The 202,500-nt window shown below is 40.2% G+C and overlaps 4 protein-coding genes and 1 long non-coding RNA gene across 5 annotated transcripts in view; 2 read left to right on the forward strand and 3 right to left on the reverse strand.

Moving 5' to 3' along the window:
- CAPSL (calcyphosine like) overlaps positions 1-11,180 on the forward strand; it is a 20,269-nt gene extending 9,089 nt beyond the window's left edge. The window contains exons 2-5 of the mRNA XM_083351622.1: positions 1,794-1,930; positions 4,782-4,959; positions 9,681-9,890; positions 11,065-11,180. Coding sequence (XP_083207748.1) covers positions 1,794-1,930; positions 4,782-4,959; positions 9,681-9,890; positions 11,065-11,166 — 627 coding nt within the window. The 3' untranslated portion in view covers positions 11,167-11,180. The remainder of the gene's footprint in view (positions 1-1,793; positions 1,931-4,781; positions 4,960-9,680; positions 9,891-11,064) is intronic.
- A 1,841-nt stretch (positions 11,181-13,021) lies between these two features.
- On the reverse strand, positions 13,022-31,395 carry IL7R (interleukin 7 receptor). Its single transcript, XM_083351513.1, has 8 exons — positions 31,251-31,395; positions 24,406-24,541; positions 22,673-22,830; positions 21,311-21,465; positions 17,853-18,045; positions 15,723-15,810; positions 15,543-15,618; positions 13,022-15,380 (listed from the first exon to the last, which is right to left on the reverse strand). Exons 1-8 carry the CDS (start codon positions 31,348-31,350, stop codon positions 14,883-14,885), a joined length of 1,404 nt encoding a protein of 467 aa, XP_083207639.1. The 5' UTR covers positions 31,351-31,395; the 3' UTR covers positions 13,022-14,882.
- Positions 31,396-39,216: 7,821 nt separating this feature from the next.
- Positions 39,217-73,596, reverse strand: LOC310634990 (sperm flagellar protein 2-like; the record flags this gene model as incomplete). The annotated part of the gene is made up of 9 exons (XM_083353527.1): positions 39,217-39,292; positions 40,257-40,302; positions 46,743-46,865; positions 48,122-48,376; positions 50,108-50,287; positions 54,119-54,211; positions 70,164-70,346; positions 72,245-72,351; positions 73,518-73,596. The coding sequence occupies 9 exons, from the start codon at positions 73,594-73,596 to the stop codon at positions 39,285-39,287; spliced, it is 1,074 nt and encodes a 357-aa protein (XP_083209653.1). The 3' UTR covers positions 39,217-39,284.
- Positions 73,597-79,342: 5,746 nt separating this feature from the next.
- On the reverse strand, positions 79,343-168,511 carry LOC310634991 (sperm flagellar protein 2-like; the record flags this gene model as incomplete). The annotated part of the gene is made up of 35 exons (XM_083353528.1): positions 168,288-168,511; positions 161,383-161,485; positions 159,615-159,867; positions 156,240-156,410; positions 153,734-153,874; positions 150,303-150,379; positions 147,707-147,908; positions 146,881-147,069; positions 141,489-141,676; positions 138,200-138,368; positions 126,689-126,908; positions 124,523-124,653; positions 121,974-122,064; positions 119,926-120,002; positions 115,708-115,811; positions 113,151-113,407; positions 111,575-111,677; positions 110,726-110,883; positions 104,625-104,783; positions 101,910-101,993; positions 99,929-100,056; positions 98,668-98,795; positions 98,431-98,569; positions 95,084-95,221; positions 92,337-92,497; positions 91,482-91,659; positions 90,975-91,209; positions 88,123-88,242; positions 86,786-86,924; positions 85,621-85,850; positions 80,714-81,861; positions 80,398-80,615; positions 80,099-80,307; positions 79,840-79,963; positions 79,343-79,751 (listed from the first exon to the last, which is right to left on the reverse strand). Exons 1-35 carry the CDS (start codon positions 168,343-168,345, stop codon positions 79,343-79,345), a joined length of 6,639 nt encoding a protein of 2,212 aa, XP_083209654.1. The 5' UTR covers positions 168,346-168,511.
- Positions 168,512-168,861: 350 nt separating this feature from the next.
- Positions 168,862-178,142, forward strand: LOC310633673. The gene is made up of 3 exons (XR_014491075.1): positions 168,862-169,005; positions 170,078-170,186; positions 177,920-178,142. It is a non-coding gene; the product is annotated as an uncharacterized lncRNA (long non-coding RNA).
- Positions 178,143-202,500: the final 24,358 nt, after the last annotated feature.

Raw genomic sequence — 202,500 nt, forward strand, 5'->3', positions numbered from 1 at the left:
GTGGAGTCTCGGAGTAGGCTGGATAATTTGGTATGGTAGTCAGATGAGTTCATTACCACCGTGGCGTTGCCTTTGTCTGCTGGCAGAATGATTATGCTGGTGTCATTTTTTAGGTTAAGTAGTGCTGTCTGTTCCTCTTTGGGTAAGTTGCTTTTGGGTGGTTTGCTGGTGCAGAGGATGTTGGTCACTTCGAGTCTGATTTTGTTGGCGTCATCAGGGTTAATTTTGGTCAGGCTGGATTCGACTCCGCATATAATGGTTTCCGTGGGAATGTGTTTGGGAGTGACTGCAAAATTAAATCCTTTAGACAGGACAAAATTAAATCCTTTAGACAGACTAGCTGACGAACAACACCAAAAAACCGAACTACACACTCTCACTAATGTACTAACAGCCAATGGATTCCAAAGAAACACGATTACCAACTTAATCCGAAGAGAGACACCCACAAAAACCCAAGACAGAGAACAAAAAAATGGCAAAGCCCTCCTCCCATACGTAAAAGGGACCACAGACAGAATCAGTAAGGTCCTCCAAAAACACAACATCAAAACAGCATTCTACACAGACAGAAAAATATCCACCATCCTAAGAAACCCCAAGGACATAATTGGCTTAGAAAACCAAGGAGTATACGAAATCCCATGCACCACCTGCCCCACCACATACATCGGACAGACCAACAGAAGAATAAGTGCACGCATTGAAGAGCACAAAAACTCACTCAGAAAAGGAGAACAAACTTCATCCCTGGTCCAACACTTTGAAGCCACGGGACATGAAATTGATTTTAAAAAAACCAAAACTATCGCCAAAATTGAACATTTTAACAACAGAATAATCAGAGAAGTCATTGAGATAGAAAAACGCCCCCACAGCATAAACAAACGAGATGATACCTCTCGCCTACCAACCATTTGGAAACCCGCCTTGATTGACAGACGAGTCCCAACCACCAAGAACGATAGACCCAAACTCATGATAACACCACATCACATCACCACCACACAACCATTCAAAAAGCAAATCCGAACCCACAATGATAACGAGGCACAACCACAAAACAGAAACCTAACTACAGCTGCAACATCAGCCACTTTAAACCCCTCCAAACCACACAATAAGCAAACTGACACCCACTATAAAAACATGGCACCACCACAAACACGAAGCCGAACAAAAGCAGCACAACTCACCAGCTCAGGTCTAAGGCTGGCAGCTGAGACCAGCCCATCCTCTCAGAACACCCCCCCACCCAATCAGAACACACCCACCATTCAAAACACACTCCCACCCAATCAGAACACACTTACTCCCCCACCCAATCAGAGCACACCACCCACAGAACACACCCCCTCTGGCAGTTTAAAAAAGAGGAACAAACAGCCACATGCTTCTCCCAGAAGAAGGAAGCTAAAGCCACCAGCCTGATGATGACGGAATATATATATATATATATATATATATATATATATATATATATATATATATATATATATATATATATATATATATATGTGTGTGTGTGTGTGTGTGTGTGTGTGTGTGTGTGTGTGTGTGTGTGTGTATGTGTATGTATATATGTGTATATATATAAGGGATATATATATATATATATATATATATATATATATATATATATATATATATATATATCCCTTCAGAAGGTTATCAAGAAGAGACTGGACAGCTATTTGTCATCGGCAAGAGGTTTTAGAGAAAATTTCCAGTGTCCCTTCCAAGCCTTTTATTCTTTGCTCCATGTTAAGATAACTGACCTCCTTTTTCTCTAGATGCCTGGCACTGCACGACATGACAGGGAAATGGCCTTCCAAGCCAAGAAAAACCTTAGCCACACCACTGATCCAATCGAGAGGCTACGTCTTCAGTGCCTGGCCAGGGGCTCAGCAGGCATCAAAGGCCTGGGCAGGTAAATGGATGGTGAAGCCAAGTGGTGACAACCAGAGGGCCAGACACACGGTGGTGGAGCCTGCATCCCTTTAAAGCTAAACTAAGTAGTTCAGCCTCTTTTCAGCTTTGTTTCAAATCTCCCAGAGGACTTAAGACGGTGAACCAGCCACTCTGTCTGGGGCTGAGTGAGGATCTGCTCTTTAGCTGGACTTTTTTTTCACACTCTTATGTCCAACCTACACATCCTTTCTTGCACATTTTTAACATATTCAAATATCATAATTAAGAAAAAGATAAAAAGACCGGGAAGGGAAGGGAAGGGAAGGGAAGGGAGGAAGGAAGGAAGGAAGGAAGGAAGGAAGGAAGGAAGGAAGGAAGGAAGGAAGGAAGGAAGGAAGGAAGGAAGGAAGGAATTTGACTTACCCAAAGGAGGTGAGGTGAGGTGAGGTGAGGTGAGGTGGGAAGGAAGGAAGGAAGGAAGGAAGGAAGGAAGGAAGGAAGGAAGGAAGGAAGGAAGGAAGGATGGAAGGAAGGAAGGAAGGAAGGAAGGAAGGAAGGAAGGAAGGAAGGAAGGAAGGATTCTAGTGCTACCACTCATTATATCTGAATAGAAAATTCCAGATGACCACAAGATGACAGCCTTGCTGCCATCTAGGGATTATCCAGATATATCATCCTACATTATGCAATTACGTCTCTAGACCAGTGGTCCCTCCCTTTCTGGCTTGGTGGCCCGTTGGGGGGAGAGGGATAGTTCCTTGTGAGTAGTAGGCACATGCAAGTGTAAGCAGCCACTACTCGTGTGAGAGGAGCTTTACAGGCGCGCACATGCTCGCCTGCCATCTGCACAGCCCTGTTCCGAACAGGCTGCAGCCTGATAGTGGGCCAAGGCCCGATAGTGGACTGTGGCACAGGGCTTGGGGACACTTGCTCTAGATCACTTGGAAAAAATTCTATGGTCAAAGAAGGTTAATTGCGTGATATGGTTTTTATCTGGAAACTCTGAAAAGTTTCAGAATGACAGAATTGTGAGTTCTGAGAATAATTTGTGCTGATTGTGTATTGAACTCTATTTAACCCAAAGGTGCTTTTTCAAGTGGTGACTAGATTTTGTTTTTTCTTGAAGTCATTTTGCTTCTCATCCAAGAAGCTTCTTCAAAGAAAAACAAAGTGCCTCTTATAAAAAGCACAACTTGTTCCATATAGCAATAGCAATAGCACTTATATACCACTTTACAGTGCTTTACAGCCCTCTCTAAGCATTTTATAGAGTCAGCACATTGTCCCCAACAATCTGGGACTTATTTTACCAACCTTGGAAGGATAAAAGATTAAGTCAACCTTGAGCCAGTTAGGATGGAAGACACCGAACTCCTGGCAATGTGAACAGAGTTAGCCTGCAATACTACAATCTAACCACTGTGCCACCATGGGACATATGACCCTTCTCAGTTAGTAATTGTTGCATTTTGCATCAGCTGCATTTTACTCTGAGATGAGGTGCTTAGCTGGCTTCAAATAAACGTTGGACCAATTCATGGAAGTCATGGGACTCCTTGCTGGCAAGGTGACTGCTTCTGAAGACCATTTTCTGGAACACTTGTGCACTTCCTTGAGCCATTGGTTGGCCATTGTGATGGAATGTGATGTACCTGGAGAAGCAGTGGCGGAGAGTCTTGGTACCACAGAGATTTCCTAGGGAGAAGGTAGTACATTCCAGAGAAAAGCCCAAATTAAGAGACTGTGCAGTCCAAGCTACATGTGGGGGTGGGGAGAGGAGAGGTTCAGGGCTGCCATTAGGGTGGAGGATTATAGCTTTAGTTTGGCAAGATTCTGTCCATTAGGTATAAGCAAATAAAGGATTGTACTCAATTGGAATTCAGTGTATCTTCCATAGGTTTGGATCTGAAAGTCACTGTGAGACTTCAGACTGCTAGACTAAATGGGCTAGAAGTCTAATCAAGAAGGGCAGTGCTTATGTTCTCATGGACCCATTTACTAGTGAGCTAAATCAGATGTTACCATTTCAAAGATTATTTGCTCAAGCAGTCTCTATCCAGAAAGAACGCAGTTAGCTCCTCAGCAATAGTGGTGAAAAGTAGTTCAAACAAAGGGCATGTGGAAATTAAAAATAAAGGTGGCATTAATATAAACACTCATAGCCAGGATTGCTGATCTAACCTTTCAAGGGAAAAGCCATTATATCCATATGTGGCTGAATTCTCCAAAAGTATCATTTGTCCATGCTATGTCAATCTTATTTTAACTGATTTTTCAATTTATTAATTCCTAGCTAGGTTTTTCATACATGTGCACGTAACTGTTCAAATGCTATTTTGGGCCCAATTCAAGGATGTGAAGATTGAGCTAGGTTTACTATATCTGCACATACGTCCTGTTTGATTAAGAGTATAAACGTCAATCTTATATCAGGTAAAGATGCGGTTTGGTTATGTACAGTGCTTTTTTTGTAAAATAAAAAGGTGCCGGAACTCACACACGTCATACAACCCTCCTTCCCTACCCTACAAGGTTCCATCCCAAAAAAGGTGCCGGAACTCCGTTCTGGGCATTCTATGACAAAAAAAGCCCTGGTTATGTAAGAGTTGCTCAAATTTGGTATAAAATAACAAACATTCAAACAGCACAATAGTTAGCCCCTGAAGCTGTGAACTTCCATTGTGAAATTTGCAAGGGAGGTCAGATAAGGAGCTGCTATGCAGCTGAATGTCTTGCTAGACTGTATCGCAGAAGCAAGGCTCTTGTTTTCTTTAAATGCAACTTTCCTAGATCTGTATATCATTGTCCCATTTCTCTTCCTCTTTGATCTTTGTCACTCTTTTCTTTACAGTCAACCTTCTTTTCTTCAGGGTTTTCCGCATCATGGATGACAACAATAGCAGGACCCTTGATTTCAAAGAGTTCCTGAAAGGGCTCCACGATTATGCTGTGTTGATCGAGAAAGAGGAAGCCGCAAATCTTTTCAAAATATTTGATAAAGATGGGAATGGAACAATTGACTTTGATGAATTTCTCCTAACATTAAGAGTAAGTTTTAAGCAAGAACAACAAAAATATTACATTAACATGCTATGTTATGTCCAAATCTATAACGGTATGGGGAAAAGACCTTAGCACAGAGGTCCCCCACCTTTTGGTCACCAGGGACCGGTTCTGTGGAGAAAGTTTTTTCTGCAGACTGGAGAGTGCATGGTTTTGTGTGCTGCCTGCATCCCATAGATGGGGCTCTGCTTGTTTGTGCGGACTGGTTGCTGGCATGCTGCGGCCCAGTACCAGTTCACAGACCGGGGTTGGTGACCCCTGCTTTAGGAGACCAGGTGAAGAGATGCTGCCTAGGAGATGGTCAGATAAGAGACAGCATAGCCTGCAGCTGGATAGTGGGCAGGGCAAAAAACTCAGAAGGGACCCTCCCTCATTCTCCCTGTACAGGAGATACTAGAAACACACACACACACACACACACACACACACACACACACATATATTCAGACTTGCAAGATGCTGTTATAACTTTACAATAAAGTAGAATGAGCTCCTGAGTAGAATGCATTTGTTAGACAAACATGTTTATTGGTATGGAGAAATAACTTGGGGAAATCCCTGATAGATGCTGCTGGCAATGCCCTAACAGGATCATTTCAATGTCAGTGTTGAATGCTGACACTCTTTCTGGGTACAGAAGTCTTAGTGCGTCACACAGGCTGAAGTATACCAAGAAATGCTAATTACAGTGGAAATGAGTTCTCCACATTTGAGTCAAGGTCATGCAGAGTGAAGTCAGGGCACATCCGATCCAGGTATTTACCTTGTGCAATGCTAATTGATTGGAGATCAGCACTGTTGTGAATCCGTTTCCACCCACATTTCCTATCAGCTAAAAAAAATTATTCTAAGAAAAAGAAGGACAAATATACACTGCGGAATTAACGCGTATACAACAGCTTAAAAGAAATCAACTTATTTGAAATTAAAAAGTATGGATAGGAAGCAGTGCTTAAATAAGATTTTAATTCACGGGTTGATATGCCTCTCATATGGGTTGCAATAGTGTAGAGAAACTTAGATACCAGGCTTCTATCAGGTACCTGATTATATGAAAGTTAGAGACAAGACATTTAAGAGCCCTTAACATCAAACAATACACTGTGTGGCTTTCAATTCCATGAGCTACAACAGACTGAGGCACTGGGTAAAATATTATATATTATAGCTTGTAAGCTGTACTTATCTTTTTTGAAATCCCAGTTTGCTGCCTGGAGTTGTGTCTGTGAGATGCACAGCCATGTAAATTAGTTTAAATTTAAAAAAACGAACGAAAGAAGTCCTCTTATAGCCCCTCTGCAATTCTGCACACACTCTTCCTATATCCCTCCATTGTTGTTGTTAGCTGCGAAGTCGTGTCCGACCCATCGCAACCATATGGACAACGTTCCTCCAGGCCTTCCTGTCCTCTACCATCTTCTGGAGCTTCAGTGACTCCATCCAGCCACCTCACTCTCTGTCGTCCCCTTCTTCTATTGCCCTCAATCTTTCCCAGCATTAGGCTCTTCTCCAGTGAGTCCTTCCTTCTCATCAGGTGGCCAAAGTATTTGAGTTTTAGCTTCAGGATCTGGCCTTCTAAAGAACACTCAGCTTGCTTTCTCTTGTAGCAAGGGAAGCTGAAACCGAGCGAGGGAGTTTGCAGGAGCGCGAGATCGGCCAATTCGCATTTCTGGCAATCTCCCTCACTCCGTTTCAGCTTGCTTTCTGCAAGAGAAAGCCGGGCTGCAGGGCTGCCTCCGCGAGTACTGCTCTAATGCAGAGAGGGAAGGAGAAAGAGGGAGGGAAGGAAGGAAGGAAGGAAGGAAGGAAGGAAGGAAGGAAGGAAGGAAGGAAGGAAGGAAGGAAGGGACAATGGGAGAGGGAGGGAGAGAAAGAGAGAGAGAGGGGGGGAGAGAGAGAGAAGGAGAAAGAATTTTTTTTCTTGTTTTCCTGCTCTAAAAACTGGGTGCGTCTTATGGTCCAAAAAATACGGTAGATGTTTTTCTGGAACTCTGTAGCTTTCTCCATGATCCAGCGTATGTTGGCAATTTGATCTCTAGTTCCTCTGCCTCTTCGAAATCCTGCCTGTACTTCTGGTAGTTCTCGATCCACATAGTGCTGGAGTCTAGCTTGTAGGATTTTAAGCATAACTTTACTAGCATGAGAAATGAGTGCAATGGTGAGATAGTTTGAACATTCTTTGGCACTGCCTTTCTTTGGCATTGGAATGTAAACTGATCTTTTCCAATCCTGTGGCCACTGTTGAGTTTTCCAAATTTGCTGGCAAATTGAGTGTAGCACTTTTACTGCATCATCTTTTAAGATTTTGAATAGCTCAGCTGGAATACTGTCACCTCCACTAGCTTTGTTGTTGCTCAGCTTTTCTAAGGCCCACTTCACTTCACATTCTAGGATGTCTGGCTCGAGGTCAATGGCCACCTTACTGTGATTTTCAGGGAGGTTAAGCTCATTCTTGTATTGTTCTTCTGTGTAATTTTGCCACCTCTTCTTAATCTCTTCTGCCTCTGTTAGGTCCCTGCCATTTTGGTCCTTTATCATGCCCATTTTTGCATGAAACGTTCCCTTCATCTCTCCAATTTTCTTGAAAAGATCTCTGGTCCTCCTTATTCTATTGTTTTCTTCTATTTCTTTGCACTGTTCATTTAAGAAAGCATTCTTATCTCTTCTAGCTATTCTCTGGAATTCTGCATTCAATCTATTGTCACCTCTACTGTATATTCAACAGGGATATGATTTAATTCATACCTGAGTGGCCTAGTGCTTTTCCCTACTTTCTTCAGTTTAAGCCTAAACTTTGCAATGAGAAGCTCATGGTCTGAGCCACAGTCAGCTCCTGGTCTTGTTTTTACTGACTGTATAAAGCTTCTCCATCTTTGGCTGCAGATAGTCAGATTGACATAGTCAATCTGATTTCTGTGTTGACCGTCTGGTGATGTCCATGTGTAGAGCCATCTTTCGGTTGTTGGAAAAGAGTGTTTGCTATGACCATCGTATTCTCTTGACAAAATTCTATCAGCTTGTGCCCTGCTTCATTTTGTATTCCAAGGCCAAACTTGCCTGTTATTCCAGTTATCTTTTGGCTTTCTACTTTAGCATTCCAATCCCCCATGATGATAAGGACATCATTTTTTGGTGTTAGTTTTATAAGGTGCTGTAGGGCTTCATAGAACCCGTCAATTTCATCCTCTTCATCACTGGTGGTTGGGGCATAGACTTGGACTACTGTGATATTGAATGGTTTCCCTTGGATTAGAACTGAGATCATTCTGTCATTTTGGGGATTGTATCCCAGTATTGCTTTTCCTACTCTTTTATTGTCTATGAAGGCTACTCCATTTCTTCTGAGGGATTCTTGCCCACAGTAGTATACCTGATGGTCATCTGAATTAAATTCACCCATTCCTGTTCATTTTAGTTCGCTGATACCTAAGATGTCGATGTTCAGTCTTGTCATCTCTTGTTTGACCACATCCAGCTTTCCTTGATTCAAGGATCTTACATTCCAGGTTCCTATGGAGAAAAAATCTTTACAGCATCGGACTTTCCTTTCACCACCAGACACATCCACAGCTGAGCGTCCTTTCAGCTTTGGCCCAGTCGCTTCATTCTTTCTGGTGCTACTAGTACTAGCCCTCTGCTCTTCCCCAGTAGCATATTGGACTCCTTCCGACCTGAGGGGCTCATCTTCCAGCGTCATATCATTTTACCTTTTGGTACTGTCCATAGGGTTTTCATGGCAAAGATACTGGAGTGGTTTGCCATTTCCTTCTCCAGTGCATCACGTTTTGTCAGAACTCTCTGCTATGACCTGTCCGTCTTGGGTGGCCCTGCACGGCATAGCTCATAGCTTCACTGAATTACACAAGCCCCTTCGCCACAACAAGGCAGTAATCCATGAAGGGGATATCTCCCCATATCTCTATCCATTCTGCTTTCCATCTTCTTTCAGCCCTCAGTCTTAAAGTGAATGGCACACAAATATTATTCAGATGCCAGCTGGGCTTCCAACTCAAAATCACTGTTCTCAGAAGAGAAGTGAGCATGAGTAGCCAAATCCCAAGGAGCAACCAGCGGATGGCTGTGGAATATAAGCTTGATGCTCTTTTCAAATACAAATGAAATGATAGCAAATGTCTGGAGAAAGTTTGATAGCCAAATGCATCGGATTATGCAATACAACACTAGTTCACAGGTGATCAGTGACCAGTGCATAGCTCCATCTGATGTATTTCCTCCACTTTGGCTTACAAATAATATGCTGCACACTATAGTAAACAACTGGAGTAATCCAGCTGCCCCAAAGCACCATTTTGGAAGGTATGAAGTTAGTCCAGATATGAATAATGATCTGCACATAGGTTCCTCTGCTTTAATTTAATTGTGTCATATTTTTCTAAATTGCATCTACTATTCTTCTGCACTGTTCTTCTTTCTCTCTCTCTCTCTCTCTCTCTCTCTTTCTTTTTTTCTTTCTTTCTTTCTTTCTTTCTTTCTTTCTTTCTTTCTTTCTTTCTTTCTTTCTTTCTTTCTTTCTTTCTTTCTTTCTAGAATCAATATTCACATCTTTTGTTTAATGTTCTGAAAATAGAACAGGAAACATAATCCTCCAAACCCACTTTTGATATTATGAAACAGAAAGTACTGTAATAGGGTAAGGCTGAGAAGAAAGTGGCCTTAAAACGATATTGCTTTGTGTTTTTTCTTAGCCTCCTATGTCCAATGCAAGGAAAGAAGTCATCATGCAAGCTTTTCGAAAGCTAGATAAGACGGGGGATGGAGTCATCACCATTGAAGATCTGCAAGGAGTCTACAATGTAAAACATCATCCCAAGTACCAAAATGGAGAATGGAGTGAAGAACAAGTTTTTAGGACTTTCCTGGACAACTTTGATTCACCCTATGATAAAGATGGGCAGGTAAGTGAGAAGGAGATTAAAAGCAAAGCTAAGCTAAGTCAGTCATGTCAGAGGCTCTGTTGTTTTTTAAAGGGACTTACTGAAATTATCAACAGAGATCTTCTCTCTTTGTCCCCCTCTTGTGCAGCCACTGGACATAGAAAGGCGGCGTTGTGCACTCTGTATTGATACTCATAGTTCTGCCTCTTTCCATTCCCCAAAGCCCTAGAATGCAACTTACTCCTACAGGGAAATGAAATATGTCTTAGATTTCACTGAGATGATGCAAATCGTGTTTCTATATCTCTAACAATGCTTAATTTTGTTCCAGAATTGCGAAATTAAATCCAAACTCTGTGGATTTAAAATGTGAGGGCGAGGGTTGGGAGGGCGAGGGTTGGGAGGGCTCGTATATTATGCGGTCAGATCTAATGTGGCAGATCTCTGTGGAACTTGCATTCCAGTAAAACACGTTTCACTTGTTTCTTTCAATGGGATTGTTCCTCATGTTTCTTGTGCAGTTTGTACATTGGCAAACCTCGGCAGGTTTTAAGATTTTTTATTTTTTTTTATTTTATTTTTTATTTTAATTCCATTTATATCCCGCCCTTCTCCGAAGACTCAGGGCGGCTTACAAGCTTAGCAGTAGATCAGGGTCCGATGAGATTTCCAGATCCAGAAGAGACAGGCAGGTACTAGACAATCAACCAGACATTGTAGTAGTAAAGGACCAGAAGAATATGGTGGTAACAGATGTAGCATGCCAAACAATAGCAACATCATGAAGGAGTTTGAGGAACTGGAGAAGTATCAGGGTCTGAAGGAGAAATTGGAGAGGATATGGAAAATAAAGGCCAAAGTACTCCCAATGACGGTGGGAGCATTTGGGGTTGTGACTCCTAAGCTGGGAAATTGGCTCCAACAGACCCTAGGAACAACTTTAGATCTCTCTGTCCAGAAAAGTGCAGTGCTAAGAGCAGCTAAGATACTGTACAGAACTCTCAAACTCCCAGGTCTCTGATAAAGGCCCTGACATTAAGGAAGACACGTAGCACTCACAGGGGTGAAAAGTAAATACATATGAATTAAAATCTCCCTGTAGAACAGAATGTATAATTTAATTCTTGCACATAATTGTTTACACATTTATTTAAATGAAAACTTTATTTTTCTTTTTCAACCTTTTCTATTGTAGGTCACCACAGAGGAATTCATGAACTATTACGCTGGTGTCAGTGCTTCAATAGATACCGATGTCTATTTCATTGTGATGATGAAAAATGCTTGGAAAATCTGATATCCTAAAATGACACCGTTATTCTAGTGCTTTTGTTCTAAATATCAACTTCATCCAATATCTAGGACAGCAGTTGTACTATATGGAATGAGATTGGCAGCTTTTACCAAAATAAATTAAAATATTTTATTGTTACTGTGATCATTGTATCCATTGTTTTAGTTCCATCAATGTCAGGGAAGAATTTATTTTTCAGCAAGCAAGATTTCTTAGTGCAAATACTGTAACATGGCAGATAGTTTAGTAACATTCCCAAGAACAAATGGTGGTGGGATCAGAGTCGTTTTAAACCTTTCTCCAGCTACAAGGCTAGGATTGAAAAAGCTGCTTAAACCATCTTGCTCCTCTGGGCTGAAGCTCGAAACATCTCCAGCAGAGGACCTCCCAACCTCAACTTGAAAGTATCTCATGAAATATTGAGATAATTGCCATGTTAGGAAGTTATTTATAACACTCAGTTAGAGTCTTTGTTTCTCTATCAGAAGACTACTAGCCTAACCATGCTCCAACCATGTTTATCTTATTTTCTGTTCCTCCCCAAAAGAATTTGGTAGAAGTTGAGGGAACAACATGCAAGAGGTGTTGTGGGAAGAAAGGAGGATTTGTTTATTTGTTGAAAGAAGTTCAGAAAACACAGAACCAGGAATTGTGAATTGTATCTACATGGCCTCATTACTGTGCCATATTTTTGAACATCGCTGAACAAATTTTTGCTAGTCCTTCCAACCTATTTAAATCACAAAAATTCTTTGCATGGATGGCATAGTGCACTGCATAGCCCTGAGGGGAATACTGTAGTTAAATCAGTTCAACGCTGCCCCTTTTGCAAAGACAATGACAATAAAGGTTATCTTATCTATTCATTTGCAAGTTGTTATAAGTAAGTGAATAACATAATGCAATGGAAATACATCTCTCTGTGAGAGCTTAAGTGAAAGTGGACTTCATGTACAATTTTGATAGATTCCATATACCCTTTCTGCAAAACCCCTGGCCTTGAGGAGCTCCCAATGCTAATGCATTGTATACAATCATCTAAAGCAGGGGGTGTCAAACTTGCAACGTCGTATGACGTGTCGTGACATATCGTGACTTTCCCCTCCCCATTGCTGGCAATGGGGCAGGCCGGCAGTTTGACATCCCTGATCTAAAGTGTAACGGTTCATGAGTTGATTCTCAGTAGAGGGTTTGGATCCCGTGGAGTAACATCTGGTTATAAAGCTGGTCCTTGACTTAGGATCACAATTGGGACCAGAATTTCCATTGCTAAGCAAGGCAGCTATCAAGTAAGTCATGCCCAATTTTAGGACCTCGTCACCATGGTTATTAAGTGAATTGCTGCAGTTGTTAACTGAACCATGCAGTTGCTAGTAAATTTGGCTTCCCCCATTGACTTTGCTTGTCAAAAGCCAGCTGGCAAGATCACAGATCGCTGCAACCATTGTAAATACATGCTAGTTGTCAAGTACCCAAATTTTGATCAGGTGACCATGGGGATGCTGCAATGGTCATAAGTGTGAGGACCGGTCATGGGTTATTTTTTTCAATATCATTGTAACTTCATATAGTCACTGAACAAATGGTTGCAAGCTGAGGACTACCTATGCACAAAAGATGGCTAAGGGAATCCTCACTCTACAATATTTTTTTCTTTATTCAAAGTTTTGTAACTACTTAGGACAAGATGAATAGATTTTTAATTATTTTTTACACCCTAGTCCACAATACTGTTGGCAATAAATATTTGGTTACAATGATTTACTGCCTTTCGTGTAGGCAAGGCAGATGGAGGAAAGCTGTAGATGATATTCATAAATAATGCTCATGGATTAAAATTAAATCTGTTCGCTAATAATGACTGTTTCTTAATGACTTTATTTAATTGCCACTTCAGCATCCAATTCGAAGACATTTATTTTATTTATACAGACATCATAACTATAATTCCATCAAAATAAAAATTAACCATATGAAACCTTATAAAAATGAAACATAGCAGCGAATAACGTAATAAATGCATGGCAAGATTACACATCTATTGACAGAATATAGAACACATAATGATAACAATAATTTTTAAATTGTTTTAGCATCCCTTGAATATGTCTTGGAGAAAGCTAAATCAAAAGCAGCAGTGATTTATAGTGGAATTCAAGTTTTAACTGATATTACAGCAATACCCAATGTACTGATCACTATAGCTAGAAATATACTGTAGACAATACTGGTGGAGTAATTTTTATGAAATTATTATTACAGGTAAAATAAAGTAGTACTTCACATAACATATAGTTTATATTACTCATATCCACAAGGCACTGTGTGGACCAAGACGTGAAGTTGCCCTAGAAGGAAAGTTCTCAAATTAAGACAGGAGAAATCTACCAATCTTAATAACAACACAGAACGTCTTGGAAAATATTGGGGAGCAGCAAAGAGGATGGGCTACACTACTGCCCTTTTTCTGAATGTTAAGAGCTTCTTGTTAGTTATCCTGGAAAACAAGATGCTAAATTGCTGGACTTTGCTTCAATTCAGCAGGATTTATTTTTCATTAAACCATCACATGTTAGAACCACAAGATCAAGTGCTCCAGCATTGCAGGCTACTACTGAATCATAATAAGGAAGACGTGTAAATTCTCCAATATCTGCACCATCATAATTCCTATCCAGTCATTCACACCTGGGCTCTTGGACCCAAATAAATATTGCAGCAGATAGAAAATTAATCCTTAGGGATTTTATTCTGAATCTTAACTGACTTCACAAAATACTGTCTGTGGAGATTTTCAGTCATCCAGGCCATGATTGTCCCAAAGGTGTTTTTTCAAAAGGCAACTGGACTTTCTTATTTTTGCTTGAAGATGTCTCACTTCTCATCCAAGAAGCTTCTTCAGTTCTGTTCTGAAGAAGCTTCTTAGATGAGAAATGACACATCTTCAAGCAAAAACAAAGTCTAGTTGCCTTTTGAAAAAGCACCTTAGGGTTCACAAAATAATGCTAAAAATAGGATACGTCATATTTAGCATTTCTCTGGAGTTCATGTGATAGAGATAAATGTATACAAATTTATACAAAATTTGCATAATAATATGCAGGTAGTCCTCATTTAGCAACCACATTTGGACTGGCAACTCAGTCATTAAGCGAAGAGGTAGCTAAATAAACCTGTGACTGTGATTTTGTTCTTACTTCCGCTTTTCTTTCTTTACAGACCTGTAAAAGTCATAAGTGGTTATAAAGTTACAGTTTCATCCCTGTCATAACTGCAAATAGTCATTAAATGAGGCAGTCGATAAACAATAACCACCTGTATGTTTCAATGAACATATTTTGGTTTTAAACCAGAGTTTTTACTTTCTCGATGTCATGGAAGCCTCTCTAAAAGAGCATTAAACTTAGAAAATTCCCAAAGGTGCAGGAGTAGAAGCTGTTGACTTCCAAACACTTCTGGTTGGTCCTTAAATACTCTGAAGCAATTTTGAGTGAGGGGATAAATACAGCTGCAGTGGAAAGCCAAGTAGGAAGAAAACTGCTTTTTTGACTGCAAGAGAATTTCATTTTCAAGGAAAACTTTATACAATTTTTTAAAAAATCGGCAAATCGATGCTGAAATTCAGCATTGGAAGAAGGAAAAGTAATGTAACAGATGTTACAGCCCTATGTAACACCTAGAAATGCCTCTTGGTAACGGTATGCTTGTATGTATTAATTTCATAATTTCCCCTTATTTTCAAAAAAACTTGCCATTGTGACATAGGTTTCTTCTTTATTTAATACCCTGATCTTCCCATTGGAATAAGTGTGGTCACAAGACCCTGTCTTTAATTCAGGGAAAATGTGATCCATTGAGACACTGGAATATTTACACAGATCATTGTTGTTCCAGCCATGTTGGTCAATGATTCTACCCTCATTGTATAGATTGATGCTGAGGACTGAACCATCAGCAGAGGTGTTCTCACTTCCACTGTACAGCTTGTTCTTCATCTCCGTTGACAACATTCCTTCATATGCCAGAGGCAGCTTCAACCATTCATGATGAATATGGTTCAAGTTGCCTTTTTGTTCCACCAAATTCTCAACTTCTGCCTCCAGGTTATATGACGGTGGGTGAAGGTGGGCAACTTCTGATTTAGCCTGAATGCTGTCCACCTTATGGATGTGAGCATATCCCAAGCTCTCAGGATTAAAGAAAGTGGTGTCTGAGTTCTACACGGATGAGAAGATATTTATCAGGGAATTAGTTCAATACATTTCCAAAGTTGTAAAGACATGAATTCGTTAAAAAAATGTACAGGTAGCCCCATACCTGTATTTCATTTTATGTTGAAGGCCTGCAAGTCTACTTTTTCCTGAAGTAAAAGTACTAACCTTTCTTAGTTTGTTGCAGAATTTATCCAGAGTTTTTTGATGGTCAGGGATGGTGGGCCAAACAATTGCTTTGATCCTGAAGACAATAAAAGTGGAGTTTTTTTAGGAACAATTTTTCAACAACCTTTGTGGATGAGTCTTATATGAAATAGAATTGTGATTTTTTTTAAAAAAAATTACCTGTTTTTCCAGAATGTTGGGACCAGAAGAATTACAACCAAAAGTACAAAGAAGCTTGCAATGGACACTGTTATGAAGACAACTTTGTCTGAGGAACAAATCTTAGTTTTAAAAATAGATACAGTAATAGATTCTTCATTGGGAATCAAAGCATGACATTACATTATATGAGACACCCATTAACTAACCTCCAGAAATTATTTCCTGCCTCAACTGAGTATCTTCTATTCTGTACCGTTAGCCTAGCTTCTGACCATCTAGCTCAGTGTTTCCCAACCTTAGGAACTTGAAGATGCGTGGACTTCAACTCCCAGAATTCCCCAGCCAGCATAGCTGGCTGGGGAATTCTGGAAGTTGAAGTCCACGCATCTTCAAGTTCCTAAGGTTGGGAAACGCTGATCTAGCTTATGATATATGGTCACACCAGATGTTTACCACACCAATTATGACTCTAGGTCTCATCTTAACAATGCAAAGCCGTATGTTTGTCCACCATCTGACCATTGCCCACTCATAATCAAACAAATCCTACAAAAAAAGGTTGGAACTATATTCTTTAGAAAGGAAAAAAAACTGCAGAGATAACTCTTTCAGTCTTCTAAATTCTTAAAAGATATTATACAAGAGAGGAACAAAGCTTTGTCCTTCAGTATTATAGAAGAGAAGACAAGGTTTAATGGGAGTAAGCAACCAGAAAGTAAATTTTAATTAAACTCTGTTTGAAAATTCTTGTCTGAGTAATTCAGCAATGGAATGAATTGAGTTGGTGACTTTGCCTCCACCAAAGTTCCGGCAGCAGAAGCTGATGATGTCCAAGCTCAAAATCATTCCGATTAAGAGGGATTCTTGGACCTCTTGGGCTCATGAAGTTCTTATGGTTCTGTGGGTGATACCTCTGCCCCCTGATTCTTGTTTGCTTTTCTTCCAATTCACCTAGAACTAAGTGTCCTGCTTCTGACCAACCTCACCGGCTTCTCTAGAGTACTGAAACAAAGATCCTAAGCTGTCGGCCTAGTACAGTTACTCTGTTACAGTACACATTCTTCCAGGCACTATTCTTTAAAAAAAACAGCTATAGGGCAGAGAAATCTGGAAATAAGGCATGGCAGTTTTCCTGCCAAAAATTCTTTCCCACAGCTGTTTGCATGTTTGAAAAGTACCTGATGAAAGGAATATTAATAATTTAACATCATATCTGATAGGGCCTGGAGTTTGGTCATGGTATAGCAGCTACTACTGTCAATTATTAACTGGTATTGGTAGTAGTTATAGCAATGGCATGTTATATTCAGAGAACTTTGTTGATGTATAAAGTTTTTGACCCTAATCCGAGTACAGGTAATCTTCAACTTACGACCAAAATTTATATTGCTAAGTCAGAAATTTGTGAGTTTTGCCCCATTTTATGACTTTTCTTGCCATGTTTGTTAAGTGAATCACTGCAGCTGTTAAGCTAGTAACACAATTGTTAAGTGAATTTGGTTTTCCCATTGACGTTGCTTGTCAGAAGGTTGCAAAAGGGGATCGTATGATCCTGAGACTCTACAACTATCATAAAGGTGAGTCAGTTTTTAAGCATGCAAATGTAAATCACATGACCATGGGGATGCTGCAACGGTCATAAGTGTGAACAATGGCGATAGGTCACTTTTTTCAGTGCCGTTGTAATTTTGAACAGTCACTAAGTGAACAGTTGTGAGTCGAGGACTACCTGCATTGTTTTTCTTCCATTCAATTGCATCTGATTCTCAGAGAATGCCTGGACAAATTCCTGGTGAGGACCACTTATGCCAGTGGTAGCGAGCGTATGTCACCCATGCTAGAGGGGGCACTCAGAGCCCTCTCTGTGGGCACGTACGCCTCGTTCTTTGGCTAAGTTTTCGCAGGAAAAATCCATTTCTCAAGCCCCTTCCTAGCCAAAACAAGCCTCCGGAGCAAGCACGCCTTGCTCTTCTTAAGAGCTATCCTGTGAAAACAAGGTCCAAAGTCACCCAGTGAGTTGAATGAACAAACAGGAACCTGAGGTGGAGCTTCTTTGTCAAGATTCAACAGGTTTACTACTACACCTGGTTTTAAACATTTCCAATATTCTTGATTTCCAATAAAAATAAAATAAAAATCTGGACTTACTTATTCCACTTGATGTTTTGTCTGAGGTACTGATATTTCGGGATCTTTTGAAATATTGAGATGAGCTCCATTCACTCCAGGGGCCTTTGTAATAATGTCCGTTGGGTTTTGACCGAACCTTCATCTCATACGTTACTTCTGGCTCAAATTCTTTCCCCAGAAGTTTTAATATAAGAAAATTAGATTCTTTGGTCTAAAACAGGAATAAATTTGAGAATTAAAGTTAAACAAAAATATCTGAAGATCCACGTAAGTATGTTCATTTATTTCTACATAGTGAAAACCTTTTTACCTCAAAGTGTTCTTCAGATTCTGACAAGAATATGACAACATCCTATATTGGCATCCGAAACACAGCAGATTATTCTATATCAAGAAAATATGCCAAATTGTTCACGGAAAATGATCTGATTGGTGCACAATCAGAATGTTTGGCTGTATTCATTTGCACAAATGAAGAAGCTTGGAAGTGACTTCTTTATTCCATTGTTCATAGTCTATCTTCCAGCAAAATGTTGCAGCCCTTACAGACCCATGTCCCCATTTAAAAGATGTTTCATACACACCTGTTTCAGCCTAGCCCAAGGCCATTCACAGGCAGTAGCCACAGCAATGGCAGTTCATATTTGTGTAAATTTTTTGGCTTGCTAACAAAGAATAAAGGGAGACCGATACGATCATTTCAAACTTATTTGTTCTCATCAGTCAGCCATACCCTTCTGAGATTCGAACCTGGGCCGACTGCATCTTAAGCAGTTGTTTTAACCCCTAGGCCACAGGCTCTCTCTCTCTCTCTCCCTGTTAGCTGAGAAGCAAGGAATGTATATGTATGTATGTATGTATGTATGTATGTATGTATGTATATGTATGTATATGTATACACACACACACACACACACACGGGTTTATATGGCCGTCCACTCATTTTTAGTGACTCAGAGAGCTAACAGTCTCTAAAGAGCCAATAAAAGTCTGTTTGTTTGTTTGTTTGTTTGTTTAAAATTATATGGCCGCCCACTTATTCTCAGTGACTCAGAGAGCTAATAGTCTATGGAGATTCTCAGTCACCCAGGTATGGTTGTCCCAAAGGTGCTTTTTTTCAGGAGGCAACTGGACTTTCTTGTGTTTATTTTGAAGATGTTTCGCTTCTCATCCAAGAAGCTTCTTCAGCTCTGACTAGACAGTTGGGAGAGCTAATACATGTAATCCTTGAGTTACAATTGAAATTGAGCCCAGAATTAGGGGCTCAATTATGGTCATTGAAGTCATTAAGCCCCCCCAATTTTGCAACATATTTTGCATTGGATGTTAAGTGAATGCAGCAGTCATTAAATGAATCCATTTTATACAATGGGCGGTTTTTTGTTAGAAAGCAGAAATAAATGCTTGAAACCAGCAAAAAATGATGAAAATCATAGTCACTTGACCACGGATTGCTGCAAATGACTGTAAAAGTGAGCTGGTTCCCCAGCACCCAAAATGCGATCACATGACAGCGGACGAGTTACAGATGTTGCAGATGTCACAAGTACCTTTGGGATGGTGTATCATAACTTTAAATGGATGCTAAGTGATTGGTCATAAGTCAAGGACTATTTGTACTGAGTTTGTGGATAAGTCTGATGTGACGAAAGTAGCTTCCTCTGTTGTAGCATTATAAACAGGAAATAGAAGTTTAATAAATTGTACAGACATATACAAAGGTATATCCCATGCCTCTGAATTGCATTATGTGAGAATTACAGATAGTCCTCTACTTACAACAGTTTGTTATAGTGACCGTTCAAAGTTTGTGTGGCACTGAAAATAGTGACATGACTGTTTTCACTCTTACAACTGTTGCAGCATCCCCATGGGCACATAATCAAAATTCAGTTCTGGTTCAGAATAGAATAGAATAGAATAGAATAGAATAGAATAGAATAGAATAGAATAGAATAGAATAGAATAGAATAGAATAGAATAGAATAGAATAGAATAGAATAGAATAGAGCTGGAAGGGACCTTGGAGGTCTTCTAGTCTGACCCCCTGTTCAGGCAGGAAACCCTATACCATTTCAGACAAATGGTTGTCCAATCTCTTCTTAAAAACCTCCAGTGTTGGAGCATTCACAGCTTCTGGAGACAAGTGGTTCCACTGATTAATTGTTTTCACTGTCAGAAAAGTTCTAGGTTGCTTCTCTCTTTGACTAGTTTCCATCCATTGCTTCTTGTCCTGCCTTCAGGCACTTTGGAGAATAGCTTGACTCCCTCTTCTTTGTGGCAGCCCCTCAAATACTGGAACACTGCTATCATGTCACCCCCTAGTCCTTCTCTTCATTAAACTATTAAACATACCCAATTCCAGCAACTGTTCCTTATATGTTTTAGCCTCCAGTCCCCTAATCATCTTTGTTGCTCTTCTCTGCACTCTTTCTAGAGTCTCAACATCTTTTTTACATCGTGGTGACCAAAACTGGATGCAGTATTCCAGGTGTGGCTTTACCTATATTTATGACAGTTGCAGTGTCCCAGGGTCATATGATCCCTTTTTTCAACCTTCTAACCAACAGAGTCAACGGGGAAGCCAAATTCACTTAACAACCTTATTACTAACTTAACAACTGCAGTGATTCATTTAACAATCATGGCAATAAAAGTCATAAAATGAGGCAAAACTCACTTAACAAATGTCTCACTTAACAACAGAAAATTTGGGCTCGATTGTGATCATAAGTAGAGGTCTACCTGTACAAATGTCTGTAATACACATCTGGGGCTGGATTATACAAGATATTCACATAGTCATAATTTGCAAACTTTTGGATTAAAAGCAGAAGGGAACCTATTAGAGGAAATAGTCTGGATCTGTATTGTATTACTCTAAGACCATATCCTGCTAGAGGCAGAATTTAAGGTAAGCAGATGCTAAATCAGAAAGTCTGGGTCAAATCAAATGCCTTAACAATGTTGGTAAGCTGAATTACAAATCTGCTTTGTTGTAATCAAGCTTGGTTTGCACTAGAGACTAACAGAAACATTTTTGAGGGGAAAACATTTGATCAGAAAACAGAATGTTTCTTGTTGAGCTCTGCATGTTCCCAGCCAATTAATTATTTTCATCACAATCTACTAGGGATGAAGTTGGATTTAGCTGCATGGGGAATTTCTAATGTTAACAAGGAATAGTATCTTTGAAGAGTTATATTAGCAAGTGGTAACATTCAAATATTGATTTCCACTGGCTTTTGAAAATAAAAGTCTAGCATACACTCCACATTAAAAGTTAAAAAGAGCGATTGGCTTTTTATTCACTCTAAAGTTTATTCACTCTAAACTTTATAAAATTAAGTACAGGGTAAAAAAGAAATTAACACAGTGTCCCATGACAAGCATGACATCATACACCAAACAGCCCTTGTTTGCAGGCATACAACTGAAAGCAAGTAGAAAATGCAAAGCTAGTCATTCTTACTCACAGTCCAGCTAGCATTTTTTTGACGGTAGGCTAACTGATGTATTAATTTGTCTTCAAGGAATGCGTATTCTATATGTGGTGTTGAGTACTGAACAAGATACTCATTTGCTTTTTCCTGGTAGGTGATATTTAGACCAAAAGGTGCTTCAGGTTTAACTGCAAAGGACAAGGTAAAGAGAAAGATAAACAAAACACAAATACAAACACATACAAAATCACACGCCACCTGCATAATTCTTAAATTTCTGCTGTTTAAACAAATTGTGAACCCAAATTCAAATGAGTCCATGCAGTACCGGTAGTCCTTGATTAAAAACAGTTCGTTTAGTGACTATTTGAATTCATAATAGTGAAAAAAGTGACTTCTGACTGGTCCACACACTAATGACTGTCACAGTGTCCTCACAGTCATGTGATCAAAATTCAGGCAACTGGTAGGTATTTGCAGTGGTTGCACTGTCCCAGGTTCCCGTGATTGTCATTTGTTACCTTTTCAGGGGGATTCTGACTAGCAAAGTCAATGCGGAAAGCCAGATTCGCTTAAAGACCACATGAGTCACCTAACGATTGCAGTGATTTGCTTAACAACCATGGCAAAAGAGGTTGCAAATTCAAGCATGACTCATTCAAGCATGACCCATAGAAATAATTTCTTTTAATAATTGTTCGTTTTAGTTGGATGCTGAGCCTAGAGGTGATGACATTTGAATAAAGGAGGAGAGGTCAAAATATTAACTACCCCTGCTCACATAAATCATCCACATTTATGTACAGGTAGTTTTAGATTTACAACCACAATTGGGACCAGAATTTCCATTGCTAAGCAATGTAGTTGTTAAATGAATAGAATAGAGCTTGAAGGGATCTTGGAGGTCATCTAGTCCAACCCCACCCACCCCCTGTTCAGGCAGGAAACCCTAATCTAGGTGAAATTTAACAACTGCATTGCTTAGCAATGGAAATTCTGGTCCCAATTGTGGTTGCTCTGAATTATGTACAATCTTCCATTTGTGCAAACAGATCCCTTTCCATGATTTGGATTAACACCATAACATTCCTGGCAGGAAAATTCCCATCTTTTTCTTCCAAATTTGGAAATGGAAGAACATAATTGGCCATGAGTTTTTGTACTCTATCTTGATATAACTAAATTTCATGTAACTCCAGGTCTATGACAATTCACCAAGGACAATTCACCAGGGCCTTGGCAAGCTGTCCCGTGGCTAGTTGGCTGTGATGAGTTGGCCATGGCAAGTTGGCCGCAGCAAGTTATCTGTGGCAAGTTGTCCCATTCCCTGACACACCTGTTTTGAACAGGTTCAAAAATGAAACCAAATGGACCCCACGCTATACATTTGCTTACCGATATGAGCAGGTTTCAGTTCCTGGCAATTTTTGCAAGGATTGATCACTGTTATTGTCAAGCAAACTGTCAAAGAAACGATAAGATCGCTGATGTATATAGAACAATTGCTGACAAGGGGATTTTTCATGAAGCAGGACCGGGGTTCATTCCTATTCCTGTGACAAAATATGGTGTAGCAATGAAATTTTGGAAAACTGGAGACATAAAAGAATTGCAGGATAACATAGATCTTCAGAGAGCTAGTGAATTCATTACTGTACTTTGAAAACTGCTATAGAGTGTCATGGTTAGGAAACTGTAGCCTCTGCAAGCTGCAGAGGAAGCATTGTGATTGTTTTGGTCATGTAACTGAGAGACCATGTGAGGACCTCATGCAGGAATTTACTTTTATAGTTCATCAGACAAGTACAAAATATGATGTGGAGTTAATTTATATTTACAGAACAATACACAGTCTTAAACTATCCAAATACAATAGCTATCCTACACTTTTCCTGATCCACTGTATTCCAAACTAGCTGGACATTAAGTTCTCTTGAGGGAAAAAGATTCTTCTAATGCCTTCTAATTGCCCTGATTGTCTTGTGACCAAATATTATATCTGATGAATCACTCCTCACTTTCTACATTTCAATATTGTCAGGTGTTTTACAAATGAGGTTATGTTATATATCTGTACTTAAAAGAGAAATGCTTTGAATTATGTTGTTCACATATGCCAACTCCCCAAATGAACAATAAGCATATAGTTGGGCTGGATTTATTGGCATTACTAGCCTTTTCTGATTTATTTTTAATGTTTCTCCATTTTTTATGGCAAAGTCCATCTTCCTTTACCAAAACTTTATAGTCCTGGAGAGCCAGGAAATATTGTGCACTTAATCAGATAATTAAGGTAAAAGTAAAGGCCAACTTAATAATCAGCACCATTTGGCTATGTAAAACTTTCCTGTATTTTCTCAGTAATGTTAACATCCTTTGCTAAAGTATCTCAAAGTCTACCCCTTTTGTTTCTCAAAATGACCAAGATCATGAGGCTAAGAAGGTTGTAGATATAGTATGATCTGAGGATTTTGGTCCAAGATAGGAATTCTTCATCTGCAAGCTAAGGCCACTTGGGAATCTGTAGATTGATTTCAGGAGGTCCATGAAGTTGGATGTAAAAAGGTTTACAAATTTATCTTCTCTAAATGAAATTTAGCTTTTCATTCAGTAATGAATGCAGGCAACAGATTAATTTATGAACTCTAGATTCCAAAAACATTCAAGAAATTTATTTATACATTGCAAAATCCAAACCAGAATACATTTGGTTCTGTGCACTGCTTCCCCCAAACACATATAATTGATCATAGTCGAGACAGCTTGCATTTCAAAAGTGCTTTTGCATTTAAAAATGCATTCAAGGCATTAAACCTATAATTCTAGAGCTCTAGAATTCATTGTTTGATCACCATGAAGTCTTTTTTTAATCTATGTATTTTCTTTTGTGCATTTAAATACATTTTTCTGAGAAGTAATCTATAAATTTCAATAGACTCAAAAGATAGGTTAAGTTAATATTAGTTAAGCACTAACCCACAGGCCAAATAAGTATCCTCCAACCAATTTCTGAAGCTCCAGGAACCCCCCAAGGTCACATCCCCCAAATTCTGTAGCCATTTTTTTTCATTGTATCAATCTTCTAGCACCCAAGTAATGATGTTTGAATGCATTAGAAAAGTTCTTACACAGTGAAACGGGCATTTGCCTCATTCAGGTTCACCTCTGTCACAGAAGCATCACAAATTAAGAAATTGCTTTCGAGTGCTAGCATTTGAGTGAAACACTTAAAGTTGTTGTCTTGCTCGTAATCAACACAAGTACCTAAGGAGAAAGAACCACAAAATAAATTCCTCAAATTTCAGACTGGCAGATTCAAAGATTTTGATAAGGAGTCTTATCAAACAAAGTAGACTACTTAGCTTGTTTCATTCCTTAAAATGAAAACGAATTCTTTCCTTCTATTTCTTCCTCAAAGCAGGGGTCTTCATACTTGGCCCTTTTATGACTTGTGGACTTCAACTCCCAGAATTCCTCAACCAGTGTACCTGGATGAGGAATTCTGGAAGTTGAAGTCCACAAGTCGTAAAAGGACCAAGTTTGAAGACCCCTGCTCTACAGTATAGTGCATGCGGCTCTTTGAGCTGTCTCTTGCGGCTCCCAGCCGCCCGGTGCGCGCGCACCTCTTCCAACGGGCAGTGGTGCGCGCGCACCTCTCCAAATGGAGAGTGGCACCGCCCGTTTGGAGAGGTGCACGCGCACCTCCCCGAATGGGCGGAGGTGCGCGCGCACCTCCCCAAACCTTTGGAGAGGTGCGCGCGTACCTCCGCGCGAATGGGCAGCGGTGCCGCTCTTTCAGGAAGCCCGCCTCGGCCCGTCTGTGAAGCTGCCGAAAGCGGCAGCTTAGCAGACGGGCCGCGGCAGCTTCCGCAAAGAGCGGCGCCCCTGCCCATTCCGAGAGGTGCGCGCGCACCTCTCCGAACGACCGGAGGTGCGCGCGCACCTCCCCAAACCTTTGGGGAGGTGCGCGCGTACCTCCGCGCGAACGGGCAGCGGTGCCGCTCTTTCAGGAAGCTGCCGCTTTCGGCAGCTTCCTGAAAGAGCGGCGCCGCTGCCCCTTCGCTTTCGGCAGCTTCCTGAAAGAGCGGCGCTGCTGCCCCTTCGCTTTCGGCAGCTTCCTGAAAGAGCGGCGCCGCTGCCCCTTCGCTTTCGGCAGCTTCCTGAAAGAGCGGCGCCGCTGCCCCTTCGCTTTCGGCAGCTTCCTGAAAGAGCGGCGCTGCTGCCCCTTCGCACGGAGGTACGCGCGCACCTCCCCAAAGGTTTGGGGAGGTGCGCGCGCAACTCCGGTCGTTCGGAGAGGTGCGCGCGCACCTCTCGGAATGGGCAGGGGCGCCGCTCTTTGCGGAAGCTGCCGCGGCCCGTTTGCTAAGCTGCCGCTTTCGGCAGCTTCACAGACGGGCCGCGGCGGGCTTCCTGAAAGAGCGGCACCGCTGCCCATTCGCGCGGAGGTACGCGCGCACCTCCGGTCGTTCGGAGAGGTGCGCGCGCACCTCTCGGAATGGGCAGGGGCGCCGCTCTTTGCGGAAGCTGCCACGGCCCGTCTGCAAAGCTGCCGAAAGCGGCAGCTTTGCAGACGGGCCGTCGCCATCGGGCAACCGGGAACCGGTTCCATCTCATTTTTTTAAAAATGGCAGCCGCGTGCGTCCGCGCATGCGCAAAAAACCTTTTTGCGCATGCGCGTGCATGGACACACGCACGCGGCTCCCTCTTTTTTTAATTTGTGATGGAACCGGTTCCCAGTGGCTCTTTTTCTTTTTTAGGTTGCCGACCCCTGGTATAGTGTTTCATTATTACACTGTGGTAAGAATGTCTGTGAGAAGGATCCAGAAACTGAAAGCAGTCTGTAGGTTTTGACTGCATCCAGTTTTAAAGGAAGTGTAATTCCCCATCACAACAGATGTTTCAGTTCACAACCCAATTCAAAATGCTCTTTATCTTCTTTAGGACATTATGTGACTTACCACCCAGACCCCAAGAATGCCTCCTCTGAGATTGACATGAGGAAGTAAAAAGAAAACCCCAAAAGATAATCCAAAGATAGGTCTCTCTTGAAGGGATACAGAAAATAGAGGGTTTTTTTTTTGCAGTTGCACATTGCATTTGAAATTCCCTTTCAAGAGACCAACTGTTCCTTCTTTTTGTTGTTTTTCTTGTTATATATTCAAGATTGACAGTATTTAATGTTTATTTGTTATGTATATGTAGGGATGTAGGTCTATACATGTGTGTATAGTATGGTTAGGTGTGTGTCATGTATGTGTCCCACTATGAGAGCGGGCAACTAAATTTCATTTTTGATGTCTGCCATTGTGCTCACAGTAAAAAAATGACAATAAAAGTTATCTTATCTTTTGACTGTTGAATTGACTTTATGTTGATTAATGAAAGAAGGGAGGGCCTTCTTAGGGTACCGCCGGTCAAGGAATGCCGGCGGGTTATTCCCAGGGGAAGGGTGTTCTCTGTGGGCGCGCCGGCCCTTTGGAACCAACTTCCCACGGAGCTTAGGACCGCCCCCGACCTTCGCTCATTTCGCAGGGACTTGAAAACTTGGTTTTTTGAGCTGTCTGGCCCAGACTGAGGGGTTTTAATTATTTATTAATGGGGTTTTAGTTTAAATTCAGGGACTTAATTTAATCTTGTTTTAATCGATTTTAACTTTGTATGTTATGTATTTTTAATTTTTCCCTGTAAACCGCCCTGAGTCCTACGGGAATAGGGCGGTATACAAGTTTAAATAATAAATAAATAAATAAATAAATAAATAAATAAATAAATAAATTCACTAGCAAGTAAGTTTTCTTTTCTCAGTGCACCAGATGTTTTTAATTTTTATCACTTTTTTATTGGCAAAAGGAACTGTAAGCTTCCCTATTGGCTTACTAAAAAAGACTACAAATGTTTTTTTGTAAAAAAGGAAAGCAATTTCTCCCTGGTTAATAAGGTATTTAAAGGAAAGCACCAATCAACACATTCTTATCTAGATCAAAACTTTTGAGAAACTCATCTTTTCTTATGACTCATGGTAATTGCTCTTCTTATTTTATCTGTATATTCCCTAGAATGCTTGCACAGCACTATTGTAAAACTTTTCAAGCTGTAGATTGCAGAGGCCACCATGCAATATGAAAATGTAAAGGATATTGTAGGAAATAGTTTGCACACTCTATGTGAAGCAGATTTTGTGGGAATTTCCCTTCTTAACGTGGAAAGGGCATTTTCATCAAACCTTGTTCAATTAATTTTTCACTCATGGGTTTTTTTATTGTTCTTAATATTTGTATTTATTGTTTTTTACTTCGGGCATTATGTTTAATTCCTTTTAACTTTTGTATTTTTTGTATTTTATACATCTGCCCTGTTCACTGCCCTGAGTCCTTCGGGAGAAGGGCGGTATATAAATAAAATTAATAATAATAATAATAATAATAATAATAATAATAATAATAATAATAATAATAATAACGCTGCATATAATAGAATAATTTTGGAAATCCACAAGGAATAAAGTACAATGGCAATTTTTTCTTACAGTAAATATATAAAGACCCAATCCATATCCATATCCAGGGTGACTTTAATCCTTCTCTGAAGAGCACTTCTGATGCCAACAGATTCTCATTTTAAAATTCTGTGAAATCGCAATATCACTTGGAAAAATGGGGGAAAAATCTATTTCTTCTGTGAATGGTAGCTTTTCAGTGCATTTGGTTCACTATGAGCTTACCTTAGCATAAAGATCAGCAATGCCTTCTCTTTGATACATGTCTGATGTATTGTTTATGCCACAGATGATTGGGATAAAAAGATACATCAGACATGTATCAAAGAGCAGGCATTGCTGATCTTTATGCTAAGGTAAGTTCATAGTGCAGGGGTCCCCAACTCTGGCAACTTTAAGACCTGCATGGCTGCCTGGGGAATTCTGGGAGTTGAAGTCCACAGGTCTTAAAGTTGCCCAGGTTGGGGACCCCTGTCATAGTGGGCCGAGTGGACTGAGAAGTTATATTTCATAGGAGAAATAGACTTTTTTCCATTTTCCAAGTGATATTGGAAATCTAAACAAGAGTGCCTCTTACTAGCAATAATGTTAGGTTTCTTTTTGGTTATTATGCGCTTATAAACCCACAGAGCAACCTATGGCACAAAACTTTCCATGAGAAATGCATCCACATTCTGCCCAAGACAATTGTACATATAAACCAGGTAGATGGTTTATACCACCACCACTATGACAAACCTATTTTAAAAGTGTTGGTTACATTTGAGGTTCAGTGCATTAAGAAAACCAGCTATTATAACAAGGGTTAAAACAAACCATTATAACAATGCTTATAATCACCAAAGGTTTTCTGGAACAACCAGGTCCTAATGGCCCCTCCTAAAGTTCCTAAACTGTAAGGGCTAGGGCTGAAGTAATTTTAAGAATATTTAAGATTTTCTTTCAGGATGGGGATGAGGGAAGAAGGCCTACTTTTAGGGCACCGGATGGTAACATTTTCTTAGAATAGGGATCATACTCTAGTGGTCCCACGCTACTGAGATCTTGGAGTTCTGAAGCAACACAAGGCTTTAAAGATGACAACTAGCACCTTAAATCACACCTGGAGACCCATCGGCAGGCAGTTCAATTTTAACAAGTTTTGTCCTAGCATCATATGGGCAAAACAGAGCATGCATAACTACTCAGGCTGCTGCATTATGGAGCAGCTGTAGCATCAGAGTAGATACATCGTAGTAACATGTATGAGATGTGACCCAGAAAATGAATCACTATGCACAAGGAAGTTATAAGTTCCTCTTGGTCATAGCTGCCAGATCCTATTTAAACAGGAGTCATGAGTTCAAAAGAAACCCCAAATTAACAGTTGCAAATGAGAGGACATAACACCATCCAGAACCAAAGGTGGAATATTCTAATCTAGGCTCAGATGGTCTATGAAACCAAAAGCACTTGTACTTGCTGTGATTGGGCCCAGGTTTATTCCTCCCTATCCAAAACCTAGCAGACTCATTCAGCCTGGATCAATGTACAAATGTATATCATTAGCATAATTGATGCAACCTGACCCATGGCAGTGGATGAGGGCCCCCCCATTAATGTGGATATTAAATAGGAGAGGAGAGAGAATTGAGTTGAGAGTTCACTCCACAACAGAGGCCTTAGAACTTGACCTCCCATATCTCCATTAGAAGGAGATATCTCCACATGAGGAGAGCCACTCTGAAATAGTGCTTCTAGTTTTGGTCACCACGATGTAAAAAAGATGTTGAGACTTTAGAAAGAGTACAGAGAAGAGCAACAAAGATGATTGGGGGACTGGAGGCTAAAACATATAGGGAACAGTTGCTGGAATTGGGTATGTATAGTTTAATGAAGAGAAGGGTGAGGGGTGACATGATAGCAGTGTTCCAATATCTCAGGGGCTGCCACAAAGAAGAGGGAGCCAAGCTATTCTCCAAAGCACCTGAAAGCAGGACAAGAAGCAACGGATGGAAACTAGTCAAGGAGAGAAGCAACGTAGAACTAAGGAGAAACTTCCTGACAGTTAGAACAACTAACCAGTGGAACAACCTGCCTCCAGAAGCGGTGAATGCTCCAACACTGGAAGTTTTTAAGAAGAGACTGGACAGCCATTTGCCTGAAATGGTATAGGGTTTCCTGCCTTAGCAGGGGGTTGGACTAGATGACCTCCAAGGTCCCTTCCAACTTCTTCTACTTCTTCTTCTTCTTCTTCTTCTTCTTCTTCTTCTTCTTCTTCTTCTTCTTCTTCTTCTTCTTCTTCTTCTTCTTCTTCTTCTTCTTATTATTATTATTATTATTATTATTATTATTATTATTATTATTTATTTCAAGAAACAGTTGAGGATCAATTTTACAACTAGCTTCAGCTTGATTTCTGTTCTTATTACTTTCTTAACTGCTGAGGAGGAGGAGGAAGCAAGAGAGGAATAGGAGAAAGAGGGTTTTTTAGTTTTTCATTGTCTGTTTTATGAATTAAGTTTATTGCTTTTAACTTCAGAACTGGGCATTCTGTTTAATTGCTGTCTTTTGTCTTTAAAAACTGGGCAGTCTAATTACTGTGTAACGTTTGCTGAATATATAGGATATATATCAATATGCTATGATATATCCTGTATAGGAGACCCTTTTAGAAAAGAGAGGATAAATCTCCAGATTGCAACTTGTCTTTTCATTAAATCCTTTACACAGTACCTTGCTTGAAATTTGTCAAGAATTCTTTGCACAGAAAGGTTTTTCATGTCTGCATATTTCATCTAGTTATGTATGAGTTTATACCTAAATGTTGTAAATGTTCAGCGAGTCTCCCCAGAAAGATACATGGTTTTCTATATTCTAAAATAAGTTTCTCATCTGAGCCCAGGAAAAAAACACACTTTAGAACACCCCTATTAAATGCACATCCATAATTAAAGACAAAGTGCTTGTTGCTTCCTCCACCAATTGTCCCTGACTATTTTAATAAGATTATATGGGTACAACTTAATACTGAAAAATTCTGGTTCTTGCTGCAGATCTTATTTAGCAGCATTCTTCAACCGGTGGCTTGAACCTTTTTAAGAATGCTCATTTAGGAAAGAACAATAATAAAATCTAAACTTGCTTTTTGTTGGCAAAATCCAGAAAAACAAGCACCAGCTTTATACTCTGAAAGAAAAACTAATTCTGTGCTTTATTTCTAATAAATGTTGGTTGAGAGTTAGAACACCGGTGCCCATATCTGATAACCGTGCAGCAGTTTGTTGTATCTATGCACATTCATTATGAACTAAACTAAAAAAATAAAAGTATGCAGTTAATTAGTACATCAAGAGGACAGGATATTTGTCTTTCAAAATACAGTATATAATGCTAACAAATATAAATATCAAGATTCTTTGCATTACAAGTTTGGAGAGTTTCACTTTCATTGTTCGGAATTTTTGCTAGAAGGAAAAAGTTGGCGTGACTTACCATACCCTACAGATGTTTCTGACCCAGAGCCACTCTCTGCACAAATGGAAGGAAGGAAGATAAAAAAGTAGGTATACACAATCAGATTTGGCTTTGCCATCTTCTCAAGTTCACATTCTTTCTACCTTGCAGGAGGAAAAGAGAAACTAAGTCTGAGAAAGAACAGCTTGCATATAGATCCTTCTAGAGTGCACTCATCAATAAAGTAACTACAGGCAAAGGGAAGTAAAAACATACAGACAAGTAAGTATGGAGTGAAACAGGAAACCTCCCCCCAAAGTACTTGTGGAGGAGTGAACTAAGATCATACGATATTACTATGTTCTATATATATAGTCTTAAATACTATGAAAAGTACTTGTTCTCCTAATTCAACTTCTCTTGGCTGAAGTTCCCATCTTGAACATATGTTGAGATGGAACTAAGATTTACAATTATGAGTTGGGCAAATCTATTAATTTCTCTCTCTCTCTCTCTCATTTAATTTTGAGATTTTTCTGTCTCATCCACGAAGAAACTGGCAAAGTTTAGTTATGGACCCCCTCCTACAGTTATTAAATATCAGTAATATTTGAGGGGGGGGAGACACTTATTTCAATGAAAGTCTAGTTAAGTAAGCATGTATTTGAACCCAGTAGTTCCACACAAAGCCCTCTCTTTAAATTTTGAATGTTTTGCTTTTTTTCTTTTGGTTTATTTGTTTTTAAGTCTCAGATTCTTTCCAGCCATCTTGAACAAACAGAACTGTGCTTGCCCGACGCTTGTGCAAAACTATCACCTCTGCCCCCCCCCGGCAGCCCACAAATCTGGAAAGGTTGGGGACGGCTACTTTAGTGCATTCAACTGAATACCTGGACAACACATTCACATGGAAAGTTCTAGGAAGTGTCTATGAAGATTCTAAATCAGACATGTCAAACACAAGGGCCGGGGGCCAGATCTGGCCCACGAAGTGGTTTCATGCGGCCCGCAAAGCCATCCTGGAAACAGTGAGGGAACGGCCCCCACTGCCTTGGCCCTGGCCCAGAAACCCTCCTCCTGCCAGAGACCCTCAGATATGTCCCATTCCTGCCCAGGCCCCCATAGGCACCCTAGATGCGAACGATGTAGAGCTGGCCATGCCCACCCAGTAGGCCATACGCACTTTAGCCACGCCCACCCAGTAGGCCACGCCCACCCTGGCCACACCCACCCGCCCCCCTGAGGGCAACCGCAATGCTGATGCGGCCCTCAATGAAATTGAGTTTGACACCCCTGTTCTAAATCATCCAGATCATGGTTGCACCAAAGATGGTTTTCCAAAAGGCAAGTGGACTTTCTTGGTTTTTTTTCCTTGAAATGTTTTCAAGGAAAAAAACCAAGAAATCCAATTGCCTTTTGGAAAAGTACTTTTGGAAGTTCTAGAAAGTTTATGGTGCCACAGACAAAGATGCTAAACATTGGTAGCAGCTTGGGTTATCATCTGTAGACCAGAACTTTGTGAGGAAGACTTAAAAGACAGAAATGATTGCCTTTTCTCCTTCACAGGCTGCTTTGTAGACTTTCCTGTCAGTCAAATAATGGCAGGTCTTCAGGGCAATCAAACAATGTGCAGGGTTTCGGAAAGAAAACAGTTTCTCACTGAAATTTTAAAAATCCTTTCTGTCTAGTTTTTTGTTAACTTTTAATGTTTTAAATTTTAATGCTTTTTATAGATATTTTATTAAGTTTTTATAGTTACAAATCTTTAGTGCTTAATAAACAATGTGTTGTCTGGGTCCACATATTTGACATTAATAGTAATACAACTTCCATTCCTATTCTCTACTGCATTTTTTTTAGCCATTTGTAAAAATTATCCCATGTTTGAAAATATTCTGTATCTTCTTTCCCTTTCATTTTCAATGTAAGTCTATCCATTGTTGTTTTACTATGCTATAAACTACCCAAAGTCACTTGCCAATGGAACGGGAGACATATAAATTTAATAAATAAATAAATGATAACTTCTTGCCAACATTTTACAGGTAGTCCTTGACTTATGACCATAACTGGGACAAGATTTTCCGTTGTTAGGTGGTTGTTAAGTGAATCACGTTGATTTTACAGACTTTTTCTGCCATGGTTATTAAGCAAATCTTTACAGTTGTTAAGTGACTCACAATGGCCATCAAAGCAAATCCAGCTTTCCCCATTGACTTGGCATGTTGGAAGTCGGCTAGAAGATTCCAAATAATAACGTGATTCAGAGACAACTGAAACCATCATACAGTACATACATGCCAGTTGACAAGTGCCCAAATTAGGATCACCTGATCATAGGAATGCTGCAATGGTCATAAGTGTAAGGGCCAGTCATAAGTCGCCTTTTTCAGTGGCTTTGTAACTTTGAACGGTTGCTAAATGAATGGTGGTAAGTTCAGGTCTATTTATATATGGATGTTTGGACAGAAATAAGTATGTGGTCCTCTGTTTTCCAGGAGGAAAGCAATCATAGTTAGTCTGGGTAGTAAGATGTCCTTCTCATAATCTTTCAGAGCTGTAGCTTAAAAGCTTAACAATAGTTTTAGGAGCTTTATAAGCTTCATAAAGCTTAACAATAACTTTTGGAGCTTCATAATAAAGAAAGAAAAACTACATGCAATATGTAGCTTTGTCCTCATATAAATAACAGTAACGTAACATTTTGAAAAGGACCAAAAAAATTGCAGGACTTATTTACCCAATCCCTAATTCTCTCGGTACAGATTTGAGACTGCTTATGCAGCATATGTGGTCTTGTGACACACATTTATCTGTGGTTTATAATATTGCTTACACTTTCTTAATCCGAAGAACCACAGGGCTGGAAATGTTAAGTAAAACAAATCAGTCTATGGGGCCCATATTTTTCATCTAAGCCAGATTTCTGTAGAGTTTTTTTTCGTGATCTGATCAAAAAGTTTTCTTTAAATCCTAATTAGCAGTTCAAATCCATCAGTGTAGCTGATTATTTTAAATTAGCAAGCTTGATTTCATTGTCTCTGAATATTGCTTATTTTTGTCTTTATATTACATTCCCAATCTTTGCTCTTTTGCCATCACTCATTCAGAGAAGTCAGGTCCCCAGGAGTGTCTTCAAGGAAGAGGGGTGATCAACAAATGGAATTAGCAGATGCAATCGAAGCTCTGAGTCCTTTTAATGTATTATGCCATACACATAAAAAGGATGCAGGAGTTTAATTGTGAGGTCCAAACAACTATTTTAAAAACAAACACACTCCTCCCTGCTTGTGCCATGGATGTTCCTTCATGAGGCTACTTGGAGCAAGCCAGGGTAGGTATACTTCATTTCACCATACCCTTATTTTAACTTCTCATACAGTGAGATTCATTCCATGGAGGCTCCTCAAAAGTCAGAGATCTAAGAAACAATGGCATTAGCATGCATTCATTATTTTTTTTAAAAAAAAAATTGGAACTGCTTGTTCTGCAAAGAGAAAGCAGCTGTAACTGGCGTTTTTATTACTCCATTGCTTTTGGGCCTGGCTACAAACACTATTTTGTTGTCCAGATTTTAATATACCGGTAATCCAACTTGATAGTCATTTCAGAGAGAAAGTTTGTAGCTTGATAACCAGCACACCTTCCAGATTTAATTTTCATGTGCTAACAGTTTATGGGGAAGCACAAAGTCCATGCTGCTGTTCCTAACTCATGATCAACCTTTAAAGTAGAACATGCAGACTGGTTCACGGGAAGGATGATTTCAAACTGTGCTTTAACTTACGAGTTACCCAAACGGTTCTTCATCAATCAGTCCAAGGTATGAAATAAACAGAGACTTCACATAAGGGACCATTTACTAGTTGCCCTTCTCACTCACAAAGATCCATTTAATACCTTCATTTTTCTTGCTGGTTTCAGGCTGTCTAAGCAAGGATATTCAACAATTATAACAACTTGTCTGGTAGATGGTTAGAAGTTATGTAGGCCTGAAAGAAACTTGCACTATGAGACCTTTTGAGATCAACCAAAGCTTTGCTTTCTGTTTTTTCTGCCTGGGTCAATGCAAAAGGGCAAAGAATGAAGCAGTGGTTAAAAATCTAAAACCAGGATTGGTGGGATGGAGGTTGGATTCAAAACTCACTAAGCCACAAAACTCATAGGTTATTCATCCATCTAAACAGCCTCAAAAAATTAGGATCATACAGGGGAAGAACAATTCCTACAGGTTCTTAAACCTTTGGTTAGAAAGGCAAAATAAGCCTTTAATAAAATGAATATTGTTCATAGATGCTAAGAAATGTGTTGGCATTACCTGGCTGAAAAATGGGGCAGTGACAGGTGATGGCAGCAGGAACACCTATAAAAATTGGAAGAAGATACAGAAAAATTGCACCACCCAATTCAGACAGAGGACAAAATTTTAAGTAACTGATCTGAGTGAAATAATCATTTGGCTGAGCACAATTGCAGCACAAATGTATTTGAACAGAGAATGATCATACTTCTTACTTTTGCAAAACTAAATCAGGTCATGAAATGTTGAGAATGGTTAGATGATCTGCAGAATTAATTAGGCTGACAGGATGTTATCTGTCCTGCTTATGAGCCAGTTAGGAATATGACATCAGAAGTAAGTGGAGGCACTTGAAAATTCCGATTAGCTTCTAGTCTTTGTGCTGAATACTTACGGTTTTTACCAAAGGTCTTGAAATAAAACAGGATTTTTCCTCTCTAGGAACTACATATTTATTTCTTAATTTTTGTCACCCCTTAAGGATTTTGTGGTATGCCCTAGGTCCCATTGACATTGTGAATGAGCAGGAATTTTGCTTCCCCCCCCCACAAAACGTAGGTGTGTTAAGCCTCTCAGGGGTTTAATGTACACATTATAAGCCCAATATTGTTTTTCTTATTACAAGAAAAAAAACACCACCCTCTCCAAAGACCATTTTCTGGGGATATAATCTTGGTGGAATTCAACAGTGGCAAAACTGATACATGTAGGTAGGTCTTTGGCTGCAAATTCTCTGGTTTTGTGCAATGGAATTGTTCACTTAGTGCAATCATTAGATAATTGCACTCTACCAATAGTTTTTTTTAAAAAAGGGCTAGAAAGGTGAGCAGTTACACAGGGAGGAGGTTAAGGCATGGCACACTTGGGTAATTTTAACTCTGTACAGAATAAGAATGCCATTTTACCTGGCATTGTGTGTTCCAAAATAAACTTATTTGGTTGGGAAATGCCTTTATTGGAGCTGCAACAAGAAGAACATATGGGTTGTGACATCGGGAAAGTGAAGAGGAAGGAGACAGAATATAATCCAGAAGAGGATAAAACTCTATGTCATTCTCCATTTTAGTATTTTTTATTTGTACTTTTTAAATATTTTGCCTCCTGTGCTTCCAAACTGTGAGAACTTCAGGATAAAAGTAATCTGATTTTAAAGACCTGGGTGGTCCCACACAAAATTTCTTACTGATTTTGCCTTTAATAAGAGGAGAAAAGAGTTGGAAGATGCAGCTGCTAGATCGGCTTGTACTTTTCACATCTTGATGGTGATGAGATAGATGAAGAAGGATATAGAGGTTTCAACACTGACGAAGGGGTGTAATAGTTGTGGCTGTCTAGAAGGCAGCTCTTAGTTTAAGATGAAGTGATTAGTCTGAAATATGTAAAATGAGCAGAGACGCCACACCATACATATGCTTACTGAAAATGATTGTATAAAATTCCACTGAATATACAACACTTAACCCAGTAGTATGCAAATACAAGCAAATGTCACTTTGCAATCTTCATCCACGTGACTTTCAGTATCAGTACCTAAGAGTGTTTCTTAGACTTAGCAGCTTTAAGACATGTGGTTTCCAACTCCCAAAATTCCCCAGCCAGCATGTTGGTTTTGGAATTCTGGGAGTTGAGTCAATCATCTTAAAAGTTGAAAAACACTGCCCTAAGACTTTTATGATCTGTAAGTTATATGACCCTATAGAGTTTATGGCTTTTGAGATGTTTATCTGCAATTGTGAGCCTCATACACTTACCGCTTATATTGGCTGGGACCTCTAGACATGCTCATTCAAAAACATTTGAAATCTGAAATCCCCTACATCAAATCCACAAACAAATCCACAATGAACTTTTCAGGATATTGTTGAGTACCCTTTTTTCATTCTCTTTTAATATATAGTTATTATATTACATATAAAGGGGACGTGGTGGCTCAGTGGGTTAGGACGCTGAGCTTGTCGATCAGGTCGGCAGTTTGGCGGGTCGAATCCTGAGTGCCGCGTAGCAGTGAGAACCTGTTACTCATCCCAGCTTCTGCCAACCTAGCAGTTTGAAAGCACGTAAAAAATGCAAGTAGAAAAATAGGGACCACTACGGTGGGAAGGTAACAGTGTTCCTTGTGCCTTTGGCGTCTAGTCATGCTGGCCACATGACCACAGAGACACCCTCAGACAAGCGCTGGCTCTTTGGCTTTGAAACAGAGATGAGCACCGGCCCCTAGAGTTCGAAATGACTAGCACGCATGTGCGGGGGAACCTTTACCTTACCTTATATTACATATAGTTCATATCTTACAATTTGCTTTTGCAGGAAGATCAATATATTATTTATTTTAGATTTTTAAATCATACCTTTATTGCTTTTATAAATTAATCAAGGTAGCAAACATATTAATCCATTTTCCTCCTCCTATTTTCCCTATCTACAGCAACAATCCTGTAGGTAAATTGGGTTGAGAGAGCAGCTGGTCCAAAGTCACCTAGCCAGCTTTCATGCCTAAGGCAGCAGAGGAACTCACAATCTCCTTGTTTGTGTCCTGGTGCATTTTACTGTAACTACTAGATCAAATTAGTTCTGCACAGGAAAATACCTTTTGGCATAGAAATATCAGTTTGCCCCATGGAATGGATTTGACAATGAAGACATGGAATAAAATAAAAGTTAGGAAATAATCTAAATTAGAAAGTTGTAAAAATAATTTAAAAAGCAGAATTATTTATACTGAAGCTCCATTTCACCCCACTTATAAAGCAGTATATAAACAAAGTCTTAGCCCCCACAAAAATGGCTTCATTAAGTCAATTCATATCAATCACATATGGGGTCTGTAAATAGGCTATATTTTTAGGCTGCAGGAGATTTATTTTCAATTTAGCAAGCTTGATATTAAAAAAATAATGGCATAGCTCATGTTAAATGTTTGCATCATTTGTCATTAAGTGTCCTCTCATAAAAGTGTACACTGTAAATGCGATTAGCATTTATTTGCAAAAATATTTAAATCCTAATGTAAACACAGGTGGTTCCCATTGAAAAATCCCAGTTTTTTTTTTACCCCCTCCTCCGAAAAAACTAGGTGTGTTTAATGCATGGAATGGGCCTCATCCTTTTAGACAATCCCAAGAATCAAAGGCAGGGAAAATCTATAACGGAGCAACCATCAAATTGTACTCTTTTGAGCTTATGCCAATAGGCTGGAGGAAGGACATTGTCAGGGAAAATATGCACGACAGGTCTAGCACTGGAACTCTTCGCCATTCTGGGGAGGTGCGCAGGAAAGGGCTGTTTTCCAAAGCTATCTTGGTCAGTCCTTGCACCCTGTTTTCCTGGTGTAGCCATTGGGGACACCAGTAGAACAGCAAAACAAAGGAACTTTTTTTTGCCAGCCAATCAAAAATAAGATAAGAGGTCACACATTCTGTCTGCTATCTTCTTCTCAGTTAACAGAGCATCCACAGCATAGTTGTACCATTTCAGATCATTCTGTAGTTACGGTTGTTTGAAGAAATTGTCTGAACCACCCTTTGGTTTCAATTAAATCCATGTTTATTTAAAAGAGAGTGCACACAAAACCATTTTTATTCTAATTAAAGGACACAGCTATACAAATGAGTAAGAATTAACCCAACATCTAGGACATTTGGGAAATACTTCTGTTGTGCTGAAAAACAGTTGTAGATTTCCTTCCCCCGCCCCTCCTCTAATGATAACTTCTTTATAATATGATGTTATCTCCATTAAATGGTTGAATTTGGACTGGTCTCTGCAGAATCATTTTAAAATCCTATAGAAATAAGAGAAAAATGAATCAGAAAGATGTAACTATATAGCTACTTGATTAGTTTGATCAACAAACCACTGATTTTGTTACCAAAGCAGGTTTTCCCAGTAGCATTAAAAAATAGCATCCCACATAAATGTATTACTTCTTTAGAAACAACTGGCTGAACCTCTAACTGATGCATATTACCACAAGTTTTTCTTGTGGTAAAAAAAAAATCCAAATAGTTAAAGAATGGCTATTGCATCATGACACATTTCATCTGTCTGATGAAATCATGGCTTCCTCTACATTAGTGTTTTTCAACCTTGGCAACTTTAAAATATGTGGACTTCAACTCCCAGAATTCTTCAGCCAGTATGGATAAGCATGTTATTTGAAAAATACTGATTAGATGCCTCTGAATACACTTAAGAGGAAATAAAACCATTTTCCCATCCATATTTTACTGAATATAAAGATACAGTTTTATTTTCTCTTATTTTATAACCACAAATTATTCTCTTATTATCAAACTAGCTATGCTCAATGGCTTTGCAATTTATTATAAAGTTGCTTTACAAAAAATAGGATCTAAAGTATTTCATGAAAGCAACTTGTATGGTTGCAAAAATCATGTGACAGTTTAAATTAACCAATTTATAAATCACATTAAAACCGGAAAATGTTTTAAAAATATGTCTGGATTCGGTTTTATTCTACACCAACAATGGCAAGGTTAGTTTGGGATAATGGCAGATGCAGGAAGAAACAGGATGCGGAAGATTGCTGCATTCAAGGTAACTTTCCTCTGAACAAACACAGCACGGAAAACACACAAATCCAGCTTAGGTCTGCAACAACCAACCAATAACTCTACCTTTGTTGGTTCATATTTTAAAAGTTGTTATTTGTGGGGGGAAATGCTATCTTTTGCACCCTCTGAGCATTAGCATCAATGTTTTCCATCTCCCATAACATGCCAGACCTTTGTCCCTGACCCAGGGTAATGTTCCATCTGTCCAGTAAATGGTCTGTAAAAAAAGCAAACAGGTAAACAAACAAACAAAACAAAACAAAACAAAAAGCCTTCCTCTCAGTTTGGGTTACCCCGTGTACAAAATCAAACTCTCCGTGGAAGAAAAAGGTAAGAGTGTCCGCAGAGAAAAGATTGAGAGAGAGGAATAGGAAAGGAGGATTTTGAAGGAATACGCAACGTTTGTGCATGCGACTGTGAATGTGTCCTGGCATACACAATATATAAGCAAAATATGCTGGAAACAATACAAAGGAATATCATCTACTTTCTCGTTAGGTTTTCAATACACTTGCGTCCTAGCAATCTTATCACCCAGATGATTTCACGCTGCAAACGAATAATCTTATTAGAATTCAGTCCCACTCTGCAAAACCTTCTGACAATTTTACCATGTTTTAAAAAGCGAAATAAAAAGGGCCTTTGTTCTGTACCAGCCTGCTACCGGCCCTGCAACAAAAGCAGGGACGACCCCTTTACAAACGGCAAGAGGCTGGAATAACGTCTGCCACATTTATTACTACAAAAACAGACAAGACACGAACCAAGATACAGGAGCTTTGAAACACTATCCGAGCGGTTGCTTTCAGCAAACCAGCCCTCCCCACACATTCCCTTTATAAAGAGTTCAGGGCGTGGCTTCTCTCTCCCTCCTTCCGAGAAGCCCCATTGCCTTCCTCTGTTTAGTCCTACTTGACTGCCTCCTGCGTCGGGCGTCCTTGAACAGGGCCAGCTGTGGGTCATCTTCATCCACACTGTCAGGCTCACACAGCTGGGTCTCCATGGTGACCAAGTGGGAGGGGCCTGCCTGAGGGCAATCATCAGCAAGATCTTCAACCCCCTCAGCAAGGTCTCCTCTGAGTCGTCCGACCCAACTGCCGAACCCACAGGCTGACCCTGAATCACAACAGCCTTATTCAGACCTAAGAGGGTTATGTTTCAATGAACCTTCTACTACCCCATTTGGGCTGAGGACAGAGTACAATACATGTGTCATGGCATCACCATGCAAGAAATATGACTTGTATCATTGGAGTAGACGCTGGTACCAATGCATAACTGAATTATTTGAACAATGACATCCTGATACCTATGATCACCACTGTAAGCATGCTACAGTGTATTGACCCCATAGAAGATTGGTGAGCACCCAGTGTTTATTCCCTTTTCTACATAGAATAAATACCTGTGCAGAAAGGATTAGTCAATTAAGGCCCTCTTGTGTATCGCAAATTCCTCCATGGCACCTAGAAGTTTTATTTAACAGAGCTTTGCGAATTGTGCCCTTGTATTTTAAATGCTTGCTTCTTCACCTCTGTATTCCTACTTGCCATTATTAAGTTAAAACAGAGGTACCAGCTATCTAATTTAACACCTGCCAAGGGAAGGGGAATAACAGATGCCTAAAAGCAATCTTCTCATAAACAGAGGGGCATTCCCAAGATATTGACAGGATGTTATGACCAGGTGATCTCTGCCCACCAATTTTGCATCATACTTTCAACTGTCTCTCCTCCCACAACCAAAAAGTTAAATATTGATTTATGGGTTGGCGTGAGAATTGTTTGTACCGGCTATAAGGAAGTTATTTTAGGAAAGTCCTTACCACGGTGGGATCCCGGCACGAATGTATTCCTATGAATAGATGGCATTTGTAATCACAAACAATTGTCCCCAATACCTACACAAACCTTTTTTTCAGTCAGGTGTGAAATAGTTATATATTGTAAATATATGCATGATGCCATAATCTATTTATATAAATTTTGATGGACAAGAAAGCTCAACTCAATCAAGATTCCAATGGCTCTGGGTTTTCGGACCTTGTAGCAACAGCAACAGCAATGGCACTTACAGTAAACTTATATACCGCTCGTAGTGCTTTACAGCACTCTAAGGAGTTTACAGAGTCAGGTTATTGCCCCCAACAATCTGGGTCCTCACTTTGCTGACCTCAGAAGGATGGAAGGCTGAGTCAGTCTAGAACTGGTCAGAACTGAACTCCTGGCAGTGGGCAGAGTTAGTCTGCAATACTGCATTTTAACCACTGCACCACCGTGCTCTTATAACGGTATGTGAGAAGGACCTTGGGAGATAGGGTGAAGAAATGCTGCCTAGGAAACAGTCAAATAAGAGGCACCACAGCCCACAGCTGGTAGTGGGCAGAGCAAGAGGCACAGAGGGGACCCTCCCTACTTTCCTGGGCTCTAAATGAAACAGCAGCAGAACCTTACTTTCAGATTTGCAAGACTCTGTTAATGTAGCTTTATCATAAAGTAGAATTAGCTTATCTGGTCGTGTTTCCTGTCTGCTTTATCTGGTAATGCTGACATCAATTTTGCAAGTCTGAAAGTACAATATCCTGCCATCTTCTTTACAACCTGACAAAGTAGGGAGGGTCCCTTCTGAGACTCTTGCCCTGTCCACTATCAAGTTGGGGTCCATGCTGTCACTTGGCAGCATTTCTTTATTTCTTCTCCCAAGGTCGTTCCTACATCCCATTACAGATTCCAAGGACCTTCCATTTTGGGTTATGGAATGGGCGCACTGCCCTACACAGACCTTGTGTGCAGTTTGGGGGATCCTCCTAGACATATGCCAGGTAACTGAGAAGCAGCTAGGAGCACCTTTGCTCAACTTTGGGTCCTTTCCCCAATAGACGCACCAATGAAAAGGAGAGAATACATACGCGCACACATCAATTTCACCCTGCTTGTTACAAGTTGGTAGCTTACTCAGAAGGCCTATAGTTCTGCAGATTTTAAGTTTAATTTAAGGTATCCCAATATTTCTCAAGTAGTAGAAAGGGAAAGACATTTTTGTTATTTCAGCTTTTCTGCTGTAACTAACTGGGAATGGGTGAGAAGGTTATGGCAGCAAGTGCCAGTTGAAGGCAAACATTGCAATCTTAATTGTCCTGGTTGGATGGGGAATGCTTGGTGATAAGAGAGAACCCATACAATAGAAGAACTAACTTCGTAGAGATTCAATCATATAGAAACTGAGCTGGAAATAATTAACTCAGATCTCCAACACCACTGATCTTGTATGAATACAGAGGCCTGGTTTCACAGTGGTACATAAACTGGAATATTCTCCAGTGGGAGCTAAGGTCTGCCTCCATTCTCCTGGTCTTCTGGAAGAGCCTGAAAACATGGCTTGCCACTTGATTTGGAGGCCTGATAGGGATCTGCTACACTGGGAGTGGCTAATGGGCAGAGATGATCCCTACTCCAGGCCACCTATAATCTTCATTTTTAAGTTTTTCTATTTAATTACTTTTTACTATATTGTAAGCCACCTAGAGTTGCTGTATCAGTGAAATGGGTGGCATAAAAATTAATTATTAATCCTCTTCCTCGGAATAGCTCCTTAGACTATGTGTTTGGATTACATGATTTTATATAAACAGAATCATCTGCTTCTTTACTTTGTTTAGCTAGGGATATGAAAGCCAAAAAGCTTTACTACTGATGGTCTAATTTGTATTGCGTTCTACTAGGAATGAGTCAGACTTCTTGATTTTAGTGCTCAAAGTGCTGATGGGTGCAGGTGAAAAGCATGAGGCATGCTACATTTGTACATAACAAACAAGCCACAATTTTTATTGCTAGTAGTATGTTTTGACCCACATCGAATTGCAAGATGCGTAGGATGTATTAGAAGCCACTATCCATCTTCATTGGAACAACATGCTCCTCTGATTTTGTCAACTTTGCAAGTGACATAGCTTTCACCTTTCAAACCACACCTTCAGTTTGCTCAGCGTAATCTCATAAGAGATCTCTGAACAACACTGCTCTATTGATATTTTTTTTTGCTTTATTCTTAAAAGATAAGGTTTTTATTTGCAATGTCATTTATTTTATGTGGTTTGGAGGAAACTTTTTATGGGAGGGAGTGTGGATAACAGGCCTTTTCAATTGAAATACAATTTTTATTGGTCCCCAGCTGAGTGAGAAATGCAGGAACAGAAAGCAAATTCTTAGCTTTGAATTCAAATAACAGGTGCACCAAATCTGGACACTAACATTTCCATTACTACCAACCCATACCCAAAAAGTATGTCTTATTTTATTTTCTTGAAGCCACAAAAAAGGAGGTAGGTTTCTCCCACTGAGATGTACATTCAGTTCCTCCAATGGATGTGTATGCTTTAGCATCAGGAATCCATGTCCTCATCCTCTCTCTACTGCAATTTGCTCTACATGGAGCAAATTGCCTTTGAAGACAACCTGAACACCACAGTAAAATGCAGCTGTCACAGATGGAGGCTGTTATAGCTGGATATTGCCAAAACTGGCCTCATTCACAAGTTTGCTTTCAGGTGACCATTATTCCCTATAAAGCCCTTTATAGCCCAGATTTTGGTTACAGTGAGACCCTATTATTATTTTATTATTAGCATTATTATTTTCTAGGATCTTCCCAAGGTATTGATGTTAAACTGATTTTCTTGCTTATTTTAATTTTTGTTTCTAGTTTGTCTTTTTGCAGTGGTTTTTTGGTATGTTGGGCTATAGTTTCTTTTTGTGTGAAGACTGATGTGCCTATTCATAATATAGTTAGTCCCAGGGAAATTCAGATTTTAAAGAACATGATTCTGGAGGCAGACAACATTGGCTCAACTTCACACAGGAATCTGAAGACCAAACTGAACCCAACTCTTACCACAGAGGAAAAGTATCACTAATATGATAGCTCTTTATTACACAAAGTACAGAAATAAAATATTAAAGTTGTTTAGTTGATTGGCAACTAAAACAGCTCTTTGGTGATTGAAATAAGAATGGATATCAATGACAGAACAAACATAATCCTGTTCCTAGCTTTTCTGCTATTTTTCATAGGAAATGGGCTGAGTAAATGGTCTCAGACAACACAATCACCTAGGCCAGGGGTAGGCAACCTTGGCTCTTTTATGACTCGTGGACTTCATCTCAATGCGGCGTCTCAGGGGGTTGGGAGTGGGAGGCACTGTTTTATAGTGGTTCTCCTCCTACCTCCTGGGCTGCTCGCAGTCGGTGTTGATGGGAGGGCAGAGGTCCGCCCCGAGGCCTCTCGTTTGTAGAGTTCCTCAGGGGTCGGTCCTCTCTCCCCTCTTGTTCAACATCTATATGAAGCCGCTGGGTGAGCTCATTCGTGGTTTCGGGGTGGGGTATCATCAGTATGCTGATGATACCCAGCTTTTTCTTTCCACCCCGAACCAACCCAGTGATGCCCTCGACGTGATGTCCCGTTGCCTGGAGGCGGTCCGGGTTTGGATGGGGAGAAACAGGCTTCGTCTCAATCCTGCCAAGACTGAGTGGCTGTGCATACCGGCATCTCAGACTAACCAATCTTTTCCATCGTTAACTATGGGGGGTGAGGTGTTACCCCCTGTTGATAGGGCCCGCAACTTGGGAGTCCTCCTGGATTCACGGCTCAGTTTGGAAGATCATATAAGAGCTGTGGCCAGGGGGGCTTTTGCCCAGGTTCGCCTGGTATGCCAGTTACAGCCCTATCTGGACCGAGATGCCCTACGCACAGTCACCCATGCACTCGTGACCTCCCGGCTAGACTACTGCAATGCTCTCTACATGGGGCTGCCCCTGAGGACCACTCGGAGGCTTCAGCTGGTGCAGAATGCAGCCGCGCGAGTTGTGATGGGAGTCTCCCGATACTCCCATGTAACACCTCTTCTCTGCGAGCTGCATTGGCTTCCGGTTGCCCTCCGGGTGAGATTCAAGGTCCTGGTGATGACCTATAAAGCCCTAAATGGCATGGGCCCGAATTATCTGAGGGAGCACCCGCTGCCAGCGTCAATTTCCCATCGTCCTGTGCGCTCCCACAGGGAGGGTCTCCTCAGGGTACTGCCAGTCAAGGATTGCGATCCCCAGGGGGAGGGTGTTCTCTGTGGGTGCGCCTGCCCTATGGAATCAACTGCCAACGGAACTCCGGACTGCCCCCGACCTTCGTTCATTTCGCCGGGACCTAAAAACCTGGCTCTTTGAGCTATCTGGTCTGGACTGAGGGGTTTAATGTTTTTAAATTGTGATTTTAATTTTTTGCGGCTAGACTTAATTTAATTTTATTTTAATTTTATATTGTATTGTTTTTTAAATTTTGCCTTGTAAACCGCCCTGAGTCCTTTGGGAGTAGGGCGGTATATAAACCGAATAAATAAATAAATAAACTCCCAGAATTCCTGAGCCTCAGGAATTCTGGGAGTTGAAGTCCACGAGTCATAAAAGAGCCAAGGTTGCCTACCCCTGACCTAGGCTAGTCATGCCCTCAGTGCCTCTCCTACCCATAGCGAGAGCCCTGGTATGTAGTGTAGGCCCCTACTTGCTACTGTTCTTAGCACTACTACTGCTACCATCGATAACTACTACTGCTACTAGGTGCTGCTACTACTAACCTTGATACTGTCTACTTCAAAAGAAGAAGCATACTTACAGGAAGTTTGTACCCCTCGTAGTTATTAATTAAGTCTTGAATGAAGGGGTGCTTCAAAAGGAGTTCAATTTTGATGGGCTGCAGATCTTCAGAGCCAAGATCCTTGTACACCTTAATGAAATGCTTTAAAAAGAACGAAGAAAGCTTACTTTATTAGTAAATGAACCAACTGAAAAAACCGAAAGCATTACAGAAATACTGCTATAGAAGGCAGACTTGTCCTGGGGTGAAATGTCCTAATAATGTCTCTTTTTCAGTTTTATATCTTGAAAATTAATACTGAAGTAGTAAAAGGAATGACTTTTCTGACCAGCACCGATGTTGCCACAAGTCCTAATTGTTGCTTAGAAAATCTGACAGGAGAGCACATTTGAAGACTTGCAAATCCTTACCTGTAGCACAAAACACTACAATCTTTCTATTAGTCCTGTAAATCAGATATCCATTTTCCTAGAAGCATTACACAACAAAGCATGCCAGGTATCATTCAATAAAAGCTATTATCAAGTAAAGGCTTTATAGTTGCAAATGTAATATATCATGATCAAGAGTTCCTAAGATATCCTTGGAGAAACAGAGCAGGAAAATGTGAAACATAATTTATTTCTTACAGCTCTGAATTTTTTTTCCTTTAGAAGTAAAACTCTCAACAAAGCTCTTACCATGCCTTGCTTAAGGTTTGGTTAGATCATTGTTGACTGAACAGAATGGCTTTGCTAATATTCCAATTGGGTCAAAATAAATAAAGAAACTGACAGTCTCATCCTCTACATCTACTTCACTCTGCCTAGCTCTAATACTGAATCATACAGTCTCTCCATGTGTGCATACACTTATTTTTCTTGCCTGCAGGTTTAAGAGCCCTAAAGGTAAAGGTAAAGGTTCCCCCGCACATGCGTGCTAGTCGTTTCCGACTCTAGGGGCCGGTGCTCATCTCCGTTTCAAAGCCGAAGAGCCAGCACTTGTCCGAGGACGTTCTCTGTGGTCATGTGGCCGGCATGACTAGACGCCAAAGGCGCATGGAACGCTGTTATCTTCCCACCATAGTGGTCCCTATTTTTCTACTTGCATTTTTACGTGCTTTCAAATTGCTAGGTTGGCAGAAGCTGGGACGAATAACAGGCGCTCACTCTGCTACGCGGCACTCAGGATTCGACCCGCCAAACTGCCGATCTTCTGATCGACAAGCTCAGTGTCCTAACCCGCTGAGCCACCGCGTCCCTTAAGAGCCCTAATCTAATCCTATTTCAGAAACAATACAACTGCCAGTCCAACATAGCCTATTTCTTTAAACGTCAGTGAGACATTGCTTGCCACAAACAATGAGATAATAGAACTATATGAATGTAATTAATGGAGCTATGAGCTAATTAACCAACCTCATAATTGTCCTCTTCTGTCAGATGAGTACTAAATCTGTGATTATCAAAAGCTTTGTTTGTTTCATACTGGAATACATGGAGAAGTGTAGCCAGAGAGATGTATCCGTCATTGCTGATAGACAGGGCTTCATCTTCTTTCTCCTTCTCTTCCTTCTCTTCCTCTTCTTCTTCCTCCCCTTCTTCACCAGCCTCCTCCTCTGCCTGTTCATCATGAGCAGCAGTGGTTATGAGCTGCTCAGCAGATGTTATAAACTGAGAAAAACAAGCCAAAGATACCATAAGGGAGTGGTGGCGAACCTATGGCACGGGTGCCAGAGGTGGCACTCAGAGCCCTCTCTGTGGGCACCCGTGCCATGCCTCGGAGGTGGCAACTGTCCCTCTTCAACCAGCCACCTGCTAACTTGCCGAGGTCCCACGTGACCAGATGCATCCCACCATGGCTGGTTTCCCTCCTCCCCCATCCCGTCCCTCCTGGCCTCGCATGCTCTCCTTTTCCCAGGCACGACCCACTGCCTCGTCTCCTCAGCTGTCGGCCGACCATCCATCTCGGAGGCAGCTTCTCTGTACTGCTGGAGATGGGCTGCGTAGTCGAGGGGCTGGCAGGCTGTGGCTACTGATGGACACTGTTGGCCCCCATGCGCTCGCTGGCTTCTGTGTGTGAGGGCCGATGGTTTCAGGCAGTAGCCGCCCCAGCTCTTGCCTTGCCCCCTGGCAATGGCACCCCCACCCTGCCTCGCCTCACCTCACAGGATGAGCCTCCTGCCTACCACCACGCCTAGCAGAGACTCCCTGGATCTCCCCCAACCCTGCCCACCCCCCACAGGTCTCCCTCACCACGAGCAACACTGAGGTGACCACACCTACCTTGGCCACACCCATCCAATCTTACATGACCACCACAGCCACACCCACCCAGTGGGCCACACCCACCTGGCACCCAGCGATAAATAAGTGGGTTTTGGATTGCAGTTTGGGCACTCGGTCTCTAAAAGGTTTGCCATCACTGCTATAAGGTGTTATTTTGGGAGGGGGGTAGATAGTTTCCTAGTGACCAGATGCAAGGTATGTGACTCTCAGAAAGAGCACCAGCTTTGAACACATACAGTAAAGCCAGCCAGAATGTTGCAGTTTTTTTCTGAATAAAGATCATTCCTTCTCAGGTTCTTGTGTCTGTTTCTATTATTCAATACATAAAAAGGGATTTCAAACGGTGAGCTTCCACTGTCATCTACAAGGAGATGAAACCCAAATTCAGAATTCTGAACAACCTCCAACCATTATTTTTAGCAGGGTGAAAGTCCTGGATGTTTCTCTGTGTACACGAAAGCTTTGCAAACTCTAGTAAGTTGCAGGAATCTTGCTACACTACTGTAAACATTCCACTGTTTTTCAGTCAGTTTAACTAGTGTTGTATTCTTGCCTGCAATTTTGTAATATTACCAAGATGCCTATTTAGTGTGCTTTGCTGAATTAAGCTTTGCAATGTTTTTTGACGATGGTCTAGATGCCAGGCTAGAAACCAGGAGACTGTGAATTCTAGCCCCCACCTTAGGCATGAAAGCTAGCTGCAACAGAGAATTGAACACAAACAGTCAACATAAGCAATGGACAGAAAGCCTGACTACCAAGCACTGCATTCTTATTATCAGTGCCTTTTTTGTTAAAAAAAAAAAAAAAAGGTCCCGGAACTCACACACGTCATACAACTCGCCTTGCCTACCCTACAAGGTTCCATCCAAAAAAGGGTGCCGGAACTCCGTTCTGAGCGTTCTATGTCAAAAAAAGCCCTGCTTACTATTATCTGTTCCAAAGGTATTTATTTTGATTCTATTTATTCTATATATTGCACACGCTTCTGGCCTTTTTTCCAGAAGCTCTGGGCAGCACATATAATGACAGATCAAAAGAGGTTGGCTTTATGGAACAAATATATTTTTGTCACCAACCAAATCAAGATACAATTTTACTATCATTTTTTTTTACCATTTGAGGAAGAGAAACGTGTTTCTCCCTCTTCCTTTGAATATGAGTCCCTGTTGCGACACTAAGGGCTCGATAGACACCATTTACAGCATCAGGGTGAGAGGCAAAGTATAGTAGCATCTTAGTGTAGTTCAGCTGAGGAGGGTCTTTTTCAGGATCAGCAAATAAAGTGAACAAAAACTGCAAAAAGAAACAGTTCTATTAATGGACGTATTGTATTGGATATTTTGTTTAATCACAACAATTCAGCACGTATATGGCTAAGGTGGGGAACCTAATCTAGACCTTTACTGTGATACTAAACATCATTACATGAAAGTTTTGATTGACCACAGAGGACATCATATATAGGCTCATCTAATGATGACCATAACACGTGGAAAGCTGCAAACTGGCAGGAAAAACAGAGTGGTAAAAAGATGAATTAATCAGGGAAGGCAAAGGAAGGGAACTAAAATAAAAAGGGGGGGAGGAAGGAAGGAAGGAAGGTTCTCTGTTTGTAAAAGCAGGAAAAGGAGATCTGCAATAAGATCTGAAAGAAGGTGGCGTGATTTTGGAATGGAAGGAAGTGAAGTATATATGCAAGGAAGTGATTTAATTATGAATGAAAGGTCTAAAATGCATGTTAAAACAACAAACCTATGACCTCTACATTGATGTGGACATGTATGAAAATAAGAATCCACAGATAAAGGGTAGTTACATCTTAACACTCTAGATCTCAAGATTATTCCAACAAAAATGAAAGGTTTTTTGAAGGACTATACCAGGGGTAGGCAACCTTGGCTCTTTGATGACTCGTGGACTTCAACTCCCAGAATTCCTGAGCAGGCATGGCTCAGCATGGAAACCTCTCCCTTTCCCCTCAGCATGGCTGGCTCAGGAATTCTGGGAGTTGAAGTCCACGAGTCATCAAAGAGCCAAGGTGGCCTACCCCTGGACTATACAAAGGTGAGCTTCAGTTATTCATTTAATCGGTTATTGTGTTATTCTGTTTTTATTTTACGGTGATGGTTGTGTTTTTGTTTTACTTCATTTTTAAACTTCTGTTCAATGGTAAGCCATTCAGAATTACTTTTGAGAGACAGGAGGTCATTGCATTCAAAGCGATAAATAATGAAAGAACCAAGAAAATCTATATAACGTCATGAATGAGTATACCGTATATACTTGGGTATAAGCCGAATTTTTCAGCCCACTTTTTGGGCTGAAAAATTCCACTTCGGCTTATACTCCAGTCAACAAAAAAACTTACTGAGGACTTGTGCGCGGCCGAGGCTTTGGTGCTTCCAGGATCGCGCGCACCTCTCCCAAGCCACCGCCGTCCGGAGACCTGACGAAGTTTGGGGAGGTGCACGCGCAAACCTCCCCAAACGTTGGCAGGTCTCCGGACCTCCGCGCCCTGCCTGCCTGCTTCTTTCCGCTGCGGAACGAAGCAGCCTGCCTGCTTCTTTCCGCTGCGGAAAGAAGCAGCCTGCCTGCTTCTTTCCGCTGCGGAACGAAGCAGCCTGAACGAAGCAGGCTGCTTCTTTCCGCTGCGGAAAGAAGGCTGCTTCTTTCCGCAGCGGAAAGAAGCAGCCTGCTTCGTTCAGGCTGTTTCGTTCCGCAGCGGAAAGAAGCAGGCAGGCTGCTTCTTTCCGCAGCGGAAAGAAGCAGCCTGCTTCGTTCAGGCTGCTTCGTTCCGCAGCGGAAAGAAGCAGGCAGGCTGCTTCGTTCCGCAGCGGAAAGAAGCAGGCAGGCAGGGCACGGAGGTCTCCTTCTTTCCGCAGCGGAAAGAAGCAGGCAGGCAGAGCGCGGAGGTCTCCTTCTTTCCGCAGCGGAAAGAAGCAGGCAGGCAGAGCGCGGAGGTCTGCTTCTTTCCGCAGCGGAAAGAAGCAGGCAGGCAGGGCACGGAGGTCCGGAGACCTGCCGACGTTTGGGGAGGTTTGGGGAGGTGCGTGCGCACCTCCCCAAACCTCCCCAAACTTCGGCAGGTCTCCGGACGGCGGCGGCTTGGGAGAGGTGCGCGCGATCCTGGAAGCACCGAAGCAAGTGCTCGGTAAGCTCCGGGCGGTCACTTGCTTCGCGTCTCCTGAGGGAAGGGGGGGCGACTGGAGCGGGCGTGTTTCCTCGCCTGCTGGGCGCCGCGATTTGCCCGGGGAACGTGCGGGCCCCGAATGGCAGCGTGGAGCGAGGAAGCGGACAGCCAGGGCTTCCCCGAGAGCCGTGGCCACACAGGGTATTCCTGTGTATTCAGGCTTGCAAAATGGCGGATCGAGCCTCTGCTGGCGGCAGAGGCTTGCAGAGCGCGGATCCAGCCTCCGCCGGCGGCGGAGGCTTGCAGAACGGCGGATCGGCTTATACTCGAGTCACCAACTTTTTCCAGTTTTTGGGGGTGAAATTGGGGGTCTCGGCTTATACTCGAGTCGGCTTATACTCAAGTATATACGGTAATTGGAAGAAAAGTGTTACTCTGTGGAATGAACAGAGGAATGGAAACAAGAGGAGACAATATAGAAACAGTTACTGGTCATTCAGAAACCGACGAATGAATCAGAATAGTGATTGATAGGTGAATATCTATCTAGAGAAATGTCTGTTTCTTTTGAATATACAGTTTAAGCACATCTGTTCACATGCGTTCATGGTAAAGGAAGGAATCTAAAAGTATGATTAATTTGACTTGATTGTTAGGAAAAATGTGAAGGACAAAAGCCTGATGAAGGGTCTTGAATGTTGAACAGACTATCTTTCGTAATGGTAAGAGTGAGCTTGAGAAAAAGTGGAAGAAAAGTAAGAAAAGAAATTTGAGTGAACATTGGCACTTTCTCTGCAAGAAGAAAAGTATGAGTCCTGTATAAAACCTTATCATACAATACATTAATCTCTTACCAGAATGAATAGGAAATACTGTAGAACTATGGAAAAAATATTGAATATGCTTGAAGCAGTGTGAAAAGAATTATACTGCAAGGTTCAGAATAAGTGTGGGAAGTATGAAAAATGATGCTTGAGTAGAATTATGAAGTGAAAGAGGTGGGATTGAAGAAAAAATGCATGTAGAAATTATTGCTGCAAAGAATGATGAAAATAGTATACTCTTGGCCAAGTTTGTGGATGAACTTTTACAAGGCAAAAGGGATTGAAAATAACATTGCCAACCTTTTAACAGACTCATACAGATCTATGAGTAGAGTGGTGGAATACTGTGCAACCTCTGGTCACCATATTTGAGGAAAATGATCCAATCACAGTGAGTGAAAAAAGGTTATGGCTCTATTCCTGCTTCCAGGCATTGGCTTAGTCACCATGAGGGACAAATGTTGACTTGAGATGGGCCTTGGCCTTACCAGTAGGACATTTTTAATGCTCATAGAATTCCCCTCTTTGAACTGTTTCAGACTAGGAAGAGTGGATAATCAGGGAGACTCGTAACACAGACAATACTTATAACAGGAAATAGTATCAGGTCTGAAATACAATGGAGAGGAATTACAAAGAAATAACCACACAGCCTGAGAATAAGGCAGATAAACAGAAATCTCTTACTCAGTTGACAATGTTTGAGAAATTATAAGACAGGCTGTGGTTCAGCATGAAAATGTATATGTATTATTGCATGGTCAATCTAGATGCATGGAAAAATCCCCATGAAATTGTTTATTCTAAAATCTGGTCTCCTTCCCCATTCATAAAAAATATTTAACCCCCTCTCTCATCCCAACCATCATTTTTTTAGCTTTCTCTTTTAAGACCTGGAAATAACTCCATGGATATAGGAACAGCGTTGAAAAGTAGAAATTTCTGAATAATCAGAAGTGGACAATGAATTGTGTTCTGATTTGAAAATCAAGCAAATAATCAATTGTGCCTTAGAATGGAAATACATTTTTTTTAAAAAAATAAACTACAACTAGGATCCACTGGTTACTTCAGAATTGTTGGAATGTAGCAGACAGTGTTTGAAATTCATTAAACATGGCAGCCTTACCCTTTTCCCTTGGATTATGGCCTCTGAATATTTATACTTACTTCTATGAGATGCTTCTGATGGTTAAAAGGTAAAGGCTCTGTAGGACTTTCTGGTATGGCTACATCTTCACTGTCTTTAAACCACAGACCAACCTAAAACAAAAAAAAAACCTTATACTTTGAACTGTGAATAGTCAACATTTACGTTTTTGAGCTTTTCCACACTTCAAAAATGTGTGGAAAATATGTACCTAGTTGCAAGGAGCTCTGGCAGGAAATATTGGAGAATCTGGGGACATCATCAAGTTAAAAAGCTCCATTGAGATATTACTTTTCAATAACATTATAAAGATTTCATTTTGAAAATTGATTCTTAAAAATTATGGGTGGATTTAGTATCTTGATTTGTTTCAAAAACACCTATTTTTTTTGGATTTTTCTCTCTCCCACCCCCATTTATCATTTCAAACATCAGAGGATGGTTATGAGATGCTGAACCCAAAAATTGTTCTACCTAACTTCCTGTGTTGTTTCTGGAGTTTTTGTTTGTTTTTATTCTCTTTACCTATATGAAGCGAAATACCGCAATTTTGCGTAGGTGTGTATAAAACAGATCTACATTTCTTTGTGGGTTTACCATCCTGAATAGGGAATAAATCTTTTCCTGCCCTAAGATTTGAAGGGGAGGCTGTTGCAGCTTGCACTTTTTCTTGAAGACAGATCTTGCTCCATTACAATTTTTTTTGAAAGTATATATAAAGAAGGATAATGAATAGAGACTACAAGCTTACCTGAATGATTAATGTGGGGAAGCTTTACCACTTGATAAGGCTTTACCACATATTAAAATCCATGGTAAGAAACAACACCCACTCCATCCTTTATCGAAACAACGTGACATTGCAAAAGTGTTGGAGAAAGTCTTACTGTTTATGCCAATATCTGCGGAAGGCAGCTATCTGAAATGCTACAGCCAACTTTATATATGAAAACACTTGGTGGATATAAAATATGAGCTAGTGATATGGTGTAGGTCTGGGATCCTCTACCTTTTTATACAGGGTGTCCTCAACTTACAATTACAGTTGTTATCGGCACTTCCACTGCTAAGTGAGACAGTTGTTAAGTGAGTCCCATCCAATTTTATATCTTTTTTGCCACGATTGTAAATAAATCATGCAGTCATTAAGTGAATCCAACTTCCACCATTGTCTTTGCTTGTCAGAAGCTAGTTTGGAAGGTTGCAAATGGTGATCATGTGATGCTGAGACACTGCAACCACTGTAAACACATGCTGGTCGCCAGGTGCCCTAATTCTGATCATGTTACCACGGGAAAGCCACAATTGTCATAAGCATGAAGACTTATTGTAGGTCAGTTTTTTCAGAACCATTATAACTTTGAACAATTACTAAATGAATGGTCCTAGATGAAGGACTACCTATATTTGGAATTTTGAGGGAGCAGGTTTATGGAGTTCTCACAAAACAGCTATAAAGGGGGCTTATTTCCTTTTCATAGATTTTCTGCACACTGTCTACAGCTATTCATTTGACAGAAGTATTAAATGGATTTCTCCCTATCACATCTCTAACCATCTCTTCCAAGATTGCTTTTTACACTCCTCCAATTTAATTTTATATTTGGAGGCAGCATTTCACATTATTTTTGTTTTGTACCAAATACTTCGGACCAACAAGAAATCTAGAGGGATTTTTGTAAATAAAGATGATGCTAGATTGGGGATTTGTTGGACATTTTCCATTTTTAAATTTTTAAAAAATCTAAAATAGATACATTTGAGTCAGGTATGGAATGGTTGAGATACCTCCAGATTTTATTTGGGATCCATAGCCTATAATCTTTAATTCTCCAAAGCACCTGAAAGCAGGACAAGAAGCAATGGATGGAAACTAGTCAAGGAGAGAAGCAACCTAGAACTAAGGAGAAACTTCCTGACAGTTAGAACAACTAACCAGTGGAACACCCTGCCTCCAGAAGTGGTGAATGCTCCAACACTGGAAGTTTTTAAGAAGAGACTGGACAGCCATTTGTCTGAAATGGTATAGGGTTTCCTGCCGTAGCAGGGGGTTGGACTAGATGACCTCCAAGGTCCCTTCCAACTTCTTCTTCTTCTTCTTCTTCTTCTTCTTCTTCTTCTTCTTCTTCTTCTTCTTCTTCTTCTTCTTCTTCTTCTTCTTATTATTATTATTATTATTATTATTATTATTATTATTATTATTATTATTATTTAATCTCATTGTTGGGATCTAGAAGCTTTTACACCAAAGTATCCTGATATATCAATTATATATAAAGGATGCAGTCCATGGACTAGGTCAAGATACAATCACTCCAGAAGGCTCTTCGGTATAAATATGTATAGATTATAAGGAAGTGGAGGACTTTTTGAATTCCTAATTCCCAGGAATTTCCTATCCACCAATATCTACTATTATTATTATTATTATTATTATTATTATTATTATTATTATTATTATTATTATTATTATTATTATTATTATTATTATTATTATTATTAACACCAGTTCTTTAGCTGATATTGGCCTTCTTACTCATTGAATTCTTCCCAAAAAAGTAAGATATCATAATGAGTGTTAAATTCTGTTGAAACTGCCTGAACTTGTCCGTGCAGTTTTCCAGGCAAAATTTTGGAAGTGGATTGCTATTTCTTTCTTCCTAGGTCTAAACTTTGAGTCTAAGGGTGCATTTTGTGCCTAAGGCTGGACTAGAACACAGGGCCTCCAGCCTCGTGGCTTAACCACGACTCCAAACTATCTCTCCAATTATATATTGAGAAATCCTTCTTCTTCCACCCCAACTTCATTGATTCCCTGTGCCCCTTTTCACCTTGTCCAATCCCAATATGATAGGATTTGGTTGAGCATCCCCATTAAACACAATGCAGAAGAATGAACTTTTTGAATCCAAGGCCTTTCTGCATAAATACGGCAGAGCTTTATTTTTTCCCTTTTTTAGTACAGATTCCTCAAAATTCTTATGCATTCTTATATTCAGAGCAGAAAATAGCATGCAGTCTTTTTATAGACTTGAGCTAAGCAGTTAAACCTGGATCATTGGGAGAAGAAAGCAAGTATTCTCTCTCCTTCTCTGCAATCCAAAATTCTCTCATGATATTTTAAGTGTCAAAAGAAGTATTTCCTATGTTAACTGAACAGATTTGGAAAAGGAATGCAAAGGTGATTCATTAATTGAGCATGGGCAAATTTACCCAAATATTTACTAAGTGGTAATTCTAGCACTATTTTTCTTCAATATACTATTTTTTCTACCTGCTTTTATGGAGCAGGAGAGCTATGATAATGTACATTACTGGAAAAATAAGTTTTGAACTCTGTAACTTTATGGCGGAACATGGGTCATAGGGCAGTGATGGCGAACCTTTTAGAGACCGAGTGCCCAGACTGCAACCCAAAACCCATTTATGTATCGTCAGGTGCCAGGTGGGGATGGCCCATTGGGTGGGCGTGGCCAATTGGGTGGGTGTGGCTGCGATGGTAACGGCAGACTGGGTGGGACTAAAAAGTCCAATCAATCAATTCCAACTTTGCAAGGTCCTTTTTTCCCCCCTGCGAGCAGTTGAAATTGATTGATTGATTAAACCTCTCTATTTTTGCACACAGCAGTGGAGGCCTAAAGCGAAAAGGTTTTATAAAACCTAGCTGAAGGCCTAGGACTGGGGCGACGGTGCGCGCGCCCACAGAGAGGGCTCTGTGTGCTACCTGTGGCACACGTGCCATAGGTTTGCCACCACGGTCATAGGGTATGCTTGCAACAAGACCTGGAGAAGTAAAGCTGCTTTGAGTCCCAAAGAGAAAACTGCTGAGAAGAAATTAAAAAAAACCAAAAACAAACAAACAAACAAACAAAAAACTGCAAACAAAACAATATTGAAGTCTCTCGAGGAGAAAGGTTAATGGGTAGGAAATGATTATTTTAAAAACCTTCAAATGAAGTTTCAATGTTTGGTATAATAAAAATGGCACCATGTATCTTTCAAACTTCATTGATGATTAATTGTCTTTTGAAGATCACTCTGCAAATGATGGCAGTTTAGAATCAATTTAAATTTTATTCAAAAGTCTATGAATTGTTCCGAATTAAGGTGTCATGGTTCCAATGCTAAGACCAACAAAATCAGAACGCCGAGGCTAGAGGTTTCCTCAAAGAACATGTTTATTGGTTAAAAAATATCGGCACGGTCAAAGTGAAACCAAGTCTGAAATTCCCTCCAAAGAGTTACACTATTACAGTACAAAGTCAAACTTCCCACCCCAGAGCTATGCAAACAGCTAAATTCCCCAACAGAAAGATTTGGCAAGACTTTCTAACAAAATGCCCATCCCTCCAAGCTAACTGATAGAATGACCTTGGTTCCCACGGGAGCCAGAATTATTTAGACTAGCAAAAATACTCTACCACCCCTCCCTTAATTGTGCCAACCTAAAACAAGCAACATGGCTTCAGCCAGACTTGTTGTAGAGTTGACATAAGGGAATTACAGGCTCGTAAAAAGGGAGTTTTTTACGAATTGTCCAGGAAATGTTGTAATTTGTATGTGCTTCCAAACGGAGCTGTTTTTGGTAAGATACATGCTGTAAATTTGAACAATTCTATTTTTTTCAGCTATTTTGATAATTTTATTATTAAAGCACCTAAGATTCTAATGATTATTAGGAAAAAAATTGCTGGTTTATTCCATGATTTCTGTTTCACTTTTTAAGTCATGATATTTTACATTCATTTCCAGCTATCTTTGAGCCACATTATTATTTGCAACTGCCACATCTATAAGTAAAACTTGGGTTTTTTCAACTATAGGTAGTTTTCAACTTACAGTTCATTTAGTGACCGTTCAAAGTTACAACAGCATTTATGACCATTTTTCACACTTACAACTGCATCCCCATGGTCACATGATCCAAATTCAGACGTTAGGCAACTGCCTCACATTTATGACTGTTGTAGTGTCCTTGGATCATGTGATCCCCTGACAAGCAAAGTGAGGAAGCCAGATTCACTTAACAACCCTGTTACTAACTGGAGTAATTTACTTAACAACTGTGTCAAGAAAGGTCATAAAGTAGGGCAAAATTCACTTAACAAATATCTCAATTAGCAACCAAAATGTTGGGCTCAATTGTGGTCATAAATTGAGAACTACCTGAACTGGCAAATTGGGTTCTTAATCTTAATCTGTGTGAATGTGAAAGTGCCGTACAATTTGTAAATGATCTTTCAGAGCATTTTTTCTAGCAATTGTATCATACTTTTTTTCTTAAATTCCAATATGCTGTTTTTGCCACACAGTCATGTTTTGTTTTGTAACCTGTCGAGACAATTTTGTATTACAGGCTACTTCTGATTCAGCCACATTCAAAATATGTTTATGGTAGATACTTTTAGGACTTTGCTTTCATTTGTATAATCATTTAAGCCTATGACTTTATCCTCCAGTGTCTGCTTCAATTGCAACAAACCATGACTGCCCATTTTTCTTGTTAAATAGAACAGTTTTGTGTAATGTATAATATTTTATGTAATGCATAATATTGTCTGTCTGTCTGTCTGTCTGTCTGTCTGTCTGTCTGTCTATCTATCTATCTATCTATCTATCTATCTATCTATCTATCTATCTATCTATCGCATTTAAATCAAATAGTATCCAGTCACAAGTAATATTTGCTTGTGGTATTATTCAGCCCAAATATTAAATGTGTTGATTGTATTATTACCAATCATTACAAATTCTACAACTTTTCTAAAACTTTTCTGACTCATGTTGAAAGATGGTTTGGGCATGCAAGCATCTGTTTGCTTTAAAACATCCAAATATTTGCACCTTTTTTCTATTGTCAACCTTTTGATTTTAATGCCATTACATAACTTAATTCTCCCTGTATATTCAATTTATCCTTTTTAATTGCCCATGCACTTTTATCCAACTGAAATTCTATTCAGATGTCATCACTAAAGATTTTAAATGTATATACAAGTTACTTTATTTCTCTATATGATTGTAGATATAGTTATATTATAATCTATATAAGCAATTGGGAAACTTTCTCATCCCTTTCTTAGATAATTTGGATTTTTAGTTAAAATTATCATGAATAGAATCAGAGTATTTTAAAGAGTGGAGATAAAGAGTTACCTCAAAACATTTTTATTTTGATTTGACTTCTCCAAATTTTATTGTATTTGAAATCAGAATTTGAAACATTTCTAAACATGCAGCTATAGGGTAGTTTATTATTATTATTATTATTATTATTATTATTATTATTATTATTATTATTATTATTATTATTATTTTAATAAATTAATTAAATTAATTAAATTATATTAATAATTTATTTAAAAATTAATAAATTAAATAAATGTACATATAATTAAAGCTATTAATACATGGGCAGTCCCAGTGATACGCTACCCAGCTGGAATTATCAACTGGACTTTGGCTGAATTGGAACACCTAGATTGGAAAACGCGTAAACTTTTGAATATGCACCACGCTCTACATCCACGAAGTGACATTGACAGGTTGTACCTGCCAAGAAGAATAGGGGGCAGAGGGATACTGCAAATCCAGCAAACTGAAGAAGAAAAATGAAGTTTGAATGGCTATGTAAATCAAAGTACAGAAAAATTGCTGCAGGCTGTAGAAACAAAGAGCATTATAAAAATAACAGAAACAAAGGCAGAATATAAGGAAAAACGGCTGGATGACAGATTAAATAGATGGAAAACCAAAGCTTTGCATGGAGAACATTTGAAAAATATTGAAGAAAAATGTGATAACAACTTGACGTGGGCATGGCTTAAGATGAGAACCATCAAGAAAAAATGGAAGGCTTAATACTGGCTGCTCAAGAACAAGCACTACAAACTAATGCCATGAAAGCGAAGATACAAAAATCCACTGACAATCCAAATTGTCGACTTTGCAACGACAAAGTTGAAACTGTTTCACATTTAATATGTGAGTGCAGCAAAATCGTGCAAACTGATTACAAAGCTGGACATGACCGAGTTGCTAAACTAATCGATTGGGCATTGTGTAAAAAATATGACTTGCCTGTGTCAGAAAAGTTGTGGGAACATAGGGTGGAAAAAGTTGTCGAGAATGAGAGGGTGAAGATCTTGTGGGACTTCCAAATACAGACAGATTGCCATTTGGAACACAATACGCCAGATATTGCAGTCATAGAGAACTGAAGCGTACAGTTGATTGATATCGCTGTACCAGGAGATGCCAGAGTTGAAGAAAAAGAACTGGAAAAAATTATGAAATACCACGACCTGGCCATCGAAACTGCACAATTATGGATGAAACATGTAACAGTGATACCCATTGTCATTGGGGCACCGGGAACTATGTCCAAAAACTTTGCAAAACTTCCTGCAATAACTCCAGCAAAGCTACAAAAAACTGCGCTACTCGGAACATCTTACATTTTAAAGAGATACCTGGTTGATACCTAGGATGCTGGCAGCAACCCGTGTCAACCATTAGTGCCAGTCAATTTGAATGTTCAGTTGACTGAGTTTCATGTTTTATGAATAAAAGTTTAATAATAATAATAATAATAATAATAATAATAATAATAATAATAATAATAATAATAATTTGGAAGGGACCTTGAAGGTCATCTAGTCCAACCCCCTGCTCAGGCAGGAAACCCTGTATCATTTCAGACAAATGGTTGTCCAGTCTCTTCTTAAAAACTTCCAGTGTTGGAGCATTCACAGCTTCAACCCAGTGATGCCCTCGCCATGATGTCCCGTTGCCTGGAGGCGGTCCAGGTCTGGATGGGGAGAAACAGGCTTCATCTCAATCCTGCCAAGACTGAGTGGCTGTGCGTACCGGCATCTAGGGTTAACCAGACTATTCCATCTTTAACGATGGGGGGTGAGGTGTTATCCCCCGTTGATAGGGCTCACAACTTGGGCGTCCTCCTGGATTCACGGCTCAATTTTGAAGATCACATAGGAGCCGTGACCAGAGGGGCTTTTGCCCAGGTTCACCTGGTGCGCCAGTTGCGACCCTATCTGGACCGAGATGCCCTATGCACAGTCACCCATGCGCTCGTGACCTCCCGGTTAGACTACTGCAACGCTCTCTACATTGGGCTGCCCTTGAGGACCACTCGGAGGCTTCAGCTGGTGCAGAATGCTGCTGTGCGAGTTGTGATGGGGGTTTCCCGATACTCCCATGTAACACCTCTGCTCCGCGAGCTGCATTGGCTTCTGGTTGCCCTCCGGGTGAGATTCAAGATGCTGATGATGACCTATAAAGCCCTAAATGGCTTGGGTCCAGGATATTTGAGGGAACAGCTGCTGCCAGCATCAAGTTCCCTTCATCCTGTGCGCTCCCACAGGGAGGGCCTTCTCAGGGTGCCGTGAGTAAAAGACTGCCGGTGGATAACACCCAGGGGGAGGGCCTTCTCTGTGGGTGCGCCTGCCCTTTGGAACTAGCTGCCCGTGGAGCTTAGGACTGCCCCCGACCTTCGTTCATTCTGCCGGGACCTGAAGACCTGGCTCTTTGAGCTTTCCGGCCCTGGCTGAGAGTTTTTAATTGGGGTTTTATATTTTTCAGGGATCAAATTTAATTATTTGTAATTGTTTTTAACTTTTGTATTGTATTGATGTTTTTAAATACCTTGTAAACTGCCCTGAGTCCTATGGGAAAAGGGCAGTATATAAATTCAATAAACTTAAACTTAAACTTCTGGAGGCAGGTTGTTCCACTGATTAGTTGGGTTAATTGATTGCTTTTTGTTTGTTTGTTTTACGCTTTTTAGATCTTTAAAAAAAATTCAATCAAAGATTTGTCTTTTGTACCTCTAGAATTTTTTAAATTCATTTTTTTCTCTATTGGGTACAATTAATTTGAAATTCGTTATTTGTAAATTTTATTGTATTAGCAATGTTTCCTGTTAACAGCTTGTATGTTATTAGGCAAAAATTAAATGGGTTTCTTCCATTATTTTTCCTTTCATGATTAAAAATGGTCAATCTCTATTGATCCTTACAGCAATATTTGCTTGAAATGAAACTATTTTCTTTGTCCATCTCCTCTATTTTCCCCCCAGTAACAGCATTTGTGTAACACTTACTGATGGAAAGATTGGGACTGACTACCAATTGCCAATTTAGCCATGGTTGATGGATTCTCTGGTCCTACTTTAGGATCTTAAATATCAGGCAGTGATTATTTCTGAAGGCACATAATTTGTAGAACATTATTTAATTTGAAACAAATCAGCAAACTGTGCCAAGGACTGTCCCAAAGATGCTTTTTCAAAAGGCAACTGGACTTTTTCCTTGAAGACATTTTGCTTCTCATCCAAGAAGCTTCTTCAGTTCTGCCTTCAGAACTGAAGAAGCTTCTTGGATGAAAAGCAAAAGTCTTCAAGGAAAAACAAACTCCAGTTGCCTTTTGAAAAAGCATCTTTGGGATAACCATTACCTGGATGAATGAGAATCTCCAAAGACATTGTGCCAAGGATTGCATTGTTCCAGATATTGTGAACCTTTTTAGCATTATAATAATATTTGTGTACTTGCCATCACTTTAGATTTTCCTATTTCCCTATTTCCCACAGTTTATTGGGGACTGCATTATTTTGATAGGGGGAATATGCCATTGCATTATCTTACACGCTTAAGAGGACAGAGCATAGATCCTCTGGTTGTATGCTACCACATCAACATGTACAAAGCATCCATTTGTTACATATTACTATGCCTTAGGAACAACAGACTCTTGAGAACCTGATCTCAACTCTTTTGTCTTTCTAAAGAAATGGTGGGGAGGTATTTACACATCAGAATGAAACCTAAAGTACTTCTGTTAAAGACAACATGAAATTATGTAATGTATTAATTATCTTGAAACTGTCTTATATTCAGTTGTTTTCATTTTTCACATGTATGAGCACGTACCCTCAGACACACAGACACAGTGGCCTATGCTGAGACACAAACCACATGAAAAGAACAATCCTATGCATATTTACTAAGAAATACGTCTCACTGCATGCAATGAGGTTTACTTCCTAAGTCTATGTGCATAGCAGGGAAGGGTTGAAAAGCCACAATGTTTAGAGAAAGGAGGTGAGGTTAGCAGTTCAGCTTAGAGAGGGATACATAGACTAGGGTTGGCCAAAATAAAATTTTGCTTGCACTGATGGGCACTGATTGCATTGATTGTGACATGATCTCACAATATAAGACTGGCTACCTGGGACTTCCGGTGGCGTCGCGGCGCCGAAGACAGCCTTCCCGGGCTGCCCGCGGCTCAGCTGTTTGTTTTTTCGCCCGTAACAGCGCCGAACAGCTGTTCGGGCGAAATTGAAGCCCCCTCCTCGGGAGAAGAGGAGGGGGTGAGGCCCCAGGTAGGGGTTGAGTTCTCCGAGGCCGCCTGAGCTCGGAGCTTGGGCGGCTGAAGGATTGAACTCCCCCGAAGCCTGGGTTGCTCCCAGCTGGCCGGCGTGTCTGCTCTGAACTTTTTGGAGCAGAGCCAGGCGTCTGCGAACCATCCCTGCCTGAAGAAAGGACTATGATTTAAAGGAGCAGGCAGAGCGATACAAGAGATAAAGGTGAAGAGGCTTATTTTATTATACTCTCTAACTACTTGAACTTTTTAAACTCTAAGTGAAAGTGCGTCATATTTGAGGATTAAAAGATGGCGGCGAAACCTCCCCCTAAAACTCTTCGGAGTGGTGGATCCTCGCCAGTGCAACAATCATCTTTACAGGCGTTGCACCCTTCTGAAGCGCTGACAGCGAAGGAGTTTCGAGATGCTGTGGATAAACTTTTGGACTCAATTAATCAATCAATGGCTGACAAATTTGCGCAGATGGAGGAGAAATTGGAGAAACTGGAGGAGAGAATGGAAGAGAGGATGGAACAGAAGCTCAGCGTGATGAAGGTAGACATTTTGTCTTCAGTGCATAAAGTGGCGGAATGTGTGGAAGAATTAGATGAAAAGATGGATGATTTGGCTCAAAGGAATGCTATATTAGAAGTTAAAGTAAGAGAGAATGAAAATGTAAGAGACAAACTGGAGAAGGACTTAAGCTTAGCCCAATTTTACCAGATGCAGTTTGCTGTCAGAATCAGAGGCTTAAAAGAGGATACTAAAGAAGATTTGAAGCAGCTGATCTCTGAGGCTTTTGAAGAAGTATTAAACCTGCCAGCATCTGAAATAAGAGCAGCTATGGATAAAGTGTTTCGGGTGAATTCATGGATTGCCAGACAGAGGAAGTTGCCTAGAGATGTGGTGGTTTATTTTGCAAAAAGAGAGATCAGAGATCAAATTATACAAGCTGCCTATGATGTTAAAGTGGTGATTGCTGAACAAGAAGTATTGGTTTTAAAAGAAATTCCTCCAAGGATTTTAAGGGGAAGGAAGGATTACACATTCCTCGTGCATGAGCTCAAGCAAAGAGATATAAGGTTCAGATGGGAGATTCCTCAGGGGCTGATGGTGATGCATGAAGGTAAAAGGTACCGGTTGATTACTGTGAAGCAAGCGCGTGATTTCTACAATAATGTCCTAAAAGCAACCCCATTAACGCTCCTGGAAGCTGGAAAAGGATCTGGAGAAGAAGAACAACAAGAGGAGGAAACAGAGGAAAGTGGCGTGGGAGGAGATCAAGTTACAACTTCTTTGGATGATCCTAGAGAGCAAAGAGTGACGCGTGCTGCTTTAAAACGAGCAAAGAAAATAATAGAACAAGATCAGCAAAAGTCTTCAGTTTCTTCGCAACGTACATACAGTCAAGCTGTGGGAGGGGCACGGCCTAAAGAAGTTAGTCCTATCAAGGCTGTGGTCCAAGGGCTTCTGGATGATATGCATGGCAACTAAATTTTTAACTTGGAATGTTAATGGACTAAATTCACCGCAGAAGAGGAAGAAAGTTTTTCAATATTTAAAGCAATTTAAGATAGATGTTATATGCTTGCAAGAAACGCATATTAGAGTTTTGGATCAAAAGTATTTACTGAACTCGAGACTGGGTACGCATTTTGTTGCCTCTGCAGAGAATAAGAAAAATGGAGTAGTTGTTTATGTTAAAAGTGCCTTAACAGCAGACTTAATTGAAGCAGATAAGCATGGAAGATATGTTATGATTGAGCTGCTCTTAGAAGGTAAAAAGATGCTTCTAGTTGGACTATATGCACCTAACCAACAACAAGCTGATTTTTTTAGCTTACTTCATACAAAGCTTACCCAGTTGGATTATAAATCTTTTATTATTATGGGAGATTGGAATGGTGTTCTGGATGTACACTTGGATAAAGCTGGAGCTTTTAAGCGTATTCCAAGCCACGCCAGACTGCCTAAAACTTTTTTTGAATTGAAGGATGATCTCGAATTGCGAGATATCTGGCGGGAGAGGCACCTGCAGGAGAAGGATTATACTTTTTACTCTGACAGACACCAATCTTTCTCAAGGATTGATTTTATTTTGTTGACTAATGATTTCTTTTTGAGAACTAAAAAAGTGAAGATATGTGCAAGAACTATTTCAGACCACAGTCCAGTTTGGTTGGAGATTGATAAGGAGAAAAGAGACAGGCGCTCGTGGCGCGTAAATGAGAACTTGTTTAGAGATCAGAGAAATGTGGAAGAATGTAAACAGCGGATGAAGGATTTTTTTGAGATTAATATGAATAAGGGTACCTCTATGGATATGGTTTGGGATGCTAGTAAGGCCTATATGAGAGGTGTGTTGATATATATGAATAATAGACGTAGACGTGTAGTGGAAACCAGAAGGAAAGAACTGGAGAATGAAATAAAGGAAAAAGAAAGGGCTTTGATTTTGAATCCAGGGGACGTGAAGATTAAAGAGGCTATTAGGCTGTTAAGAGGACAATTTGATAAATTAATGGCAGACCAAGTGGCAACCAATCTGCGGTTTGCTAGGCATAATACTTTTTGCAACGCTAATAAACCAGGCAGATGGTTAGCCTATAGACTGAGGAAGAAACAAAGGGCCTCTAATATAGACAAGATTGAATATAAAGGAAGGGTCGTGTTTCAACAGAATCTTATTAAGGATGCTTTTGTGGATTTTTATTCGAAATTATATACCAAAGAGGAAATTGAGGTAAAAGACATTGATAAATATTTGGAGAATGCTAATATTCCGGTCCTTACGCAAGCACAAAGAGAGGGGATTAACCAACTGATCACAGAAGAAGAAATCCTTACAGCAATTAAGGATTTGAAGGTTGATAAGGCGCCCGGTACAGATGGCTTGTCTGCGGCTTTTTATAAAAATTTACAATTTGAGATGATAAAACCGTTAAAGGAACTGTTCCAGACAATCCAGAGGGGGGGAAAGGTGCCACCGTCTTGGAGAACAGCTTTTATCTCATTGATTCCGAAGGAAGATCAGGATGCTACTCAAGTTAAAAATTACAGACCGATTTCGCTTTTAAATACAGATTATAAGATATTTGCTAAGGTTTTGGCTAATAGACTGATGAGGGTTCTGCAACAGGTGATTCATGGGGATCAAACGGGGTTTATTAGTGGTAGGCAAATGAAAAATAATGTTAGACATATAGTTGATGTGTTAGAGTATTTGGAAAGGCACAACCAGATCTCTGCAGCGCTAATCTTTTTAGATGCTGAAAAGGCTTTTGATCAATTGAATTGGCAATTTCTGTTGAGAATGTTAGATAAAATGGATTTTGGGGAAAATTTCTTACAGCCGATTAGGGCATTATATCAAAAGCAAACTGCCCGAATCATAGTTAACAATAGTCTGACGGCAGTATGTAATATTGAGAAGGGTACAAGGCAAGGATGTCCGTTATCGCCCTTGTTATTTGTATTAACTTTAGAGATATTATTGAACAAGATTCGGAATTCGGAAAAAATTAAGGGGATACAAGTTGGAGATCAGGACTATAGATTGAGAGCATTTGCAGATGATCTGGTTGTTACGGTGACCCAGCCAGAGAACTCTGTTGTGGACCTGATAGAGATAATAACACAATATGGGAAGGTTTCTGGATTTAAAGTAAACATACAGAAAACTAAAATTTTGGCTAGAAACATGACAGTTTCACAGAAGGCCTTCTTGGAAGGATTAACTGGATTTGAGATTGTTAAAAGGGTTAAATATCTGGGGGTAATTTTGTCGCCCTCGAATACAAAGCTATATAAAAATAATTATGAAAAATTGTGGGGGAAAATTCAAAAAGAATTGGAGAGTTGGCAAAAATTACAATTGACTTTGTTGGGACGGATTGCAGCAGTGAAAATGAATGTCCTGCCCAAATTTTTATTTTTATTTCAAATGATACCGATTCTTAAGAAAGACTCTAATTTGGAGGAATGGCAGCGTGGTATCAATAAATTTGTGTGGGCAGGGAAAAAGCCACGAGTTAAACTTAAGATTATGCAGGATATTCGTGAGAGAGGTGGCCTTAAATTGCCTAATTTTAAATTATATTATGAAGCTGCTGCATTAGTAGGAATAAGTGATTGGATCAATTTGACGCAATCGAGGTTATTAAATCTTGAGGGCCATGATTTGTTGTTTGGCTGGCATGCATATTTGTTGTATGATAAGAAGGTAGGTACTGTGTTTAGGACGCATATTTTAAGACAGGCATTGCTGAGAGTTTGGAAGAAGTATAGACATAAGCTAAGTTGTAAGATACCATTGTGGGCAATTCCAAAACACGCAATAGAAAATATACATGCTGGTTTCAAACACGATGAGACTACCTACAAGGAAATTTTAAGTTTGGAAAGGAATGTTTGGTGCTTGAAATCATATAGCCTCTTGCGAGAAGAGAAGGTTGTTCAAACATGGTTTCAATATACTCAGTTACGGGCCAGGTGGAAAGAAGACCAGAAAATTGGATTTGCAACGATTGATGAAAATCTGATAAAGCAAATTAGAAATCAGGGACCTGCACATATTAAACGGATATATCTTGCATTGATAGAGATTGATTCAGAAACAGAGCTTGTTAAGGACTGTATGATAAAATGGGCCCAAAATATCCAGGAAGTTATTACAATGGACATGTGGGAGAAGATCTGGGTGAGGAATGTGAAATTTACTCAAGCTCAAAATTTAAGAGAGAATTTTTATAAGATGTTTTATAGATGGCATTTAGATCCTAAAAAGCTTGCAAGTATGTATCCGAATTATCAGCCTAAGTGTTGGAGGTGCGGGGTTGAAGATGCAACATATTTTCACATATGGTGGACATGTAAAAAGGTTAAGGCCTTTTGGATTAAAATTTGGTGGAATATACAGAAGATCTTTAAAAGGAGGATAAAGTTTTGTCCGCAATTTTTTTTGTTGGGAATAATTGTTGATGCTACAGTGGTGGACTCCAAGTTGATGCTGAATTTAGTCACGGCAGCAAGACTTTTGATAGGACAATATTGGAAGAAAGAGGAGCTGCCGACTATAGAAGAATGGACTTTAAAGGTTTCCGACCTGGCAGAGATGGCGAAGATATCGGCTTATTTGAAAGATCACTCGCAAGAACGTTATATTATGGAATGGAGAAAGTGGATTGAGTTTATCCAGAATAAGTATAGGGTTAAGAAGTTTTATCTAGCATTCGAATAAGTCTTCTTTCGTGTTTTCTTTTCTTTTCCTATTTTTTTTTTTTATATATATTTAATAATGTTAAGTTTTGTTTGTTCTTATATAAGTTAGAGAGTGATGGTTTTTAGAATTTATGGTTGTTAGTATATGGTTGCTTATGATTGCTTTTATATATATATACCTTGTATTTAGCTCTGGGAAGTCCGGGGGGGGAGGGGGGTGGGGGGGAGGGAGGGGAGGGAAGAGGGAGGGGGGAAGGGGGGAGGTAAGGGGGGAGGGAAGAGGTAGGGGGGAGGTAGGGAGGGGAGGGTGGAGGGGGATGGGGGTCTTTAATGGAAAATTGTACTGTAAAACTTTTCAATAAAAAAAAAAAAAAAAAAAAAAGACTGGCTACCTGCTTGTCCCACTGCTCTCAGTAAGATTCAGTCACAAAGTCTTAAAAGGGTAAATAAAAAAAGTGGAACCTGATCATATTCTTCCTGGGTGACAAATCCAGATCCTTCAGTATCCACATCCTGAAATCTTTGTAGTGCTTCGAGCAATTCCGTTACAGAGGGAATAGGCCAAGGTTGGGCAGCTGCATGTAAGAATCTGCGCCAGTCCACTGTGTCCAAATTCACAAGTAGGAATAATGATAGGCTCTGCAACTGTAACATATAATTGCAAGCACAGTGATGAGTGCATGATCCCATACAGTGAAAAGATTAGCAATGGATGATGGAGGACAATATATTGTTGCCAGACCTCAACGTTTTGAATTTCCAGCAAGCCATGGAAGCTGGGAAGCATGGAAGTCAAAGCCCAATATACTGTATATACTGAAGCCATTAGATGGGAGGTATAGATAAATAAGGGACGCGGTGGCTCAGTGGGTTAGGACGCTGAGCTTCTCGATCAGAAGGTCGGCAGTTTGGCGGGTCGAATCCCGAGTGCCATGTAACAGAGTGAGCGCCTGTTACTCATCCCAGCTTCTGCCAACCTAGCAGTTCGAAAGCACGTAAAAATGCAAGTAGAAAAATAGGGACCACTACGGTGGGAAGGTAACAGCGTTCCGTGCGCCTTTGGCGTCTAGTCATGCCGGCCACATGACCACGGAGACGTCCTCGGACAAACGTTGGCTCTTCGGCTTTGAAACGGAGATGAGCACCAGCCCCTAGAGTCGGAAACGACTAGCACGCATGTGCGGGGGAACCTTTACCTTTTATAGATAAATAATTGCACAGACATGAAGAAGACTTCACTAATAGAAACAGCAAAGTAAATATAATAATTCACCAGCAGAAAACTGTCATTTAGCGCAAGTACCATTGTCAAGGCTTTCCTAACTGGCAAGCAGAGGAAGCAAAAACAACAGATTTAGGTAAGTATATTTCATACTTGAGAACCATTAGTATCAGCAGTCAAGACTGAATTGAACACCCCTACTCCACCCCAATTGTTTTGTTATTTTGAGTTAATATACAGAGTCTTGAAAACTGTAAAGTTTTCCAGCCTCACTGAGAAGTTACACTGAGATCATTAAAGTGAACTTGCTTTTAAATATGTTTTCCCCCATCTCTCAGCAATTGGACTGAGGTATCTTTTCTGAGATAAATACTCCTCTGACTTGCCTGCAGCTTCCCATTATTACTCCTTGTCATCCACAATACCCAATAAAAACAAATCATGTTTCGTTCTCTCAAAGCAACAGTCTATGACTCTATGGCATTCTTTTTAAATGTAAGGTCAGTGGGCTTTCTCTCTTCATTGAGTAATAGTTAGGGCAGAGTTTCTTAACATGGCAACTTTAAGCTGTAGGGACTTAGAGGTCTCCAGCCTGTAGGTATGTACTTCTTCTCCCAGAATTCCCCAGAGAGCAAGCCCATATTTTTAAAGTTGCCAAACTGAGGAGTGCTGACTTGACATTAGCTGGCACTCAGGTGACCTAGAAACTCTAAGGTCACTCTCAATCATGGAAGCTCACTGGATAACTTTGGGCTAGTCACTTTTCTTCAGTCCAATGCACCTCACGGGTAACTGTAAGGAACAGTAGTAGAAGAACAAAAAGCAGGATATAAATCTACCAAATCAATAAATTTAATTTAATTTAATTTAATAATTTGATTTCTATACCGCCCTTCTCCCGAAGGACTCAGGGCGGTGAACAGGGCAATAACACACAGAAATACGAAAGCAATCCTCATTTCACTTGGTCTTGAAGGCAGGGATGGGTTGTCCACAATATGAAACAAATCCAAGAAGTTGACTTCCAGGGATATTCAAAATGATTTAACTGATTAGCACCTTTTATACACATTGGTAAACAAGCTCCCTTTATAAATAATTCCTAGCATCATCTCCATTCAAGCAATATGTCCTGTCTTTCTACAACTAATAACACTTAAGTTTGGTAATTCAACCACATAGCAACACATTCAAGTAAAAACTAAAGCAACATCACATACACTAGGGGTCTCCATATGAATGGTCAAAATGGCAGTCATAACTGTATAATTATCTTGACTTTTTAGACTTTTCCCTCATAAGTGCCCTGATGGATACTTACATCATACATGGAGAGATGCAGCCAGGCATCAGGAAGCATATTGGACCCAAGATTCAAAGTGATCAAATCAGACAAAATATCTATGAATGTTTTACTTGGTATTAAACCTAGGCAAATAAGAAAAAAAGAGGAATTGGGTCAAAGTGGAATTAACATAAAAAAGTTAAAAATCAATTGCATTTCACTGCCTAATACTGTAGGTACATTGCATATTTTCCTTTCTTTCTTTCCTAATTATATGGCATATACAGAGACTATAATTTACTTTATATGTAATTGTACAATGTTGTACATTTCGATTTCTTTAAACTATGTAAACCAAGCTGTGAGTTGCTATCAATCAGCTATGATCCAAGAGGAAACAAAGGAAGTATCCTGCTCTTGAAGTCTGTTCCCCTAATAAACGTGATTACAACTGGAACATAACTGTTTCCAAATTGGAGTTGAAAAAAGAAAACTCTTGCATATTTTTAGTTTTTTAGTTTCCACAATTTCCTTTTTGGAGAAAACTATTAAGACGCTGTCTAGGTTGCAACTACAAAGGACTCTGGATGAAATGGACCTATTTTGATACCATTAACTGTAGCAACCTAATGGATTGACTGCAGGGACTGAGTGAAGAGCACAATGTTACAGTAATTCTTTTTTTTTTTCCCCTATGGCGGTTCCAGTTGATAATGATAGGAAAGGAAATATCCAGCCAATAGCATCTGGTTTGTGGGGTTTAGTGGCCTCATCCTTCCTGTTAACATTTATGTACATCTACTGGGAAAAGTACTCCATCAGTTTGGGATCAGATGTCATTGATACACTAATAATGCTTAGTCGTACAACTTGTTCACTGGCTGACCAAGTGCTACTGTCAAAGTTTTGTCCCAGGGCTGTCCATCAAGGTAATTTGGAAGCTACAATTGATCCATAATGGAGCCAAATAATCAATGATGGACAAGCCTCGCTATGGAGCACTTGCTGCTCTCTGACCTTAGTTGTTAGCTTGTAGACATTTTATTACCTGGCTAGGTAACATAATCAATGCTAATTGTGGGGTTTGCATTGCCATCACCAGCACTGATTTAGTACCTAGTTGAGTAGTGAAATGTCTGTAAGTAAGCACCAAGCTCAGAAAGCAGCAAGGATTCCAATTCTGAGCTAAACATATTCTCTTCTATTGAAGTCTTGCTACATGCAAATAACACCCCCGCTACATGAGCAGCACTGGTTATCAATTGGTCTGTGCAATTCAAGGTGCTGGTTATCATCTATAAAGTCCTACATTGCATAGGGACTGGATAATTGAGAGATCGCCTTGTCTTCTGTAGTGTCTGCCTTGCATGGCTTGCTTTGGGCTCCATTCAATCATCAATACCCCCCAGTGTGAGCCAGGAAGCAGGCCTTCTCTGTCACTGCCTCTCCTAAAGATCACCAGTTTCCCTGCCTTCAAGTGAGCCTCTCACCTCCCCCAGCCTTTGAGATAGAATGTTTTTGGCAGGATCTTTTTACATTTATGAAGCTACCCAGAGTCATTCTGGGGTTATATGGCCTAGAAATCTGACAAATAAATACATTTTAAGTTTTGTCTTCACACAGGTCATCTTTGGGTTAGAGCAGGGGTAGGCAACCTTGGCTCTTTCATGACTTGTGGACTTCAACTCCCAGAATTCCTGAGCCAGCTGGCTCAGGAATTCTGGGAGTTGAAGTCCACGAGTCATAAAAGAGCCAAGGTTGCCTATCTCTGGGTTAGAGCCATTTGTTCAACAACCATTCAAAGTTACAATGGTGATTAACAAATGGTATTTAAGACAGGCTCTGTACTAACATCAATTCTGCCATTATTTTAGAGCATTTGAGAGCATCCTGAGAACAAGTGGACTGTGGACTGAATGGATGCCACTCTGTCTTGATACACCCTCTATCAACAGCAAAAGTCCTAATGACAGAAAGCAGTGGCAGTTTTCACTAGATCTGAGCAGTGGAGGGAGAACAAGATTACTCCCCAAGTCTCCATTGATAAGTCAATTTGACTGGGAAGAGAACGACAGGTGGTACGGAACAATGTAGGACATCAGCAAAGAAATAGTGATATATAGGTACAAGCACACAAAATTGAGATGAAACTGTTACCAGTAGTTCTTGCAACTAATCTAATTCTCAGGTCTCTTATGAGGATAAAATGAGGTACCAGGAAAGAGAGAAACCACGTATGCTGTCAAGAGCTCTTGAAGGAAAAGCGTGGTACAGAAAACAGAATTTAGGGGATCCAATCAAAAGTATGCATGGTATTGTTTCCAGAATGTACACAGACTCTTCACAAAGACTGAGGTTTGTCAGAAACCTTTGATTAGAGAATGTATAGATACTAAAGCAAAATATGTATCTGAATCAAATTTGTTTTCCAAAGAGAATCCCTTGGTGAAAGAGCACAAGAAGCAGAGATTCAAGGAGATCCATGCAAATTTGTGATGCAAATTTATATTCATTTTACTTTTGCCTTTACTTTACATTTGCATACTTTACATTTGCCTTCTCACTTGCAAATGACTCTGATTCTTATCCCAACCAGGGAAAGGAGAAATCCTTCTGCAGATACTATTTTAAGCGCAACAAACTTTTGTGCCATGCCTAATTTCTACCAAGCTCTCTTTCCATGAGCCAGTTAGTTAACTATGCATGCACCTGCTGGTTGCAAGGTTTTCTATTTCTACAGTTGCAACTGCAAAGTTTGAAAGCATTAAGAAAGTTGAAGTTATGCAAATACTGTGGTACCTTCTGAAGTCAGGTGGATTTAAGCTTTTATCCAGGGAGTACAGGACAAATCCAAGGTTTGTATGGGAGAGAGAGAGAGATATATATATAGTTTCCTCAAGTTTTCATTACAAACATAATTCCTTCTGTAATGGACTTTTTGAGCTTTTTAAATTATCCGCTGTATTACATTTCTTCTTTTCCCTTTATTATTTTACGATGATTTTAAAAAAAGTTTTGAGTACCATTTGCAGTTAAAATGTTGCATCTTCCTTTTATAAAAAGCTGCTCCCATCAGCATCCATACCCATTCAAATAGTTCAAATCAGTGTAGAACGTTCAAATAAATGAACCAACTGCCTAAGAAAAAACAATTCTTTCATTTTGGGAGATCAAGTTATCAACGTATGATGCAAAGGGTAAAGGACATTAATATCCTCTGGGTGGAAGTTATATTTGCAAGACATTTAATTTCCAGAAGAATAGTATTTGCAAGCGGTGAGGCGCTCCGACCCTCTGCTTCTTCCCCGAGATCCCGGGAGCGAGGATGTGCAGCCTCCTGAGCTCCGGCTGGTGTACCTGAATGCCAGGTCCGTGGTTAATAAAGCTCCCCTCGTTAGGGATTTAGTTGAGGGTGAGCATGCGGACCTGGCTTGCATCACGGAGACTTGGTTGGGCCCAGAGGGTGGGGTCCCTTTGGTTGACCTCTGCCCACCAGGCTTCCGGGTACTACACCGGCCACGAGCTCAAGGTAGGGGTGGGGGAGTGGCGGTTACCATTAGGGAGACCTTATGCCCGCGGGAGACCACCGTTTCTCAGATAGTCGGGTGTGAGTCTCTCTTTATGAGATTTGGTCCTGGGACGCAGTTGGGCTTGCTGCTGGTGTACATTTCGCCTAGTCGCACAGCGGCAGCCCTGCCCGAGCTGCTCGATATCCTCTCGGGCTTGGTGGTTGAGTTTCCCAAACTTATAGTTTAGGGAGACTTCAATCTACCATACCTGGGAGGTTCATCTGAGCTAGCTCGGGAGTTCATGGCTTCCATGGCGGCCATGGACCTGACGCAAGTAATTTCAGAGCCAACTCATGAGGGAGGCCACACCCTTGACCTGATTTTTTTATCTAGACGGTGGTTGGATGATCTAGGTGGGGGCTCTCCATTTATTATGCCCCTGTCATGGACCGATCATCATCTCCTGCGGCTGGTCTTCCGTTTTGCCACCCCCCGCCGTGGGGGCACAGAGCCAATTAGATGGTACCACCCCAGACGCTTAATGGATCCTGATAGATTCCAAGCGGCGCTGGGGTCCCCACCTGCCTCCACTGCTCACAGCTCGGCGGATGCCTTAGTGGAAGCCTGGGAAAGGGCAGCCACTGAGGCACTTGACCGGGTTGTACCCTTGCGGCCCCTGACCCGGCGCAGATCCCAGCGAGCTCCATGGTTTTCCGCAGAGCTCCGGGAGATGAAGCGTCGGAAACGGGGCCTAGAGAGCTGCTGGAGGTCTAGCCGATCCGAACCCGACCGGTTGCGGTTAAGAACCTATATTAGGTCTTATCTCGCAGCGATGAGGGTGGCGAGGTGCAATTACTTCTCCACCCTCATCGCGTCCGCAGATAATCGCCCGGCCGCCTTGTTTAGGGTGACTCGCTCACTTCTTAATCAGGAGGTGAGGAAGGATCCCTTGCAGGGTCGTGCCGAGGAATTTAGTCAACATCTGTCGGATAAAATCGCTCGGATTCGGACCGGTTTGGACTCCAGGTGGGCAGAGTCAGGCGATCAGGACACGGGCGGTCTTGTCAATGTTACCTGGGAAGAGTTTGATTCTGTGACCCCTGATGAAGTGGACAGGATTATGGGGAGGCTGAGCTCCTCCACATGTTTGTTGGACCCGTGCCCTTCCTGGCTGGTTTATGCAGCTAGGGAGAGGACACGAGGCTGGCTCCAGGCGGTTATATCTGCTTCTTTGAGTGAGGGTTATTTCCCCACCGTCTTGAAGGAGGCGGTGGTGAGACCTCTCCTCAAGAAGCCTGCCTTGGACCCAGCTGTTTTGAACAACTTTCGTCCAGTCTCCAACCTTCGCTTTCTTGCGAAGGTTGTCGAGAGTGTGGTGGCGCATCAGCTCCCTCTGGTCCTGGATGAAGTGGATTATCTGGACCCCTACCAATCGGGTTTCAGGCCCGGGTACAGCACGGAGACGGCATTGGTCGCTCTGGTGAATGATCTCTGGAGGGCTCGGGATAGGGGATATTCCTCTGTCCTAGTCCTATTAGACCTCTCGGCGGCTTTCGATACCATCGACCATGGTATCCTGCTGCGGCGTCTCAGGGGATTGGGAGTGGGAGGCACAGTTCTTCAGTGGTTCTCCTCCTATCTCCTGGGACGCTCGCAGTCGGTGTTGGCAGGGGGGCAGAGATCGGCCCCTAGGTCTCTCGTTTGTGGAGTTCCTCAGGGGTCGGTTCTCTCGCCTCTCCTGTTCAACATCTACATGAAACCGCTGGGTGAGATCATTCGTGGTTTTGGAGTTGGGTATCATCAATATGCTGATGATACCCAACTTTTCTTTTCGACCCCAAACGACCCCAGTGATGCCCTCGCTGTGATGTCCCGTTGCCTGGAGGCGGTTCGGGTCTGGATGGGGAGGAACAGACTTCAACTCAACCCTGACAAGACTGAGTGGCTGTACATTCCGGCATCCCGGGACATTCAAAATGTTCCATCTCTTTCTATGGGGGGTGAGCTCTTACCCCCCGTGGATAGGGCTCGCAACTTGGGAGTCCTCCTAGATTCACGGCTTACCCTGGAAGATCATATAGTGGCTGTGACTAGGGGGGCTTTCGCCCAGGTTCGCCTGGTGTGCCAGTTGCGGCCCTATCTGAACCGGGATGCCCTGTGTACGGTCACTCATGCGCTCGTGACCTCTCGCCTTGACTACTGTAATGCTCTCTACATGGGGCTTCCCTTGAAGACCACTCGGAGGCTCCAACTGGTACAGAATGCGGCCGCGAGAGTTGTCTTGGGAGTTTCCCGGTACTCCCATGTTACACCTTTGCTCCGCGAGCTGCATTGGTTACCAGTTGTCTTTCGGGTGAGGTTCAAGGTTTTGGTTACGATCTTTAAGTCCCTACATGGCATGGGTCCGGGATACCTCAGGGACCACCTGCTGCCGGCATCAACTCCCCTCTGCCCTGTGCGTTCCCACAGAGAGGGCCTCCTCAGGGTGCCGCCAGTCAAGGAATGCCGACTGGTGGCCCCCAGGGGGAGGGCCTTCTCTGTGGGCGCTCCGGTATTATGGAACCAACTGCCGGTGGAGCTCCGGACGGCATCAGACCTCCGAACTTTCCGTCGTGGCCTGAAGACCCACCTATTTGAAATGGCTGGTCTGGCCTGACGGGGGATTATGGGTTTTAATTTGTCGTTTTAGATTTGTATTACTGTTTTTAACTGGGCATGGGTTTAATCTTTTTTTTTAATTTTTGTATTGTCTTTTTTATATATGCCCTGTGAACCGCCCTGAGTCCCTACCAAGGAGAAGGGCGGTATACAAATTAAATAAAACTTAAACTTAAACTTAAACTTAGTAATAATTATTTCTCCATTTCAGCAGAACAAGGGTATATAGCTGGGATGCAGAATGACAGGTATTTCAAAGAATTTCTTCCCATTCTTCAGTATCTTGTTAGAGACAAAATGTTTGGAAATTCCTGCAGTGCATTTTTGTATTTTGCAATGCCATATTTGAAAATAATATTTCTAGAGATATTGGATTTTAGCTCCTATCATTTTTATCTGGCTTGATAAATTTACCGCAGCTGGAGGAATACATATTCTTAGCCCTGCTCTACAGAAAGACTTTGGCCATCTCTAGCTTTTCGATATGAAAACTATTCAACTTTTCTAAAGACATTTGTTAAAATCTTCCACTGTCATGTTTATTTCATTTCTCAAAATTCTACATCCTTGTTTAACTTCATAAAACAAATTATACTCAAGTGCTGAAAGATCTTACACTAAATGGTCAAGAAGTGTTGGTAGTCAGTAGAATAAAGGTATTACAGAAATATCTTTATAGTTGGTTTAGAAAGTGTTGTGGCTTAGTACCAAAGCTGGTACTAAAGCATTCAACAAACATATTTTGTGTCTGAGATGCAAAAATTTAAAAATACATTAAACCCTACACTATGGCCAGCAAAAGGGAAGAAGGGATCATGTGCCACTAAAGCTTCTGTAGTTATACAAGTATACACTTTGCTTTTAATTGGAGTGCAGATTTTTTTTTGGAGGGGGAAGGTGATAATTACTAGTTATTTGTTGAAACAATGCTTCTACAAAAAATTGAGGCAGAAATAATGTTGCATGTCTAGTCGCTTCCAAATGAACTTTCTCTTTCCCATTCAGGATCAGATGAAGAATCTGATTTCTCATGGGGAGATACTTGAACTGGGATCCCACTAGGATCCCACTGATTAGCTTGTAGTTTTCTGTTCTTTTGCCAAGAAACATTCCACAACCGAACAGCTTCCTGGGGATCAAAGTTTTTGATCTCGGGAGAATTCAGCTGAATGACCATGAGATCTGTCATGCTTTCAAACATGAGTTTTGAATGTAGCCTCATCATTGTCAGCTTCATTTGACCAAAGCCTCGTGCTGCTTCGCTGGAACTTGCCGGCAATGTCAAGAGAAGATCGATAAGGGCCAAGACATTCGGATATTTATGAAAAAAATCTTTGTTTACCAAATCCCATGTTAAGCTCCGGATGTTTTCAGATCTAGAAAAGATCATATATATTACTAACATGTTCCTTTTCCTAATGTAGCAGTAAAACAAACTTGGATTTAAGACAGCATGCTTATTACCTATTATATAGCTCTGCTTTTAGCATATTCCATTCAGTTTCAATTTCATCCACTTTCACTTTGGCCCATTCTAGGACTGGCTCATAATGTTGAATCAACAGAGATACTTCCGTCTCACCAAATTCTATAAGAACATTCATATTAATTGAAGAGATACTTTCGTCTCAGCAAATTCTATAAGAACATTCATATTAATTGAAGCACTCCAAATCTTTCAGAAAGGAATAATTTATTAGCCACTGCAGGGTGCTTTCTGTACCTTGTTTGAATTTGTCTGGCCATAGCTTAAAGCTTCCAATGGCGCTTGCGATCAAAATATCTTCACTAGCATCACAAAAACAGTCTTGCAGCTGGTTCAAGAGACTGTTTATTAATTCTAATCGAGTTGCTGAAATATTTCCATCTCCCACAAGCGGGTAACCATGAAAATAAGTGATTGTCTCTACCAGACGTTCTCGCGGCCCTGATCTGAGGGGAGAAACATGATACTTAAGCAATAAACTCTCTCATTTCAATTCAGACACACTCAAACATATGCAATAATTGTTAATATCTAACCTTTTTTGATACATTTGGAGTATCTCCAATGTTGACTGAATCGTAGCAAATACATCTGCAATGGAAGTGTTTGGATTGTGGGCAACACGAGACAGAATGTTAAGGACATTAATGACATCTAATAAAAAGTGAGAAAATTTAACTATGTCTGTTTTTAGAAGCAACTTCAAGAGATCTTTGGCTTTCTGTTGATTTGAGGAGGCTGATTCTTCTCCCGTCTGGAAATCAACATGAAAAACAATGTGTTAAAACACTTATAAAAAACTTCTAGTTTTTCAATTATTACTCAAATCCTATAGTTTCAAAAAGCATTTACCTTATTCAGGTGTAGGACAATTGCTAGGTAACCTTTCAGAAGGATCTGAAGAGCTGTCTGTAAGCGAAGAAACCATTGAGAGCCACCAATTTGAGAAGGAACCATTGGTGTCACTTTACGAGCTTCACAAATTAGCTTAAGGTTGTTCTTATTCATTGGAGAGTCATGATAAAAATAGTACAAGTTTTTTAATAAATCCATAAGTATATTGAATAGTGGATTGTTCTTCAGTACCACCTTGTAGGCCATTTCAAGACGGTGTACAAGACAGTGAATGCTCTGAATACATGGTTGTATATCCTTCAATAGTTTAGCTACTCCGTTTTCTCCTACCATAATATCTCTACCATCACTGCCAAAGCCAACCAGTTTTCTTGCCCAGTCATGGGTTGGCAAATTGACCTTCAGATTTGTTTGTAAGGTTTTCAAAATGGCATTTTTCACTGTCAAAGCATCATACATGTCTATGGATTGAATTCCAACAATCTGGCAATGGATTTTTCCTTGATGTGCAAACTGTATATATACAAGGGCTGCTTCTGTTGTTCCACTGTCAGTAATGCCATCACTAATGAGAGAGAAGAACTTGCATTTTTCTAATTTCTGTTTCAAGGCTCTTCTTTCCACTTCAGCAATAAAATGAATAAAGATTCTTGCTGCTTTGTCATTTCTAAATATTGAACCAATGTCCACCCCCTTCATATCATCCAGTTTACTTATCCAGTCCAGGTCTGTGAAGGGGCGCCCAGTTTTGGCAATGGCATGGCACGTTCTAAAGAGGTTTTCAATTTTTCCCAAGGTTGTTTTACTCATGTTCTTTAACATCTGCTGAGTGGTATCTGTGTCTGGAGTAGAACTACTAGCTGCTTCCATACAGGAAGCCCATGCATGAGCTTCACTGTTATGGTGGTCATCAACTAATTCAAGAATAAAGTCATCAGTCCCAGAGCAAAAATTGTGTGTCTTCTCCCCTAAGTCTACATTATGTTTCCTACAGAGAGCACAGTACATAATGCCCTTGTTACTGTCATACTTTAACCATGTGTACTTCAACAGCCAGATGTGTGGAAACTGGTGACTCTTCTTTGAATACTTTTGTTTGCCTGGAGTTACATTCTTGCTTTTAAATTGCTTCATTGCTGCTATGGCTATAAATATTTCATAATGTTTATTACAACAACATTATAATGTTTTAACACAATTTCAATATAATTATTATTTTGAGCTACAATTATTAATTACTCCAAACTATAGACGTTCAACTACTGTATTTGTTACAAAACAGTAAATGTGAGGTATCTGAAAATTTCATTTTTTTTCTTTCATAACACAAATTTAGTGCAAAGATATATGCTGAATTCTGTATTAACTAGATTATATATGTGAAACTGAATCTTTCCACAAAAATGATAAAAAATATAAAACATTTATCTTTAATCTTTTTAGAAGTTAATAAAACCTGAAACTATATTCAGCAACATTGCTGACTGTTTAGATTTCAGCAGCTTTGGCTGACTTGCTTTTATTCCTTATTTACAATCATAAGAGCTCAAAATTATTTCTTTCTTTCATTTTAAGAAGAGGCTGCTGGGGCCAAATCCAAACAAACATACCAGATTGTGTTGTCTGAACCTTCCATTAAATCTTAAGAATGTTTCCTACAGTTAGGAATCAACTCATAATAATGCTTAGTTGAATCCACACTTACTGTGCCAGGATTTTTAAATAGACTATACTGAATAAGGTATAATGTTATGAGGTCCATAATAGTTATACGAACAGCCTGTTATGTTTCTGCTAACAGGGAAGAAATATATACAGCAAAGACCTATATACTTCTGAAACACATTGCCAGAAAATATCTAAAAAGGTAAAGGTAAAGGTAATGCGTGCTAGTCGTTTCTGACTCTAGGGGGCGGTGCTCATCTCCGTTTCAAAACTGAAGAGCCAGCGCTTGTCCAAAGACGTCTCCGTGGTCATGTGGCCGGCATGACTGGATACCAAAGGTGCACGGAACGCTGTTACCTTCCCACTGTAGTGGTCCCTATTTTTCTACTTGCATTTTTACGTGCTTTCGAACTGCTAGGTTGACAGAAGCTGGGACGAGTAACAGGCACTCACTCTGTTACACGGCACTCGGGATTTGACCCACCAAACTGCCGACCTTCTGATCAACAAGCTCAGCGTCCTAACCCACTGAGCCACCACGTCCCTGTAGCAAATATATAGAATACTTTTTAAAGTAAGAAATGTTAATAGCCGTGGTGGTATAGTGGTAGAATGCACTACTGCAAACTACTTCTGTTGACTGCCAGCTGCCAGTAGTTCAGCAGTTCAAGTCTGACTGACTCAAGGTTGTCTTAGACTTCCATCCTTCCGAGGTTAGTAAAAAGAGGGCCCAGATTGTTGTGGTCAATATGCTGACTCTCTAAACCACTTAGAGAGGGCTGTAAAGCACTATGAAGCGGTATATAAGTCTAAGTGCTATTGCTATTAATAGAAACCTTGCTTTTAATTCAGATATTATAGGGGAACAACCTGTTTCTGATGAAGCTATCACAGAAGAAAATTATGTTCTGCCAGTTGAATCTAAACACAGGTTATCTGCAGAAACTTCATCCTTTCATCCAAATGAAAAAAGCAGCATTGTTTTGAAATGCAAGCATGTAAAAATGGGGTGGGGTTCTATCGTAAGGTAGAAAGCTGCTTTCATCATTCTGCTCCCTCCCTGGACCTGTTATCCAAACAATATCTAGCAACATATAATAGTTTTCGTCACAAGAGATGAATGTGTCAGGTTTCATTTAACTCATTATGTTATTTTTGTAACTGTAATTTTGTCCTTTCTTATTTTCATATTGATTCCTTAAAAGTCCATGTGAAAATGCAGCCATTTTCTATGTACTGTTTCCTAATAATACATTTTTTATTTGTTTGCAGGGCAGGCATTGTAACCTGTTTCATACTATTCAGAAAAGTTCAGAAAATCGTACTACTCTACTCGTGTTCATGTATTTGTTTAGGAATTTCAACCAGGTATGCTTATCTAAAATAACAACATAAAAAACACCACACTAATAAATTTCATCTCTATCCCTAGAAAAAAGTACTTTTATAAGGAGGAATAATCAGGGTTATAGGTAGTCCTCGCTTAGGAACAATTGGGACTGGCAACTCTGTCTCAAAGTGCCGTGGTCACTAAATGGAAAACCACATCCTTGTTTTGGGCTAGTGTTATCACTTCTATTTAGTTGTTATGCAAATCACTGTGGCTGTTAAGCAAAACATCATGTGACCACAACTTCCTATTTTATTTCTATGTTCTCAATTTACTCTGCAATAACTCTAAGCCAGATGGGAAGCATACAAGTAGTGATCATGTGATTGCAGGATGCTGTGATAGCTGTAAATGCACCTAGTTGCAAAGTGCAATCACATGACCGTGGGATATGGTCATAAATGTGAGGGCGACAATCATAACTGTGAGGATTGGCCACAAAACTATTTTTCTTAACACTATTGTAACATCAAATGGTTGCTAAATGAGATAATCGATAAACAAGGACCACCTATACAACTATCCACCTATTGTACGAATGGATATTATAAATTAACTATGGTCATGTGGAGTTCATGAAAATCTTTCCTTTTTGTTATTTAGTATATATTTATGTATTTGTATTATTTTTAGAAAAATGCCTATTTACAAAAATTTAGCAAATATATTATAACATTTATAAGCAATTCTTTGAAATCTTTTTAGAATCTTGAATTAAATAGGTCCTTTATTTTGAAGAAAATGTATGGATTGTTAGAGCGATATGATATTATATGATATGGCTAAATATTAAGACAGTATAGAAGTATTAGGAAAGTGGAAGGCAGTACATTGGAAGACAGCCTAAACAGAGACACGAAAGATCATTGAATAGAGTTATCTAATGTCTAACTATTGTTAGTTAAAAAAATGCAAAGACACACCATGTGGGTGTACATGAAATAGAATGGGTCCATCTGAAATATGAATATAAAAAGAACCTCTAAGAGTCTAAGTCAAAAGAACTTTTATTGAGGGACCTATATGTTAAAAGAGGGACGCAGTGGCTCAGTGGGTTAGGACGCTGAGCTTGGTGATCAGAAGGTCGGCAGTTTGGCGGGTCAAATCCTGAGTGCCGCGTAACAGAGTGAGCGCCTGTTACTCATCCCAGCTTCTGCCAACCTAGCAGTTCGAAAGCACGTAAAAATGCAAGTAGAAAAATAGGGACCCCTACAGTGGGAAGGTAACAGCATTCCGTGTGCCTTTGGCGTCTAGTCATGCTGGCCACATGACCACGGAGACGTCCTCGGACAAGCGCTGGCTCTTCGGCTTTGAAACAGAGATGAGCACCGGCCCCTAGAGTTGGAAATGACTAGCACGCATGTGCGGGGGAACCTTTACCTTTACCTTTTATACGTTAAAAATGTGTTGAGGAACAATATCAGGAAACTGCAGTGAAGAAAAGTAGGCTTTTTTTTTAAATTCCATTTATATCCCGCCCTTCTCCGAAGACTCAGGGCGGCTTACAAGCTTAGCAGTAGCCTTCATTCTATGTATATGCCTGCTTATTAGGGCTTTCACACCCACCCCCAAGCGGCATTATTACAAAGTCAGCTTAATTGCCCCCAACAATCTGGGTCCTCATTTTACCTACCTCGGAAGGATGGAAGGCTGAGTCAACCTTGCACTATTAATGTATAAAAAGATCTAAAGGTTTTATTTTAAACAACTAATCAGCATTTTGTCCTGTTCTTAACCTTTGTAGAAACACTTTTATATACTATGGACACAAATATACTATTTCAATATTATAAATCTTGAATAGTCATTAATATGCTTTTATAAATCTATATAAAAAGTATTTTCTTACCTTTAGGTGCCACCTGTAGAAACTGCTTATGAAGAGTACTAAGCTGTGAAATAGTGAGCGTACTGTTTTTAGCAGTCTCCACAGATGGGGGACGAGGTGGAAGAGGAGGATCTTCAAATATTTTTATATCACCATTAACGTAGAAATCTATTCCTTCCAGGACTAACTCAAACTGAATTCTGGAGGAAGTTTCAATACGATTGCGGGCAACCCCAATTAATTTATCCACACTGTAACGATACATATGCTTGAAAATGAAAAATGTAGCAAAACTTAAAATTAATAGTTTTATTGTCAATTAATATGTTTCTACTGGCTTTGTCCCTAAAACAACCAGTAGGATTTTTCAACTCCAGGCATGCTATTAAAATCTCTAATATTCTCTCTTGAACATGTGAAACCAACAGCTATTGAAATGCCTGTATTGGAAAAGTATAGCAAGTCTCTTGCTGGATTGAATCTCCAAATTTTCATTATGTCATTTGACTTCCTATGAAATTGGACTGAATTTTTTATTATGGTTGAAAAACTTCTGTACTGAAGTATTCATTTTATGGAGAAAATTCCAATGGGAATTACACAAAATCACGATAACTTCTCATTTCCAGGTACAATATGGATACAAAAAGTTTGGGATTGCCCACTTTAATAACTCTCTCCAGATTGCATTTCAGTTTATGGATTAGCACAAACAAAGCAGTTTCAGATATGCCAAAATGTAAGAAGAGCAGACAGACCAAAAGCTTGTCTTCATTTTGCTTGGGATTTCACACAGAAAGAATAAATAAAAAGTGATATTTCCTTCCATTTATGGAAGCCTTAGTGAATCAAAGTAAGAGTGGTAAACAATTGCATGGGCTCATTCAAAAAAAAATAGTTAGCTATTCAGAAAGAAAGAAAACCCTATCTTTCATTTCTCACAATAAATGCTACTTTAAAACTATAATTCATACAATCAGAAGCTCAGTATTTAACTACATATACACACCCAAGCATAAACTATTATTTACAATTTGTTTTTATCAGAATTATAGAAACATAACTGTATTGTCTTTATAGATATTGCAGAATTTCTGCATCTTATTTATTCAGTCTTTTCCTTAAGCTTAATGGTTTTTTCCTGATTTCCTCTATTGTAACATTACTTTATTAAACAGTTTATTACCTAGCCATTTCAGCCAGAAATCTCTCTCCAAGCCATTTTTCCATATTTCTGTATGTTTCTTCTGCCTTTGATTGTAGATCCTCCAGGAAGGCTAATCCTTTAACTTTTAACAGCTCAAGACGAGATTTTGCAGCCTCCGCTATTTTAAAAATGGCTTGTAGTTATTACAAATCCAACCACATTCCAATATTCATTAGATTAAGTATTATGTAGGAAACAGAGCAATTAATTCTGTGTACAGGTAGTCCTCAACTTACAACAGTTCATTTAGTGACCTTCAAAGTTACAACAAGGCTGAAAAAAGTGACTTATGTGACCGTTTTTCACTCTTACAACCACTGCAGCATTCCATGGTCATGTGATCAAAACTCAGATACTGGGCAACTGTTTCATATTTATGATGGTTGCAGTGTCCCGGGGTTATGTGATCACCTTTTGGAACCTACTGACATGCAAAGTCAATGGAGAAGCCAGATTCACTTCACAATCGTGTTACTAACTTAACAATTGCTATGATTAACTTAACAAGAGTGGCAAGAAAAGTCATAAAATGGGGCAAAAGTCACTTAACAAATGTTTTGCTTAGCAACAGAAATATTGGGCACAATTGTGGTTGTAAATCAAGGACTACCTTTATCTGCACAGTTGGATTGCTGCAAAAAAGGATCTTGTAATGATGCAAATACTCAAATATGTCTTGGTGATGCATTTAAACATGAACTTATATTTTGAACTAATTACGGTTTATGAGTATACCACAGATACATTTTATGTTTTGAGCTAATCATAGTTTATATCACAGATGAATTTTCTCTGCCACTCCAGTCTTTTGGCTGCAGTATAATGGTCCTCAGTGTTTTTGGTGCAGAGTTCAGTCTAACACAAAACAACCTGGACTCATTTTATTTCTGTTCTTAGAGAATTAAAGTAATAAACAACAGTAAGATTCACATATATGGTAAGCCTAATACATGAGTAATTGTGGTTATTCAACAAACTATGGATAAGCCAAATCACATTAATCAACACCTGAACCTAAAAAAGATCAAGCAAATATAGTTAACATCCAAAACAAATGTCTATGGAGATTCTCAATCATCCCGATCATAGTTGTCGCAAAGGTGCGAATGTTCAAAAGGCAACTGGACTCAACAACTAAACTCAAGAAGCTTCTTAGATGAGAAGTGAAACGTTTTCAAGAGAAAACAACAGCAAGAAAGTCCAGTTGCCTTTCAAACAACGTTTTTGGGACTTCCAAAACAAATGTTGGGGTTTTATTTCATTTTCTCAGCCCCAAACAGATAGATATTTAACTATTCTGTTAGCAGAAATTATACCTTCATGCTCCAGTGCAGCAAAATATTCCTGTTTCATTTTAAGCTTCAAATCTTGCTTCTTTAATTCTTCTGGAGATAAAGGAATTGCTATTACATCAGTGGTGGACATACTATGTGTACCTGGAGGAAAAAGTAATATTGTGAAGAATCTGAAGGTAAAAATGTTTAAATAGCTATTATCTTTGTATTAACACAGCTAATAAAGTAATCCATGATTTCTCAAAGTTTGTGATGCTTTGTTCCCCCAATGAATGCAGGTAGTCCTCGACTTACGACTACAATTGAGCCCAAAATTTATGTTGCTAAGCGAGAGCTGTCACGTGAATTTTGGCCCATTTTACAACCTTTCTCGCCACAGTTGTTACGTGAATCACTGCAGTTGTTAAATTAGTAACAGGGTTGTTAGGTGAAACTGGCTTCCCCGTTGTCTTAGCGTGTCAGAAGGTTGCAAAAGGGGATCACGTGACCACAGGACCCTGCACCCATCATAAATATGAGTCGGTTGCCAATTGTCTGACTTTTGATCGTATTACCATGGAGATGCTATAATGTTGTAAATATAAAAAAATGGTCGTAAGTCACTTTTTTCAGCACCGTTATAGCTGAACGGTCACTAAATGAATTGTTTTAAGTCGAGGATTGCCTGAAAATGGTTGGATCATGCTCAAGAGTGCATAGATAAGATAGATTGTCAAGGCAGAATGGGAACACTCTGTAGTTATTGTTCAGTTATGTATAGTTACAATTTTCTGGCTTTTTCTGCCTTGGTGGAGCAGTGGGCTAATGCCTCCTTAAGTAACACCAGCTGCCTGCCATTAGTGCAGGTTCGAGTCCCACCAGGCTCAAGGTTGACTCAGCCTTCCATCCTTCCGAGGTAGGTAAAATGAGGACCCAGATTGTTGGGGGCAATTAAGCTGACTTTGTAATAATGCTGCTTGGGGGTGTGTGTGTGAAAGCCCTAATAAGCAGGCATATACATAGAATGAAGGCTACTGCTAAGCTTGTAAGCCGCCCTGAGTCTTCGGAGAAGGGCGGGGTATAAATGGAATTAAAATAAAAAATAAAAATAAAAATACTTATTATGTTGGGTTCTGGACCATCTCTAGATAGTGCAAGCACTGCACTTGTGCTCAAGCACAAAATATTAGGAGCATTGCGAGTGAATGATGCCTCAAGACTGGTAGGGGGAAATGAGATTAGGCAAGAGGGCCCTGAACCTGGCCAGGTCATCTTGGATAGCATTTAGCCAGGCTGTGCATAAGTTTCAAAAGGCCAGTCCGCCTTTTGAAACTTGTGCATAGGCCAGCTCAATACCAGCAGCTCTGTGAAGGTCATCCCCATCTGAGTAGAGCAGGAGTGAGCGCAGTCCTTCTCAAATTTGCTGGTTACCCTCTGAGAGTTCTAAAAAAAAAAGGAGTTTCTTTCAAGTATTTATAATGCACAGACTGTTTTAAAAGTCTGAACTTCATTCATTTATCAAGAGTTGTTTGCCTGGGGAAATTTCCTGACAGTGAGAACAATCAGCCAGTGGAACAGCTTGCCTTCAAACGGTGTAGGTGCTCCATCACTGGGGGATTTTTATTTTTATTTTATTTTATTTTATTTTAATTCCATTTATATCCCGCCGTTCTCCGAAGACTCAGGGCGGCTTACAAGTTTAGCAGTAGCCTTCATTCTATGTATATGCCTGCTTATTAGGGCTTTCATACACCCCCCAAGCGGCATTATTACAAAGTCAGCTTAATTGCCCCCAACAATCTGGGTCCTCATTTTACCTATCTCGGAAGGATGGAAGGCTAAGTCAACCTTGAGCCTGGTGGGATGCGAACCTGCACTAATTGCAGGCAGCTGGTGTTACTTAAGGAGGCATTAGCCCACTGTTCCACCAAGGCTCTAAGAAGAGACTGGACAGCCATTGGTGGAGCAGTGGGCTAATGCCTCCTTAAGTAACACCAGCTGCCTGCAATTAGTGCAGGTTCGCATCCCACCAGGCTCAAGGTTGACTCAGCCTTCCATCCTTCCGAGGTAGGTAAAATGAGGACCCAGATTGTTGGGGGCAATAAGCTGACTTTGTAATAATGCCGCTTGGGGCGTGTGTGTGAAAGCCCTAATAAGCAGGCATATACATAGAATGAAGGCTACTGCTAAGCTTGTAAGCCGCCCTGAGTCTTCGGAGAAGGGCGGGATATAAATGGAATTAAAATAAAAAAATAAAATAAAAAAATTGTCTGAAATGGTCTCCCGCTTGTACAGGGGGTGGGCCTAGAAGGCCTTGAAAGTTCCTTCCGTCTCTGATGTCTGTTATGTGAGTTAAATCTGCAGCAATAAACCCAAATAAAGCACTCCTCTTCCCTGAAAAGTTTCTGAGCATATACTTGCAACCAGATGTTTTCAGCGTGTGTATGCTTCCTCCCCAGAGTTAGTAATCTACTGCAGGGGTCTGCAAACCTTGACAACTTTAAGACTTGTGGGCTTCAGCTCCCAGAATTCCTCAAGTCTTAAAGTTGTCAAGGTTGCAGAGCCCTGATCTACTAGATCTTAGCAAGCTTCAGGACAAAAAACCCTAATCTCAACACTTTCTGAGTTCGGGGCAAAAGGAGGAAACTCCCTCCCATGTGCCATAAAAGGATCTGTTGGTATTGCCTCAGCTGGACCATTCCTCCTTAACCTGGCACTTCTGAATGTGCCCTGGAAGTACAACCTAACGATTCTGCAGTTTCATTTCCATTACATCTGGAAGATGCAGAGAAAGTTTATGATTGTATAGACGAGACTTGTTTCCTACTCTTCTAGTATCTGTTTGCTGGTCCTGCTCTGTATAGGACCACGATATACCACTAAACTCTGTTTACCTTTCTTTTTTCCTTTTTTAGCATCTTTGCTGTCCTTGTCTTTGACATCTTTCCCATCTTTTGCTTCTTTCCCACCCTTCGCTTCCTTTTCGCCTTTTCCTCCTTTCCCTTTCCCTTCCTTTCCACCTTTGCCAGCAATTGTTTGCGAAGATTTGAGGCGCTCTTTTTCCTTCATTTCCTCCTGAAGTCGTTCCTTCTCCTCTTCCGCTTCTTTGGATTGTATTTCGGAACTCACCTGAAATTTTATATACCAACATTTATTAATAGAAATATTAGGAGCGTTAAAGCAGAACTGTGGTGAAGATGTTTTTTGAGCAAGACTATAGGTAGTCCTTGCTTAACCACCACTCACTTAGCAACTATACAAAGTTATGACAGGAAACCCCCCCCCCAAAAAAAAGCAGTGAGGACCTGGTTCCAGAGTTCCAACATCATGCACACATTTTGTATCTCTCTTCTATCCTCAAACATCCATGAGCCATCTCTTTAAATAAAGTCTTTACCTACCATGGAAGATATAGTTGTTACAATATGATGCCATGTGTCTGTGAGCAATTTCTCTTCTGGGCTGAAATTAAATATTACACTTTCTGAAAACAGATCGTCCTTGAGCTTAACTGGAATCAATTTGATCCTTTCTCTGTTAACTTCTGGTGAAGGAGATCTGTGAGCAATCATAGGTATTCTTAGAGAAAAAAGAAAAAGAAAAGAGATAAGTAACAGGCTGAGTCTTGCTTCCTCAGAAACCGTATTTTTTAGTATATTAAGTATATTTCTATAAAGTTTCAAAGGTTTTAATAGAAAATGTGGCACTAGCATCAAACCTGTGGCTGACGTTTTGGGTTGGCTACCCTTGCAGCGATGCCCAAGAGTGAGTCACAGGTTGCAAGTTCTCCCACTGTCCATAGGACATTTAGCATGTAAATTAAATTTTGGATTTTCTTGTTTCTTGTATCATCTTGCTTGGGGAAGTTTTTGAAAATTCATTTTCATACTGTTTTAATTCAGATTAATACCTACTTAGGTGTATTGCTTTTATTTTAATTAGTTAATAATGACTAATATATCTCCAATCATGTATTTAACCATTTTCCCTGTCTCACTGAAAATTACAACCTACTAACAATTGTTGAATATTCCATGTGGCCATTTTCATTTAGCTATTACTGTGTTATTTGACTGGCCCTGGTTTTCCAGGGCCTCACATACAGGTGTTTTATATCAAACACATACACCCCTTTGTAAAGCAGATGTTTCATATATAATGGAAGTATATTTATACATGTATTCTTTCTCCTATTTACATGTGCTCCAATACAAACATATCTATTAATTAGTGCAGTTCTGCCATTTTTAACGTACATTTTCATCTTGCCCTCTTCCACAGATGCTCTTCTTTCCATAAGATCTTTCAATGGTATTCTGGTAAAGTCGGAGCTGGTGTCTGTTGGAATTTTGCCTTCCATTGCTCTATAATAGTCATGCAGAAGCTTTTTGGTATCTTGGAAACGGTCCATTTCATTCTTTATGATGTCCAAAGAAAGCAAAACAATTAATCCTCTTATCCCTCTGAAAATGCAAGACAATTTTACAACATCTACACGTCTATAATGATGTTAGAAAACTATTCTTAAAACAATCCCTTCTCATCTTTACAATTTGGGTTCCAACATTTTGGAACAAGGGAGCTAGTGCCCAGTTTTTTTTATGTTTGAGCTACATGATAATAGTGTTAAAACACTTTATAATGCCTTGGTAAGGCCACACTTGGAATACTGAATCCAGTTTTGGTCACCATGATGTAAAAAAGAAGTTGAGACTCTAGAAAGAGTGCAGAGAAGAGCAACAAAGATGATTAGGGGACTGGAAACTAAAACATATAAAGAACAGTTGGTGGAATTGGATAGGTCTAGTTTAATGAAGGGAAGGACTAGGGTGACATGATAGCAGTGTTCCAATATTTCAGGGGTTGCCATTCTTGATCATGAGCTCAGGGGTTGCCATTCTTGATCATGAGAAGAGGGAGTCAAGGTATTCTCCAAAGCCCCCGAAGGCAGGTCAAGAAGCAATGGATGGAAACTAATCAAAGAGAGAACAACCTAGAACTAAGGAGAAATTTCCTGAAAGCTAGAACAATTAATCAGTGGAACAACCTGCCTCCAGAAGCTGTGAATGCTCCAACACTGAAAGTTTTTAAGAAGAGACTGGACAGACATTTGTCTGAAATAGTACAGGGTTTCCTGCCTGAGCAGCGGGTTGGACTAGAGGACCTCAAAGGTCCCTTCCAACTGTATTACTGTTATTGTAACACTATGGGTTTTAACTCTATGTTAATTAAGTATCCACTAAATAATATTGTTACTCATCTTGGAGATTTATGATACTGTAGCTAAGCCAACAGACCTGACACAAGCTGAACATATTTTACTAATCATAATTAAGAGAGTAGTCATAAGATTGTATGCATCATTAATTATCTGTATGTATGATTTCTCTACCTTAAAATATGATGTATTTCAACATCAACCACGCAAGTTTTAACAAATGTTTTAACAAGTTATACTACATATAGCAGCTATGATTATTAATTATTTGCAATTAGCATTGGTGAAAATACAGTGAATGTAACACTAAACCATGATATGCGGAACAAGTAATAATGGTCTTGTTTATCTACAGATTCTACAGAATAGAGCAAAAATATGAATAATTGTCCAAAACCATCTGGTTTGGGCCTAAATGATAAATTTCATTCAATAATTCTTCAATTAACACTCTAGTTTCATTCTACAATGATACTTAAATCCAACAAGAAAAATAACGTCAAGTACAATTTGCCAGGTTCACAGAATCTGTACATCTGAGACCAAACTTTATGCACCTGTCATGCTTTTGATTTATTATTAGACTAAAAGCCGCTAAATATATAACTGAAAAGTAAAAAAAACAGTGCCATGTATTCATGGGAAAAGACACAGAACCACAATCTCAAAACGGGGAAACAGAGACAGAAAGAAAGATAAAAAGATAAAATATAAAAATCCAGTTGAGCAGGACAATTATCAAGTCAAAAGTTTCAGCTTAGAGCCCTTAAATCTGTATCTAGCGCTTGCCAATCCAGGGGTCTTGGGGTTGAACAAGATACAAGACACAATACAAGATACAATACAATAAAGATAAAATTACATGACAGTATCTGTCCTAATGCTATCAAACTTTTGGGGGGCACTTTGTTGCATTTAGGTCTAATATTTCTCCTATATTCAGGGTCCATTATGGGCCTACAGATAATGATGCCATCCCTTTGGTCAGGCACATGACGAACCGGGATGCTTGCATCTGATTCTTTTGAGATACACTTAATGAATATTGGGTTTATCTTCTTTGGATGACTTCAGACAAAAGCTGGAGAGATTTTGTTGGGGATAGACAGCGGGTTAAATTTAATAGACAATTATGATTTTATGTTTTTCCATTTCATTATATCTGCCCAGTGGCACAGAGAGAAGACATTCACCTTTAGGATTCAGATGCTTTGAAAGATGGACAAGAGATTAAGAGTAGACTGGTGGTGGTGTCTTTGTTTGTGTGTGTATGTTGGTGTCCTTTCATAGTTCGCCTCCAAATTGGTTATTGATTTGGAGCTGTTGCCTCTGGCCAGACTTGCACTGTGATACTTGTTTGTACAGGCAAAGCTATCCAGTCACACAAAGCTAAAACTCTATCAACAAACTAAGAGTTTACACATGCCAGAGTTTATACATGTGGTATTTGGAGGGCACAATAAAGATCGCAATGAGAAATGTGATTTGGTACCCAAAGGATTGTGCTATACAATGTGAATGTGACATCCACGCTGCAATGCAGTTTTGAACATTCATTTTCTATGTAGCCAGAGGGTTCCACCGCAAGTGGATTATAGAAGTGTTACTTAATAACACTCCAAGCAACAAATGGCACAAAATGTAGAAACCTATACATTTGAATAGCGAAAAATATTAATTATAATAGCTATTTTTCTAATAACCTAGTTATTCCTAGATTGAACCAAAAGTTCATAACACATGAAAATGCAAAGCTCCTTCTATCGCTTAAGTTCTATTTCAGACCTGCATAAGTGAAAAGATGTGGTTCATCAGAAGCCCAATTCGGTCTGGCAACCAGCCATCATTCATGATATCACAACGTTCTTGCTCAGCTTCATCTCTCCTGTTTTCACAGATATCCCACAAACGATCCCTTAAATCCTAAAAAAACCAAAACCTTAAACATCTAAAACATCAAAAAAGTTTTATCCCAACCCTCCCTGCCCATCCCAATAAACTAGCCAAATACAATTCCACTGCAGATATCAACTGCTACATTGCCCACTTTTACACAAACTGGGACTAAGGATCACTCTAAATATAATCAGTTTTAAAGGTGACTTAAGGAGTACAAAGTTATATTAAATCAATTAATCAAATTAAATGTTTATGTTTACACTGAACTTAGTGATCAAATGTGGTTCTCAAAGCCAAAAATATGGTGTATCACTGCCTTATATGTACAAAACCATACAGAAACCCGTACATTTTCATGGTTTCAATGCAACTGATACAAAAACTAATTGTATCAAAACACAACTTTTTTTCATGGAGTCTGCGCTATCTGCAGCCTCTCTTTGCCAGAATTGTTGCTGCCTGCAAAAATAAAGGACTAGATGAGACTTTTTTTGGCAGGGGCGGGGGGGGGGGAATGGCGGGAGACAAAAGCTGCCAGTATGGATCTAATATCCTCTACGGAAGCCTGGAATGTGCATCACATGCAAAGGTGAATTGTGAATGTGACTTGGATACTTTCTTTCTACAGAAGCTTTCATTATCAAAACCAGTTCTAATGGGTCAGAAATCAGATCATACAGAGTTATTATTGTTTTTTAGATCAGTTTTATGGTAAAGATCTTGGGCCATATATCACAAAAAACTCCTTTCAGGGGCCCTGTAATCCTTTAGTGGGCGGATGCCCTTCCTGACGCCAAGCAGAGTTCGAAACAGACATTTTTTTTCTTTGAGCCTTGGAGAGGAACTTCTGCTGCTACCTAGGATTGAACTCTCAACCTTCCCAATGGGAGGTAAGCGTATTCACCACTAGGCCACCATGCCATTTATTGGCCATACATCACACAGGGAGGAGAAACATGTTGATTTCCAGATCTTCAAGCAGCTTCAGCCAACTGAGCCAATAGTAAGGAATTGTGGAAATGTAAATGCAGAGCATCTGGAAAAAACTACCATTCTTAACTTACACAGTCCAAGGCTGTACAATATGATGGATATGTTATTGGTGGCTAATGCTTTTATTATCATTATAAGGTGCTGGGGGAACGCTTCTCTGTGGCATTTTTTTTATGAAATGCTTGTTAGAAATCTCTGTCTCTTGCAATTTAAAATATTTCTCTCTTTTTAACAAAGTGAAATAGCTCAAATTGGAGGGAATCACACTTTGATTAGTACGCAACAACTATTCCAGTTATTAGGCAAAGCAAGAACAACCCTGTCCCAGAACTAAAGCTATAGGTGTTTTCTGGGGTGTCAAGCTCAATTTCATTGAGGGCCGCATCAGCATTGCAGTTGCCCTCAGGGGGCCGGGTGGGTATGGCCAGGGTGGGCGTGGCCTACTGGGTGGGTGTGGCTAGAATGCGTATGGCTTACTGGATGGGCGTGGCCAGCTCTACATCGTTCGTATCAAGGGTGCCTATGGGGGCCTGGGCAGGAGTGGGACAGATCTGAGGGTCTCTGGCAGAAGGAGGGTCTCTGGGCCAGGGCCAAGGCAGTGGGGGCCATTCCCTCACTGTTTCCAGGATGGCTTCGTGGGCCGCATGAAACCACTTTGCGGGCTGCATCCGGCCCCCGGGCCTTGTGTTTGACATCTAGACAAATAACTGAAGAGCTTTTCTTTCATGAGTTATATAATACTGAAATTATGAAAAAAATAAAGGTGACACCGAAGCAAACATTTCCATAAACTGACATTATGTTAATTTATTCTATTATATGAAAACATACTTTACTTGCAAAAGAAATAATATCGGGTAGACTGAAAGTATTATATTGCTAGTCCATTTACATGTTTGAGTGCGTTTTTCTACTGCTTAGTTTTCCCCATTAAATAGAAAATGATATGACTTCATTGCCTACATCTCAGTAGTTTATGATGGTTTGAAAAAGAGACTTTTTCTTTATAAAAAAAAAGTGCCACTTTCCACCACAGTGTGGAAAATTATTGCCTTCAACTCAATGAGGTTTTAAGCACTGCTTTGTTTAAGACAAACTTGCTGTTCCTTTCTCCTTTTTATCTGACTCACCAAGCTGCTTGGAAAGCTGAGACAACAAACTTGTCATTCCCAGTAACCTAAGCAGGTGTTGTGGTCAGTAGCCACATTTACTGTCTGTCTTCAGAGATAAGCCAATTTTGAGTCTTTTCATCTTTAGATTCTTGCTAGATACCATAAACTGAGTACCTGGTAGTGCTTTCTGCCCTACATGAAGGAAACCTGCTCACTGGCAGATTTAAGAGCACATGGGTGGCAAACAACTAGTCCTATATTCAATGAACCATACAATTCATTAACTGGTTCACTAATCTCTGCATGAAAATATATTTATTCTGTGGAACATGCAATCTCCTTTGGGAGAGGGATGTCACTAAGTAGGGTCAGAAAGCTGTCTTTTAAAACATAATGCTTAATCCTTGATGTCTACTGAAAAACAGTACAGGGAGTCCTCAATTTAGTGACCTTCCTTTTGAAGTTACAACAGCACTGAAAAAGTGACTTCTGACCATTTTTCACACTTACGATCGTTGCAGCATCCCGAGTCATGTGATCAAAATTCAGACGCTGGGCAACTGACTCATATTAATGACAGTTGCAGTGTTCCGGGGTCATGTGATCATCTCTTGCAACCTTCTGACAAGCAAGGCCAATGGGGAAACCAGGTTCACTTAACAACCAAAGTAATAACTGCAGTGATTCACTTAACAACTGTGGCAAGAAAGGTCATAAAATGGGGTAAAACTTACTTAAATGTCTCACTTAACAAAAAAAATTGGGGGCTCAATTGTGGTTGTAAGTCAAGGCCCACCTGGAAATTTAAATAAACTCCATATTCTACTTCCAAACTCTTCCCCAAGTTTTTTCTTTTGCAAGAATGTCTTTGAAAAAAATGATAAACTAATGGTCTTTCATGGAATGAAGAATTGATAATAATAATGTTTCTGACACTAGTTCATTTCAGTGGAATCTTTTTAGAAATAAAACCTTGAAATACCTTATAAATAAATAAATAAATAAATAAATAAATAAATAAATAAATAAATAATATATTTCCCTACAATGCCCCATTCATCTTAGTAAGAAACAAAACCAACTTGCTATGAATTAGTAGATCATCTCCTACTTTTAGTTAACTCTTACAATAACTCTTTGATGCAGTTCTTCTTTTGTTTCATCATCATCCCATAAGTCATCAGCCACTGAATTATAATCGACTTGCCACTGAGTCACAAATTCCTGCTTGTGGTCTGGACGCTTCAAATAGTCCTTGAAATGGTTTCTGTGAACAGTAAAATTAAAGTCCATACAGGGGGTTGGAAGACAGTGGAAAAAGAGACATGACGAAGTTTCCTTGAGCCAAACAGTCCCAAAACTCACCTTATATCTGACAGGTAATGAATGATAACATGTTGCTCATCTCTGAGGCATCGAAGTGTTGCTTTGATGTTACTGACATATGTTTTCTCTATTACTTCCCAGTAAGGAGCTAGGAATTCTGCCACTTCCTGTTGAATTGTAAAAATACAGAATTCACGTGTATTTATTTATACATTGCCTATCTTAAATGTCAAGGGAAAGGGAGCATGTCATATGTACCCTCTGGTCATGTATCAGCCAAGGTCCTCTTGGCCTATATACAAGGTTTTCTGATAAGAAAGTTATTTCTTATCCATTCTCACCTGCTAAATAAGCCCAGGGCCCCAGGCAATAACTGACCTGCTATCAAGTTTATTTATTTTACTGCACTGATTTTATTCTCTTTTTATATTTCTTTACTAGGGTGCTTGGTCAAGTTTACTGTAAAGGTAGCTATACCAAATGGGAAGTATGTAAAAATAGAATGGATTGTGTTTCACTCTAAACATCCTAAAATTCCCTAGTCTTGGAAACCTTTCCACAGCAAAATCAGAGGAGATGGTGGCAGCTCTGCCTAAGTTGGAAAGCAGTTGCACCTTCTACATTTAAAGTTTACAATGATGTATGAATCTAGCTATTTGAGTTGGTTACTATTACTCAGCATAAATTATGTCTTAATGCTGTCATTAGACAATGCTGACAGTCGGATCTGATTTCCTTGAAACAGCAGGAGACAATTACTGAGAAATATTAAAAACTTACTTTTCTCAAAAGTTTTATTTTTATATAACATTTGACCCATCATGACATCATGCTGAACTAGCAAGATAGGAGGTAAGAGCCATTCTTAGCTACTTGCGGAATGTATACAAATCAATCTATTACTGTATAAAATATGGCAAAGATTTCTTTCAAAATTAAAAAAGAAAAAAGAAAGCAAATTTCTTCAGCTTGATGCACTTATCCTCTAGAAGTGTTGGAGCTACATGGAATCCTTAGACATGGAGGAATTCCTAGACATGATGTCTAATTTGGATGTGGATCTGGATCACAAAACATATTTCTCATCAGTGAACTTTGTAAGGAAGGGAAGGGAAGGGAAGGGAAGGGAAGGGAAGGGAAGGGAAGGGAAGGGAAGGAAAGGAAAGGAAAGGAAAGGAAAGGAAAGGAAAGGAAAGGAAAGGAAAGGAAAGGAAAGGAAAGGAAAGGAAAGGAAAGGAAAGGAAAGGAAAGGAAAGGAAAGGAAGGGATCATCATGAACTGCTATTTCTGGACAGCTTACTTGGGGTAATGGATCATCACGGTAAATCCATTCACTTGAGCCAGGTTTGATTGGAGGTGGTTCAACAGTATCAGGAGGCAACATGTCTTCAGGGGAAGAGGACACTTGTCCTCTTCCTCGTGGAGTTCCTTAAATACAAAGAAAAGTAAAATGCATTTTTATCAGGGAGAAGATGAAAAGAAATTACCTAAGAACTGTAGAGAACAGTATCTTTAGACTGTCTTATGGTATAGAACAGGGGTAGGCAACCTCGGCTCTTTTATGACTCATGGACTTCAACTCCCAGAATTCCTGAGTCAGCTGACTCAGGAATTCTGGGAGTTGAAGTCCATGAGTCATAAAAGAGCTGAGGTTGCCTACCGCTGGTATAGAAATATTGATGTCTTGCTCTCATGGGAAGCTGCCACCATCATTATAAATGCGTTTTCTGGACCAACATTTGGGGACTTTGATTTTGATCATAGTCTTATATGCATATTTGTTTATGTAAGTATGTGCTTATGTTTATGTCTGTATATGTAAAAGATCTTTCTTGGGAAGGAAAGAAAATGAGTTTTGGCCACCCTAGGAAGACTTACTATCTATATACAAGCCTGCACTAAACTTTCTCCATGGGCTTCTTGCCCTATTAGACATCTTAGACTAGGGGTGTCAAACTGGCAGCTCTTGGGCCAGATGCGTCATGCACAGGCCATGCCCACCCCAGCTCTGCAAAGGCAAAAAAGTTGTGATACATCACATGACGCAATCGAGTTTGATACCCGTGTTTTAGACCCAGACTTCATTTTTTTCATGATTCATTTTCTTCTGGACAGTGAGTCTTTGAACAATGGCAACAAATGAAAAGGTAGAAGTTTTAGATGGTTAGCCACCCCATGACTGAACCACAATATACTGTATGATTAATATTTAGTAGAGTGGGAACTAGTTATTTATGTTCCTCTGGATTTCTCATGCTTTCCATCACATGTTGGCAACCAATTTTACTACTCTTTCATTAGTTCTTGCACTGAAAGGGATTTTTTTTGGAGATTCTTTGTACTCCTTGTAACTTCTTTGCTCTTGCTTACTAAGTTATCACATCACCTGTTTCCAAAAACATTTTTTTTTCAATCTTGGATCTGTACTTCTGTTCATTTCCCTTGTGTTCAATTACACTTGAGGTTCTGATGCAAATGTCAATGCCAACATATAATAACTGTTTAATTCATATCAAAAAATAACCTGTCATTTATTCATTCAATTACTATCTTCCTAAATCCAAATGTTTGTATTTATATGACATAGTGTGACAGATAGCAGCTTTTAAATAAGTGTGCTACACTTTTTGTTTATACCTCTGGGACATCATCATGAATACAGTATGAGAAGGGGGAACCACAAGTAAGCTGGAAATATAAATTCTGCCAACTTAATTTTATTCAGTATTGATTTTTCATCTGATTTGTTGACCGTGTAAATATACATTTTAAATACCAGAGGCCTCTACCACAACATATTAATTCCCATTTCCAGATTTAAAATGGCTACCAGGAAATTCAGTCAGCAAATAGAATACAGTCTTTACAAATATGTCTGCCAAAGCTACAATTTATTCCATTATCAGCCTGAATTGTTTTCATGCCATATGAAGTTTTCGTGCTAACCATAAATACAGCATAGGTCAATCTTTGCACATTTTGGGCAGGATGAATTAAGTGCATCCAAAGCCCAGTTTTATTCCATCCTACATATTTGAGAGATTATTTTCCAAACCAACATAAAATACTTCTACCCACATCCTAAAGTGAAGTCTCATACAGTGATACTCATTCAGGATTAAGGACTTTTTATAAAAAGTATTGTCTTCTCTTTGTCAACTCTATTTTGATTAATCAGTCAACCAAAATATTATCAAAATATGTCACAGCTGTTTGAAAATGAAAGTCAAGAATATATTGTAATCAATAAGTACTAAACTTAACAACAAAATTATTCTCACCTGATTTAGCTCCTGAGTCTTTTCCTTTGACTGTTTCATCTTTCTTTCCCTTTTTACCTTTAGCAGGTAACTCTGGAGTGGTCTCTATAGACATTTAATATAGATATGAAATATTTTGAGATATATTACCTTGCTTTTGTTAAGTTGGATTTTTCTCTGATCTAATATTTGACTCAAATAAGAGTGAACTTGGAAATAACTTCCCAAATAAAGAAATATTTTGGCTCATAGTAGTTGGGTTGAATAATATATATTACCAAATCAGTTAAAGATCTAGCAACTGAATTTTCACAACAAAACCAGATTTCACTGTATTTTGTGAATTCCAATATGGTTTAATTCAATAACCAAACCAAACTAGTTGCCTGAACCTAAGCAGTAACTAGTAATTATGATCACTGTAAGTTTCTGCTTTCTCTACCAATTTCATTAGCTCATCAAATCATAAGACAGTGGAAAAGAGAAAACAGCTGAGACTAATGCTGTACATATGTGGAAATTATTTATCAGGAATAATAACAAAAATCTTTGGCCCATACTTCAAGTGTATCATGGAAATAACCAATTATTTTTTCTCCATTTCTTCTAGCAATTTAATATGGTAGATGAGGTAAGATAGGGAAAGGAAATATAATAATGATTGGGTTTTCATGTAATGCCAAGCTATGCCTAGTTACAATTTATTATATAAACCACTCTCAAATTATGCTATATACTAAACCAATATTTTAACACTTTTACTGTCTTTCGGGAATTACACAGTTATTTAAATACTTCCCAAACTGGACATAGAAGGCGTATAGGCAATTGAATTGATTTTTTAAGTCTTGCAGAATTAACTGTACCCATTGAATCCATTAACTCAATTCCCCAACTCTGTCAATTTTCCCAGGATTGTTTAATACAAAGTTCAAAATTAATGACTCCCAGTACTTGGCTTGCCATAAATGAGTTCTAAAACTCCATACAACTATTAGATGGCAGCAAAGGGGTAGAACTTTCTCTAGTCTATGCCATCTAGAGATCCATCTTTTCAGCCCAAACATAGAAGGTCCATAAAAAAAAAGTAAAACACTCCAGTGTTGTGACATTAATGGCTTTGCCCTCTGGGATGTCAACATGTTTTAAGTGCATTCCCCAGCTGCAAGGGATTTTCTTATCCAGTCCAAACTCATAAATCACGTTGTACAAATCATATTGAGAGAGTTCACATTTAATTTTTTTAAAAAGTGTATGGCAAGGGACAATCTATGAGCCCAGAGAGAAAAATTTGTGAGAAGGTCTCTTCCCATTGAGATGACCATCCTTCCCAAGCTAATAACTTGATCATATTTATAGATTGCCAATTTCTTAACCTTTATTCTAGGTTATGGTAACTATCATAGCCCAACTTGGAAAGCAAAAAGGGTTTTTTTTTGCACTGTACTTGTTTATTTCTTACTGCAAAACTATCAATGCATGAAGAGTCAATGTTTCTGGATTGTTTCCCAGGTGGCTCATCACAGAGCCTGATACTGATTAGGGTTGAATGAATGAGTCAAGAACACCCAATTATTTTCCATGCCTAAGGAAGGACTATACCAGGGGTAGGCAACCTTGGCTCTTTTATGACTCGTGGACTTCAACTCCCAGAATTCCTGAGCCAGCATGGCTGGCTCAGGAATTCTGGGAGTTGAAGTCCACGAGTCATAAAAGAGCCAAGGTTGCCTACCCCTGGACTAGAACCTGAGTATCCCCTCTCCTAGTCTTGCACCTTAACTTCCACACCACATGGCTCCCAGACTATATACATTGCATAACATATATCTAATTATAGAAAAGTATTGTCACAAAACTGTCTGTTTGCTTTTACTTTTTGTCACTGGTTAATTTATTAATTACATTTATATCCCACCTTTCATTGATCATCTGAAGACTGCAGGTTCCTAATCAAATTACAAAATATCTCCATTGCTAAAGCTTTATATGGTTGGATGAGCGCACGTATACACACATCACCGTCCCTCTCCTTTGGCATCAGGATAATATCATGCTATGGGCAGAGCTGGTACATTTCTTCCACGCTGCCCCTGTTTGTGGTTCTGTCCCAATGCATCACTATGAAATTTCTCAGGGGCTTTTTTTGCACATTTTCTATGCCTGGCCTTGGAATTCACCAAGGAAATTAGAACCAAAAGGTGCTTTCTTCTTATCTCCTTATATTGAAAAGAAGTCTGTAAAGCCACAACCTGCTTGTAGCTGTACATGGGCAAGAAGGACAGCATAAAAAAAGGTAAAATGTTCCCCCGCACATGCGTGCTAGTCGTTTCCGACTCTAGGGGCCGGTTCTCATCTCCGTTTCAAAGCCGAAGAGCCAGCGCTTGTCCGAGGACGTCTCCGTGGTCATGTGGCCGGCATGACTCGACGCCAAAGGCGCACGGAACGCTGTCACCTTCCCACCACAGTGGTCCCTATTTTTCTACTTGCATTTTTTAGGTGCTTTCGAACTGCTAGGTTGGCAGAAGCTGGGACGAGTAACAGGCACTCACTCTGTTACGCGGCACTCGGGATTCAACCTGCCAAACTGCCAACCATCTGATCGACAAGCTCAGCGTCCTAACCCACTGAGCCACCGCGTCCCTATTCACTATTCAAAAGTGACCATAAAGAAATGGGTGCCAAAAAATCTTGGAGCATCAGTTTTTGAATGGAGGGCATGCATGAAGTTCTACCAACCTTTAGTTGCTTTAGTGTCAGGGGATGGAGGTGGATGTGGCAGCTCCTGTGATTCTGGCAGTGGGGCTGCTTCCTCCATCTTTTCTATGAGTGATTCTTCTGGCAAAAGGAGGATGGCCGCCTTCTGTTTTTCAGCTTCTAACTTTTCCTTTTCCTTTGCTTCAATGAAGGAATAGCAGCAAAACACACAAACGTACAAACAATATAGTAATAATGAAATATAATAACTACAATACAGTATTTCCTATTACTTTTTCAACAAATGTCTTGAATATTATTTCCCAGGATTCACATATAGTTACAATGGAAAAAGAAAAATGAATAAAGAAAAAAGATAAAAATGAATATAAAAGAAATAAAAACTGCTATGCTTCTATTTAATCTGTTTCCTAATAATATATAAGAGATTAACAAAGTGCAAGTTAAAACCGTTAAGGGAATTTGAGGACTTCTAGATGCTGCCGGAACTAGAACTACCAGCAAACCCAGCCAGCTTGGCTAAAGGCATATGCAACGATGGGATTGGCATTCCAAGAATTTCTGGACAGAGACAGATTCCTTACCTATGCATATTTAAACCGGTTTATCATGAAGTCTACACAGTAGTAAGTTCTACCGCACTCAAACTTATTCCCAAGCAAGTGTATACCGGATGACAGCTTTGAGTATCTAAATTAATGTATTCAGGTACTGATTACTGATTTTAGATTGCTCCATTTTCTTAGAGGTCCAAAACTATTTTCAGAAATTGTTGAGAAGATGAAAGTCTCCATACCTTATCCAGGACTCTTTCCATATCTTCTCTGGAAATCTGTCTAAAGTTTTTAAAAGACCATCTTTTTAAATTTCTTTATCTTATCAGAGGGAGAAGGTAGGGCAATCTGAGTCTCCTTGAACAAGAGCCATGTCTCCCTTGAGGAAAGGTAAACTGGAAATGTCTGCAATATGCACAAGGATGTGTATATTCTGCCTAAGTTCTTCAGGCTGGCAAGAGAGCTCAACAGAAAACAACGCTATTTGTATTTCTGCAATTTTTACGATGCATGTGTATTTGTGAAGAAAAAGTCTCAACAGTAGGCAATACGAAATTAGAACTCTCCCCATCTCATATTGTTGCTTCCCAGTATTTAAAAATCTCCCAGGTTACCTTGGAAGTTACATCATGATACACAGAATAATTCCAGAAGACATTTTGGGAGAACACTGCACACCTGGGTCGAATGTAATCTAGATTCCTAAAAGGGAGGGGCTGCATTCCAGAGGACCAAGAGACAGTAAAGTTTAGATTATTTGGTTGTGAGGAAGAGGGTCAAGATAGCTCATTCCGATTTCCGGTCTTGCACAGTAGCACAGCAGCCAAGGGATTTCGGGGCTCTGTGCCCTTTGGCTGAATTTCTTCCTGTTAGGGGACCCTAAATGGGCCAGAAGCTGCCCCAAAGAGGCGGCTAAGAAGGAAGGAAGTCCCACAGACCACAGAGAGATGGTGGTTGACCCGATCGGTCCAGGATAAGCCTTCCAGAAACCAAAGGAGAAAGGCTAGCCTAACTTCAGAGTCTAGCCCAGGGGTAGGCAACCTTGGCTCTTTTATGACTGGTGGACTTCAATTCCCAGAATTCCTGAGCCAGCATGGCTCAGCTTGGAAACATCTCCCTTTTCCCTCAGCATGGCTGGCTCAGGAATTCACGGAGTTGAAGTCCATGAGTCGTAAAAGAGCCAAGGTTGCCTACCCCTGGTCTAGCCCAAGCTACAAGCAACTGAAGTCAAAAAGCACTAGTTTAAGCTGATTGTAAACATCGCATTTGAATCTGGGTAAGATCATTGGTTTTCTCTATCCTACTTATTAACTTTCCTGGAAAAAAAAATTCCCAAGAAGCAAAAAACCTCTGAATGTGAAGGAGGGGGATTTTTGCCTCACCCTTTTACTAATAGAAGCGGCTAAATAAACCTTTCATGGAGGACCAAAATGTATAGAAATGAAATGAATATAAAACCTAAATTTGGATAAGATTGGAATTGTTGAATGGTTAAGATTCTCATTTTAAAGACAATTTTCTATTTTGAATAATTTGAAAAATAAACGGGTGCTGACATCTAGTGGTGGATAAAGACTATGACAGCTATGGCTTTTATACAGGAGGAAATCAAGCAAAGCTGTCCTAGAAGTTCTCAGAGTATATCTTTAATGATGCCAGTACAGGTAGTTCTCCACTTACGACTTCAACTGAGCCCGAAATTTCTGCTGCTGAGACATTAGTTAAGTGAGTTTTACTCTATTTTAAAACATTTCTTGCCTTAGTTGTTAAGTGAATAATTGTAGATATTAAATTAGTAATACAGTTGTTAAGTGAATCTGGCTTCCTCATTGACTTTGCTTGCCAAAAGGTCACAAAAAGGTGATCACATGATCCCAGGACACTGCAACTGCTGGTGATGACCTATAAAGCCCTAAATGGCTTGGGTCCGGGATATCTGAGGGAACACCTGCTGCCAGCATCAAGTTCCCTTTGTCCAGTGCGCTCCACAGGGAGGGTCTGCGCAGGGTGCCGCCGGTAAAAGATTGCTGGCGGATAACACCCAGGGGGAGAGCCTTCTCAGTGGGTGCGCCTGCCCTCTGGAACCAGCTGCCCGTGGAGCTCAGGACTTCCCCTGACCTCCGTTCATTCTGCCGGGACCTGAAGACCTGGCTCTTCGAGCTCTGTGGCCCAGGCTGAGAATTTTAATTTTAATTTTAATTTTAATTGGGGTTTTTACTTTTTTTTCAGGGATTGATGCAATTTTTAATTGTTTTTAACTTTTGTATTTCTTGTTTTAAATACCCTGTAAACCGCCCTGAGTCCTTTGGGAAAGGGCGGTATATAAATCTAATAAAATAAATAAATAAATAAATAAACTGTCATAAATATGGGTCAGTTGCCAAGTATCTGCATTTGATCACATGGCCATGGTCATTAGTGTGAAAATCTGTCATAGATCACTTTTTTCACTTCTGTTGTAACTTTAAAGGGTCACTAAATGAACCGTTATAAATCAAGAACTACCTATAGTTGCTTTAGTTTGACAAGTTTTCTGTCTATAGGTGAGGAACAATAAAGGAAACTGCTCTACATGTCGTTTTTGGTTTTTGGATACAGACATCACTCTGCTAGCTAATGAAAAAGAGAAGATGCAGAGTTAAGATAGAGTCTGCTGCCATTTTCTACTTAGCAGTGATTTTTCAAATATTTGAAATATTCTAAATGTGTCCCCTGCTGTTCATGGAAATAAAACAAATAGGATTGTTGTGACTATCACCTTAAATAATACTACAACCATGTATATGTCAACTCCGAAAGCTCAGACTGCCCTAAGAGCTGATACAACTCTTCAGAGGAATTATTGAATCTGTCATTTGTTCTTCTATAACTGTCTCGTTTGGTACAGCAACCAAACAAGAGAGGTATAGACTTCAGTGGATAGTTAGAACTGCAGAAAATAACGATTGCAACCAGCCTGCCTTCCGTTGAGAACCTCTGTATTGCATGGGTGAGAAAGAGGGCTGAGAAAATATCTATAGACCCCTCACATCCTGGACATAAACTGTTTCAACTCCTCCCCTCAGGACGCTGCTAGAAGGCATTGCACGCCAAGACAACTAAACACAAAAGCAGTTTTTTCCCTCATGCCATCACTCTGCCAAGCACCTAATTCCCATAGCACTCTTATGCCTAAGGACAGGGCTTTTTTCTCATAGAACGCTCAGAACGTAGTTCCGGCACCTTTTTTGGATGGAACCTTGTAGGGTAGGCGTGTGACATGTGAGTTCCGGCACCTTTTTCTTTTACAAAAAAAGCACTGCCTAAGGATATCTAACCATGTAGTAGGGCTGTATTACTATTATCTTTCTCTTCTTTCCTATTACCTTCTCCTATTGGTCTCTTAAGATTTATCACTTTGTTGTTTGTTTCTTATGATTTATGATTAGTCACCTTGTTGTTTGTATGCACACTGAGAGCTTATGCACCAGAGACAAATTCCTTGTGTGTCCAGCCACACTTGGCCAATAAAGAATACTGTATTCTAATTCCAATTCTAAATTTCAGATGGCACTGTGCATTATTAACTCTTATGTAGAAAAAAATGTAACAGGAATTCATTATGCAAAAAAATTGCAGTCAGAACAATTTATAAGTAAAAGATTAAGGAAATTTTGAAGAGCACAATTCTTGCCTCTTCTGCTTTTGAAGGAAAAACGATATTTCCGCACAGTTCACAGGGGTAGGATACTGTGCTAGAAAGAAAGAGTATAGTATAGGCTGGATGAATAATATTGGTATGGCTAAATATATAGTGGAGTTTTGTCATTACTATAATAGAACAAAAGAATACTGAAACAAAAAAAATGCTACCAGTAGTTCTCACTGAAAAGAATTTAAATAAAAACCTCATAACTGTAAAACTAAAAACAGAATGTTTATTTTTACAGATTGGCCAGGAAGATTCAACAGTAAATCTGTTATATTTATTTCATTTAGTTAATTCCTCAAGACAAATAACTTCACCATCCTACTTTTGGAGTAGCTGCTAAATTTGGTCCAGCTGAAATAGCTAATTAAAATGGCATTATTTCAATAGGCCAGAATAATTCAATTTGGAATCACCTCATTGATTGTTATTGTTGTACATAAATGTTGGTTAACACTGAGGTTCCTAGCTACCAATGAGTAGAGAACTGATTCTCATTGAATAGGGCAGGATTTTCCATATCATTCATCCTCCATGCCCGAACAAAGATTTGTTTCAAAGGGCTCCATTTGTTGTCTCAAGACAATGTGTAGTTTCTTCACACAAAGATATGGTCAGGTGGTGTTTGCCTCAATGTCTTTGACCTCAGATACAATCTGATATGGTCTCAATCAATACTATTAATTAAGCATCAAACCAGTTTATCATCTTGACTGTAATGTACAGTCATAGAACTTCAGCTAAAGAGGCAGTCTGAACTTACATATCTCTGTTGCATAAACATGGAAAAATGTGATATTTCTAAAAATATTTTCTTCTGTTTTTAGCAGATAGTACAAGCAAGAGGAGGGTTGCTTTCATTGTTCCATAATTGTACAGAATATAGTGAAATGAACAACCAAGAATAAAAATGAAGAGTGGTGTTTTTAATTTGCATATAATAATGCTTAAAATGAAAACTTAAAATATAGAAAAAAATAACATTGATATTAATACTAAGCTCCATCCTTTATGTTAGACCACGTAAAAACATCATCCTGTTTATCTCTTATTTTACAATATAAGACATTTCACAAACCCACAAAGAACAAGCAAGCAAGATCTCTGTTTTGATATGCTGAAAATTAAAATATGATCTAAACATTATGGGGGCATAAAGAAAAGATTAAGGGAAAAGAAAGTATATTTTTTTTAAATCCCATTTATATCCCGCCCTTCTCTGAAGACTCAGGGCGGCTTACAATCTAAGAAGCACAAATCAATGTGCTTAGCAATAGCCTTCATTCTATGTATATGCCTGCTTTATTAGGGCTTTCCCCCCCCCCCCAAGCGGCATTATTACAAAGTCAGCTTATTGCCCCCAACAATCTGGGTCCTCATTTTACCTACCTCGGAAGGATGGAAGGCTGAGTCAACCTTGAGCCTGGTGGGACTCGAACCTGCACTAATTGCAGGCAGCTGGTGTTACTTAAGGAGGCATTGGCCCACTGCTCCACCAAGACAGTAATTAATGCTTACTTTATCTAATGTAAGGGGTGGTATAGTGACTCAGCAGTTAAGATGCTGGCTTTTTGGCTGGAAAACCAGAAGCCCAGGTTCAAGATCTGAGTGCCATGTAACAGGCTCCTGTTACTTTTCTCAGCTCCTCCCAACCTAGCAGTTCAAAAGCCTGCAAATGCGAGTAGATAAATAGGTATCACTTTGTTGGGAAGGTAACATCATGCTGGCCACGACTGCTGAAATGTCTTCAGACAGTGCTGGTTCAACGGCCTTGAAACAGAGATGAGCATGGCCCCCTGTAATTGGCAATGACTAGCGGAGTAAAATCCGCAGGGACTCTTTGACCTTTTTTTAATGTGATGTAAAGTAATATTTCATACCTTTAGCTTGGATCTTGATGAGTTCTCCTGTTATAATTTCTTTTATCCTTTGACACATAAGACCTTCCTCAATATCTGCAGTGACTTTTGTAAGTATATTTTGTTGTTCAGAATACCAAGTTTCCAACTGAGGCCAAGTGTCCAGGAAACCTGTAATTCTACATAATAAAATATCAAAATCAAGATCACAAATACTGAAATGATGCTCATAATCCAAATAAAAAGGAATGACTACAATCAACATCTAAAGATGCCTACCAGCTATGTTGAGAATTGGGTATGCTGTAATAAGTCTAGTTTAATAAAAAGAAGGACGAGGGGATGACATGATAGCAGTATTCCAATATCTAAGAGGTTGCCACAAAGAAGAGGGGGTCAAGCTATTCTCCAAAGCACCTGAAGGCAGGACAAGAAGCAATGGATGGAAGCTAATCAAGGAGAGAAGCAACCTAGTACTAAGGAGAAATTTCCTGACAGTTGGAACAATTAAACAGTGGAACAACTTGCTTCCAGAAGTGGTGGATTGCTCCAACACTGGAAGTTCTTAAGAGGAAATTGGACAATGATTTGTCTGAAATGGTATAAGGTTTCCTGCCTGAGCAGGGGGTTGGACTACAAGACTTCCAAGGTCCCTTCTGAATCTATTATTCTGTTATTCTAAGATACTGACGTAGTATTTTGATATTATCTGTTTACATTTATTGGTTGGCTCAAAAACAGTCAGTGTTCAGCCATATTATTTCTTCTATGGGCACAAAATCCCGCATTTTGTTATGAGACTTACATCTGGGCAAGGTTTTCTGTATTTTTTAGTTCTTGCTGCGTCTCCCAGCTCAAAATGCAACTAACCTGTGCTGCATCTGACCCCACACTGATTTTAATTTCTCTCTTTGCTGGATTTCTGTTTCTGAAATATGAGCAGTAGTTTTGTGTTCTCTTTCATAGGAGTCAGCTGTTGGATTAAAAAAAGAATAATCTTTTGAAGCATGTTTCTATGGCCATATGATTTAAAGAAACAAAGATTAATCATATACTTTTAATAGTGTCTGATATTTATAATATCCATAGTGATGGGCATGCCAATACTGGACTGTTTGGGGGGTTTAGGTAAAGACCTACAAAAACTCAAACTATAGTGGTCTCCTCTAGTAGAAAATGACGTGAAAATCAACTTGGTTGTACGTGGAAGTATTTTTTATAGTATGCAGAATTGTTTAAAAATGCAAATTAGGATATGATTTTTCCCCATTCTGGGTAGATTAACACTGTTACTTGTAACTACCAAATGCCTTATAGGAGGCAAAATTATTTTGGGGAGCAAATATAACAATACACTGGAGTAATAGGTGTATAGGCTCCTTCTTTGATTGACTTCGACTATAAAAAAAACCACAGTTCTCTCTAACAAGCCCCATCCTAGTTTCAGTTTCTTGATGGACACTCTACAGCATGCACGGATACCAAGAGATATATCATTCTTTTCTAAAGTGCTCTAGTGGAAGGAACCACCAGGACCTGAGGTGGAACAGTCATTGAGGATCAAGAGCAAAGGATCAGCAAGTTTGTAGAAGTAAAAAGGAAGCAAAAAGAAAAGAGACAAATTGATCTCCTTCCCAGCTTCACCAAAATACTTGTGCATCAACAGACTACTATACAATAAAAGTGCTTCTCCATTAATGACCACTCATACAGCAACTGTTCAGCACTTCTGTGATCACCCGATCATGATCTGGGCGGTTGGCAACTAGCCCACATTTGCAAAGTCCCACAGTCACATGATTTTCTTCCCACAAAAAATGAGGAAGCAGCAGGAAATTGGACACTGCGGTCACATGAGGTCCTTGCTTAGCAACCGACACAGTTCTTGCTTAACAATGGCAACCAGAGATTCCCAGAACTACCATAACTAAGCAGATTGGCCTCCTCAGGGTGCCGCCAGTCAGGGAATGCCGACTGGTGGCCCCCAGGGGGAGGGCCTTCTCTGTGGGCGCTCCGGCATTATGGAACCAACTGCCGGTGGAGCTCCGGATGGCATCAGACCTCCGAACTTTCCGTCGGGGCCTGAAGACCCACCTGTTTGAAATAGCTGGTCTGGCCTGATGGGGGATTATGGGTTTTTAATTGTTTTTTAAATTTGTATTATTGTTTTAATTGGGCATGGGTTTAATCTTTTTTAATTTTTGTATTGTCTTTTTTATATATGCCCTGTGAACCGCCCTGAGTCCCTACCAAGGAGAAGGGCGGTATATAAATCAAATAAAACTAAACTAAACTAACTAAACATGATGTTGTACTTTAAAACCACATTGCTTAGTGATGGAAATTCAGGCCCTAATTACCCATCACTAATTGAAGACTATAGGTTATGATGTCAATCTCTCAATAATTTTTTCCCTTTGCTGCATGCTTTAAATACTGAACTTACCCTTCTCCTTTGCTATCCGATTCATCACAATGGAGTCTGTAACATCTAACAAAATAGCAAAGTCAAGACCAGGTGGATGCACAAGGGGCTCTTTTGGAGCTGCAGGGTCTATAACCAGTGTGGGCTTTTTCAAGTTTATTGTATTAGTTTCTGTCTGGTCTGGATCTCGTCCGGTCAATGCTTTTTCAAGCAATTTAGCCTGATTCAGTGTCATTGGGAATCCATCCATGATCCAACCCTTTTCTGGCTGTAGCCGACTAAATCAAAAAAGGGAGGCAGGGAGAGAGCAATCGATAGATCAAGACCAAAAATGAAATATATTTGGAAGAAATTATTAAACTCTAACTAAAACAACATCCTTTGAAATTTTCCCCTTCTTCCAATGCTACATTTAAATTTTCTATTTTGGAATTCTGATACATCAAAAGCATAGATCCTGAGTAAACCCACTTTGGTCAATCTTCCCACGGTTGGTGCTCTTCAAATGAGTTAAAATTAAGAGCTTTTCTCCACTTTTATCAACCTGTGACAAAAACATGCCCCCCAAAAAACATTTTTGTGTCTTCAAGAAACTCCCACATGACACCTGAGGCAGTGTTGTCTTTCCTTACACTAGCATTACATTAATATTTTCTTCCATCCCCTGAGAAGCTTTGTTATGTCACAACCTGATGCTCTTCATTTTAATCAGTGATATAATGAGGTCACCAGTAGAAGGCAGGTGGTCCCTCCAGTACCTGGGCACTGGCTTCAAGAGACTTTATTATTTCCCAAATCTAATTCATTCAAAATGGGCTTTCCACAGTACTGGAATGGGGTGAACAACAGCTAATTGATGGGTGTGCTGCACAATGAAACTGGGAGAGAAAGGGTGGGAAGTGAATGTCCAATTGAATGAAATACCTGCATGCCACAAATACGACTAAACTCGGTGGAATGCAAAAAGCAAGAAGGCAGATGAGTATCTCTGGGGCAAATATATCAATACTGAAGTACTGTATATTGAATTATTGTGATTCGCCTCCTGGTGGAAGTATATATTGAGTTGCTTTGCAATGAAATTTTTACAGGAACTGATAGTGTGACAATAACACTGCATTCTACAAGTAACAAGGAAACTAATAACATAAGAGGAAAAAAGCTTCTGAGGACTATTGCAGTGTACTAAATTTTTTGGGAACTGACATATCTCTGCCTCAATAAATAAAGAACAACAGGGCCAAGTATTTAGGGAAACTATATTTGGCTGAAAAGCTACATTTGACTTTGAGAGTCAAAACCCAGGCAAATCAAGATTAGCCTTCATAGTCACAATAATTTAACTTGTCTAAATAATTATTGTCTAATAATTTCATCAAAATCATTTAACTTGTCTAAATATTAAAGGAGAACTGGTTTGATGTAGTAGTCATAAGGCATCAGCCTAGAAACCAGGAATCTGTGAATTCTGGTCCTGCCATCGTCTGAAGCCAGCTGGGTGTCTTAGGCATGAGCTTAAATGGACTCCAGAAGATGGTAGAGGACAGGAAGGCCTGGAGGAACGTTGTCCATGGGTCGCAATGGGTCGGACACGACTTCGCAACTAACAACAACAACTCTCTAATTGGATTAGAAGACCTCGGAGGTCCCTTCCAGCCCTATAATTCTATGTTCTCTCTCTCAGCTTTAGAGGGCAGCCACAGGCAAGTTACCTACTTCTGAAAATATTGCCAAGAAAACTGCAGGGACTCCTCCAGAAAGTAGCCAAAAGTTAAGACTGATTCAAAGGCACAAAAACTAAAACTGAATTAATGATTGTGAGGACTACAATATATTAGACCCCGCTTACAAAGTTGCTCAGGGTAAATAAAATGAATCTAAAACGAAAATGTAGGAAACATAACATTACAGGTAGTCTTCACTTAATGATTCGTTACTTAGCAACCATTTGAAGTTTCAATGGACCTCCCCAGAGCTGTTTATCACCTGGTTCCAGAGCCTATAGACAGGCACACCAGTCACGGGATGGTAGTTTGGATGCTTGGCAACCATTTCATTTTTATGGCTGTTTGCAGCATCCTACAGTCATGTTATTTTTGGCAGATTGTCAGTTTCTGCTGTTTATTTTTATTTCCCAGCAAAAAAAACGCCCATTGAAGAAAATGGTTTTGCTTAAGGACTGCAGCATTCACTTAGCAAACGCCACCAAAAAAAAATCATAAAATTGGGCACAGTTGCATGATAACCCACAAAGCAACCACCGTGACTTATGACTGTAATTCCAGACTCAATTACGTTCTAAGTTGAGGACTACCTGTGCACCATTTGTTATTTGCACCAAGCACTGTTTTGTTTGTTTCATCTTGCAGAAATGTGGATATATTTTCCTTACATACCATTTCAGAACCACAAAGCTCTGAATATAAACTTAATGTTATGATTAATATTTCCTGTCTGGGTAAACAAGCTCTTATTCTGTTTAACAGGAGACTATTTCTAGACTAATTTAGGCATCATTAGATTGGCAAAATCTGACTCTACCATTACATTAAAAGTTAAGCAGACACCTATGTCATACCTAATAGCTTCCACCATGATGCCAACTAGTAATTCATCTGGAATGTTTTTTCCTTTCTTTAGCAATGTCTCGGCTCCTGCACCAAGCTGAGCACGAATAGAAAGCTGTGGAATTTATGAGAGACATTTAAAAAGACATTCACATTTAGTAAAAACACAATCTTTCCCCACATGAATGCATTTCTTTATTAAACTTAAATCCCACCCTTCTGCTTAAAACAATAAAAATGATTTTTTTAAAAAATGAAATGTGCGTTGTGGGATGCAGAATTCTAATTAGAACATAAGAACAAATCATTCAGAAAGACATCACTATCTGGAGTTCTTATTTTACTATGGAGAGAAAATAATTGACTTATTTTGAATATTTTAATGTTGCTACAACTTTTTAAACATTATTACACGTTTATACAATCATCTTTTTTAAAACTATCAAGAATTAATTATATAAATACATTAATAAAATATTTTAAAAAGTAAAAAAAATAAAACTAACAGTTTAAAAATAATTAAGCAGAAATTAGAGGATTCTGTTGAACTAAGGAAAGACCTAGGACACAGGTCTGCAACCCGCGGCTCCGGAGCCGCATGCGGCCCTTTCAGCTGTCTCCTGCGGCTCCCAGTCCTCTACCATGTGCAATCCAAAAAAAAATGGGACTAAAAACGTTCAACCAATCAATTCAAATTTCTCATGAAAAAAAACCTTGCGAAGCTTGAATTGATTGGTTGAAGTTCTTTGGTTTGCGGGACTTCCCACAAGCTGTTGGTGGGACTGCCCACAAACCTCTTTTCTTCCTCGGACTGCACATGGCGGCAGCGGAGGAAGAGACAGGAGGACTGCTGGAAAGTTGAGTGGTTCGGTTAGATAGGGCATGCCGAGGAGGGGGAGTTCTCTGTGTGTGTGTGTGTGTGTGTGTGTGTGTGTGTGTGTTTCTTTCACCCGGCAGGCAGGCATTGCTACCCCTCCGCCAAAGCCATGCAGGGGCTGCAACTTCCCCGGCTGAGGCGGCAACAGTGTGTTCGGAGGAGGGGAGCCAAGGAAGTTGTAGTAGACGGAAAAGGGCCAGATGGCCCTGCTGTGAAAGAGCGGGGTGGAAAGAGAGTCGGGCGAGATGGCAGCAGTGTGTTTGGAGGAGGGGAGCCGAAGGCAGCAGCTCCGCCAGCCTCTGCCACCCCCTTCCACTTCGTTCGGGCGAGGCAGTGGAGGAAAGATGGCAGCAGAGGCTGGTGGAGCTTCTGCCTTCATCTCCTCTTCCTTCAGGCCAGGCAGCGGAGAGAAGAGTGAGGTGGAGGCTGGTGGAACTGCTGCCTTCTCCTCCTCTTCCTTTGGGTCAAAGACGGAGAGCACAGTGGCTACCACGCCAGCCTGGAGCACCTCCAGCATCTCTCAGCAAGTGCACTAGGCCACCACAACAGCAGCAGCCACCGCCAGAGCGATTGCTCAGCCCTTGGGGCCCGCTGCTGCCACGGGGGCCGGCCTGGGAATTTGTTTCTGCGGGGGAGGCGGAGGCTGACGGAGATGGGGCAGACCTCCAGCGTCTCTCTTGCTGCCACCTCCACCGCTACTGTCAGCTTCCACTATGGCCGAACCTGGGCAGCCTCCTCCACCCCCAGCAGTGGCATCTGGAGGTTCTCCGGTTTCATCAGGACCAAGCAGCAAGTGGAAAATTTAGCAGTAGGAGCGGTTTCAATTGGCCCCTTCATTACCAAGCGTCCCCATGGAAGTCAATGGAGGCGCCGCAGCTGGCCTTTCGAGTGAATGAGAGCGAGAAGCTTTTCCAAACAAAACGTGAGTGAATGAGAATGGAGGGGGCAGGGTAGGTGCATATCTTGCCTCGGCTCCACTCTTCAGTCAAACCCTGTTCTGCGCATGCGCACATGTATGCGCATGCGCACACATTTTTTGCGGCTCCCAGTTTTTCCTTTTGTGAGGGAACCGGTTCTGAGTGGCTCTTTCACTGTTTCAGGTTGCCAACCCCTGACCTAGGAGCATAAAGAAATTTCCAATTTTTGGTGAAATCAATTCACAGCAAGAAGCTACTTTATTTCTGTCATAGGTTTATTCAGTGCAAAAAAACCCCACTCTCTTCCCTATATTGAATATCAGAAAAATATGCTGTAATCAGTACAGCCTCTTATGTTTAAGATAAAGACTCAGTAAGCCTCTGCGGAAATAAGTTGATTCCTAGATAATTCATCATAACTAAGTGGTCAATTATTAAATGATATCTTGATTTTAAAACACGTTTTCAGTTTTTCTTTAATAGCCCAAATAGGAAGTGAGGACTGATTCAAATTCTAGTGTATTGAAGAAGGAAGGTTTAACCTTTTGCCGCAGTCTCAATGTTAGTCAGATCCTTATTCAGTAAGCACTTCCTATTTGCAGTAGGACTGAAACTCCTACAAGACTCTATAGAAAGATAGTTGGAAACTAATTTTCATGGCCAAAAAAGTTAGAATCAGAAGTAAAGAGTATGAACTGCAATCACACAGTGTCTGTTTAAGTATAAAGAAAAAAATGTTGACAGTAAGAATTATATAGCACTAGAAAAGTCTACTACAGGGACTGTGGACTCTACCTTTCTAAAGGTTTTTAAGAAGATGCTGAACAGTCACTTCTCAAGGATAGTTTTAATTGGTTTCCAGCATGTTAGAGCAGGGGTGTCAAACTCGTAACGTCACATGACGTGTCGTGACATATCGCGACTTTTTTTCCATTGCTGGTAATGGGGTGGGCACGGTTTCGCCATGGCGCATCCAGCCCAAAGGCCAGCAGTTTGAAACCCTTGTGTTAGAGGGTTGACTAATGACTCTTCTATTCTCATCCAAATCTACAGTTCTATGACTACGTACTGTGCAGACTCATTGGAAAAGATCCTGATGTTGGGAAAGATTGAAAAAAAAGGACAAGGGGATGGCAGAGGATGACATGGTTAGATAATATCACTGATGCGGTGGGCATGAGTTTGGGCAGACTCGTGGGGGGGGCTGGCGTGCTAGGGTCTATGACTGAACCAAAACATATACAGAACAAAACACTGCAAACGATAAAGCTCCTAGATCCAAAAGACCGTAAAACTCAAAGGGATTTAGCCTTGCCAGAGTTCAGTTAAAGTCTGTTGTTCCGCATGCACACATCCACAGACTTCAGATTCCAAGACTGGATATCAACACCTTTATGTAGTTTGTGAGGGGTAGAGATATATAATTGAGTTTCAGCAGCATATTGATGATGCCTCACCCCATGGTGACAGGTTATCTCTCCCATTGGATTCATGTAGATGTTAAATAGGAGTGGAGAAAGTAGCAAATCCTCTTCAAATGAAGGGTACAAAGACATCCAGTCTAGGGATTGCCTTTGCCTTGGCCACTAGAGTCTTTATTGACTCACAATTGTTCTCCAACTTTGCCCCGCTGGCTTGGCTTCTAGCTCTCCCTTAAGGATTACTTATAGCTCGGTTCAGACTCTCTTCAAAAACATACATGGATCATGTTCAAGCATAAACTGCAGTCAAAAGAGTTATTTAGGTTCAAACAAAGAACTTGCACTAATCAATTAATGTTCTTCCCTTAGCTCTGAACAACTATCTAAAAGTTAGCTAATTGATATTAGGTGCTGCTGTTTGAGGAAAGCATATAAGACGTTTCAAATTATTTTGGATGCTGAAGCAATGAAATGTTTTTTTAAAAAAACCTCATGAAACTAAACAATTAATGAACTGTATAACTTTGCCTTCCATGCTAGCACTTTCAATTCCAAACACACAGGGAGAAAACCAGGTTGGGATAAACTGACCTGAAGAAATGAAATATACATTTTTCAAAATATAGATGGACTCCCAAAACCTAGCCATGCTGAGTTTAGCTTCTGAGGCTGAATTGAAAAACCCCAGTGATAGTTAAAAAGGGTGGAATAGTTGCATAGGTATAAAATATGTTTTCTTCAGCTTGGTCGACAAATCCAATCACACCCACATATATGTATATAATATCCACACACATATAAAATTGTCTGTGGCTTGTATCATCAAAACGTTCTTTCCAATTTTTAGTTGATACAACTTTCTAAGTTGGAAATTATTGTTTCTATTCTATTTTCTGGAACAAGAAAAAAAATTGTGTATTTGATTGATGTCTATTTTGCACCTTCAACTTTCAGACTTTTGTCAGAAGCAACCTTAATAATTAAATATAATAGAAGTTAAAATCCAGTTCATACTTCGGTTAATTCATTCTCATCCTCCCTTATCTCCATTTGGTCAGTCATCACAGCAGAGCTTGGTTTCTCAATAATTTCTAGGAATAGTAAAATACCAAAAAGCAAAACAATTAGGATTTGGATATTAACATTAATTCAGAGTGCATGGCCTACCACTCCCTGTGCCAAACACATCTTGAAAATTGATTTATCATCAAGTAAGGCATTTTTAAAGATACATAATAAAATTTAATACTAAGGTGTACAAAAATATTTATATATGTATAACATGAACTGAAATAAATGGATTACTGATGAATTTCTAAGTTCTATCTGTTCACTGTTCCTTTCATTGTCTATGTATCCAGCTCCCAAGAACTGTGGTATAACCAACATTTCTCAGTTCGATTCCTAAATTTCATCATGGTTACAGCTTTCAGATTAGCTACAACTCTTCTCATTCCATCACATTATTATCATGATCACATTATTTAGCATCTGATCAAACTGACGGCCAGTTTGGTGTAGACTTGCAGACATGGCAAACTCGCGACGTCACGTGACGTCGTGCAACATATCAGGAGAGTTTTGCCATTGCTGGCAATGGGGCGAGTGCGGCTTCCGGATGACACATCCGGCCGACGGGCCGGCAGTTTAACAGTCCTGGTGTAGACATTAAGCCATCAGGCTAGAAACCAGAAAACTGTAAGTTCTAGTCCTGCCTTAGACATGAAAGCTGGCTGGCTGACTTTCAGCCAATCAACAGGCGACTGAGAGTTCTAGCCCTGCCTTGGGCATGAAAGCCAGCTGGGTGATTTAGGGCCAGTCACTCTCATTCAGCCCTATTTAATTCATTTCCATGGACAAGAGAGAAAAAAATAGCATCTTATCACTGCAGGTGAACTAAATGAATAAACCAAAACCATAGTGCAGGTTCGCATCCCACCAGGCTCAAGGTTGACTCAGCCTTCCATCCTTCCGAGGTAGGTAAAATGAGGACCCAGATTGTTGGGGGCAATTAAGCTGACTTTGTAATAATGCCGCTTGGGGTGTGTGTGTGAAAGCCCTAATAAGCAGGCATATACATAGAATGAAGGCTACTGCTAAGTTTGTAAGCCGCCCTGAGTCTTCAGAGAAGGGCGGGATACAAATGGAATTAAAATAAATAAATAAATAAAAATATCAACAACCTCTTTTAATACCAGTGTGCATGTTTATATCAGTAATACAGAAACAGAAAAAAGCAGGTAAGCTAAAATAAAATATAGCTTTGCCAAAATGGAAAACATATAAATAATTTTAAACTTAAAACTTTTTCTTCCAATGCAGAAAGAATAAGTAGTTTGGAAGCATCCAACCTTCATACCATGAACATTGTCCATGCTTAATGATACCATCTCCACACACATCATGTGCCAAACAGTGCAAAATTCTGCTCCTGAAAGTCTTATAATCCGTAGTTTTGTAAAGGACTTTTGATGGTAAGAATCATTGCCCCAACATTTTGCCAAACTTGTTAAAATTATTTGAGATAAGACTTTGTATTAATATCAAAGTTTTACAAAGTGATATATATGTGGCAGCTTTACAGTAACAGAACTGTCGCAAAAACTTACAAATCCATATAAATTTTTCACAAATCCTGTTGTACGGAGAAGGACCAAATGGACATAATGAATGAAAAAATGAATTAATGCTGCAAACCTGGGATACTTTATCTAGGGCCAGGCATGTCAAACTGCCAGTCTGCGGGCCAGATGCATCACAACAAAACCGCGTCCTCCCCAATGCCGGCAATGGGGATAAAGTCGCGATACATTGCACAACATCACGTGATGTCGTGAGTTTGACATGCCTGAATTTCTAGGCTGTATCTGCAATCATTATGTGGTGGCAACAAATTGCAATATTTTGGAGCTCTATGCTACCCTCCAGGGGTGACCTGAATTTTTGCAGCCCTGATGTGGCAGTTTTGGCAAAATGAGAATTTTATGTTTTGGCCATTTCATTTTATGCCTGCTGTGGATGAACATTAAAATCCAACATCAGATTTTTATTTAAGGATTTACCTTTAGGCTCCTCTGAAATTTCTATGTTCTGTTCTGCTGACTCATAAGTTTTCAATATTATCAGTGAAGCCCTAGAAGCCTCTTTCAGAACCTTTTCAAATAAGCAAGCAAAGAAATCATTAGCCTTTTTTTCTATTTGCAAAACACTGGTAAATTTTGGAAAACAGTTTTGTAAAAATCAGCACTAAAAGCGTATATAATACTTTAAGAACTCAACAAGAATCCAGTGAAAGAACATTCTTAATACATTTTGATATGATGTAGTGTTACTCGTCCCAGCTTCTGCCAACCTAGCAGTTCGAAAGCGCGTAAAAATGCAAGTAGAAAAATAGGGACCACTACGGTGGGAAGGTAACGGCGTTCCGTGCGCCTTTGGCGTCTAGTCATGCCGGCCACATGACCACGGAGACATCCTCGGACAAGCGCTGGCTCTTCGGCTTTGAAACGGAGATGAGCACCGGCCCCTAGAGTCGGAAACGAATAGCACGCATGTGCGGGGGAACCTTTACCTTTACCTTTAGTGTTGACACAATGGCTGGGTTCCTATTTTGGATTGAGCAAGAGCTATTAACCCTAGTTTGCTGGGAAGGTACAATTTATTTATCAGTGTATTGGATCAATCCCCTTCCTTTCTGTCAATTTGATAAACAATTGTCATTTATGTATCCTAATGACTAGATTCAGACATTCAGGGGTTGCCATGAATCTAGCAGCTGTGGCAGATAAGCCACGGTTTATTGCTTACAAAAACAATGCCTTAACATGTTGCATGGAGCCATCCCTGTTCCTCCTGTTGGATAATGAGATTTGCATTGTTTTCTGGTTTCAAAGAGAATTCATGACATTATTTTTTCTCCCAATGAAAACCAACTGTATGCAACCAATTGATCAGAAACCTTCAGTTCTCGATTCAGAAAAGAACAAAGACTCACAAGTTTAGAGGGGGATGTAAAAGATAAGCACAAACAAAATGGCAATGGATAACACACGTACATTCCTGTGAGCTACATGTTTTTATTAAATTTATAAGGCCACTCGATTCCTTCATGTCTCTGGATGGCATATAGTATGCAAACTATTTAAAATATTTAAGCCCTTTCCTGGATAGGGAGGTTCTCTACTTGATCGCTCATGCCTTGGTCATCTCCCGTTTGGACTACTGCAATGTGCTCTACGCAAGGCTATGCTTGAAAAGTATCCAGAACCTTCAACTAGTACAAAAGGCGGCCTCGTGGGCAAACCTGGGAGCTCAAAGAATGATGCACGTAACACCTCTGCTGTGTGAGCTGCACTGGGTGCTGGTCTGCTTCCGGGTCCAATTCAAGGTGTTGTTTATGACCTTTAAATCCATATATAGTATGGGGATTTAATGCTACAGAACCGTTTTCATCGCATTGCATCAGCCCATCCCACTCCATTAGGCAGGGAAGGTATATTGTGGATCCCATTAGCCAAAGAATTCCAACAAGCAGGAAAAGCCTTCTCTGCTGTTGCCCCCCCCCCCGTGAGGCAGGCCTCTATCTTGGCCTTCCACAAAGGACAAAAACATGCTCTATGCCCTTGTTTAAGGTGAACAACCTCTCAGTCAATCAGGCTCTAAGACTGGATAATGACTTGATGGCACATAATTAATTAATGTCATAAAGATTTCATTTTATTTGTTCATTTGTTTGTATCACATCTTTATTATTTTTACAAATAACTCAAGGCAGGGATCATATTCAACACACTTTCCTCTTCCTATTTTCCCTACAACAGCAACCCTGTGAGGTAGGTTAGGCTGAGAGAGAGTGACTGGCTCAAGGTCACCCTGCTGGCTTTATGGTTAAGACAGGAGCTGAATTCACAGTCTCCTGCTTTCTAGCCTGGTGCCTTAACCCCTAAGACCAAACTGGGTGATTACCAGCACCTTGAATTGTAAAAGGGCAGCCCCATGTATAAGGTTTTGCAATAGTCTAGCTACAAGATGACCAAAGCACGAGTGATTATCCTAACAGCCTATTAATCCAGGTATTGGATCAATAGATGAATTTGTGTGAATTCCTTTCTGGCCACAGTTACCATCTACCTCCTTGAGCAAGAGCTGTGAGTCCAAGAAGACTTCCAGTTCTACCCCAATCCTGAAGTGGGAATTAAGAGTAACATCCCTAAACCTGGCTAATTCAAATAACCACAGGTATTCATCTTGTCACTGAACCATTAGAAAAAAGTACTATTTTCAATGTATGAATATCAACTAAAACAAAAAAGCTGTTTCAGGCAGTGGAATTCAAACAGAGTTATTCTTACAAGGCACAATGAAAAAATGAGATTTACTCTATGAAAGTTCTCCTGAGCAAACTTTACTGAAAATTATGGCAGCACGTACAAATAGACAGAGACTTTTGCCCTCAATCAAGAGTTTATGGATATATTTGGAAGAGGAAGGACATAATTTGAATGTTTTATTTTAATATCAATTGTTAAAGTCTATTTGGTTTGGTCAAACACAGCACACAGTCCTTAGAAGCACAATTTCAGTTTACCACTCCATGCTAGGTTTTACTTACATGTAGTTGATTCAAGGAAGAGTCTTCCATTGTGACTGGAAATAGGCTTTCAATCGCCATTTCATTTTCATGGAAGGATTTAATTGCCTCTGCAATCAATGCATCCAGAGATAGGACCTGGATATTAAAAACTGACACAGAGAGAACCAGGTTGTAATGGGCTTACATTTTATGCCATCATAAAAACAGATCCTAGGGAAATGCAATCTGAGGAATGCTTTTCTATGTATCTTTATGAAAATGACAAAGAATTTTCACTACAGTACTGCTCTTTATAGAACCAAAACCAAATTTTGGAAACCATGAGGATTGATGAAGTACATCATTCATGCCCAGGGAACATATGCTTCCTGGCTTAGCCACAAAGAGCCATGAAACAGATAAGAGAAAGGCCCTTTTGTAGATTTGGGAAAACTCCACAATCAAAATGCTTATGGCACATGATAGGTAAAGGTAAAGGTTCCCCCGCACATGCATGCTATTTGTTTCCAACTCTAGGGGCTGGTGCTCATCTCTGTTTCAAAGCCGAAGAGCCAGCGCTTGTCCAAGGACGTCTCCGTGGTCATGTGGCCGGCATGACTAGACGCCAAAGGCACATGGAACGCTGTTACCTTCCCACCGTAGTGGTCCCTATTTTTCTACTTGCATTTTTACGTGCTTTCGAACTGCTAGGTTGGCAGAAGCTGGGACGAGTAACAGGCGCTCACTCTGCTATGCGGCACTCGAAATTCGACCCGGCAAACTGCTGACCTTCTGATCGACAAGCTCAGCATCCTAACCCACTGAGTCACCACGTCCCTTCATGGCACATGATATAAGAAGCTTAATAAGGATTCTTTCCTTCCTTTCATTCTAAGATTTAGGGATTTGAGGACACATCCTTAGGCATTTCAAAATTAGTTGCTGGGCAAGGTAGTATCTCCTTTCAGAGTGATTTCATTGATCTATCCAATTGTTTGCTAATGCCATTTTAATTACTCCCAAGTGTATGGAACTTCATTGGCCTGTATGTATAAATAAATACTGATATATATGGACAACACTTCTATATCTAGACATTTTTAATAAATATTAACAATTCTGTGTGTGTGTACAAGTATACAGTATGCATATACATTACCCACATTCTCTCACATGCATGTCTGTAAAATACAGCTGGTTTCTTAACACTACACCTTTTTCTTTTAAACTTCATTGTTATTCTCAGCCATTTCTCTAATAATATTGTTTTTTTCTTTTGGAGAATAAGCTCTTTGATAAAGATTCCTTCCACATCTTCATCTAAATTATTAGACAGAAGAAGGTATTGTCCAGGATTGAACCTTGTAAACTATTTGAGACTTCCTCCAGCTTGATGGGGAACTCTTGATGAACACTCTTCATTTTTGAGCTAGGTATGTTCCCACTTAAGTCTTGTGACTCTCATGTACCAGAAAGTCTTTGGGGATTGATATTTTTTTATTGATTGATTCGTTGAATTTATATGCCACTCCTCTCACCAATAAAGTGACTCAGAGTATATCCCTTCCCTGCAATATATAACTGTTGAGAGGACTATTTTCCTTGGTGAGTTAATAACTAGGACGTTGATTGTTATTGAATATTTGGGTTTGATTGTTTAGAATACTTTTTTGCTTTTGTTGTGCTACTCAGAGCCTTTTCAGAATTGAGTGTGACACAAATCACAGAAACATACAACTGTTTTTCTTGGTGCATAAAAATTGATATGATCTGCATTAGATTCTTCCTTGATATCTAGGTAAGCTTGACTGGTCTCTAATTCTAGTAAGTATCTACTTTCTGCTTTTTCTGGCACTTTGTCACTTTCCCAAAGATTTCCTAAAGGAACTATATAAGGTTCAGCCACTCCGCCAGTTCCCTAGAATATGGAAACTTAAACTCATCCAAAATCAAGACATATTCCCTGACCATGTTTCTATGAACCTCAAATTTTTATTTTACTGATCACAACCACTGTGTTGGAAAAAGTGTGAGAATGGATTCCTCCCACCTTCAAATATGACTTACTCAACAATGGACATGCAGTCCCCCATAAACTGAAGAAATACATTACTCGGAGGGTGGGGGGAAGTCCTCTATCCCACAGACAGTACAAAAGACATCAAGAGGAGAATAAATTCTAGGGAAAATAGAAATCCACCCTACCTTTTTCTAAGAAGTTTAAGCAGGTGGTTTTTCCACTATAGAGCTTTCCCAAAATGCAACCTTTCATAGGAAATGGAGAAAATATAGATGGTGGTGGTTCAGGTTCTGGGGGATATACAAGTTCCATCAATCTGTGAATCACATGACCCAATATTACATTATCAGGAGGTGGTTTATTTACTCTGATCTCTTCAGGAGGGTACCACTCCTCAATCATAGCCTGTAGTAAGAGAAATCAAAAAATAAAATGGAATATTTTGCATCCATCCAGGCTGCTGGAAAAAGGAACCAAATTGAAACACAATCCTATGGGTGTTTACTTAGCAATAAATTCCATTGAGCTGTATAAGATATTATCTGAACAAAGGAAAAGGCTACAAGAATTTATTTCATTTAAGATTCACAAAGCTTACAGCCATTAACAAAAACGGACCTTCCTGGTACTGTCCAGATATCCAGTTACCCAGACTCCTAGTCCCATAATTCCAAAGGCTATGTCAGAGGTCCCCAACCTTTTGGGCATGAGGGACTGGTTATGTGGAGAGAGGTTTTTCCGTGGACTGGAGGTGTGGTTTTGTGTGTTCCCTGCATCTTGTGGATGGGGTTTTCCTTGTTTGTGCGGACTGGTTGCTGGCACGCTGTGGCCCAGTATTGGTCCACAGACCGGGGGTGGGGACCCCTGGGCTCGGAAGACTGGTAATTTTAGAAATCATGTCCAAACACACCTGTTGGGTTTCAGTTATAAGAAACTCTCTGGAAGATCATGAGCCACTGTATTATGTATAAAGGTAAAGGTTCCCCTGCACACGTGTGCTAGTCGTTTCCAACTCTAGGGTCCGGTGCTCATCTCCGTTTCAAAGCCGAAGAGCCAGCACTTGTCCGAAGACGTCTCCGTGGTCATGTGGCTGGCATGACTAGACGCCAAAGGTGCACAGAGCGCTGTTACCTTCCCACCAGAGTGGTCCCTATTTTTCTACTTGCATTTTTATGTGCTTTCGAACTGCTAGGTTGGCAGAAGCTGGGACGAGTAACAGGCGCTCACTGTTACGCGGCACTCGGGATTTGACCCGCCAAACTGCCGACCTTCTGATTGACAAGCTCAGCGTCCTAACCCACTGAGCCACCACGTCCCATATTATGTATACTATGTCCAAAACCTATGACCATGGCTTAGTATTTTTCATCACTAACAAGAGATGTTAATAGGTTTTGCTCATGTAATAAATTTCACCTGCTCACTTAAAACCACAATAACTTAAGTCTCACTAGGAATTCTATCTTAACGACATAAGTTATGTGCCTGACTTTCTTCCTGCTGTTATTATTAGCAAACTTGCTTTTGACTTCAGTGGTACTACAGGTATATTACAATGTAATCAACACTTCCCAAACTCATGTTCTCCAGTTGTGTTGACCATTCTTACTGAGAATTAAAGAAGCTGCAGTTCACCACATATGGAAGTTATGAGGTTAAGGAAGGCTACCATAAATAAGCCACTTGAAAACAAACCATATTGAAGCATATTGTTCTTACTACTATTAATAATAAAGGTCCGTGTGATTTGTTGTTAGTATCAATTGGAGACATGAACACCTTTTCCTTCTTCTCAATACGATTAGAAAGCTTGATTTTTTTTGTTTTAAACCTTAATTTTGCTTCTGAACTTCAAAGATGACATAATTTATTCTTGGCTATTAACCTGAATCTCAATTTACTAGGACTGGCTTATATTGTTAATATGAAAATTTTGTGAATAGGCTTGAAATTGGAAGAAGAACAAAGAAAGATACAATTTCCCTGGATTCTCACTCCTGTTTTGCAGCAGAAAAGCAAACTGGTGAAATTTACTACTTTTTTTGCTTTACGAATGGCAGTATCCTACAAGCAGAACTCTGTTCAATGGTTCGGGTACTGGATATATGCCCAAGCATTTTCATTCAAAATCTCAAAGCATGAAATACTTGTATTTAGCTGCATTATACAATGAGAATGAATTATCCTTTCCCATGTCTAAACAAAATAAAACACCCATTAATGTTTCAATTTCACTAGCAAAAGTAAATAGCTTTTTCAGCCAAAGACTGTGTTTTGGGAAATGATATTACAAAAAAAAAACCTAACATATTTTGCAGGCTGCATTGTCAGATTTTCGCTGAGCATGGATGTTGAGAAAAATAATCATTTGCAGACTATATTTACTCTGCCAGCACAATTGAAACTTTTTGACAAAATAGATTTTCTCTTGTTCCAAGATCCAGTGTGCTTTTTTTAAAAAAAATCTCTGGCCAAGGACTTGCCAGGCCTAATTTCTGAAGATATGTGGGAAGTGAAGATGGAAAGACTCGTAAAGACAATCTTGGTGGAGATATGCAAGCCTCTTTTGCCTAGGCAACAGCACCTGTATACCTCTATCAAATATATCTTCCTTCTTTTCTATAAAACTCCAATGCATGAATACAAATTCAAACACTAAACAGGGTGTAACCAGATGTAAATGAGCCAAAAGTGGAATTCACACATTCTTGCCAAAGCAGGATGAATAATTAATCTGATGTTCAGCAGTAATCAATAAAGGCTTATACCTTAATAAATTTCTCTTTGTACTTTGACAAACCACCTCTGGAAATTTTTAAAAAGGAGGGAGAAGAGTCTATTAACTGCTATTAACCTTAATACAGAATAGTTGAAATTCCTTCTGCTATTGTTTGGACATGTCAGAGGCAATTATCTTAAGCAATTATCTGCTAAGTTTGTAAGCCGCCCTGAGTCTTCGGAGAAGGGCGGGATATAAATGGAATTAAAATAAATAAAATAAATAAATAAAATGTGGAGAGAAAGAAAGAGTAAAAGCTGGCCTACCTGAGTGAAGACCTGAAAACAAAAAAAGGACACACATAGGGGATTTTTTTAAAAAATCCTGCATGGAGGTAATTATAGGCATATTACTTATTAATGGTAGTTCTTTTTAAACTACCACAATCGGGACATGCTACTTGGCTGTAAAATAAAGCAGTTGGTAAGTGAAACATTAAATTTTACTATAGCTTTCCTTTGTTTTGCAGATCTGCAAATGTCATAAATCCAAGGAATGGTTGCCATGTTATTTTTTCATCACCATTGCGCTTGAACAGTTGCTAAACAAAGACAACAGGCAGTCCTTGACTTATGACCAAAATTGAGCCCAACATTTCTACTGCTAAGCAAGGCAGTAATTATGAATTGTGCCCCATTTTATGATCTTTTTGCCACGGCTGTTGAACAAATCACTGCAGTTAAGTGAATCATATGGTCGTTAAGCACATTTGGATTCACTCATTGACTTTGCTTGCCAGACTTGGCTAGGAAGGTTACAAATGGGGATCACATGACCTTGGGACACTACAGATGTCATAAATACATGCCAGTTGCCAAGTGCCCAAATTTTTTTTTTATTAAAGAGTTTTACAAAAACAATATTTTACAATATATCCCCAAATCCCTCCCACCCCAAACCCACCCACTTCCCCCCCCCACTTCCCAGAGCTAAATACAGGATTATAGTTACAATAATCATATTCTAAATAAAAATTATGCATAATATACAATTAACCAAATTCATAATGCGCTTTAACTCTCTTTTAACATAACTACCAACAACGTACCAATAACAATATCCCACTAAAATCTACTCATAAGCTAAATGGTACTTTTTAGTCCCATATTTGTTTTGAATATAATTTATCCATCTCCTCCAAACTGAAATATATCTTTCCTGTGAATGATCCTTCAGATAAGCAGAAATCTTAGACATTTCTGCAAGATTCGAAACTTTAAACACCCATTCTTCTACAGTGGGCAAACTATCGCAAGTGCCCAAATTTTGATCATGTGATCATGGGGACTCTGCAACAGTCATCAATGTGACAACATGTCATAAGTCCCTTTTTTCAATACCATTTTGAATGGTCACTAAACAAATGCATATAAGTCAAGGACTACCTGTACTTGTAATTCAATTTTATGGCCACCCAGCGTTTCTTTGGATGAATACATGGAGGGAGGGATTGGTGGATAAATAGTGTCAGGCAATCTAAAGTCTAAAGAACTGAATTTGCTGAAGGATGCTAAGAACAATCACCACAGAAGTTCCTTTACATTTATTTAAAATAAAACAAAGTTTCACAGTAGCTCCTCAGAGAAGATAACAATATGCTAACAGATAAAAAAAGACAAAGTTATTCAACTCCTAGTTTAATTTGGTCTTCTCCAAGGGAAAAAAATGTGTTCAACAAGAAATTGCAAAGAACAGGAGCAAAGTTTGAGTCTAATAAAAACACGTTCAGGAAATATGTTTTTACTTTTAATTAGTTAAATCTCCAAGGCCACTACCAGATACCAATGGTCTGGCAAAAATCTTTCAAAACTTGTAAAATACTGGTGGGGTACCTGATGATTAGAAGACAGCAAATGTTTTTCCTATCTTCAAACAATAGAAAATGAAAGATCAAATGCACAGCTAAAGGTTGAGGATACTCGACTTGGTATTAGTAATTACAAACTAAATGGTTGCAATTACAAAAAAAGCAGATGTAGTTTCAAGCAGCATCAGCGAAAGTACAATCACAGGAAGCAGTAACTACAGATTACTCTTCACTGCTGTAATCCTACAACAAATATTCTATTGAATTCTGGGAAGCACATAATTGTTTACTGCAAAGAACAAATTAAATTGAGTTACAATATAAATTATGTTGACTGATGCCACAATACTACAGAATACATATATAGTATCCAACTTTTTGTTTAGTAGCAGAACTAATTAATTAAAAAACAAAAACATGTCTGGATTTTGCTGTACATTTCCAAATAATTATTGAAGGAATAGATTTAATTTTTGTGAGTCTCCTTAGCTCTAAGTCAATCTCTGATTCAGGAAAAACATAGTTGGCTGTTACATCCAAAATGGACAGATACATTTTTAATTTTCTCACCAATGTAACAGTAGAAATCAATTGTAACTTTTTCTCACCATAAAGTAATAAATTCAAACCATGTTTGCTAGTTCAGGTGTAAATAGAAATGATGCAGTACTCTAACCAAGTTAGGAAGTGGCTCCAGGTGCACAGTGAAAAAAGAATCATGGGCAAAGGGGCACAACTTGTTATTTCTTACAACTCTTAGCTTGTATAATCAGACACATGAGCTATGGCTGAGCTCAAACAAACGACCCTCAATTTCATAAATTAGAAATAAGTGCATATCCTTATCTGCTGCTCCAAACCATCTCACATTAGCTTTGATGAAAATATTCTGGGTTCTATTAAGCCACAATTTTCTACTTTATTTAGATAATGTGGTGTTTCTCAGCCTTGGCAACTTTAAGATATACGGACTTCAATTCCAAGAATTTCCCAGTCAGCTGGTGAATTCTGGGAGTTGAAGTCCACACATCTTAAAATTGCCAAGGCTAAGAAATACTGAGATAATGAATGCCAATTAACAAACCAAGAGAAGAAGGCATGAAGAGACAGGAAGAGGGGGAGGATTATTCAGTAACAATGTTTAAGGTTTCATATATTTAAAAACATTCATCAATGTTGTAAAGCTGTTCAAAACAAACTGGAAGCATGTGATACATTTGCAAACTCACTAAGCATCCTCTTGGTTAGGACTGGGAAAAAAGACTGGTAAAGAAATGGAACAATGTCTCCTGAATCAAATTAAGCATTACAGAAGATGCAGCCATACTGTTCTTAGTTCAAATCTGAATACACAACAGAAAATATAGCAAGCAGCATTTTGGGCTATAAATATATTCAATAATATGGCAACAGTTCCCCCTGCCTCCCCCCAAGACGTTCTGGATGCTCCAACACTGAAAGTTTTTAAGAAGAGATTGGACAACCATTTGTCTAAAATGATATAGGGATTCCTGCCTGAGCCCGGGGAGGGGGGGGCGGTTGGACTAGAAGACCTACAAGGTCCCTTCCAACTCTGTTATTCTGTTAAAATCAGCTTTTTAAAATGAATACCTATCGTATGAACAGCCTATACTTACATGTGCCATTGAGAGGCAGAAAGACAAGATGGGTCATATACAATTTGCATATTTTAAGTGTACTGAGTGAATTTCTTCAAAGGTTATCCCAACATTTTATGAAAATATTTCACCCAGTGTTATATTTACCTTGGGAGTCAACAGCCTATGTCTATTAGACCTATGATTTCAACTCTTACCAGCCTTAACAGCATACCAATAACAAGGAACTCTGGAATTGTATTCCAAATGTCTGGAAGACATCAGATTAACTACTATGAATTTATAATAAACATTATTGTAGTTCTGTAACTAGAGATGACCAGAAATTGCGTATAGGTTATTACAAATAATTTCACGCAAGCAAGAGGTCTGCTGGATGAAGAAACGGTAGCCCATTAATATTTGGAACTATATTTACTAAGTTGTTTTCTGTAGGATTTACTGAAGAAAAACTATAGGAGATCTTTCAGGATCACTTCTACAGGTGATGAATCCATAGACTGAATGGAAATTAAATCAGATACACTTAATTGCCATGAAAATCAATGACTTAAGTTTTGCCGAGAAAGTCAATAGAAGCCACCTTAGCTGGAATCCAACCAGTTATTTATTATTAACTAATAATTTATTAACTAATTGCTTTTTAAAAGTAACTGCCAGTATTTTGGAAAGAGATATCCTCAGATATCCTAAAAAACTGAAAACAGCAATCAAAAATGCAATAACATCTCTAGGTAAAAACCACTTTGAAAACAGAAGATCATTATATTCCAGTCATTATGGAGTCCTTGGTGCTCTCTGAGCCTGGTTGTCTGCTTGCATGTATTTCATTATCCAACAAGGTAACATTATCAGTGCTAGTGAGTGTGGGGTTTGCTCCATTTTATAGAGTAGCGTGCCTGCCAGTGTTGAAGAGGCTATGGCTTTTTCTTGGTAGTTCCTTGATTAGGGTGTTTTTTGCTTCACTGTGTGTCTGGTGTCAATCCCTGCTTATCTGGGTGTTGGTTGCTGAACAGAATGTGTTCTGGACTGTTTGCTTCCTTCTTAGCTTTTCATTGTCTCTTTTGAATTGTATACAAAGATGTCTATTGGGTTGATTTGTCTGAATGTCGGGCTTCCAGGAATTCTCGAGGATTTTTATTTATTTAATTTATTTATTTATTAAATTTTTATACCGCCCTTCTCCCGAAGGACTCAGGGCGGTGTACAGGGCAATAAATGTCAAAAATGTAAATACAAAAGTTAAAAAAGAGATTAAAAAGAATTAAATAATTATGCCCAAGAATACAATAGTAAAAATGTGTTAAAACTTGTTTAAATCCAACCCCAAACCCATCAGACCAGGCCAGATTGTTCAAATAGATAAGTTTTTAAATCACGCCGGAAGGAGCGAAGGTCGGGGGGCCATCCGGAGCTCAACCGGAAGGCGGTTCCACAGGTCTGGCGCGCCCACAGAGAACACCCTCCCCCTGGGGGCCACCAATCGACATTCTTTGATCGGAGGCACCCTGAGGAGGCCCTCTCTGTGGAAGCGCACTGGACGGAGGGAAGTTGATGCCGGCAGCAGGTGCTGCCGTAGGTAATCCGGACCCATGCCATGTAGGGCTTTGTAGGTCATAACCAGCACCTTGAATCTCACCCGGAGGGCAACCGGCAGCCAATGCAGCTCGCGGAGCTTGGATTTACTAAATTTATCAACCTTGATTTGTTGGTTTAGTTGGGTTGCTTGGTTTTATTTACCAAGCTAAATCCAAAACCACCAGGGAATTCATGCTACTGTATTTAAATAGAGAGCACCCTCTTTGGCACTGATGATGTTATATAATTGGGTAATGAAACATCTGCAAGCAAACAACCATGCTCAGAAGGTACGAAGAACTCTAAATATATTCTCTTCTATTAATTCCAGGCACTACAGTTCCTTAATGTCCATTAATGAAATAATATTAAAGAATTATTATTATTATTATTATTATTATTATTATTATTATTATTATTATTATTATTATTATTATTATTTGTATACTGGAATGTATTTAGTAGTACAGGTAGTAGTACAGGTAGTAGTAGTACAGGTAGTAGTACAGGTAGTCCTTGAGTATGACCACAATTGAGCCCAAAAATTTCTGTTGCTAAGTGAAACAATTGTTAAGTGAGTTTTGCCCCATTTTACAACCTTTCTGACCACAGGTCTTAACTGAATCACTGCAGTTGTTAAATTAGTAACGTGACTGTTAAGTGAATCTGGCTTTCCCGTTGATTTTGCTTGTCAGGAGGTCGAAAAAAGTGATCACATGACCCTGGGCCACTGCAACCGTCATAAATATGAGTCAGTTGCCAACCTCTTGAATTTTGATCACGTGACCACAGGGATGCTGCAATGGTCATGTGAAACAGTCATAAGTCACTTTCTTCAGTGCCGTTGTAACTTCAAACTAAATGAACTGTTGTAAGTTAAGGACTATCTGTAACCACTTTTTAGGGCTCAGAAAAGCGTTTGAAAGAGGTGCTTCAAGAACATGCAAGAGCACCAGCAAAGCATCTCACTTTGAACCACTAAAGCAATTGCAAGGCTCGTGCAAAGCTTGGGCAGTCGTTTTGCAAAGTATGTGAAGACATCAGGAACAGCTTGCGAAACAGCCACATGAGCCTTGCCAAAGATATAACTGATTATCAATGCAAAGACTGCTTGGTTTGCTCTTTTACACAGCCATATCTCTTTTCAGTTTTTGCCATTACTTTGGAACTTGAAGTAAAGAAGCTCTGACTCTTCCAGATTACATTTCCAAGCAAGTAATCTCTGGCATCAAGATTACAAATTGCATAAAACCACATTTTTATTTTAGTGCTATTTTTATGCTTAAATGAATTATCCACAATTCTACAGAGAAAAGAAATACCGAATATGAAGTTGTCTTACAGGAGTGCAGACCATTAGTTCATCCAGCTGAATAATGTGTCTCCATAGAGATGATATTGATAATGATTCTATGGGGATTTGAGATAGGACATTTTCTGAGCATTACTGAGTTACCAGAAATTTAATTTGCCTCTTCTTGCACAAAAAAACCATGCTTTTCTCTCCAAACTGTGTCCTTTCCTCAACCATGGTAATAGTAACAGTTACAATGCCAAGTTTGTAGATTACATGGTTTGTAATTTGGGGTATGCTGTTTTTATGACTTCCTCCCCCAAGTGCACTTTAATAAAATTTGCAAATAAACAAGCACAATGTCCTTACATTTGCAACTATATTAATTTTCCCCTTTCTTTTATGGAATCCATAGGATTCCATAAAATGCTAAATAGGAAAAATCTTACAAACCTGAACAAAAATGGAAACTTGTATGCTGAGAATGTTTTAAAAAATGAAGATACAAGAAATGACTGGTTGGCAGCTGACCATGATATGATCATTTCAGCACAAAGTATTTTTTTGTCCATTCAGAACATTAATACATTGTTTATAGTACATAGAAAGAAGCTATTCCACACTGACTGTCCAGAATACGTACAAGGCTACTTTCTGTTGGAAACCAATGCACTTATTGCCTATGATTATTTAATCAGGCACTTATATCATTATCAATAAAAATGGATTATAAGTAGAGCCAACTATCTGGGCTGCAGTTATCTGGACCATTAGAAGCAAAGTCAGGTTTTTCAATAATTCTGTGCAGTCATCTAGTGGCCACCTGGGTTGTTGCAGCCAGATAAGGTAGCTCAACTAAAGAGCTACACTGAGAAAAAATAGTTCAAACACTTACAAATAAAGAATGTTTTGAAATTTAGAAGCTATCTGTCCACAGACCTCAGTTTTTCTTTCTGTGTAAATAGGTTACACATAAAGACCTGATGTATATGTTACCACACGTAGTCCTTGACTTACAAGTTCATTTAGTGACTGTTCAAAGTAACAACAGTACTGAAAAAGTGACTTATGACCATTGCAGCATCCCATGATAACATGATCAAAATTCAGATCATGACAGTTGCAGTGTCCTGGGGTCATGTGATCCCCCTTTGTGACCTTCTGACAAGCAAAGTCAATGGGGAAGCCAGATTTACTTAACAACCCTGTGTTACTAACTTAACAATTGCTGTGATTCACTTAACAAGAGTAAATGGGGCAAAACTCAGTTAACAAGTGTTTCACTTAGCAACATAAATTTGGAGCTCAATTGTGGTTGTAAGTCAAGGATTACCTGTAGTTGATGCAGATGCTACTTTCACATGGCATGGCTGCATGCTGTCTGCACCCATGTTAGCATGAACTCATTTTTTTGCTGCACCTTTCTAATACAGGCAGCACTAATGTGGTTCCTGCTTAGATGATCGGTATGCTAGTGATAACTTCAATCTTTGACATCTTACTAGAAGGAAAACAGCAACTGTAAAATAATATATGGATCACACTGAAGATAAATGGCATAATATACCTATTTATTTCACTGGAGCAATGTAAACCTAATAGGTTAATGCAGAAGCATCTTGGGAATTTATCACTGTAACTCTGATGAACAAAATAGGGCATCTTTTTAAAAATATATAATTTGTAGTATGAACAAAGAAATAACCTTCACTTACAGAAATAAGAAAGAAGCTAAATTGTTTTGTGTTAATTCAAAAAGACCGCACAGACTCTAAGGCTTACAACTTGATGAAAATAAAATGTACCATTTGTGTTCAGGATGTGGGTACAAAAAGAACATATAAATGTGGTTTCCCAAACAAGATAAGAAATAAACATACAGGCTATTTATGAAGATAGTGCAGAAAAGCGGATAGAAAAAAATCCAAACCCAACCCAAATAATATATCCTTTTTTCTCAGTGCAGTTGAGCTGCAAATAGAGGAATCTGACAACAAGGCATAAAGAATGGAAATCAAAAAAGGCAAATATTCTGAATTCAATTATTTAATCATGTCTGCTTTGACAATGGAATGGGAGAGAGGGAATTTATATTTAAATATATACTTACCTCTTCAAAGATTCCTAAAAAGAGATAATGATAATTCTGAGAACCGCCTATTATAAAGCTAAAGATACTGAAATGAACTGCTCTTAAGATAACAAGAATTGTACTAGAAAATACCAATGAAAGAAGACTACTCATTCAGTGACAGACAGTGTTTATTTCATATCAGGTTTTGTGTATTACTTTGCATTAACATTTTCTAGCACACTGTAACGTACTACAGCTTAATTTCTATTTAAGTAAAATATCACAGCCTCAGACCTCTTGTATATTATTGTTATTGCATATGAGGGGCAATTGAAAGGACTGTGACAGATAATCATCCAGTGTGGCATGAATTAGTGCATTGCCAAATCCTAGAAAAATGGAATATAAAGTACATTTAATTCTGCCAAAATGCCTATTATGCTAATATGAAATCTATGCATCAATCACAAAACAAATGTGATGTTCATGAACAATGATTTTATGAGCTATATATTCTTCCACTAGGCCATTTCAGTTGGGAGTACCTTATAGTCATCATAATCTTTCTCATCTAGCAAATTTATTTTGTCCAGTTCTATTAATTGTTCTGGAGTTGGCTCAGCTGGCAAATCGCTGATGTCAGCTTGCTCATAAATTGGCTTTCCTTTTAAGAAAATTTCCTTCCAGTCACGCATTAGCTTTGCAGGAATTAAACTGTGGAAATCAAGAAAAACAAAATTGTATTTACTATAAAGGGAACATGCTTTTTAATCAATGAAAGTGATCAATGGTTAAATGAAATATGGAACATAAGAAATAACTCTGCAAAGAGGAAGACGTAGTGAATTTTTTTTTTAAAAAAATCAGTTTACACAAAATGGCTCAATTACACATTAGGAAGATCAGTTTTTACCTCAATTAACTTGGGAATTGGCTGTTGAAATATTATTTTATACTCAAACTGTTGAAAAAAACCCAAATGGGCAGGAACTTGAAGTAATTGCAAATAATCATTGCTAAAACATATGCTACCTTTTATGAATAGTAGCTTGGGAACGACTAGTTGTCTAATGAATTGTAAAGCTTTTTACAGTGCATAAACAAGATTTTTGCTCTTTTCCTTCCTCTCTTCCTCACCTGAATCTCAATTCAGTTTTGTGTCTCTTTCTCTTTCATACCCACTTTTTATTCTTTCTTGCTACTGCTGAAAAGAATAAAAGGAGCATGTATCTGTGTTTCTGTAAACTGGTCTGTATCTGTGCCTGAAAGTTGCTTGTGGTTAGTAATAGTTAATAGCCCTAGTGATTAGGTAATAGCCTGGTGGCACAGTGGTTAGAATTTAGTACTGCATGCAAACTGTGCCCACAGCCTGGAGTTTCATCCTGACGGGACTTGAGGTTGACTCAGCCTTCCATCCTTCCTAGGTTGGTGAAATGAGAACCCAGATGGTTGGGGCAATATGTTGACATTGTAAACCAGACATGTCAAACACAAGGCCCAGGGGCCGGATCCGGCCCGCGAAGTGGTTTCATGTGGCCCGCGAAGCCATCTTGGAAACAGTGAGGGAACGGCCCCCAGTGCCTTGACCCTGGCCCAGAAACCCTCCTTCTGCCAGAGACCGAGATCTGTTCCACTCCTGCCCAGGCCCCCATAGGCACCCTTGATTCGAACGATGTAGAGCTGGCCATGCCCACCCAGTAGGCCATATGCACTCTAGCCACGCCCACCCAGTAGGCCACGCCCATTCTGGCCATACCCACCCGGCCCCCTGAGGGCAACCGCAATGCTGATGCGGCCCTCAATGAAATTGAGTTTGACACCCCTGTTGTAAACCAACCAGAGTGCTGTAAAACACTAAGGAGCAGTATATAAGTCTAAGCTATTGCTATTATGTATATGATATGTAAACATGTGATTCCTTCTTTTATAGGCAATTAATGTTAATCAATTATTATTATTTATTCTGTTCCTGTTTAGCAATAGCACTTCATAGTGCTATATCACTTCATAGTGCTTTACAGCACTTTCTAAGCAGTTTAGCATCAGCATATTGACCCCAACAATCTGGGCCTTCATTTTATGGACTTTGGAAGGATGGAAGGCTGAGTCAACCTTGGGCTGGTTAAGATCAAACTGGTGGCTCTGTGGGCAGAGTTAGCCTGCCATACATTCTAACCACTGTGCCACTACAGCTCTGTTTAGGAACATGACTTGGTAGACATAATATACCTACCTACACATGTACATATATAAAGAAAGAACCTTGCATATATTTGGCTGGGAGAAAAAAAATCTCTAAACTTGATTTCAATTGGAGTTGATAAGTCAGGAATCTGGATAGTACACAAGATATCTGCCTCTAGAGGGACAAGGTGTATCAGTCTACTCTACCTGAGGATCTCTGAAATTCAGGGCATCAATATTCCAGATAAATATACTAAGCAAAATGAAGAGGCAACAGACAGCTAACGATTGTATGTGCTCATCCACGCTCTCGGTTGTTTTTCCTCTGGCCAGGAATATTTCCAGTTGCATTATGTCAAAAAGAAGCAACTGCTAAATTTGGATCAATCCACATTAAACTCAATTAGTCAAACAGATCTGGGATTTCATTTTAGAACGGACATGGGTACTATTTGACAAGGTTTTATTTTAATATTTTCCACTTAAGAAAATTATTCTGGACACTATTCTGAATATGTATATGGGGGAAATTTGACCAGAAATATTTGATCAATAAAATGATAAAAAACAGATGGGCTTATCTGGAATTATTTTTATTTTACTAAGAGTATACAATTCGTGATTATTTGAAATAATGCATTAGATTGTTGAGGATATCTCAGCATAACATCTAACAGTAGATGTGTATATGTATATATACAATAGTCTTATCACAAAAACAACTATACAATTAAATGTTCTTTGGTATTGTTCTTGTCTGGTATTGTTGATTAATGTTATACTGAGCATTAATTGCATAACTTAAGAAATAACTCATTCCCAACTTTTCAAACTGATAGCTAGCACAAAAATATTTTGAAAAAATCTGTATGGTAGATATTTTTAAGGCAGTGTGTTTCTCTGTCTTGGCCAGATATCCCCGAATTCCCCATCCAGCATGCTTTTTCAAGCAGCCAAAGTTCTACACATCTTCAAGTGGCCACGGTTAAGAAGCATTGCTTTAAGTTATGTAACTTAAAGTTTACATAAAGGTTATGTACATACAATACACATTTTGGTGGCAGGAAATGCTGGGAGATGGGGTTCAACACTCTAATGGGTACCACTCTAAAGGAAACTCAGGTTAGAGTTCATTCTTTAATTTTCCTATAGCTTATTTAATTAAATGTTTATAACTCAGTTGATAGCAGCCTGTTAGAGTGGATTATAATACCTAATATCAGCCTATAGAAAACTATGAGGCACAACTGCTTTCCCTAGTCCCAAATTTGGATCAATCACTAGATTTTTACAAGGTGATGAAATAAAAGTAAACTAAGGAGGATGTCACCTTGATGCCAGGACAAAAAGACACTTTATAATTAGTGGATTCATCTGAATTTGGTTTTTCTTAAATCTCCACATGGTGAGCTCACACTGGGTAGGTTGAAGAGGACATCTCAACAGATCTCAGCAATTGTTCCTATATATTGAGTTCTCAAGCCCAAATTTTACTCAGGCTTTATTGCTGTTTTCTCATCTACACGCCTGAGGATCAAATTGAAGTGAACTATATTTCTGTAACTTTGCTCACTTTTCCCAACCTAGCCAAAAGGGAATGCAAAAACAAAACAAACAAAAAACATAATTGTATATGTATTAGGGACTTACTTATTTGTTAGTGTTCTATATTCTCCTATTTTAGTTGCTAAATCAATGATTTGTTCAACCACTTCCCAGCAAATTTCGTAATGCTTCTTATAGCGAGCCTCAGCTCTTTCAGCAGCAAGTTTTGTATGTAGTTGTTTTTCTCTAAGGGCCTGTTCTGCAAGTTCAATTTTTTCTTGTTTTGCAAGGGCCTAAAAGGAGATGGGAGAAAAATGGTCAATTTCCTCAAATTGATAAGACAAGAAGTCAAATTATTTAAACCTTGCGGTCATTATTAATAGTACACATACATACAATCTTATATAAATGGTCTTGTGAAAGAATGGAGACCAGCAATACTTTTTCTTGGGATCATGCGAGAGTTGAAAAAGGCAGCCATAGGATCCTGGGATAGAATACCAATGTTTTAAAGAATGCAGACACATACTATGTTTGAGCCTCACTGTTTTTTTGGAATTAAATCCAAACACTGCACACCCTTAGCCAAAAATTCCAGTTCAGAAAAGGATTATATCAGCTCCAGATTAAACACTGATGTTGATTTAATATCCACTGAACACCTGCAACATTTGAATAAGTATTGGAGCATCTTCAGAATCTGCTGATATGAAGAATATCAACACGAGGGTTGCAACATAAGCTTTGCTCCTTATACATATGTGTGCAACATCATGGTGCACACAAAAAGGGCGTTGAGAAGAAATGGCATACCCATTTTTTCATTTGCTGCTCAACCCACATCTGCCACAGATGTCCACTATAAGCATTTATTTTGCTCATTTAATAGCTATGATGCAAGTCAGATCCTCAGCCGTAGATCTCTTTAAGAATCCTGTCAGGCACTATTTGTTCTATTTTGTAACAGCAAGGAAAGCAATCAGTGCAGTCCATCAGATTTGCATGAACAAAAAGAATTTGGAGAAGAGGGACATACTGTCAAATTTGTATCTTGTAAACCAATGTGCCTGTGCAAGGGCAGGTATGAACTGTTTTCATCCTCTGAAAGGACTGGAACAGGCAAGCCTCAGAATGTTCTTTGACTGGACTTTCCTCCATTTTCGTCCACTAATCATCTCTCTTTCACGAAACACACTGTTCAACCAGTATGTTAACCCAATTATTCCGCTGTTACTAAAGTTAGAATTCTGCTAATTATATCAGGTGACAGAAGAACATGATGATCAGTTGACAGTTATTCTGCTAATTCTTTGATGTGACCTCTTCAAATATGCATAAATGTAAGGACTAAATGAGGACACTTCTTTCTGATTCTATAGCTTCCTATGCATTTAAGTCTCTCTGGCACACAAGAGAATTGTGGCCTCTAGTGGATGTTTCTATCATTTCAAAATAAAGTTCTGGTGGCCTCAAAAGGACCATTTATAAGGGACCGCACTTTATTACAACTACATACAGGTAGACCTCAACTTACAACGGTTCATTTAGTGACTGTTCAAAGTTACAACAGCACTGAAAAAAGTGACTTATGACCATTTTTCACGCTTATAACCTTTGTACCAAGCCCATGATCATGTGATCACAATTCAGATGCTTGGCATACATATGACCATTGCTGTGTCCCAGTCATGTAATCACATTTTGCAACCTTTTGACAAGCAAAATCAAGGGGGAATCCAGATTCACTTAAGAACCGTGTTGCTAACTTGGTTCATATTTGTGACGGTTGCAGTGTCCTGAGGTCATGTGCCTTCTGACAAAGTCAATGGGGAAGCCAGAGTCACTTAACTTATCAACTGCAGTGATTCACTTAACAACTGTGGCAAGAAAGGCCAAAATTCACTTAACAAATGTCTTACTTAACAACAGAAATGTTGGGCTCAGTTGTAGTCATAAATCGAGAACTAACTATATGTGGAAGTGAATCTTTGGTGAACACTGTCAATCAAATCTTTCATCCACTTCGAAGGATGAAAAAGTTAACTTTTTCCAGAAGAATGGAAGAATAGCACAAGCTTCATAAACATTGTCCAGCAATCTTCTCGGACTAGGTACAGTATATTTCATTCTTTGGGCTAGCTGCTAGGGCTACTGTTGCTGCATTGCAGAAAACTCTTCTAGCTGCCATCAAATCAACGTTGGCATTTCTGCAAGTTCAGTAGTATTAATATAGACAGGCACATTGAAAGTCTGATGCTGAGATTCAACTCGTGGGAATAAGCATGACTGAACTTAAAAAGCAATCAGTTTGCTTTTCCCCCCTAAACGATGGGGGGAAATACTGGACCAATATTGGACCTCACATTTCTTCAAGACAAAGAAATATAGAAGTAAAGGCATGCTGGAAACGTTTAAAAATAATAAAACAAAACTGCATGGGTTTAGAAGAAGACTGTTATGAGGGAGACCTTAGTTCCGCGGGAGGCCACCGTTCCGCAGATAGTCGGATGTGAGTCTCTCTTTTTGAGATGCGGCCCTGGTGCGCAGTTGGGCTTGCTGCTGGTGTACCTTTCACCTAGTCACGCAGCAGCAGCCCTGCCTGAGCTTCTCGATGTCCTCTCTGGGTTGGTGGTTGAGTTCCCGAAACTTATAGTTTTGGGGGACTTCAATCTACCATCTCTGGGAGGATCATCTGAGTTGGCTCGGGAGTTCATGGCTTCCATGACGGCCATGGACCTGACGCAAGTAATTTCAGGACCGACTCATGAGGGAGGCCACATCCTTGACCTAGTTTTCTTATCTGGTCGGTGGTTAGATGATCTTGGTGGGGGCTCTCCAATTATTATGCCCCTGTCATGGACCGATCATCATCTCCTGCGGCTAGTCTTCCGTTTTGCCACCCCCCGCCGTGGGTGTGTGGAACCAGTTAGATGGTACCGCCCCAGACGCTTAATGGATTCCGCGAGGTTCCAGGCGGTGCTGGGGTCCCCACCTGCCTCCCCCACTCACAGCTCGGCAGATGCCTTAGTGGAAGCTTGGGAAAGGGCAGCCACTGAGGCTCTTGACCGAGTTGTACCCTTGCGGCCCCTGACCCGATGCAGATCCCGTCGAGCTCCATGGTTCTCCGCGGAGCTCCGGGAGATGAAGCGTCGGAGACGGGGCCTAGAGAGCGGTTGGAGGTCTAGCCGATCCGAATCCGACCGATTGCGACTAAGAACCCATATTAGGTCTTATCTCGCTGCGATAAGGGTGGCGAGGTCTAATCACTTCGCTACCCTTATCGCGTCCGCAGATAATCGCCCGGCCGCTCTGTTTAGGGTGACTCGCTCCCTTCTTAATCAGGAGGTGAGGAAGGAACCCTTGCAGGGTCGTGCCAAGGAGTTTAACAATTATCTGTCGGACAAAATCGCTCGGATTCGGACCGGTCTGGACTCTGACTGGGCAGAGTCTGGCGATCAGGACGCGGGCGGTCTTGTCGATATCACATGGGAGGAGTTTGATTCTGTGACTCCGGAGGAAGTGGACAGGATTATGGGAAGACTGAGCTCCACCACATGTTTATTGGACCCGTGCCCTTCCTGGCTGGTTTATGCAGCCCGGGAGAGGACACGCAGCTGGTTCCAGGCAGTTATATCAGCTTCTTTGAGTGAGGGTAGCTTCCCTGCCGTCTTGAAAGAGGCGGTGGTGAGGCCCCTCCTCAAGAAGCCTGCCTTGGACCCAGCTGTATTGAACAACTTTCGTCCGGTCTCCAACCTTCGCTTTCTTGCGAAGGTTGTTGAGAGTGTGGTGGCGCATCATCTCCCTTTGGTCCTGGATGAAGCGGATTATCTAGACCCGTACCAATCGGGTTTCAGGCCCGGGCACAGCACGGAGACGGCATTGGTCGCGCTGGTGAATGATCTCTGGAGGGCTCGGGACAGGGGGCATTCCTCTGTTCTAGTCCTATTAGACCTCTCAGCGGCTTTCGATACCATCGACCATGGTATCTTGCTGCGGCGTCTCAGGGGATTGGGAGTGGGAGGCACGGTTTTACAGTGGTTCTCCTCCTATCTCCAGGGACGCTCGCAGTCGGTGTTGACAGGAGGGCAGAGGTCGACCGCGAGGTCTCTCGTTTGTGGAGTTCCTCAGGGGTCGGTCCTCTCGCCTCTCCTGTTCAACATCTATATGAAACCGCTGGGTGAGATCATTCGTGGCTTTGGAGTTGGGTATCATCAGTACGCTGATGATACCCAGCTTTTTCTTTCGACCCCAAACCACCCCAGTGATGCCCTCAACGTGATGTCCCGTTGCCTGGAGGTGGTTCGGGTCTGGATGGGGAGGAACAGACTTCAGCTCAACCCCGACAAGACCGAGTGGCTTTGCATACCTTCATCCCGGGTCTATTCGGATATTCCATCTCTTTCTATGGGGGGTGAATTATTACCCCCCGTAGATAGGGCTCGCAACTTGGGAGTCCTCCTAGATTCACGGCTCACCTTGGAAGATCACATGGTGGCTGTGACTAGGGGGGCTTTCGCCCAGGTTCGCCTGGTGCGCCAGTTGCGGCCCTATCTAAGCTGGGATGATTTATGCACGGTCACTCACGCGCTCGTGACCTCTCGTCTAGACTACTGCAACGCTCTCTACATGGGGCTTCCCTTGAGGACCACCCGGAGGCTCCAACTGGTACAGAATGCAGCCGCGAGAGTTGTGTTGGGAGTCTCCCGATACTCCCATGTTACACCTCTGCTCCGTGAGCTGCATTGGTTGCCAGTTGTCTTCCGGGTGAGATTCAAGGTGCTAGTAATGGTGTTTAAAGCCCTACATGGCAGGGGTCCGGAGTACCTTAGGGAACACCTGCTGCCGGCGTCTACTTCCCTCCGCCCTGTGCGGTCCCACAGAGAGGGCCTCCTCAGGGTGCCACCGGTCAGAGAATGTCGGCTGGTGGCCCCCAGGGGGAGATCCTTCTCTGTGGGCGCCCCGGAGCTATGGAACCAGTTACCGGTTGAGCTCCGGACGGCGCCCGATCTGCGCTCCTTTCGCCGCGATCTGAAAACATACTTGTTTGAGCAAGCCGGCCTGGCCTGAGGGGGGATTGGTGGGGTTTTTTACTATTTTTATTGGGGTTTTTTACCATGTATCTACTGTATTTTTAATCGGGCATGTATTTAATTATCTTTTAGTTTTTGTAAATCTCTGTGTTTTATTCTTGCCCTGTACACCGCCCTGAGTCCTTCGGGAGAAGGGCGGTATAGAAATATTAATAAATTAAATTAAATTAAAATTAAATTCAGTTTTACAACTGTTTGACATTATTATGAACCCGAATTTGAAGTTCTGATGGTTGCCCACCCATGGTCATGTGACTGAACTTTGGGTGCCTGGCAACATGGCCATTTGCTATGTCCCATGGTCACATAATCACATTCTCTGGTGGTTTTGCTAAAACCCAGCACTTAGGGAGGGAAATGCAAAATAGAAAAATACAGTAACAAAGAAGACAATAATGAATATCTACCTCCTCTTTATCAAGAGCTTCTTGGAATTCTTTGAGGCGTCTTTCCTCAAACTGCTTTTCTCTGTAAATTCTGTTTTGCCACAGGACTTCTTTCTCGTGCCTGACATGCATAAGTTGAACAGCTATTCTTCGCTCTTGCTGGGACTGTCTCATAAGTCGGTTGATAAGCTGCTCTTCTCTATAGGCCTCCTAAAATAATAAAGAAACCAGTAAGAGTGAAGTAATGTACGGCTTTTGCTGGAAACTGGGAGACCAGGAGTGTAGCCCCACTTTAGGCACAAAGCCTATCAGCTGACTTTGGGTAGTCACTGAAAGGGGTTTACTTTCAGGTAAATGTGAAAAAAAGTTGCATAGTATCCTCAGTTGATCTCTTGTGGGGTTAATTAGCTTCGGTATATTTCAAGGGCTTGTGGATAAAGAGGTTAAAGGTATCGCTAAAAGTACTAGTAAAAATGGGTGCTTGGCCATTAGCAATTCTTAGTCTCAATAGTCCTGATGCACTCATAAAACCAGAGTATCACCTAGCAAGAAGCTGTAATTTTAAATTTGAAGAATTTGTCCTGCATTTCATTTTTAGTTTTTTACAATTCCAGATTTTGTGCTTTAGTATTATGTTTTTTTTAAAATCTACCACTATGTTTAACATTTAAGTCTGATCAGGAAGTGAAAAAATGTGCTTATTATTTTCACTTGTAAAGTTACAATTTACTTCATTCTCTGAGCAGGTTTCGTAATAGCTTTTACTTTTCATGTCTTTTCAAAGGGGTTAATTTACAACAGTATCAATGCCTCATCTAAACATCGGAAGGCACCGTATCTTACTCACTTCTTGTGCTTCATGGGCTATGAGTTGCTCCCTTAACATCTTTCTCCTTCTCTTCTCCCGTTGTTCTCGAGCAAATGTATCCTCCTCAAGACGTTTCTGAATTTTCCTAATATATTCATCATCTGAGTAGGTGTTCAGTAGGTCAGTAATGGCTGGTTTTGCTGTAGCTAGTTCTTGTGCCTGCTTTATCGCACTCATCATACTAAGAAAATAATATGGGTCATCTGGTGATACAGGTTTTACACAAAGAATGAAAGAAACTGCTTCTTGTCTGTTGCTTTATATTGTATTACATTATTATTACTATTATATATTTTTCTTTTATATTTTATATTATAATAGAATATTTACAACACCATCAATGCACAAACAGATAGTACTCGACTTACATCTGTAACTGGCAATTACAGTCATTAAACTGTGAGTCATAAAACAGGTAAACCACATGACCAGACCCATTTTTACTTTTTTGTGGCAGCTGTTAAGCGAGCCCATTGTTCACTATGGGTGATTTTTGTGAAAAACTAGAAGCAAATACTAATTTCTAGCAAAAATGTAAATTGTGGTCATTTGACTGCCAAATGCCGCAAACAGCCATCATTTTGGCCAAGTGCCCAAAATGCGGTCAAATGATCTTGGCGGGAGGGCAGCCTCAGAACTTCAGAACCTGGCTGTACATATTTTGTTGGGGGGGAGGGGTCTTTTGTAACTTTGACCAATCACCAAGTGATCGGTCATAAGTCAAGGACTACCTAAATACACTTCAAAATACCACAAGAGTAGAATGGCTTTGGAATCTTTCCATTTTTTTTGCAGATATCCTGGCTACCTCCTGATCAGGAGATAATCCTATTCTTCACTGTCCTGATTTATATCTTTCCCATATCTAGCTCTCACAAAAAAAAGAAAGAAAAAAACCCAACCCTTGCCTTTAACTCTAAAACCAGTTTCCATGGCAACTATCAAGCAATGAACCTGGATTAAGATTTGATGATTTAATTCCTTTAAACCCATAATCTCATGATCCTAATTTGGCTAATCCCCATATCTATAAGAGTGCAGGAGGGGGAAATCTGATGGAGGATAGGAAACAAAAAGAAATCAGTAAAAGAGAAACAACTTGTGTGTCCCAAGCTTTGAGATCTTTGTGGGTGGGCACTGTCCTTCCTTTCACCAGACTTCTCTTTTGTGTGCCAAACTGGGGATCACAAGTTAAGTATCACGAGACTGCTCTTCTATTAAGACAGCATATTTTGGCAGAGATCTCTCACTCTACTTTTGGAATCAACATCTTTATAAAAATAAACTGTCAGGCCATACTACGTATAAGTAGAATCATGGGGAGAAGAATGAAGTTACTAACAATGTCTCCAACATCATTTCTCCCCTGTGCACTTCGTAGTATTAAGTGCCCCAGAGTGATTTAATTATTCCATAATCTATTGAAGTCAGTTGTCTCCAAAATATTAACTGAAATGTTATAGCCTATCTTCACCCTGCTGAGACAATCAGCATTTCTCCAGTAGAAATTTATGGCTTCTATAGTTGTCCAACTTTTGTTATGCCAAACTAATAAGGATGGGGTTTATATTGCATTAGAGATGGCTGGGTGAGGCCACGTTATTGGTAGTAAACCAGCTGATTAATGAAGTATATGCTGACATTTCAACTGCATGGAGAAATATAAAGTATTCCCAGTGAAAAATGAAATTACGCATGATAGGTTATCTATCCAGCAGCTTTATGTCAGTACAGTACTACAAATACAGCATATTTAATCATCTATATTATTATTATTATTATTATTATTATTATTATTATTATTATTATTATTATTATTTAGACTTATATACCGCCCTTCTCCCATAGGACTCAGGGCGGTTCACAAGGTTTTTTTAAAAAAACAATACAATTACAAAAATTAAAAACAATTAAAATGATTACATTAACCTTGAATAAATAAAAATCCCAATTAGAATCCAATTAAAACCCCAATTAATACTCTCAGTCCAGGCCAGAAAGCTCAAAGAGCCAGGTCTTCAGGTCCCGGCGGAATGAGCGAAGGTCAGGGGCAGTCCTAAGCTCTACAGGCAGCTGGTTCCAAAGGGCAGGCGCACCCACAGAGAAGGCCCTCCCCCTGGGTATTGTCCACCGGCAATCTTTTACCAGCGGTACCCTGAGAAGACCCTCCCTGTGGGAGCGCACAGGACGAAGGGAGCTTGATGCCGGCAGCAGGTGCTCCCTCAGATATCCCGGACCCAAGCCATTTAGGGCTTTATAGGTCATCACCAGCACCTTGAATCTCACCCGGAGGGCAACCGGAAGCCAATGCAACTCGCGGAGCAGAGGTGTTACGTGTGAGTATCGGGAAACCCCCATCACAACCCGCACGGCTGCATTCTGCACCAGCTGAAGCCTCCGGGTGGTCCTCAAGGGCAGCCCCACGTAGAGAACTTTGCAGTAGTCCAATCGGGAGGCCAATCTATATGACTGAAACAAAAGCTTATTAATAGGATGTCTGGCCAATGGGAGGTTGTTTCTATTTCCACACAGTCCAGCAGAAAAACAGAGCAAAATTTACTAGAAGTAACATTACCTCTCTGTGAGTTTGGCAGGCACAACAGCCTCTTTCCTCATTTGTTTTTCGAAGTTCCTAATTTCAGTGTATGTAATCTGGAAAAAAGTAAGCATTTTTAACTCATTTCCTTCTGTTTAATTTTTTATGGCATCCCATTACAAATTAACAAGATGTTCAAAGCACAAATGCACTGTGCCATGGGATTTCCATGTTCAAGGTGGGGTTGTGCCAGTAAGCCTAGTAAAGCCCATCGGAACTTCATTAAGTTATGTTATCCATGAGCTGTATGAGTCTGATGGTATTACAAACTGTTAAGTGATTAGATGAGAACCAAGGAAAAGATTTCGGTAAATGCATAGGTTTAATTTCTATTGTACCAATTAATTACTGTTCATGTTTAAGCAGGCAAGTGAAATAAGCAAATAAAACAATAGCCCTATAAAAATTGGAATAATTAACAACAATAGTTAACTGAAACATTTTTAATTATTAAGAGTTTACAACAGAAAAGATTCAAGACCTTGAGCTCTTTACCACTTTTTCCCCCCCATGGGAGTGTTCAGTTGGGGAGATTACAAAAAGCAAGATGGTGGCTGCAGTTGCATGATTGAAGGCCCACCCATTTTTATAAGCTCAATTTTACATTCCATACATGGACATTTTTGCTTCCAAGAGCAGCTTCTCTCCCTAACAAATGCAGTGCCAGCAGGGCAAGCAGGATCGCAAAAATTCCAGGTAAGAACATCCATTCATTATCTCAACGAGATCCCACTAAACAAGTGAATACAATAAAATGTGGCATGGTTACCCAAATAATATGAGTTTTGCCATATATATGGCATTGTAAAATCAGGGGGCTGTGTCTGTTCTGCTGTCTTAGGAACAGTGCATGTTATCCTCAAAACATTTCTGAAGGAAAGGGAAAGGAGACGGAGGACAGCAGATTTGTACTGGATTTTAACATGGCAGTATGGTAAATTCTAACAATTTTTTCACTCTGTGGGCAACATCTAGATCAGGGGTAGGCAACCTCGGCTCTTTTATGACTCAAGAACTTCAACTCCCAAAAGTCAGCATAGCTGACTGAGGAATTCTGGGAGTTGAAGTCCATGAGCCATAAAAGAGCCGAGGTTGCCTACCCCTGATCTAGATCTAACCGGCATCTTCAAGTGGAAAACTATGGATGTGACATTGCTGGAGTGAACAGGGATACATTTTTGGAAGAATATGTTTGTTGTTTGGGATTGAGTGGTATTGAGCAACAAAATGAGTGCCTCTGCAAGGTTTAAGGTTTATTTTGCCCCCAAACCCATCCAACCCCCACTAAAAGCCTGAAAAAAATTCAGCCCTGATGATTCCAAGGACCATAAATGGAGTGGTCAGGGGCCTGTGCAGCCTGCTGATTACTTACCCATAAAATATATGAACTATTACTTTTACCAATCACTGTGTTTCTTTAAAGTGATTCTAAATAAGGATTCCTCAGTTAAATTCTGAAAAAAACACCTTTCTCTAGATTTATATTTACTCCTGTCTAACTGAAGGGTTATGTGTGGGTTATGACTGTTCCTTCCTCTGCATATTTATTATGAAGAAAAAGGGGTGAATTCCCAACTCTGGGTCTTAATGATCTGAATCCCAGTTATACATAGCTACTACAGCGTTTTTCCTCATTTGCACCTAACTACCTCACAAAGTCCTTGATACTGCCTTATCTCATTCCCACCTACACATGATGCATTGTAAAGTGTCCTTATCTGCTCCAGCGTTAAAGTATTATTTTCCCATTAAGTACTCAAACAAACTCTAGCAGTGTTACGTAGGTGTAGTCTAGAGACTTCATTGATCATTTTGTGGGGTTGGAATGAGGTGACTTGCAGAGAATGAGATTAAAACAACTCCTGTTGTTATTTTAGCAGGCATGGACAGTCCCTTTCCCTTGAACTTCTGAACACTGTAATCTGAGGCCAATCTACTTCGGCAGGGGGAAAATCAGGTTCTTTCAGATTAGCTGATCCCCGGTAGCTGCCAGGTGTCTGAGCCTAACCCTCGAGCCAGATGATCTTGACTCTTCCGTGGTCCCATTTCCTTCTCACATCAAGGAGAGAGATTGGTGGATAAATTCCTGCTGGCAGATGACATTTAGAGGAGGGGAAGGGAACAAAGCTGGGGAAACTACTCAGTCTTGTCTTTAGTGTACCCTGAATATTGTAAATAACGACAGCACCTTTTCCTAGCATCATGCCTTTTGTATGATAGGGATGTCCAATGAGCAGAGCAAATGTTATACCAAGATATTTTCCCACTGGCTTAAGAACTGGTGGAAGGCATTTTAATTTGGTGCTCAGGAAAATGTTTCTGATTATCTATTTCACTGTTGCTAGCATTGTTTTGAATATTCTTTTCCATGTATGTGGTGGTATCTGAAGGCGGGAGACCATCAAAACAGGAAAAACAGCATTCGTGGCAGCACAATAGAAGTCTTGCCCTTTTGCACACGTGTACAATGTCAGCACATACAGAACTGCCATCTTTCCTGTTTTAACTCCCTCTGCACATGCTATTTCATGCACAAGTTTATCAGACACCGTTATTCATCATCATTGGCACTGGCATGCTTCAGTCTCGAGAGACTATGGTATCGTGCTTTGGAAAGAGGACCTAAAGCAGCGTCTGGTGTGGCTAAAAAGGCCAATTCGAGAGTGGCGGTCCCTTCCACACTGAGGGCAGATGCAATCTGTCCCCTGTCCAGCCCCCAGATATCGCTGGCTCCGGGACTGCCTCTTTGCCTCAGCCTGCTGCACAAGTGTCTCTTCGAATTGGAGAAGGCCATGCTGCATCTTTAACCTCCAAGCTGAACGATCAGAGGACAAGGTTTCCCAGCTGTTGGATGTCCATTCTCAAGGCCTTTAAATCCCTCTTGCAGATATCCTTATATCGCAGCTCTGGTCTCCCTCTGGGGCACTTTCCCTGCACTAGTTCTCCATACAGGAGATCTTTTGGAATCCAACCATCAGCCATTCTCACAACATGCCCAAGCTAGCGTAGATGTTGCTGTTTCAACAGAGTATACATGCTGGAAATTCCAGCACATTCCAGGACTGCACTATTTGGAACTTTGTCATGTCAGGTGATACCAAGGATACATCGGAGACAGCGCATATGAAAGGTGTTCAGCTTTCTCTCCTGCCGTACGTAAAGGGTCCAAGACTCACTGCAGTACAAGAGTGTGCTCAAGACGCAGGCTCTATAGACCTGGATCTTTGTACGTTCTGTCAGCTTCTTATTAAGACAGACACCATTATTATTAACAAAGTATAATGCTGCACAATAAAAATACTCGTGTTTAAAAATTAATGCATTTATATTAAGATTCAGGATAACCAAAATAGGTAGTACATGCTGTTGCTTATGCATTTTTTAAATAACTATAAAATCTCCTTACTTACTTCTGCTTCCTTCTTTTTCTTCTGCAGTTTTTGGTCTTCAATCGCTTTGTCAGTATGCTGTGGCAATGGTTTTGGAATCTGGATAACTGCCGCTTGAATCTTGGCCATGATTTCATTCTGCCTGCGTTTTTCTACAATTTTCTACATATTCAAAGGGAAAGATAATAAATTGTTTTAAATTGGTTACTAAATAAATCTTAGAAGTAGTTTTAAAAATCCTTTCTCACTCCTATGGCGATATGTGTCTTCCTCACTTTTGGGACCTCTCCCAGACAACTTGGAATTTGAGAGTTCTGTGTAATCTTAATTATTCGTAGCACTGCACTCTTCTGGACAGAGACATTGCTCCTGGGATCTGTTGGAGCCACTCTCTCAGCTTAGGCGTCACAGTCCTGAATACTCCTATCGCCACTGGAACCACTTTGGCCTTTACTTTCCATATTCCTTCTAATTTTTCCTTTAGTCCTGGTATTTCTCTATCTTCTCCTACTTCTTTTCCCTGATGTTGCTGTCACTTGGCACTGCTACATCTATCACCACTATTGTCTTCTGGTCCTTGTCTAACACCACAATGTCTGGTTAATTCCTTTTTGAACAATCCGGCCTGGCCTGATGGGATGGGGTTGGGTTTTATAAATCGGTCTTAACTTTTAATGTGTATTAATTTATTTACGGCCATTGCTGTTTAATTACTTTTTAATTTTTGTATCCTGTTTTTATTATGTATTGCCCTGTTCACCGCCCTGAGTCCTTCGGGAGAAGGGCGGTATACAAATTAAATTAATAATAATAATAATAATAATAATAATAATAATAATAATAATAATAATAATAATAATAAATAATAATTGGACAGCACCTGCTGTCTGCTGGATCTGGAAATCCCGCAGCATCTCAGTCCTACTGTTCTCCAGTACCTTCTGTGGGATCTCCCATCTGGACTTGCCCATATACTATGCCAATGTTCCTGTACACAATGCCAGCTACTTGGTTGTGCCATTCAGTTTATGCTGCTCCTCTCTTCACGTATTGGATTCTTTTTGAGGCCTTTCTACATACTTCCTGTCTAGGGGGACTCCTGCTTCTATGGATCTGGTGCTTCATGCCTGTTCTTGTGCTGCTGTGATCAGTGCCACAGTGCTGTTTTTTAGTCTGGCTCTTTGTAATCACTGGTAGGATTTTCTAATGTCTATTACCTCGGCTATCTATCAACGGTACATCTTATTTAGTCTTGTTTTGCCTTGGCACTTCCTCTGCTTGATCTTCCTTCCATATCTGCTGCTGCCTCAGACATTTCTCTAACAGCTCATCTTTGGGTGCCACCTTACTGATCCACTTCTGGATGTTCTGAGTTTTGTCCAGGAAAGTGGCGTTAACACACACCAGACTCACTCTTATGAATGAGCTGTCATTCATTCATTCATTCAATTCATTCATTCATTCAATATGACTCTCCCACATACTTAATAATTTAAAATATTATCCTCTATCACATTAAAAACTCTATGAGATTCCACCTGGTTCAGTGCTCTTTCTCCTCCTATTCAAATCAACATGAAGCTGTTGGATAACATTGTCCATTTCCATGGGGTGTGTTGCTGATATCCTACCCCAGTGCCTGGGACCCAGACGGAGAACAACAGGTTTTAGTTGAACCTTGGCAAGATTGAGTGGTTCTGGGTTTTAGAGACTATGCCATCTTTGGTGCTGCACAGGGTTCTTCTGCCCCAAATAGGCCCAATACATAATTTGTGGGTCTTCCGACATCCAACTCCTGCTCAAAGAGCAGGTGACAGTCATGTCTGGGAGGCTTTTGCACAGCTTCCTACTGTGCCCCTTCCTGGATTGGAAGGATCTGATCACAGTCACTCATGTGCATAGCTGTTATATGTGAAGACATCCAGTTCCTCTCATAACCAGTGATTGTTTAAAGTGTATCTGGGTGTATCTCTTGATGCATAAATCTATGTGCGTGCTAACTCAAAATAATCAAGTGTAGACAATACAATTCACTCTGCTTTTAATAGCATACAAGACAATCTTAACCCAAAGGTGCTTTTTCAAAAGGCAACTGGACTCTGTTTTTGCTTGAAAATGTTTTGCTTCTTATCCAAGAAGCTTTTTCAGTTCAGAACTCTTCAAGCAAAAACAAAGAAAGTCCAGTTGCCTTTTGAAAAAGCACCTTTGGGACAACTATGACTGGACAACTGAGAATCTCCACAGACAATACAATCTTAACTACTTTGCTGAAGCCTCTATATACACCATTCTTTCCCATCTTGAGTCCTTCAGATGCATAAAAGCTGCAAGTTCTAGAAGGCCCAATCAGCCAAGCAATTTTTTGAAAAATTCTGGGACAGGTTATTTTGCCATGTTTGGAGAGCATGAGAGTGATGGAAACTAAGCTATAAAGACCAATTTAGTAATACACCTGGCCTCTGATTAAATACAAAGCAGGAAATGAGGGTATTGTAGAGCTGGGTCAGAGAAAGAAATCAGCACTCACCCTTTCAACCTCTTCAATCTTTTTTTCCTCCTGGATCTGTTTGGCTTGCTGTTGTTTCACTAATTGCATGCCAACTATCTTACTTTCCAGGATCTTGGCTTTGTTTTGAAAGCTGTCTGAAATCTGCTGGAGTGAGAGGTCTGCCTGGCGTGGTACTAGTGTTTTGAGTCGCTGAAATGAAATGAGACAGATATATACATGCAAACATATACTGTATATCAGGGGTCCTCAACCTTGGCAACTTTAAGACTTGTGGACTTCAACTTCCAGAATTCCTCAGCCAACAAAGCTGGCTGAGGAATTCTGGGAGTTGGTCCACAAGTCTTAAAGCTGCCAAGGTTGAGGACCCCTACTGTATATGACACAGGAAGAAGCATAAGAATCTTGTCTGTCCTGGATTGGTGGATTTAATCCATTCTAGAGTAGCTCATCTGTGCTTCCATTTCCTAGGAGAACTTTTACTGGAAAAGACCAGGGGTTGAGACATGCATAGGGGAGTTCACTTGTGATGCACCTCTTCATATTGCTTTTTACTGAAGCAAAGTGGCCTTACAGGCACTATCAGGAGCTGTTTCCTAAGCAGTCAAACCTAAAAAAATACGGTGATTGATTTAATAATTTAAGGGGATCTTCCAAACAGCTTTTTTGTGCTGCAAAGTACCTTGTCTGAAGGATTGTTACAACATTAATTATATGAGCCTTCTTCCATATAGTAGCTTCAAATCTAGATGTCTTGGAGTGTGGTTCGCATTATTCCCACCAGTATCATTAGTCATGCAGATGGTGAATTCCGGGAATTATAACCAATACATCATGAAGATACTTGGAGTTGCAGTGAATATGTCAATGAGGTGTCAGATTGGAAAAGTCTACACTGACCATCAATAATTCTCAAAGATTATTGTAAACTAGAATTCTTTTATCTCTATTTGGAGATGTTGGATGATATTTGGCATTTTAACACTCTAGTTTTATTTTTTTATTTTTCTAATTACAGGAACTTGATAATTTTTATCAATACTCCAGGAACCTTAAATTGGATTATAATATTTTTTTAGCAACTGCTTGTTTTAGAGTCCAGGTTAGCTCAAGCTAAGTATATAATACAGCAAAATTAAAAAAATGGGCTTATGTGTGAAAGATTTCAACTGTAAACCTGGCCTGAAAGATGCAGTACAGGTAGTCCTTGACTTATAACCATTTATTTCGTGACCATTCAAAGTTACAATGAGACAGAAAAGAATGACTTATGACAATTTTTCACAATTATAATTGTTGCAGCATCCCCATGTTCACATGATCCAAATTCAGACACTTTTTGTTTTTTTAATCCCATTTATATCCCGCCCTTCTCCGAAGACTCAGGGCGGCTTACAATCTAAGCACAAATCAAATGTGCTTAGCAATAGCCTTCATTCTATGTATATGCCTGCTTATTAGGGCATTCGCCCCCCCCAAGCGGCATTATTACAAAGTCAGCTTACTGCCCCCAACAATCTGGGTCCTCATTTTACCTACCTCGGAAGGATGGAAGGCTGAGTCAACCTTGAGCCTGGTGGGATGCAAACCTGCAATAATTGCAGGCAGCTGGTGTTACTTAAGGAGGCATTAGCCCACTGCTCCACCAAGGCTCTTGGCAACTGGCACATATTTGTAAACTGGGGTCATGTGATCACCTTTTGCAGCCTTCTTATATGCAAAGTCAATGTGAAGACAGATTAACTTAACAACCATGTCACTAAATTAATAACTGTCGTGATTCACTTAACAATTGTGGCAATAAAGGTCACAAAATGAGGCAAAACTCAACAACTGTCTTGCTTAGCAATGGAAATTTTGGGCTGTAAATTGAGGACTACCTATAAACGTAACAGATTTTTGCCTCGATAGTGAGAGTACAAGCTGCTTAGAGGGAATAATAATACATGTGAAGTGAGGAAACATACATTCTGGGAGGCTCAGCCAATCTCAATGTATACATGGCTGTACTTTGACAATAAAGGTTCATTCATTCATTCTGAAAAATATATAGTACTAATCTCTTTGCTTAATTTCCTGGGCCTATGGCCTAGCTTCAACTTTACAAGATAGGAAATACAGGCCCTCACACAACAGCTCATTGTTTTAAAACTGAAAGTGTTATGTGCTGTGAAGATATCTATTGGGAGAAGATAAATCAAAGAATTAGACTGTAATTAAAGTACCAGTTTTCTCCAGTGAACCAGTATGACGGGAAACAACTCTGAGAATTTCCCAGAGGTTTAAGCCAGTGGTACTATGAATCCCCATAAGAATCAACACTGTGAAATTTGTTTAGATAAAGGTAAAGGTTCCCCCGCACATGCATGCTAGTCGTTTCCGACTCTAGGGGCCGGTGCTCGTCTCCGTTTCAAAGCCGAAGAGCCAGCGCTTGTCCGAGGACGTCTCCGTGGTCATGTGGCCGGCATGACTAGATGCCAAAGGCGCACAGAACGCTGTTACCTTCCCACCGGAGTGGTCCCTATTTTTCTACTTGCATTTTTTACGTGCTTTCGAACTGCTAAGTTGGCAGAAGCTGGGACAAGTAACAGGCGCTCATTACGCGGCACTCAGGATTTGACCGGAAAAGCCTTGTATGTGTTCCCATTCTTCATATGTGCAGTAAAATGGACCCAGAGTATTGTTGCAAATTACTTAATAGAGGTGTCTACTTTCTGCAGTTTGGCAGTAATTAATCCAATTTTTTTTTAAATTAATCACTTAAATTTCTGTAAGGGGTTGGGTTTTTTTAATTTGTAACATAGATTTTAAGAAGGCAAAAACAACTTACTTTGGGCCAGTCATTCCCTCTCAGCCTAACCCACTTAATATAGTTGTTGTGGTGATAAAAATAGGAGGCAAGAATACTATATTAGGTCTGTTCGCTACCTTCGCCTTAGATGCAATTCCAACTGAAGCATCACTTGAACACCATTGGCATTGACATTAGATACTATCAGTCAATTGCAAAAGACAATTTTACTTGGAACAGCTTACATCCTGCGACAATAACTTTAACAGTATCAAACAGCAGTATGTGCCTAGGCCAGGTCCTTGGGAAGGCTCGATAGGTAGATAAAAATGCCAAATCCAATCCAAACATCTGGACTGCATGTTGAATTATAATAATATGTGTCAGACGCTTTCAGGAGTGGAATACAATATAAGCACTATCAATTAACAATTAAAGCAGGGCACTCTCAACATCTGGATGAAGTGACCTAAACAGGATTTTGTGTCCTTGTACTGTATTCTCATTTGATCCTCACTCGTTCCTAAAAGAAGTAAATAGGAAGGCAATGCTTTACTGACAGAAATTCACCAGTAAGAAATGTGTCCTAACATAAACAAGCTCACCTCACGATATATTTCGGTTCCTACACTTTTAAGCTTTGCATGAGCTGAAGGTCGCATTGCATCCATGGCAACTCCAGTGAGCCCTGCTTTTTTCTTTTTCTCTAGGGCCACATACAATTGGTACACAAGTTTGATAGCAGCTCCATGCTGCTCTGTCATGATGTTTCGGGCTACATTTTGGTCAAACTGTACACCCAGAAGTTGAAGGGTCGGCTCCATGCGAGAAAAGTTGTTAAGTTTTGCATTAGCAAGCCTGTAGAGACAATATAAAAAATTCTAAATACGTAGAATATGTAAGTTCTCCTGTGAGTTGATACGCAAGCCTAACACCCTTCAGTAACCCTCATGAGGTGTGGCAGCAATGGAACCAAACAAAGTCAGAACTCATAAACATGCTTGGTTTTCAGCTTTAATCCCTCTAAAAATCTATGTTCTTCAATCTAATCTTAATTGCTTTACAATCAATTGTTAAACAAATCGTTAGAGTTTGACAAGTTTAAGTGGCAACTCCTAGCCAAACTAACTTAAAAATCTAGGTAAAATTAGACTTGGTCACTGTTTGGAGTGGACTAGACTACTAAGAAATATTATGGTTGTAAACTAGAATAAGGAAAAAAATCCTAGAAGTCAGCACCAAACAATACTGTGCTCTTGCCATGAAAATTACATGATTTTCTCCATGTAGTCATCAGGAATTTAGTGTAACTCAAGATACTTTATTATTATACAACATAATAATTTATTTGCACACCATGAACTTGGTCAACAAGTCCAAGGTCCATCAAGACTACTGTCCGTATCTCCAACTAATTCATATAGGAATCTAAAAGCAGAATAGAATCTTACCACTGCCCCTACAGTCATACTGATTCTGAAATTGACACAAATGAATATTTTGTTAATCTATCACTTAGTATGATATAAAAACCAGTACCTTCTGAAGCTGCAAACTGTGAAATGCAAATCATCATCTAGCTATTGGGCTTGACATCAAAAATTAACATTGTCAAGCACCTCCTGAATTTCATAACTGAATCCAACCACTGCTTATTCCTCTTGCTGTTCTTCTTACTGGGGCTGCTTGTTCACTTGACGTCTCCAACCAAGCAATGGCAAGAATACAAAGAGTACTAAGCTCTACTCTTTTGGTATTCTCCCTTTACAGACTGGTGGAAATATCTTGCAGCAAGGGTGGAGAATTTATTGCCTTCCAGATGTTACTAAGCTTCAAGCCCTGTCACACTATCCAAAATTGCCAATGTACAGTTTATCTGCGCTGCATCACTCTCACCAAAAGTAGTTTGTAAAGTCAGTCTCTGCAACGCAAAGGCAAAGGCCTAGAGACAGTTCAAGAGTTTTCTTTCAAAGCAGAAGCAGTTATATGGGAAAAAAATTGCCCATTTCCGACTTGCTGGTTCCTTGCAGATCACAGCCATCTCTGTGATAATTCTGGGGACATGAGTATAAACAAGGTATTCTTTTTGTAATTTTTAACAACCATTGGTCATTCTGGCTATGGGTGCAGATTACTGTAGTTCAGAAAAGGAGACCACACAGTCCTTTTCTGTTTCAGTGGGAAACTGACTGAGCAATAGTAAACATGGGAATAAAGGAAAGTTTCTATATAAAAAGTGGGAAGGGAATTGCACAAATTCCCATCCTGTTCTCCAATACAAGGAAGTGTTAATTGAACCTGCAGTAATTTAGTTATGATATAGTATACAGTAAATCAGAACATTGTTAGCAGAACAGTATTGATACTACTCACCTGCTTTGTGAAAACTGATCAAAATCTTCCTGAAGTTCATACTTGTTTAGAAGTTCTCCGATGAGATAACCAGAGGAAAATTCTCTGGCGAAAGATTCTGCATCTGATTTAATTTCCAAAGGAAAAAGGAAATTATTTTGTTTATAAGTTGCAGCTATTTGCATTTGATACATAATCATTCATTATTATAATGATGTACAGTATATCAACCCAATTTATTTTCAATGGATTTCTATGGCTTGATTGATGTTTTTATTTCTGTTCGCTGTCTAGAATTCTCAGGCATATGGGCATCTATATACATTTATTAAATAAATACATAAAATATAGCTCACCAATAAACAATGGTTCATTTATCACAATGTTAACATAGAATCAGCTTTCTCTGAATCTTCCAATAGATTTATAGAAATAGCTAAGTGAAGAAGTTAATTATGAATTCTCTAATATGAGTTAAATTGCATAATCTACCTCACCAACAGATTTTTCTCAATATTTAAATGAAGAGTTTTATTAATATTTTGAGTAGACAACCCATGACCTGTTAGATCACAGATATTTCCATACCAGATTCCTCAATGCCTTTAACAATGACAGAATTTCTAATGTACTGCCTTCACTGGAAGAGTTGGGATACATTCAGAGATGTATCTGCCTTGGAAATAGCCCATGTTAAAATATATAGCAGTCAAACATCAGCCCAGGAAATATTTTATTACATTTTGTATTACATCAAAAACTGTTTTATCATAATTTTTATGTCATAAAATATTTCATGAAATTTACCACACTTCAATTTTGGACTCATTCTGTTTCCCCATTTGAGGTATCTTGGTTCAAAAAATGTTGCCCTACAATGCATCATTTTGCCCAATTAAAGGCTATACACAAGCAAATAGGAGAGTTTTAGTACTATAGTATATAATACAGTATAGTATGTGAAACAATCTCAGTGTCATAGCACCCTCAACTGAAGAAAAATAGTTTTTTTAACAAATTGCTGTTATACAAAATCAGACTCCACAGATACTATACAAATTAAATTTAATGTCTGAATTGGTTGTCATTTCCTTCTAAATACTTCCTTTCTTATTTTACACATGACCTTTGAAGATTCCTAGATAACATTTTCTTTGGAAAAATATTAACTAATATTGTTAATATTAGTTGTAACTACTTTATGGGGACTGACTTTTCATACATCATATACAGTATATCTCCTTCCAAATAAAAGTTAATAAAAATGTCAATGTGAAATAAATATAAATTATTCAAATAAGATTAAGATAATACAAATAACAAAAGTTAATATAATATAAAATAAAAATATGTATTCTTCAGAATGTGGTGACATCAGCCTTCCTTAGTAAACCAGACAGAAAACATGACCAAATGAGTTAATTCTACTTTATTGTAACTACAGTAACAGAATCTTTTAAGTCTGAAAACTACTTTGTAGTTTGGCTACTTTGGTCACAATTTGATCAGCAAAAGTTACAGCTGGTCTCTAAGAGTCTATGGATAGAATAGCAGGTGGTATTCAAAATAATAAATGCTGGCCAGGAAGATTAACCAAGGAAACAATTACCGCTTCAATCCATTACCATATGACTTGTCCCTAAGTTCTTTATTTATTTATTAAATACACTGCCCATCTCACCTAAGTGACTATGGACAGTTTACAAGCAATGGATGTAATCTATGGCCCTGGGGGATCACTTAATTTCTAATCCTAATTTTTCAGCCTGCTTGCAAAATCTGATTTTAAGTAATAACAAATACTAAAAATCAGTGGTACAGCTTCTTGCAGGTTTGAACAAAGAAATAAAAGTGTAATTGTGGTATAAGCCTGAAGTGAGCCTAACACCAGTAAACAAAGGACCTTTCCCAAAACAAAACATAAAATCACTGTCCTGTGAACTAAAGTGAATAGAACATTGGTTCTTCTGCTTCTCCTCAGGAGGATTTCATCTCCAGCGTTGGTGAAACTCTGCTCTGGAGGGAAAGCATTTGTAGCTAAAACATTAGGAACTATGGAATAAACAGATCCCTACAAGGACTGATTGTTCCTCTGGAGTCCTTATTAATTGAGAGAACCTAACCATAGTGCATCCCTTGAATCTATAAAAGCGTCCTGGGTAACCAAAATCCTTTCCTAGTTTTCTTATGGGAATTTCAGATATGTAACTGGACTGCTCAGAAGGAACACCATCCAAAGGTTTTTCACGTAAGAAGCTCTGTTTCAAAACTCTGGTAGAGATTTGTTTCCTTAAGTCAGAAGTGTAAAAATCACGGCTTCTCAGCAATTCTTCTGTGGTATCCAGATTGTTGCCCATCTCTCAAAGTAGGCAGGACCAAAATGGTTACCTTAAATAGAATTTAGGACAAATGGGTGACATTAGCAGCATTTTCACCCTTTCTTGAGAGAGTCCTTATCCTACTCACTTTTGATATACAGCCTTCAACATACCACAGAAAGCCCTGAAGCTACAGTAATGGAATACGTACAGTCCTGATTCAATAGTGAAACAGAGACTTATGTAAATCAGCGGCTACAAAAGCAAACATACTCAACAGGCATCTGAACAGGCATTCTGGAAATTCAGTGTTAAGTAACTCAAGGCTATCGTAAGCATTAAGCATCATTCAAACTATGCAACCCACATCATTAATTCAGGATTACCAAAAGAGGGAATTTTTAAAGGTTTAGTCAAATCAACTGTATGAATAACTACAATCAGCATACATTTGTACATAAATAAAAATACCTCTAAGGAAAAACAAGCATTATTCTTTTATTGTGCTTAGATGTGTCATAACAGGTGAAACAATTTTCCAGTGCAAAATAAATGGAAGAACAGGTTGCCCACTCAGTTTTGCAAGCAAGACTATACAAAAATATTTCTAAAAGATTGTCTTGATTAATGCCTTCATAAAAGGGTGGCAAGTCAATTACAACTCTACCTGGATTAGATGTTTGGCTACTTATTAACAAACCAGAAGTTAAGTATATATTTTTTAACTATTTGATGCAGAAAACATTGTGATGTTTGCTTGAGTTAGTATTTCAGAGATAGACACCTATGAAACTTAGATCAGTTCGCAACTGCTACTGCTGATTAACATCAAAAATTATGCTATCTCAATGCATCTCAGATGCAGCACCAAAAGAAGCCCGTTCCTGATTTGAAAAGTGCTAAGCAAGAACAGATTCTGGTTCCCTTTTTAAAAATTTATCATTCTAAGCTATTAAAAGTAACTAAAGTTGCTAAGAGTTGGGCAGTGTATAAACGTAATAAATTATTATTAATTAAAGTGGAATTTCTTCTTTCAAAGTTGGTCACAATATTAACAGCAGGGCTTTTATATGCTAATAACTTTATGGATAGAGGAGGAGGCTCAAATATAGCATTATATAGAGCTGGAAGAAAATCTATCTTAATTTTATACTAAACTGAAGGTCATGTTCTTTACTAAGATGTCTACAAGCCACAACAGACAGCTAATCATAAGTTACAGTTTGAGAGGATAGATGTTGCAAATTGCTTCAGCCTGTTTTTCAAGCTTTGAACTCCTATAAGGAGCAATCTAATCACATCATACACAAAGAAGTACTGGAGACATTTGAGCTCCCCCCCCCTTTATGGAAACTACCCCACAAAATCTTCAAAGGCAGGGGTCTGAAGGTTGTTAAGTATAAAGGTTAGATTGCTAGGAGACAGCCAGTCAAAAGTTACACCAGGGGTCTTCAAATGTGGCCCTTTTATGACTTGTGGCATGCTGGCTGAGGAATTCTGGGAGTTGAAGTCCACAAGTCATAAAAGGGCCAAGTTTGAAGACCCCTGAGCTACACAATAAAAGTAGTCCTTGCCTTACAACTGGTGGTTTAATGTCCATTCAGTGTTACAACAACCTCAGAAAGAGTGCTTTGCAGCCTGTAAAGCACTTCCTAATGTTGTAAAACTTTGCATAAAAACCCTGGTGATCATGATCTGGTTGCTTGACAACCTGTCTGTTAAGTACCAGCAGTTGCCAAACAAACATGTGATTGTCATTTGCAAATTTCCTCTTGCGGCTTCCCCAGAATATCAATGGGAAAGCTGGCAGGGAAGGTTGCAAGCTACTGTGGCCTGCCAAGAGAACTCCCACTCATCTCTGGGAGCTGACTGAAAGAGCTGCCTTTTGAGGGGAGCAGAAGGGAATTCCTTCGGTGGGGTGCAGAAACAGAGCTCAGATCCTGATGATTTGCTCTGTTCCTGCACCCCACAGAAGGAATTCCCTTCTGTATGCAGAGGAGAGATGACATTCTTTGGCAGGAAGCTCTTTCTGCAAGTCCCTAAAGATGAGAGGGAGCTAAAATAAAAAGAAGAGACACAGCATGATAAGGTAAGCAGCTCAAGATGCTTTGGGTATCCCTGACAGGCCCAGTGCAGGCCACATGCAAGTGCCTCTCACTCAGGGACTGCTTGGATTTCAGCAGGGAAGATTTTCATTTCCTGAATGGAGCCTCCCAGAGCCTCCCTCTCCTTATCCTGAGGAATCACACACTCCTTACATGGGACGCTGTCCACTTAATGACCTGTGCAATCACTTAACACAACTGGGAGTGTCGGGATTGTGATCCACTTTACTTGACAACCAAGATTTTGGGCTCAATTATGGTACTGGAGAAGACTCCTGCGAGTCCCTTGGACTGCAAGGCAATCAAACCGGTCAGTCCTAGAGGAGATCAACCCTGACTGCTCTTTAGAAGGCCAGATCCTGAAGCTAAAACTCAAATACTTTGGCCACCTAATGAGAAGGAAGGACTCACTGGAGAAGAGCCTAATGCTGGGAAAGGTTGAGGGCAATAGAAGAAGGAGACGACAGAGAATGAGGTGGCTGGATGGAGTCACTGAAGCAGTAGGCATGAGCTTAAATGGACTCCAGAAGATGGTAGAGGACAGGAAGGCCTGGAGGAATGTTGTCCATAGGGTCACGATGGATCGGACACGACTTTGCAGCTAACAACAACAATGGTTGTAAGTTGAGGACTACTTGACTATTTAGTTCATTACTATCTCTTCCGGGCCTTAGGTGGAAAAACAAATTTTCTGTCGCTTGCTGGAGATGTCATGGGTTAGTCTGGGAACTTCTGTGAACAAATTACTATTTGCTGGAATTGCATCTTTGGCTTAATTGTAATGATATATTCAATATAAATTTGAAGCCTTCTTTTATACAATTGTTTTTTTCCACTTCAGGAATAATTATAAAAATGATAATTTCTCACTAATTTCTTTACTAGTGGTAGAAACAAAATAAGCAGCCATAAATGTCATCTAAATCTGGAACCCCAGATTTGGATTCTGATGGATATTTATTGTTGTGAATGTTTTGCAAAACAGTGACTGAGAAGACTTGCCATAGATAGTTTACAAAGCATCTATTTCAAATAGCATTTCTTCATTGTTCATTTCTTCATTTTACCTGCCCCCTTGTACTGTACCACTGCATTCTGGATTCAAATAAGGCAGTTGCATTTTTCCCCCTTGGGATTATGCAGTTTTTCCTGGGATTATGCAGCTTTTCCTGGGATTATGCAGCTGCCTTTCTTCCCCAGAAAAGGCCATATTTGGTTTAAAGAATTGCAGATAAGTGGGTTCCTGTGCACTATAGCAATGCACAACCCTACGCTTATACTTTTTCTGCTTTTTTCAAGACAGGTGGACACACTTCTAAACAAAACACTGGCTACAGATAGCTCTCTTTTTCAAATTCCAGGCAAGTTCAGGAATGTTCAGTGAGTTAACAACTGACTGGATGATTTTGAGCCAGTCACCTTCTCTCTCACAGGACTGTTGTGGGAAAAATAGAAGGAGGGGGGATATTTGGAATGTTTGTTGCTTTGAATTACTTATAAAAATAAAAACGGGATATAAATACATGATTATTCTGGAGGATGGTGTTTTGCTTTGTGGCAAGTTAGCTCCGCATTTTTTGAAATATATTTTAAAGAACATAAAAATTCAGGTGCAGTAGACAAATTGCCAAGGAGCTAGCGAGGTATGTACAGGCACACTGGCCCTCTGGGTGGTATAAATAGGGACCCCAGGCCTCAGATAATTGGTAGAGCATATAGAGTTCCAGCAGTCATTAAATCACCATTCTTTTTTTAAAATACTGTAAAGAACCCTTTCTGCAAATTCAGAGAGCCTATCAAAATAGTCAACATGAACAGTTTGTAGAGAAAAGTTAACCCATGTGCTTCTTTTAAATAATTGGAAAATACAGTACAAAGTAACTGTGTGGAAACATGGTCCAATATTTTTATTTTCATAAAGCACTGCCGCTAAAAATAGTTGTTTTCAATTCTAAGGTATTTCCAATGTACTGCCATTAAATACCTTTTGCTCTCAGTCATCAAAAATGGAACACTTCAAAAGTTTCCAAGAGCTTAATGCCAAACTTAGAACCTATAGGGTTGCTAGGGTGTTGGCATATAATCCATTATTCAATTCCAACACCACAGATGCGCGCAGCATTCTCCTCAGATGTACCTCCTATTATTTTCTAATCTAATTTTTTTTTAATCTTCCCTTGCAGCAGAGAAAGGCAGGCAGGCAGGCAGAAGTGTCAACCCAGACACCCATTTTCCAAGGCTGTGGCAAAGCAAAACACCAAAACCAGCAGTGCCTTCTGAGCATATCCAAAATATCATGCACTTTGGTGCTTTCTCCCACCCTGAATGAAGTGGGGCTCGGTTTCCAGATAAAAGACACGGTCTGCTTCGAGACAAGCTGGGGAAAAAAAAAATATGAATGTTCCCTCCTGTTGGAGGAGCCTGCTGGGGACCAGTGGGGGGTAGGGGCGACGCCCCTCGCCTGGGCCTCAAAGCAATGAAACCCCCACTTCCTTGGACTCACCCACTGTCCGCGAGAGCTTCACTTCCCGATTCAGCCAATCGCACAGAATGCCAGTCATGGCCGCGAGCGGCCGCAGTTCCGCGCCCTTTCCCCGCTTGGCTCGAGACCTGCTCGAGCCACACTCCGCGTCCCGTCACCACGGCAACCAGCCTTTTCCCGCCAGCCGGGCTAAAAGACACGGCCCGCCAAGCAGCACCGGGAGAATAAATGTGAGCTTGCGCAGACGAACCAAATTGGCTCCGCTGAGCCCGGAGAAGGTAACAAAGGTCCTGCTGAGAAGCCGGGGGGGGGGGGGGGGGGAAACGCAGTTTGTCGGTGAGAGCATGCGCAGTTTAGAAACTTCATTGTAGCACCCTATCCCATTTTCGGGATCGTTTCGAATGGCTTTGGGAAGGGTGGTGGGGATTTTAATCCCGGAGCACGAAACACCTTTTAACTTTTTGATTAATACTGCGGTGGCTACGTCCCCTTTGTTCCCTCCCTCGCTTCCTTTGCTTTGAAAACTTGCGGGGCAGGGGAAAGTTTAACCGTTGTATCCTCCGGGAAAATACAAAAAGCTGAATCTCTTCATGTCTGCTACTGATATGCTGCTGATTATTATTTTTTTACAGCGTCTCTCACATAACGCTAATTCAAACTATGAACAATGGGGACAGAAGCGTCACTTTATCCAACACTTTATGAGTATTTCTTTTAGTCCGAAGAACCAGCTTCCTATGTAAGAATTTCAGTTCCACCCTAATAGATTTCATTTATTTAAAGGTACATATCAATAATACAAAGGAACGCCTTGATATAATAGGCATTGTATAGATAAAACCCTTCCCTGAATTTTTATTATTTTTGGGGAGATACCAATCAATGAGACAATAGAGTTTTTGATTGGGCTCTTATTAGATTTATATCCCATTTGCCCTCTGGGAGTTCAAGGTTGCTTGCAGATGATGATGATGAAATCCATTCTGTTGTGTCCGACTCTTGGCGATTCTATGGCCCAAGTCTCTCCACATCTTCCCATTTTGCAGTACTTCGAGTTTTTCTATACTCTTAACTAGTGTTAGCTTTGATAGTGACCAGCCACCTTGTTCTTTGTCAGCCTGTTTTCTTTTTACCCCTAACTCTTCCAAACATAATTGCTTTCTTTCTCCAGCAATGCCTACATATAACCCGCCTTTAATTTATATATATTATATTTATATTTATTAAATTTTTATACCGCCCTTCTCCCGAAGGACTCAGGGCGGTGTACAGGGCAATAAATATCAAAATACAAAATACAAAAGTTAAAAAACATTAAATAATTTGTCCAGACAATCTTGAGAGAGAGAGAAATTGGCTAATTAGAAGACAGTTAATAAGTTTCTGTGGCCAAAAGTTCAGCCTGGATATTCTTAGTAGTAGTTCAGCTCCTAATCCATACTGTTACTTGTTTTTATAAATGTTTAATTGTTGGTATTACACGAGCCTCTTCATAGTTTTCTACAGGAATAGAGTGTGAACTACAGTGCAGGAAGGATCTTCCAGAATCCAGATGATCAGATTTGAAACAGTGAATCTTTCACTCTAGAGACCAGAGTTGTTAGTGTTGGATTTTTAAATCCATTTCTGAGTTTTATCTCTGTCTGTTTTTCATTAAATTTTAATGAAATCTGTTTTTATACACTGCATTACAGTCTATATAAGATAGGTAAAAATAGTTTAAACCTGAGTCATTGTGGTTTTTGTTACCTGGATTCTTCATAAAGTATCTGGATTTACTTGAAAGTAAATCTTGGGTTGTTGTTTTTTAGGGAATCTCACTGGCAACCCTGTTAGAACTTGGATAGAGTCCTACAAACCTAGAGAAACTCAAACTCTGCAAGCAAGCAACCATTTGTAGGAATGTTTTCTTTCTATGGGGTGAGTTTTGGAAAGAGTTCTGTTTGCCTTTGTTCTCCTGCCGTAAGAGATCTTCACCTGGAGATGGTGAAGGTGTGACCAATGTGAAGAAATTGGTTTGGATTGCTAGAGGCAATACTACTGTTTGTTTTGGCTTACAATGAGGTATAAACCCAACCAGTGACTCTTACATCTTTTTAATGTATTTCAATAAACTTCTTTGTGCATTTTCTCCTGTGCTGCCTGTTATGGATAGAAAAAAATTGATTTTGAACAACAGTAATCTAGAGGAAGTGGGTGAACTGGAGAGGATTTGGAAATCTTGATTGTGAAAATAATGGTGCATTGTCCATGTCTGTATTTCAGTCCCATTCATTTAGAGAACATTCTGCAGAATGAAATTAGTGGGTCTGACCTAACAAGATCTAATGGAATGGAGAGATTAATGGGGAAAATCATATCTTCCCTGACTTGTTTGGTTCCATAACGGAAGCAACACACTGGAAAGGCCCTATAAAAATCAGGTCTCTTTAGGAACTCTCATCTCATATTCCTCAGTAGTAGTCACCAAGCCTGTGAATATACTGGGATCAAGTGAAAATGTTTAGATTGCTTAAGTGCTTACAATCAAGCATATATAATCCGTTAGGGAACAGTAATCTAAGATTCAGTCTTAATGTGTTGAGCTGGACTGGGGAAAACCTGTGCTTCAGAAGGACGGTGACACAAGTATTGCTTGGCAATATATTTTCTGAATAGGAGTCTATTTACTCTGATCTTGCCTTGGATTATGTTAAAAAAAGATGGAAGGTATTAGCATCATATTTTTTTAATTAAAATGCCTAAAGTCTGTTCAATACCTTATTGGTGCAAATGTTTTTTCAGAAGCTCTTGCTCATTTTGCAAGAGAGATGAGTCAAAATGGCAGTCAGTTTAACTTTGTTTAAACCAGGTGGTGAATACAGATGGTCCTCAATCTATGACCACAATTGGGATCAGAATTTTGGTTACTAAACAAAGTGGTTGTTAAGTGAGTATAACCTGTTTTTATGACCTTTATTGCCATGGTTATTAAACAAATCACTCCAGTGACAGAATCATATAATTGTTAAGCAAATCTGATTTCCCTCATTGACTTTGTTGAAAGCTAGTTGAGAAGGTTGCAAATGGTGATCACATAATTCTGGGATGCTGCAACTGTCATAAACACATGCCAGTTCCAAGCACCCAAATTTTGATCATGTGATGGTGATAACGCACGGGTTGTAAGTGATAGGACTGGTTGTAAATTACTTTTTTCAATGCTATGGTAAAGCTGATCAGTTGCTAAACCAATGGTTATAAGTCAAGGACTACCTCTTTCAGCCAGATGCAGGATATGCCTATTTTAAAATTAAACAGTTAAAGACTGTGGAATACTGTAGTTCTTTCTTTTTGAGGAAATATATCTCTGATAGTTCACAGGTTTGTTGTCAGAAGAAAAAAGTTCAAACTAAATATGTAAACTACTGTGTTTGATGAAAGAGTGGGATACATTTATAACCAGCTGTTTATAATAATAAACTGTCCTTACACAAGAGCATTTTATAAAAGCATGACTCAGGATATAAATCTTATTCATATGTAGTTTGCTTCAGGCCTTATTATGTGGGACTGAAACTAAGACCTGTCCTTTTAACAGTTAAATCAATTTTGTATTTATTGCTTTGTACACAGTATTGAAGTTCAGTTGTAAAATCCAATCTTGCACCCAGGGACTTAGACCATGTGATGGAGCATTTTCCTCCCTCCCCTGTGCATCCTTAGAAGCTACACTAAAAGCTTGGTGATTTTAGAAACAGATTTCGAGATATTCTGGGGACTGTGACAGGAATCATCAACTACCATCAGCAGAAACATACAATGGGATTTCTTTTTCCTTTTGAATTCCCCTTCACAGAAGGTGTACAAAGTTTGTATTGCAGGAGTGTTGATAAAGGCTGTAATGAAGGCCAAGTTGATTGACAAGCTCAATTATTTTGCACAATGTTTGACGCTGATCCAAGTATAATAATATAGGCCTGCAGTTTATCACCAGAACTGTTGTAGAAAGAAGAGACTCACACCAGCTCTTCAGGAAAGGAAAAGTTTAATGCGCAGGTTCAGAAGGCTTGAACAAAGCAAAAGTCTGAACCCCGAAGGGCTCATAAACAGACATTTTTATACACCTCTAATTCCTAGTTATACATTGTTATACATTGTTACTTATGTGGTTAATATTCTACACGTTCTTACCCAAAGACAGTTTACAGAAGAAAATTACTTGTAGTACGTATAGACAGGATATAATTATCCCAATCATCATCTGCCTTAAGGACAAGACTACGTTTGCTTAAACAAGGACTTTAGTACATTCCTCTTTAAGACAGTCACCGGGTAATACGTGTAGTTCGCTAACAGGATTATGGCTTCCTTGATCAGCATCTGTTCTAAGGACAAGAATACTTTTGTTTCACTATTATTTTAGTACATTTCCTCTTTAATACTTTGAAGTATGTTCCAGCTGCATCAGGGCTGACCTGACACAATACTGTCTTTTATTTGAAGACTAGATTGTGCTATGTAAAAACTAAACTACATTTTAAGTTAGTAATGTGTTTCAAAAACAGGCTTTCCAATTGATCATTTTATATTTTGAGGGAAAGAAAACAACAGGTATGGGCACACATCTGTAATGTGCTCTGAATTTATTTATTTATTTATTTGTTTGTTTGTTTTTATAAACCGCCCTTCTCCCGAGGGACTCGGGGCGGTGTACAGAGGAAGGAAGGTATACAGATTGAACAATAGAAAACAATAGTAAAAACAAACTGGGACCCCAATTAAAGCTATCATGCCAGGCCGGACTGCTGGAACAGGAAGGTTTTTAAGTCGCGCCGGAAGGTGCGGAGGTCGGGGGCCATCCGGATTTCGGTTGGTAAGCTGTTCCAGAGGGCTGGCGCACCCACTGAGAATGCCCTCCCCCTGGGGGCCAACAGCCGACATTCCTTGAGCGGTGGCACCCTGAGGAGGCCCTCTCTGTGGGAGCGCACAGGACGGTGGGGTGCTGACATTGGCAGAAGGTGCTCCCGTAGGTAGTCCGGACCCATGCCATGTAGGGCTTTGTATGTCATTGTTAGCACCTTGAACTTCACACGGAAGGCAACCGGAAGCCAGTGCAGCGCACGGAGGAGAGGTGTGATATGGGAGTATCGGGAGGCTCCCAAGAGTGTCCGTGCCGCTGCACTTTGCACCAGTTGAAGCTTCCGAGTGGATCTCAAGGGCAGCCCCATGTAGAGAGCGTTACAGTAGTCTAGGCGAGAGGTCACAAGGGCATGGGTGACTGTACGTAAGGCATCCAGGTCCAGATAAGGCCGTAGTTGGCGAACTAGTCGAACCCGGGAGAAGGCCCCCTTGGTCACAGCTCCTATGTGATCTTCCAGGGAGAGCTGCGAGTCTAGGAGGACATCCAGGTTGCGGGCCCTATCAACAGGGGGTAGTAACTTGTCCCCGATGTTAAGCGATGGGACGTTCTGAATATCCTGGCTTGCCGGTACGTACAGCCATTCAGTCTTGTCCGGGTTCAGTTGAAGCCTGTTCCTCCCCATCCATTCCCGGACCGCTTTCAGGCAGCGGGACATCACGTCGAGGGCATCACTGATATTGTTTGGAGTTGAGATAAAAAGCTGGGTGTCATCAGCATACTGATGGTACCCTACTCCAAAGCTGCGAATGATCTCACCCAGCGGTTTCATGTAGATGTTGAACAGGAGAGGCGAGAGGACCGACCCCTGAGGGACTCCGCAAGCGAGAGGCCTCGGGGTCGACCTCTGTCCCCCTGTCAGCACCGACTGCGAGCGACCCTGGAGAAAGGAGAACCAACGCAGAACCGTGCCTCCCACTCCCAGTCCCCTGAGGCGTCGCAGCAAGATACCATGGTCGATGGTATCGAAAGCCGCCGAGAGGTCTAATAAGACTAGGACAGAGGAATGGCCCCTGTCCCGGGCTCTCCAGAGATCATTCATCAGAGCGACCAATGCCGTCTCCGTGCTGTAGCCCGGCCTGAAACCCGATTGGTACGGGTCTAGATAAACCGCTTCATCCAGGATCTGAGGAAGTTGGTGCGCCACCACGCTCTCAACAACCTTCGCAAGGAAGCGAAGATTGGAGACAGGACGAAAGTTATTCAAAGAGGATGGGTCCAAGGTGGGCTTCTTGAGGAGAGGTCTCACCACCGCCTCCTTCAAGGCGGTGGGGAAGTGACCCTCACTCAGAGAAGCAGAGATGACCGCTAGGAACCAGCCTCGTGTCCCCTCTCGAGCTGCATAGGCCAGCCAGGAAGGGCACGGGTCCAGTAAGCATGTGGAGGCGCTCAACCTTCTCATAATCCTGTCCACTTCCTTAGGAGTTACAGGATCAAATTCCTCCCAGATGACGTCGACAAGACTGTCCATGTCTTGTTCTTCCAGCTCAGCCCAGTTGGAGTCCAGGCCAGTTCGAATCTGAGCAATTTTATCCAGCAGATATTGACCGAATTCCTCGGCTCGACCCTGCAAGGGTTCCTCCCTCACCTCTTGGTTTAATAGGGAGCGAGTCACCCTGAACAAGGTAGCCAGGCGATTATCTGCCGACGCGATGAGGGTGGAAAAGTAGTTGGATTTTGCCACCCTTATCGCAGCGAGATAAGACCTGGTGAGGATTCTTAGTCGCAATCGGTCGGATTCGGATCGACTGGATCTCCAACGGCTCTCTAGGCCCCGTCTCCGACGCTTCATCTCCCGGAGCTCCGCAGTGAACCATGGGGCTCCCTGGGATCTGCGCCGGGTCAGAGGCCGCAAGGGTACAACTCGGTCCAGAGCCTCCGTGGCTGCCTTTTCCCAGGCTTCCACTAAGGCATCCGCCGAGCTGTGAGCAGGGAGTGCATGTGTGTCCCTAAGCGCTGCCTGGAACTTATCAGGGTCCATTAGGCGCCTAGGGCGGTACCATCTGACTGGCACCGTGCACCCACGGTGGGGGGTGGCAAAGGGGAAGTCTAGCCGCAGGAGGTGGTGATCGGTCCATGACAGGGGCGTAACAGTTGTGGCACCCCCACCGATATCATCACGCCACCGTCCAGACAAGAACACCAAGTCTGGGGTGTGGCCTCTCTCATGAGTCGGTCCAGAAATTATTTGCGACAGGTCCATGGCCGCCATGGAAGCCATGAACTCCCGAGCCAGTTCGGACGATCCTCCCAGGGACGGTAGGTTAAAGTCGCCCAAGACCATGAGTTTTGGGAATTCAACCACCAACCCTGAGAGGACATCGAGTAGCTCGGGCAGGGCCGCCGCTGCACGATTAGGTGGTAGGTACGCCAGCAGCAGGCCCAACTGCGCCCCTGGGCCGTATCTCAGTAGGAGAGACTCACACCCGACCATCTGAGGGACGGTGGTCTCTCGCGGGCTAAGGGATTCCCTGATGATAACTGCCACTCCCCCGCCCCTCCCATGGGCCCGAGGCTGGTGCAGCACCTGGAAACCTGGCGGGCAGAGGTCAACCAGAGGGACACCACCCTCTGGGCCCAGCCAGGTTTCCGTGATGCAAGCCAGGTTCGCATGCTCGCTCTCCACTAGGTCACGAATGAGGTGAGCTTTGTTAGCTACGGACCTTGCATTCAGGTAGACCAGCCTTAGCATGGGAGGCTGCACACCTTCGCTCCCGGGTCCTCCGGGGGAGTACAGAGGGTCGGAGCGTCTCAACGCTTGTACAGAGCGGAGATGACACTCCCGGTGACGATACGGCCCTCTGTCTGTGCACCTTCTGCCGTTCCCCACCATCCTGGGAATGGGATGTTTGTCAGTACGCCACTGGGTATTATCGGCGACTGGTCCTCGTTGTACACCGTCGCGAATGGTCGTAGGCCTGGCATGCGTTATGGTGGCTGGAAGGCGTGCCTTTCCCGCGCAACCATAGTCTTCTCCCTCCCCCCTCCCTAACCCCACAAAAAACTTAACTAAGAACTTAATCAGGGGCCTCTTGTTGGGCTTATGCTGGAGGCCCCTGACCCTGCCCGGCCATCTCTCAGAGGCCCAGTGGTTGGGCCCGTCATCGAGATTGGATGTAGTGCAGGCGGGTCGCACCCAGGAGAGGGGGGAACCCCTGAGGGCGTGTAGTACTGTGCTGGAGTATTGAACGAGCATAGTCACAAGGGGTTCCGGGAAGGCAGTCCCCTGGATGGTGAATTTGCAGGAGGGTCGAGTCGGGTAGGTGGGTTTCTGGATCGTCGCCCTGCCACTGCCACTTGGCCGGGCGAACCCCCAGAAGCAGGCCACTCCTCATCCTCTCACGATGGGTTGTGTCTCTGCTTCCGGGGGTGGTCCAGAACGTACTCTGGGTGAAGCATACCCCATAGAGCTCTCACCTCTATGGGGTTGCAGGTGTAAGGCCAAGCCACTCTGCCACCGTGGCTTGCACCCAGGCCCGTTATGTCCTGTGGGGAGAGAATGGGCAAGAATTCAGACTAAAGATGTAGTTTCAATTGAATCTTTTTTTTTTAAAAAAAGGCATCTCTTTCTTCAAAATGTTCTGTCAACGCTGCTAACATCGGATGTTTTTGCATTGACAACAAATGGAGATGCAATCATTTTCTTTTTTTTTTTTTGCTTTCAGAGTTAGATGATGCTGGGGAGGGGGGGAGGAATGTGCATGAGAGTCTAGCTGAACCTAATGTGAGAACCAAGGTTATTGAAATAAGAGATGATAAGAATTGGTGGGCTGGAGAACTGGAGGAAAAGCTCATGTTTCAAACTAATTGGAGAATGTGATTTATGACTGTCAGCTGGAGGAGGGAATTGTGCTTTGATACCATGTGCTCAGGGGAGGGGAACTCAGTTTTTGGCTTTGATTGTGTTAGTGCCCATGCTATGCTACTCAGAGATTCTTTAAGGTAAACAATGGCTAGAAGTTCTTTGAAAAGTTTCATCTGTCGGAACCATGACATGTTCTGGAAATACATGCATCGGAACAAATCAGGACCTACTGTAATAGTATTATTATCATTCTGTCATTCAGTTTAATTTAATTTAATTTAATTTATTGAGATTTCTATACCGTCCTTCTCCCAAAGGGACTCAGGGCGGTTCACAGGGCATAAATATAAATGACAATACAAAAATTAAAAGACAATTAAATCAGTTGCTGGTAAACTCACCATGATATAGATACTTATCTTTCTAACAATGTCTTTTTCAATTGTCTTCAGTTCTCCAAACCATCAGAGTCTTCCCACAAGACTCTTTAAAGTATTTGTCCAAAATATTTCATGTATAGTTTCATCAGTAATGCTTGTAGTGAACCATTTACTTATAATTATTTGTTTTTCTTGCTGTCCAAGCTATTTCTCATAGTTTTCTTCAGCACTGCAAGACATTTTCTTGTTTCAGTAATTCAGATTATTAACTTTTCAAGCCATATCAACAGTGACTTAACAATATGTTCCTTTATTGTTAATGTGATGTCTTTTCATTTTAATCTGCCATAAACTGTTTTCCACACAGTCTTTTTCAGATGTCTCTTTATTGTATGGCTATAGTCAAAATTCCTGTGAATTTTTTGAGCCTAGGAAAATAAGGACTGTTACTGCTTTTTGCCAATTTGTATTGGGCTATGATGGGCTATTATGTCCTGTTGACATAATCTTAGTTTTAGTAACATTGTACAAAGGTTTTTGTAATCTTTTCTTTCACCTTCATCCACAGGTTCCTTAAGTCTTCCTCACTTCAATCCTCAAGAATGTTTGAGGATGCTGATGTTGGCTATTTGTTCTAGTCCAGAATGATATCTTTTGCATATCAATTAAATCAATAAGGTGAAAATATGCAAGCTTGGCACAATTAGTTTGTTGCTCCTTATTCCATTTGAACTCCACATTACTTTGCTTCCTGGTCAATATGCACATTTTTAAATTGGCGGACTTTATAGGCTCACCCATGTTTTAAAGGTTTTTTGTTGTTGTTGCATACTAAGTCAAAAGCATCAGTCTAATCAATAAAGCAAAAATAGATATCATTGTGGAACTTTACATCCTTTCCCATCATCCATTAGATGTTAGCAATGTGATCTCAGCTTGCCATTCCTCCAAATTTGAATCCTTTTTAAGAATAGGTATCATTTGAAATAAAAATAGAAATTTCGGCAAAACATTCATTTTCTCTGCTGCAATTCTTCCCAATAAAGACAATTGTAGTTTTTTCCAACTATCCAATTCTTTTTGAACTTTTCCCCATAGCTTTTCATAATTATTTTTATATAGCTTTGCATTTGAGGGTGACAAATATACCCCCAAATATTTAACCCTTTTGACAATTTCAAATCCCATTAACGCTTCTAAAGCAGCCTTTTGTGATACTGTCATATTCTTAGACAACATTTTAGTTTTTTGTATGTTAACCTTAAATCCAGAAACTTTCCCATATTGCATTATTATCTCCATCAATTCTACAACAGAATTTTCTGGCTGGGTCACCGTAACAACCAGATCGTCTGCAAACGCCCTCAGTCTATAATTCTGATCTCTTATTTGAATTCCCTTAAACTTGTTCAGTTTCTTGAGTATATTCTCCAGGACCAAAATAGGCTGGCAGGCCATATATTCAGATAGAAAAATATGTTCAAAACTCACTTATGAATGGTGAAATACAGCTAAGAGCGATCTGAAAATAGACAATAAAGACCAAAATGGATTGATTCATTGATTAGCTGGCTCAGCAATCATCTCAGCATTCTTTGACCTCTAAAGTAGGAAGTTTGTACTTATATGTATATTTGGATAGCAAAAATACTATTTTAACTGAGTTTTACATCATATAGTGTCAGCAAGATTTGGTGAACTAATTAAAACTTTATGATGAGGCAAAACCAGTCTTTTCCCATATTTAAATAATGAAGATATTTGTGTGAAGAAGAACAAAAGAGAGGCATATCAAAATCTGCTTTCTGAGTTGGAGATGCTTCTAATTACTTAATTCCCCATAAATAAAACAGCCTGCTGATTGTGGTTCACTAGTATGAGGGGTTTAAGCTGATGAAGAGAGCCATAGAGCAGAGGTCCCCAACCTTTTGAGTACTAAGGACCGGTTCCGTGGAGAGAGGTTTTTCTGTGGGCTGGAGGGGGCATGGTTTCATGTACTGCCTGCATCCTGTGGAGGGGGCTTTGCTTGTTTGCGTGGACCGGTTTCTGGCATGCTGTGGCCCGGTGCCAGTCCACGGACTGGGGTGGGGTGGTGACCCCTGCCATAAGGATTGCAGAAGATAATTATGTGAACAAAAACATTCAATATTTTTATCCTTGGGGATGTAGCACTTGTGATTTCCCAGGAGTCTTCAACCTCTCATCGCAACTGGAACTCATAAAGAAAAGAAAAAAACTGCTCTAGCTCCCAGTATTCTTTTGTACTATTAGATAAGGAAGGGAGAAATGTAAGCAGAAATAAAGGGAGGGGGCAATTGTGCAATGGTATGTCAGAATCTGATACTTATTTAACCACTCATATTTGCATATTTTCAAACTGCTATGTTGGCAGTAACTGGGGCAAGGACAGGAGCTCATTCCGTCGCATGGCTCAGGTCTTGAACCTGGGCTGCTGGCTTTCCAGCTGACAAAAGGTACCACTTCGGTGGGAAAGTAATAACACTCCATGATGTTCTGCTGGCCACTTGATCATGGAAATGTCTTCAGACAGCACTGGCTCAGTGCCCTTGAAACAGAGATGAACACACATAACCCATAGTTGGCAACGATTAGTGCAAGGAGTCCTTTAGCTTTACCTTTTATGTCAGGCCAGGGGTCTTCAATCTTGGCCCTTTTTTGACTTGTGAACTTCAACTCCTAGAATTCCTCAGCCAGGCATGCTGGCTGAGGAATTCTGGAAGTTGAAGTCCAGAAGTCATAAAAGGGCCAAGTTTGAGGACCCCTGTGTCAGACTGACTTTCAAAAATGGGAGGGAGAGCTGCAGCCTAGTCAACCATCATCAGTCCCCTGAAGGAAAAAGGTTGTGGGAAAAAGCATTTCAGAAGGACCCTCCCTATTTTTCTGGAAAGTAAAAATAGGGAGAAGCGCTTTCAGACTAGCAAGTTTCTGCTACTTGTAATCTTACAATCAAAGTAGTGTTAATACTCATGGCTGGTGCCTTCTTGTCTGGACTACCTTAAACAGCTGATATACCGCTTGCAGCTGCAATGACATAGAACCCCCTAGGATTAAAGATCTTGTAAGGTAACTACACACCTTGTGTAGTGTTCTCAATTCTGGGCTGCATTAGATACTGTTTCTACAGCTGTGCAAGGATCTGGATCTGTAGGAGAAATGTATGGGCATGCCTGTTGCACCTGTTTGTAACGCCTTTAAAGCTGCATCATTTTCTGGCTTCACAGTAATGATACATGTGGATTAAGGAGGTTCAAGTATCTACAACAGGTGTGCTCACCCATTCTCTGAATCATTTTTTCTTTTTTGAATTAGCATCATTGCACAACTCTGTTTTCTTACTAAGACCTTGTGAAATATGGACATTTGTATTTTACACATTTTTGTATTTAAAACATAAGATACTGTACTTGTGTCAGATCCCCAAACCCTTTTTGTTTTCCCTGCATATGTGCTCTTGTTTGGGGCCTGCCATTCTGCTGGGAGGGGGACGGATTTGCTTTCACTTGGGATAAATTTCGCTTTCTACTTTTCCTCTCTCACCTCTATCCAATTGAGAGAAGAATATATCTCCCTTATCAGGGAGACAATTATGGAGAAACAAAACGATGCTCGCCAACTGTACCAGTTACCCAAATATCGTGCCAACTGTGGATTGGCTGGATTTCAAATGGACATTATGACTTTTGTAGGAGGAGGAAGATTGCTAGTTTAACTATACCGTTTAAGCGGGATTTTCCCAAGATCTCACCTTGACTTCCCTACTGTCATTAACCCCTAATAAAATTTCCTTTTGAGACAATGCCTGTTTCAAGAGTTCTGCTTTCTTGGGCGGTTAGCTGAGGTGGATCCTTACATAAGGTGAAATCAGCATAGTACTCAACCCAGAGAAGCTGCTGCTCTACTGGGGGAGTCACAACTGAATTCCACATGGAGGAGTTCCAGGCAGAGAAATGGACTGAAGATCTCTGCTTGAAACCAGATGAAAGCCTCTCCAGGGGCCTGGAAGAAGCTGGACCTTCTGGTGAAGAAGTTCGAGCCAGATAGTCACTCAGGGTCAGGGAAAAAGAAGGATCAGAAGAGAAAGCCCCAAAAGTCATCCTTACTGAAGGTAGAGGAAAGAAAAAGGCAAAGAAAAAAATCCAGAACCTACCCCCTTAATAAAGATGGAGAAAAGGAAGAATCAAAATCGGGAACGATGCAAGTGGTGATGGAGTACGTGAAAAAGTCCCTCAATGAATTTAAGATGCAGCTGAAAGAATGCCCCAAATCGGAGGCAGAGGCAGAGAGTGAATTGGAGGAAGAGGAATCGGAGGTCTGAGAGATGGCAGTGGCTGGAGACCAAGAGGCAGTACCACAGCGAGGCCGTCCGTCTCAAGGAACCAGAGGCAGACCACCTCAACCAGCCAAGGTGAAACCGATTCTGATCAGAGTGACGTTTGATGGAGATCTGAAGCTATTGGGGTATTTCCTGCCAGTTTTGCCACCAGATCCTTACATATTGACTTAGGGGACCTGGCACCAGGAATGGAGTGGCCATTAGTTTTTGGACTGCCTTGGCTAATTCCCACAGGGGGAAGCCCTGCCCATCTCCAAAGAAAATGGCAGGAGATGTGGATTATGCCACAATTTTGCCTCTGCCTTTAGTGAGTCAGACCTGCAAAGCCTCCCAATGGAATACTGAGATTTGGCTGAAGCGTTCAGCGAACAGAGAGCAGACTAACTCCCCCCTCAGCAGCCCACAGACTGTGCTATTGAAATCATTCCAGGGGTGAAACTGCCCAAATCAAAAACATACTCTATGATTCCCAGGGAGTTAGATGAACCAGGAAAGTTTATCAAAAAGAATTTAGAGCGGGGTTTTATAGACCCTGAGTAGCAGCCCCTGTATTATTCAGAGAAAAGAAAGATGTCTCTCTTTGTCTATGCATAGATTATAGGAGTCTGAATGCTGTGTGTGTGGAAAACATGTATCCACTATCTTTAATGAAAAACATGTTAGCGCACTTGTATAAAGGGAAATTTTTTCCCCAAGCTAGACTTGAGGGAAGTTTATTACCACATACGAATAAAGAAAGGGGATGAATGGAAAATGCCTTCAACTGCCTATTGGGTTGATTCCAATTTAAAGTTCTCCCTTTTGGACAACAAGTATTCATGAAATTGATCAATGAAGTTCTACGTGAGCATCTGTATAAAAGGGTTTTGGTTTACCAGGATGATATCCTTATATACACCAAAACCAAAGATGAACACATTAAGCTGGTCAGAGCAGTACTAAAAAAGCTGCACTCTGCCAAACTGTATGCCAAATTGTCAAAGTGTGAATTCCACAAAGATCGTATTAATTACTTGGGCTATCATATATTCAATGAGGGGGTAGAGATGGATCCAGAGAAAGTGAGAGCAGTCTTGGACTGGGTGTTCTATCCCAGTCTACATGAGTCCTTGTTATGCTCACAAGGAGAAACCCTTCATCCAAGAAAAAGGCAGGAACCGCAAGAAAAATCAACCCTTTTTATTCTCACATACCTGGGTCAATGCTCAAGGCAAACAATATAGTCCACAGAATATAGTCCACAGAAACTTGATCCTCAACATGAAAGGTTGCCTTTGGCAACCAGCACCTCCCACACTTTCCCTTTTATAATTTAGCCAAGGTGTGGCTTCCTAATGCCTTCTCCTTGGCCTTTGGAGCCGCAACATTGCGTTCCTCTGTCGTACTCGCTTCTCTTGCCTGCGCTTTTGTGTATCCTGGATTTGTCCCAACTGTTCTTCATCACTGTCCAACTCTGGCTCACAGCACAGCTGTGTCTCAGCCTAAGCGTGAGTAGAGGGGCCAGGCTCCTCGTCCAACTATAAGTCTTGGAGCTCCTCAGAACCTTCCTCTGACTCTAATGTCACTCCAGGCCCCTCCTCCTCATCTGATTCCTCAGATTCAGCTGCCCGATCCAATGGCTGGACGTTTGTATTTTATACATTTTTGTATTTAAAACATAAGACACTGTACTTGTGTCAGATACCCAAACCCTTTTTGTTTTCCCTGCATATGTGCTCTTGTTTGGGGCCTGCCATTCTACTGGGAGGGGGAGAGATTTCCTTTCGCTTGGGATAAATTTCGCTTTCTACTTTTCCTCTCCCGCCTCTATCCACTTGAGAGAAGAATGTGTCTCCCTTATCAGGGAGACAATTACTGAGAAACGAAACTGGAGAAGACCTTGAGATGCACGCCAGTTGTGCCAGTTACCTAAACATCGTGCCACCTGTGGATTGGCTTGATTTCAAATGGACATTATGACTTTGTGGGAGGAGGAAGATTGCTAGTTTAACTATATCGTTTAAGCAGGATTTTCCCCAGATCTCGACTTGACTTCCCTACTGTCACTAATTCCTAATAAAATTTCCTTTTGAGACAATGCCTGTTTCAAGAGTTCTGCTTTCTTGGGCGGTTAGCTGAGGTGGGTCTTTACAACTTGCCAATAATCTCAGAGTAGCTTACATATAGTAAAACATAGAACAGTAGAACAGTAGATACTTCACTACGGGGAAGTTGCAGCACTTTCAGTTGGAATCAGATGAGCTGCTGAATCTAAAGATTCAATGACATGATTTGTTGGGTCATCACCTGAAATTTATACCACAACTCATCAATTTTTGTTAACAGAGTGGATACATTTGTCTCTTAATAAAGCACTACAGTAATTAATCTTCATTTCCTTTTATGATCCTTGATGTTTTGCCATTAAGGAAAAAGTACAAATCTCCTTATATTTCCTTTTTTAATAATTATTATACCACATAATCCTCTCAAATATTTCTCCTCCTAGGTTGATGCTTTTTAAAATTACAATGACCTGGACCATGCTGTTTATAGTTTCCTTTTTCAAGCTTTTGGCACAAAAAGCAGTCTTGGGAATGTGAAAATCCATATGTTCCTCTAGAAATAAAAAGTGTTCCTTCACAAGCTGTGAATAATTTCATCAATATTTTGACAGCTATAATTTTTCATTTATTCTCTGCCAGCTCTTTGTCTTTCTTAAATAGAATGAAGCAATATGTTTGCACTCAGATGTGAGATATATTAAGTTCAGTGAAATGTACCCAGATTCATAGGCTTGCAGCGACAGGGAGGAAAATGGGGGCATCTGCATTGAAGGTAAGGAAAAGGTGCATCAAATCTAGCGTACATTCAGCTGCATGGAGAAAGACATATTTGCAAGCTGAAGAAGGAATTGTTGGCATTATGTGGTCTATATGTATAACTTGAAACTATCCTTAAGTGTTCACGGCTTTCACATGTTGTCTAAAAAGCATACATAGTGAGCAAAGCAAGAGTAGTGTAGGCAATGACAAATGCGTTACACACCATATTAATGCTGCAAAGCTATTTACATTTCCCAGAATCTTTTAGAAACTACATTCTAGAATGGGAGTTGGCAACCATGGATGTCAGTGTACCATCAACAGTTCTCCTAACATTTAGGAAATGCCATGTTTATCTCCCTTGATTAAACTGGGAGGGAAGGCAGGCATGGGCATTACAAGCACTGCTCATCAACAATGCCACTCAAAATGGAAAATTTTTAGGATATAGAGATGTAGAGAACTACAAGCCACTGTTTCTTTTTGAAGGATGCCCCTCCAACTACTATCTGGAAAAGGTAAAAAAAAGGCTAAGGGATATTAGCAGGGCAGCCAGAGGATAGTTGGGACCTTTCTGTTCCATGGGAAGAAAAAGCAAAAAGGACAGCTGCCAACTGAGAAAGATGGTGCTCTTTTTTGAGGATGGATTCCAACCTATCTCTTTGTCCTTTGACATATTTGAACGGGATGGTGCAAGATCTCTTGCCCTGAGCAGGAGATTACACTAGAAGACTCTGAAGTCCCTTCCAGCTTTATGATTCTATGACTGAGGCTTTAGCTGCCCAGTATCGTTGGCTACAAGATGGGTGGCAAGTAGATTTCCCAAATAAATAAATAGTAGGATGGTGCAGGGAAGAAGAAGAAATGGGATGGAAAGAAGCAGTAGGGAGACTGTCCCCACAATTTCAATTTGGCAAGAGATGAGAAGGAAGTATGAGAATTGGGTGTGAAGGATAATGAAAATATCCCACTTTGATTTGATTCAACAATTCTCCAAAATGTTAATTTTAAAAGAGAGGAGGAGATGTATTATGCTGGACTACATTAGTCGGTTAAAATTGGTCTTCTCTTTTTAAATGGAGAAAAACTAGAATGTAGCCTTCCTTGAAACTTTTTTTTAAAAGAAACCTTTACAAAATCCTTTCTTTAATAGCTGAGCCTAAAAAAGGAAAAAGCAGATCTCCTATCTCAGTCCAGCAAGAAACTCAGCAATCCTCCTTTTTTCTGGTTTGTGTGTGCCTGGATTACATATTTCAATTTTGTGGTTGGACAGAACAGGACAGTAAGCATGCTGAGTCCTAATATGATCAAAAGATTATGTGAGACAATACCAGCTCATCCACAAGAGGCTGGCCTTACGAGTTAAAAGAACATGATAAAAGTCTTGAGCTAGGCTGCATGACAAAACAGTTATTAAGAAGTAACTGGGAGGGGAGGGGAAAATGCAGACTTGCTTTTAGAAAACTAAGGTCTTATTTGGTCATGCTGTGTATAGGAATATGGAGGAGACACTATTTTATACAAGAAAACAGAAAAATGGACTCCACCATAATTGTCTTTCGCAATAGCAAGACAGGCAGGACCGCCTCTGTAAACATATTCATTCTAAATCCAGGGCTTTTTTTCTCATAGAACGCTCAGAACGGCGTTCCGGCACTTTTTTTTGCAAAAAAAAAAAGCTTTTGCACAAGCTTTGCTGCTATTGGCTTAAGCCTATTGCAGGCTTTGCTCTTTTATGACTCGTGGACTTCAATTCCCAGAATTCCTGAGTCAGCTATGCTACTGGCTTTTGGAAGCCAATAGGAATTGCTGCTGAGCTTGTCTAAAGTCCCGACAGGCAAATTTTGCACAGGCAATTTGCAGCAAAGGCAGGAATTTTGCACTCCTCCCTGCTCCCCAACTACACCATCTCAACTAGGTAAGTAAGATATTATTTGCAAATAGGATATCCAAGTATCACTCAAGGAAATTTTCCCTGCATGGAGGGAGTAGTGGTTTGTTTCACTTTGTTTTACTTTTCAAATTGCTGTAGCGAAGAAATGATGATTAGAAAAAGGCAGGAAGTTATTTTTATTAGGAAGAATTCATTTATCCCATGCTAGATCTTTGGGAGCTTAGTACCACCAGCATAATGTTGCAGAATCAAGAGACTCAGACCTCGGAATCAAAAGAAGTTTGTTTTATTTTGCGCGCAAAAGGTTCAGAACAAAAAGCAATGTCAATGTCTGAACACCTTGTCATGGAAAAGCAAGTACATATATAGTCTCCACAAGTAGCAAAACACGGAAATGTAACTTATGAGCTCTGATTGGTTACATGAGTTCTAGCTCATCCCTAGCCCCCTTTGCGGTGCTGAAGTATAGCTAAATATCTTGCAACCCTATCTAGCAAAGGTCACCGGTGTCTTGCTAAGCATCTAAGTTTCCAGCTTTCCATTTGGGGTTTAGCTACAAGCGAGACATACTGTATGTGGTTAGCTGTAACTAAACTTTGTGCTGGCCTACGAGGTGTGACCTACAGTTGAACTTGTGGTTTGGCATTCTCCATTTCCTTATTCTTCTTCTAACTAATACATGCATTTTCTTCATGCTTCACTTTTATGTCCTACCTCACTTTTATGACATGCAGCATTTTTATGTATTCTTTGTGTCTTTCTTTATGGCCTGCCTCAGTAGAACATTTGCTTTTCTGAAACTTCATTCAAATTCAATTCCTGATAGGGGCATTTGAAAAAAAAAGTTGTTTATTAAATTTATATGCTGACTATCTCACCAGGATGACTCTGAAGTCAAGGAGAGGGCTTGCAACTTCTGTTTGTAGTTATCCACGTTTCTGCACACTGAGATAATCGGCCATTGTACAAATACAGAGCCTATCATGCTTTTATATTTATATGGAACAGATACATTACCTGAAATTTTTGGAATGTGTAAAAAATTTGAACCAGCCCAGAAACTCATTTCCCATTGTTTGTGTATATAGAAAGTAAACCCTGAAATAGATTTGGAAAGAGCAAGGACTTTGATTAAATGGAAATGTTGCTAAGCATAGAACTGTTGATTTAATTTGCAGCTGTTTTTGCTGTTTTCTTTTTATGTGTTTATGATTTTACATCACATTTTAAAATCAGCCAAATTGAATAGGAATAAGATTGTGACTGCCTGCAATTAGTGCAGGTTCGCATCCCACCAGGCTCAAGGTTGACTCAGCCTTCCATCCTTCTGAGGTAGGTAAAATGAGGACCCAGATTGTTGGGGGCAATAAGCTGACTTTGTAAAAATGCCGCTTGGGGGGTGTATGAAAGTCCTAACAAGCAGGCATATACATAGAATGAAGGCTACTGCTAAGCTTGTAAGCCGCCCTGAGTCTTTGGAGAAGGGCGGGATATAAATGGAATTAAAATAAAATAAAATAAAATAATTCTGAAATATAGTAAATATCTTTAACAAGTAACGTTAAATTTAGCTTTAGTGTAATTTGCTTGTTCACTGTAGCTAAAACTGGAAATTATTGATAAACTGTATATTTATTTATTTATTTATTTGTTTGTTTTTATAAACCGCCCTTCTCCCGAGGGACTCGGGGCGGTGTACAGAATAAGGTAGGTATACAGATTGAACAATAGTGAAAAAACAATAGTAAAAACAAACTGGGACCCCAATTAGAGCTATCAGGCCAGGCCGGACTGCTGGAACAGGTAAGTTTTTAAGTCGCGCCGGAAGGTGCGGAGGTCGGGGGCCATCCAGATTTCGGTTGGCAAGCTGTTCCAGAGGGCTGGCGCACCCACTGAGAATGCCCTCCCCCTGGGGGCCACCAGCCGACATTCCTTGAGCGGTGGCACCCTGAGGAGGCCCTCTCTGTGGGAGCGCACAGGACGGTGGGGTGCTGACATTGGCAGAAGGTGCTCCCGTAGGTAGTCCGGACCCATGCCATGTAGGGCTTTGTATGTCATTGTTAGCACCTTGAACTTCACACGGAAGGCAACTGGAAGCCAGTGCAGCGCACGGAGGAGAGGTGTGATATGGGAGTATCGGGAGGCTCCCAAGAGTGTCCGTGCCGCTGCACTTTGCACCAGTTGAAGCTTCCGAGTGGATCTCAAGGGCAGCCCCATGTAGAGAGCGTTACAGTAGTCTAGGCGAGAGGTCACAAGGGCATGGGTGACTGTACGTAAGGCATCCAGGTCCAGATAAGGCCGTAGTTGGCGAACTAGTCGAACCCGGGAGAAGGCCCCCTTGGTCACAGCTCCTATGTGATCTTCCAGGGAGAGCTGCAAGTCTAGAAGGACACCCAGGTTGCGGGCCCTATCAACGGGGTAGTAACTTGTCCCCGATGTTAAGGGATGGGATGTTCTGAGTATCCTGGCTTGCCAGTACGTACAGCCATTCAGTCTTGTCCGGGTTCAGTTGAAGCCTGTTCCTCCCCATCCATTCCTGGACCGCTTTCAGGCAGCGGGACATCACGTCGAGGGCATCACTGATGTTGTTTGGAGTTGAGATGAAAAGCTGGGTGTCATCAGCATACTGATGGTACCCTACTCCAAAGCTGCGAATGATCTCGCCCAGCGGTTTCATGTAGATGTTGAACAGGAGAGGCGAGAGGACCGACCCCTGAGGGACTCCGCAAGAGAGAGCCCTCGGGGTCGACCTCTGTCCCCCTGCCAGCACCGACTGCGAGCGACCCTGGAGAAAGGAGGAGAACCAACGCAGAACCGTGCCTCCCACTCCCAGTCCCCTGAGGCGTCGCAGCAAGATACCATGGTCGATGGTATCGAAAGCCGCCGAGAGGTCTAATAAGACTAGGACAGAGGAATGGCCCCTGTCCCGGGCTCTCCAGAGATCATTTATCAGAGCGACCAATGCCGTCTCCGTGCTGTAGCCCGGCCTGAAGCCCGATTGGTACGGGTCTAGATAAACCGCTTCATCCAGGATCTGAGGAAGTTGGTGCGCCACCACGCTCTCAACAACCTTCGCAAGGAAGCGAAGATTGGAGACTGGACGAAAGTTATTCAATGAGGATGGGTCCAAGGTGGGCTTCTTGAGGAGAGGTCTCACCACCGCCTCCTTCAAGGCGGTGGGGAAGTGACCCTCACTCAGAGAAGCAGAGATGACCGCCAGGAACCAGCCTCGTGTCCCCTCTTGAGCTGCATAAGCCAGCCAGGAAGGGCACGGGTCCAGTAAGCATGTGGAGGAGCTCAACCTCCTCATAATCCTGTCCACTTCCTTAGGAGTCACAGGATCAAATTCCTCCCAGATGACGTCGACAAGACTGACCATATCATATACCATGCTTTACCAAAGAATAGCAGAGAGTTGCATTCATGTGCGGAATTACTGGGTCTCAAACCTCGTCCGGAGAGCAGGAAAAACAAGCAACCGAGACGAGTGCTGAGTTCTCAGGAACGGGTTATTGAGCAAAGCAAACAAACTCCAAAAGGAACAAAGCCAGCGTTGGCTGCTACCTGCACCCAACGCTGTTAAATACATGCTGCTTGTACACACCCACAGCCCACCCGGCCGCACCCACATCCGCCCCTCCTCTACTTAAGATCCGTTCCTCCCAAGCACCTCCCTTTGTGATGCGTCCCGACACCCGGCACCCTCCACCCCCCAGGTGAGCTCCCTCGTGTTCATCCGCCCCGTCGCCGCCAGATGCCACCCCCACACCCGTCCCCAGAACAGGCATTCCTCTCCCTGACGCTTCTAGCGCTGCCCCACCCTGCTGCTCACCCCCCCCTTTGCAGGCCCAGCGAGCCCCGGCCGGGCTTCTCTTCCCTGACCTAACAGCTTCGCTCCCCCGTTCCGGCTCAGTTCGCTGTTTTAGGTCCGCCGGCGGCCCAGGAATCGAAGGCACAGCTGTTGCGGGCCCAAGGCCCTGCGAGGCCACCGTAGCCGGCAGGGTGGGCATTCCTCTCCCCGACGCTTCCAGCGAAGGCACAGCTGTTGCAGGCCCAAGGCCCTGCGAGGCCACCGTAGCCGGCAGGGTGGAGTCGAGCCGCAGAGCGCATGCGCGCACCGCTGAAGCTCCGGCCATGGGCCCAGCGCAGCGTCTAGCAGGCTGCCGTCGCCGCCGCAGCCGGGCCTTGCTGGAACAGATGGTGAGTGGGAGCAGGCGGTGAGTGCCGGAGCAGGTGGTGGGTGCCGAAGACTGTCAAGCCCGCAGCGCCGGTGAGCGTCGGGCCCGCGGGGCTCGACACTGGGCACTGAGCTGCTGAAAATTGGAAGAATTTTAAGTACCCGATGGATGTCATCTAGTTTGCGTACAGTTTTGGCTGCATAGAATAATTTTGAATCCCTTGTGTATCATTTTGAACAAGCAATGCACGATCCTACAAGAGATAAAAATGATAAATGCACTTATGATGGCTTGAAAAGAAAAATAACATCTACAGAATTTTTATTGGACCTAGGATTGATGTGTGACGCTCTCCAAGAATTGTCAGATTTAAGTTTGGATCTACAGGACCGCAACATCGACTTGTATAAGGCAAATAAGAAAATAAAAATACTGGTACAAGTTTTTGAAGAAAGAAGAAAGAACTCTGGGCCCTATTATAAATGTGCTGTTGCTGCTGTAAGTGATCTTCGCTTTCGTGGAGTTTTACTTCACAAAACAGATTCAAAAAAGGATCCTCCCATTGACGAAAGTATATTTTATACAAAATTGAAAGAGTCAATTGAAAAAAGATTACTTGATAGCAAAGACGATGGTCTTGCGTACTTGATCAGAAACATTGGCCTGAACATGTTAATATTCAACTGACATTTGGAGAAGTGGAAATTAGAAACTTATGAATCAGACTGCAACTAAATGAAAGAGAAGTGATTCGTGGATTCCGTGACTATGTTCTCGAAAAGACATATCCAGAAAAACTGTTGCATTTGATACAGACTCTGAATACCATTTCTATTTCTTCAAGTGAATGTGAACATGGGTTTTCACGAATCTAATTGCCACCCCAACAAGAGCTTCATTAAAGACTAAGACAATTTCAGCACTTTTGTTATCAAACTTGTCGGACCACCTCTGATACTTTTCGATCCTTCAAAGTACCGGTACGTTGATCTGTGGTTACTCAGAGGACGACATTCGGCCATAGATAATAAGAGCAAGGAAAAGAGTCAAGAAGATTTGCCAGATGAGAATTGGACAAAAGTTTGGAATTTTCTATGAACATTTGCCTTAAATACAATATTTTTTATTTTTATTTTTATTACATTTATATCCCGCCCTTCTCCGAAGACTCAGGGCAGCTTACAAGCTTAGCAGTAGCCTTCATTCTATGTATATGCCTGCTTATTAGGGCTTTCACACACACCCCAAGCGGCATTATTACAAAGTCAGCTTATTGCCCCCAACAATCTGGGTCCTCATTTTACCTACCTCGGAAGGATGGAAGGCTGAGTCAACCTTGAGCCTGGTGGGATGCGAACCTGCACTAATTGCAGGCAGCTGGTGTTACTTAAGGAGGCATCAGCCCACTGCTCCACCAAGGCTATTCCTAAATCAAATGTATGTTAAGAATTGAATATATAATTGTTTAATTATATAAATAAATATATAAATAAAATTATATAAATAAAAGATTAACAAGATGAGAGTTCCGGCACCTTTTTTTTTTTTTTAGAAAAAAAGCCCTGTCTAAATCTGTTTATAACTAGGTTTAGAAAATATAATTATGCCACTGGAGGCTATCAGGATGGATAGATGGGATAGGTCGGAGATGGGGAAACGTGAAAAAGAGATACTAGTTTCATCTTGGGAAGATAAAGAGAGGATTGGGTTCCAGAGGAAAGGCACAGGCAGATGGCCTGATACTATCTATGCCCCAGTAAGGAAAGTAAAAGTACCAAGTGAGCTGAAATTGATGACAATAGAGTCTCTTTAGGTATGTTAAAAGTAAAATGAAGGAAGAATGATTATATTATTCTTGTTTTATTTTCCTAAATATTTCCCACTCGCTTTTGAAATGTAGCAGGTGCAGCCTCCTATTCAGAGGCCAAAAGCTCTATGATTTTCTGCTGCTGGTGGTGGGGGAGGAGGAAGAGGAGGAGGACAGGAATTCAAACAGATAAGAATCAGATCTGTCTGATCTGTCAGTAAGAAAGACAAAGTCTGGATCGTGAACATGGCAGTAGCTGGAGACAGCAGAAAAAAAGAGAAAGAATTAGAGAAAGATCACAAAATACAGAGATTTGCAAACAGAAGTAGAATGACTATTGCTAAATAAATAAACAAGCAAGCAAAAAAACAAAAAGTACCAATAGTATTAGGTGCCTTGGATGCAGTCCCAAAATAACTGGAGCACCATTTGAACACCATTGGCATTGACAAAATCACCACCAGTCAATTGCTTAAGGCAGCTTTACTTGGAACAGCTTACATCCTGGGGTGATATTTTTAACAGCATCAACAACATCTCCCTGGGATGGACCTAGGTGGATAATAATGCCAAATTCAGTCTAAATATTTGACTGACTATGTGATGAATCATCATCATCATCATAATATATATGGAAATGTTGAAAAGTCGGTAATATAGGTAAGGGAGTAATGATAATTAGATTGAGAAAACTTGACTGTCAAGCCTTGCTAGTGTGATACTCAAGAAACTACATTCCAACCACAGTTTAATCAGTTCAGAAATATGGTGAACTGGAGAAAAACATAATCCTAAAGATTCAAAAAGGAGAAGAGAGGGAAACTGGGAAACTACATATTGGTTACTTTAATCTGTAGGCAGAGTGCTAGAACAATTTGTCCAGCAGCTTGCAAGCAATTACAAAAGTATACTTATTATTATTTAAGAACCAGCCTGGATTTATCAAGAAGAAGTCTGTTGGGCCAACCTTATTTGTTTTTATGACCCAGTGATTAATTTAATGGACCAAGAGAATGCTAAGGAAGTAGTGTTTTTTGATTTTAGTCAAGTATTTTTCATAGTCTCCTATAATATCCTTACTGTCAAATAAAACACACTTGGGCTAGATAGTATTGCAGTTGGATGGATTTGAATCTGGTTAAGCAATCTTGCCAAAAATGTGCCTATAAATGGTTTCATAATATCCTGCAGGGATGTATCTAGTATGGTCCCCTGCACATCATCTACATCAAATGCCATTCAATATATTTATGAAGGTCCTAGAGGATGGAATGCAAATGAGGCTTGATTTGCAGAGGACATATGTTAAAAGAATTGACTGTTGTCTTAAAAGACAAAAATCACAATTCAAAGAATATTGGGTTACACTCAACAGGTTGTTGTTCAGCTTTGAGAGGCATATGAAGTACTCTATTTGGATAGGAAAATATGCAGTGGTGTAGAATTGGGGAATTTTAGCTTAGTGGCAAAATGTATAAGAAGGATTCAGTATTAGTAGAATACCAACTACACATGATCAAGCAGTATGATGCAGCTCTACAAATACCAGTGCAGAATTGGGCTGTTGTAGCAGAAGCATAGTATCAGATCAAAGGGAAAAAACAGACCTATTCTCTGCTGTGACAACTCTTTTAAACGTTGTGCCCACTTTTCATGGGAATGTAGACAAATAGGAACAGATTCAAAATTTCCTACTAGGCTGCTAAGGGACAGGAATTTTTGTCAAATATTTAAAGGAAATTGATATATTTAGCTTGCAAAAGAGAAAATTAAGAAGAAAAATGATCTCAATAAGAACATTTACAGTACAATGCTGTCCCATATTAGAAGACATGGATCTGTCCTCTATTGAAACTGGAAGAAAAGGCCAACAAGCTGAAATTAAAAGAAAGAACTTTCTGACTTAATATTAGGAGGACATTTGTGACAATAAGAGTTGTTAAGCAGTGGAACAGTTTGCCTAGAAAGGTGATAAACTCTCTCTCTCTGAAGGTTTTTAAATATTGGCTGGATAGGGTTGGTTTGGTAGATTCCTGCACTAAGAGGAGTGGACTAAATGACCCAATAGATCCCGTCTAACTCATATACAGTATCTACAGTAACTCCTGTTTTCTTTCCCTATGTCTTGATCCCTCATTATTTATCTCTTCTTTCCTTGGTTTCATTTTCCACCTTCGATCAGCTTTCACAGTTGCCAATTTCCTTGCCGCCGAACTTTCCAGGGGAGAATTTTTATCCATTTATTGGAGATTTGCCACATATTGTACCAGCATGATTCTCTCTTCACTTCTGCTCTCCAGCGAAAGACAGCCCAAGGCTCTGGGCAACAGAATCCCGAGTTCAAGCATGAAAAATGTAGTTTCCAGCTTAAGATACTTGAGGTCATTGTCCTTAGTTGGAGACTGGCCTGCAATAAACAGAAAATCTTTTAACAAGGGTAAAATCCTGGTTTTTACAGAACTCCTCTTTTTCTACAGCCAAATTTCAAGTCATTCACTGGTATGTTGACCATTGTTAAAAAAGATGTTTAGCATTTTTTTATGTGAAATGTAAATAATGTCTCTTCTATGCTATATAGATTCAAACAATCGGTTTATACACAAAGCAGCTAAAGTCATCCAAAACATCTTAAGTAAATGAAAAAAATCCAGTACAAGAAGATGCAGGAATCATCCAGAATGCACAGTATAAGGACTGTAACAGCCACTATGTAGGACAGACAGGCAGAAAGCTAGCAGAGCAGAACACCAAGACATGAAATAAAGCAGTTGTTAAGTAAATACCAAGGTCGCTAAACAAACCCATTATTCACTGTCAGGTGTTTTTTTTTTCCAGGAACAAACACTACATTCCTGAAATTAACTTTGTAAATCACAATCACATGACCGCGGAATGTCACAAATGACTGTAAATTTGAGCTGGTTGCCAAGCACTCAAAATGTGATCATGTGACCAGTAGAGTGGATGTCGAATCTGGGTCATAATTACCTTTGGGGAGTCCATCATAACTCTGAACTGTGGCTAAACAACCAGTTGTAAATTGAGGACTTCCTGTATTACATTTCAGAATGCAGAATTCAACCTTCTGTTAAAAAAAACAAGCAAGCAAAGCTTATGCGTGATGTTTGTGCCATATAGAGATCTCTGTCCAGAACTATTTTACCAGAGCCCTGTCCCTGTCCCCAAGAGAAATCAGTGTCCCTGTAGAACAGACATGTCAAACACAAGGCCCGGGGGCCGGATCCGGCCCGCGAAGTGGTTTCATGTGGCCCGCGAAGCCATCCTGGAAACAGTGAGAGAATGGCCCCCACTGCTTTGGCCCTGGCCCAGAGACCCTCCTTCTGCCAGAGACCCTCAGATCTGTCCCACTCCTGCCCGGGCCCCCATAGGCACCCTTGATGTGAACGATGTAGAGCTGGCCACACCCACCCAGTAGGCCATACACACTCTAGCCACACCCACCCAGTAGGCCACGCCCACCCTGGCCATACCCACCCAGCCCCAAGGGCAACCGCAATGCTGAGGCGGCCCTCAATGAAATTGAGTTTGACACCCCTGCTGTAGAAGGTAGTTAAGGTGACCTTTTTTTATCGTGGTCTGTAGTTGTTTTTGGCATTCTTTCTTGCATCAGCACAAAGTGTTCTAAAAGGATATGTGCCCCAGCTGGCTAGAGCTTGTGCTCTAAATCAGATGTTTATAATCCTGAGTGCATGGATTTTTCTTTTCCTTTCTCCAGTCAAAGCACTAAAAAAAAAACCCAGAATCTTATTTGGGTCCAGTATTTTAGCTGACCCAGATTTCAGAAGGCCAGATGTAGCACTCAGCCACTTATTCTAAATTTGAAACAACCAAAATAATGAGGTGGAAACTTTACAATAACCTTAATTTTAGATCTAGCAGTTTGGAAAGGTATGACCCTGTGCATGTTTTTTGTATTTGGTTGTAAAGGTAAAGGGTTTTAATTTGCACCCAGTAGAAATCATTTGGTAACCCTATATGCAGGCGAAGAAAATATAATTACTGTGCCTGAGCAATTATATCATGTGATGCCTTAGTTCATATACCAACTGAAATAAGGCCTGGATTTTATACTTCTTAAAACCATAAGACTCAAATTGCCTAGTAAAACATACCTTGGACTTGTGTGAATCCAGATAAAACTGAATTATTTTATGCTGGGTTTGTATCCCCTTCAATGAGGAAGAATGGCAGCAGCTCCAGAAAAATGATGATTTTTTTTTAAAATGATGCACTCTATTTAAAGCAATGTGACAACAACAATATAGGTGTGAGCCTGTCTACATTTGTTTGTGCCATAATTTGTTTGAAAACAGTCAGCCCTGGATTAACCAGTGATTAGAACAAGCATGTGCTTAGGGCATCAAGAGAAAGGGGGCACCACATAGGTTTTTCCCATAGCAGTCGTGGTCCTAACATTGCCACGTGCAACTTTCGTCAATTTTTTTGATCATTGTTCTTATGTGCCATATTTGTGTTTAATCTGTTAAAAACATTTTCTTTGGCATAGTGAGTGACTAAAGTTTAACATTTGGGTTTGATGGTGTCAGATAACACATTTGTTTTTGTGACAATTTTGCTAATGTTGAGGGGCAGCATTGTTGGACTCTGCTTAGATTGGTCTTAATCCAGCTCTGAGCACACCAGCATAAAACCAACCATTTTGAAAAGTTTTGTTTAGGTTTTTTTTACATCTTTAAAAGTATCTTAGAAGCTATGAGTCATTGTCTGGATCCACACTAAGTCATGGCTTGTTTTAAGTACAGATTGTTAAACAAGCTATATTTATTTGATTCATGCAGACCAGTATAGTTGCTGTGTATACCCATCACGCTAAACTAAAAACAAGCCATGTTGCAACTATCAAACTGAATTTGGTCACCCCTAGTGTACCCGAATAAACAAAAATTGCTGATTTTAATGGCATTGTTTTCCACCTTGTTTTTGCAAAAATAAAGAGAAAATAAATGTTATTTAACCCTTAAACACCCCAATACAACACAAAGCAAAATAAAAATCTGAAAAAATTAGGGGAATTGGAAGGTTTTGATTTGTTTTCCATTTGTATTTATATGAATCAAGAAATACTGCTTTAGTAGAGCAAGGACATTTCTAACAATTAGGCACTCATGCTGATCTAAAAAACAACAGACTTCCATTCTGAGTTGATATTTTCACATCTAGCTTGTTTGTAGGCACCTTTAGGAGGATCTTACTGGATCATTTGTTAATCCTTTGAATACACACACAAGGGAGGATTGTGTATAGTCTTAATTGTTCCCCATCTAGACAGAAATACTGAATGTTTCTTTTTACCCTGTCAAGTGTCATTGTCATCTTTTAACATTGCTGAGTGGTTAACTGGAATTTTAGATGAATAAATATACACTTGCCTGAGATGGGAGCTAGAAACAAGGACTTCATTAACAACAAAATAACACAGTACATTGACTGTAAGACAGTGTGTGGGCGCCTGAGTCTGTATTTTAAAGGCTGCTTTTCTGAAAAGTCTTTGAAAACTAGAAATAGATCCTGTTTGCTTCCTATAATATTCTTATTTTTATAAATGCAAGTTATTTTGTAACACTTCTACATCACTTTGTATTTTTTAAAACGTTTTCACAAAAAGATGCATTTTGCATACATTTTCATATAAACAGACAATTCATAAATCCTTTCCCCAAAGTATGCCTTGTCCTGTGTTACTTTTCCTATTATACTTCCCCAACGCATGTTAGTGGATATGTATTGGGATTTTATTTCTGTAAGTCTCCCACAGTCATCATAAGTGAGTTGGGAGGCCATATTTAATAAAAATAAAATAAAATAAATAAATAGGTTGATATCTCACGACAAGTTACACAGAGAGAAGAATACAGTGTATATCATCTGTCAGTGATATCAATAAAAGCAAGGAAATAAAGAGAAAAAAGAAAACAGAATAAGAATCTTCTGGTATCTACATTTGATCCATTTGGGGAAAGGATAAAATGAAAAAACTGAGATCTCTTGCTGAAATCAAATGCCCTTCATGGGAACACCAAGAGTACCTTAAAATAAGAGCTCGTAAAAAAATTGCATCTGGAGGGTTGAAAAGTCAGCTGATCCCTATTTGGTTTCATTCTCTACTGCTTTTTTGTGTATCAGCATTTTATTTCATCTAATTTTTCATTGCTTTTGAAATTAAAAGAAGTGGACAAATCATATAAAAGGTAAAGGTTCCCCCGCACATGCGTGCTAGTCGTTTCCAACTCTAGGGGCTGGTGCTCATCTCCGTTTCAAAGCCGAAGAGCCAGTGCTTGTCCGAGGACGTGTCCGTGGTCATGTGGCCGGCCTGACTAGACACCAAAGGCGCACGGAACGCTGTTACCTTCCCACCGTAGTGGTCCCTATTTTTCTACTTAAAGGTAAAGGTAAAGGTTCCCCCGCACATGCGTGCTAGTCATTTCCGATTCTAGGGGCCAGTGCTCATCTCTAGTGAACTTATTAGGATTTACTTATGAATAAATACATGTATGACTGCATGGTCAGAAACCAAAATTCTTCTCCAAAACTGATGCAAAGAAAACATAACATGTTGTTAAAACCCTTGCAGTAAAAGGTATTTTCCAGAGTTCCAGGCAACATTTTTCTCTGGTGATGTCTAAAAGTGCCAAGAACTATAGAAATAAAACCACAGAAGGGGCTATTTAAGCCACTGAGTCCAATCTGTTTAACCAACTGCTCGGACAAATCTAGTGAAGAAGAGGCCATCTTTTCTATGGATAGTTGGTCTTATTGTCAGACTGGTCTTATTGTTAGGAAGTTTTTTCCCTAGCATTTATTTGGAATCTCCCTCCCTATAATTCAAATCATAATTCTTTGTTTTGTCCCTGGGATAAGAGAGAATATATCTTTAACCTCTTCTATGCAACATATAACCTCTGGTATTTGAGGTGTGTAGTCACATCTCCTTGTAGTCAGGTTTTCTCAAAATGAAGCATGCTCAGCTTATTCAATGTTTCATTGTAGGTTTTAGTTTTCTGCCTCCTGACCGTCTGTGGTCTTTTTCAAACATTTTCAATTTTTTTTTAAAAAAAATCTTAAATTGTGGACATTGGACACCATATTCAAGGTAGGGGTTGACCAAAGCAGAAGAGACTGGAATGATTGCTCCCGAAAATTTTGAAATTATGCTTTCATTGATGCAAGTCACAATTGTATAGACATTTTTTTTTGACCTATCACATGCTGATTTGCAAACAGGAGGGAATTTTCTTTTATGTTGACATCAAACTTTGACATCACATGTGGCTGAGAATGCCGTAGCAACAGCAAATTTGTTGTCAAGGAAACAGCCTGGTGCTCAGCAGGCAAAAGCCAATGAGGATTAAGCATTGTTATATTCTGCTAAGCCCTGGTGAACTTATCAGAAAGCAACACAAGCTATTTGGTCTGTACTCTGCAGGTATCCCTCTCTCAAAAAAAACCACCTGTGCAGACTAAGCTGGCATCTGTACGTTGTGTAACTGCAAGGCAGGAAGTGGATTATTCGAACAACTGACTTCTCAGAGAAAAAAGTGTAAGTTGAATACTTTTTTTAAAAGAAAGTGAAACAAAGCTATCCATGGCTATTAAGAAATTAGAGGCAATATATGTGTTTGCATTCAGTAAGGGTTACTGTTTGCAACTGAAAAAAAATTTTTGCAAAGTATTTGCACTTTTGTTTTCTTAATGGGGAATCTGGACTTTAAAAACCACATTTCAAAGAGATTTGTGAATTAGAAGTAAAATTAATCATTGAAAAGCAGTATTTAATCCAATAGGATACCGTTTCCTTCCCCAACTTTATTTGTCTGAGATCATAAAGAAGTGGTTTTATTGTATTCCTGTTTCAGCTTGGCATCCTCCAGCTGTTTAAATTGCAATTCCCCCATTCCTAGCTAGTTTTCCCAGGACATCCAGAAGAACTTATATAAAAGTATTGAAAGTACAGTAGTGAATCTAACTGTAGTAAGATGGAGCAATATACTCAGTTGCAAAAGAGATGTTTTTCTTCTAAGAAAATAAATAATTGCTGAAATAAGCTTGTAGTCAATATTACCATTAATTTATTTCAACTTTTTGGTGAAAAGGCACTGAAGTGCAAATTTATTGCATTAAGTGAAGGGGTCTATATTTTATTGAAATAAATGCGATCCAATAATGTTTTGGTATTCAATTCCAGCACAGATGCTTTTTTTGCTTCATTGTGATGTGTCAGAGAATTGCACATTTCACTTTCTTTGTACTTTTGCACTGCAGTGGGAGAACGTTGTGCATTGAAACTAGTTGAGAGACACAGGAATGCTTTGTAGATAAGGCTCATACCTTGTTCTAACTATTAGGTGATCATTCTAATTTGGAAGCCATCACTTATGGCTTCGCATTTTATGAAACCCAGCCAGTGGTAGTTTATTAAGCAAACCATAGCTTAATACAATAGATGACATTGATTACAGTAGCATCTAATGTCATTAAGACTTTCTTGTCCACTCTCATATTTCCAGTTGCCATAGATAATATCCATAGATAATATCAAGCAGAATTTAATGGGCTATAGAATCTTTTGATTCTGTGTTCCCCCTTCAAATTTAATGTACTGTAATTATGTAGAGGATGACAGAATGCTAATGTTTGCAATGAGAACATCATAGTTAAACAATTCAAAATCCACCAGATTTCAAAGAGAGAGCTAATCTCCATTGAAATGAGTAGGACTGGGAAATCCCTTGGGATTGGCTGTTAATTTTAACTCCAACTAAACATGTCCTTATTCTAATGTTCATAGCACAAATTATGTTGCTCCAATTTTTAAAAAAAGTTTACACAGGGTACTTTCCCTCTGTAGTTTAGTAATTATTCTGGTATACAAGTTTCACTATCGTAGAATTATCTGTCTGGTATATGCAACTTAGCAAACACCCCCCCAAGCCATGAATTTTGACAATTACTTAAGACTTACAGCGTTCCAGGGGCAGTGTGTAAAACATAACTCATTCTTGCTGCACATATTTTCATTTTCATTCTCACTTCACATAATTCATGTAACATAACAATGAATGTCCTAATACCTGCATTTAATCCCTCCACATATGGGATGGGAAAATAATTTTTGGAACATAGGGCTATGTGGATATGGAGGCAAGCACACTATTGTGCTTGTAATTTAGCAAACTAAAAATAATTGTAAAAGAAGTTTAAAACAGTTCCAAATCAAACAAATAACCATGATACTAATTATTTTTTCCCCAAGAGTCTGGCAGAGAAGATACCATATAGAACTTAAACGTTAGCCATATTGGATTTAATTCTCACAAACAGAGATGAAATGATAGAAGGTGTCGAAGCCACAGGAACCTTGGGGGGAAGTGATCATGCAATATTGGAATTCAACATTCTGGAGGCACAAGCAATAGAACACAGCCAAACTAGAGTCTTGGATTTTAAAAGAGCTAATTTCAATAAACTTAGAGAGACCATGGGAAGAATTCCATGGATGAGAATCCTAAAGGGGAAAACAACTCAAGAAGCTTGGGAAATTTTGAAAAGTGAGATAATAAAGGCCCAGTCTAGTACAATACCAACAAAGAAGAAAAATAACAGCTCTCAAAAGAAACCAGCATGGCTGCATAAAGAACTCTCTGATAAATTGAAAGATAAAAAGGACAAGTATAAGAATTGGAAAGAGGGGCACATAACTAAGTCAGAATATCAGCAAATAGCCCGTGCCTGCAAAGATGAAGTGAGGAAAGCTAAGGCTCAAAATGAACTAAGGCTTGCGACCAAAGTCAAAAATAACAAAAAATGCTTCTTTCAACATATGAAAAACAAGAAAACAGTTAAGGAAATGATTGGTCCATTACTGTGGGAAAGTGGCAAGAAGGTGACAAGCAACAGGGAGAAAGCTGAACTATTTAACTTGTTTTTTGCATCTGTCTTTACACAAAGGGAAAAAACAGTCCAACCTACCAAAACCAGTGCCATAAAAAACAGAATAGAAACGCAAGTTAAGATAGGCAAGAAAATGGTAAGTGAGCACCTGTCCAGCCTAGACGAGTTCAAATCACCAGGAC

This window comes from Vipera ursinii, assembly GCF_947247035.1.
Source record: "Vipera ursinii genome assembly, chromosome: 2".
Classification (NCBI taxonomy): Eukaryota; Metazoa; Chordata; class Lepidosauria; order Squamata; family Viperidae; genus Vipera; species Vipera ursinii.

Excerpts from the sequence above, each read along its gene's own strand:
- IL7R (XM_083351513.1), bottom strand. The coding sequence starts at position 31,350 with ATGGCAAAGCCAAATCTGATTGTGTATACCTACTTTTTTATCTTCCTT. Across the intron at positions 24,542-31,250 it reads AGAAACATCTGTAGGGTATG|GTACTTGTGTTGATTACGAG; the intron begins GTAAGTCACGCC and ends CTTTCTCCTTAG. Across the intron at positions 22,831-24,405 it reads GCAAATGCCCGTTTCACTGT|GAATAGGAATGAACCCCGGT; the intron begins GTAAGAACTTTT and ends ATTTTGTCACAG.